This window comes from Anabrus simplex, chromosome 9 (genome assembly GCF_040414725.1).
Source record: "Anabrus simplex isolate iqAnaSimp1 chromosome 9, ASM4041472v1, whole genome shotgun sequence".
NCBI classification, from domain to species: domain Eukaryota; kingdom Metazoa; phylum Arthropoda; class Insecta; order Orthoptera; family Tettigoniidae; genus Anabrus; species Anabrus simplex.
This window is the reverse complement of record NC_090273.1, coordinates 15,093,472-15,337,264: the sequence shown is the minus strand read 5'-3', so window position 1 is coordinate 15,337,264 and position 243,793 is coordinate 15,093,472. Positions and strand designations below refer to the sequence as shown.

The 243,793-nt window shown below is 40.2% G+C and overlaps 2 protein-coding genes across 2 annotated transcripts; one reads left to right on the top strand and one right to left on the bottom strand.

Moving 5' to 3' along the window:
- Positions 1–1,100: 1,100 nt before the first annotated feature.
- Cda4 (chitin deacetylase Cda4) lies at positions 1,101–130,419 on the bottom strand. Its single transcript, XM_067154075.2, has 10 exons — positions 130,295–130,419; positions 37,788–37,909; positions 27,014–27,125; positions 22,211–22,338; positions 20,142–20,347; positions 19,587–19,743; positions 12,693–12,831; positions 12,208–12,454; positions 11,129–11,320; positions 1,101–6,117 (listed from the first exon to the last, which is right to left on the bottom strand). Exons 1-10 carry the CDS (start codon positions 130,347–130,349, stop codon positions 6,015–6,017), a joined length of 1,461 nt encoding a protein of 486 aa, XP_067010176.1. The 5' UTR covers positions 130,350–130,419; the 3' UTR covers positions 1,101–6,014.
- A 22,269-nt stretch (positions 130,420–152,688) lies between these two features.
- LOC136881162 (DNA-dependent metalloprotease dvc-1) lies at positions 152,689–205,679 on the top strand. Its single transcript, XM_067153825.2, has 7 exons — positions 152,689–152,838; positions 156,863–156,940; positions 160,586–160,809; positions 172,819–172,927; positions 174,277–174,396; positions 179,778–180,015; positions 202,845–205,679. Exons 2-7 carry the CDS (start codon positions 156,866–156,868, stop codon positions 203,933–203,935), a joined length of 1,857 nt encoding a protein of 618 aa, XP_067009926.2. The 5' UTR covers positions 152,689–152,838; positions 156,863–156,865; the 3' UTR covers positions 203,936–205,679.
- The last annotated feature ends 38,114 nt before the right edge of the window (positions 205,680–243,793 follow it).

Here is a 243,793-nt window from a genome sequence, read left to right as displayed (position 1 = left end):
TAAATGAACGCTCTAGTCAATTGTTGACACGTATTTACGAAAATGAGAAGGCCCGTGGTTGGCTATTTGCATATTTGGAACAAACAACATTCAGCTCCGACTACCTGCAGGCCTACGACATGCTGCTCGCCGCACATTGTGGGGACAATGCTCTCGAGATTTCTCGAAATTTCTCGCGAGAAATAATGCCTGCGCTAGTCTCGAGAAATCTCGAGACCTCGTCTCAGACTGCCCATCACTAACTTAGGGAGCCATATTTAGGCACGGGCCTAATGGGCAGCAAAAGTGAAAAGCTCTTAACAGTTTGAAAACTAGTTTTTAGAATGTGTGCACTTTCGTAATATTCTAAATGAAACCTACCACCATAAATAACGGAATTACCATTCCGCTTGTGCGAAAGCTGTCTCTTTATTATTATGAATACCACCACAATGTTGGAACACAGCCCCCTTGGTTCTGCGTACAGGTATCAAGATGACTTGCGGCTGCAACTTATTCAAACCGGCAGGGAATCAACACCACCTGGAGACAACCACCTGCTCCTTGTAAACTTTTTGGAGGGCATCCCAATTTGCAACAACCGACTTCAATGACCGGAAGCATGGAAATCAGTAAACGGAACATGAGAATTTCCACTCCCATTGTGATTCCGTGTTAATGTGAATTGTGCAGATGGGCGTCTGCTCTCTCAGTTGAATTATTATTAGTAGTAGTAGTATTTTTATTATTATTTAATGGTTTTAATGTTTGATATTTTACCTTGAAGGCATTCTACTGTATTACTTTATTCATTATATAAAAATAATATTAATTGCAATTTTGTCTTATCAAGTTTAAGGCAGGGGGCACAGAGGCGATGCAGGAGTTAAATTCAGCCCTGCTTATATGCCCTCTCCTGTACATCCTTACTACAACCCCTAAATACCCTCATATCACTAGTTGCAGCGATGATATCAATACTGGTTTTGAGCTCATTCCACTCACTGCTATTATCCATTACTCCATTATACTGTGACCTGCTTCTTGCTGTAATGTCACACTAGTTCCAGTAGATATTTATTGAAATACAGATGGTCATTAGGAAGGAAAAAATTACAAAATAAACTTAAATGTCCTTTATTTTACAACGTATCTCATTGTTTGAGCACTTCCAATTTATCTTAACACACAGGCACTTTCAACACTTCAACACTCACAAAAATACATTCATACCTTACTTATAAAAATAAACCTGGTACCTACAAATATCAAGAAAGGATTTACAAGAGTTCAGAATAAAAGCGCATAGACATTCTCATTCACAAGTACATTTGCAATGAAATATGTGAAAATACATGTACTGTATGGGTTACTAGTAACTTCATTTTTCATGTATTTACTGTTGTGAGTACACTAGGTCTTTTCATATGGTCAGATAAGAAGTTTGTTGGAGGTAAAACAAATCACATTATTAATAAACTTCTGTTGTAGTAAAAAACCTGCTAGACGTTTGGTGTGTTATCGTCTTTCAGTGCTGATGTAATGCAGCAATATAATAATAATAATAATAATAATAGCGTGTGATCTCTGAAGAGGTCTGGTGCAAGCTTTTTGAGTAATGTAGTGATGATAAGAATTGGTAATGAATTAAATGCCTTTTACTACGGTGTGAGGAACTTGATCTGTAAGAAAGAATTGTAAAGAGACGATTGTCCCATACTGACACATATAGCAGACGCCCGGATACTAACAGAAAGACAGGAGTGTAAAATCCAGGCCAGTGAGATGACATTTTTAAGAAGTGTGATAGGAAAGATAAGAAAGGACAGTACAAAATGAGGATTTCAGAAAGGAAATTGGGGCAGAGAAGCTTTCAGACTGAATGGAAAGAAATAGTTTGGACATGTTAAGAAGGTTGAAGAGATGATACCAAACAGGATCATGGAGGCTAAGACTGAAGGAAGGAGAACAAGATGAAGACCGACGCTAAGATGGTTGGACTCTATCAAGAATGGCACAATAAGAAGGAACTGGGTTCGGAACACAGTCGAGGAGCAGGAATGATGGTTGGGTAGAAGATGATGCAAAGGTGTCATTAACATCCCAACCCTGCTGGAGCTGGAAAAGGGAAGATGAAGAAGAAGAACTTTCACTACAGAAGACATTTTGCAATTGATTTGGACATTATTACATTTATGATAAATTTTCTTTAAGAAGATATTTAAGTTTTATATAATGACCTACCTCTCCTCCCTTTAGCTTAAAAAAAATCCTTAGAGTTTTGTGAAGGTTCAGGGATTCTTTAAGAAATTAATTTAATTAATTGTATTGAGTTATCAACAGGAATAGGATGAGACCGGGATGTTCTTGAAATAACTTGTTTCTTTCAATGCCATTTGAGAACAGATTATCTATTACCAGATGCTTGGGACTAATAGTATTGAATAGGCTAATTTAGTCTGTGATTCTTTAGTTTGCACTGAAAGTGACATTCTTCTAGATGCCCATGCTGGAGTTCATGTTGTCTGGATGAAGTGGCGGCAAACTACTGAAATTCTCAGTGATCGATGATTCACCTTAAGTCCAAAGACATCAAGATTGAACCTTTGAACAATGAATTTACAGTGAGTTTACAATTGCTCTTTATTTCCTTGAACGCTGGTCTGTGCAAGCACTATGTGCCGTAGAGATGTGTGTGCTTTGCTGGCCCTTTCACATGACCTGACTGGACCATGTCGTGAACACGACTCTCCGTGGGTGTTGTTCCAATAGTGGACAAAATGCTGCGTGAAGTCTGCCTCAGATGGTACGGCCACATCTTACATTGCAAAGAAAGAGCTGAAATTGGCCTTGCAGTCGACCCACAAAACGCTAGCTCGATCGCATACAGGAAGACATTTTGTACGCTCATCTAGATCGTGACGATCCACTGGACAGAACTAAATGGAGATCAGCGTGTTGAATAGTAGACTCTACACCAATGCAGGATAAATGCTAGGAAGAAGACAATGATCATTTTGAATCAGGATAATTTTCATTTGTTTTACAGTTGACAACAGCAAAAGTCGAGAAGTTTCTTTGATCTTAACATTAGATTCACAAGACACAAAATTAAGTTTCAGTGGATTATACAGAAGTGAAGGAGGTCATAAACCCATGATTTAAGAATTGAGAATTTATATACATGTATCAGTGGTTAGAACTAGATACAATTAAAGGAAAATATTCTGTTCACTACCAGTTCTGAAGCTAATATTACGTAGTATCCAATTTTTAATACTGTTACTTATTTTCAAAATCTTGCTTCATCTGGCTCGTGATGGTGCATCTTAATGGTTCTTTTGACATGATAAATCTTTAAATAAATGAAATAAAAAAATCAATCAAGAAATTCACATGAAGACAGAGTACAAAGAGAATGGCTTGAGAAAGATCTGGAAGGCCTAGAGACCGACCAAGAAAAAGATGGATCATCACTCAAATAAAACAAGACTTGGAAGGAAGGGGAGTGGAATGGAACAAACTCCACTGTGAACGAGTGTACCTAGATAGAAAGACGTGGAAAGTGCTCTTACACTCCAACTAGATGTGATTAAAGATCTTCTCACAAACATCATTTAAAAAATGTGTCTTGTGGAAAGTGAAGCTTGAATCTTGTTTGATTTTACACTGTCCATCTATTTAATAACATTTTAAAAATTATTTTACGCCCACATTGGAGCACTTTAATCAATCCATACACATTTGAGTCTTAGGAGGCGTATGTCTGTTTCTCAGGATCCTCTTCTCTTCTTGGTCTTCAGTTTGCTGCATGGTCAAGCCTACCTCATCGAAATCATCTTGGACTTCTTTGAACGAATTATTCTTGGTTTTACTTCTCCAAAAGTAGTTGAAAAGATGTTTCAGTACCCTGGTTTCTGGTAGTCTTGATATGTGGCAGAAAAATGCAACCCTCCTTTTCTACATTGTGTCTATTATTGACTCAGTTTCCTGGTATATAACTTCAGTAGGTAATAATCGCCATTGTCCATCTATTTGGTGTTTTTTGTTTATGATTGTTCTAAGTATTCTTCTTTCTGTCTTCTGTAATTTATCTGTTGTTGATTTGGTGTTCAAATTGAATACTGTTTCACTAGCATAGGTTGCTTCAGGTTTGATAATGGAGTTGTAGTGTTTGAATTTAGCATTTATCGAGAGATTTCTTCCTGTAGGTTGGCCAAGTGATATGTTGTGCTTGTTTCAATTTATTTTCTACTGATACTTTCTCGTTTAAGTTCCAAGTAATAATCTTCCTAAGATATTTGAATTTATTTACAATCTTAATTTGTTTGTTATTATTCAGTGTGATAGTTGGTGTTTCAACCTTGAAGGATGGCATAATTTCTGTCTTTTCAAAATGAGATTTGTAATCCGACTTTTGCTGCTATTTTTTCGAGTTCTTCAATTTGGTGTTTAGCCTCTTTCACACTATTTGCGAGCAGCGCAAGGTCATCTGCAAATGGCAGGCAATTGAGTTTGATATTTTTGCCAATCTTGATGTTTGGTTGGCAATTCTTAGTCCACTCTTGCATGATTTTCTCCAGTGTGTAGTTAAATAGTAATGGTGAGAGACCATCACCCTGTCAAAATCCAGTCCGGATTTCAAATGATTCAGACAACTCCGCTCTGAATTTAATTTTTGATTTAGTGTTCTTAATGGTAATTCCAATAAGGTTGATAAGTTTCTGGTGTAATCCAAATTTCTTGAGGCTTTTAAGTAATGACTCACAATGGATACTGTCATACGCTTTCTTGAAGTCAACAAAAGTGATGACTAAACTTCTTGTTTCTCACTCTTTGATGTTTCATGATCCACTTAAGACTGATGGTTTGATCTGGACAACTTCTTCCAGGTCGAAATCCTCTCTGATATAAAAATTATCTTTGAAACGAGCCATCTTTTTAAACAGAAATCTATTAAACTTGTCATTTAGAGCTTTTAAAGTTTGCAATAATTCTATTTTTCCAAGCAGTTTGTTTGATTCTTTTTTTGTTTTTTTTCAAGGTAAAAAATCGTTTGGCCTCAGCTACTGCGCTGACACCATCTAGTCTACGTTCCATTTCACTCTGCCAGATGCGGAGTAGCGGATCTCTATCAGTAAAATTTATGTCTGAGTTTTTATTAAATTTGTCTGGTAAATACCATACATGTCACCAGAGATCTTTTACAAGCCAACATAGAGTAACAAATGGACTTTTTCCAGCCTTTCAAAAATCCCCACTACTTCTTTTGCCTCTTACTTAGATTTTATTTTATTATCTCTTTTTACTTTAGGGGATTATTTTTATCAGGGTGTGTGTAAAGATAACTATAGGCAGAGTCTATCTTAGAACATAATGAGACTTCATAATTCTGTTTAGTTTCTGGAATGCAGAAGGTGGTGGTATTCATAGACAGGTTTAATAGAAGGGTTTAGGGTTATCGTCATCTTGGTAATTATGTTAGTTTTCTTTCAAAGGTATTGTCTTTCAACTAACCAAATACAGGATTTACTGTACAGTATTTCTGTGGACCTTTTGTTTTTTGGGAAGGTGAGATGTGCTTCTTGAAGTTCTTAATTTCCTTTGTGTTTGTATACATTAATTTCCCACACTTGACTAACCCCCCTAGGAATATTTTGGTCAGTTTCTCACCATATGCAAACAAAGTATTAACACTACTTCTGTTTTTGAATGATGAAGAATGTAACTTGATTTCTTTACGATCCGTTGTGTAGTTTGCCTTACACTTTTTCTTAGCCCTCTGTCAGTCGGTATTAAAAGGGTACAATCTGTGGATACTGAGTATATTCAATTAGTAATAAAGCTAATAATAAGCCTCTCCTTTTTTTCTTATGTCTACAGACATACAAATATAACGATTGGCTGAAACATTTTGTTGTTTCGCGGATACCTGCAAATGAAAGTGCATGGAATGTTCTTTTTTTTTTTAATGCAATACATCACTAACAATATCCTTTCTTTATAACTTATAGGTTTATTAAATTACTAAAGTTTCAGTTCTCTGGATTGTAGACATCAGAGCCATCTATACCAGTTCCATGCGCATCTCCCAACCAGGGATATCGCTGTGGGCACTCTTTACATGTCACCAGGTATCTGAAATGAACATACAGTATTCAGTAAAGCATTAGATATCGATGAAAATGTTTTACATACAATAAAATATCCCTCAATTAATTGTTCTGTGGATTAAACTAGAGCACAACTTTCAAATGACTTGCACTACTCTTTTCTACCTTTTATCTCAATATTTTCACCCTGCTTCACTTCACAGTCTCTCTGGCAAATCAAGACAGAGAAGTTCTAATGGGTAACAAAATATACCAATTGCAGCTGTAAACTACTATGGAGAGCAGCTTTGAAAAGAGAAATAGAGTTTTTAGGCAGGAAAGAACATGTACTTATACTGTATATTGCAGAACAAACAACACAGAAGTATTATTTAATTGTGTTGGTGAAGCATGTGTTCAAAATGTGTACCACCGTGTCTCACACATTGTTCATAATGTTTAGCAAACATATTGATGAGCAAAATTTGCTTAAGGACACAAAAAAATGATGTTATCTTCTTGTGTAATTCAGGAATGTTTATTGGTGAGTCATCTACCGTGAAAACGGGTTCTTTCAACATGCCCCATACGTAGGCACCTGGAGTTCATCAATAAAAATTAGGTGGTCTCCAAAATGCTGCAGAAGGGTAAGTGACTCCTCCCAGGGTGTGGACTGTAGCACCATCTTGCTGTACCCAATGTTGTTCGAGGTGGTAAGTTTCTGGCACGACAAGAACGGCACAAATTCCATATAGATGGGGTAATAATGAGATTATTGTAGATTTGTTTCTTTTTTTGGAATTTGCCTTACATCGCACCGACACAGATAGGTCTTGTGTTGATGATAGGATAGGAAAGAGCTAGGAGTGGGAAGGAAGCAGCCGTGGCCTTAATTAAGGTACAGCTCCAGCATTTGCCTGGTGTGAAAATGGGAAACTGCAAAAAACCATCTTCAGGGCTGCTGACAGTGAGATTTGAACCCGTCTCCCAGACAAAAGCTCTCTGTAGACTACCTTGTCCACTGTTTTTGGATTCTGTCCAGCATCCTCAACAATATAAAGGCCCATTATTCCTAGATCGAACACAGTGTACTAAATCATAACCTGCACACTGTGTAGTGGTTTCTGTATAACAACATCAGGCTGTTCAAACTCTAAGAAACGAGTTGTTTGTTGATTGATGTATTCATAAAGGTGAATATGGCTTTCATATGAAAATCCGTATATTGCAGGAAAAAAAACCTGCATGCTCATACATCATCGACAGCATTCGGCTGCAATAGTGCAATCAAGCTCCCTCATAGCATTAAACATCCACTGAACAGCCCCATTGGTTAAACTGAGTTTCAGCAATGTTCGTGTCATACGTAGATTATACTCTGGGGACTGCAACACTTGTTGGAGAAGTCTCTTTGATTTTCGTTTGTGGTGATGGTTCTTGGACATCCTCTTGCCCACTTTTGTTGACATAAGACTGATCCCATATGATTCGTCCAGTTGCAAAACCTGTTATCTGCAGACAAACATTTGTTATGCAACAAAGATAGGAGGTTGAAATTTTGTAATTAAACAGTAAGCATTAATCTTCGTCATACCACAAAATCTCCACAAAATATAATTGATAGAACCCATGTTTTTTGCAAAAAACATTTGGACATAATGAGTTTTGCAGCAATTTTGTGGAGATAAGATATATGCAGCAGTATATTGAATAGTGTGTGCAGATTTGTGGTGAACATGTTTTATTAGCTACGTTTGAAAGTATTACACTAAGAAAATAGCATGAATGGAAATAATTTTAAGGTTAGGATATAATGTTTTGATATCTAATGCCCGCTCTTTGATTTTATGATTACATCAGAAATCATTATTCATTCAAAACGTTTTGTAAGTTCTTTAACATTTTGTACAGTTATATTAACAATCTGTTATTGTCCTCAACAAGCAACACAGTTATGCTATCTATTGTTAAAAAAATTTCGTCATACGGGTAGTATTGTGTCAACGCAAGGGAAGGTCTGGTAGTCCAGTAACTGTGTCCACAAATGAAAATCATGGACGTGTCCTCAATCAGGTGTTGCAGTCTCCAGAGCGAAGTCTTCGGCGAACAGCCCTGAAATTAAACATCAGCCCTACGTCACTTTGACGATTGTTTAAAGACACAGGTGGATTTCCGTACCGAATACAGGTTGGGCAACGATTGACGGAGCACGATAGGCATGTTAGGGTGTACGAGGATCCAGATGTCTTGTTCAACGTGTGGTTCTCCGACAAAAGTCACATTCACTTGGACGGTTTTATCAATCGCCAAACAACTCGCTTTCTTGGTTTTGAGAGGCCAGACACTATAGTCCAGAAACCAGAAACCATGTACAGTGTCGGGAAACGGTGCACTAAGTCCGTATTTCATAGAGAATGATGATGATGATGATGATGCACCTCTTACTGTTAACCAGGAACGCTATAGGAACATGGTGATCAGGCCATTTATTCAGGATCTAAGGTTTTGTCGTGCCAGGAACATGCAGATGAATAGAAAGTGCTTCCAACAAGACGGGGTGAGCTGCCACACCGCTTGACAGATTATGGCTATGCTGCAAGAAACCTTTCCAGGATGAGTAATTTCACGCAAGGCTGAGTTCCCCTACCCATCACATTCCCCCGATCTCACACCACCTGATGCTTATGTGTGGGGAATGTTAAAGGAGAAAATTTTCAATTGTCCAGATCCACCCAAAACTGTGCCTGCATTACGTCAGAATATCGTCTCGTTCTTCGGGACTCTGCAGCAACCTATGTTCCAGAATATGTTGGAAATTCTGCGTGATCATTATGAACACTGCCTACAGCGCAATGGAGCACACTTTGAACATTTACACTATCATCTCAATAAGTAAGGTAACGACAATGACTAACATAATTTCCAGTACTGTATATTTTGGCGCATTCTGTATGATGATGATGATGAACAAGAACCAAGTAACAGGAATGATGGAGTTGTTGCATGGAGTTGCCCTTGTGACTCCTTATGTAAGTATTCGAGCTGTTTTGACACTCATTCAATCAATTAATTAATTAATCAGTTATCAGTGATCTACATTTAGGGCTGTCGCCCAGCTGGAAGATTCCCTATCAGTTGTTCACCTAACTTTTTCTTAAAAGTTTTCAAAAAAAAAAAAAACTTGAAAATTTATTGAATATTTCCCTTGATAATTTATTCCAATCCTTACTCCTCGTCCTACAAATCAATATTTTCCCTCATTTGTCCTCTTGAATTACACCATCTCTCCACTGACAGCTCGAAACATACCACTTACACCTTATAATTCTCATGTTAGGTCCATATTGAAATGTACGTAAATACAAAGGATGTTATAAGTTTTTTTTTTTTTTTTTTTGGCACATTGACTCAACGCTCCGGAAAGTATAACCGTGTGAACTTATGACATGCAGCTTGATACTATGATTTTAACCAAGGACATTCTAATGATTTTTATGTTTAGACAAACACCTACATTGATATACTCTTTTTATGACTTGTAAGAACAATCAGGATCCTGATTTTTCACCATACAGGTTTGAGTTTGAGGCTGATGATACCCTTAATATGGGCAAAACATGTACCTTAACATTTTATAATAATATTTAATTTCTAAAAAAAGATCTCTTTGTATTGAATAGGTGGATATTTAAAAAAAACACTTGTAACATACTTTGTATTTACATACCACTTAGTCGAGTATCTCATCTCCTTACTCCCAGGTCTTCCCAGCTCAAAGTTTGCAACATTTTCGTAACACTACGCCTTTAGGCATACACTACGCCTTTGTCGGAAATCGCCCAGAACAAATAGTGTTATTTTCCTTTAGATACTTTCCAGTTCTCATATCAAGAAGTCCTGGTGTGGGTCCCATAAACTGGAACTGTATTCTAATTGGGGTCCTCTCTTTCCTAGAAGAGTTGTGCTGGGGATTATTGACTTTAGGATACAACATTTTTAGAGTATGCACAGACCTATATTTAGGTATTTTTCAACCCTGGCTGGAGAAAATTTTGTGCAGCAATGTATTCAGCAAATACAAATAAAAAGCTAATGTGCAGCTAAATATTATAAGGTTTTTGGAAATGTAATAAAGGTATAAATCATTAAAACTAATAAATACTTGAAGGAAATACACCACAATATTGGTATCAAACTTCCAAGTCCAATATAACGGTGTTTCTTCAAAAGATAACTGTCTGAAAAATGGTTTTTGAGATATTTAAGATTTATTTGTCTACACCAGGAGGGTATGAGAACATTTGAAATGCAGAAACATATTGAAAAAACTGTCCGGCTCCGTGGCTAAATGGTTAGCATGCTGGCCTTTGGTCCAAAGGGCCCCAGTATGATTCCTGGTTGGGTCGGAGATTTTAACTCTCATTGGTTAATTCCTCTAGCTCGGGGGGCTGGGTGTTTGTGTCGTCTTCAGCACTGCAATTCATCTTACTTAGGGCATCAACTCAAAAGGCCTGCACCAGGCCTCTCCAAAGGCTTACATGCTGTTCTTGTTGTTGTTGTTATTATTATTATTATTATTATTATTATTATTATTATTATTATTATTATTATTATTATTATTATTGGAAGGAACTTACAGATTTTTGGTGTAGATATTAAACCCTCAATATTTTGAAACCACATTTCGTGCATTTACTGGCTTTTGAAAAACGCTCCTCAACTGATGATTTTCTTCTTGCTTTGGTACTAGCAAACACACTAATCATATTTTCAAAATCCAGGTTCTCAGTAAGGGAATTTTTCTATTGATAGTATAGCCAGATGATTTAAGTGCTCTTGTGATTGAAATGTACTTCAGTCATTCTTGATTCTTCCCAGAACAGAAAATGGTAATTTTGTATAACGTGCATCACTTAAATGTTTTCTGCTGACTATGTTGATATTTACTTCACACTAGCTTGGTTTATAAAAACAAATTTTTACACATATTAAATAAAGCAATGAAATCAATGGTTACACATCTTCATTTGGTGTGGTTGTATGTTTTCAAAGCTTACCTTGTTGTTGAGACGTTTGCTTCTGGAGGTCTGAAGGAAAGAGCACACGAGTTTGGTAGATTGCATGGTTCAGAAGGTATGTTTTCTCTCTTGTTGCAGTTCCATGCATCAAAAGTGTTGAGTACCTTAGTTGGTCGTGGGTCAGTCATCCACACCAATGCTTGTGTGACAGTCACAAACCAAACATCAGGGCTGGAACAATATTAAAAATTAAAGATATATCTGTTATAAGATCCATACTGTTTGTTTGGAAGTCAAAACTTTCAGTGCTGCTTAGTTTGAGTTAATTATGTTTTACAGTTTGGTTAATACTTTTTATACATTTTTAAATTATGTTATATACATTGAGTCACCAAGCTGAGGAATTAATCAGATGTGGCTAAAATCCAAAGTCTGATAGGGAGTTGAACCTGGAATCCTCTGAATCAGACTTCTGCCTAATATGTGCTTTTACATTTTTAAAATTATTTCTCAGCCATTTACTTTGAAAATATCACTAAGATTTGCTAGTAAATTGACATATAATTTCATGGAGGATTTGAAGTTGCTTAATGGCAAGGAGTTGGTCTTGAAAAGGGAAAAATGTTAGCGTAGAACAAATACCAAATCAAGGTGATGGACTGTAGTCAAATGGAAAATGGCAAGGCACAGTTTATTAGATCAGAAAATAAAATCTGAAAAGAAGTGTTCATTTTTTTATACTTTGGTAATAAAATAATTGCAGAAATAGAGAGAATATACTATAAAAGACAGATCCCATAGAAGGAAACTTTTCCAAAAAGATAATTTGCTCCCTTCAGTCATTGATCTACAAGAAAATTACATCCCAAGGTGTTTGGGCAGAGAGTTCCTTTGTACAAAAGTGAAACACAGTATATTCATTCATAATGTAATGAAGAGATACTCAATCTAATTGGTGAATATAGGGGTGGAGTCTGACCTGAAGAGAAGATAGATTGAATAAGTCATCTTGAGAAATCCAAGACTTATCATCCTCTATTTAAGTGTGAAAAGGTAATTTTGTAAATTAGTTGATAATTATTTTTTTTTCTTTTTGGATATCATTAACATCTACTCACAGCGTTTGAATGTGATCCAGGAATTTGTGAAGTCCTCTCTCTAATTCTTTGATCTGGAACCAGTTGGTATGGAATGGCATCATGTATGGTGCACGGTTCTGTTTGTAGTAGCGTTCAAAGTCCTCCAGGAGCCAGTCGAAGACCTCATCAGGGTCGTGGTTGTGGAGTACGCATTGATCGAGGTAAGGGCAGTGACCTCCTTCGTAGGTCTCAACGTAGTGGGCATTGAGGGGAACTTCCCACACTCCTGAAAATAAAGCATAACATCATATTAATATTAAAGCACAAATATTGAAGCTTTCGTTTTGATTGGCAATGTTGGTGCAAGCAAAAACCAATTGGCATTGAGAGTTACCAAGCTCCCTTACTCCACCCATTGAGCTGGTGTTGTAGAACTGAACTGACCGGCATTGGAGTCATAGTGGCTCTACTTTATACGTGCAGATACCTGGATACCTTTTATCAGAGAGATCCATTTTCCTTACCTTCAAATGATCTGGTTGGGCAGGTTCCAGATCGGCACTCGTGAGGGATCTTGTAGTCAAGGGTATACGGCCAGATGGGAATTTTGAGAGGTGGGATGCCGACAGAACTATCGTATATGTAGCCAAAGTCTTCCAACACCTGTGAATAAGGAGAAAGAAATATTCTTTTATTGGAATAACAAAATATGACAAAAATAATTTTGGTTTCTGAAAGCTAACTGCCCTGATCTTTTAAAGTTAAAAGTCAAACATCTAATGGATCTTGAAAGCTCAGGTAAACTAAAACCTGCTTTGCTCTGTGTTATTTTGGCACGAACAAACATAAATATTTGAGTGAGCAATGTTCTTTGTATATGTTAAGGTAGCTCATATGGTATCAGTCAAAATCCGCTCTGATGGGTGAATCGTAGTGGAAACGTGCTGTGTTGGTGTCTATGGAGTACCATAGAAATAATATACTTTCTGTGATGTAACAAAGTGTTTACTTTGCACTTGCAGTAGATATCAAACTGCACAACTGTGTGTTTATACAGCTAACCATAATAATAATAATAATAATAATAATAAATACCCGTTCTTCATATGGATTATCAGAAACTGGCTTTAGTTACTCATACTGTCAGTGTGACTGATTTATATCACTGGTGTACTTACTGAAGTACGTAGAAATTATTTGTCTTTGAAATTATAGTGTAAGTATACTGCCACTAGATAGTACCACAAATATAAATATTATTGAATGTACTTGTTTGATTTGACATTTTGTAACTATTACAAATGTGTAGGAATTTTGGGTGGCAAATCTTGCTGCTGTAGAATCCTTGAGGTGGCATTGCCATGGTTACGTCTGGTTGTTTCTTTATCAGATTCCTAGAGCAAGGGTAGTGTGGTGCCAATATTACCATAGTGGTTGGTTTTAGGGACTTAAAACATGGTTTTCAGGCCTGTAGGGCCTACCGAGTTTTATTCTTTGCATAAAGGGGCTTAAAATGAGGTTTGTCTCGTCCCTGTACGAAAAATTTGATATTTCACCTATTATTTTGATATCTCACACCCCTCTAATTGGTTTGAAAACTTAAAAGTAGCCTAAGTTACTCCTTATACCATCAGCTGTCTGCCAGTGAAAGTCCTATCAAAATCGGTCCAACCATTTTGGAGATTAGCCGGAACAGACAGACAAAATGGTAAAAATTGGTTTATAGTTTTATGTACTGTATATACTTTAATATAAACTTAGTAAAATGCTGTTATTTTGACATTACAAACACTTCAATTTTATTTATTTGTTTAGATTATTATATATATTGCAATATAATATATATATATATTACATAGTTTAATCAGTTTAATAGTATTAAATAGAGTCAGCTTTTCAGCTTCTTCTTCCGCTCCCACAACTTCTTCCTGTCAGAACTGGCTGCCCTTTGGTAGTCAGTAATGGTGTACGTCATTCTTTCAAATGTTATATTACAGTATTATTATTATTATTATTATTATTATTATTATTATTATTATTATTATTATTATATTTAATAACCAAGATCAACAGACAAACCACGGGAAGAGTGGTTTCAGACGAGGAGAGAAAATCAAGATCCGAGAGAATAAAGAAGTACTGGGCTGAGAGAAAATCGAAAAATCCATTGTATAATTGACTAAAGTGGTCCAATGAAGGCCTTAAAATGTTAAATAAATAAAAATAAAAATTTAATAATATATTATTATTATTATTATTATTATTATCCTCCCCTGCGAACCATGTGACCTTGCTGTGGTGGGGAGGCTTGCGTGTCCCAATGATGCAGATAGCCGAGCCGCAGGTGCAACCATATCGGATGGGTATCTGTTGAGAGACCAGACTAAGGAATGGTTCATCGAAAAGGGGGGTAGCAGCCTTTCGGAAGTTGCAAGGGTGGCAAGGGTGACTGATATGGCCTTGTAATAATACTCAACATGGCTTAGCTGTGTTGATACTGTTACACGGCTGAAAGCAACGGGAAACTACAGCTGTAACTAACTCCCGAGGACATGCAGCTCTCTCTATATGAATGATGTACTGATGATGGCTTCCTCCTGGGTAAAATATTCCGGAGGTAAACTAGTCCCCCATTCGGATCTCCGGGTGGGGACTACGCAAGAGGGTCTGATCATCAGGAAGATGGATACTGCATTCTGCGAGTCAGAGCATGGAATGTTAGAAGTTTGAATCGTTATGGTAGGTTAGAGAATCTGAAAAGCCAGGATGGATAGGCTAAAGTTAGAGGTAGTTGCTATAAGTGAAGTACGTTGGCAGGAAGAACAGAATTTTTGGTCAGGCGACTACCGAATTATCAACACAAAATCAAACAGAGGAAGTGCAGGAGTTGGTTTCATACTGAAAAAGAAAATAGGGCAGCAGGTAAGCTACTACGACCAGCATAGTGAAAGAATGATTGTTATCAAGATAGACATGAAACCAATGCCCACCTCAATAGTGCAGGTCTATATGCCTACTAGTTCAGCAGATGATGAGGAAATCGAAAGAATATATGAAGAGATGGAAGATTTAATACAGTATGTAAAAGGTGATGAGAATCTAATTGTGGTGGGAGACTGGAATGCAGTGGTAGGCCAAGGAAGAGAAGGTAATACAGTAGGAGAATTCGGATTGGGTCAAAGGAACGTAAGAGGAAGTCGGCTGGTTGAATTGTGCACTGATCATAATTTAGTCCTTGCCAATACTTGGTTCACACACCACAAACGACGGCTGTATATGTGAACGAGACCTGGAGACGCTGGAAGGTATCAAATAGACTTCATTATGATTAGGCAGAGATTCAGAAACCGGGTGCTGGATTGCAAAAGTTTCCCAGGAGCAGACGTGGACTCTGACCACAACTTGTTGGTCATGAAATGCCAACTGAAGTTGAAGAAATTGAAGAAAGGAAAGAATGCAAAAAGATGGGATCTAGACAAGTTGAAAGAAAGGAGTGTGAGGGATTGTTTCAAGGAACATGTTGCATAAGGACTAAATGAAAAGGCTGAAGGAAACACAATAGAGGAAGAGTGGATAGTCATGAAAAATGAAGCCAATAGGGCTGCTGAAGAAATGTTAGGAAGGAAGAAAAGATCAACTAAGAATAAGTGGATAACTCAGGAGATACTAGACCTGATTGATGAACGACAAAAATACAAGAATGCTAGGAATGAAGTGGATAGAAAGTGCAAGGTAGCTAAGGAAGAATGGCTGAAGGAGAAGTGCCAGGATGTCAAAGGTTGTATGGTCCTAGGAAAGGTGGATGCTGCATATAGGAAAATCAAGGAATCCTTTGGAAAAAGGAAATCTAAGTGTATGAATATTAAGTGCTCAAATGGGATAAGCCACTTCTAGGGAAAGAAAGATGGCAGGAACATATCCAACAGTTGTATCAAGGTAAAGATGTAGGTTATTTGGTTCTGGAACAAGAAGAGGCTGTTGATGCTTATGAAATGGGAGACCCAATTTTGAGGTCAGAGTTTGTCAGAGCTGTGAGCGACCTAAATAGGAACAAGGCACCTGGAACTGATGACATTCCCACTGAATTACTGACTGCTTTAGGAGAAACAGCATGGCAAGGTTATTCCATTTAGTGTGTAAGATGTATGAGACAGGAGAAGTTCCATCCGATTTTCGACAGAATGTTGTTATACCTATTCCCAAGAAAGCTGGTGCTGACAGGTGTGAAAACTATTGCACCATTAGTTTAATATCTCATTCCTGCAAAATTTTAATACGTATTATTTACAGAAGAATGGAAAGACAAGTTGAAGCTGAGTTGGGAGAAGATCAATTTGGCTTCAGAAGAAATGTAGGAACACATGGAGGAATACTGACTTTATGTTTGATCTTAGAGGATCTAATTAAGAAGGTCAAGCCCACACACGTGGCGTTCGTAGATCTACAAAAGGCATTTGATACTGTTGATTGGACCAAGCTATTTAAGATTCTGAAGGTGGTTGGGATCAGATACCGAGAACGAAGAATTATCTACAATCTGTATAAAAATCAGTCTGCAGTGATAAGAATTGAGGACTTTGAAAAAAGAAGCATCAATCCAGAAAGGAGTGAGGCAAGGCTGCAGTTTGCGCCCCCCCCCCCCCCCTTTCAATATTTACAGAGAACAGGCAGTAAAGGAAATCAAAGAGAAATTTGGAAAGGGAATCACAATCCAAGTAGAGGAAATCAAAACATTGAAATTTGCCGATGATATTGTTATTTTATCTGTGACTGCAGAAGATCTCACGAAGCTACCGAATGGTATGGACGGAGTCTTAGGTAAGGAATAAAAGATGAAAATAAATAAGTCCAAAACAAAAGTAATGGAGTGCAGTCGAACGAAGGCAGGTGATGCAGGAAATATTAGATTAGGAAATGAAGTCTTAAAGGAAGTAGATGAATATTGTTACTTGGGTAGTAAAATAACTAACGATGGCAGAAGTAAGGAGGACATAAAATGCAGACTAGCACAAGCAAAAAAGAGCTTTCTTAAGAAAATAATTTTGCTCACTTCAAAGATTGATATAGGAATTGGAAAGATGTTTTTGAAGACTTTCGTGTGGAGCGTGGCATTGTATGGAAGTGAAACATGGATGATAACTAGCTCAGAAAGAAAGAGAATAGAAGCTTTTGAAATGTGGTGTTCCAGAAGAATGCTGAAGGTGAGATGGATAGATCGAATCACGAATGAAGAGATACTGAATCTGAATACTGATACTGAGAGGAGATCGATTTGGCTAAATTTGACAAGAAGAAGAAAATGATGAATTCTAATGTTCACATTTTTTTCCTTTTTATTGGAAAATGGCTTTTTTTCCCCACCTATTTATTACATTACAATTTAAACTCTAATTAAAATACTACATGTTTCAGTATAATATAGACCTTCCTCAGCTACAAATCATTGTACGCATATGTACGTCATTGTGCATCAACAATCTTGGAAAGCCTCACAAAAAGAAGAAAATATCCTGAGTAGTCTTATAAAACACATTTATAATTCTACTGAATTACTTGAATGTCATTTTGCTGTAATTTAAGTGGACTTAACTTTGATATATTCTATGTACTTCATCAAGAATATCATAAACAGACAATCAACTACAGTGATACATCATTTACCAAGGGAGTTAGCCGTGTGGTTAAGGGTGCATAGCTGTGAGCTTGTATTCAAGAGAGAGTAGGTTTGAACCCCACTGTTGTCAGCCTTGAAGACTACGGCTGCTTCCTTCCCACTCCCAACTCTTTCCTATCCCATCTCATTGCCATAAGACCTGTCCTGTATCCCCCAGTGCTTCTTTTACCTTCCACAATACCAGTCTGCATTTCTGACATGGGAAGCTCCAATTTTCACACATGACAGCTGTTCAACTGTATTTACATCCCTCTTGGAACACAGACAGTAGCACACTAACTTTTTCATGTATTGTTAAGTTCACTATCACCATCCATTGATGACATTCATCACAGAGTGACACAGGTTTTCATTTTTACATACTAGTCTTACTGAGTTCTCACATGTTAAAACAAAAAACCAAGCCCTATTGCAGCGACTGCTGCTCAGCCCAAAAGACCTGCACATTATGAGGTGTTGTGTGGTTGGCAAGACAGATCCTCTCGGCCATTATTCTTGGTTTTCTAGATCGGGGTCACTAACTTACCTCAATTTTAAACAAGGAGGCTGAGTGGACCAGCTCTGAGATCCAGGTAAAAAATCCATGGCCTGGCCAGAGGGGCCTTTGGGTAAGAGGCACTGACGGTACTGACGTTCCCGCATATTAGAAAGATATGACTTGTGTAACGATCTTTGTATATTTATATTTTACCTTATAAAACAACCAATAGACTTGGGTTACCCCTTTTCGATGGTTGGTTTGGTGAACGTCAAGCCTTATAAGTATTTTGAGCCAACGGAGAAACCTGCTGTGTTGTCAGGGCTGCTTCACAAGCTACTGCCCTGGTCTCTGTTACTGTCAATTCTCAACCGCTGATCAGTGGAGATGGTACCCTAAGGTTTAGCAAATTAAAGTCCAACTTTGTGGCTGAATGGATAGAATGCTTTCCTTTGGTCTGATGGTCCTGGTTCAATTCTCAGAATCAACCCCTTTGTACTCTTAATTCCCCTGGCTTGGGGACTGGGTATTTATGATGTCTTCGCCATTCATTTCATCCTCATTAGGTCACCACCAAACCTATACAGATGCCATGCATCATTATTATTATTAAATACAAATTTTGAATTTTACAGCATTACCAGCGGTCGTTCCCATCGTTAACTGGTTTATTAGCTTCCTCAGGAGATCAGTGGTGGTGTCCAACCTATGATCATGGGTTTGATTCCAACCAACAAAAGAGAACACTAAACCTGAAAGTTGCATTTCATTTTAGCAGATCTACCTATAAAAATAAAACTACATTACTCCTGTAACTGCAGCCCTGCAGTGTCTTCCTACAAGGATGTAGAAGTAAACGGGAATGAAATATCAGCACTCTGTTATCTCTGAGTACGAGGTGATGAGGAACGCATGTCTGTTAGTCAGCAGTGGCGATCTGACGGAACGAAGCTTAGCCCACTTATCCCCCCCCCAGTGCCCACACCTATCAGAGATACAGCAGCAAGTCGCACGAGGTGGGTCAAGGGGAGAGGGAGGCAGAGCCTGGGCTGCAAGATCTTTTGCTGATGCCTTGTTCTCAGAAATACGTGCAACATTTTTTCTCATTGCTTTGAAGTTTCTTAAATGAAATAATGTGTCAGATGCTTACATTATAATGTGCTTTAGATTTCCATCATTCTCATATGAGGTTTGGGCTTCACCGATAGCCTTGGTAGCCCTCAGTATAGGTCACTGTTATAAAAGTAGGCTACCTACTGCTCTTACCTCATATTGTGTATTCCTTCCTGGCTTGAGGTAGGGAGCTCTCATACCCACAATGTCGGTCTTGGAGATGTTGGCAAAGTGTGTGAGGATCTTCCTCATACCAATCATTTCACCAACCCATTCTTCGTAGCCTTTGTCCTGAAGACCTTGTTGAAGTCTGTAACAATTCACATGCAATTAGTATGATTTCTCTGATGTACAGTTCCAAAACATTGTGATGATGATGATCCTTCGTCTTTAGGTGGTTTTTGTCAGGAGTAGCCTTAAGCCTTACTTGAAGAAATTATGATTATGTCTGTAAAACAAAGAAACTTTCCAAAATTCAAAGAGATTAGCGCAGAATCAAAAGATCAGTACTCGACTGGGAGCCACAGGGTGCTTGAAGGTCGGAGGAAGACCTGGAAGAGGATGGTGGAGGAATGTGGCAAAGACCTGGAGTGAGGTAAATAACAATAGGAGTCAGGTCTATGGAGTTGTTTCACAGATGCCTTGTGTCCAGTAGGAGTAACAGGAAATGAGTCAATTAGTAGCTAGGCAAACTATAGCAGTACGTACGATATTGTTTCAGTAGCAATTTCATGGCCTTCGTGCGCTAGCTGCTGGATCATATTGTAATTGCTGTATTCGTGCGAGATAAAGAACGTTCCTCGGGCTGGGCAGCCGTTGGGGTTCTTCCGCTCCTCTTTGAACACTCCCTGATAATGCTCGTAGTTGTTGTGGTTGATTGCACCATCGAAGGTTATTAATACTATCTGTGGTGTCTGAAACAAAGAAAAGGAAGAGCGATCATAATATTTTTCCACTCTTTTATAATCAATTCAGTCAGATAATTATTGATTTTAAAAAAATAATTGAAAAGTAATAATTTCCAGGCTGGATAATTATTCTGGTATGTTTTTGATTTAGAAGGGTTCTATTAAAACACAGAGCGAGTTTATATGCAATAATACATTTTACTGTTGGATTGCCAATATGTTTATTTTACTATCATAGTTAAAAATCTGAAACTAGTTGGTTGGGACGATTAGCACACTTTCCTGTACTCAATGTGTCAAATATTCACCATGGCATAAGCATGGTTATGTTTCACTTGAGTCATCCTTATAATGTGTGGAAGTGCCTTGGAGATACCCCCCCCCCCCACACACACACACACACACAGAGAGAATGCAGCACAAGTCAATTAATGGAAAAAATGCATAGTGTAGTGTAGCATTAATGGTTTACACAAAGACAGTTGCCATACAGAAATTGTTTTGTAGGACTGGCTTCCATTAAAATACAGTAGAGACAATACGCGACACTTCCGGATTTAGCCTTGTTAAAATGGGAGACAAGTCGCAAGTGGCGCTCCTAGTGGCTTGACCTGAAAATTCGCACTAAATTCAAATATCAAGGGAAATGTATATACGGAAATGGATAAATAAATTACATCTAGAAAGAAAGTGTTACTAAGATATTAACTTCAAAGTTGCTAAAGCAATTCTGGATAAATGAATTAAGAAATATTTAACAGGTTATTAGACTGAAATTAGACATACAATCAAGATATGGAATGGACTGCTGTGAAAGGGCTTGATCTTTCATTTATGCATTACTTTTTTAGCTTTAGAATTCCTGCCTGAACGTTCACGGATAGATTTTTCTTTTTTCTCATTTAAAAGCATTGTATCATCATATTAAAACACTTGTCAACAAAAATATCGGCACATTCCTTACACACATGATCCAATGAATTTACATTTAAGAGCTGGACAATTTTCCTTTTAACTTGAAGCCTACTAACAGAAAGAATATCTATAAATTTAGCCTCAAAAGCATTCAAACTTTCCCTATAAGCAATACTTGCCATAATGCCATTACATTAGGTTAAAGCAAATTTGCATCATCAAAATGTTTCAACAAAATATGTACATTTCTTAAATCACCCATATTTTCTTCAGTGCTTGACAAAGCATTACGGCATTCCAAATGAGGTAACTTGGAACACAACCAGCCACACTCATATGCATATGTATTTTCCTGAATTAAATCAAACCCACAGATCACACCTACAACAACACATTGGTATTGAAGGTTAACTGTTGCACTATATAATAAAATATGCATATTATATTTTAATCCATTTAAAATATGGGTCGAGCAGGTCAGACGATTATGAAGTACTATAACAATCTCTTTTTCACTGGAAAAATATATATGCAAACACAATATTACTTACATTTTCTTGTCACGAGGGAAACGGAAGAAAGACCGCGCATTTTTTTCTACTTCATAGTTACTGCAGCCAAACACAGCACATACCCCTCATGTTGAGAGGAGATATCAAGGAATGACACACGCTACTATTTAATTATGTCAACTCACTGAAAATGCATAAATAACACCAAAAACTTCGCACACAAATACACGTGCTCTTATGACAGAATCAGTAGTTCTCAGGTCTACTTGTAATCTCGCTGAGTGTCGCGTATTGTCTCTACTGTATTTGCTTCCAATGTTATCTAAACATTGAAGACATTGTTCAAACACTGATTTACATATCATATCACAAAAGTCCACATTATTACCAAAAACATACATTAATTAAGATGACTTTTTTCTGTGTCAAGGAGTTAACATACCTCCTCAGGGTCCAGTCCTCCTGGTATTATTGTTCCATCCTTTGAACAGAAGCAGTAGGGTAGTTGGCAGGCTCCTGTATCACACCTCTTGGCCAGATCTATAGGAGGCTCTGTGATTGGTGCTGGTGCTAAGGAGAACGAGAAAGAAATTAACGTTGCTCTAATGGCTCACTTCAGTTAGGGCTGCTGGGAACACCTGGCCTAGTTGTGAGTTGAAGGCTAAATGCCTCACAATAGATAGAAAATCCCTCTCTAACTTGCTATAATTTTGAGCCCTCATCACTAAGAATTTCTGTGTGCTAGGAATAAGCATTAACAAGAGTCTATGTATGTTTTTCTTCTTTACATCAAGATATAGTCATACATAAGGTGCACCTGTAAAGTGGACCAAAGTAGAAGAGACAGAAGAATTTGAAGTTAGATTGGGACTAAGACATAAGGGAGTGTGCTACCACCTCTCCTATTCATCATCCTATTGGATGCAATACTGAAGAAAATAATAAAAATGTGGGTCAAGGTAGGAATATTAAAAGCATGGTTATTTGCTGGTGACATTGTGCTGTTAGGTGAAGAGGAAGCTCAAGAACAGGCAAACATATAGAATGAAGTGATTGAAGAATGGGGAATGAGAATTAACACAGAAAAGAGCACAAGGATCAAGGAATGGAAGAGAAGGTGTAACAGTTCAGGGGAATCACTAGAGATAGGAACATTTCTGTACCTTGTGAGTGTGATAAGCAGAAGAGTGCAGTTACCTGGGGTGTGAGTACAGGAGTACCAACACGATGCAGGGAAATCATGTACAAGAACTGCTTTCTACCAATCTTGACATATAGAGCTGAAGCCTGGGTAATGACCAAAGCAGAGGAAAGTAAAACCCAGGCAAGTGAGATAAAATTAGTGTTGGGCAATGCTCACTCTCAAGACTGATTCTTCTGTGTTGCGATCTGTGCGACTTCGCAGTAACTACGAGCGTAATCAGTTATTGCGTGAAATAATGCTCTCATTTGGAAACGTGTGTGCCAATAAATTTTGTCAAAGGCCTGGAAAAGCCCCTTAATACTATTAACGAAAGTGAAAACAGAAAGTGAGTATCTTAAGCGGTTCATGACTTATTTGAAATGGACATCTTTGCTGAATAACCCTGTATAATTTGTTTATAACTAAATAGGATGTCCACCTACATGGATACCTCGCAATTGCCGGGAGGGTAGTTTTTTGTGTTGCATGCCTGGTTGGGGGATGTTCTCAGTGACGATTCCCCTTCAGTGATATTTTGTGTTTTTAAGTGCCGGATCATCCCACAAGTATTTCTGCTGACGTATTTTACTTCTTTAGAACAAACAACACAGTGGTGTGTGCTATGTGGCATCTCTTCAAAATAATCCCATGTCCACAATTTACGTTGCATTTCGGTCATCGTCTTAAGGTTGTCGCGTACAATTGGATGGAATTACACATTGCACTGTCATATACTGAAGTACCTAATTATGAATGAATACTCTGTAACATTGTAAGAAAATATTTCCTTCATCAACATAATGTCAGTAAACACGAAGGTGGTTTGAAAAGTCCGTGCAAAGTCCGAGAGATGGCACTACCGGCAAGTATCGAGGTCATGTTTAGTTAGTAGCATCTCTTGAATGAACACACACCAAGTTTCAGCCATATTGGTCTATTTCTTTGTGTTTGGCATTTGTGTGAATCAAGGAAGTCAAATGATTTTCAAGAAATGGACGAAAAAGAATTTCGTGTGGTGATTAAACATTACTTTGTAAAAGGCAAAACGCCTCAGGAGACTAAAGAGAAGCTTGATAAACATTATGGTGACTCTGCAGCTTCGATTAGAACAGTTTATAAGTGGTTTCAAAATTTTCGGACTGGCCATATGGGCACAAGTGACGCTGAACGTTCTGGATGGCCTGTGGAGGTTACGAATCCAGAAATCATTGATCAAATCCATGATATGGTGATGAATGACAGAAGAATTAAGTGCGTGAGATTGCTAGTGCTGTGGGCATCTTGACTGAATGGGTACATAATATTTTGCATAATTATTTGGAGATGAGAAAGCTATCCGCAAGATGGGTGCCGCAATTGCTCACGCTTCAGCAAAAACGGAATCGTGTGAAGTGTTGCAAGGATGGTTTGCAGCTGTTCCAGAAGAATCCAGAGGACTTTAAGCGTTGTTTCATCACTGTGGATGAAACATGGATACATTACTATACTCCTGAGACCAAACAACAATCTAAACAATGGGTTACCAAGGAGGAATATGCACCAAAAATGGCGAAGACCGTTCCTTCGGCCAGAAAGGTTATGGTGACTGTCTTTTGGGATTCGCAAGGGATAATCCTCATCGACTATCTGGAAAAGGGTAAAACTATTACAGGTGCATATTATTCATCGTTATTGGACCATTTGAAAACCGAGCTGCAAGAAAAACGCCTGCAATTGGCCCACAAGAAAATCCTTTTACATCAAGACAACGCACCAGCACACACCTCAGCATTTGTGGTCGCAAAATTAATGGAAATAGGATTCCAACTCGTTTCACATCCCCCCTATTCTCCAGACTTAGCTCCCTCGGACTACTATTTGTTCCCCAATTTGAAGAAAAGATTTTATTCAAACGAGGAGGTGATTGCAAACACTAATGGATATTTTGCAGACTTGGACAAATCTTATTATTCGGAAGGGATTAGCAAACTAGAAAATTGTTGGACGAAGTGTATAAGCCTAAAAGGAGACTATGTCAAAAAATAAAAAAGGTTTACCACAAACACGTAAGTAGTTTTTATTTTTGCACGGACTTTTCAAACGCCCCCGTACAAGCACAGGTCATATAGATATTGAATGTGGGATCTGATAACGATGTACACGTACATTAGCCATCAGTTTCTGTACTGGAAAATTTATAATGTCCAATAACGGACCATTTATATTGGTATTACACCAGTTTTTCATGTCAACTTTCATTCCAGCAACTCTCTCCAGTATCATTTCATTAATCATTGCTCCAGAGGAGTGCAACAGACTTTGGCAGCTGGCACAATTCCTATCCTCGCCCCTAAAATTGGGGCTTCATTCATTCCATTCCTGACTTGGTCAAATGACTGGAAACAGGCTGTGGATTTATAACATAATTACAAAGAATACGCATTGGCATTGTATGTAGCGGTAAATACATGAACAAGCAGGCTAAGTACAGATATATATGATTAAATATTTCAGGTTCCCTATGGGAATCAACATCTATATCATCTGATGGCCAAGCAGGCATCAATTTTTGGTAGTGAGACAAAGTTCTCATAGTGCATTGGCACTGCCGGTGGCTTCAAGTAGCCTACGCAGTGGCCTCCACGGTATGCACTAGCCATGCGTCTTGGTAGGTGTGCTAGGTACCAACTGACGAGCCCAACCTAGCACACGGGGGCGAAACGCTGGCAACCAGGAATGAGTTAGCTGTAAAATTTATAATGTCCAATAACGGACCATTTATATTGGTATTATAAATTTACTCATTCGGGACAAATATTTCAGGTTCCCTATGGGAATCAACATCTATATCAAAAACTGGTGTACCCGGAGAAAAACCTGCCCCAACTCCGCTTTGTTCAACACAAATCTCACATGGAGTTGTAATTATGTTATACTACATCAAAATAAACCTTGATTGTACAATTGAGGACCAAAGATGGAAAAGGGTGAAAGTGCCAAAATATGAAAAATGTGTTTTTTTGTAATAAGGGGATGTATAAGCCATGCCGCATATGGCGATTACTTGTGCATGTGTCTGAGGCTATTAGTTGGTAGGACGTTCAACATGTAGAGCCACAGTCCAATATGCCCAGCTGAGTTTGGTGGGGAAGGGTGAATGTGCCAGCATCTCACGCTACAATTATTCTGTGTTCTCCAGTGTGCTATGACTCATGCAGTTTCTGATTTCTGAGCCACTTAATTAAAGAAATTAAATTAATAGGTGCTAAATATTGTTATGTAATTGTATAAATGTATTGGATGTAGAATACTTGCACTTCAAAGGCCGTAGGTAATCATTAATTCCTGGTCTCCTTTGGTAGAGAACGGAGAAAGTGCCATTGTGCTCGGGAACTCTGTTATTGGCATTTACTCAAAAACATGTTTCTGGCACTTTTACCCTTTTCCATCTTTGGTCCTCGATTGATACTGTCAGTGCGGGTAGGAAGTTGATATCATGCAATAAAATAGACGTAGGTAGGCCAGACAATGCGAGGACAACGCTCTTGAGATCTCTATAAATTTCTCGCAAGAAACAAATGCTTACACTAGTCTCGAGAAATATCGAGACTCCATCTCAAGATTAAATTCCTAAGAAGTATGCTGGCCAAGACAAGACAATAACACAAGGAATAGTAGGTGTACACGGACTGGGGAAGAGAGAGCAGATCGATCTGGACTGAGGTGGTACGGGCACATGAAAAGAACGAGGATCCTCAAGTCAATGCTTGGAGGTTGGAGGTAAAAGACCTGGAGTTAGACCCAGGAAACAGTGGAGAGAACAAATTGAACAAGACGTAAGGAAGAAAGTGGCAGACTTTCAAGATGTCTTTGATGAAGTGTGGTGGAAAGACAGGTGGAGATGGAGATCAATGATCCACTACCCAACCCAAGATGTAATTGGACAAGGGGAATGATGACAGTCACATCAAGATGCACACTCTGTGGGTAAGGATACATAAGACAAGCACAGTATCCCCTGCCTATGATAAGGACATGCATTGCTCATCTTTCAGACTACAGGTTGTTGTAGGACTATCTTACTTGTTACAAGTGGTCCACATCTTGCTTCGTTCTTGAATGTACACAGTTTGTTGATGTCATCAAAGTACAAGCCTGATGGACATCTGTTGAGGTACGGAAATGAATCCACACACTGGAAAAAAAGAAAGAGCACATTTAATACTTTAATATTCACCATCAGTGAAATTAAATTATGATTTCCTACTGGAAATTTTATTTTCTATATAAAAGCCACACATAGGCAGGTACATATACCCCATAGTGCAATTCAACTGACGAACCTGCTGCCACACCGCTAATATTGTTGTATTGTTTTGATTTCTAGAAAAATATTTCTTTATTCACAGGTTGTATATGAGATACCATTTCAAAAATAAATGCAAGCTGAAAAACCATTGTTGTTATTAGGTTGATGTATAAATTTGTAGTATTGTTTTTATTTGCTGTGTGACAAAAGTACTTATTTTTACAAGTTTGAGGTACAAGCGGGATACAGAGGATACAAATTATTCGGCATTATCAATTACTTTCTGCCAATGCTCGGGCAATGTTTCAATTCCACAACTAAAAAAATCAGCTGGTTTGAAGTTAGATAAGTTGTCAAACAAGTTCAAAGGGCAGTTTCCTCGGATACTTTGGATAGAGAATATAGAGAATGGAAAAAGATGGTAAACCATGGGGACAAGATTGGAGGAATATGGTGAATGGGGGAGAACCTCCAAGCTAGGTTCCTGGGTAACTGTTTTTTCCAAATAAGTGGAGCATGATTGTGCATTGTCATGTTACAGCAACACAGACACTGGTTGGTTTTCTTGCATTTGGTGGTCATTAGTTGTCTGAGCTGTTAGCAATAAACATTATAAGTGGGAAGCAGTTCCTAGAGAAAGATGCCATCTTTGTCCCACCAAACGCTTAACATTATCTTCTGAGGATGGACACTAGCTTTTGGACAGTGAATTGCTGTTTTGCTAGGGCTCTACTATTCCTTTCTTTTTTGGATGATCACATACAGGCACCATTTTTCATCACCATCATCTATGAAGGTATGATTGATACTGTTCATAAACCAACCGATAATGAGCAAGCAAAGAAGTGCAATTCACCACCAGCTTATATTTATATTTTTTTCTTACAGCATGTAGTACCCACACACTACATCTTCTAATTCTCAGATTAACTGATGTCAGTCATTGTGAGTCAGAGTGTTGATGTGGTCTTCATCAAAGTCTGGAGGCCTTCCTGAACATGGACAATCATTCAGGTCAAAGTGACCCTGTTTAACACTATGCCCATACGTGATACGGGCACGCTGCTCTCCTGGTTGTGGATGGTGCCGTATACCATACGGGCGTGATTTTCATGCGTGTTTATAGACAGATGCACGTATTCGATATGGTTTCAAGTTGTGAATCTTATTGTAGAGCCGTATAGATGGAAAACATGATACAGGTGAGCCCCTTGTGCTGGTTGAGGAATAAACGGTCCCTTAGTTGTTTACAGAGGTCTGATGGTCACTAACTTGTTGCTCCAATTGTCTATGAGATCTTTTAGTACCCTGTTCGAAGATTAATGACAGTATATATTGAATAACACTGCGATGAAATATAACACGAGGGAGTCTCTTAAAGCCGTATTACGCTAACCAGGCGATGTTTTATCCATCCATACAATTCGTTTTTCAACCAACACATGTGATTTTAAGTCATCTGTAACAAGATAGCAGTCCACAATAGTTCACTCTTATGGCGTAAAAGTGTACACAAATACAAACAGTTTAATGCCATCGTGTGAGGATTACGTTCATTGTTCCGTAAGAATAATCATTCACAGCCACGCACCAATAACATTTCTTACCATTCACCTACACTTCAGGCTATTTTAATGGTCACTAAATGTTTTAATATACATATTATATTTTTACTGATCGTTTTTAAATTGTTGTAGTTAGTTATATCATTGTATTATTAGACATTTTTACGTTATATGTACTGGGATCAGGGCCCTGGCCTACCTTGAATTAGGTTATTCTGGCTGATGATGCTCACAAAGTATGAGCGAAACATGTCCTAATTTTAATATCTGTTAATGGTTTTATCCTAAATATAAAAGATTACTATGTATTGTAGAGGTGGTTTTTATTAATGTATCAACTTCTTATTCTGATATGGTTCCCGTCCCTTGCTTGGAGGTAGTAGTTTATCCAGTGTCCATTCAAATGCAGCAGTTATCAGGAAGTTCAAACCTAAATGATAAAAAAGGATAGTTTCTCCTTGTCATTACTTGTACCGAAGCACTCGATGTGCCGAGTGCTGAGTTGCCAAATATGTCGCCCTTTCAGCTGTATTACTTTACAAACATGTCCTCACACCAGCTTGATGGTAGTGATATCTTGGATATTTCATCGGAAGAAGCAGGTTCAGAAATAGATGACAGTGATGAAGACTCTGCTTACGAACCAGATGATGTATCAAGTGATAGTTTGGGCAGGATTTTTCTTTGTTACGTCACTTTCGAGTGCAAGTTCTTTTAGCTGCATTATTTTACTCCGATTACAAGTGATAGAAAGACCACCTCTCCCGAAATTTGGGCTTATTTTTTCATTTAGAAAAAGAGACGTAGGCTGACAATTCACCTGTACCACGAAAAGAAAGTACAGTGGTGCAAGGAGTGTAAGGTTCAACTGTGCATAGCCCAATATTTTCAGAGCTACTATATCAAAACAAACTATTCCTAAATAGGTAAATTGTGTATTTCAGATGTACTTGTGTTTATTTGTGGCTTTAAGTAGGCACATTAAATGATTCATTTTTATTGTTTGTTGGTAAAACTTGAATGTAAAAGGGTTTTTTCTTATACATTTTTTTGTTTTCATAAGACTAGTATAATTAAACTACAGTACTTTAGATATGTACTTCCTGATTAACATCTTCGTTTTGGATGGCTGGCATAAAAATCAGGTATGTACTTTGTTCTGCTGTTATGTAATAATGTATTAAAATTCAGGAAAAAGACCCGGTTCACTGCCAGGGTCCATGTTAAAATATGGCAGTGTTGAAAGTATGAAAACAAATCATTTTCTTGCCGTACTTTATCCCTGATAACATTCTCCCAGAACATGGACAGATGTTTTAGCTGCCTCTGCTGCTTTTGCTCCTGTGTTAAACTCAAATAAAAGAATGTGTTGGAAGTGTTAGTTTTTCCTTTTTGACACTCTGCTTTGTATAGTTCCCAAATTACACTGACTTTCTTCAAATCTGCAAATTCAAAATGTATGACAAGCATGACATTATCACTCCAAAAGACAAATAATAAACAAATTCCTTGCACCTAGAGTGCTATCAGGCAACAAACAAATGCTAGTAGCTTTTGTATCAATCCAGTATCATAATTATCCTTTTGTCCTTCAAATCCCTCAGAGTGAAGTGATGTTGATTTGGTCATCAGTTCATAGACTTGTTCTATGCTGTGCTCCTCTTCATATCTACGTAATTGTTGCATCCTGCATACGTTCTAATCTATTTGTCATCATCACGAATTTCTTCCAGAGAGCCGCAAGCCCTCCTAAACTTCCCTCAAAAGCCAATTGAACAAGTTATACATATTTTAAGATGTGTTCTATCAGTTTGTCTCTACCTTTAGCCTGTCTAGTGACCATAGTCATTAAGGCATTGAAGTCTACGGTCTGATACCATGGTTAGCCGGTTCAAGTCCTGTTGGTCGAAAAAGTTTTTTCCATCAGAATGTTGGCCAGCAGGGTAGCAAAGGTGGTGGTATACAATTTATAATCACTAAATTGCGTGCCATAAGCGTGGATTAAATTCCAAACCTCTCCGCAGTGCTCGTATAGAGTGAGGGTATATGATGCTGTTGATGGTGATTTGTCTGTCGGATGGGGTCATAAAGCTTTGAGCAGACCCCTTGGCCTTATTTGACAGGAGTAGGCTATGTACCAGCACTGGGTTTCACCTTCTCCCTACATCATCATCATCCCACATCCAGACGCGCAGGTCACCTATGGGAGTCAAATAGAAAGACCTGCATCAGGCGAGCCAAATATGTCCTCGGACACTCCCAGCACTAAAAGCCATACGATAGATAGATAATAAATCTCTGCCTCTGGTAAAATTTAACTTCTCACCATTTTGATTCAGTACCTCTCCACTTGTTATCTGACCTACCCATCTCATCCAAACATTAGGCAGTACCACATTTCAAAAGCTTCTATTCTCCTTTCTGTACTAGTTATTGTTCATGTTCACGTGTCATTTCCTTACAATGCCACGCTCCCCACAAATGTCTCCTTTTTAATACATGTATCTCTTTCTGAGGGAGCAAATCTATTTAATTAACCAAAGCCTTCCTTGCTTTGTCTCGTCTACATCTGAGGTCTTCTTTACTTCTATCATAATCCTTGATATGGCTCTTTCTCATGTTCACTGATATTCCTTAAAATTTTTGTAGATTTCCTTGATTGAAGACCATGAAAATCTCTCCAGGGACTGTCCTAGGCCCTAGAATTAATTCTCCTTAAGAACTTCCTTCCTTCCTTTATTTATTTATTTATTTATTTATTTATTTATTTATTTATTTATTTATTTCTCTCTGAAATTCTGCTGCTCTGGTTTGACTACTATGTGACAGTGTCTTTACTTGACCTGACAGGAGTGGGATCTCTGTTTGTATGTCTTGAGTCAGAATGTTATCTCCATATTTCTTGCCCTCTTCTCAATGTTATCACGATTAATGCTGTCTTGGTTAGTAAATGTGAGGCATACCATTTGAGTTCTTTTAAACTGTAAATGTTGAATTTTGTAATCTTGTACTGAAGGGAGAATCTAATGGCCCTAATCTTGGAGACAAGATTAATTTAATCTAATTTATTCATCATTCTTTATTCCATTTCAATCAGAGGGAGGCTCTGAAAGGAGCACAGAGTTCACTGCTGTGTGTACTCATCCTCCTTTCATGAAATATGGGCATGATGGTGTTTGAATGAGCTGAAATATTTCCCATAATTCAGTGTTTCCCGTGTGTGGACCTTATGTCAAGGACTCTAGGTGCAACGTCACTTTCACTTGTTCTGCTTGGCTGGATTCTTACTCACTTCCTCACAGAACAACACTCTCCCGCTGCTAACAAGAACGAGAAACAACAACTTTGGGGTAGAAGAGGAAGTTTGTCGTCCCTTGTCGTGGATGAGAATTTAAATCCTGATTTGAGGATAATTAAGAAACTCTTCAAACACTTCTAAATAATATTGAGTTGAGAAGATTAATGGCTTTAAGCATGTCTGGACATTTAATCGTTCACACCACAAGCGGATCTTGTCCTTCACGCAACTGCAGCAAGTCAAGTGTTCATTTGTCCATCACTCTTTCATATCATAAACCAGAATAACAGTCAGTAGCAGGCAGCGGTGCAATTCCAGTTAAAATGTCATCATGGCACATTCAAAGCCAACGAAATCAACACCTAAACACAAATTTTGCGATGAATGGAAAGAACAATTTTTCTCTGCTCTCAAAGGACACAGTGTCCTTTGCTTTTATGTTCAGAAGTGGTGATAGGTTCTATTTACATGTGCTTCTACACTATTTGTGTGAGCAGCTGTTTTCACAATTGAACTATGCCAAGTCAAAACAGATCTTGTTTGATCAAAGAACATCTATTGGTGCGTATCAAAGTCCACTTTTTTTATGTGTATTGAATAGGTGGACCTTTCTTAGTTTTGATTATGATCAATTGTCAATACGAATCCAGAATGAAATTTATTACTTATGGTGAAAGTATCTTTCACTGAAATAAACACAGATTTTAATGAATTCCAAATATAAAAGTAAAATCTTGTAATTTTTTATTACCGTATTTGTTTACTGTAATAACTCAACTGGTGTATGCTTCAGGGGTCCGGGATCCATATCAACATTACCTGGTTAAGGAACTGGAACGAGGTTGAGAGGAAAGTTCCTGGATATGCGATGAGGGGCATGTACCTGGTATATGCTGCGAAACGTGCTTAGGAGGATATTGCAAAGACATTAATAACTGAAGGGGTTTATAGAGGTAGGATCTTTTTGCAACTATTTTTTTTCTCTTCAGCACAGAGGAGTCTTATATCAATGATGGGATAGGTGTGGGAAGGAAGCGACCATGGCCTTAATTAAGGTATAGGGAGACACGTTTAGGGAAACGATCTGCACTAGGAAGTGGTGATGAGAATATAAGGAGATGGAAGTGCAGTAAGGATGACATAAAGTTGTTAGTGTTAAATTGTAGAGGCATTGTAAAGAAAGGAATAGAATTAAATAATTTAATATATAGATTTACCAGATATTGTAACAGAAGTTGAATCATGGCTTAAGAAGTGATATTATGGATGCGGGAATTTTTTCACGGAGTGTTTAACGTAGAGACAGGATGGATTCAATAGGAGGGAGAGTATTCATACTGGTGAAAGAGGAATTCGTTATCTAAGAAAAACTTAAGGATAAAAAACATGAAATTCTAGGAGTAAGGCAAGAAAAACTTAAGGATAAAAAACATGAAATTCTAGGAGTAAGGCTCATCTTTAAAGATAATAGGCAACTTGATGTTTTTGGGGTGTACAGTCCAGGAAAGGGTCATATTGATGCACCAATGGGAAATGACAATGAAAATAACATCACTATTACAGTTATAACACTTCACCATATGTTAACTGGGCTGATAATGTGAATGAAGGAAGGCATCACCAACAAATGGTAGAATCAGAAAGTGACAGAATCAACTACAGGGGAAAATATTCTACATTTCGTACTGTAAAAACAGATGAGCTCTGTAGAGAAATTGAAGTGATAGATGGTATAAGTGATCATGAAACTGTTTTTTATCATAGTTAAAAATAAATCTGATAGAAAGCCAGGTTGTAAAACTAGGACTATTAGACAATTTTATATGGTTGATAAGAGAGGCATGGGGGAGTTTCTAAAACAAAATTTTGATCAGTGGAAAAAGGTACAAAAAATTTCAAATATCCTATGGGATGGGTATAAAGCAATTGTTGAGGAATGTGAGAACAGTAAGGAAATAAGGAGAGATTGAACAAACTTGATAGGAAATTGACCTTAGCAAAAAAAGTCAGCTAAGTATGAATGTATAGGGTATGTGTAGATACTTTAAGGCAGGAGTAGGGAAGGGACTGAAGAAAATGAATAATGACTATGTAAAGTGGTTCAGCAAGCTATTAGGAGGAAGGGACGATTGGGAGTATAAGGAAAGAAAGCAAGCCTTGTGGTCTAACGTGGAAGTAAGTATCCACGAACTAGATAGGGATCTCATGATAGAAGAAGTACAGGGGGTGATTAGGAAACTGAAGACGAAATTAGCAGGGGGAGGAATGGTATTAATAATGTATGCTGGAAACAAATAAGTAAATACGGCCAGATGGTAGAATAAATTGTAAAGCTATACAACAGGATTTTCAACGGGGCGAAGGTACCGAAGGAATGGGAATATGGGATAATATACCCAATATATAAAAAGAAAGGGAATAGAAATTTACCTAATAACTACCGAGGTATAACTCTCTTAGTTTCATTGAGCAAAATTTACACAGGAGTTTTAGCTAATAGACTAAGGAACTGGGCTGAAAATAATGGTATAATCTCTAAATACCAGGAAGGATTCAGGAGGCGGAGGCAAACAATAGATAATATCATGATTGTGAAAATGCTAGCGGAGAAATACACTGTGCGGGAAAGAGGCAGCATATTTTTGGCAGCGGTCGATTTTGAGAAAGCGTTCGACACGGTGATTAGAAGGGCGTTAATAGAAAAATTAGGGAGGCTGGGAGTCTCTAGGAAAATGATACATGCGGTAGTGGTGCTGTATCAGAGAGTATATAGTAGCATCAAACCAGAGGACAGTGTAATAAGCAAACCGATAGAATGTAAGATGGGTCTCAAACAAGGATGCAAATTATCGCTCATATTATTTATACTATTTATCAATGATATACTGGATGAGCACGGAGGGGCTAGGTGGGCTGTACCGGTGGTGGGTAATATGGAGATCCCAGGCCTGATTTTCGCTGATGATATTCTGTTAATGACGCTGACTAGGGGTGGTTTGAAGAAAAGTTAGGGGGAAATTGGTAGATTGCGCAAATAAGTGGTCGCTGAAAATTGAATTAATAAATTGAAGGTGATGATTGTAAGTACGAGAAGGAGGGTAAAAAAAATAAGGGAATGGTGGGTACAGGGGGCAAGAATAGAGGAAGTAGATAGATTAGAATATCTAGGAATGATACTGAATAGAAAAGGAGGATGGGATGACCACATCAAGAGATACAAATTGAGAGGGTTTGCAGCCCTTGCAGCAATAAAAATTCTAGTCGCCAAGTACCAGGAGTAAGCTATAAAATACTGAGGCTATTACTAAAATCTCTGGTCCTAAGCAGAGCTTTATATGGGGTTGAATTGTGGGGATTAGAAAAGAAAAGGGTCAGCCTGAATCAATTAATATATAAATTCAGTAAGGCTGTTATGAGACTACCGCAATGTACAGCCGATGTGGGGGCATTAATCTCATGCAGAGAGTTTATCGAGTTAGACTGTGTTAAAAGGGTATTAAATTATTGCTCTAGACTAAGACGGGGTAGCGGCGGTATTCTGCTGCAGGAAGTATATAGATATGAACTGGAAGGAATGCATGAAGAGTGTTGGCTAGGAAAAATCAAAAGTTATGTTGAGGAATTGGGTATGGGATATATTTGACGAGAGGGATGGAAGGGGAATAATAGCAGAATGCAGGGGGCCCTGACAATGAGAATTAAGGACATCCAGATGCAGAATTTTTTTGAAGAATGTAGAGAAAGGCCTTCGCTCAGCCTACTCTATAAGGTCTACCAGATCTCCAATTTAAGTATAAGATTTGGGGATGGAAGATTAAAGGGTGGGTTACCATGGTGGTTGATGGGGATGCATAGAAATAAAGGATGGATCAGGAGCAAAGAGAGTTCTCAGTGCATACTATGTGAGGCTAAGTATGATGATTTACATTTACTTTGTGATTGTATAGGAACAGAGAAACTAAGGGCAAAATTCCTAAATGTTAAGCAACAAAAAATGTGTAGACAAAAAGATGAGCAAAAAATTATTGTATGGGTAGCGAAATACTGGAGAAACGACAGCAGACTGAATTTCTTATACCCAGTGAAAAATCAATGCCTGAGAGAAATGCGAGGTAGTATATGATGTAATGTAAATAGTGGAGTAGCATAAATAGGTCAGTAGGAGATTGGCACTCAGCACTTTAATTGTTAGGATAACGTCAGCGTGTAGTAATAATTCCATTAGACATGCTGACAGGGTAGGATGCAGAAGTAGGTTTTACATGGTTGCGCCATCTTGCTCTTATTATCTTTTGTCCTAACTTTACGCTAACACTTATACTGATTTTTACGTAGCCTCAGAAGATTACGAGCATTATAACTTTATTATTATTTGTAGTAAGCTAGCAGCATGGTACTTGGTTGTATACATTTGGGCATGTGCTGTTTTCTCACTATTATACGCATAGTAGGAGATAGTAAGGAGCGATGGGCAAGGGAGAGCAGGCCGTACCCATAAGAGGATGGGATAGGATGGGCCTACCCCAAATGTGTAAAAGAAGGGAGACATGTGAGAGGCGGGATATTGGAGGAGAGCGGCTCCAGCTTCACGTGGCCGGCCGCAATGGAATGGTGAGAGAACCGCACTGACATCTGGTAAGGTTGTTGGGGTCTTCTTTAGGGCCCCAAGGATAGGGCCGGTCGTGTCATCATCGGGAGGGTGGCTTTATTCTCACCTGGGGTGATGACACGGCCGGACAGTAGCAGAAGATTGTCATTAATATTATTTCTTGCTTTTATTTTATTATCTTTTATTTTTCATTTTATTTTGCTTCTCAATATTAAGTGGAGATCATGGACGTGGCATGTAGGGACTGAGTATGACTGCTACGGTGGCCCTCCCTTGGGAGTGTCACGTTTCCGGGGTATCCATTGGACCTTATGGCATGCCCAAGGAATCTTGCCTTTCTCTTCTTTTCTTTTGTTGTTAGTTGTCATGCATGGAAAGGGGCCTTGTGAACATGTATCGTGGCTAATTCGCCTGTTATGTTCAATAAATACAAATACAAATACTTTAAGGCAAAAGCAGGTACCGGGAAGGACTTTCCACAGATCATTAATGAACAAGAGGAGCATGTATGTGAGGAGTTACAGAAGGCAGAAGTATATAGTCAGCAGTATGTAAAGATAGTTGGATATAAGGAAAATATCCAGGTTGAGGAGTAACAAATACTGGTGAAGTACTGACATTTACCTATGATAATAAAGTTTTTTTTTTTAAACTGCTTTAAGGATAGGTTGGAGGATATACTAAAAGTTTGAAAGATTCTACATAATAACATCTTCATGGTGATTACTAGCAATCTTACTTTTAATCTTTTAATTGAAGGACTGCTAAAAGAAGATGCATTACATTGCTCATTAGAACAAGAGGGAGGTTTGAAAGTGGGGAGTATGACAAAGAATAGAGTTCTGGCATAGGTTTCTCTTTTTAACAATTTGCTTTCTGCCACACCGACACAGGCGACAGAGGTGCAGGAAAGAGCTAGGAGTGGGAAGGAAGCAACCGTGGCCTTAATTAAGGCACAGCCCCACCATTTACCTGGTGTGAAAATGGAAAATCACAGCAAACCATCTCCAGGGCTGCTGACAGTGGGGCTCGAACCCATATAGCTGATATCTCTGCTGTTCTATATTTAATCTCACCTGATAAAATCTCCGACATGTTTGTGGATCTGCGAAGTTCCCATTGCCTGCACCTTCTGGGCAGATGAATTCTTTGTCTTTGTCTTCTTGTTTCTTTTGTTGTTGTTGTGCTTGGATTCCAACTGTAACAAACAAGTAAACAAAATAATGAATACCAGAATTAGGTCTGCAGGAGGGGGGTCCATAGAAAACAAATTCTGATTTGAAACTCATTAGTTTGAACAATAAGTTAAAACATTTTAATAATTTTACATAATAAATGTTGTAATTCTGTTAGAAAGCAGCAAATTCTGAGGTGAAGTTAGCTTTACATTGGTCTACTTTTATACCAGCTCTGGTGTACGAGAGTGAATGCATGGTTGCTAGTATAAATAGTTGGGGACAATAGCAGGAGGATAATTGGAATGAGGAGAAAAAGGATGAAGTTGTGTTTATAAACTGGCTTTGGTGGTGGGGTCACGCAAGGTGAATGGAGAACAATAGACTTCGGCATGGAGGGTAAGAGAATTAGAGGGAGACCAAGGAAATGATAGTTAAACTCAGTTCATAAAGATTTGAAGATAAGAGGGTGGAACTAAACGAAACTACCTGGAACTACCTGGAAATAAAGGATTGTGAAGGCAAATAGTTTATTCACAGAGGCATAATAATAATAATAATAATAATAATAATAATAATGTCAATAATTGTACCGGGGTTACACTTCTCCGTTCCATTGAACTGCGTGCCTTCTAGAAGGCCATCTGTGCTACGAATATTGAACTAATGTATCACAAGATACTTGGACCTTTAACCATTAGATGTCTCTACCATTGGCCTATGTGCCCCCTCTGATGGGATTAAGAACAACTAAATCTGAAGGGACTTTCAATTTTTTGAAGGTAGCAAACCTTAAATGTTTGTAGATTTTCTTTTAATGTATCAATGTTGTCAACACTCCTACAGCTTCCTTCTTCCTTAAGTATTAACCAATCAGAAATTTTGTGTATATTTCTCTGGCCAATTGAAATTGGGGGTACAGGCATTCATCCTATCTCTGGAATCTTCCCCTCGGAGATGCTATAAAAGCTGGGCGCTTTAGGGTCGTATTGTCATCTTCATCACTCTGGTCTAGTGTGTGTGCGGCGTAATAAGGAGGCAGGGGCTGCCTGCCGTCGTTCAGAAGGCTCAACTACTCAAGGTAATGGCAGAAATTTCTTAACATATGATAGCTCCAGGCAGATAACTTGAGAAGGTTTCAAACTTCTTTGATTAATCTCTGTTTAAATGTAAATTTTTTGGCAAGTTTGAGGACTTTGTTCAAATCTCTGCTGGGAAACAAGTACTTTAGGGAATAAAGAGTGTTTACCCTCTGTTGATTCCCCTTCAACTTTTTATGGGGTGATTAACATTTTCTAAACCTCTAAATTCTTCACTTGCCTTCGGCATTTAATATTTTTCATTTAGTCACCCCTCTGTAGGATAGGTTTAGCCTCTGTAACTTCGGGCCTTAAGCCCATTTAAGATTTTAAGTGTTTCTGTAAAAGGAGTGCAAGTACTTTGCCTCCTAGGCTTTTGTTCATGGCCGATCGTCTGAAACCTTTTATTTTTGCATTAAGGCCATTTAGTATGGGCACCCATTGCCCCCGTTTAAAGTGTAAATACTGACAGACAACTGTGTAAATGACTGTTGAGCCGAAGTGACTGTAAACACAGTGTTTGAAGTTTATCTGGCAGAATGTTGTAAATGTAAGTGACATTGCTTTGCATGTTCCTACACTTCTTCTGAGCCAAACTGGACTTCTCTTAACTAGGCTTCAACTTGTTACTTCATTCTTCTGCAAATATACATTAAAATTTTTCATGTAAGAGATATTAAACTAATGGTGAAGTTACAGATAGTGAAAGCCTTTACCTTCAGCCCCTCCAAGGGCCTTCATGGCCTGTACAGAGATTACTTTGCTTTGCTTGATGATAAACCAATAGTGCGGTAGTTTTCACACTCGTCAGCGCCGGCTTTCTTAGGACTAGGTTAACAACATTCTTTTTAAAATCAGATGGCATTTCTCCTGTATCATAAATCTTACACCTAAAAGGGGATAACCCTGCCTTGCTGGTTTCTCCCAAGGCAGTAATTAGGAGGGTATATTGTCAATTCTAGTTACCTTGATCCTATTTAGGTTTTCCAATGCTTTGTTGAATTCTGACCTCAAAATTGGGAGTCCACTTCATGAGCATCAACAGCCCTTTCTTTCTCCAGAAACTTTTCTACTTTATTCCCTTCATACAATTGTTGAATGCACCTAGTTTTCCTTTCTCCAAAAGTTTCCAGGATTTCCCTATATTCCTACAAAAATACAATTTTATCCTTGCACGCTTCTTTTTCAGCCATTCTTCCTCAGATGTCTTGTACTTTCTATTTCATTCTTTTCTGCCCCACACCCATTACAGTACTTTTATTCATGTTTGTGCTGTTCATCAATCAGGTCTAGTATCTCCCTGAGTTATCCACTGCGTTCCACGAAATTCCCAGAACAACAACAATAATAATAATAATAATAATAATAAGATCACTGTTACATTAAATGGTTTGGAATCAATTAATATTTGGAATCATTTATAATTAGTACCATTGTCCATGTACTTACCAATGTTTTAAAATGTCCTCTTTTTATCAACATTTTTTTACAGTTATTTTGGAAATGTTTGTTTTCAACAGCTTTCTAATGTAAATTGGAATCTTTTGAACATGACTGGAAGAGATCAAGAACTTGTATCATGATGGTGGCTATTCAGTAGCACCCAAGGTTGTCTGCGCTGCACCGGACAGTTATTCAGTTTAACCTTTTTCAAAGCCATTGACATCAATACCACAGAACCTTGAGAAGCAAGTTCTGTATGTCAAGGGTAGGATTAATATTGAGTACCGAGAAACTAGATCATATTCCTCTTCTGATGGCTGTGAGCCATTTGATAATGCATATTGTACAACAATATAACATACAAAAACAAAATTGTTTTATTCAGACTAGCACTACTGATCGAGACCGAGACCAATGTTGCCAGATGGTAATAGCCCTTCCTCCCCACTAAAGCGAGAGAATTTTCCGCTTTTCTTAGAAAATTCTCTATCTAGAATTCACTACGGTTAGTATCATAACTAGGCCAGTGGTGTAGCCATGTTGAAACGCTGGGTCCCGTAAGTTCTCCAAAGTTAAGCAAAATTGGGTGTGGTCACTACTTGATTGGATAGCTCACGTTCTGTTGGTTGAAGTAGGTGGTGGTTATTGTTTTAAGAGGAAGTACAACTTGGCAACCATCCTTCATAAAACACTAATCAGAGAGGTAAAAAATTGAAGAGATCCGACACTGCAAAAAATGAAGATATCAGTCAAGGAAAGACAAGGGCCATACAGGGCATGAAAATGAAAGACACCCTTGGAACCTAATAGCGTTGGGGTCGAAAAAGAACTAGTGTTAACCAAGGGAGGTCGAACAGGATAGATGACCGTGAGGAGCCTGACACGAGTAAGTGGAAGCAATGCCAGGACTTAGCTAAGGGCCCTGTGGTTACCAACCCATGCTCTCAATTTAAGAGCCTCTGGGGCCGGTTAAAGGAGGAGCAGAAAGGAACTGACCATCCTACCACAAGTAAACACCACTGAGTGGTCCGTGGCTAAGATGGGGATAATAACTGGGTCACCACATCAAGTTTTGGATAAGACAGATTGTTGTTATTAGTATTTTGAATACTTTTGCTGCAAGCATAAAAATATTATATAATGGTCTAATGTAAAATAACCATACATCAAGAATAATTAGGTTCTTGCAAAATTTACAGCAAAAACTTAATCTAATGGTTGAAAATGTGTTCTGTTCTTATCATCAGTCTTGAAATCATAAATTTATTGCAATGTTTGTTCATTACAATTAAACACTGAATGAAGATATGTTACAGTCTTGTCTCTTTAGGCTTAAGTGTCGTGAAATACCATCACTTGTCTTTTTATAACCAAATATTATGGAATATTGTCAGTTCTAGTTATACTTCATCATTGTTAGCTGCTGCAGGAAATATTCTGCTAAATTTTTTTTTTTTTTTTCTAGTTGTTTTACGTCGCACCGACACAGATAGGTCTTACGGCGACGATGGGACAGGAAAGGGCTAGGAGTGGGAAGGAAGTGGCCGTGGCCTTAATTAAGGTACAGCCCCAGCATTTGCCTGGTGTGAAAATGGGAAACCACGGAAAACCATTTTCAGGGCTGCCGACAGTGGGGTTCGAACCTACTATCTCCCGAATACTGGATGCTGGCCGCGCTTAAGCGACTGCAGCTATCGAGCTCGGTATTCTGCTAATTAGAAATTAAAATAAGTCACTTGAAATTTCCCTATATTTAAAGAGGATTTTTAGAAAATTTCTCTCTTTTGTCCTCTCAGTGCAATTTGTCTGTAGTTCTTACCTATGCCGAGGGAAATATCTCTCCATCTGGCAACACTAACTGAGTTGCACTTGAACAATGTTTTGAAAGCAGTTTAAAGTACCGAGTTGGTCGTGCGCGTTGCTGTGAGCTTGTATTTGGGAGATTGTGAGTTTGAATCCAACCGTTGGCTGTCCTGAAGATGGTTTTCCATTTTCATACCAAACAAATGCTGGGGATGTACCTTAACTAAGGCCATGGCCGCTACCTTCCCACTCTCAGCTCTCTCCCATCCTTGTGTTGCCGAAAACGTTTGGTGAGTTACTGCGATGTTTAACCACTAGGAAAGTAAAAGATCATATATAAAGGTTACAGATTTCTTCGTAAATTTATGAGGGTATTTACGGGTTCCGGTAGGCCTAAGATGTAAAGGAGAGAGCGTATAGGTCTCTGGTAAGACCACAATCAGAATATGGGACTCGCACCAGGATTACTTTATACATGAACTGGAAAAGATCCAAAGGAAAGCAGCACGCTAATTTCCGACAAAAGAGTAGTGTTACGAAAATGTTGCAAACTTCGGGCTGGGAAGACTTGGGAGTAAGGAGACGAGCTGCTCTGCTAAGTGGTATGCTCTGAGCTGTCAGTGGAGAGATGGCGTGGAATGACATTAATGGACGAATAAGCTTGAGTTGAGCTGTTAAAGGTAGAGAAGAGTTTATGAAAACATGAGACAAAAGTTTAACTCTTCTATTATCTTTACTAAATTAAATAAGTAGGGAAAACATAAAAACCCTAAGCCTAGGAAAAACAACAAAAAGTTTAACGACAAATAAGCCCTTCACGTCAAATACATCAACTTATCATATCGAAACCGCGAAAGTGTCCCCCGAACTCAAATATAAATAATATAATCTGTTGCAAACATCGTCCCGTAAAATAAATCATGCAAAATAACATTCTTATAAATAATTCTAGCATGAAGATAAAATTGGAATTGAAGAGCACAAATTGGGGTAAATATTCATTTATAGGGAGAGGAATTGGTGACTGGAATAATTTATCAAGGGAAATGTTTGATACATTTCGAAGTTCTTTGAAATAATCTGAAAAAAGATTAACAAATGATAGGGACAGTCCTAAATGCACATCAATGATGACTTGACTCATTGGATATAAATTCACTGCTGAACAGGTTTTCTTCGCACTTTCTGCTGGCCAAGGCATCGATCACATCATCATAGTCTATGAATTTTAAGAAATAATAATGCTATTAGGTTTACGTACCACTAACTACATTTTTTTTACGGTCTTCGGAGACGTCGAGGTGCCGGAATTTTGTTGCGCGGGAGTTATTTTACGTGCGCATTTTCTGAGCCCCTTCAAATACCAGTGGACAGAACTGGGAATGAACCCGCCAAGTTGGACTCGGAGGGCCAGCGCTCTAATAAGTCACTCAGCCTGACCTATTGATTCTGAAGAATCCCCTCTCAATGCACACGAAAGAAAAGTACTACATTCGCATTTAAAGATAAAACGCTGTTTGCCGCAGTTAATTGATGATTCTTTAAAAATAACTAATAAAACCTTGCGTCCGAATACTAAATGTATCAGTATAAATTTGCCGGCCCGGGCCATAGCCTAAATTCGCCCGCGTGTAAATACAGCCTTGCGTTTCTATGCAGAAAATGGGGTATGTACATAAAGTACGGTAATGCCCTCACGAGCATTAGCACAATCGACAAGACTTTCTGTGGACTAAATTTCGGTTAAGGATTTCATCTTCACTGTAGTTCAAATCATTCTCAGTTATCGCACAACACTCACTTTTCATCACTCTTTAAAATGTGATCAAATAAAGATAACAATTATTACGAGTACCTACGAATATCAGATTGGTGTCGTTTCTGGGGACTGTTTCTTGTGTGACTAATCTTGACCAATTTATGAAAATAGTCGTTAATAGTTGATAGGGTACTAATATGGGGCCGCCTTGGAAACCTCTCATGAAGCTTTGTTTGCACAGCTGTATTCAGAGGGCAGATGGACGTCTTTGGTATTCCTCATCACGTAGGGTTGTGTCTCTGCATGTAGAAGAATGCTTACGAATGCGACCAATTTTCAGTAAGTTTGTGCCGAATTACGGAAACGCTCCAACGACTATGACATGTAACGCCACGACTTCTCTCCGTCCCTCAATAATCGGATACCCCGGCAGAGAGCATATTTGAGAAAGCAGCTGACAAGGCTCACGTGAAACGAGCCTTCGTAAAAGCAGGTCACTTCTGTCTTCTTTAGCAGGTCTGTTGTCTGTTACTATATTCTCCACGTGTTGTCGTGCCACATCCGTGGTGCTTACTTGGCATACAGGGAAGTGCTCCTGGCTTGTGAAAGAATTTCATCGTCTTTTCTTCTCCCTTAAACTAAACATTTTAATTTAGGCAGACATGACCTCGTTCTTAACGACATAACTTAACTACAATACAGAAACATTTTCACTTTCAATTATCCATATATTCATGAAGCAAGGTAGGTACAGTTCTTCACGAATTATGGCTTTAAAGGCCTCATCATACCTTTCACCATACATAAACAAGAGATAACAACTTCCTCCATTGTAGCATAACAGCTGGGCTGTTAAACGTTAGTATTTGGAAGAACAGTAAGATTCTCTGTGCCTTGTCTTCATTCTCTGTTTTATCTACAGTTCTACACTTTGGTTGAAGCCTCCGTGGCTCAGGCGGCAGCGCGCCGGCCTCTCACCGCTGGTACCGTGGTTCTAATCCCGGTCACTACATGTGAGATTTGTCCTGTACAAAGCGGAGTCGGGTACTCCGGTTTTCCCTGTCATCTTTCATTCCAGCAACACTCTCCACCACCATTTCATTTCATTTTGTCAGTCATTAATCATTGCCCCAGAGGAGTGTGACAGGCCTCGGCAGCCGACACAATTCCTATCCTCGCTCATCCCATCCCAGACCCGGTCTTGACTGGAAAATAGGTTGTAGGTTTTCATTCATTCATTCTACTCTTTGGTTAACGGTTTGAGTACTGTTCCAGGTTCTATTTCCAGCTTCACAAAAGAAACTCTTTTTCTTCTCGGAGGGGCTAGAATGAGATTGAGTCGCTTACTGTGGAGCTATTTAGTCGAAAAATGAGTTGCTCAATGCGAAATTAAAGATTATTCCTGAAAATTGCCCATTATGGAACATCTACCAATAACAGTTACTGTATAGTTAACCGCACTTCTAGTTCATTCTTATTTACAACCGCCCGAGGAATACCAAAAGTAATCACGAACTGTTGCGTCATAGTTATAATATTAAATTCTTCATATGAAGTGGACTTACAATCACCGGACTGGTTCAGAATTTGTAAATTCATTTTACAAAAATTGAACTGTTGTATACATTTTGATGGAAAATTCTATCATTTGAGAGATCTAAAACCACTAGGCGAGTTGGCCGTGCGGTTAGGAGCGCGCGGCTGTGAGCTTGCATACGGGAGATAGTGGGTTCGAATCCCACTGTCGGCAGCCCTGAAGATGGTTTTCCGTGGTTTCCCTTTTTCAGACAAGGCAAATGCTGGGGTGTACCTTAATTAAGGCCACGACCGCTCCCTTCCAGCTCCTAGGCCTTTCCTATCCCATCGTCGCCATAAGACCTATCTGTGTCGTTGCGACCTAAAGCCACTAGCGAAAAAAAAAAGAAGAAATCTAAAACCAGAATAGAACATATAAAAATTAATATCCTGCCGATCGTGTTTGGAAATATTCAGTCAATGTAGGAAATTAAGTTTCATTGTTTGTAAATTTTGTTTACAGAATTATCAAGAAAGTCAAGAAATTCTTGCATTTTTAAAGGCTAGAACAGGGGTACGCGAACCAGTAGGGATACTGTTTTCGGTGAAGAGTTCAGAAAAGAGTTGTGCTTTTGTCTATCACTACACGGAGTCCCCTCCCCGAACTATTCGTTTAAAATATGTGTAATTTTGTACCTCCCATTGACTAAGTATGTAAAAATGCTTATTTATGCTGCACTGCTCTTTTTTAAAAATTTTCATTTCGAAATTCACTCATTCACTTCAATGTTTTTAGTAGCAGTAATTGTAATTGTAATATTGTAATAGTTGCATTAATAATTATACAGATGAAGGGTTTTCTCCCGAGTGAAATATAAGCTTTTCATTGTCTTATTTGGTGTAATCTCAATATATTCGTACTTCAGGGGTACGAAGGTAAAACAATTGGATTTTAGGGATACGCCAACCGAAAACTCTGAATATCACTGGGCTAGAACATAGAAATCTTCAAATTTAACTCTGAAATCCAAATTATTTTAACTTCAGGTGAGATAACAATGGATAAAAAAAATCATTAATAATATCTGACGTATTTCACAGGAACAGCAATTGATAAAGCTCCTGGCATTTTCCTTGACCCGAAGAATCAACCAGGTTTTTTTTTTTTTTTTTTTTTTTTTTTTTTTTACCTGGACAGTGCCATGCTCTGGAATGCCGTACTGATGTTCGTTGACCGGTTTCCCTGGCTTGTGTTACCATGGCAGCAGGGGCGGCCGTACCTTAAATGCTGAAGTGCTGCAGCACATTGTCTATTTGAAAAATAAATTACTTTAATAATATTATCTACAATCAAATACAGTGCAATGAAAAAGACGCCAGCCAAAGAATAGCAAATCATTCAACTCCCCTCACAACCTTGTTAGTCGTGCGCTCCACGCCGGGTGCTGGCTGTGCAGATCACAGCTCAGCGTGGCTCAGCGAGAATCTCCAAGCCTTTGGAACTTCTCAAGGCGGCAGCAAAAACCACACAGCATACAACATGAAATGTTCAAAATGTCCTCCGTTAGCATTTATACAAGCGTGCGCAGTACTCCAGGGATACATGGGCACATCCGGGATTCAGTGCGACTTACACTATAACGGTTGCACCAGACAATGATAACCACACAGAATTATTATTATTATTATTATTATTGTTATTATTATTATTATGATTATTATTATTATTTTGCCCTCCGTTAGCATTTATACAAGCGTGCGCAGTACTCCAGGGATACATGGGCACATCCGGGATTCAGTGCGACTTACACTATAACGGTTGCACCAGACAATGATAACCACACGGAATTATTATTCTTATTCTTATTCTTATTCTTATTCTTATTCTTATTATTATTATTATTATTATTATTATTATTATTATGTGCGTATGGATCTAATGGATCACGCAAAGCTCTAACGATTCTGTTTCCAGAGTTGCCAAATAGCTCTCATCCTTTCTCCGTGGATCCTTTTTCGTTCTTCTGTCCACTTTGCTCCAGTCTTCTTTTTCACTTCGTTCTCTGGTTGCACTTTCCATCCATTTTTTTTTTTTTTTTTTTTTTTTTTGTTCCTATAGAGGTTTCTGTCCGCGGTGTCAGTTGAGTTCATCTGGGCTTTTTCCAGATCTTTCTTCACTTCCAGTACCTATGCCATATTTTTTAGATGTTCTATGTAGGTGAGAATCTTGTGTGTCAGTCTACTTGCCGGCAGTCTGTGAACGTGCCCATAAAATTTCAGACGTCTTTTGCGGATGTCTGCTGCAATGTTGGAAAGCTCTTTTGTCACTTTGCGTGACCTCAGTCTATAACCATCTTCTGTGTTAGGGGGGCCGATAATTTTCCTCAGGATTCTTCTTTCTTCTTTTAAAATATTTTCTTGGTCACCTTTCCCGTTTAGTGTAAGGGTCTCGCTGGCATATAGGACTTCGGGCTTGATTACTGTATTATAGTGTCTGATCTTTGCATGGCGAGACAAGCACTTTTTATTGTATATGTTGTGAACCCTACCGTAGGCTTTCCGAAATTTTTGTTGGCGAATTTTCTGGGCAGTCTTCTCGCCTCCCATTGCTTCAAGTATTTCTCCCAAGTACTTGAAGTGTGGTACTTGGCTGATTTGCCCATATGTCGTGTTCAAATTTTGGATGTCGATTTTTGAGCAGAAGAACTTGGTCTTTTCAAAGGAAATTTGTAGGCCAACCTTTCCAGCACATTCGCTAAGGGTTTCAATTTGTTTAACGTCTGTGACTACATCATCTGTCAGTATGGCCAGGTCATCTGCAAAAGCGAGACAGGATATCTCAGTAGCGTCTTTGGGTCGTCCTAGTCGTAAGGGGCGCCAGTATCCCATATCTTTATTATTATTATTATTATTATTATTCTCGTTTTTCTTCCCACCGGCGGGCAATAAGGAGTTGATTTGGTCCTGCACTCATGTGCAAGAAACGCTGCCGACCGCGGTTTGGACGGACGTGGATGTTCACTCCTTCCTGTTTCATCCTCCCGCAGCGTCAAGCAGTACCTACAGTAGGTGATGAGAGAACCAGACTGACATTGTCTGTACAACCAGGGATGGCGTCTCCTTTATCTGTGTTGCTGCAGCGTCGTCACACCTTCCTCCTCTCAATGAAGTCATCTAACGGGATATCTGCACCTGTCTTTGCCATGAGCAACGGCAAACTCAAGGTGAAGCTTACACTTCTTCCTCATCAGAAGCAAGTGACAAAAAATATACAGGTTGATATTTGCTGGACAGAAAGAATCAAGTTACAGCCTAGGAAAGAAAATCACCGAGTGAGTTGGCCGTGCGGTTAGGGGCGCGCAGCTGTGAGCATGCATTCGGGAGATAGTCGGGTCGAATCCCACCGTCGACAGTCCTGAAGATGGTTTTCCGTGGTTTTCCATTTTCACACCAGGCAAATGCTGGGGCTGTACCTTAATTCAGTACACGGCTGCATCCTTCCCATTGCTATACTGAAATTCAAGTTAAGAGCTTAGGAAAAGTATCCTTCCGCATGTGAGCACGTCCCCTGTTCCCCCTTCCCGTCTCGTCTACGTTCTCCATCTCCGCCACAACCAGCTTATCATTAACGCCGTGCGTCCATCTGACAAGTACAGTACTTCATTCTGAAATAGTGAAGCATCAAACGAAATCACTGCCTTTCACATAGCTGAACTTTGATTACGTACCATACCTATTTATTCCTTCATTGACCATATAAAACCTACAGATTACTGACGAATTCCGAGGCAAGAGAAGCAAGAATTATTTTTGTTTCATAATGCGATTTGTGTGAGGCACATGGAGACTTACAACATACGTATACGATTCCGCTCTCTTGCAACGACTGTCAGTGGCAGTTTCTCATAGTTAAAAAAGCTGAAAAACCCACCGGTGAGTGGGATTGCAAAATACAATGCTTCCAGGAATGTTGTAAATATTGTAGTCTCGTCATTCGGAAGGTAAAAACGAACTCATGATCCTCTCATGACAACATTTCTGTAGGTAGAGTGCGGTTGAGAATATAAAGTAAAGTACACATTATTATTATTATTATTATTATTATTATTATTATTATTATTATCCACTACGCCAAAGATCCTATTCCCATACCGTGTTAAGGCCCTTCCTGTTTTATTTATGGCGAGTGCTGAGCTGACACATCGTTCTTTCCCTGGAGACTTGGATTTTCCATTCCAAGCGAGCGGCGTAAACACTGTACACAGAAACGCCGATCAGCTGCGCGGACTTTTTCACGTCTTCCACAGTCCACAGTGGATTCTAATCTCGTAGGCTACTGTAAACGTTTAAAACAATTTGGTTTAGATTTTCTACTTTATTTTCCTCTACTTTTGTTAGCTTTAAAGTATTTCACAGGGAACTCAAGCGTCACAGCATCACACACGTCTTGCTCACAGCTGGCAGCCATTATGAATACTGAACAGTGAACACGCTGTTGCAGCCAGTATTGCCAACAGTTTTCTTGGATCCATCTTCAACGTCCCACCTATTATGCGAACTTATCAACAGTGGAATGAACTCGGACAAACTTACTAAGTACACAGTGCAATAAGATATCAATATCATATTAAATTATTATTATTTTGCTACATACACCACTGAGAACAATAACTATTCACAGCCATCTACGTATGAAATATAAGAGTTGGTAACGAACCCGAATAACATACAACCTGTGACATATTTTCCATATTTATACAGGGCAAAAATTTTAATTCATCAAGTCAGTTCACCAGAATATCTAACCAAACTGAAGGAAGCTCCTGACTTCAGGAACAAGTAACAAACCTAGGGAACTATTTGGCGCTGCGGAAGCCTTTTCACCGACCAGAAGTCTAACATCAAAGGGACCGCTAAGGTCTTAAGTTGACTCTCAGTATAGCTCTTTCCTGTCCCTTCGTCGCCGTAAGACCTACATTATCTGTGTCGGTGCAGGATGTTTGGAAGATAAGTAGAAATATTGTTTTCTGCTGGCTTTTGGTAGGTTCCTGAATACATATGATGTCAACATAGTTTCCTATTTCAAAAATATTTTAAAAAGTTAAAAATGTGATGTTTGTAGCTCAGGTAGTATTTAAAGATGGTCGACTTAGGGCTTGCTGACCTACATTACAATATATTTCCAGTGTGCATACGTTCGTCTCCTGTACGAAGAACGTTTTCATACAACTTACGCATGCACAGTACCTGAAGCTGCAGTGCAGTGTTGTACGTAGAATAACACTTCCTTATAAATTACGCATGGGATAGAGACTATCTGCATCTGACGAGAAGCCGCGGCACGACACGAGTAACAGATACTACACTCTAAGCTAGAAACATTAATGCTCTCTGAAACAGATGCATGTGCATAATAAAACTGTTCATTATGCAGTCTTTCTTCATTTCCTACCGCTTTTTCCCACACCTGGGTCGCGGATGTGAACTGCCTCGCACACGTGGATTTGGCCCTGTTCTACGGCCGGATGCCCCTCCTGACGCCAACCTACATGGAGAGATGTAATCACTATTGCGTGTTTCTGTGGCGGTTGGCAGTGTGGTGTTGTCTGAATATGAAGAGGAGAGTGTTTAGACGGACACAAACACCCAGTCCCTGAGCAAGAAGAATTAATCAGACGGGATTAAAATCCCCGACCCGGCCGTGAATCGAACCCGGGACCCTTTGAACCGAAGGTCCGTACGCTAACCATTCAGCCAACGAGTCCAACAATATCCTTCATTATGCAGTGTTTATATTAAATGTGTAAATAAAGCACAATTGCAGTACCACTTTAAAACTTCACAACAGCAACAGTATTCGCCGACAAACGGGTGTTTATTGTCAGGCCTTGAGGAATGAGATAGGTACACGAGCAGCAGCCACAGTTCTAGTGATGTGCGCGAGTGATGCCTGGAATCGCGGTACTCGATTCTTTCGAGTCCAGGCTCGGACTCGCTTCGCTTGCGAAGGCTCGATGATAGCATGACGTCACACGTTCGCTCACTCGCCGGCTCGTAGACGGATGAAGCATGCGTACAAGCGGTCGCTGAGGGTTTATGGGATTGCGACAGCGCGGTACGATATGAAAAAACTGAATGAATGCGCAAAAGGAATAACCTAAATTTGATAATTACTTGAGAACGATAATAATGCCACTTAATACGCATAATAAGATATGAAAATATCCGTTTGCGGCGTCTCGCACACACTTCACTGAATATGCCATCTATTCTAATATTGATAATATAGCTTATCTGGCCTTCATAGCCCAACTTGGCCGGTTCGATACTGATTTATTCCGGTAGTATTTGAAGGTGCTCAAATACCTCAACCTAGTGTCGGTAGAATTATTGGGACGTAAAAAATCTCCCGGGGGACTAAATGCGGTACCTCGGCATCCCCGAAAACCATACAAATGTACGTACTTCGACGTAAAAGTTATATTATTATTATTATTATTATTATTATTATTATTATTATTATTATTATTATTATTTCAAATCCCTGTCACGGTATGTATGTTGTAATTAGTGTATTTTAAACATGTGCTATTTATAGACTACAGACGGTATTTCTGCACACATTGTATTGCTTCGCTACTGGTAAATTATATCTCATGTAGCCATTATGCATATACACGGGCGTAGATGTGCTAATATGATCGGTAGTATGACAGATTTATTGTAACCATAGCCTATTGCTAACCGCGCCAAAGCTTACAATCGTCCGGGGGAACAGGTGAATTACAGCAGTTTATATGTACATCATACGTTCGGCAAATATAATGTCGGGTATTAAGATGAGGCGTCCAGAATGTGACGTACGTTCACGCAGCAAATCAGCGGACAGAACGTCATTCTGTTCTAGCTAAACAGCTGACAGTTTGTTAGTAAGTCACAACCTTTAGTGCCTATGATGATGATAATAATCATAACAATCGAATTATTGACGACCGATGACTGAACAACATCAATCATCAGCAGCAAACATATTGCACTCCACACCACAAAAATATTCTGTGGGTGACCCTGAATGCCGTGCACTCCAGTACAGTAGATTTTAGTTCTAAGGCATGTCCACAGATAGCGACACCAGTATGCTTGGACTCGAGTCTGGAGTCGAGTAATACCGATTCTAAGAGCACATTACTCGATTCTACTCGATTCCGTCGCTAGCCCATCACTACACAGTTCTCTTTCGCATCCACGCGACTTCTCGTCAGACCGCCTTCGTGATGTAGGCCGTACTGCAGGAAGCGCTCCAAGCGCGTCAGCTGATCGATTGGGCGGTCTAAATGAATGTTATTAGTTGTACTTGTGAATGTAATACATAGTAATTGAGAGCGTTCTTCGGGTAATTGTGACTGTTAGAAGACAGACCTTTATTGTTAAGTATATTGCATCATTTTTCTCTAAATTGATCACATCAGAATTTACATGAACAGCTCTTACTGAGATAATGAGACCTCATAGTTTAGGTTAGGTATGTTATTTTCATGTAGTGAGATTCAAGGAACGCAATGTTTCTTCTCTAATTTATTCATTGAATCGTTACCGTATAGCATATTTTTGTTGAAATATAATATTAATAATTTAAATACATTGCCACAATGCCAAAAAGTTGTGAGCATTACGACGAATATTATTAGGCTATATACAAGTGAATATACACACTACACACCAGTATTTTCACTTCTTACGAATGAGGGCAGGAGAAACTTACGGAAGACGAAAAGCCTAACGGAAAATGTAACTATTACGAAGCACAGATGTGTAAATTTCACTCATTTTCCCGAGCTGTGGGTGAGTTCTGCTTTTGACTTTCTTCTTGTTATGTAGATAGATAGCAGTGCGTTATATTGTTGATTAAGTACAATCCTAAAAGTAACATAGATGATCAGTAACCAAGTTAGCCTACATTTGTGTTGTTTCTTGGGTTAGATAACATTGAGAGTGTGTAATAAAAGCGGAATCCAGTCTAAAATGTAGGACGAAATGCAGTTTATAAAATCCAACCTTCTGTCAAATGATTTTGGCGTTGTTATACATAGTCTTCGAACAATTGATATTAAGCTATTGATAGTAGAAAATATTTAGATATTACAAGTAATGCAACTTGAAGTATAGTGCCAGAACTTCCAAGAAAGAAACCATGAAGCTGCACTGCATTTATTAGGCCTATCACTTGGTGGCAAAGCCTTAGGCCTATTTGTTTTTATTTATGTATGTTCGTTTTCTTCATATTTTTATTAATGGACGATAATTATGCTTTGTTGGCTACATTGACGAATAATACAATCATTACGGTTTGACCACTTTGATCTCATTTTAAGTCTACTTCTCCTAAAATTGCATAGACCTAACTTACAAGATATCAAATGATTACAGGTGTTAATGATCTCACCTCTTCTATAAATATAAAATTTGACAATATTTCTTAACTACAAAGCACAGACGTATCATGTGCTTGGATTGCGCGGGTCGGACGGAGGAAACAGTTCGCCTCTTTGCGTGACGTCATCCGAGCTACAGTACGGCGTGTACATCACGAAGGCAGTGATTGTACTGCGAGCGGCATAAGCCGAGGGGCATACGAAGCTACTACCTACCTCACGAACATCACACTCTCATATCAAACTCCTCCGGACAAACCATTCGCTAAATATATATTAGGAACTGCGGACATTCACCCCTACCTTCTATAAGGTTATTGTACTTGTCTTCCACACTCCCTACACATCAACTCCGGCTGTTGTCATTCCTTGATGGGTGCAGTGTTTGTTCATCCACTTCTTGTCTCAGACCAGAGTAAAATGTAGTTTCAACTGAAGTCTTACATTAGTCCAATTTATGGCTGTAATAATAATAATAATAATAATAATAATAATAATAATAATAATAATAATAATAATAATAATAATAATATTTTTGTATGGGAAGGAAGCGACCGTGGTCTTAATTACGGTACAGCCCCAGCATTTGTAAGGTGTGAAAATGGGAAACAACGGAAAAACATTTTCAGGGCTGCCGACAGTGGGGTCCGAACCCACTATCTCCCGGATGCAAGCTCACAGCTGCGCGGCCAACTCGCCTACATTTTGATTTGACGCCCTTTAGGCTACCTCGACGTCAGTTCCACAACACTGTACTGCTGAAATACAGAAGAATCAGTATAGAAGGTGCTGAGCTATGACATCCGGAGCACAGCTATACATCTGGACGTTATGAAACGTGTTACTCGTAAGGTCATATGTACTACCGTAGCAGTGAGGAAAGCAATGACAAACCAGCTCACTGCTCACCTTGCATAGAACATCTCATTTTGGCGCCGATCTAGGCTAGGGAAATAAATAAGCGTCACTTTTCTCAGGTGGTTAGTAAGGACAAGCACTCAGAACATTTTCTTCATTGGTGTTCTGGAGCTAACTTATCATCTACCACAAGACTGACCCGGACTTCTAACACGTTATAATTTAAGATTAATAAATTGAATAATTGAATAGAAATTGATATTATTATTATTATTATTATTATTATTATTATTATTATTATTACTATTATTATTATTATTATTATTATTATTATTATTATTATTATTATTATTATTATTAAAAATATAAAATATCCAGAGCCTGTTTCCAGTCATATCACCGGTTCAGGAATGGAATGAATGAAGCCCTCATCTACCGGCGAGGTTAGGAACTGTGCCGGCCGCCGAAGTCTGTCGCATTCCTCTGGGGCAATGATTATTGACTAACAGATGAAATTAAATTATATTGGAGAGTGTTGTTAGAACGAAAGATGTCAGGGAAAACCGGAGTACCCGGAGAAAAATCTGTCCCGCTTCCGCTTTGCCCAGCACAAATCTTTACGTGGAGTGACCGGGATTTGAACCACAGAACCCAGCGGTGAGAGGCCGGCGCGCTGCCGCCTGAGCCACGGAGGCTTCTATTATTATTATTATTATTATTATTATTATTATTATTATTATTATTATTAAAAATTCGATGATAGGATACAGTGTTCGGTCTGGTATTCCATTTACTTGTTTTAAAATGAACGTAAGGATGAGAGTGCTCCTGTATATTTCTGATGTACTCCTATTGCATTAAGGTATTGTACAACTCTCTCCCTACCTACACGCCCCTGTACTCAGCTTCGGTAGCGAGCTCAAATTCCTCGTGTGAGCTCGGGTTTATTGTTCTTCAGTTAATGTATAGCGGTCAAGGTAGCTTATGTTGAAAGTAGCTGATCTCAACCGCAGATTGTCTGAAACTTCTCAGTATTTTATTGGCAGAGCTTGTGAGTCAATCGCCGAGACCAGGAACCGATTGGGCGTTGGCCGGGCTGTCAGACGAGGTCAATGAAACCCCCAGTGGGTCCATTAAATAATATACACTTTACGAAACAGAATTATTGTCGCCTAATTATCGTAAATTAAGATATTGACACATTGTGAACCGGTTAAGTTTTACAAACGTGTAAGTTGAAGTAAGATAGAAGAGTTGAGGAACAAGAATATCGAGCATCGAGAATGAGTTCATAATGTACGAATTGCCGGTTATAATGGATGAATGAGAACGTCTCACATTTCGTAACGACGTATTGTGAATACCACTCGCTCGACTGAGAGTGACGCTCGCTTAACAATGGAAAACGCAGAGGTGGACTGTCAATACTGCCTCCACCATCAGTGTTCACAGCGAAGACATAAAAGATGGAATGCAAATCTGTTTACCGAAAGAGTTGGCCGCATGGTTAGAGTCGCGTAGTTGTGAGCTTGCATTCGGGAGAGGGTGGGTTCGAATCCCATCGTCGGCAGCCCTGAAGATGGTCTTCAGTGGTTTTCCATTTTCATACCAGGCAAATGCTAGGGGGCTGTACCTTAATTAAAGCGACGGCCACTACCTTTCCAATGCTAGCCGTTTCCCATCCTTGCGTGACCGAAAACGATCTATGTGTTAATGGGACGTTAGTGGTGGTGGTAATTATTGTCTTTTTTTTACGGAGCTCGATAGCTGAAGTCGCTTAAGTGCAGCCAGTATCCAGTATTCGAGAGACAGTGGGTTCGAACCCCATTGTCGGCAGCCCTGAAGATGGTTTTCCGCGGTTTCCCACTATCACACGAGGCTGTATCTTAATTAAGATCACGGCTGCTTCCTTCCCACTCCTAGTCCTTTCCTATCCCATCGTCGCCGCAAGACGTAACTGTGTCGGTGCGACGTAAAACAACTTGAAAAAAATTATTGTTTTAAGAGGAAGTACAATTGGGCAACCATCCTCTTTAAGTGCGACGTTACACCACTAGAAAAAACTGAAAATCGGTATCATATTAGCCCGGTATTCGCTTAATCTATATTCGCTTATTGTGTTGTATCTACATTTAATTGCCTCTTTTATTAATTGTCACGCTGAAAAATGCACCCTAACTCACACAAACAGCACAACTAGTCACTGTGAATTGTTCGTGATATCTGTTCAACAGGTGATTTTAGTATGTTCATTTTTGAAAGCAAAAAAACTGCTGACAATTGTAGGTAGACCCGAACACAGCTGCGAGTATGGCAGGAAATGCCGTGGGAAACAGGTATTGAGGGGGCCCAATATTTGTTCTTTAAATATCTAAACCAATACAATATTTATAATTGCTTTTTACAAAGGTATCTTTTTTTTGTGGTGAGCAACTTCCAATTTTAAATGTAGTCTTAACTTCACGCTGTGTATAGTAAAAAGATTTGCGAAGTGCATGCAATTTGCAAACATATTATTTATCCTCGCATTTTGTCCTGAATACACGTTTCCGTCGACGTTATTGTGATTTTGAAAGGGACGTTGTAGAAGATAGTATTATCTCTACACAGCACACACAGTACTGAATAACATAAGTCCACTGTTAATACTTCATATAAGCTAAGCAAAAAGGGCAAAGGCGGGCACAATTCGGATCGATGAGCAGCCCTCCAGTTCAGAAAGGTAGAGGAACGGAGTAGCCTAGCACCTGTTTGCACGGCTCTCAGCTGCAACTAGTGAAGAGGCGTGTATATAAACAGTTTTATTGTGGTTAATGTCTCGTTCTATAACAAAATAAGTTATTGTCTATATAAACGCCTTGTTAAATTATATTAATTTCATTAGGATAGGAAACAAAATTAATTATTTTAGTCATGTGATAAGTAAATACTCCTTCCACTACTACCTCTACTCATAGAAATACTGTAGACCAACACAAACGCTTGTTTAGGAATACAGTACAGGACAGCATAAGCAATGTGTACAATTGTATTGTGACTCAGCCAGGTATATTACAGTGGCTTTTCTTGCGCATGACTCCGCATATTGCCATCTAGTCTTTACAGGATGAACTATTAGAAGTGAGCTGCTCTGCCCGCGCTCACGCCATTAGCTCAAGGAGCGGGGCTCGCTCATTGCCCACCTATAATTAAGGAGATGTCTCCAAGACCACATTTACTGTAATCGTTACTAATACATGTAGTTAGCTTTTATAATAGGCCTAAACAATATTAAGATTTGTAATTAACAAAATGTTACAATAACGAAAAACATAATTTACTCATGTACAGTATATCCCATACATCCTCCTTGGACGTATGTTTAATCACTAGACATAGATTGTTGAGGTATTTCCTAGACTTAAACTAACAACGGGAGGCCATGCCTATCTAGAACAAGAACAAGAAAACAAGTGTAATAGTTTTTCACGGCTCAGTCAGTGGTGGTTCGTGCATGAAGGGCTTTTGGGCGCCGCCCCGCCGCCCTTCCAAAAACACTTAACATAATTTAACTGTGTAACTAATTGCGTAAAGAGATGTACAAATGAAGCGAAGTCGAACTTATGGTGGTGTGTGTTATTCAGTTATACCATGTTATTTTTATTATTTTGCCTGCAATCATTTCACTTTATTATTTTCAAAGATATGGCACAGGCTGTCAGATCGTGGCAGCCCTTCAGCAAGCACGATGTTTTCTCTTTAGTCTTGAGGCGGTCGGGCCAGTACATACTAATACTAGTATTAGTAGGTACTGGTCGGGCTGTGACAGGAGAGCCCTCAATAGGTTTCTGGAGTTTAGCAACTGTGAGGGGTACGGGAGGAGCCTGGAAAGACGACATGGGCTTGTCAGGGGAAGGAATAGTGCAGGCAGGTGTAGGGTGTGTCCGGCGGAGCCCTCAGTAGGTCCCAAGAGTTAACAAGTGTGCGGGGTGTATCTTACATTAACTGTTGTTAGAGATTAATTCCAAAACAGTTTACAAAACAATGAATTCCATTATACTGACTATTTAAACAATTCATTTCTATAAAGAAGCTAAAAGATTCAAAATGTAACCATAAGGTTACGGCACTATTTATAGGTTGGTCAAATTGTTATATATGTCTTTATGCTTTGAGATTTAGGCAAGACGAGAGAATTTCTGGCGTACACTGTTTATTTGTTTTCGTGAATGTCGTTATCGTCGCTTGTGATTGTGATCAGTGAAATAGTTTTTTTTTTTTTTTTTTTTTTTTTTGCTAGGGGCTTTACGTCGCACCGACACAGATAGGTCTTATGGCGACGATGGGATGGGAAAGGCCTAGGAGTTGGAAGGAAGCGGCCGTGGCCTTAATTAAGGTACAGCCCCAGCATTTGCCTGGTGTGAAAAGGGAAACCACGGAAAACCATTTTTAGGGCTGCCGATAGTGGGATTCGAACCTACTATCTCCCGGATGCAAGCTCACAGCCGCGCGCCTCTACGCGCACGGCTAACTCGCCCGGTATCCGTGAAATAGTGCAGTGCCATAGTAGCCGGCATTGCATTAGTTGTTAGCTTGTTAATGTGTATGTATAAAGTATTGTAGTGCGTGCAGTTAATTAATTAGTGTTGTAGTGCAACAAGCAGATTTCTATTCAGCCAGTGTCATCGGGTTATTATTATTATTATTATTATTATTATTATTATTATTATTATTATTATTAATCTAAAAATATCGTGATGCTGGCCATTGAAAAGTGGACCGATTGGGAGGGAGAAGAGATGGCAGCACAATCTTCCCAGAGTAAAATGTCACGAACCGCCACTGGGCTCAGTATACTAATCTCACTATAATGCCTCGTTTGTAACAGTGACTACTTTTGGAAGAATGACGCAGAGTCATTATCCTGAAGATGCAAACCTAACTCGTTTCCTCATTTACTTAGGGACCCCAGTTAACTAAAGGCTCGAGTAAGAGGTGTCGTTGCATACATGTTCATAAGATATTTAAAGAATAATAACTTGGTGTGGCTATTGCTAGCGAGGTGCAACCCTTGTACAAACACGTACCGCGTGATGGGTATTGGAGTTAGAATGGGTTTGAAATGCTATTGTTGAAATTGTACTTTTTTTACATTCCTAACACATTTAAACATCTTCAAGACTATGCGTTCCAAATCACCCCCCCACCCATCTACAATGAAATATTGAACACTGTCGTTTTACGTGTTCTCTGGAGATTATTTAGAATTTAAGACTGCCAACACTCAATTACCGTTCTGAAAGTACAGAGATATTCTGTGTCAAAACAAAGCAGGCGTAATGAGTGAATGTTTAGTCCTATCATAAAACGATGCCCACGGCGTGTATTTATAATTGAGTTTTATACAAAAAGTCATATGAATTTTCTACGTAACTCTTATGGGTTTTCTACAAAATTGTGCCCGTCAATGCTACAAATTTCAATAAAGTTGATCTAGGACAGGAAATCAAACATGCTCGATACCAGATATGACCCTGCTTGTTAGAAAAAATAGTAGCAATAAAACATAAGTTCATTGTCATATTATGGTTCTGTGTGAACTGATTACGAGGCCGACCCGTTCGATCCCCTAATAGGGTTGGCTGTCTGTTGGATATTCTCTCTCTCTCTACTGGCAAATACATAAAATAAAATACCCATAAATATACAGTCGAACCCTCTGTAATCTCTTCGTAAGTTAAGCTTTGCCCCGATAACTCAGATGACAAGGGTGCATGGGCTGGGCGGACGTCGAGGAAGTGCGTCTCGAGAATACACATGGGCTTCTTGCCCCACATTTGGAGACCTCACTGGATGGCCTTGATTTCCAATTTAGGGAACGTTCAATGACACATGTCGAGGAAAGCGAGCACCGCCGGCGAAAGTTGAGGGCCTTCGTGTTGTCAGCGGAGGGCAGTGTTACCTTACTGGACCATTCACATGCTACCAACGCTGGATTTCCATTAAAGCATGCCTGTTACTCTGGGATGCCGTATCGTCTTCGTGTGTTATTGACCAGCCCCGTGGTGTAGGGGTAACTTGAGGCCGCGGGTTCGATTCCCGGCCAGGTCGGGGATTTTCACCCTACCTGAGGGCTGGCTCGAGGGCCACTTATCCTGAGTATTACAACTGAGGACCTATCTGACGGTGAGATGGTGGCGCCGGCCTAGAAACCGAAAATAACGGCCAAGATTCGTCGCGCTGACCACGCGTCACCCCAGGCCTTCGGGCTGAGCAGCGGTCGCTTGATAGGCTAAGGCGCAAAGGAAAAATTATTATTATTATTATTATTATTATTATTATCATTATTATTATTATTATTATTATTATTATTATTATTATTATTATTACTCTGTACCTGACTGTACAACTAATACTGTCTCGTCATATAGCCTGAAGATGAACGCAGACAAGACCGAAACCCTAACAATGGATGAGACGCGGGCTCAAGTTCACCAAATGAACAAGTGCAGTAGTACAAATATCTGGGGTCACTGATCGGAGAGAAGGAAGTAGTATCGAGTGCGGAAATACATAACAAGATTGGACAGGCATCGGCAGCATTCCCATCCCTTGGGTGGTGCTTGTGTAAGAACTGCATCAGGCTTAGGACCAAGATCCGCTTCTTCCGTTCGCCGATTCTATCACTCCTACTGTATGATCCCGAGACATGGACCCTCCTGAAGCTGGAAGATTTCCAGATGAAATGCCTCCACGAAATTCTCGGCGTTGCCACGTTCAAAACGAAATCATCCGGAAACAATCTGATGATCAGCCAATTATCAAAGAAGCGATCTACATGGAGAGACTTGCGTGATTTGGCCATGTCTGTCGTGTGAATGAGAACAGGATACCATACAGAATGCTTTGTAGGCAGCGCGATCAGCATAGCGGAACGTTTAAAGGACACCGCCCAAGAAGACCTGGGCTAAATGGATTGAGCGTGATCTGGGAAACCTTCCCAGGCTTATTCTAACTCAAGCCCATGTTACAGCTACAAGCAGAAAAATCTGGAGAAAGACCATTTATGAAGTTCGTAAACCAGCGCAACCCACAGCAACATACCGGCTTCGGAACAGACAAGATTACTATGTACTCCATCTCGCGAGAACAGAATTACTTCAGTAATTTATTGGGAATTCCTGTTATTTGTTTCCTCTTTCGTGTTCTATTTATTTATTTATTTGCCTTCTTTTACTTCGTAGGCTATGTGCCGGCACCAGGTTTTTCGCCATCTCCCTTCTATCATATATCACGTCATTCATTTAATCTCATTAACTCCTGTGACAAGAGTGACGGCAGGAAGGGCATTCGGTCGCTACGAAGATTCATCTCACTTTATACCCGACCCCGTAGAGAAAATGGATAAGGGCTGGACATACATTTGTCTTCCTTCACTTGGCGTAGTTAATGCTATGAAGCCTTCTCTTAGACTTTTTTTTTTTTTTTTTTTTTTTGCTACTTGTTTAACATCGTACTAACACAGCGAAGGTTTTGGGTGACGGAAGTATGGGAATGGGCTAGGCAGCATTTGCCTGGTATGAAAACGGGAAACCACGGAAAGCCATCTTCAGGGCTGGCGACGGTGGTCTCTTAAATTAAACCAAGGTTAATACAATTACATGGAACTAATACAACTTACTGTTACTGCGAAAGATTTTAAAGAATAAGCAATAAAATACTGATAACTGTATTGGAACTTTCGATAATAATAATAATAATAATAATAATAATAATAATAATAATAATAATAGTCATAATTCTCATGGACTGTAGTCCTCAATTCGAAGAAAGCCTTGAGCCAAACCTTGACCTCCACTGGAGCAAGCACCCTTCATAGCCTGGAGCACGACACGTAATGTGTATCCGGTAACCAGTACGGAGCTAAAGTTAATCGAATCGCTTTGGTAAACGAATCGAACGAATTGCCTTAAATGAAAGTAACTAAACTTCGGTGTTTACAATAATAAAAATATCCTAATATCAATATATTAGGATATCAGCAGCCAATTGCAAGTATCCTTATTTGCCTAACATTTTGAAGATCAGTCAAGTTCTATAAAGGCTACAGCCAGAGATTGTCCCCTTCAGTTCCATGTAACTTCCAAAATCCATCCGACTCTTAATATCTTCCAAAGGAGACATTTCTTCCCACGGTCATTTCTTTCCCGATTCTCTTCAGAACAGAAATGATATAGATTGCAATTCCCTCTCCATCAGAAATGATCAACAAGATGGCTACCGTAAAACGTATTATTTTTAAAATGTGAATGCTACAATATATTATCAACTGTACATCAAACTCGATGACACAAATCGATTTGGTCGCATAGTATTTAGTCTTGGTTTTGTATTGGTTGTGAATTAAATTGGGTATGGTATGTCCACTTGTCATAGCACAGCGCAGTGTAAATACCATGGAGTGTGAGATGGTAAGGAATTGATTGTGAGAGGTAAGTATATATTTTGCTTCCAGAAAACATTAAGGATGGTGTTAGGAGGTGGACATGTGTATTAAAAACCTGTAGTCCTTAGGTGCTTTCTAAAAACTATTCAAACGATTAAGTGACCATAGAACAAAACATCCAACACAGTCAGAGTGATGGAAAATTAAACACAAATTATCAGGAACGTATTTCACACTATTTCACAGTTTGCAATGCCATGTCTTACAAGGCCTTTCCCAATATTTTATGTTGAAGGGAAAAAAAAAAAAAAAAAAAAAAGCTTTCAAGAACATTTATACAAACTTTAAATATGTTAATTATATTGTTGGAAGACTGTGTGACGTGTGAAGGAAAATTGTGAACATGGTTAAGGAATATTTGCTACGGATGGAAGCAGACTACATTAAAAGATAAGTAAGGTCAAACTGGGAGGGAAAAAACTGTATTCCTCAGGCTTCCTCTCCTCTTAACAATTTGTCTCATAATAGATGACCAACAAATTAATTTTCCTCATTTCCATTACACCCGGTAATTGTCTCTATTCATTAAGCTCCTTCAATGCTTTAATGTTTATTTCATTTTCTGTCCAAATTCTTTTTTGCTAGTTGCTTTACGTCGCACCGACATAGATAGGTCTTATGGCGACGATGGGACAAGAAAGGCCTAGGAGTTGGAAGGAGGCGGCCGTGGCCTTAATTGAGGTACAGCCCCAGCATTTGCCTGGTGTGAAAATGGGAAACCACGGAAAACCATGTTCAGGGCTGCCGACAGGGGGATTCGAACCCAGTATCTCCCGAATGCAAGCTCACAGCCGCGCGCTTCTAACCGCACGGCCAACTCGCCCGCTATCCAACTTCTTCGCGTCATCGTCCGTCGTAACCACATCGCTACAGGTCCTAGTCGTTTTCTTTTATCAGTTGTGAAGAGTGTATATAGCAGACGTTCGTACCCATTGTCTGGCACACGAAAAGCAAAAGGTATCAGCAGCTATTCAGCCATCAGTGCGTGGACCAGTAGCGCTCTAACTACCGAGCGGACGATTGGGTTCGAACCCCATCGTCACCTGTCTTAAGAATGGTTTTCTGAGCTTTCCAGTTAGATGCAGTTTCTGTCCATAGGTCACATCCAATTCCTACGACCTTATTACGCAGTTTCATTACCTTCATTCATCTCATCTTCATCAGCATCTGAACTGAGATTGGCGTCAGGAAGTGCATCCAGCCGTAAAAATACCATATATCATTTTATCTCACCTTATCCCCGACCTCGTTTCGGGAAACGGGATTAAGTATCGCTCTAACTCGTACAACGAAGTAAGTGTTACCGTAATTTCCATCTTGGAAAGTAGAGTAGTGGCAAATATTCGTCCTTGCTCCAAGAATTTTCAAGGAGATCTAAGCTTTAATCTGTCCGTCTCCTTGGTTGAATGGTCGAGCCGTGATTTTAGCCGCGTATAGTTCATTCCTCTAGTTCGTGGACACTGTCTTTACTTGCATACAGCACATCACATTACTAGCCACGACACAAACACACAATAGGGAAGAGCATTGGACCGCAAAACTGGAGTTAATCGACATTAGTGCCGACCATAAATAGAAGAAATGGCCAGGAAAGAAGAAAACGAAGAAGAATCTAAGCTATAATATCTTAACTCCTCATAGGGGATCTAGACAGTGTTGTGAGATGAACAGCGGATAAATGATGGTAAATGGGATGAAGAATCAAGTTGTAAGTTTCAGCAAGAGAAAAAGCCCTCTCAGGCTTAATTACTGTGTTGATGGGGTGAAAGTTCTTAATGGCGATCACTGTAAATATTTAGGTGTTAATATAAAGAATGGTCTTCATTGGAGTAATCATATTAACGAGGTTATTAAGAAAGGTTACAGATCTCTTCATACGGTTATGATAGTATTTAGGGGTTGTAGGAAGAATGTAAAGGAGAGGGCGCATAAGTCTTTGGTAAGACCCCACTTGGAGTATGGTTCCAGTGTATAGGACTTACACCAGGACTACTAGAGCCGGGCTGAGTGTATCAGGCGTTTGAGGCGCTTGCCTTTTGACTCCAGCTTAGCAGGTACGATCCTGGCTCACTCCAGTGGTATTTGAAGGTGGTCAAATACGTCAGTCTCGTGTCGGTAGATTTATCGACACGCAAAAGAACCCCTGCGGGACTAAATTATGGCACCTCGGCGTCTGCGAAAACCGTAAAAGTAGTTACTGGGACGTAAAGTCAATAGCATTATTATTAGGACTACTTGATGTGCGAACTGGAAAAGATCCAAAGAAAAGCAACACGACTTGTTCTCAATGATTTCGTCAAAGGATTAGTGTTACGAAAATGTTGCAAACTTTGCGTTGGGAAGACTTGGGAGTAAGGAGACGAGCTTCTCGGCTATACGGTATGTTTCGAGCTGTCAATGGAGAGATGGCGTGCAATGACATTAGTAGAAGAATAAGCTTGAGCGGAGCTTTTAAAAGTAGAAAAGATCACAACATGAAGATAAAGTTGGAATTCAGGAGGACGAATTGGGGCAAATGCTCGTTTATAGGACGAGGAGTGAGGGATTGGAATACATTATCATGTTCTTTGAAAACGTTTAAGGAAAAGCGAGGTAAACAATTGATAGGAAATCTGGCACCTGGGCGACAGTCCTAAATGCAGATCATTGAAGAGTGATTGATTGATCTTGAGGGGTAAACAATCATCCCCATCGATACATCAGAGCTTCCATCAACCACCAGTCAAATTTGTCTAAATAATCACGTGTTAATGTCCTCCTGTTCTCTTCAGTCAGTGAGTGAGCATTCCGTGAAGATACCTCAAGCAGTGAACTGTTACCGGCTACTTGGCTCCGGTTCACTGAGTTCCGGGTTTGATTACCGGCCGGCTCGGCATTTCGACTGCGCCTAGTTAATTGCTCTGACACGCGGACTGGATATTTGTGTTTTTCTCAATACCTAACTCTTCACTTTCGTAAAACACACCGCACTTGACAAGTTTATTTACGACACACCGACACAGATAGGTCCTACGGCGACGATGCGATAGGAAAGGACTATGAGTGGGAAGGAAGCGGTCGTGGCCTTAATTAATGTGCCTGGTGTGAAAATGGGAAACCACGGAAATCTCTTTCTAGGGCAACCGACAGTGGTGTTCGAACCCACTATCACCCGAATGCAAGCTCACAGCTGCGCGCCCTTAATCGCACGGCCAACTCGCCCGGTTGTCGGGAAATTGATGACATCCAACCCAAAAATAATATGTACTAAGTGTATCGAGTATCGATAATTTGAAATCTTACTCTGATATTGAAGTGAAATGAAACTGAGGTGTTACGTTTCTAAGATTCAGTGTAAAAGTACAGCCCTTGGAAAAATTATCAAAATGCTTTCTAGTGGGGTAAGTTATTTCTTTTTCAGTATAGCTCTCCAACTTTCAGTACAATTTACAACTGTCCAGAAGAAATGTTGTTAAGTACGAGATTTAGATCGTCGTTGATAGCAGGATTGTAGGCTACATCTGTCGCTAGAGTACATTCAGTGACCAGCAGGGATATTCCATGGCCAACTGCAATGAGCAACAAAACACGAGAAGGCCGGAGAATTAGGAAACAGACTGAATCACGGAAGGTCAGAAGATGCAGAAAGAGACCGCTAACAGCCATTGAGGCCAAACTTCACGATGTGACATGGAAAATCACAAATGATAGACGAAACTGAAAGTCAAGGATACTGAAACGTGATAGGTACAATCTGTTACATTAAATGTGAGCAACAGCCGTGAAAGGTTCAACAGTTCTTTCTGTTGAAACCAGTGAAAGTCGTATGCGACACAAAAGTACTATGGCTTACTGAAGCGAAGGGAATGGTGCTCTGAGACTTTGACAGCGGACTGTCTTCTCAGATCCTAAAGGGCTAAACATAGCACTGCATTCTCCCTGCAAATAATTTAATGCAGAGACTACTTGACAGTAAAATACCCTCATAAATAAAATAGTTTAGTTGCTTGAAGAAAAGACTTGAATATGCTGGTTATTGTATATACAGTTAGTTCTTTGTGATGGTGGAGTATTATTTAATAAGTTAAGCTCAGTCTACAGTATATCGTAGTATCAAAGTATTGTCATCTGTGATTTTGTATGCGATTGCTGAGCGGTTAGAGTCACTTAGCTGTCAGCTTGCATTAGGGAGATAAGTGGGTTCGAACACCACTGCCAGCAGCCATGAACATGGTTTTCCATGCTTTCCCATTTTCACACCAGGCAAATGCAGGAGCTGTACCTTAATTAAGGCCACAGTCTTTTCCTATCCCATCGTTACAATGAGACCTATCTGTGCCGGCACGACGTAAAGCAAATTGAGAAAAACCCACATATATTTATGTTTTCCCTTGTTTTCAAGTAATTCTTCTGTCTTTTTTTTTTTTTTTTTTTTTTTTTTTACTCGTCATGTATTTAGTGTTGTTGTGTGACATACACCTTGAGAAAACTGAAAAATGATAAAACTAACATTATAGTCAATACATTGAACGGTCATAATGCAGAATCATTCTCCAGTTAGTAAGAAAAGCATGAATTTATTAAAAATCATTCATATAACACAAAAAAGGTTTTTCCATAACTATCAGCACGCTCTCTGGGTTGATAGCTGACAGAGGAGCCAAACCACTTCACCAACCATTTGATTGTGCTCCTAAATAGGTTTTTAATCTGCAAGAAGCTGTCTAGCACAAATTAACTTCCAAAACTCCACTCGTACAGTCTTTCCGCTAAACGAAAAATCATAGAAACATGGTACATTTGTGGGCTTAGACGACGAGAGAGCGAGTGCTCCCCTCTTAGTAGCCTCTTACAACATGCAAGACTCCACCCACAGGAAAGACGAAGAGTTCCGATACATCGAAAGAAAAATTAATGTATCCACGAAAGAATCGTAAGACTCGTGAACTGTGAGAACTCGTAAATATATTATTATTATTATTATTATTATTATTATTATTATTATTATACCGCGCTCTGGTGTAGAGGTAGCGTGCTTGTATCTTATTCCAAGGCCCTGGGTTCGTTTTCCGGCCAGTTCAAGGTTTTAATTCTGGACTAACGAGTAGAACATTTTCGCAAGCTCCTAGTTACATAAAGACAGCGCACATCGAGATGACGTTACTGACCCAGTATACAGAGACGAACACTGGTTACTAATACTAACGTCGAGGAGGTTTTCCGCCTGTAGTCATTACTTACTTGTTTAATTCCCTTCTTTAAAATTCTTTTAGTTTTGGAGATTTTTCGGGGGAGGGGGAATATATCCACCAAATCATCCCCCCCCCCTGGGTACGACCCTGGTTCAATTGACCGAACGCTACGATGAGGTATACACTGTTGCGGAAAAAAAATACAGCCTTGAATACTAATCTGTTCGTCTGAAAATACTCAAAAGGTAAAATGGCGTTGCAGATAGAAGTCTAGAAGCCAATTTCAGTTTTAACTCATCAAACGTTCGGTGTTGTGACTGGATTCTCAGCTCTTTCTCAATGGCAAAACATGACCTGCTCTTTCCCCATCTCCGGTATCACAATAGTGAACCGTTATGTTCAAATCCAGTATTCAAAAGAGGAGAGAGAATACCTTGCAGCTGCTATTCCCATCAAGAAATTCATGCAGTTTAGCAGGTACAGTCACTGACAGGTAGCAAGTGTCACACTTCTGTTTATTTATTTTGAATAATTACCCATACATCGATTTTATGTAATTTATAACATCAAATAGAATCTAGACCGAACACTGTCGTTGTGTGTATATCCTATGCATGTGCACTGGCCCTGTTTAGAAATTTACACTCACTTCAGAAACATGCCGGGATAATATCTTATTTCAAGTCTTGCGGTACATGCCCTATCCACATTAAATCGTTCAAAAACTGTGATGTTCAGTTTTTCTTGGAATTTGTCCGGCTTTTGACAGCGTAGAGACGTTCGGTACTTACGGCTCCGGGTTCGGGTAAATCCTCCAACTCAGGAGCTCAGTGTTCGTGATCGTCTTGCTGGTGGTGGAAGTAGGCAGCCATCCTCTATGAACATTAATGACAAGGGAAAAAGGAAGAAGACCGATCCTTCGAACAATGACGGTATCAGCAAAAGAAACGGCCTCGAAGGTGGGGGGGGGGGGAGGAATACCACTGAGCGAGTTGCTTCGTGGTTCGTTCCATGCAGCATTTGGGAGAAGATGGATTCGAACCCTATTGTCGACAATCCTGAAGATAGTTTCCCGTTGTTTTACATCTTCACATCAGGAAAATGCTGAGGGATGTATCTTAAATTAAGGCCACGGTCGCTTTCCCTTATCCTCCCCATAAGACATGTCTGAGTCTGCGTGACGTAAAGCAAATAGTATTTGTTAACTATTACACTGTACAGTCTCAGCTGTCGTGTTCAGACTTGTTGATTTGACGTCACCTAGGTTGCCTGCATGGCAATTTGACGTTCCAGTTTACTCTATCTTATGACAGAGAAAGGATCACTGCTGGGCGATCTATATCTCAGTTTTAATTATTTTTCTCGGCTGAATACCAAATGCGTGTTTTGTATGGAATGTCGAATAGACTTTTTCTTGCACCCTGGAAAAATCCAACTACATTAGCCGGTTTTGAACGTGCGATCGTGGGACCCGGAGATCAACACTCTACCACTGATCCACAGAGCCACCTGCTGAAATTAAAGTGTCGGAAATTTGTCTTTAAAAGGTGCTAATACTTTTACTGTCACGGCTCTCTCATATTTTGAACAATGCGATGATTTTCGATGCTGGTACCTTAAGCTTAGAGTGTCACAACTACTACTCTAAGCAACAGACTATTGAGAGTAGTCTGGTGAAACTGTCTTAATATCGAAAATATAAAATAACCATCCTCTTTCCTGTTAACGTACAGTAATTCAATTTGTACTATACTATACGTATCGATGTCGCCACTGACCTGGTATGCAGGTTGCCATAGTCACAATGGTGTCGGGGAAACATGACCCTAATATTCCAGCCCCAAAACATATTCATTCAAGTGATAACCGCACGTGCTATAGACATGATGAACACGATTCCAACTGTCACTAATCAGCCTAGCGACCCCGTAAACGGTGGTCATTTTGGACATTTTATGCCAATGGGGACTAACTTGGACTTAAACGGCTTCCGGAGTGTCACTATTCATCTGAGCGACCTCTCGAAAACTATAGATTCGATACTAATATTGATTATTTTTACATGTCACCCCGTCCCTTAAGTCTTACCCCCACACATTTTTTTTTTCCACATAGTAAGCCTTATGTATTCCAGGTTTGGTTCCAATTGCTCCATATCTTCCCGAGCTACTGTATGTCGGAAACACACACACGTTCATATAATAGAGATTGATAGATATTGTTTGCAGTTTATCGTTACAATGACACAGCTTAGCTTTTGCCGACTATTAGACACTCTCTTAATTGAAGCTCAGCTAGTTCGAATCATGGATCTTGCACTAAGCATGGGTTACGTGGAGGGATAAGCTCGGCTTCTGGGGAGATGAAAGAAGGAAGCTTGTTATGTGACAATCGAGCGATTGAGTCGAAGGTTGTCGAGGAGAGGCACTGTTCAGCTTTCTATTCCAACCTCGTTCCTGTGCCAGAGGAGCCTCTCAGTGCATTCAGTGTCCGCTTTATTTATATCTTAACGTACGGACATGTAAAGAACACGTTCAGCGTCTTCTTATGGCGTAGAGAATACGCCATATACTGATTAAGGTCAGCAAGTAGAGACTGTCGTGAGAAAGTGAAAGATGGAACTTCCAATAGACTATATAACCATTGTTATAGGTATATTGCAGCAGCAACTATAACGTATTCTGACGTGTAATGGCTTCACAGAAGAAGCTATTAATAATAATCTTATTATTCTCCTCAATCCTAACATGCATGACTTCCAAGCGTTTCCGTTCTTTGGCCAACAGCTTCAAGTGGCAATAGGTGTGTCTGCCTTTAATGTTGTCTATAAATTGCACTCTAGGTCTTTCCCTTCAAATAGGGCGGCGCACCAGTCAGAATGACGGAAAACGAAACGATTCCTTCGTTTGTTACATTCAAGGTGTGTGTCTCATTTGAGAACGTTTTCGTTTGGGACTCTTACTCCCAGCACCACATCTCAAAGGCCATGAATTTCATAACTTCCGCTTTTCACAGGATTCATTTTTTCTGACCTAAAGTTTACAACACTCCATGAAAAAGTTTTTACGAAGTATTTTTTCAGCTCCATGCGGATGGTTTTAGGTGTTAGTACAGAGTTCTTTTTTGTGAAAGCTCCTTTCGCGTGTGCAATTCGAGCATTTACTTCTCTCATACGTGATCAGACTCAGACTTCCTAGATATTTGAATTCATTTACTTGATCTAGTTTTTCTCCGTCCATCTGCACATTGGTAATTTGGTAATTATCCCTTGTACAGATCATTATCTTCTTTTTTTATTATTCGCATGCCTCACATCTCTTTTAGCATTTCTTTCATGTGATTCAGTGCCTCTTCCGTATCGTTCACATTTTCAGTTAACAGTGCATCATCTGCAAATCGCATGGAACTGTACAGTTTGCTATTAATATGACGTATGGCATGATTGTTGGTAGCTAAACATTCCTTTATGGTTTCTTCTATATACTATAGATGGTAAGTAATAATGGTGATAGTCCACATCATTGTTTTACTACTACTGCTACTACTACTAAACCATCGTATGGCCTAAGGTGAAGAGGGGCCATCTACCAGTTTAGACGTAAGGTTTGTGCTGCTGTCGAGCAACAAAAGCAGAATTCTGCTGGAACGTGTACTGTGGCTGAGTTAAATACTGATGGGTAACACTAGGTGCGCCATCAGAGATCTGCAACTTGTCAACAGCAATGAGATGGAGTGCCAAGATCTTTGACCGTCCTTTCCAGTATTCTGCTGCTTCGAGTGCAGAGGTAAATTTAGGTCTTCCTGAATGTACGTGAAACACATCATACGGCACTTAAGCAAATGTTGTGGAGGCTGGATTTCCCAACAGTCACATTTTGCATCAGAAGCATCACCTCTCCTAACCATATTGCTTCTGTAGGCTACTTTGAAACTTTAGTTGTTAGGCACTTAGAGTTATACAGTGGATTTAACTGGGGTACCGCTGCGGGTGGGTCATAGAACAAGTTATATCAACGGTGCCGAGCAGGTTGACTGCGCGGTAGGAGCCGTGAGCCTGCAGACTTGCATTCGGAAGGTAGTAGGATCAGTCAATCAATCAATCAATAAATTAATCATCATTGATGTGCATTTAGCACTGTCGCCCATGTGACAGATTCCCTATCAATTATTTTAAATGATTTCACAGAACTTAGCAATTTATGGAACATGCCCATTCCTCTTCGTACAAACGAATAGTTGCCCCAGTTTGTCCTCTTGAATTCCAATATTATGGTGTTTCCTACTTTAGAAGCCCCACTCTAGTTTATTCGTCTCCACTGAGAGCTCGGAACATACCGCTTAGTCGAACAGCTCGTGTCCTTACCCCCCAAGTTTTGAAGTTTGCAGCACTTTCGTTTTAAGGGAATTGCGTTTCAAGCCAACAGCTCAGTTATTTGAAGCAAGTGCTCAGATGGAAGAACGCTGGCCTTCTGAATCCAAAATGGTGGGCTCAGTCCGTTGGGTTTTAATGATGATGTTCAGATACGCCAACCCCATATCAGTAGATTTACTGGTAAGCAGAATAACTCCCGCGGGGCGAAATTCTGGCACCTTGACCCGTCTAAAGCTGTCGTATCCACGATGAAGGAAGTGCTACTTGAAATATCTGTATCGCTTTGCTGTTCCATCAGTAAAAGTTATCTCAATGTTTCGAAACCTAAGACGCACGCGCCACTCCCCTAGCAATCCATGATTTTCTGTGGTTCAGCGGTTAGTGCGTGGACAATTCAACCATAAGACTGATACGCAGTATTAATAGTATGTGCCTGGGAGCTGTAGAATACATCCACGGTATCCCCTACGTGTTGCAAAAGGCGACTAAAGGGGGACAAGGGGCTCTGAACTTGGGGAGCCTGGCATTACTTCGACTTTTGCCAGGCTCCTCACCTATATGACCTCCCTTGGCCAACTCTTGTTCTCTTCCCACTTCGCCGGTATCAAGCTTACGAGGCTTAGGGGGTCTTTCGATTCACGTCCTTCCCTTTTCTTGTACTGGACCACTTACACTTTCCTTGCGATTAGTATTAATAGAGAATGGTTGCCCAGGTGTATTTCCTATTAAAACAATAATCACCACCACCAGCAACTCAGTAGTTTGTAATACAGTTTATTTAACTGTTTCTTATGTAAATATACAATAACTAACATGGATGCACCCCATTCTTCTTCTCATTAGAAGTGGTGACTTTCTATTCTAATGCATTCTGTAAGGAATATGTCACACAAGATATCGAAGGGTTTTCTACTCGAGAGAAGTGTTACAGGCCCAAGAACTTTCATCCTGAGCACGACCTCGACCTCTTCTTCACTTCCGCTCCTTAGTTTGTGCAGGTTTCCTGGATCCATATCGTACTGCTGATCTATAAGTAGAAAGCTCTTGACGGGAAAGTAAATCATAGTCCTGCCAATCACAAAGTACTCGTTTTATTTAAACCTTGGGGAATATTCTCTCTCGGTTAATCTCGTTACTTTCCTCAAATCACATACATTACTGTGTCCCTTCTTGTATCATGAGTTCCCGACTCAAGCTTAAGATACTTGCGAAGACATCTACTGAGTTAACTGGAGCGTGCTGATCAGTTTACCAGTGAGATAAGACTCAAAACTATCATCGTCCATCATCGAAAGCACCATATGCTGGACGCTCTACTGGCGTTAAGAGAACACGATTATTTCAGTCTGTGCATGGAACATATGCTAAATATCTCATGTGATTTTACAGGAGAAATGTACAATCTGTAACCAAATTCCCCCTTCACTTTCTTTGTATTGGTAAGTTCTTTTACTGTGTTCCTAATATAAAGGAGTCGTAATCTCAAGTCAGGAGTCTACCAGGATGGTCAAACGAAATATACATCAATCCCCAAAGGTATCAACAGGCATGAGCTTTGTTAGGAAGAACAAGAAAAACAAAGCAGAAACTAACGAGAGAAAGATAAAGGAGACGAACAAGGAGGTGAAGAAAGAGTTAAAAATGGAAAATAATGAACAAGGGGGTAATAAAGAATAAACTGTAAGTGTGGCTCCTTTATGAACGGACAGTGGCCTCAGTGATTCAGGAGGCATTTTGGACAGTCACTGTTAATTCCTTCGGCTCGGGGACTGGGTGTTTGTCATCGTCTTAATACGCATCTTCATTTAAATACAGTTTATCACACTACTAACCACCACAGAAACCCGCGATAGTGAATACATTCCTCGGTTGGCCGTACACTAGGCATAATACACATTAGCGCTGACCCCCGATAAGTCCAGGAAAGAAAACTTTGTTGTATATTCACAAAGGAAATATTTCTGCCGAATAAACAGGAGGCACGCAACCGTATCGTATTCATATTTGTTGTAATTTCCTAATTTATTATGCTAGTACCTTTTTTGTCCACCTCTTAATCCTGTTTCTTGATAGGGGGTCGAGGATGAGGTGAGATGAATTTATATGACATCTTTTACGAAAGGATACCCTTCCTGACGTCAGCCTCAGTTAAGGAGCTAATGACATGAATGAAACCGGATAAGAGGTGGAAGGAATCCGCTGTGGCCTATAAATAGACATTTGCCTGGAAGTAAAACTAGTAAACCACAGAAAACAATTTTCAGGGCAGCCGATGGTGGGGTTCGAACCACGCGTACCCAAATGCAGAGCTTGGCTCCATATCTCGTAGTTCATGGTAGCTAGTTCCTTAGATAATAATGCAAGAGAAGATGATAACAGTAATTGCTTTCTGGGAATAAAATTATATTTTCTTGAAACGAGAGCGACTTGCTGGTTATATGGCATTAACACTAGTATTACAGAAATAGTGTTGTTTTCACATATCTCTCTTGATAAATAAGAAAAAGACGCAAAGATTCGATCTTGAGAAGAACGAAGAAACGAGAAAAAGCGAAAAAATTAAGAACTCGCCAGGTTTTGGAAAAATCTAATCAAATTGTTTTCAAAATCAGTTTATTTTATTGAGCGAACTGGTAAGTTTTTCTGTCTAGTCTCGTTTACGTTCAATGTAAATCCTCCAGCGCTTATAACGTACATGATTTTTTCTAGAAAAAACAATTCCTTGCCTGTTTGCGTAGCCACAAGTACACGGCCTTCATCCTTCATTTTCATCCGAACGGAACGTCATTCCTCCTAGTGGCTCCTACAGTGACCGAAACATGAGATGATCATTAGGGGGCGGGGTCTGGTGAATACTGTGGGTGTTTCACAGCTAGTGTTATGTTGCTGCTGAGACAAATAGACACCACCATAGTGAATCGTCATTCGTCGATGAATTTCAATAGGTTTCACACCTTCACTACTCAACAACCGACTGTTCTTTCGTGCATTTCTGAGGTGGGGCGGCCATGGCTACACTTGTACTTCGTCTGCACTGCTGCCGCCTGTAGGGTAACAGTAGCCTACTGCCAACAGACACAAAAGTTTGGAATTCGTTTACACTTTTAAAATGTTCGTTTGACTCGCGTGTCTGGGAGTTGCCCAAATGATAGCAGATGAGGGAGAAAACAGTACAGGTCTCAGCTGGGTCCCGTGATCGGCATTCTAAGATCTCAAGATGTACAGCAAGAGCGAATTATCATAGACATTGTCGTAACTCAATAACACATCAACAGCTGAGTGAGGCCTGCAATTGAATGACAATATTGCAGACATACTCCATCGAAATATAAACTCTTTCCTTGAGGACGGAGTCTGCCTGAAGAGAAAATAAACATAATCCAAGTAACAAATTTTGGAGGGTAGAATGAAACTGCCTGGGACTGTAGCACGCATAGTAAGCTGAAGAAGAAGAAGAGGAGAAACGATGGAGCAGTTGCTCGTGTGGCCCATTTTCACACCAGGAAAATGCTGGGGCTGTACCTTATTTAAGGCCATGGCCGCTTTCTTCCTACTCCTAGCCCTTTCCTATTGCATCGTCGCCATAAGACCTGTGTGTGTTGGTGCGCGTAAAGAAAAACTGTTCTAAACAATTGTAGGCAGAATAGCACGTTGCTCCTAGTTACAGCTGGCCAGATGTAATGGATGTATCATCAGGCTATTTTAGTGAGTTTTATATCCGGCTTTTTGGCTGAAAGGTGAGTGCAGTGACCTTCGGTTCAGACAGTTCCGGGTTCGAATCCCGACAGTATAGAAGATTTTAATCTTAAATGGTTTATTCCCTTGGCGCGAGGACTAGATCCCTAACAACCTTGCAACTCAGCACTAACCTCCACCTCTATAACACTCAGTTTCCTACACTCGGGAGGTGCAGTTGATCTTCATCGGAGCACCTGCCTTATAAGGGCTGCACCTGTTAGCAATAACCACATGAAGTTCTTATTGTTATTCCCCACTGTTACCAACAGTAAAGGTTTGTAGCAGTAAGAACAAGGATTTGACTTCGCTGCAGCCACTTGGTTTATCACCACTTGGTTGCGTTACGTTGAAGGATGCATTGAAAGTGTGGTGACTGCCGAGAGCAACGACCTGGCTGGTGAAGGAGAGAGTCACTCTTACTGACAGGAGATGTACATACTGTATAAGAAATGTTATACAGTAGAGTCTCGCTCATCCGAACTTCGCTTGTCCGACTTTCCGTGTTATCCGACACTGGAAGACTTAATTTGAACTTTTGGTGGAGACTAAATTCAGGCACACCCGGTGTAGAGGGTGCGTCCATGGGACAAGCACTGGCCTGACTGCTGGTGGTAGGACAATTTTTTTCTCAAGGACAGGTGCAGTGAGTCTTCAGTCATTGTTCATTGTAGTATTGGTTGGGTGCGAATGTTATAATTTTCATATCCTCTGTGAGTATAGCGAGTACATGGAAGAAAGTGATTGCTTCTATGGAAGACACGTTGAGTGCATTAAAGACACTGGACAGAGGGGAAATTCTTCAAAATGTGGCTTCAGATTATGGTGTTGGATGTGTTACGGTGGAAGACTGGAAAAAATAGAGGGAAGAAATTGAAAAGTGGTGCTCTACCAGAGCAGAGAAAAGCATTTAAAAAATGTGAGCACGAAAAAGTAAGTGAAGCACTATGTCTTTGGTTATCTCAACACCGGGAAAAGGGCCTGCTAATATCTGGCCCCATTCTGCAGGAAAAGGCTGTGTGTTTCCGGAAGGAGTTTAATTAAGGGGACCCTAATTTTCCTGCCAGTGCTGGGTGGCTTGATCGGTGGAAAAAACTGTACGGCATTAGGCAGCTTAATATCTGTGGAGAAGAGTTTCTTTTCGTAAGAGATCTGGAATGTTTTCGTTCAATACTGCATGTACTGTAGAATTGAATTGATAATTTAATAAATAGAGTACCGTAAAACATGTCAGTTCATTTTCAAAGTTATTCTGTATTATCCGACATTTTCGGTGATCCGACGTACTCCAGGTCCCGTTTAGGTCGGATAATCGAGACTCTACTGTACCTGTCTCGGAAGCGAAACTAACGTTCGTAACTATCGCCATCTTAGTTCTTCACTTGCGCAACATGATCGTAGTTTTATTACACATTGGTACACGTTTGTTTCGATGTTTTAATTACGAACTATTAGAAAAACACGAAAGCTTGTACTTTTGCATGACTGTTGATAACATGATGATAGCCACGGAACCTTTCAAAAAACCCAGGTGCATTTGCCAGGAATCGAACAACGAGAAGTCAGGTACTCGGCTGTTGCGCTCCACGAACCAGTTCCAAGCTATAACCGCTTCACTCAGAAGAAACAAAGAGCGTTGTATTAACGTGAATTGCAGACAACAACTACAACTACTTTCAGTGTTCAGTCTTAAAGTCTCTGTGACTTAAATAAACGCCTCCACGATTCTCTATTTAACTCTTTAGCCTTGTTTAACTCCACACCTATACTGAGTCACCTTCGTCTCTCTCTATTTCTCTTACCCTCCATAACCGAGTCTATTATTTTCCTAGGTAACCGATCCTCATCCATTCGCCTTACATGACCCCATCACCGAAACTGGTTTATAAATCGACATAAATAGTCAGTAAAATGTTGGAGGATTTCGAAAACTGGCTCTGTCCAAGAATGTCGAGGCTTGGATGAGAATGAGAAATGATTCCGGAACATTGACCACAATAAAAACAAGGAAGGTGCGGCGCGTTGTTTACAGGATGAGGAGTAAGAACAGGTATCAGCCACTGCAGTCTCTTCCACAGTACAGGAAAAATACTCGGAAAGAGAAGCGTTAGCAGGAGAGGAATCTTTTGGTTATGTAATCTCAGAACGCAGATAATAACAAAACTATTCCAAGCTGCAACCAACGCAATTAACACCAGTCAATATGGTTGCTGACACCCGAAAGAGTAGGGAGGAGGAGGAGGAGGAGAAGAAGAAGAAGAATAAGAAGAATCATACACTGTTACGCAATTTTAATTAGAATTAGTAGGTAGCGAAAAGTAACGTTTATTGAGTATTTTCTCAGAGTCGTCTTAAATTGTCCCAAGAAGTTACAGTACTGACACACCACCTCAGTTGAATAAAGCTGCCTAACGCCAATCCTGCGAAAATAAGAGCGCCTTTCATAGGCTAGCATTGCAAGACGGGTACCGAAGGCCGTGTCGAACAGAAAGGGAAGGTGACGCGCCCTAGGTGCCAAGGTTGTGTGATAGAGCCTTGGCTTGTTTAACTGGTTATTTGTTGTTCCAGGAACTGGGATGAGATCGCAGGCGGCAGCCAGCGTCGACGTGTAGTGGAGAATATTCAATGTTGGCACATTTGTTCACTTGTAACTAGTGGCAACTCGTCAAGTACAAAATTAGGTGTTCACAAAATTTAACCTTAATAATTAAAAAAAAAAAAAAAAAAAAAAAAAAAAAAACAAGTATAACGTTTTAATGCAGAATCTACCGAGCTCATGATTGCCATGCTTGACTAAAATAAATACATAAATCTGTATGGAACCTCAATTGACAGACACGATTATTCTGTAGTTTTCAAAGACAGTACATACACAATGGCACACTACACAGTAGCAGAAACTCAAAACTAGTTTTCACTAGCTTAAAGGCTATTGCTTATCAAAGAAGTATGAGTTGGCACAAAATCCGTAGAGATGGCAGCACCATCCAGTAGGGTTTGGTTACAGGAGCACATTGGATGCGTGCACTTCCCATACAGTAACAGCTCCGTAACGTATGATGTCACCACCACTCGCGCATGCGCAAAACCTGCTACAGCGAGACCACGAGACCGATGTGCACATGCATGCTATGCTGGAAGTTTGAAGCGACCGATCACAATTCTAGTGAATAAGTTACATGTCGAGTGGGTCCCAGTTCTAAATTCTGGGCGTTCAGGTGCACTTGTGCTCGGTACACGCACCGCCGCTGCTTGTAACACAACCCTTCTCTTATCAGGAAGAGTGAATATACGTTTGTGCTAAAAGTACTTGGCTTAGATCCTTCTCTTGTGAGGCTGTATATTCACGGTAACCCTTACTGAAGAAGCTATCTATTTTGGATGTTCTCTCTCTCAATGGCTATAGTTCACTCCTTTAATTAGAATAAAACAAGTTGGAAGTACAGGATCTTCCATACATCCTCGTAGCTCTCTACTTTACATTTCTTCATTTGCCGATCTCCTTCCCATATACGATCATAAGGAGCTGGATCAAAACTAATCAAAGGTGGTCTAACACAGGAAATAAACACTAGATTGCTGGCTCTTTCAAGCTGAGGACAATATTCCTCTTCTTCGTCATTACTTCATTCATTGTACTGAACAACCTTTTGCATTCTAATGTACAACATATATTGTTTGTCTCCAGGTCTTCGCTGTTGTTGTTGTTGTTGTTGTTGGCGGTGGTGGTGGTGGTAGTGGTTGTGGTGTCAATGAATGTCCTAAAAGTGTTAATGCAAGTGTTCTGCAATGTGATCGTCCGATGATATTTGCACAACTTAAGTCGCAATGTAAGAGTCTGTGCATATTCAGACCATTCAGTTCTTGCTATTCAGTATTATCTGTCAAGTCTATGAAAGAGTCCGTGAGTCATCAACATTTCGTCGTTGCGCCTGCGAAAACCGCTATGTGATAATATTTTTAGAGAAATACTGACCCGCAACACAAGTATTATGAAGAGCGACAATATTCGCACAATACTGAACCTTAGAAGACTGACTTTACCGGCCAAATTTCTAAGCTAAAATATTTCATATAGTGGGTTTTTCAGGCGCAGCGACGATCTATAAATGTGAAAATATTGTGGCAGAGAGAAATAGAATGATCTTGAACGAGTATTTTGAGTATCTTTAAAAATATGTTATCGTTTGTGAACCTAATCTCTCAGGATATTCTGGGAGACGGTATGGCGTACCGATGTGTATTTTATCCCCATACGCTAAAGTATAAATGATGTTTTCCAGATATAGCGAACCATTCCGTGCCGACTCAACTAAAACCTTCCTATAGGGTAGGAAATTGGTTATTTTCATCAGTTTATCTCAGCCTGATGCTTGACCTTGACAGTGTAAAAGTGACTGAGGAATGAGGGAACCCAGTGACACAGTGTGATGTATAGTAGAAAGCTGGCACTCAAGAGTAATTTGGTAAATACATGGACGCAGCATAGATGTGGATAGACCAGGTTCCCGAGCAAGCTGGTGAAAAAGAAAACTGATCCATGAGATCGAAACATGGAGGGAAAAAATTGTAGGGCACATCTTCAGACACAGTGACTTCTTTGGCGGAAATAGGGGAGGGGTACGACCAAAGGAATCATATTTTTAAAACTTGGCTACCAGTATGAGGTCCAGTTTCTAAAAAGAACTGCTCAAGACAGAACTCTGGCTGCAGAGACAAGGCTTATCCTTTAAAACATGACCGAATGAATAGCAGACTGATATGTAATAGCACGTTCCTATCTCACTCCTCATTTCCCTAATGCACTCCTTCTTGGGAGACTGGACTTTCTATGACTGCTAATGGATACTAGTTCTAGCTGGGAATCCGACGAGCCTTCGGATTAAGACCCAATGAACATGTGCATGCATATGTACATATATTTCACTTTATGGATGTGCCTCGTAAGTGTGTGAAAGAATAGTGCAGTAGTTCTCAACCTTTGTGCGCCTGCGCCCCCTTTGCATCCGAAAATTATTTTACGCCCCACGAATGAATTACTGTATTATAAATGTTCTATTTTTCTCTTAGCGTTAATATTTCAAAAATGTTTTTATATTTATTATTATTATTATTATTATTATTATTATTATTATTATTATTATTATTATTATTATTATTATTATTATTATTATTATTATTATTATTATTTATGAGTGCATAAAACATAATATTACATATTTTAAGTACTAATTATAATGCAATCACATTACAAAATGTCATGAATAACACAACTAATACAAGAGAATAAAACTAAATGTTCTGCGGAGGGTTGTACACTCACTGCAATTAACATTTCAAACTACACCATTTGATTTGATTTTGTAAGAACAGAATTCATGATGTTCTTTCACAAGTTTTTTGATGTTTGGTTCTAACATCTATCCGTGCTGGGTATTTTGATTTGATGTAAGCCAGCGTAGAAAAGTCAGATACACATAGATATGTTGATGGAAACCGCACAACACAATTTGAAAATTAAATTTAAACGTTAAAACTATTTCCTGCAAATTTGTCATACATTCATACTTATAACTTGATTTATTACTTTATTTTCATTTTTTGTCATTCTGTTACATTTCTTATACACATAGAAAGAAGTTTGTGTGAAAATTATAAAAAAATGCAATATATTTACTGTACATCATAATAAAAATTCTTGTATTTTTATAATGTTTTACACATTTCATTACACAATTAAAAAACTAATTTCTTGCCCCAACGTTACTATGAAGAATAACTGAAGGAAATTATTTTTTCTACGTGTACGATTTAGCGGTGACGAATATAATTTTTTGTAGTAATCCCTTTCTTTGTCGAACTTTTTACTGCTTACCAAATTCGTGTGTGTTTTGCATTACTCAACACGGCTCCCTTGAAATTCTCCAATGCATCCCAAAGGGGGTGGCCCCCCCCCCAGGTTGAGAATAATTGGAATAATGTCAATAGCAACTACTTTAGATAATTGTAAGGTAATCCGCGGATCATGTAATGAGTCCTTCTGTCGCCACGCTAGTGCAGCTGAATCAGCCCGTAACTCACGAGTCTAAGGCAATAATGGGAGTGTTTTCTTAAAAACACATTAAATTAGTCTTGGATTTCGTAGCCTTATTATGAAATCCTAAACATTCGTCTAATAAGATTCTGCAGCGTACGGCGAGTTAGTTCTAGGCAATATTCTAGAAATTGCAGATCCATGACGGCTTCGCTATTTTGCCGTAGCGTACATTTAAAAAGTAATCGACATCCATCTTCCAAGTAAAATCTATAGCCTTTTTATAATCTACCTGATGAATCTAGATCAAATTGGCTATAACAATCGAATAGGCCTATATAACGTGAAATCCGTTTAATGAGTAAAAATTAGTTTCATATTATTAAAACATCTTGTGTTTAATCGTGACCTCCGACTCCAACTAGTTGGTGTGTCCTGAAGAGTTATGTGCTTCAAGTGTCGAAGATGGACAGTGAACCTTCCAAATGTGGATGTGTCCCAGAATGTCACCGCCGTGCTGGGAAATCATGTGAAGTGTTAAGCGTCGCAAAAAGCAGGAAAGCATCCTATTTCAGTTACGTTTTCCTAAATAACATATGCAATCTGATACAACTGATCAAAGAAGGGAAATGCGCACGTGGGTGGAGAAGATTATCCTGGACACGGAACATTCGACATCCAGGAGACGGGAACTTACTCCACGATGATCGCCAACTTCTGTGGGGAGACGTCTCTAGCAGCAGCAGCAGCAGCAGCAGCAGCAGCAGCAGCAGCAGAAGAAGAAGAAGAAACCGGCCGAGTTGGCCATGCGGTTAGGGGCACGTAGCTGTAAGCTTGCATCCGGGAGATACTGGGTTCGAACCAACTGTCGGCAGCCCTGAAGATGGCTTTCCGTGGTTCCCCATTTTCACACCAGGCAAATGCTGGGCCTGTACTTTAATTAAGGCCACGGCCGATTCTTTTCCATTCCTAGGCCTTCCCTCTCCCTTCGTCGCCATAAGACCTATCTGTGTCTGTGCGACGCAAAGCAAATTGTAAATAATAATAATAATAATAATAATAATAATAATAATAATAATAATAATAATAATAATACCACCTAATGGTACTAACAGACTGAGTTAATTTTTTCCTACAGGAGTACTTTAACGTTCCAGGACTGTCGTTCAGGGTCTGCCTGGCCGAGGGGGTAAAGGCGTGCTCGGTTCACCGGAACGACGTGAGTTCGATTACCCGTCAGGAAGGTGAAACATTTAAACAATGAGCTTTCCACTTCCGAAGGTACACATGACCTTACACCAAAAACGAGAGCTAGGTTGATTCCTAGGATCAAAGGCGGCCGGGAGTAGAGCTAACCACTCTACTCCACCAAGCGCCCAGGTTACGGGTAGTGGTAGCTTTTATCTACCACCCCACCGAGGACCTTCATGGCCTGTACGCAGATGACTTGGCTTTGCTTTACTGTTATTCACAACAGAGACGTGACCTGTTTGCAATAATATGGCAAAATTGACACACAAGTCGTCCATGTTCTTTCCTCTCAAAATTATTATTTTACATTCTGACATCATCATTATCGTACATTTTTTTCGAATTACCGCTCATTCACTGAATACTACCCACCTCTCTGTATGTCGAGTCTTAAGGGAATATGAAGAACATTCATGTCATGTATAAAAAGGTGAAAATTAATCCCAGCCGATTATCTAAGAGACAACAATCTTACGAAAGGTATTTACGTAGAAATAACGATGAGCCTGGTTTTGTCAGGCTATCCCTAGATCAAGTAATTTTTTGCAAGAGATACCTTTTCACTCCAAACAACAGCCACATTTAGAGTGACACGAATCCCAAGACTTTTAGAATGCCCGCAATCAAAGCAAGTTTTCTGTAAATATAGAACTGGAATATATGACAGCAGTGGCGTCATATTTGCTGCCTGCACGGTTACATGAACGTATTTATAGTATTTCATTTTTTGGAGAATATGTTGTTTGAATTGCCTGAAGATGTTCCAGTTAATATTCTGAGAAATACGGTCTTTCGACAAGATGGCGCAACAGCACATTTCGGAATAAATTCTCGAAATGATTTGTATCAACATTTTCCAAATCATGGGATTTGAAATGCAGGTCCTACTGCTTGGCCTGCACATTCTCCAGATGTATCAGGGGTCATAATGAATAAATCGTTTATGAGTCACTTATCAACATGGAAGAAAAGTTAGAGAGGAGAATTTTTTTTCCCGTCTGATGATCTTTGTAACTATCGAAGAATTTGTCATACAATCGTACGACGCACAACTTTGTGTGTCGAAAGTGGCGGTCGTAATTTTGGGCAGTTTTTTCCCAATGTAATTTTCTGAAAATTTGAACAATTTACTTTATAATCTTTGAATTATATAAAAACATCATACTGAAATTCTTTCAAACTTCATTTCTGTCATATCGCCATACCTCGAAACAGAAGAATTTCTGAACACAAGTTCATTACGAAAAAAATGTCAAATTTCATGCCTTCAATCACATCAGAAACACACTATATAAGGAATCGTTCATTACATTTTTCATGTTATATAGGCTCCTTCTTTGTAATCTGTGTTATAAGTGGGGAATTTACGTGACAGTTCGATGGAATATTTTTGGACTGTTCATTAATGGATGTTTACCGTGGAGAAACCTTGTATGGGAGAATATACTTATGTGATATTACTGTGGAATGTTTGGTTTCAGAAAACATATTCTGTGTGAAATGTGAGGAGCTGTGGGTCAGGACGAAGAAGCTGTTTCATTGACAGCTTTTTAAATGGTGATCAACATGAGTTGAGTTGCTTTCTTTGATAGGTAGTTCGACACGAACAAGCGGTAAACATCGCTTTCTCTAGTTCCTCAGCTGGTACCGGTATTCTGTGAGAGGTCATTCTTGTTTTCATATGACTTGAGAATGTATTTATAGCTAGCGATGACGTATAGAAACATCCTGGCAGGCAAAGCCCGTCGTAATACACATGGAACCTTACTAAACTGAATTTGTCATGTTATCAAAGTCAGAGATCAGTTTGAAACAGGTAGATGGAATAATAAACTTGTTCTGGGAGACATGCGTTAGTTTACTGTGAACACTATAGCTCACCAGATATGAATTTCGACCAAATAAGAGTGATGGTGATGAAATAATAATAATAATAATAATAATAATAATAATAATAATAATAATAATAATAATAATAATAATAATAATAATAATACTGTAATAGATTGGTGGTATGTGGTCCGACTCGTTGGCTGAATGGTCAGCGCACTGGCCTTCGGTTCAAAGGGTCCCGGCTTCGAATCCCGGCCGGCTCGGAGATTTTAATCGCTTCTGATTAATTCTTCTGGCTCGGGGACTGGGTGTTTGTATCCGTCCCAACACTCTCCTCTTCATATTCAGACAACATACCACACTACCAACCACCACAGAAACACGCAATAGTGATTACATCCCTCCATATAGGGTTGTTGTCAGGAAGGGCATCAGCCGTAAAACAAGGCCAAATCCACATGTACGACGCAGTTCGCACCCGCGACCCCACAGGGTGGGAAAAGCGGTAGTAAAAGAAGAAGAAGAAAAGATTGATGGTATGTGGTCTGCGGAGAGGCCTGGTGCGGGTCTCTCTATTTGACTCCCATTGGGCGACCTGCGCGTCTGTATGTGAGGTAGTGAGAGGGTAAATGCTAGTGACGGCACATAGCCATATCACCAATTGGTCTGCTCCATCAACAGCGTCATATGTCCTCACTGCGGATAAGTTTGGAATTGAACCCAGGCTTTTGACAAACAACTTGGTGTTTAGAAATTGAATACCACATCTATCCTTCCGTTTTTTCCACTGACGGGACTTGAACCAGGGCGGAGATGAGGACTGTTGTGAGTTTGAAATGAAAGTGTGAAGACGACCCGCGAGCTAATTCTTTAGCAGCAGAGCTAATTGTAAATTAGAGAACAACTTTCAAAAGCCTGGCTCCATTCTCATAACCTTTTCATCTGTCACAAATCCTCGGAAACTACTGCCGTGCTTTCACAGAGCTTATACTAGAACACTTCAGTATATGACCTGGTTGGGATAAGGGATATTCTCTCTACTTGAAACAGCTTTCATAGTGTAGTCATCTAGCATATGCAGTCCTGAACACAAATAATGTAAAGGAAGACATTTTTTTTCTCATTATAGTCGAACCTAGGTGGAGCCAATATAATTCATCTTCTTCTTAATTCTCAGTCTGAAGTTTGGTTGGCAGCAATTCTTGAATGGCCAAATAATAGGTATCTCCTTTTCCTTATTGTCGGTAATGGAGATTTTGTTTCACTTGTTCTTCTAAGAATGTCTTCATTTGTCAGCCTTGCTGTCCAAGAGATCTTTTCCATCTTCCTCCAACATCGCACCTCAAATACCTCCAACCGGGCGAGTTGGCCGTGCGGTTAGGAACGCGCGGCTGTGAGCTTGCATACGGGAGATAGTGGGTTCGAAACCCAATGTCGGCAGCCTGGAAGATGGTTTTCCGTGGTTTCCTATTTTCACTCCAGGCTGTACCTAATTAAGGCTACGACCGCTTCCTTCCCACTCCTAGCCCTTTCCTATCCCATTGTCGCCATAAGACCTGTCTGTGTCGGTGCGACGTAAAGCAGATTATAAAAAAAAACCTCCAGTCACCTCCCTATCACATGCATCAATAGTATACGTTTACGAACTATACTAAGCAACACTCCACACATAGATAAATCTTTTCTTGTAAAATACTAGTTTTGCCTTTGCAGCAGTAGCGTAGCTAGGATCGGCCGATAATTGGGGGGGGGGGGGTATAGTTATACAATGAAGGTGTTTGTACGTGAGTGGTGCGCACATGCAAGACTTGACATTATAATATCACTGATACAAGTGAATTATGTTGATATTCAGATTACAGTACACTACAAAATCTTACATTGAAATACAGAACAAGAACAATAGATCGAGGTCAACAGTTTACAACGAATGGTATGTTCAGTTTACAATCTAAAATCCGACTTTCGAGGCTTCTCAGAAAAATAGATTCAGCAGATCTGTTGGTTCTACAATTATATAACCCGGTAACCCCTCTTGGCTACGACCCTGCTTTGCAATTGGGCTCTTCATGTCGGCTGAACTTTTCCCATCACAAGTAATTTTGCTTCCTAAATAGGGAAACGTATTTACCCGTTTCAGAAGTATATGCTTAATTCTAATGACGACTGCAGTATGTTGGCAGATGCACATCATAATATTTGGTCTTCGTTGTATTTTCATGTCGCAGTATTCTCTTAAGATCGTGTTAAAGCCTGCAGTTGTTCAGTTTTTTTTTTTTTTTTTTAATTTTGCTCGGTGATGTTATTCGTATAGAATTTAAATAAACCTACGAGCTGACGCGGTATAGTTATACTAAATCTAACTGTCCCGGTTTCGAATCCCGGCGATACAACGTAGGATTTTCAACAGAACGCGGCTACATGAAGGGCATTCGACGTTAAACTTCCGGTCAAGCCTTAAGCTGAGACCGAGTGTCTACCGATCACACACAGAATGTGGGAAGATTGTACTGGAAAAGCTAGCCCTCTAATGAACCTGTCTCTCACCCGATGGCCTTGGGTTCGATTCCGCGGACTGGGGGCTGAAACGGGGTTCACTCAGCCTTGTTAGAATGAGGAGTTGTCTTATATGAGAGACAGTGGTCCGGTCAAGAAAGCCAAAGATGCTTAAATGAGATGTTTAAATGGCTTCCAACACGTCAAATAACTCTTTCTGGACGAAATGCGGACACCCTGGTGTCTGTTAAGATCTATAACAAGTGAAGCGATCTTAAATAAACAGCCGGGCTGAGTGGCTCAGACGGTTGAGGCGCTGGCCTTCTGTTCTGACCCCAACTTGGCAGGTTCGATCCTGGCTCAGTCCGGTGGTATTTGAAGGTGCTCAAATACGTCAGCCTCATGTCGGTAGATTTACTGGCACTTAAAAGAACTCCTGCGGGACTAAATTCCGGCACTTCGGCGTCTCCGAAAACCGTAAAAGTAGTTAGTGAGACGTAAAGCAAATAGCATTATTATTATTATTATTATTATTATTATTATTATTATTATTATTATTATTATTAAATAAACAGCACTCTTATCAATATTGCCTATCCCTATCTTCCGAATGTAAAGAACGACGGGATTTAAAGTTTCGTAAAGAATGTAACTTGCCGGCCCCATGGTGTAGGGCTAGCACGCCTGCCTTTTACACGGAGACCTCGGGCTCGATTCCCGGCCAGGTCATGAATTTTACCCGGATCTGAGGGCTGGTTCGAGGTTCACTCAGCCTACTTGATTACAGTTGAGGATCTATCTGCCGGTGAGATACCGGCCCCGGTCTAGGAAGCGTGCTGACCACACGACACCTCGTAATCTACAGGCCTTCGGACTCAGCAGCAGTCGTTTGGTAGGCCAACGCCCTTCAAGGCTGTAGTGACATGGGGTTAGGTTAGTTAGTTAAAGAATATAACTTTCACGTTTCATTCTGTGCTTTGAAAACTCATATTAAAATCACTAGGCTCCATCGGTAAGTGGTTAGCATGCTGCCACGGGGTCGCTTGCTCGGGGATTTTAACCTTCATTAGTTGTTTCTTCTGGCTCGGGGGTTGGGTATTTGTGCCGTCTTCATCTTCACGGATACACAGGTCGACGATGAGACTCGCACGGAGGTCACTCCGCATTGCATACCGAAGACTCTAAAGTTCTGAAAAGAGCATTGAGAGATTTTGACGAGTATCAGACAGTGACAGTATTATCCCTCAAGTTCTGCCCATCACTGGTTCTGAATGCTTGAATAAATAAATAAATAAATAAATAAATAAATAAATAAATAAATAAATAAATAAATAAATAAATAAATAAATAAATAAATAAATAAATAGTTATCGATATTTTGGTTAATAATAATCTGACGGGAAAACGAGGCACAGTATTTACGAAAGGCTTACTATCATTTAAGAAAATGAAAATATCATATGGATACCTTAAGCGAATTAGAAGTTATTTGGCTCTAACTACCTTGATGGCTAACCCAGTATAGGCTTTTTAAATTGAACCAGAAGTTCTCATGTTTTGAAACTCGCATAACGTAGACATATTGGACCAGCCCTCATTTTATGTTCCAAGACCAGAATATGAAAGCGGAGGGTATTGATAGTCCATTAGTAGGCAGCGCTGGTGTCTGCTGGAATGTGAAGTGGTACTCGGAGAAAAGTGTTACAACAAGAGTGGGAACGGAATTCATAACAAGTCAGTATTTCACCACGAGATGATGTGATGAGCTGTGTACTTTCATCTACGGTCTAATGTTATTAGATATATTGCTCTCCCCGAGTACCAGAGAAACTGGATACTCTGAGACAAGTTCAGCAACTTAGACAATTTACTAGAAATGCCTAGGTGACAGAGAAACAGATCTGTGCTGGGCGATTTTTGTCTGAGTTTTAATTAAACACCAAATGTGTCGCTAGAGATATTTTACATGCCAGGTCGGATGGACTTCTATGCACCTTTCTTCTCCCGGGTGTGAACCCAGGAGACCAACCAACAACCTACCTCTGATCTACACACGGAGCTCAACGGCCAAATGCTCATAGTACCACTGCGTCATTCTCATCAGACTGTCAACTTGCATTCGGGAGATAGAAAGCTCGAACCATACCATCGGCATTTCTGAAGATGGTCTTCCATGGTTTCCCATTTGACACTGGGTTGTACGGTCACGACTGCTCTACCCCAGTCCTAGCTCATTTCAATTGCAGTGCAACAGAACATATTGTATGTATTAGTGCGATGTTTTGATTTGAGTGTGAAATTATGCTCGCGTATGATCCAGGGAACAAAATGATAATACAGTTTCAGCATTCTGTTCATTTTTTATTAAAGAATGCATTAAAGTCATCCATATAAATATCTTCTAAATGGTAACTTAGCATTTCTCAACACCATTCTTCAATATGGACTTCTACTCTGGGGAAACTGAAGCGGGATTTATAAAATGTTGTTTAAACAGGAAAAGGCATTACACAGTTTTACAAGTAGCTGTACGTCATACCGACATATATAGGTCTAATGGCGATGATGGGTGTAAGGTAAATTAAGAAACCGGTCAAATCAAACTCAGAAGTAGCCTACTTACTGCTACTGTTCGTATCAGGATTACACGACGTCCATCCAGAACGTAGCTAAGTCGAGTGAGTTTTCATTTGCAAGAATAAGATCTTCGTTTGTGCAAGGTTGACCTACGTTTATACAAGTCAGCGAATGTTGGGGGTCCTGCATTATCCCACAGAAACACAGACTGTTATCACCCTTTGCTCTTAATTGGTTTTGTATCTTGAAATCCCTGTGCGGAGTCAGTTCGAAGTCTTCTACACAGGGAAAGACAAATTTTGTCCCAGTGGTAGCTCTTCCTTTAGTGGAACGATGGGAAACTGGTTCTCAGCTCTCTGTTTCTCAAACCTAGTAGCTTCCCTGCTTCCTTTTAAAGGCGTTGTTCTATAAAGAAAGCTATGCCGCGATCGAATTCTAGGATTGGCCGGTTGATGACCATACAGAGGGTGCTCTTCTTTGTTATCTTGGGTGGTGCAATGCCGCATGGTGGACCGAAACGAGCCGTTTGCTAAGGCTTTGCACGAGCTGATACAGCACATGCAGTAGTGAACGACTGCCAAGTCTGATGTTCGGAGTTCTACAGATGGTGCTTTCCATGTTTTCACAGTGAGCTTTTGTACAAGGTTGTTTCTGGTATTAACCTTAGTTCTCGTCGTGAGAAACTGGGAAGTGGCGTTCACAAAATGTAATACCAGGCGAGTTAACTGAGCCTATCGACCTAGTTATAGGGTGCAGAAGACAGTCAAGCCATTTCATTGTTCGGTCGAAAACACCAATCATGCAGACATAAGTTTAAAAGGTCGCTGATCATGCATATATATATATATATATATATTTACAAAGTTCGGGAATACTTTGAGATGGATGAGTTTGTAATATATTGAATTACGTCTTATTCCGTGTGTGTGGACGTATATTTATGGTTTCCTTTTCTTTGACATTATATATTGCATGTAACACATATTCTGTCCTTATATACAGTATATATCCATTTATTAAGGAACCAACCTCCTGTATTTACAGGCTGCCATTGGAATACACATATCAAACTGTATTATAATGTTCTTTTAATGAAGGAAATCTCTAAAATGTAATGAAGATACGGTATTACAGTATAACTAGTCCGGTATTTCCATGCTGTAGAAGTGATGTCTCAGGATCTTGATGGAGCCTCGCAGGACTATTTTTCAGAACTCCTGTCATTTACCGATATACGCTTTCTGTCTCATTCTTACTAATAATTATCAGAATCAGTATAAAGTCTGATAGACTGCGTGTGGAAAAATGTTGCTTTACACACAACTAGATGCACTGGCGTAGATGTCTAGTGGACAAATGTGACGATGAAAATGTTGTGAAGGTGGTATTTTCGATAAATGGGATAGAACTGGCACCTCGGGCGAAAGAAAACATCTGAATAGTACCCGTGTAGAGAGCGTGTTGGTACTGTCACATCGACCACGTTTTTAATATTTATAAGGCTGGACAAGCTCGCAAGGTGAATATGCCCAGCCACTTGCATGGAGATGTTTTGAGAAGTGGCTGTGTGTGACTGGTGATGTTTCAAGAGGAAGGACAAAGAGCAGCCATCCTCTTTTAACACTAATCGGAGGGAAAATGGAGATCTGAAGCTTCGAGCTATGGCAAAAGGACAGGAGGGGTCACGAAACACTGCATGCGCCTTGCAAACCCAAGAACATTGGGATCGGAAAAGAGCAAGAGCTGACCAATAGGGGTTGCATAGGAGAGCCTGCCATAAGTACAGTAGAACCCCGCTTAACCGAACTTCGCTTAACCGAAATGCTCTGGCAAAATTGTATTTTAATATTTTGTTTTACCCCCTTTTTTAGCCGTCGTTATTAGTAACTCTCCTGCTATATGTGCTGAGAGCTACTAGGCAAACCCTATTTTGACAATAGCAGTTCTGAGAATCGAGTTACAGCAGATGATGGATTTAATGCATTGGAGGTATGATTGTTTTCGAATTTTTATTAAAATACAGTACCACACGCTTTAATTACAGTACTGTAATAAAATTACTGTATACGGTATTGTTTTATTATTTCAGATTGCTTTGCGCTTTGTTGAACAAAACAATGAATCTACACCAGCTGATGTAGGGTTGATTAAACGGTGGCGTGACATAGCTGCACCAAGAAAATTCAGAAGAAAATCACTGATTTTATACAATGAGTGACATTATGTAAACATTTTAATGTTACTTAACATTGTATACAGTATACACCTTTGCTTAACAGAATTTATGCAATTGTATTTCGACATTTAACTTCCGAAAATATTTACCATGTATCATCCGAAAAAATGCGTCAACCGAAATGGTTCCGCCCCCTTTATTTCGGATAAACGGGGTTCTACTGTAAGTCGAAGCAAAGCCTGATTCAGCTAGTGGTCCCGTGATCGCTAACTACGATACTAAGTTGAGAGTTCCTGGGGAGTCGCGCATTTTAACTACAGGTATCGAAAGGAATTGGACCCCAGCAACTGCACTTCAGTTTCCGATCAGTTCAGAGCCTTAGCTCAATAGGGTTAATTCCTATTTTTTACTGATTAAAATGGTAGCGATTTTTCTTCTCTTCCCCGGTAATTTTCAGGCTATTAGACTTCGTACTACTTTGAAGAGTGTCAATGTTTTACATCCAAGAAAATCTGAAAGCGAGGTTTTCCTCTTTTTATTCATGTACCAAGAAAGTTGCTGCGCGGTTTGAGTCCCGTAGCTATCAGCTTGCAATCGGAAGATAGTGCGTTCGAGCCCCACTGTCGGCAACCTTGAAGATGGTTTTCCATGGTTTCCCCACTTTCACATCAGGCAAATGCTGAGGAAGTACCTTAATGAAGGCCACGGTCGCCTTCTTTCCACTCGTAGCTCTTTCCTAACCTGTCGTAGCCGAAAGATCTATCTGTGTCGGTGCGACGTGAAGCAAATTGTGATTATTTTCTTCATGTGTCTGAGGTACCGCGTTGTAGTCCACCGTCCCCGACACAAAGGAGAGCCGAGGATATGGGAACAACGAGCTGCTTGCATGCTTGCTGGGGATGCTGCCAGTTAACTTCAAAACTGCTTAAAGATATGCGGGTAAAACGTAGTTCGCACCGAGCAAAGACAGCCTCTGTGGATGGAACTGACCTCTCCTTATAGGTGGAGACAGTCTTTTGTTCTCTACATAGTCCGCCTTTGTGGAGAATTTACATCACGGAAGGGTGCAAGCCGGCTTTATCCCTTGTGAATGAAGTTGTAGGAATGCATTTTTCTATTTAAATAGCATCGCGATGTAAGCGAGCATGAAAATGGCCGGTAATAGCTCAGTTTCCTGAATTTCAAGTCGAGATCGTTAACCCATTCAACTGCGCTACATTTCTCAGGTACTTCAGACGGCAGTGAGGCTTCTGTTTCAATAATAATTATATTACTAGTTTTATGTCCCACTAACTACTTTTACGGTTTTCGGAGACACCGAGGTGCCGGAATTTTGCCCCACACGAGTTACTTTACGTGCTGGTAAAGCTGCTGGCATGAAGCAGGTGAGCTCCCTCAGATACCGCCAGACTGAGACAACTTGTAATCAGAAGGACAGCGCTCTGCTGCCTGAGCTACTGCTTGTGTATAGGTATATTATCTATTCAACGACCCGACTGCAACCTTATAAGTTAGTACGAAAGAAATAAACTTTAAAATTAAATGTCTACTGTGAAAACACGATCGTCTGTCTGTCTGTCTGTTAGGTCATCAGCTCAGGGGCTGGTTGGGTCCTCAAATAGCACCACCAAAGGTTATGCGGTTATAAGGAAACCCCAAAAACCAATGGCAGCACCAAAATGAGGCGTACTAGGCAAGATGAGGAGTGAGGTAGTTTGCCATTGCTTTCCTCACTGGGTCAGAAAGTACTATTGCAGCACGACTGACCCTATGAGCAGCACCTTTCATAACACTCAGATGCAATAGTCATGCTCTGAATGTCATTACTCAACACTACCCATACCCCAGCAACTTCCATATTGTCACAGCCATGGATGTTGACTGGGACTTCGGTGGAAGCTACACTTTACTCTGGCCTGTGCCAAGAGATGGATGCAAAAGTACTGTATCCATCAAGAAATGACAGCAGGCAGAACACGATCATACCATACCATATAGTTTTCCTAGTTCATTTCTACGAATATGGTGATCTCGGGTTCACAATACACAACTTTATGTCGTATTCATCACAATGCTACCATACCGTGCTAAAAGGAATTCTTGACAACATTTTGTTCTTGAGATTTTAGACCCCATTTTTGTCAGGATTCGCATGTAATTGTCCATAAAGGTAAATATTAGGGCACACTGTATTTTCATTTAAAATGGTGCAAATATTATACTGACTAACCGAGCGAGTTGGTCGTGCGCTCAAGGACGCGCAGCTAGTTGTTTCTGTTTTTGAAAGGTACCAGCATGCCTTTGCTGGCGAGACCTAGTGTTCACAGTGCACTATGTTTTTTGGAGTGGGCTAGAGCAATTTTGTTACTTTCATTGTACATCTCAGTCTCATCCTTGGCTTTGACAGCATGAAAGTGATTGAGGTATGAGCGATGCTAGTAATGCCATGCCTTATGCAGCCAGTCCCTGCTATGCATTGTGTGAAAATATCGCTCATAGGGTCGGTTGGTGCACGCATTTCAGTCGGCTTGGCAGACTGATGTGTAATAGTACTCGTCTTCAGAGGTGCCTAGTCTATCTATGACCGCTAATGGTGGAGCTATTGAACATCCAACCAGCCTTCTGACTGAGGACTGTGCATACATACATACATACATACATGCATACATGCATACATACATACATACATACATACATACATACATACATACACACACATTTTCATCATGCTTCCTTAGGATCTCTAATTTATCCGACAAAGAATTATTTTAATCACACAGACATTTCAGTACACCAAGGGTAAGAGTAAACTGACTCCAGAACTAAAGAATGTGTGTGTCAGATGGGAGGAGGTAACATCCGGATATTATTTTGTTCAAGGGAATAGGCTTGAAGAGCGCAAGTAACTGGACCAATACATGCAAATGCATGTAAAGGGTGGCAATACTCTGACTCTTGTGAGAGCAGATACCGCAAACGAAAATGTAACTTTTCTTTTAAGCATCGCTGAAAATAAATGGAAAGAGCGTAATAGACAAGATTCGAGCGCAATATGCGAGGTAAATGTACATGCTTTAGAAATTAGCTCTGTAGTAACCTAACAAAACCCACATAATGTAGAATAATGTGTTAAGTGGGCGCTTATTATCGGAGTTTCACTGTAGTGGGTAATCAGATTCCAGCAAAATGTGGTTATTTTAAAACAGGAAAATGTAGTTTCTGGCCATCCTACGCGTGAAGAAACCGCAAGCCCGTGTAGGTTCACTTTCCCTCTCGGCGGACGATGCAATTATGATTTCGCCAGTAGGGAGCACTGACTTCTAACATTGACAGTAAAAGCGGTACCCAGAGAAGGGAAAGCCAAGCCAGTGGAGGTTCTTGTGACCTTGGCCTTAAACGAGAAGAACTTCTTTACTCGTGCCATGAAAACTTGTGCCTTCCATTCCAAGCTGACCCAGACAGGATCAGAGGTCAGCCCCTACAACGTGCTGCGGAGCGCGTAGCCTCCTACATTCCTCGGGGCTGTACAGAGTGGTGAAATATCTTCTACTTCTTCTTTTGCCGCATCCGCACCCTGGTGTCGCACATGTGAACTGCCGGATGCTCTTCCTGTCTTGTATGTGGAGACTCGCCTAGTGGAGATGATCGGTAAATCAAGTCCCTGACACCGTGGTTAGCAGGTTCGAGCCCCATTGGTGGAAAAAATCCCCTTCTGAATGTTGGGCGACAGGGTACGAGAGGTGGTGCTATAAACTCGCCCTACTGTTCCTGTGACCGCCAAGCAATCGCTGACCTCAAGCACATCTTCTTCTTGTGCCCTCTTTATAATGTGAAGCGGAAAACATGAATAGCAACTTTACTTTCAATCAACTTCCACTTAACATACTATCATCCCAGCAACCACAGGTGTATAATGCAATCACCATATTCTTAAAAGACACCGATTTAAGACTATAAAGTTTGGCGTGCTACAACATCGGAAAAAATAACTTAACATTCTACAGTTGCAGTGTTTAAATTTCTTCTTTTCTCTCCCTATCTCTCTCTCTGCGAGTGAGTATTCTCTAAGGAGTATCATCATCTCATATCCAGACACTCAGATCGCCCATGGACGTCAAATAGAAAGACCTGCACCAGGCGAGCCGAACATATCCTCGGACACTCCCGGCACTAAAATCCATACGATAAATACAAAAATAAATACAAGAGGAATTAACCAGACAGGGTTACAATCCTTGACCCGGCCGGTAATGGAACCCCTGGCCCTTTGAACCGAAGGCAGCAACGCTGATCATTTGAAGTATGATTCTCATTAAACCTATCTGTGAAGGTTACATACAGTAACTGGGATATTAATTTCGTGTATTTATCGCGAAATAATAATAATAATAATAATAATAATAATAATAATAATAATAATAATAATAATAATAATAATAATAATAATAATATTTTTTTTACAAGTTGCTTTACGTCGCACCGACACAGATAGGTCTTATAGCAACGATAGGTTAGGAAAGTGCTAGGACTGGGAAGAAAGTGGCCGTGGCCTTAATTAAGGTACAGTCCCACATTAGCCTGGTGTGGAAATAGAAAACCACGGAAAATCATCTTCCGGGCTGCCGACAGTGAGGTTCGAATCTACTATCTCCCGAATGCAGCTCACAGCTGCGCGCCCCAAACCACAAGGCCAACTCGCTCGGTAATAATAATAATAATAATAATAATAATAATAATAATAATAATAATAATAATGGTTTTATGTCTGTTAACGCTGAGGTGCTGGAATTTTGTCCTGTATAAGTTCATTTACGTACCAGTGGTCCGGCTCCATGGCTAAATGGTTAGCGTGCTGGCCTTTGGTCGGAGGGGTCCCGGGTTCGGGAATTTTAACCATCATTGGTTAATTTCGCTGGCACGGGGGCTGGATGTATGTGTCGTCTTCATCAACATTTCATCCTCATCACGACGCGCAGATCGCCTACGGGCGTCAAATCAAAAGACCTGCACATGGCGAGCCGAAGATGTCCTCGGACACTCCTGGCACTAAAAGCCATACGCCATTTCATTTACGTACCAGTGAATCTATAGACATGAGGCTGCTGTATCTGAATGCCTTCTAGCACCAGAGTTAATTTCTGTCACTCGGTGTATCTTAGAACTGATAGCATTACTGATATTTATCCGCTGATATGCGCTGAATGGTCGGCGTAGTGGCTTCAGGTTCGATTCTCTTCCGGGGCAGGAATTTTAGCGACGTGTGGTTAATTCTTCAAGCTCGGGGACTGGGCGTTGGTGTTCGTTTTAATACAATACACACATCTTCATTTACATACAACACACAGCCAGGAACGTGCAGTAGTGAATCCATCCCTCTACATAGGGCTGGGGTCAGGAAGGGCATCCGGCCGTAAAACAGGATCATATCTACACCAAGGCCAGGAATAAGAATAATATGAAGAAGAATAAGAAGGACGTATGTACTGTAAAATAGTATAGAAGATCTTGATATGAGTTCTTTGGGCGGCGAATTTCTTTCAGTTTGTTCTACTTTGTTAAATGGCAAACAATAACCAAACCCCCGGCACATAAATAAACCGTGAACTAAATAATATCGAACTCTGCCCTATGTTCAGTACTGGAAAGTTTTGTCACAAAATTTCTTACACAGTTGTTGAATTACGAATCTTGGCGGCTAGTTCTTTAGCTACAGAACTTGTGTTGACCATATTTTGTGGCTTGCCATTGTGGTGACGAACAAGTGATAATTAAAGCCCGGATTTTATGCAGTAACAGGTTAGATTGCAAACTAATTTGGTAAGTAGGAAGTGTCGGCCACCCGCTCCTCCATAATGTAGCAAGAGTAACAAATTATAGGGGTTCGGATGGGCCGTACCCTAATGTGTATGCACACCCCATAGCATAATCGTTGTGAAGGTAGACTATACTTGCTACTCGCTTCAGTAAGTTTGCATTCTAACCTATCAATGCATAAAAATCCGGGCTCTAGTGATAATACACCGAGGATACAGTAGTTCTAACACGTCTTTTTTACTACCTGTACCTAGTGTCTGTTAATCCTCCCTTGGCTTATAACAACTTAGGGTACTCATTGCTCTGGCTTGTTATAATTACTGGAGTGTTTAGTTGACCTTCTACCATTTTCCTTCTTCGTATTTTGTAAATGCTGTATTATAAGATGAACAATCAGCAGAGGTATGAATAATTATTCCTCTGTTGATTTCGTAAGTGATTCCATGGAAAGAAAAAAGCTTGAACTTCTCTTAGGTCCTTCACAGAACTTGACGTTGTGAGCCTACATCTAGCACCGGTAGAACTTCTTGGAACTGGAACCTTTTCAAGACTGCTCAAGGTGTGTCACTTTGAAATTCTGCACAGCAACTGCTTGAAGGATGGTGATTCTCGTGTACGAATGTGATGGCGCATAACATAACATACCCAAGGACAGACCGCGAATGCTCAGTATTTGTTCATTTTTAGAACATCGCTTGCGTCCAGCGTTGCGCAAGAAGCGACGAAGTACTTATTTGATTATTGTTTGCATGAAGGACCTATACCGAATGAATGGAGAGTTGCTATACTAGCCCCTGTGTATAAAAGAAAGGGTGATAGACATGCAGCTGAAAATTACAGGCCAGCAAGCTCGATATGCATTGCATGTAAGCTTTGGGAAGGCATTCTTTCTGATTATATTAGATATGTTTGCGAAATCAATAACTCGTTCGATAGAAGGCAGTTCGGGTTTAGGAAAGGTTATTCCACTGAAGCTCAACTTGTAGGATTCCAGCAAGATACAGCAGCAGATATCTTGGATTCAGGAGGTGAAATGGACTGTATCGCGATTGACCTGTCCAAAGCACTTGATAGGGTGGATAATGGGAGACTATTGGCAAAAATGAGTGAAATTGGATTAGACAAAAGAGTAACTGAATGGGCTGCTATATTTCTAGAAAATAGATCTCAGAGAATTAGAGCAGGCGAAGCTTTATCTGACCCTATAATAATTAAGAGGGGAATTCCGCAAGGCAGTATTCTTGGACCTTTATGTTTTTTTTTATCTAAATGATATGAGTAAAGAAGTGGAATCAGAGGCAAGGCTTTTTGTGGATGATGTTATTCTGTATAGAGTAATAAATAAGTTACAAATTGTGAGCAACTGCAAAATGGCCTCGATAATGTTGTGAGATGGACAGCAGGCAATGGTACGTTGATAAAGGGGGTTAAAAGTCAGATTGTGAGTTTCACAAATAGGAAACGTCCTCTCCGTTTTAATTACTGCGTTGATGGGATGAAAGTTCCTTATGGGAATCACTGTAAATAAAGGGTACAGATCTCTGCACATGGTTATGAGGGTGTTTAGGGGTTGTAGTCAAGATGTAAAGGAGAGCGCATATACGTGTCTGGTAAGACCCCATTTAGAGTATGGTTCCAGTGTATGGGGCCCTGGAAAAATCCAAAGAAAAGCAACTTGATTTGTTCTGGGTGATTTCCGACAACAAAAGAGCAGCGTTACAAAAATGTTGCAAAGTTTGGGTTGGGAAGACTTGGGAGAAAGAAGACGAGCTGCTCGACTAAGTGGTATGTTCCGAGCTGTCAGCGGAGAGATGGTGTAGAATGAAATTAGTTGACGAATAAGTTTGAGTGGTGTCTTTAAAAGTAGGAAAGATCACATTATTAAGATAAAGTTGGAATTCAAGAGGACAAATTGGAGCAAATACTTGTTTATATATAGGAAGGGGAGTTAGGGATTGGAACAACTTACCAAGGGAGATGTTCAATAAATATCCATTTTCGTTGAAATCATTTAAGAAAAGGCTAGGTAAACAACAAATAGGGAATCTGACACCTAGGCGACTGTCCTAAATGAAGATCAGGATTGATTGATTGATTGATTGATATCTGAAGACTCCTCCACTGTCTGCCATCTTTACGTAATTTCTGACCATAACTCCAAAGAAGGTAGACGGAAAAGAGGGAATGGCCTACCGTTATAATTCAGTTATCAGTATACCACTTCGAAGTTTTAGTTACAGTAGCTTGGACGAGAATGGGGCAAGTGAGTCCGTTTTAACATTCCTCCGAAGTCCCTTGTCCCACACTACACTTAGCAACTGACACGTCTTAAAGGCTAGTCCGTGAACGCTGCTACCAAGTCACCGTAAGAGACCTAATAACATGTATTTACAAAATACCAACTTAAAGTTAGCTTAACACTTCCCTGAACTTTCCTGCCAATGAAAATAATTATTATTTATTTTAGAGAAAAAGCGACGAAAATAAAGAAATATCAATAACTTCGAAGAATCCTGACGAAGCGTCTCGTAACACAGCCTGTAAATATCACCAGCCTACCTCATATTATAGCCTTGCATAGGCTCCTCATTTCTAGTATTCTGAAGAATTAGATGGGGTGCACTTACATGCCCCGTATGAATCACTTTCCCCTCCCCCACCCTCAAGGATACGTGACAGATTAATATCATGAATTCCGTATTTTTGAAGAAATCTGCTTTAATAATAACCAAGTACTGTAATTCCTCTGAAAGATTAGCGTCAACCAATTAGATAAGATGCTTTCTTTATCCAGGCAAAGTTAGTGATTTAACCGTTCTTAACATAATACACACCTTACTTAAGAAGTAGGCAAATAATGAAAAGTAGCAATATTAAGGTGGGGATGGGGAGTGTAACCGATTAGGGGCCAAAAATTTGAAATTTTGAAAATAATGTTTTCTGAAATAGTGATGTTTCCTTTACTTTGTGGGTGTGAGACAATTTTAGTATTGTAGCTGAACGATACGTATTTTTAAAAATTACCTTTACTGTTGCGGCATTAATAGGACCACTCCATTAGGAAATCTAAGTGGTGTTTTTCTAACCTCTCAGTGTTTCACCACACAGGTGTCCGACTCGTTGGCTGAACGGTCAGCGTTCTGGCCTTCAGTTCAGAGGGTCCCGGGTTCGATTCCCGGCCGGGTCGGGGATTTTAACCTTAATTGGTTAATTCCAATGGCACGGGGGCTGGTTGTATGTGTTGTCTTCGTCATCATTTCATCCTCATCACGACGCGCAGGTCACCTACGGGTGTCAAATAGAAAGACCTGCACTTGGCGAGCCGAACCCATCCTGGGATATCCCGGCACTAAAAGCCATACGACATTTCATTTACCACACAGGTACAGGGATAACGAGTGCTAATGCTCTGAAAAGATTGTAATTAGTGAGTTGTTAGATTTGTTTGTGAAGATTTACTGTGTGCATTTATACAGATGTTCATAGAATTTAGAGGACATTTATTTTGATATTTTACTACGTTTTCATGTTTCCAAAATTTAAATCACCATAGAAATTTAATTTTTATATGTATTTTCATCATTATTCGCAAAGTTTAACATAAACTTACATACATACATACATACATACATACATACATACATTATCGTTATAGACTGTTATGCCTTTCAGTGTTCAGTCTGCAAGCCTCTGAGAATTTACTAAACGTCGCCACAATCCTCGATTTGCAACTAGTGTTGTGGCCTCATTTAGTTCTATACCTCTTATCTTTAAATCGTTAGAAACAGAGTCTAACCATCGCCGTCTTGGTCTCCCTCTACTTCTCTTACCCTCCATAACAGAGTCCATTATTCTCCTAGGTAACCTATCCTCCTCCATTCGCCTCACATGACCCCACCACCGAAGCCGGTTTATTAACATAAACTTGTATAATTTAAATTTGAAAAATATGAGTCTGATGCCGTCAGTACTTGCGCAATAATATGTACGTATTTCAGGTGATGCAATGAACTGCCACAATTTTCTCAACTGAGCCGACTGTACTCCAGTATAGAACATGTAAGGCAAAGTTTCAGTTCTCCATCTCTCAAATTGTGGGTTCTGTGCATTTTAAAATCTAGTGATATATTCTCGATTTCATTCTCCCTTAATAAAATAATCTTATCTATTGATATTAAAAATGGAATGGTATCATACACAAATACGGTATATAAAATTAGAGCCGCTGTATAAATGGCAGTAAGAGTACAATAACCTAATGGGATATAGGACTACAGTAAACAAATTTGGAGTTACAAATTTCAAGAAGATAAGGTACTACCACCTTCAGTTTAGAGGCGAAGAAAATAAAATGTAAGAAGAGAGAAAGAGGAGATAAAGGAAAGGCATGCCTCAATATGTGAACTCTGCCACAGAACGGGACAAGACCGATGACGATAGTTCAGCACGTTGCCTGTAGTCTGGTTTGAATCCCAGCGTGCTGGTTACAGTTTCCTATCGTTAATCAGTTAGGTATGCAAGCGAACCTTCAGTACTCGAACTTTCAGTATCTCGAGGTAACTTAAATTTCCCGGCCGTTTTTCCTATTCTTAACGTGTATTTATTTCTCTATTCTCGAAATTCGGTTATACGAATTTCTCGATTTCTCGAAGCATATATTTCCTCCCTTGAAGGAAAAAAAAAAATACTCTGTAAGTCGAATTTTGTGCAGCATTAACTGTGCAATACGGTATTTGTGGTTTGTGAGGAACAGTTAACAAGTAAAGAAGGGGTTGCAGTGATGCTGGGAGCTAATGTGACGGGAACTTCTAGTGATCGGAAAATGGGCAAAACCTCGCTGTTTCTCGGGTGTGATTTAATTACTGGTAACGTACGAAAGCAACCGCCGAAGTCGCCGATGACAAGCTCCATTTACAAATCTCGGTTGAGTGGTTTTGATGAGAAGTTTCAACGTGAAGGGAGGAAAGTTTAACAGTAACAAACAGAAGAGACTAACGGATGTTTTCCAAAGGTGTTAACGGAGGTATGTTTCTTGTTTTACTACTGTATCCTGTCTTCTAAAAAGTTACTATAATAATAAGGGTTATAATTAAAGTGATGCCGTAAAATAGAGTTTGTTTGTGTACGAGTATTTTTAATATGAATGAAAATCCACAGCCTGTTTCCAGTCATTCGACCGGGTCAGGAATGGAATGAATGAAGCCCCCATCTAGCGGCGAGGATAGGAACTGTGCCGGCTGCCGAGGCCTGTCGCACTCCCGCACTTCTCTGGGGCAATGATTACTATACGCGCACTTTTTCTTGAGCCCGGAGCTCTCTAGTGCTGAATCGGTAGACCTCGGTTATCTTCGACACAGGGAGAAAAGATTCTTCGACATCCATATCGGCAACCTTTGAAACACAAACTATGAATCGCTTATTCGTCGTTGTGCGACATCTGGCGTACACTTTACAAACTAGTACTGTTGTTCTTTACACAGCAAAGCCAAACTATATCATTCATGCTAGTAACAAGATTCGCATTGAGAAATGTTATATAATGTTAAATAATGTATGTGTGGCACAATTGTTGACGTAAGATAATAAATGTTTAGAAAATTCATATCGATCGATCATATTATCGATTCAATTCAGATTTCATTTCCATCCAGTTGGCAATATAACCGGAACTGGCAGCACTCCCTCCTTGCTCCCCACCCCGTAAAAATCGGGCTCAAGAAAAAGTACGCGTATAGTAATGAATGACAGATGAAAAGAAATGAAATTGGAGAGTGTTGCTGGAATGAAATATGACAGGGAAAACCGGAGTACTCGGAGAAAAACATGTCTCCCCTCCGCTTTGTCCAGTACAAATCTCACGTGGAGTGACCGGGATTTGAACCACGGTATCCAGCGGTGAGAGGCCGGCGCGCTGCCGCCTGAGCCACGGAGGCTCGTGTGTTTTTTTTAAATACTGTTAAAATAATGTATTCAGTATAAGCCCGTCGATATATACGCTATACATGCTCAAAAGCGGTTTTCTCTATATCTCGAAACTTCGATATCTCGAAATAAAACTTAGCTCCCGAGGTGATTCGAGATATCGAAGTTGCACTGTACTGTACATTGGATGATGGAGGGAAGGAGGGAGGGTGGAGAACCTGTACTTGTGTGCCTCAATAACTCTGCTTCAGGGCTTGGGGAGGTTCCAACACCCTGTTCTCCATTTATCAGAAGTTCTGACTACCTGTGTTGTGTACTGTAGTAATAAGAGGTCGCCAGTGAGTCAGGACAGATTTATTTATCACGCCGCTAGGAGCTGCAGTGTTTTAGAGAGAAAAGACTACGTAACCAGCCCGTTAGCCTTCGCCGTGTGTCGGGCCGTGCCAGGTTCTTGGAGGTAAAACCCACGATCGTGTATTGAGAAAGATGAAAGAGATTCCTATCTGCGATACTGACAGACAAGCGTCGATTGCGGTGTTGTCACATCCAAAAATAATATTTCGGAAAATGTCTATAATTTTGATGATGTTACTGAAAATTAAATAACAATGTTAACACAGAGAGATAGAAGAATGACATAATTCCTAATCATCAATCTAGGCTTCCTCCTCTTCCTTCGGCCCTTGTTACAGATGCCGTTCTTCGTCAGACTTAGAAAATACGCACCTAATTTTTCTCACGTTGTTAGGAACACAATTTTCGAATTACCGATACCGTTAAAAAGCAGCGAAGTACGGAGTGAATCTTTCTTCTTTGCACGTGCAGGCATCGGTTTAGTGTAAATATCTGGGCTGGCATTGTTGGCGACTATTTACTTTGGCTGTACGTCTTTCCTCCTAACCTGAACGATGAGGAATGCTATCATTTCTCGGTAGAACCGCTGCTTGGATTTTTTGGAAGATGTCCCTCTGGATAGTCTAATAAAATCAACATTATTAACATGATATTTTGGCAAAAATATGTTCTGTGGAAATGTTTCTCCCCTAAAGATAGCTAATAATATATTTCCTGCTTTTTTTTTTTTTTTTTTTGACCATCTGCTTTACGTCGCACCGACATAGGTTTTATGGTGACGGTGGAACAGGAAAGGGCTAGGAGTGGGAAGGAAGCGACCGTGGCCTCAATTACGGTACAGCCCCAGCATTTGTCGGCTGTGATAACAACATATCTAAATTATTTTTCATTTATTAGCCGGTGAAAAACAGATACAACATTTTGAGCCACTTTTTAATGGTCTTTATTAAATAATTAAAAAAACAGCCATTGATTTCTGGCACGTAGCATTTCTCTCAGTTTATATGTCGAAACACATTCCGGGTCCTTATGCATCTTTTGGTGTGGAAATACTGCTTTCCATTGAATGAAAAAAAAATACTATAATGACTTGTCAATTACTTTATAAGTATTAAGAGCTACGAATGTAGACACACACATAGTAATATTGCATTTGATTTGTTGTTCGACTCATTGGCTGAATGGTCAGACTTCAGATGGGCCTGGGTTCGATTCCCGGTCGGGTTGGGGATTTTAATCCCGTCTGATTAATTCCTCCGACCCGGGGATTGGGTGTTTCTGTTTATTCCAACACTCTTCTCTCCATATTCAAACAACACACCACACTACCAACCACCGCAGAAACACGCAATAGAGATTACATCCCTCCATAAGGTTGGCATCAGGAAGGGCTTCCGGCCGTAAAACAGGGCAAAATCCACATTTGCGACACAGTTCGCACCCGCGACCCCGCAGGTGTGGGAAAAGCGGTAGAAAACGATTGTATTTGATTTGTACAGTAAATTAAACTTAGAATTCTGTTAAGTCGAGTGTCCCTCGATATAAATGCAAATTTCTGTTCCCGAAAGTACATGGAGACGAAATGTTCAGAACACTTTCTTCTCTTTGTGTCATACGTTACCACACAATCAGACAGATAGGTGATGGAAACACTTTCCATACTGAACAGGTGCCCTTTAGAAACACACTGTGGTATTTGCTTACTCTCGATATATTATCTGGTAGTTGTCACGCGAGCGCCAACATTGGCGAAAGTGGAGGTTCTCCTCCTTTCTTTTATTTTAGCAGCAGACACGTTACGGTTCTTGACAGCCCACCTGTGGCCTGAAGACCCACTAACCATTAGCTATTCACGGGCCTCCCGCACAACACATTTTTCACCGTAAGTAAAACACACATGCCATTCTCAAGAAAATCATGAGGTTGACTACACAGCCAACGCCGTCACCTCATACATTCTACGAATAATTAATCCCTTTAGTAACCAGGTCCGTTGAGTCACTAGGTACGAGGTATACCAGGTACTAGTAGCTATAGTGAAGTCAGTTAGAAAGTACCTGTCCGCAAGGAAACAAAAGTTACTTTTAAAATCTCTTCACCCTAAAGGCCCCGAGAATTAACCTGGTACTGTAGGCTGAGTGTCTTCCCTGTAGTGGAAGTCTTCTTTCTAAATGTTTTGACTTACCGACAGGGCATCGAACTCGCTTCCTTCTGAGTGAACCGAGAATGCCTTTACCTCCTCGGCAGTTTTTTTTTGTTAAAATGCTTTACAGATCAGTGTATCGTTTTAAAAAGGAAAGGTAACAGTGGAAGGAATGAGTAGGAAAACTTAGCGACTCACTCACTTGCTGGAGAACGACACACATGCGCCGTAAAAATCACTGGAGATTCATTCAACTGTCTCAACAACAGACCCTTTCTTTTATCTCTGCCTACTTTCCATTCAATATCCTAACAGGTATGCTTTCACAGTAATTTTGTCTGTGACGAAGCTTTGAGACCGTTCACTAGGAAGTTAGCTCATTGAGATACGTTCACATAAATAATAAACAAAGTAAAATATACAAGCCAAGATAAGGTGCACAGGTGGTAAATTTACAGAGATAATTTACTTATCGTATACATAGATAATGTGTACAAATATTTACCAACATTTACTTTGTCCCATGACACGGAGGGCTGATGTACTGATCCACTTTAAGGCTGCAGATGTGTGAATAGAAAATCGGTGAACTCCCTTTGATTCCTTACATTCGGACACAATGTGCAGAACAGTCTGTATGAGAGCACCACAGTCGTACTGAAGGAATAGAATTTTGCCTCACTTGCCAAGGGATTCGGCTCCAATTCTATGGTCCGAATCCTGTTATGAGAAGTCCAGGTTTTCCTGAGTGGTTCAAGACGAGGTGTAGGATCCAAGTTGAGGGCTGGTGTTCAAGCTCCATTCTTCCCTCAACACTTTGCTTTACGTCGCACCGATACACATAGGTCTTATGGCGACGATAGGAGAGTAAAGGCCTAGGATTGGGAAGGAAGCGGCCGTGGCCTTAATTAAGGTACAGCCCCAGCATTTGCCTGTTGTTAAAATGGGAAACCACGGAAAACCATCTTCAGGGCTACCGACAGCGGGGTTCGAATCCACTATCTCCCGGACGCAAGCTCACAACTGCGCGCCCCTAACCGCACGGCCAACTCGCCCGGTCATTCTTTCCTCCATTGGACAATTGCGTCAAAATGGTTCTCTATACAACTGTAAGCATAGCGGATTGACTTTAGCCAGTTCCTATTTAGATCAGGGATGTCGTCATGAATCGGCAGGTCCAGGCTTCCTTGGATCTTCTTGTATTCGCGAATCAGAGCAACTCTTCGCGGTTAGGGTCGCGTAGCTCTGAGCTTGCATTCGGGAGATAGTGGATTCGAATTCCACCCGCAGCAGACATGAAGATGGTTTTCCGTGCTTTCCCATTTTCCCACCGGGAAAATACTGGGGCTGTACCTTCCCAATCTTAGCCCTTTCCCATTCTTGCGTCACCAAATACCTTTGATGTGTTGGTGCGACGTTAAACCACTAGAGAGAGAGAGAGAGAGAGAGAGAAAGAAAGAAAAATAAGTTTTTCCGCTCACATGAGGCGGAATTATGTCGCTTAGAACTGGAAGACAATCGGTGGAAGTCGAGCTGTTAGCCGACTAACTTAATTTAGGCGTTATTCAACTAAAGTGGGCCACAATAATTCTGTGGCTTGGTTCTAAAAGGTCCAATGTCATTTTTGATCGAAATTGAGATATTAACTGATACAAACTCGTTTTATCCTGGCTTGCAACATGTTGAAAGGGCCAATGTCTTAGTTAAATACTAAACGAACAGTTAACGTTTAATTAAATAAGCCTTTGCCAAAAATGTTAGATTACCAATAACTATTAGAGACCTGGCAATTTTTAAAGAATACGATAGAAAAGATTAGCGTTTAATAAGGCGACTTCCACAAAGAAAGTATAACGTTATTTAAAGTTGTTGAAAAAAGTAATTGGAAAACTATAAGCAAAACTTCAAATACTCATAGCTCAAAAACAGGTTTTTGACATTGACCCTTTTAGAACCAAGCCACAGAATTAGCCGTAGAGAAGACCAGATCTAAAACAGAAGGAACCCAAGTTGCACCACAAATCACCTGTAATATGTTACTGCGGATTCTAATTTGGCAGCTGTGTTTTCAAGATGTTTTTGAAAGCGTTCGGTTTAGGGTTACTGCTGAACATTTTGAAAATTCCTTGTAACTAAGAACCGAACCTTCAAACGGTATTACATTGTCAGCCATTCTATTGTTCAGTTGGAAACAGGGTACGACGGCTTTTATTGTCTTCGTTAGAGCTTCCATTTATGGAAATAAGCAATATCGAGTTGGATGGATGAATGCAAGTCCCAAAAAGAGGTGGCTGCTATATCACGACGTCATATTGTCTTCGCAGAATTGAATGTGGCAATGCCGCACTGAGCTCTTTCAGGGGACCTGCTGTATGTGTTCGTTCAGAGCAGCTCTTTTATTAAAGTAGGTTCTTTTCTGTTAGAAGGAGAGAGTACTTTCACAGCAAATATCTGGTCTGCGTTTCTCTGGCTTGCGGGGGTCAGCGGAGAAAGTGCTGCTTATCGTCAACGCAGCTTCATCTTCTTCGTCTATCAACAGCATCCTCTTTTTACTGTATATGTTGTGTACGTGACATATGGTAAAGTGCTACATGTTTCTAACACAGAACATCTAGAAACACTTTCCTCAGGGGAAAATAAAATACAAGATGTTTAAAGAAACCGAGTGTACAAGTACTGTATCCACTTACTGTGTCTTATCGTATCTTGTTCGATCTTTCTCCACTTAGTAGTTTCCTCCTCCCTTGGCCGGGACCAGTGCACAATATGCTCCCCTTCCGGTCATAATGTACGTCTGTCTTGTTTAGGCTTGAGGTTTTCGGTGAAGCAGCTGATGACCGCTATTTCCTCATGAGCAAGAGCATATTTTATGGTGACCACTACCTGATCTGGATAGTGCTGTTGTTATTATTATTATTATTATTATTATTATGGAAAAAAATGAAATGGCGTATGGCTTTTAGTGGCGGGAGTGTCCGAGGACATGTTCAGCTGGCCAGGTGCAGGTCTTTTTTTATTTGACACCCGTAGGCGACCTGTGCGCGTCGTGATGAGGATGAAATGATGATGAAGACGACACATACACCCAGCCCTCGTGCCAGAGAAATTAACCAATGATGGTTAAAATTCCCGAGCCGGGACCCCTTTGACCAAAGGCCAGCACGGTAACCATTTAGCCATTGAGCCGGACATTATTATTATTATTATTATTATTATTATTATTATTATTATTATTATTATCATTATTATTATTATTATTAATTTAGCAATAATTTTTTTGCTAGTTGCTTTACGTCGCACCGGCACAGATAGGTCTTATGGCGACGATGGGACAGGAAAGGTCTAGGAATGGGAAGGAAGCGGCCGTGGCCGTAATTAAGGTACAGCCCCAGCATTTGCCTGGTGTGAAACTGGGAAACCACGGAAAACCATCTTCAGGGCTGCCGACAGTGGGGTTCGAACCCACTATCTCCCGGATGCGAGCTCATAGCTGCGTGCTCCTAACCGCACGGCCAACTCGCCCGGTGTTTAGCAATCAAAGGACTGCCTAACGTCAGACAGATTATTGAAATTTATTTTGTTACTCGAACTAATTCGTGCAAAGCGGGAATTAAATAATGCAAATAAGTGCCAAGCTGTCAACCGATTTGACGCGCTATCCACTGGCGGGAAATGAAATCGCAACATCAAGAAAGAGTTGTGCTATATAAGTGAAATTATGTAGGCTCGTTTGCACATCTGAAAGAGGACGCCTATTCAAATTTGCGCGCTAGTCGTCAAAGAGTGGCGCTAGTAGCGTCATTATGACTTTTCAAAGTAAGTTTGCTTTAAATACGCGCCGTACACTTCGTGAGCGTTAGTCATCGTCCAGTGTTGGTGTTGAGAGGTAGGTGTGAGTCAAATATGCTTTAAAGGAGGGTAAGAAGGCAGCATTAGCAGCCTACTGAGTTTGAACGAGGCCATGGATGTTCTTTTCACGATATTGCAGAAAAACTTGGCGGGGATGTATCCACATTGCATCGGTATTGGCAGCAATGGTCACGGGATAGCACTACCTCAAGAAGTTCGGGGTCCGGCCGCACACGGGCCACTACGGAGAGGGAAGACCACCGTATTCGCCGATCGTACTGCATCTACAGCAGCCATTAGAGCACCAGAGTGACACAGCGAACTCTAACAAATCGATTAGAGCTCTCTGACCCAGACGCCCTGTAGCGTTCATGCCACTACCTCCGAATCACTGCCATCTGCGACTTCAGTGGTGTCAAGCTAGAGCTGATTGGTCGGCGCAGTAGAGATCTGTTACGTTCTCAGATGAGAGCCCTTTCTGTCTTGGTACCAGTGATGAGCGTAGGTTGGTAAGCAGGAGGCCAGGTGATCGCTTGGATCCAAGCTGTCTGCGGCGTCGACACACTGAACCTACACCATGAGTTATGGTCTGGGAGCGATTACTTTTGACAGCAGGAGCACTCTCGTTGTTATCCGAACAACGGTCAGACTGGTTATTGAGCCGGTTGTGCTGCCATTCATTCGCAGTATACAAGGGCGTGTTTTCTAACAGGATAAAGCTTGTCCTCTCACCCAACGTGCTGTACAGAGTGTCAACCAGTTATCTTGACTTGCGAGAACCAGACATTCCACCCATTGAGCACGTATGGGACATTATGGTTCGTCAAATCCAGCGTCATTCTATACCAGCGTTAACTGTTGGTGACTTGCACATTTGCATGTTTGCATTCAAAATCGTGGCGACTATAGCAGTTATTAATATACCACTATATCACATGTCTTCTCACGTATACTTGAACCTGTGACCTGAAAACTTTAATCAAATGTTACCTATAGTTCATTCCATGTTAAGAAAACAGTATTACTCTTATGACTTGACTGTACCTTCAACACTTTGAGTGTAATTACGACGTATTCCTTTGAATCAGTGTTCGCTGTAGATGTATCAAGCCTAATTTGATGATGTATCCTTTTTGTTTCACTGACAACTAAGTGTCCATGTGATTGCTTCTTCTCCATCCAGATGACTGACTACTATCATCTCAGTACTTCTTGGCAAGTGTCTCCATCGATATGACTTCTTGGCAAGTCTCTCCGTCCATATGACTTCTTGGCAAGTCTCTCCGTCCATACGACATCATGGCAAGCCTTTTCGTCCGTATCTTCAACTAACTGACCGACTGAGGTCTCTCCTTCCAATTGACTCATTCACTGTTCACCATCCATTTGACTGACCGACCAACTGTGGCCTCACTCTCCCGATGACTAATGACTAATGACTGACACTACAATATACAGCCAGCTTATATAGACATTTGGTTGACACACCTACGCAATCTCCAGAAATAACTATGATATACTCCCGCCCGGCTTCAAATGTTACATACAATGGTGAAATTGTCTGGAGCACCCTAGGTTTCAACACGGCTACGGCTGTTGGCTTAAAAAAAAAATGAGCTCATCGCTAAATGCACGCAATGACGGAGCGATGACTCGGTAGTTACGCTAGCAGTATTGCCACATAAACGCTGCAGTGTCAAAACTTATTACAAAGCATATCCATATCTGATATACAGCAACTTTTACTGTACATGCTTTTAGTGTTAAACTACACACACAAGGTACGTAACAATTTGACTACAATCACGCAAGCGACAATCATTGCAGAATTGAACTGAACAATAATAACAATAATACAATAATAGTAATCTTACAGATAAAATAATAATAATAATAATAAGGACATAATAGTAATAATAATAATAATAATAATAATAATAATAATAATAATAATAATAATAATAATAATATCACAGATGAAATAATAATAATAATACAGATATCATCTTGTAACGAGATTTGAACCGTTACAGAAGTACAGTATAATATCCCTTAATCGCGGGGAATTATGAGTGTCTCAGATGGGGGGGGGGGGTGTTCACTCCTTGTAGGTCCATAAGAGCAATACTGGTTTCTTAACGTAGAACGAGCTGTAGATAATTGCTTAGCCTAAATTACATTCCTCTAAAGTAATGTCTTCTTGGTGTTGCGATTTCATTTACCACCAGCGTAGTTCAAGACCATCACGAGACGCTAGGTTAACAATATGTAAACAACAAACAATAGCTGAACAATTACGTTGGTAGTGAGGAATAATTTCGTCAACAGCATTCTAAAGGTTAAAATATTTTACATCTTAAGGCAGTGTTGGTTGTTGTCAAGAAATGTGTTGAACTACATTATCGGAAATATCTCAGAAAAATACAAGACAAATATTTTCTCAGTTTAAATTCTGTTAAGGACTTTCGAGCTGTAATTAGGGACAGATATGTGGATGATAACACTGACATATCTTACTGCTCTCATTCTCAGTATCGTCTCCTAATGAATGGTTTCTTGAGTGAAGATTTAATATTGTGAAAGCTGCAGGTGCGTGAAAGATTCACTTTCATTAGAACAGAACACGGAAGAGACGAGAATAGAAAGGATGAAAAATAATCTCATTAACCGGCTGAAGATGCTCTTTCTTTCTCGAAATGAAGTCATGCATAACAGAACAGGGATCCCATAACAGGTACCAAATGTGACGGTGAAATAATGGTTACATTATGGAGATCTTCCTGGAGCGAAGCTGAAGAAAAGGATGTGAATTTTAGCCTTTTTTTAATGAAGATAAAAGATGTATCGACCACATTATTGATCGGCTCATAAATAGATGTGGATGGCTTCTACGGGCCGCTTGCTTATGTTTTAGCATGTATTTATTTATTTTATTTCAAAATCTTCTCTCAACATATGCACGTTGCCACGATACAGAGAGTACATACAGTTAATTACTATATAAATGACATAATCTTACTTTAAAATGCTGTCAAATTTCCCTTCACGAAAATTAAAATATGTCTTTATGTCTCTCGGTCCTTCGTGGCTCAGGCGGCAGCGCGCCGGTCTCTCACCGCTGGGTTCCGTTGTTCAAATCCCAGTTACTCCATGTGAGATTTTTGCTGGACAAAGCAGAGGCGGGACAGGTTTTTCTCTCAGTACTCCGGTTTTCCCTGTCATCTTTCATTCCAGCAACACTCTCCAATTTCATTTCATTTCACCTGTCAGTCATTAATCATTGCCTCAGAAGAGTGCAACAGGCTTCGGCAGACGCCACAGTACCTATCCTCACCGCTAGATGGGGCTTCATTCATTCCATTCCTGCCCCGGTCGAACGACTGGAAACAGGCTGAGGATTTTCATTTTTTCATGTCTGTCGCTCATGGTCATCCATCAGCGGTTGCTAATTTCAGATGACATTAGCCTTAAGACAGGCTGCACGGTTGCTAGTTAACATTGTCTGACCATCCATATCTTACATCACAGCCTGCACGGTTGCTAGTTAACACTGTCTGACCATCTGACCATCCCTTACATCACAGCCTGCACGGTTGCTAGTTAACACTGTGTGACCATCCATCCATACCTTACATCACAGCCTGCACGGTTGCTAGTTAACACTGTCTGACCATCTGACCATCCCTTACATCACAGCCTGCACGGTTGCTAGTTAACACTGTCTGACCGTCTGACCATCCCTTACATCACAGCCTGCACGGTTGCTAGTTAACACTGTCTGACCGTCTGACCATCCCTTACATCACAGCCTGCACGGTTGCTAGTTAACACTGTGTGACCATCCATCCATACCTTACATCACAGCCTGAACGGATGCTAGGTTACATTTCCGTCACACATTTTGTTACATGACACTATTTTCGGCAGACCCACAGCTCTAAGATATATTTATGTCAAAATCTTAGTAAAAAATCAATCTACCTGTTAAGGCCCATAAGCATGATTCCTGAATGTACAAATGGAACCTTGGAGCATTGTTAGGGCAAGTGTATGTTTATAAAGGCGCAGTGAGGCTAACGTCGATAAAGCTTCTTACAGAAAGTTTCACGTACAGAGTGGACAGCGTCTGCTGTGTGAGGCTCTGCATACACATGCTGTGAAAGATCGTATTATATGTAAGCTGCAAAGAAGTGGAGAGGCAGTAAAAACAAATAACCTTCCAAGCCTAGTAATCAACCGTCCGCGATTGATATTCTACACCCCGATCGGGAATCGAAACTTGAACCCCTCGGACGAAAGGCCACCAGGTCTTTCTTCTGGCGAGATTCATAGCTATCTCTGTCCTAGAACTCTCGGATATGTACTGTAAGCTGAAAATAATTAGTATGTTTAATGCAATGTGCTGGTGTATAGATTGCACTTATCCTCCTGTATTAATTTACAGTTTCATCGTGAAAGACTCCAGCATGTCCTTTTTTGGATATTAAGTAGTTCATCAATAAACTGGTGTAAGCATGTATTGAGCGTTTTTTTGGTCATTTAAAATAAGTGAATTGAATGTTAGGTTGAGAATACAAAGCTGTAACAGGTAGATCATTTCGAATATTGAGGGTGTGTGTTCTTCCAAGACGGTAGTATGATAAATAATAAGCGATGTGCCAATACAGTGAGCTTGCAATTGCGATGAACTGTATTCTGTCAGCTCCCGGACGAAAATGTCGATACATAGGTCTCTTTTCATACCGACTTCGGTGCACGGGAGTGAAAGCTGGGTTTACTCAGGATAACATGAAAGTAGAGAAAATGATCGCTGGCATAAACAGGTGGGAGCAATGGCAGGAGGGTATTCAGTATGAGGAGATAAATGCTAAGTTAGGAATGAACTTCATGGATGAAGCCGTACGTTGCAGAGATGTTGCGGTCAATCCTAGCTTCAAGTACTGTACATAAAATATAGCAGCACGTCACTGTAATGAGCTCACGGGCTGATATCCCTAAACTGATTACTCTCACTCTTCTCTGAGAAGAACATATGGTGAAAAAACGTGGACAGTCAACTAAATTCCTTTGGTCAGATCAAGGCCACGCTTTAGAAAGTTGATCTCATGTGTATGAGTGTGGTTAGAGAAGATCCACCGTGCTTGGACCAGCTCATCTCAGACTCCCACAGAAAAAAGACGTGGACGTGAAGCACAAACCTGAACTGAAACTCAGAATTAGACAGGCTAAAAAGTATTCTAAATATTCATAGGCAAGAAAGAATTTCAACAAGCATTGGCAGCAGGCCCGTCAGTACACTGGTGAAAAACTACATTTGAAGCACATGCCTTGCGAGCTTCTTGGAAAGTTCTGACAAGGAGAAATGTTTTGAGTGCGAATTCACTAGTCAAAGAAACGTATGAGGTAGAAGATGAAGGAATAGTTAAACAGCACCAAACTGATAGAGAAGACAAACGTCACTCAGGACAATTGGTACTTTTTTACAAAATGTGGTTCTGCGCACCGTGGCCAAAGAACAGCACTTGCTTTAGATCATTCCATGTTCAGAAAACGGTATTGCTCTTATGACAACAAGGTTTCTTCACTTGGACAAAATGGCGTATCTCGTCGTCTCTTACTTTGTTCCTCCTTGTTTTCTAAATCATAATTCTTAAGAACATTTCCACTGCTGATATTTCTGTTGGTTTGCATGCAGGTTTCTAGACTCTATGTGGTAACTGGTACAAAGAAGCCTCTGTAAAATATTTATTTTGATCTTAATGGAACTTGCTTTTCCCAAAGAAATTTTCTTACAAGATGATAAAAGAAGGTTCCATTCTGTATTATACTGTACTAGTGATTTTTTCAGGTATTCGGTTATCTGTTATTATGTACTGCCAAGGCAAGGAAATAATGTACTTGTTCTAACTTTGATCCATGCCAATGTTACTACGGATGTTCTGTCAACTAACAGGCACCACTGCTGTTTTGGACTTGCTTATCTTGACACCAACTTGTTTGAATATAGCATTGGAGTCATTTAGCTTCTGTTGTACTTCAGTCTCACTATCGCCCCATATTACCACATCATGTGCAAACACAAGAGCTTTAAATTCAGAGTTGTAGTTGAGTCTTAGCTTTTTACATTATTTCATCCATTTCAGTGATGAATAAAAGTGGCAATACTGCGGTGCCTTGTTGTAGCCTACTCCCTGCCTAGACTCAAACAACTCCGAATATCCATCCCCTATTTGGGCACAACTCTGGCAGTGTTCATACAACATTTTGACTTAATTTATTCATTAAGTTAAAGCATATGGTATAGATCTATTCTCCAGGCATTGCCAGATTTTTTTGTCTCTGTACACTGTCGTAAGCCTCGTCATGTTCTCAATATCTAGGAAAATGAAGATGATATCTTATCCTTTCTCCCAGTGCTTCTCCATGATCACCCTTACAGAAAATATCATATCTGTTGTTGCCCCATTCCTTCTACAACCATACTGCTCCTCTTCAAGTGTGGCTCAATGATGGTTCTTAATCTCTGTTTTGTGAGTCTTTATGGAATCTTGAAGGGACGTTAAACCTTTATTACACGCTATGAGCACCCCAGTCTCTCTGGTACAGCAATATCGAACTGCACAAAGCTTCTTATGCTGTACTCGGTCGTCAGAGGCAGAGCAATGGCTTATTGGCTGCACTGTGGACATTCCTTGGCGCTCGTTCACGGTCGAGGTACCACGGTCCTAGCATTCTGAGTTCAAGCTGGTGAGAAAGTCTTCAGTGTGTTTTGATTTTGGGAAGAACCTGTTCTCGACCGGCCAGATCCCAGGATATAACTGTCTCTTCTAGTAATTGGCCTACATTACCAGTTCTGGGTAACAGCGACATCATCAGCTGCTTTTCTCTTTCTTCCAACCTCTTAATTGGAAAACGTAGTTAGGCTACACAGATTGCATCAGGACCATCGAAAGTGTTCTTGTACACACAGCTCAGAAACTTTAAATAGGAACCTGTAACGATTAAGAGGGGGTTCCCAGGACTGGAGCCGGGCTGAGCAGCTCGGGCCTTCTCAGCTCAAGTTGGCGGTTCGATTCTGGCTCAGTCCGGTGCTATTTGAAGGTGCCCAAATACGGCAGCCTTGTGCCGGTAGATTTACTGGCACGTGAAAGAACTTCTGTGGGGAAACATTCCGGCGCCTCTAACTCTCCGTAAGCCGTAAAAGTAGTTAATGGGACGTGAAACAAATAACATATTTTTTACAAGTGGCTTTACGTCTCACCGACACAGACAGGTCTTATGACGATGATGGAATTGGAAAGGGCTAGGAGTGGGAAGGAAGCGGTCGTGGCCTTAATTAAGTATAGCCCCAGCATTTGTCTGGTGTGAAAATGGGAAACCGCAGGTAACCATCTTCAGGGCTGCCGACATTTTTATTATTATTATTATTATTATTATTATTATTATTATTATTAAAAAGAACTGGACCACAGAGAAGGCATTTTGTAGATGATGTTATACTTTATACAGTAGTGAATAAGTTTGAGGATTGTCACGAAAATGTTACAGACTTTGCGCTGGGAAGACTTGAGAGTAAGGAGAAGAGCTGCTCGACTAAGTGGTATGTTCCTAGATGTCAGTGGAGAGATGGCGTGGAATGACATCAGTAGAAGAATAAGAGTGAGTGGAGGTTTTAAAGGTACGAAAGATCACAATATGAAGATAAAGTTAGAATTCAAGGGGAAAAATTGGAGCAAATATTCTTTTATAGGAAAAGGAATTAGGAATGGAATCGTTTGTCAAGGGAAATAAGATAAATTTCCAACTTATTTGAAATCGTTTAAGGAAAGATTAGGTAAAGGGCTCATAGGGAATCTGCCACCTCAGCGACAGCCCTAAATGCAGATCAGTAGTGACTGACTGTCAATGCGTCTCTTTATGAAATAGCATAGTATTTCTGTCCCATACAGTAAAATAATGCAGAGAGTGCATTTTAGTCCTCTGGACAAGAAAGTACAATTTGGAATACTGTGAAAAAAGAAAACATTAAAAAAAAAGCAAAGTCATGTCCGCAGAGATCAGGAACCCTCTTGGAGGAGTGGAATATAAAGGCTTACACAATCCGTAAACTCGTGAGATAGTGTAGTTTAGCACTTCTCGCGGCCATCTTTGTCCCCTCACGCCACTTCACCTATCAGATACTAATTTTTGTTCAACATAATTGTATTTAAGTACAGTATGTTCCGATTTAGCATTCTTCTTTCTGCAGTTGGAGCCACTAGAAGCAGGCTAAAGCACCCTCCAGAGCCGCGATGGACAAGTGCATGTTTACGGTTCGTTGCCATGGCAATCAAGTAGAGTCTGTGCTTGGCTAAACAGAGTGGAAGTGCTTCTCTATATCGAAATCCTTCTGGGAGATTCGGAAGCACATTGCAGCGTCTTTTGGCAGTCTAGTTCTTTTACATGGCCTAGAGGGAACATTTTAATCAATCCTTTGCCGCCTTGAGCATTGTAAATATCTCGTTCAACCTTAGTACTGTACTTTCAGTCTGCGACTGCCTTTCGATCACAGCGGGTAGTTTTGTATTTACGGGTACAGTATATTTTAAAATTACCTGTTGAACAGTGAACTCCGAAAGAAGAGCAGTTTTAATTTTATGTATTACTAATGCTGATATGATATCGTGGACATGGAATGAATCCACAAAATGATAGTTTTGAGACTAGGTGTTCGATCAAAGGTAACAAAATCTGCTATTCCGGGTTTTGTCCAACTACTATCTTTACCCTTAGCGTAAATCAAATACGGAATGCAGTACAGTCTGTTCCTTATGCTAAAACCCGCAAACCATTCTTGTCTCTCGTTTTGAATGCACGCCTGAATTGGGGACTGTGGGCAGTGGGGTTTTCGGCTGGCCTAACTGCTTCATTTTGCAGTGAAAGTTTAGTTAAGTCAGTGTCTACAAGAAAGTTCACGCTGTTCATTTTGTTTTATAAAGGCGAGTTACTTACGAGAAACACAACACGCACAATTACACGATACAATGTGTAAATACAATTATATTCAGTCAACAAATAAAACTAACACGACGCCGTTGGATGCACTCGCGTACGTAACTGTGAATCTTCCCTTAAGTTTCAGCCGCTTTGCTGACTGGCCGGGTCTAGGTGTGAGACAGACACAGCTGACCAGCATCGTGGATGATCTTCGCTAATTTCAATTTTAGCGGAAAAATCGGCTTCGGTCGCTTCCTTTCCCCTTGCTTCCCTACGTCGTGTTCAGAGAAAAGCCAAAACCCACCAAAGAGATGAGTAGGTCCACAGTTAGTTTTCCATCTGAAATATTTAAAGATGGAGGGGGAGGGGAGGGGGTTTAAATTTTACTCAATCTTGGACCGTCATAATGGCCTTAAAAATAAAATTCCAATGTTAAATTTATAAGGGTTTCTATTTCTAGTTGCTTTATGTCGCACCGACAGGTCTTATGGCGACGATGGGACAGGAAAGGTCTAGGAGTGGGAAGGAAGCGGCCGTGGCCTTAAGTAAGGTACAGCCCAAGCATTTGCCTGGTGTGAAAATGGGAACCACGGAAAACCATTTTCAGGGCTGCCGACAGTGGGGTTCGAACCTGCTATCTCCCGAATACTGGATACTGGCCGCACTTAAGCGACTGCAGCTATCGAGCTCGGTGTTTATAAGGGTTTCAGTGAACCCATGAACAAATAGGACGAACCGCGTCTGGCATGTAGTGTATTACAGATACCATTGAAACGTTGCATTTGGGTTTCAAATTGTATTAAGAGACCATCGCAATGTCTCGTGAGAGAGGCGAGTGAGGGAAATGGAATTCTTTTTGTATTCGCACAGTTTACTTAAAATCCCTGTTATGACTAAATATGCAGGTTACTCATTCGAGATATGAAAATAATAGCTATCGTATTCGCAGTATTCAAGTAGTAATTATTTATTCTTTACCGGAAATCAGATGCATATTAGATTAACACTGGCTGGTAGTTAAACAAAAAAAGTTTAATAAATGCGGTATTCTTCTCAAACGTAAACCAAATAATAGTCTCAACCCTTTGAAAAGAAAATTAATTCTGTAACATATATGCTAAATCTAAAGAAAAAGACTCAATGATTTATAAAAAAGTAACGTTAATAACTCGTTTCTTGTTTATGTTGGGAATAAATAAATAAAGCAACACAAAGCACCAGTTCGTACTCGGAGATACTCGTACCACTTGTATGTCTGACCTCATGCTCGAGCGAGCAAGCAATTTGTCTGCTCGAGTTTCAACCATGACTCACTCGAATACATGTCTGACTCGAGTCAGTCCCAGGACCATGTGTCCCTCTAGAAGTGGTCTTGTTTCTCATTGACTCATTTGTTTCAGAAACAACACTTCTCCATTCAATGACATTTTTGTAGAAAAGACTAAGGGTTCAATGAGTAATTTACAACGGAAGAATCAACATCAAACTTTGTACACTCATTCCGTGTTATGCGCTTTGGTAATACAATATTTAATATACATTTCTTCAGTCACACACTGTGCTTTTAGGAGAGTGACAATTTGTTATTTCGGACAATTTGTAGCGAATGTTATCATTTAAGCTCGTGAGTGTCGGTCTCCGGGTGTCAAGACCGCGGGTTCAAACCCGGGAGATGTCGACTTAACACTTATATCTTACGATCTCGTCATGTAAAAGATCTCTGGTGACACATTTGATGTTTACCCAACATAATTAATGATCAAACTCAGCCACAAGTCACTTAACAGTGATCAGTTTCTCTGGCTTCTAGTAGAGAAAAACAGGGAACGCCTTTACCTACACACTGTAATACGATTATTATTACAGAATTATCTTTCTGCTGGAAGCAAAGGTACACTTAAAGCGACGCACACATTTGAGCACACAGTCTCAAGATCTTCATTGCTTATCATCTTGCACAACTGTAGCAGGAAATGTGATCGACTTTTAGTTTTTGGATCTGAAAAAAGATTTTGAAATGTCACCACCTGAACCAATTCGAACTATCTACAAATACACAAAACCAAACAAAAAACTGAACAGAATATATTAGTCAGTGTCACCACCTAATATGCATATTAGCGGTACAGGACATTTAAAATTTACGAAACCACCACTGCTGTCACTTGGCTTGTGTTTGCTTCATTTCACTCAACTTTTAGTACGAGATTGAAGAAGTGTTTCACCCTCTGAATGCCACCCAGGCCGCTGTAGGACAGTGTAACGTTGTTTCAACAAAAAGCCCGCCTGGTGGCCGTGATCGTTAAGGCGTTGAAGTCTGACACCGAGGTTAGCCGGTTCGAGTCACGTTGGTCGAAAAAAATTCACCATCAGAATGTTGGCCGGCAGGATAGGGGGTGTGGGGGTGGTATACAATTTCTAATCACTAGATTGCGTGCCGAAAGCCTGGATTAAATTGCAAACCTCTCCGCAGTGCTCATATAGAGTGAGGGCATATGATGCTGTTGATGGTGATTCGTCCGTCGGATGGGGACGTTAAGCCTTGAGCAGACCCCTTGGTGCTATTCGACAGGAGTAGGCTATGTGCCGGCACCGGGTTTCACCCTCTCCCTTCCTACTATCATATATCACGCCATTCATTTTATCTCATTAACTCATTAAGGGCATCCGGTCATACAAATTCGCCACGACAGATTCATCTCATCTCACCTCATACCGGACCCCGTAGAGAAACGGGGCAGGGGTTGGACAAACAAACAAACAAATAAACAAACAAACAAACGTTGTTTGCCACTACGTTCCGCAGGTTGTTATTCGTTTCCACTTCTCCAGCACTCCGAAACAGGACAAAGTCCCGCACTAACAATCAATAGAAAGGACTTCTCTCTCCATGATGTCCTGTGATGAACTCCACTGAAAGATCGCACGTTCCACTTTATTGGTTGTTGGTTCAAACCTGTAAAGACATAGTCTTACCTGCTATGTAGCGGTAGAAAGAAAGGTGGTGGTATAATCAAAAGACGAGACAAAATGTTTACCCACATTCATATTATCAACGTACAAAGTATAAGAGTACGAACAAGATGGAGAAATATACAAGACAATCTCCTCAATACTGTCGAAATTATTAGAGAGAGATTATGGAGAACGTGTGAGTAAAAGTATTTAATGAGTTAATGGGAACACATTTCACCGGAATTGGAGATGACCGTTCAATAATAATAATAATAATAATAATAATAATAATAATAATAATAATAATAATAATAATAATAATAATAATAATAATAATAATAATAATAATTGTTGTCTAATATTTACTTTCAACTGCTTTAGGACTTTTAGAGACACTAAAGAGCGAGGATGTACTGTAGTTCTGAAAAAGAACTTCTCTAACTCGCCTATAAAGATCCTGACTCAAATCAGTTCGTATTGAAGCACTTATATTCACCAAGTCCGGCTCCATGGCTAAATGGTTAGCATGCTGGCCTTTGGTCACAGGGGTCCCGGGTTAGATTATCGGCATCGGGAATTTTAACCATCATTGGTTAATTCCGCTAGCACGGGGGCTGGGTCTATGTGTTGTCTTCATCATTATTTCATCCTCATCACGACGCGCAGGTCGTCTATGGGAGTCAAATCAGAAGACCTGCACCTGGCGAGCCGAACATGTTTTTGGACACTAAAATCCATACGCCATTTCATTTTGTATTCGCCGACTGGATGTACTGGAGTTCAAACCTGGATCGTGAGGACGGAAGATAAAGCATCCAACCAGTGGCACTCACTACTCAATAGGCTCGACGAATTCATTCTCACACTAGAAATAGGATAAACGAAAAAAAAAAAAAAGTGAAGTTAATACACTGCTGGAGGTTAAGTTAAAAACCACATGCTAGAAAAAAATTAAAAAAGAGTCAGCAGTTTCAAGAAGGTTAGTAGTTCCCCGGAACAGAAATATAAATAACTCGTCTGGACTCAATTAACGAGTACGCTAGCGCTGGAACAGTTAGTCCCTAATGGACAACTTGCTGACCTTCTGGTGGGTTACGTAGTCAAATAACTACTTGTAACACATAACACGTTCAACAGAAGACCTGTTACTACCTCACATATAATATTGACCGAGCGGTACTACCAAGTTAGCATTCGAACCGATGTACTAGGCGGTACACTATCGAAAATCCAACCAGTCAACCAGTGCAGTCGTCCAGGTGACAGATTCCGTAGCATTTGTTTACCCAGTCTTAAGTGATCTCAAAGAAGTTAACATCTGCGCTCTCTCATCACTCGGTCAAGAATACTCTCCTCGTAGATAGCACCATACATTATACACTACACTAAATAACATGCATTTGCAACAAAACATGCAAGTGCAATGTACCGTACAAATTGCACCTCTGCGTACATAAATGTGCATACCATGTATTGAATATAGTATCGAGGAAATTTAAATTACAAAGTGTGTAATAAGTGCTGAAATAAGAAACATATTAAAAGCAGTCTGCATATTCGACGACCTCGTGAATAACAACACACACATTAACAATTATACTTTCTGTGATGCAAACAAATATAGTACATGTTAAAACGGTAGGTCTGGAGTCCCAAAAGAGCAACTGTGGGCAAAATGATCTTGTGTTTGTCACTACTCTTCTGTTCCCAAGATAGCAGGTTTGACCCCAGCTGAGTTCCCACGAATTACGGTTTTCGGAGAAGCCGAGGTAGTGGAATATGAACATTTCAAATACCAAATGAACGGCTTCAGATAACAAGTCTTGTACTGTCTGAACTACTCAGCCCGCATTTTCTTCCTATAACGGTCACGAATTGCAAGACAGCTTTGGATCTCACGTTTTCCGCAATTAAACTCGTTTGCTATATCACAGTGAGATCTTCCTCTATCACTCTCTTTGATTACAGAAAAATTCGTTCTTCCAGAGAAAGGATGCCTTACTGTACTCAAGTAATACTGAGAATCAGCCGTTCCGACAATAGTATTTTGCCTATGGCTTTTAGTGCCGGGAATGTCCGAGGACATGCTCGGCTCGCGACGCCTGCTGCAGGTCTTTATTGTTGACGCCCATGGGTAGCCTGCGCGACTAGTTGTGACATGATTACAATGAGGGAGGGAAAGGGTGATACAGGAAATCGGTACATTACCTTCTCCTGTTGAATAACACCAAACAGCCTGATCCTATCCGAACGACGAATCACGATCAGCAGTGTCATATGCCCTCACGCCATATGAAGTGGAGATTTTAAAAGCAAGAAAGATCGTAATGTGAAGATAAAATTGGAATTCAAGAGAAAAAATTGGGGCAGATATTCGTTTATAGGAAGAGGAATTAGAGATTGGAGTAATTTAACGACGGAGATGTTAAAAAAAATTGCTACTTACATAAAATAATTTAAGAAATTACCAGGTAAATAACTGATAGGGATTTTTGTTTGTTTACAATTTTGCTATGCGTCGCACCGACGCAAACAGGTCTTATGGCGACGATGCAATAGGAAAGAGCTAGGAGTGGGAAGGAAGTGACCATGGTCTTAATTAGGGTACAGCCCCATAATTTGCCTGGTGTGAAAATGGGAAACCACGGAAAACCATATTCAGGGCTGCCGACAATGAGGTTCGAACCCACTATCTCCCGAATTCAAACTGATAGCTACGTGACCCTAACCGCCCGGCCATGTGCACTGTGATGGGAAATCTGCCATTGTATACTGCAGAAAAGTTTGGAATGGAAGCCAGGCTTTTGGCACTCTACCAAGTGATTGAAAATTGTATACCAACACCTCTCCTATCCTACATTCTGCTGGTGAGTTTGTTTTCCACAAATGGAGTACGAACCGGTTAACCCCGGCTACCAGGCGGGCTCGGAGAATGGTCTATGTAGGGGTGTAAAGGGATATACAACACCTCACTGTAAATATTTTTAATCGTTTTCTCATATTCTGAAAGGAGGTATAGTATTAATTTATGACCAAAAAACATAGTCGTGGATCGGGAAAAGGAGTGGTCATCTTAAAGAGGATGAAAATAAACTGAGTGGCCAAATTACTACGATGAACCGTATTTAAGTGAAATATAATTTTTCGAAGTATTTTCAAAATACCAATATTTTTGAAAAAAATGTTTGTGCAAATTTATTGTAATGGAATGTGGATTTTAAGCAGCAGGTAGAATTATTTACCATGAGCTCTTGTGCGGAACATGTTTATAACACAAAAGCAGATCAGGTAAGGTGGAGGTTCTTGTTCTTACTCTCTGCAACAGTGCGTGTAAGGTATAAATATTTGCTTTGGCACGAAACGTCACAAGTCTCTGGAGAAAACTTGATATGACGCTTTTCATATACTGCAAACATTGATTATTGCTAAAAGAAAAAGTATTACATATCGATGGTTACTTCTAAAATCTGGTTATGTCCCAATATATTCCTTAAGACCGGTCACGCCTGTCAGCCACATATTTATATGCAGTCCATCAGAATAATTTTCGTTGTGTTCTTTTTCCTATGCCAATCTGTAAAGGAAAATGGTCCTTACTGTGCGATATTATAGGGATGTTGTTTGCATGGTGAATTTACTCACTCCTACAGTATTATACATTCATTTTCCTTTACACTTTAGTGTAGGAACGAACGTTGTTCTGATGGAGGCGTGACCAGTCTTAAAGAAAATAATGGATATGAAGAGCGTTGTGAGATACGAGGTTTTAGAAGTAAGCTATCGATACACGGGAATGGTTTCTATAAGTAGAATGATGAATACGCAAGACGTGACTTCAGTAGGTAACGTAATGCGCAAGACCGCATCACAAGATGGCCGCCCGGTTAAAGTTATGTCTTTGGCGGTCGAAAGTCAGTTACCGCGGGTGAAGTGTTGCACAGAGACAGTAAGGCGACTCGTATTGGCGAGGTCTACCACAAAACATCAGAAACATTATGATCGTAAATGTTTAAAATATTGAAGGTTTTATAATAGAAAATTGAGGAAATTTGGCATCCGTAACAAAATTGTCCAAATATATGACTAATACGCAGGTAAAAACCTTTAGGAAAGGCATGCAGGAGGACAACAGACTCGATAAGAAATCAATTGTGACCAAAAGTCGAGAGCGTCCCAAACGTCAGCCTCTTTTAATAAAAAGATATGTAAGGTCTCCAGATTTAATGCCTGTAAGAAACATGGATGGAGAATGTAAGTCATACATCTTTTACTTCTCACAGCATTCACCCTTGTATAATAAAATGTTGACAATCACCAAAAATTATGCAAATGAAAATTTAAGTGAGTAAATAAAACGGTTTCTTATTTGTAATTGGTTGTTTGTCTTTGGAGAATTGAACAGTTAAGTTGAACTGTCTTATTGGATCTCAGTTTGTAAGATTGGCACACAAAGTTCAGAGAATACTGTAACTTAAATCATAAAAGTGTTGTTATATGTGATACTGATGCCTAGCAAGAAAACAATGAGATGTCTTGTATGTCGCATATCTACTTTTATGATAAAGTCATATTTTGTGTTTTATAGGTTATATTCCTGTGATTTTCGGCCAAAAATGCATTAATATTTCCAATTTTTGGTTTTTAGAAATCCGCCTCAGTTTTACGGCTGGAACGAGATAATGGCGATAACTACCAGACAAGAGTCTAATCCGCTGCGTGCTGTCATCAAGTTTAAGGCGATGACGTTCTTTATGAAGATATACAAGCACACTTTATGAAATGCAAAGGACTTAAACCGAGCCAGTTGGCTACAGGGTTTGGGACACGTAACTGTGAGCTTGCGATCGGGTGATAATGAGTTCGAACCCCGCTGTAGGCAGACCAGATAAATGCGGGAGTTCATTAAGGCCGCTGTTGCTTTCTTCCCATTCCTATCCCACCTGTCTGTGCCGGTGCGACGTAAAACAAACAGAAAAATCCTGAACTTGTTTCCGTTTCTCCGTTCTAATGTGGATTGCGAGATTACATTTCCTAATCCACGCTGTGTGTTGGAATGAAGTCACGATCTCTCACATCGAAGACATTTAACACAGTTCCTTTCTTTTGATTTACGGTTACGATAGGATGAACAAGAATATCCGCCTAATCAATACACACATTATTGATGGGACTATACAAATATCTCACTTCGTGGGTCTAGTTTCGACCTTAAACGTAGGTCATCTTCAGCCGAGAAGTTGACAAATACATTCACATATTGTGTCCTTAAATAATTATTAAACAATTAAAACAATTTAATACGAAAGAATTTAATTTTGACTCATGTTCCTTATGGAATAACCATAATGTTTTAATAAAACATGAACCATTGGATTTTAAGACTACTTGGAGTAAGGAGACGAACTGGTCAACTAAGCAGTATGTTCCAAGCAGTCAGTGGAGAGCTGCCGTGGAATGATAGTGGAGGGATAAGCTTGAATGGCGCTTTTAAAGGCAGGAAATATCACAATATGTAGGCGAAGCAGGAATTCAAGAGGACAAATTGTGGCAAATATTCATGTTTAGGAAAATGAATTAGGGATCGGAATAATTTATCAACGGAAATGTTTAATAAATTTCCAAGATCTTTGAAATTATTTAAGAAACGACTAGGCATGTAACTGATAGGGAATCTTCCATCTGGGCAACAGCCTTAAACGCAGATGAATGATGAATACAGGGTGTACAGAAATTTTCGTCCCATAATTACGGGCCACTATAAAGATCATCAGGTCAATTGACATGAGGATGGGAAGCAACCTGCTGGGGATAACAAGGTGGAAGTCTCCGCGGTCCTTCTGCCTGGTCTCAGTTCGAGTCTCTCTTTTGAAAGAAGTATTGTGTTCCAACAAGAAATTCGATCTCTAATTTTTGACGCATCTTGACGTTTCATGATCAGTGGACGGCAAAAAGAATGCGATTCTCATAATGATTGTGATTTAAAATATTGAGGAGGCTTCTTCTGAGACATTTCAAATGATATTTCAGTGGCAGTCGTCGTCTAAAACTACATTACGTTACCTGCACCAGGTGAACCTGAATTAAAATTGCGTGATAGAGGTTAATTCCATCCTCACTTCAAATGTCACAGCTTGCGATTAATAGAAGGCATTTTTCGTACACACTGTAGGTGGAGCATGCGCGGAAAAAGTCACTAAATTACTCTTCGTCATGCTATAAACGAAGATGGGCACATAAACAATTTGTAAAGTAGGTTAACAGCTATCACATAACACAAACTTGTATCGTTGTGAAATAAATAATTTGTTTTCAATTCAGTACGCTGGAAAATAGGAACTTAGAAACACCTTCTTTCTCTAGAACATCGAGGTCAGGAATATGAAGCAACCATATTTCACGTAACAGTAAAAAAGAAATCGGAAACTATTTTTTCCTTGAAGTCGATTATCATTTTATTCCGAGAAATCAGTTGATCAACAGAATAGCGATCCCGTTTTTCTGACAGTTTGCCGTCTCACTGTGAGAATACTGAAGCGATAACGTTTCATTAAACGATATCCCCCAGTCACTATCTACGAGTACGATTTTATCACCAGATAATTTCCCTTTATTTCTATTAATAATAGACCTTTATAGGATGATGCCTTCCCTGTCATTGCGAGAAAGCATCGTAGTAATGATAGGTACTAGAATTACACTTCACCACTGTACGAGGTTGTAATAAAATTGCGTAATTTGATCGTTTTCCCACCATATGCAACAATATTTAGAACTATTCAATATCCTCATTTTATTGCATTTAATGCGGAAATTTTGATCTTATCGTAAGTGATCTATGTCGTGAGATAGCGAACTATTAAATGCAATGTTATTTATTGGCTTGCTCAAGAATAGCTTGAAGGTCTCCGCGATTCAGAAATAACGGTGCTTCTATCTCCAAGGTGCGACGGTATAGTGCAGCAGCTAATGCGCCTTATCCTTTCACCTTGGTGACAAACTTTAACTAACTTTTTCGTTCAACAATAATTCCTTCGACATAAATGAAACAGTTGGCACTTGGCGATGCTGTGTGAAGATCGCTGAGGTGACACCGAAAATGTAGATATTTCTTAGGTACACTTTTACCACTGTATCAACTCAATGAACGAATGATATCCTTTAAATGATGTGTTTTTCACTTTTTCACTCATGAAGATATATTAATCCAACACATTCTTCGAGAAAACACATGAGGAAAAGCAGTTTAACCATTCAGACAGTAACACGTAAAGGAGAAAAGCTGAAATTCAGAACTGTAATAAAATATGCGATAACTCCCCAGTGCTGAGGTAAAAGTGAGAATGAATCCAGTGGAGATATGAATGCTCGTCACTCACCGGAAGCGAGGAACGCGGCCAGGGCTAACACGAGAGCAGTCCACGGGTGAGCCATGACGTCTTGTCTTGGAGAAGGCTCGGCGGGAACTGGCCGACCGAGGACCGCGCTCTCTCGGGCTGGGTAGCCTTCGCGAGTAGGTCACCACAGGCGCCATCCATCCATCCATCCATCCATCCATCCATCCATCCATCCATCCATCCATCCATCCATCCATCCATCCATCCATCCATCCATCCACTTCAAGTTTGGTTGGATCCTCCCCGAGATGATTTTCTGATATAATGGCTAAGGTTACATATTGGTTATACACTGTTGAAACTCGCGTCCTCATCCCGAGGTCTGCGGCACCCCCAATGGAGCTGAGTTGCATGTACCATTTCAACCACATACCAGCCCGCCTGCCATTCTTAAATTTCTGGCCGTACCGGGAATTGAACCCGGGCCCCCAAGGACGGCAGCTAATAACACTAACCGTTACGCTACGAAGGCGGACATACACTGCGGTCGGTCTGCAAGCCTCTGTGGATGAACGATCCACCTCCATAGCTTTTTAATTCTAACTAGCGCTATTGCATCTCCTGTGCTTATAATCTCTTACCTCGAAAGCCTTAAACCAAGCACGCTGGTTGTTAAGGTGTTGAAGTCTACATGTTCTGACACCGTGGTAAGCCGGTTAGAGTCCCGTTGGTCAAAAGAATTCTCACCATCAGAATGTTGGCCGGCAGGGTAGACGAGGTTGTGATATGCAATTTCTAAAGACTAGATTGTGTGCCAAAAGCCTCGATTAAATTCCAAACCTCTCCGCAGTGCTCATATGAAGTGAGGGCATATGACGCTGTTGATGGTGATTCGTCCGTCGGATGGAGATGTAAACGTTTGAGCAGATGTGTTGCTGGTGGTGATTATTGTTTTTAGAGGAACTACATCTAGGCAACCATCCTCTATGTAACACTAATCAGAGAGAGAGAAATGGAAGGGATCAGAAACTTCGAAGAATGAATGTGTTGGCTGAAGAAAGACAAGGGCCACGAAGGGCGTGAGTGCTCTAATAGCGTCGGGGTCGGAAAAGAACAAAAGTTGACCAAGGGAGGTCGGATAGGATAGATGAAAGTGAGGAGCCTGGTACAAGTAAGTGGAAGCAATGCCAGACCTCAGCTGAGGGCCCCGAGGTCGCCAACACACGGTCCCAAGTTCAGAGCTACTGCGGCCCTTTTTAGTCGCCTCTTACGACAGGCAGGGGATACCGTGGGTATTATTCTACCACCCCCACCCATAAGGGTGATATCTGACAGAAGTACGGTATGTACCGGCACCGGGTTTCACCCTCTCCCGACCTCATCATGATCATCTTACCACATGCAGACGCGCAGTTCTCCTATGGGCGTCAAATAGAAAGACCTGCACCAGGCGAGCCGAACATGTCCTTGGGCACTCCCGGCATCAACAGCCATACGATAACAACAAGTCTAACAATGGTCACTTAGATCTCCTTTTATTATCATTCCATCTGTTGTTGACTCCATAATTCCCATTAAAAATCATTTAACTCGAATTCTAACGATCGTATCTTAGGTCTCCCTCTGCTTCTCTTACCATCCAACTGAGTCAATTAGTCCCCCCGGTAACAACTAAGCTTCCTTCATTCATCACACGAGAGGTGGTGGTAGTGATTATTGTTTTAAGAGGAAGTACAACTAGGGAACCATTCTCTATATAACACCAATGAGAGAGAAAAAATGGAAGGGATCCGACACTTCAAAAAATGAAGGTATCGGCCAAAGAAAGAAAGAAAGAAAGAAAGAAAGAAAGACAAGGGCCGCAAACCTAATACCGTCCGGGTCGGAAAAGAACAAAACTTGACCAAGGAAGGTCGGATAGGATAGATAAAAGTGAAGAGCCTGGCACAAGTAAATGGAATCATTCTAATTATCTGGTCATTACATTCTGAGATTCAAGAAGTTACAAGAAAGTTTTAGCGGTAGAATACACCCTTAGTATTCTTACCTGCCGTACTTGGGAGCGTGGGTTGGCGACCACAGTTCCCCTAGCTGGGTCTGGCATAGTTTCAACTTACTGTAATTGTGCAAGGCTCCTCATTTTCTCTTCTGATCCAACGGTATTACAATTGCGAGACCTAGGAAGTCTTTCTTTGTCACTCCCTTTCTTTAACCGATACCTTCATCCTTCGAAGTGCAGGACCCCTTCCTTTTCCCTTCTCATGAGCGGGTGTTCACTTGTACTACCACCACGTTCCTTTTAATGAAATATTGAACGTAAGTTATATCAAACTGTCCAACGCTTCCTTCTTATCCGAAACAAGGTTATGTGACACATCCAAAGAGCAGATCACTACTCTTTTTTAATTCTATTTCGAAGATTTCATTTTCCCACGAGTCTTGGCTCGCATTTCTCAATTATTTCCGAAGTTCCCGCCATGATATTGCCACACTCCATCCATTCCACATCATTGTTTTATACTTCTTTGCATTTATTTTTGGAAACTTTTCACTTTTCATTTATCATGCCCATACATCTTTTCTTCATTTCTTTATTTGCTGTCCTTCAGCGGCATACACACAACTCTCTGCTTCTGCATTTTGAGACTACCAGAACTCAGTTCGCCTTAAGTATCCAGTATTCGGGAGATAGTGGGTTCGAACTTCACTGTTGGCAGCCCTGAAGATGGTTTTCCGTGGTTTCCCATTTTCACACCAGGCACAAATGAAGACCAGTGCGACTTAAGGCAACTTGTAAAAAAATGTTTGCCATAGAACAGTTACCGTGGTTGTCGGTCTAATCGAATGATCTCCTGAATACTTGCCCTTTTCTCATAAATTTCCTGAAGTCAAATTCAGCTGTGATATATAATTACTAAAGCTATCAATCACAATATTATCATAAAATTTTGTCGCCAGAAAAACAATCTTAAAGCCTTTTTGATTTATATTTGCAAAACATGAAACAGGCTACTGGGCACGATAATCATTCATGAAGAGGAGCTCCCAGACATCACTATACACCACTAGCTGTTACAGTAGTATACCCTTACGGCCTATTGCCATTACTTCACGTTGCTGTTTTGTTTTTAGAGCAATTTACTCTACGTCACACCGACACAGACAGGTCTTATTGCGACGATGGGATAGGAAAGGGCTAGGAGTGGGAAGGAAGCAACCGTGGCCTTGATTAAGGCACAGAGAAAATGCGAAACCATGGAAAACCATCTTCAGGCAGTGGGGTTGGAACCCACTATCTCCCGAATGCAAGGTACGTGACTCAAACCACATAGCCACTGGCTCGGTTTTCTTTCTTAGTAAGATAGAAAAAGTGAAATTTCAAGAGAAAAAAGGACATCGAACTACTAAGAGAACGATGATAATATTCATTTTGGTGATATTAGAACAGGCATCGTTTCTTCTGGGCAGTCGAAACGGTTTACATTTTCAGGTAGTTTCTTTTCTTTCATTCGGCATAAGCGTTATTTTATAACTTTTTATGATGACAAAGAATAATTCAAAGCAGAATAAAATCTACGGACGCATAAAAGGACGCAAGATTCTTTTTTCATACGAACATCTAGAAAATCGTAACTTTCACCATCTCCAAGACAGCTAGATGGCGGTCGGTGGTTAATAAAATGGTTTGTCTTATTTATTCATTCTCAGTAATTAGATGCCTGTAGGGGAATGGTGGAATGGTCTAGCCATTTTCCTTCCGGAATCGGAAAAGAACAAGAGTTGGTCAAGGAAAGTCGGATAAGAAAGGAAACTCATCGAATATCCATTTTGCCTTTACCTGTTATCTACGACGATATTGAAGAAGTGAAACCGTACAACAGACTGTTGAGGCGCTAGTTTTATGACCCCAACTTGGCAGGTTCGATCCTGGCTCAGTCCGGTGGTATTTGAAGGTGCTCAAATACGTCAGCCTCGTCTTTGTAGATTTATTGGCACGTAAAAGAGCTCATGCAGGATTAAATTCCGGTACCTCGGCGTCTCCGAAAACCTTCAAAGTAGTTAGTGGGACGTAAAGCAACCGTAACTTTGAAACCGTACAATAAATCTCGTATTTATGGCCCAGTGTAGCGAATACCTAGCTGTCCGTAAGACGGTGAAGGAGCTCTGTATGTCAACTCATGTTTCATACGTTTGTGATTTAATTGAACAGAGCGGTCCACGGTTATTAATATCACCTCACGCCAAGCGAACAAGTGGCTCTGTGGTTTGGGTAATGGGAAATAGGGGGTTCCAACCCCACTGTCGGCAGCCCTGAAGATGGTTTTTCTTGGTTTCCCAGTTTTATAACAGACAAATGCTGGGGCTGTACCTTAATTTAGGTTTCCTTCCGCCTCCTAGCCCTTTCCCATCCCATCGTCGCCATTAAAACCTATATGTGTCGGTGCGACGTAAGGCAAATTGTAAATAAAAAAATTTAAAAAATCAAGGAAAAATATCCACGCCATCTTTCTGCTGACAACTCGGAACATACCGCTTAGTTGAGCAGCTCGTCTCATTACTCCCAAGTCTTCCCAGCCCAAAGTTTTGCAACGTTTCCGTAACACAACTCTTGTCGGAAATCACTCAAATTCTGCGTTGGAAACAAAGTAGCTCCATTTAAAATGAAATGAAAAGAAAAATTACTACCGCTATCTCACGTTGGGAAAGTACTGCAAGTTCCATTATGAAGCCCTGGTTACATTCCTGAAAGTGAAAATAGAATGTCGCTATCTTCAACTACTCACGAGTTATCTGAGTGCACATTTTAGCTGAATAGCCCTATATAGAATGTACCGCCTTTTGTAATTGGGGTTAGCCTAAAATAAATAAATAAATAAATAAATAAATAAATAAATAAATAAATAAATAAATAAATAAATAAATAAATAAATAAATGGTTTATTTATTTTCCAAAAATCCCGTCATACTTTTAATATTTCAATTATCTGTTTCCTAAATGAGTGCGAAGGTCATCCAAAGGGATGATAGTGCATCCATAAACAACTTCCCCTTCTTCTGGCGAAGTCTCTGTTCAGATACCTGGTATGCAAAACTCTTGCCATGTAGTCAATGAGAAGCTACCTTATACAGCACCTACATGGAGATACCACTCTCCGAGGCATTCTGAAGAAAAGTAGCGAGTGCAGGCAGCATCCTGGTGAAAGTGTGAATGCGACAAGTCTGCAGATCAGAACACAACCATTTCTCGGGAGCAGCTCTGTGGTTGGTCCAACCAGACTGCAGCGGGTCAAGGAGAAACCTGGATGAAGTAGCGTACAGCGAAAGTTGGGTTCGGAACCCCCTTGCGTCACGTCACAGTACTGTTGCAGTTTCTTTGTCACCAGGGTTGCGTCAAAACACTGGCTCAGCAAGTGTTTCCCAAAACAGCGAGACGATCTGCACGATGGCACAGCGAGCTTCGAGACAAACATGTCTTTAAGTTTCGCGTTCTTATGAAACTCAGGAGATCTATCAATAGAAATAAAATATTGTGTCTGCACACACTTCACGTTTTTGTCTCATACTTAGGCAAGTACCGGTAGAGCCTCCGTGGCTCAGGCAGCAGCGTGCCGGCCTCTGACCGCTGGATACCGTGGTTCAAATCCCAGTCACTCTAAGTGAGATTTGTGCTGGACAAAGCGTAGGCGAGACAGGTTTTTCTGCTGGTACTGCGGTTTTCCCTGTGATATTTCATTCCAGCAATACTCTCCATTAGCATTTCATTTAATCTGTCAATCATTTATCATTGCCCAGAGGAGTGCGACAGGCTTCGGCAGCCGGCACAATTCTATCCTCGACGCTAGATGGGGGCTTCATTCATTCCATTCTTGACCCGGTCAAATGACTGGAAACAGGCTGTTCGTTACTTAGGCTAGTCTTTGTCTGGGATTAGATGTACAATGGTCTCTTTCTAGAAACTCGGTACCTATGTACACTCAATCGCACAAAAACTGGCCGTCGCAGAAGCTAGCAAACATTCATTTATAGGAAGGGGAGTTAGGGATTGGAACAACTTACCAAGGGAGATGTTCAATAAATGTCCAATTTCTTTGAATTTATTTAAGAAAAGGCTAGGAAAACAACAGATAGGGAATCTGCCACCTGGCGACTGCCCTAAATGCAGATCAGTATTGATTGATTGATTGATTGATTGATTGATTGATTGATTGACTGACTCTTTCTTTCTTTCTTTCTTTCTTTCAAAATCCTCTTGTATGAAATAGATAAACATATTGTGCAGATGGTAGGATTCAAAGTATGATTTTTTCGGCCACCGCGTAGCCAGAGTTTATTAATATTCTCGCGTTTTGAGAATGTAAAAAATATTTATTTGTATTTTTATGCGTAGCAATATTAAGGGAACCAAAATCAAAACACGAAATGTCCAATTTCGCCTTTAATATTAGCTGAAACGGAAAATTGTACACAATAAAAAGTTGCGCAAACTATGATTTAAGATCTTTTATGTTTCATGCCCTTTACCCGCATAGCGGGATATTAGCGATTAGGCCTATCTCCGGAAATATTCTATCTTAAACGTGTAAATAACAACAATATAGAAAATTTACTTTGGAATATTTTATGTCCGAGACCGCCTGGTGACTGGTGGCCATGGTCTGACACCGTGGTTAGTATTAGCTTTATTTATTTACCACAATATCTGTACAGACATATGGAAGCTATAGAGAAAAAAAAGGTGAGCCCCCGTGTGTTGCCTGTGGTTAGCCGCTTCGAGTCCCGTAGGTCGAAATTTTCGCCATATCAGAATATTGTCCTGCAGGGTAGGAGAGGCGGTGGTATACAATAGAGCTCTAAAAACCAGTGGCGTGCGGTAAACACGTTCATTACCCCAGCTGCAAAAAAAAAAAAAAATCCAAGCCCCACCAATTACCATTTCCCAATTGCTATTCACGGCAGCATGGCAGCATTATACCGAAAGCTACATGATATTTTCAATAATGTACGTACATACAGTTTCACCCGGTGACGCGTCGTTATCATACAGTTATGCCTATAGTTTTCACAGAAATGTATTGGGATTTTTTTAAAAAAAACTTAAAATCCTAATCTAAACTGAGTGAGCGACGACAGACGTGGGAAAGTACCGTATTCCTTACGACGAATAACATTGTTATCTTTACGAAGAATGTCACACAGTTCGAGAAAACTTCACATATAATACAAGAACAACATCACAGTCCCTACCACCATTGCAGGTAAACCCACGAGTGCACAGCAACACAGTATAAAATTCTTGTATTTCGTGCTTGGCTATGTGTTCATACTGGGCAACCTAAATATTTTCCCGAGTATATTAACAAAATTCCTCTACACGTGCCATCAATGAATAGTCCCAAAACTTTATACATGCCAAAATCCAAAAATAAATACTTTTATTACAATCTGTTCCATAAAATAGCTCTATTTGTATTAGCAAGTGACTCTGTTGTTAAAATATTGATGTTTTTCTTGCTGTTAAAATATTGATGTTTTTCTTGTAGCGTCTGACGCGTGGCGCTGAAACACTTCGAGTGTTAACTATTACAACTAACATACCTCTCCCAAGCTAGCTGGCCTGTCGCCGTAAGACGCTGGGTGAGCCACAGCCCACACCCTGCCTCCCCAGGACAAAGAGGTTTCAAGGACATGCGCCAACACAGCCACTTGAATTTCGCTGGGGTAACTCTCTTTCGGGGGCTGCCTGGCCGAGGCGGTAAACGCGTGCTCGGCTCGCCCGAGTTCGAATCCCCGTCAGGAAGTCGTAAAATTTAAGAAACGAGATTTACACTCCCGGAGGTGCATATGGCCCTGAGGTTCACTCAGCTTACACGAAACATGAGTATCAGGTTAATTCCTGGGGGCAAAGGCGGCTGGCGTAGAGCTAACCATTCTATCCCATCATGTCCCGAGGTTACGGATAGTGGACGCCTTTACCTTCCACCCCTCCAAGGGCTTTCGTGGCCTGTACGGAGATGGCTTTGCCTTTTACTTTTAACTCTCGCGCCGGCAAATCAATCCAGTTCGCTGGAAAGTGCTGAACTGTGAGCGCGACTGTCGAGACAGCTGTACTTGGCTTGACTTTGCTGCCTGGAGTTTTTTAAAGTTGATAAAAAGTGTTATAAGGTATAATAAGAAAATGTTTTGGGGTTCAGAGCACGCCACTGTTAAAAACGATCTGATATAGTCAGGCAGTCAGGTAGATTTGGTCAGATCAGGCTCTAAATCAGGGTGTGTGGTAGTTGTGTTAGTTACCTGACTGCCTGACCAAATCAGATCGTCTGTAGGGCTCTTTAGACTGCGTGTACGCCCACCTGAACGACCAAAATAGCACTGGCTAGATGCTGTACAAGAGGATATGAGAGACGCTGCCTTGAAGCCGAACGAACATCCACAAGCGTGCAAAATGCCGTTTAAGAACTCGAAGAGTGGACCCTGCACTTGCGGAACAACGCTAGGTAGTAGTAGTAGTAGTAGAAGAAGAAGAAGACCGCGTGCCAAAAGCCTGGATTAAATTCCACACCTCTCCGCAATGTTCATATGGAGTGAAGGCATATGACGTTTTTGATGTTGATTCGTCCATTGGATGGAGACGTCAAGCCTTGAGAAAACCCCTTGGTGTTATTCGGCACCAATAAGCTACAGTATATACCGACACCGGGTTTGCTAATCAAGTCATTCATTTCATCTCATTAACTCCTCTGATGAGGATGATGTCAGGATGGGCATGCAGTGGTAAAATCATCGCACTTCATACCTGACCCCATAGAGAAACGGGACACATACAATATTTTATGTCTGATACATTGTTCCCGTACGAACTACAACAATGGAGATATTCATACGAAAGCTCATCAGATCGTCATCATAAGGAAATCGCAGACAGCGGCGTTTGGTTAGGAGTGAGATGCTTCTATATATACGTAGATTTATCATAACGAATTACTTTGGTCATAGCTTTCTTGCGTTCTACATTTTGTGTATGATATACACATCTTCCTCAGAAACTACTGAACGGATAATATTCTAAATTTTCATCAACTTCTTAAAACAATTACCGTGGCCCACTGAATCAGAATAGCAGTAAAATATTTTTCATTGCCTGAATTAGAGAGACGATCAGTAGACCTATAGCATATTTATTGCCTTCAAAAATGGATTTAAGTAAAAGGAAATCATGCATTTTGTTCAAATCAAAGAGATGCCGGAAACTCCAATTATTTAAAAGCTCTAGGTGCAGAAGTTTGAGAGATAATTACAAATTAGCACAACGGCCTGCAAAATTTAATTAAAGACAAATAATGCACAATATATTAGCAAATATAAAAGGAATCAAATTCAACTAAATGAATTAACTTAAGGAGAAAGCAGATCTGTACTTTGCTGACCTGAGGATTTCATAAACGTGGCGTATATGCTGTGGAAAATAGCCTGCATTGGTATAATGTTGAGTTGATTACTTGACGCAGCTCTCTTACAATGCTGACAAGATAGACTTGTTCCATTTCTAAAAGTTGTCCAGTGATCTTGTAACTCTCACTCAAAATAAAATTAGTACTTTCTACACGGAAAATTTCTTCCTGTGTCTAGCAGCAAATCCCACTGTGAGAGGGGGCGGTAGAATTCATTCACGGTGTCCTCTGCCTGGCATAAAAGGCGACTAAAAGGAGACCCTGAGGCGAATGGGTTGGCGACCACAGGCAACTGGATCTGGCATTGCTTCCACTTATTTGTGTCAGGCTCCTCGCTTTCCTACCTCCCTTGATCTATTCGTGTTGTTTTGTGAAGTCTTTCATTGTCACGCCCTTTGTTTTCCCGAAACTTTTATTCTTCGAAGTGTCGGACCTCTCCCTTTTTTTCCTTCTGATTAAATTTTAGAGAGAATAATTGCCCAGTTCTACTTCCTGTTAAAAGAATAATTACCGCCACCATCACCGCCACTCTAACAGCATGTCATGATACTCAGCTTACAATAACCAGCCGAGAATTCATGTACTAATTGGTGGCATCTGGTGCTATTAAGCAATTTAAAATCCGAAACGCGTTGCAGTTTTAAATGACTCGTAATAGGCCTGTCGTGACCATGGCCACGGGATCTCCATTTTCCACAGATTTCAAAACACTGCGGCGTGACTTTTCATTTCAAAAATTCTTTGATGAAAAACCAGTAACACCACCACTCGGCTATCATGATTGTTTATAAATGACTAATTGTATAGATACGGTACATTTTGTACTTAAATAATTAAATGAAGCATTTCCAACAGCAATGCCGAAATAGTTAACTTAATTTGAAGTACAGTAGAAAACTACGACGTAAATTTATATTACTTCTCTTCCGTGGCTTCCCGTTTTCACACCAGGCAAATGATGGGGCTCTACCCTAATTAATGCCAAGGTCGTTTCCTTCCCGCTCCTTGCCCTTTCATTTCCCATCGTCGTCATAAGACCTGTCTGTGTCGGTTCGACGTAAAACAAGTTGTTAAAGAAAAGTTCCTACAAAGTATTCGAGAAATTTACGAACATAAAGAGCAGTAAATAAACAGTCTATACTTTTCAGTTTACGTTCTATGTCTGTTCTCAAAGCTTCACGTTCTGTTACTACGCATTGAATTCCCTGGATTTAAGACTCCCACAACTACTTCTGCCGGTTTTCACATATTTTCCACGCACCATGGTGGGGTTGCAGGTGCGAACAGTAACACACATGTGGACTTCGCCCTGTTTTCTGGCCTCGACTGCCCTTCCTGACACCAACAGTATGAGGACGTGTTGGAATGGATTCACTGTTGTGTGTTTCTATGATGGTTGGTAGTGTGGCATGATGCGTGCATGAGCAAAGGAGAAGACGCGGCTAGAATCCCTGACGAGGTCGGGACAATCTGAAGCGACGCGTATCCCGCGACGACATGGAATATTCTATATTGCCTCCCCAACATTCTACATGACTGAAATTTTGAACTTCTACAATTTACCACTTATAAAAAACCAACTTAAACACAAGCACATATTAATAATAAGATAGAGCTGCACGCAAAACTTGGAGTGGATTAGTTAATTGGTTGAACATTTATTGACAAATAATGTTAATTTTTATATATTGCATGGAAAATGCTGCTTGAGGCAAAGTTTTCATTGTTTGGGCTATAATTTGGCAGACTTGTCAAAAATTCTCATATATTTAAGAACAACTCCGGATTTTGCAGGCGGGTGTAAACTATTAAAGATATAGGTAATTGTTTCAATCTTTCAATATTCATTCAACAGGAAAAAATCTAGTTTCGCGCTATTTCAGAAGGAAAAAATATGAAGGTAATATTAAACTGATAAGAAAATGCAGAGCTACTTTTAATTCCTGCACATATTCAAACATTCTCTGAAAATTTCAGCTGAATCCGATAAGAACTCTGTCGCAAGGAGCATTTTATGCATGGCAAAGAGCTGAAAAATGTTAAGGTACATAAAGGCAATTCAAAGGTTTAAGAAACATGCTTGCTTTGAAACTGCCCTGGACTGTAAATTACTCCTTGAGGTCTTTCTCTTCGTAGTTTCAGGCGTTTTTAAAAAATAACTGTTAGGTTATTCAGTCTGCCCAAACTTTAAAAACAATTAAGGTGGCTAAAATGGAATATTTTTTCTTCCACGAAGTGGGGGGAGGGCGACTGCCCCCCCTCCCGTCGCCCCCCCCCCAATCGCCGCTACTCTCCTTTTAGAGTTTTCCAATTCACTCAAGATTTATTGTTGAGACAGTACAGTAGTACATGAAATAATTACATTTACACCATCATAGGCATGTATTCGTCAGCGAATATATAGTAAATACATACAATGTTATTTGGAAGTATTAATTGTGTCGTCTCAGATGGATGAACAGTCCGATTCTAGATGCACAGATTTTATTGCAGTGATGACACACGCTAGTTGTTGCAGCAGATGGTTGCGCAAGAACACCGTCCCTCGCATTCGCTCGTTCCTTCCTGCGGCTCCTCCTCTCACCTTCTAATCTCCTCCTGTCTTGTTCTAGATGTTCAATTCCTTTCTCCGTTGTATACAATGCTACGCCATTTGGGCCTATCCTCGGCTGTGGTTTCCCAGTTGAGCGTATCAATATGACACCTTTTGATATTACACTTTAGAACATCTTTATATCGTTTAAGCTCCCCTCCATAGTTACGCTGGCCATTCTTTACTTGGGAGTACAGGATTTTCTTTGGCAGGCGTGTATCTGGCATGCGGACGATATGGCCAGCCCAACGTAGCTGACGCCTGACTATCTATGCCTCCATGCTTGTAGTGTTGGCCTGCTCGAAGATACTAATGTTCGTTCGACGATCTTGCCTTTTAACTTTCTTTTTTTCTTTCTTTTGCTATTGGCTTTACGTCGCACCGACACAGATATTCTTATGGCGACGATGGGACAGGAAAGGGCTGGGAGTGCGAAGGAAGCGGCCGTGGCCGTAATTAAGGTACAGCCCCAGCATTTGCCTGGTGTGAAAATGGGAAACCACGGAAAACCATCTTCAGGGCTGCCTACAGTGGGGTTCGAACCCACTATCTCCCATTTAACTTTCAGTATTCCCACGCAAGCATCGTTGATGGTATATTTCCAGGCATTTATATTTCTCCTGTAAGTTGTCCAGGCCTTGCAACCATAGATAAAAGTAAGGATTACAACAGCATTATAAACGTAGAGTTTGGTTCTCACACTGATACCATGATTGCCAAACACTCTTCTTAGTCGCACTAGCATATCTTAAACGATATTGGATTTCTGCATCAATGTTTACACCTGTTCAGAGGTGGCTTCCAAGGTAAGGACAATGATTTATGTTCTGCAGAGATTGGCCATTGACTGTAATGGCCGGAGTTCTCTTCTTGGAATTTGGTGCCGGTAAATGATCTTAGTCTTATTAATATTAATTTCCAGTCCGATACTATCATATGCTTGATTAAAAGCATTTTAGGATTGCAGATCTTCCTCTGTGTTGGCTAAAATAACATTGTCATCTGCGTACTGATGTTCTATAACTGACATTGAGGACACCTTGGTCTTACCTCGCAGTCTGTTAATATTAAACAGATTTCCGTTAGTTCTGTACACAAGTTCTACACCTGATGGCAGTCTATCATCCACAAGATGGAGTATAATTCCAACAAATACTGAGAACAATGTTGGAGCAATTACACAACCTTGCTTGACTCCAGTAGAAATACGGAAAGGGTCTCCTGGTCTTGTATTGGAATTAACAGTAGCAAATATGCCGTCATGCAGTAGTCTAAGTATCTGTTTGCATTTGTTTGGACATCCAATCAGAGCCAGAATTCTCCACAGAGCTTCTCGATTAACAGAAACAAACGCCTTGACAAGATACACAAAAGCCATGTACAAGGGTTGGTTTTGCTCTCTAGACTTTTCCTGCATTTGTCTTGCACTGAAAATCATATCAATTGTACTTCTGTTTGGTCTGAAACCACAGCGTGTTTCTGGTAGACATATTTCACTCAATGGCAGTAGATGTTTGGACAATGCTCTAGCAAGAATATTTCCCGCACATGAGTGAAATGATATTCCTCGAAAATTATTACACAGAGTCTTTCTTAAAGATAGCGATGATGAAAGCATCTAGTAAATTAGCAGGGATTGTTCCAGTGTTCCATATTTTCACAATCACAATGCTGAATTAGCAAAGGACCACCCTCCTTGAAGAGATCGGCCGGAGTGCCATTTTGTCCGGGTGTCTTTTTATTCTTCAGCTGTTGAATGACTTCGGTTTCTTGAATAGAAGGGATTTCACCTAAGTGATCTTGAATTGGCTGTTGTGGAATATCAGCAAACACATCTTCTTCCACAAGCGAGTTTCTGTTCAGAAGGTCTTGAAAATGTTATTTCTGACGGGAAGCTGTCGAGTCAGGGTCTTTAAGAACTTCAGTACCGTCTTGGGATTTTAGACAATTAAGACCTTTGGTGGAGGGATCATAAATAGCTTTGGTAGCACTGAAGAAGGCACTAGTGTTGTTGGAGGTGATTAAATTCTTCATGACCATTGATTTGTCTATCCACAATTTATTCTTGATCATCCTGCATCTTTTCTGGACATCCGTTTTGATTTGTTGATATCTCTGTTTCTTGGGAAATGAATTTGGATCATTTTGCCAAGCGTTGTAGGCTTTCCGCTTTTCATCATTTAGGTCACATATTTCTTTGTCGTTCTCGTCAAACCAATCCTGATGTTTCCTCTTCTTAAAACCAACTGTTTCTTTGCCAGCTTCTATAATAGCTGATTTTAATAACGATCAGTGCTGCTCGATATATTCTGAGTATTCATTTGGAAGTTTATCAGCCAATAGTACCTGATAGGCATATTTGGTACTGTTGTTTCTAAGTTGTTCAGTATTTAGTTTGTGTTTTATCACCTTCCCCTGAATCCGTCATTTTGGAGGAACCTGTATAGCCATCACAGATCGAACTAAGTGGTGGTCAGTCCAGCAGTCATCAGCACCGGTCATAACTTTGGTCATATGAACATCGCGCTGATCTCTGGCGCGGAAAATAATGTAGTCGATTACGTGCCAGTGCTTTGATCTGAGACGTCGCCATGTTGTTTTAAATCTATCCCTCTGGTGGAAGAGTGTATTTGTAATGACAAGATCATATTAAGAAACACTTCGTGAGTAGGAGGGTTCCATTGGCGTTGACTATACCTACACCCTCTTTACCAATAGTTCCAGGCTACAGTGACGATTCTCTGCCAATCCGAGCATTAAAGTCTCCTAGCAGAATAAGCTTATCCGATTTGGGTACGTTCGACAGGAGTTCATCAAGTTGGTTATATACCGCTTCCTTTTGATCATCTTCTGATTTCAACGTTAGGGAATATGCACTGATTACCGTAGCTCTTTGGTTGTTCTTGAGTTTCAGATGGAGTTTCATGAGTCTTTCATGAATTCCAAATGAGAACTCATAAAGATTGTGAATAAGCGCATTATTTATTGCAAAACCTACTCCATAAATTCTTAGTTCGCTTTCATCTTTTCCTTTCCAGAAAAATGTATAGCCACCGCCTTGCTCCTTGAGTTGTCCTTCTCCAGCACGCCTAGTTACACTAAGAGCAAAGATATCTACGTTATATTTTTCCAACTCACGACTTATTATTGCTGTACATCGCTCTGGTCGGTTATCTACATCTGTGTCCATCAGAGTACGAATACTCCAAGTAGCTATATTCATGTTGCAAATCTTTGTTTTGTTTCTACCGCAAATTGATATACCCACTGAACGCGGTAATCCAGTCAAGTGAGAAGTTAGGCTGCCTATGTTTAGGGTGAGCAGAGGGGATCCTAAATAGGACTGCTCAGTCACGGGCGTAGAACACGAGTTGCTCTACAGTCTGTCCTCGAGCAAAACGGCGATCACACACTCGCCGCCTGCGTGCCGACTCATCACTAGGAGCTCCTAGATTACACTTTCCTGCCCCCGTCGCAACTTACCGATCACCGCAGGACTTTGATATTGAGCAGATGATGTTGCTTTCCAAACGACGCCTGTGCGTGAAATCTTTTTACGTGGGAATGCTGGTGCACATCGACAGTCACACGGCCCTTGACAGTTTCAGGACGCTGGCCCAGTGGCATAGAGTCTACGACGACTGAAGATCTAAAAACTGCTTAGGTTGTTAGACCTCATGGACATAATCTGGTGTAGTTGGAGTTGTACCTTATCCGACATTTGGAGATTAAAATGGTATCCTCCACGAGCGTCTTTCTAGTTGTCGACTATCTCTGTTTGCGCTCCTATGGCTACAAGCAGTACAGCCTGCCATATATGCCATAGTAATCAACACACCTTAATGAATGATAGAGTAGTGATCCTCTCGCACTGATCTGCTCACTGACACAGTTTCCCGCTGGGGTTGTATATCCAACCTTCCACTGGGTTGCTCAGTTTAACAAGGGCGTCTCTTATAGGTTACGTGCTTGGAGTTGGAGTGAGAGAGACTAGAGAATTCAAACTTACCGAGTTCTTATATTATTGTTGTTAGATGGACTGCAACAACGGATCTCATTCCCATTACGCCTCATTACATTTATAATTCAATAGTTCAAGCGGTAGTGAGGTACCAGGTGTCGATCCATGCTGAATCATCCATATTAGTACGTGGTATATCCTCCACGGGCGGCAATGCCGGCGCTGATTCTGGCATCCCTTCAATCATACAGATGGGGAATACTGTCTTAGGATACAGTGTTCCACGCCTGTTCGACCTGTTCACGTAGTTCTGCAAGAGTTGTGGGATGAGGAGTCGCACGTGTCAATTGTCGTCCCATCATATCCCACATGTGCTCGACGGGAGACACGTCCGAAGACCGTGCTGTACGTTTTGCAGAGCACGTTGAGTTTCACACGCAGTTTGTGGGCGAGCATTATCCTGTTGGAAGAACACATCACCTTCCTGTTGCAAAAATGGCAAAAGAACGGATCTTACAACATTCTGCACGTACCGAACGCTGGTCAGCGTTCTCTCCACAAACACCAAATGTGAATGAGAGTTGTAGCTTATCGCACCCCAAGACCATACGGTCTGGGGTGGGGCCAGTGTGTCTTGGACGAATTCACTCTACGAGACAGCGCTCACCAGGTCTATGTCGTACGCGCAAACGACTATCACTTGCGTGCAGGTGGAATCTGCTTTCATCGCTCGCTGAAGACCACGGCTCGCCATTCCATCTTCCAAGTGATCCTCTGACGGCACCAGTCGAGCCATGGACGTCGATGCTGTGGCGTGAATGGAAGACGGGCTAGAGGTGTGCGTGCCCGTAGTCCCACTACTAATAACCGGTTGGCAACAATTCGTGTTGACACTTCTGGGCTCACAAACCCTCTTATCTGTGCTGTGGTAGCTGTACGATTTGCCACTGCTGCCCTTACAATATGACGATCTAGGCGGACGTCTATGCTGCGTGGACGTCCAGAACCTCGTCTACGGGTGTGAAATTGTTCACGTGACAATTGCAACCAGCATCGTTGCACAACTGAATCAGCATGTCCAACTTGTGTAGCAATTCTCCGAAAGGACCATTCCGCCACTCGGAAGGCCACAATTTGACCCGTCAAATTCGCTCAGTTGGCTGTACGAAGCACGACTGCGTCTCCGTGGCATAGAGCCTGTTTGCTTCACACTGAACCTTATGGCTGTAAACATTCCCCATTAAAGGGTACTCACAAATGGCGCTCTGGCAGCTATGTCACTACGCTATCTGTTGGCGGACGACGTTGAAACCATTATAAGTACATCTACTACCCCAGGTGGCATCTGGCATCATCGGATCAAAATCGATGTCGTCTTTCCAGGTGTACTATTTTTTTCCGGCAGTGTATTTGTGTATTATATTTGCAAGGAACTAAGAATTGTGCAAGTTGTTATATGTTGGAGTTAGGGGTTGGGTTATTCTATGACTCAGATGGATAATTTGTTGTCTGCAAGGAGAGATGCAATGGACGCTTGGATTGCACTAGCTAGCTCTGCAAACCTAGGGTGTGTCAGAACCTACAGGGATAAAAGGAGGAAGATGTAATCAGGAAAATATCAAGTTTTTAAAGCATATTTATTTATACTGTAATCTAATTCCAGAGTGCGGATATTAATTTATTGCTAATAGTTCTAATTTTGTGAAATGTAGCCTATTATGAAACTGCCTTCATTCGGTCCGAGAAGACGAAGGAAGCTGTTCAAAAAATGTGGGCCTGTTAAAATGTCGAATTGGGCTACAAGGCATCAATGTGTTTACGACGGTATTAAAAGGAATAAAATTTATAAATTGATAGAAACGTCGTTCTGATCAGATTCTGTTGATTATTCTTTATAATATGTTGTTTTGAAATGCTTGTGAATTTATTAATTTTTCTAAGTTTGTCTATTCTTGATGGAAAAATCCTTGTGGCATGTTATTCCTCAATTTTGTCATTTTCAAAGGTATTAGGTAAGGCCCAATAATATACCAGATTTGCAGTTCATGAATGCGACATGGGATTTTCGTTTGTTCGACCACTGGGATCCTCTGGTGAACTCTGGCACCCATTTACCCGGATTTTGGGTAATAATAATAATAATAATAATAATAATAATAATAATAATAATAATAATAATAATAATAATAATAATAATAATAATAATAATAATAATATCAGTAAGTAATAGTTTACAATTGACGCCCAACTGGGAGATGAGTATTGCAGTTATACTGAAATTAACGCCCAAGTGTTGGGCTAATAAAGTAATAGCAGAATCGAGATATTTTACAAGTCCAAGGACGCTATTTTTCAAAATCCATTCTCATATCCCTCATGAACTTAAATGGTGTCTTATGCCTGCCGGTCTAATAGTTAAAAAAAGAAAAACTCAAGACTCATGATTATGTACTAAAAAAAAAAAAAAAAAAAAAAAAAAAAAAAAAAAAAAAAAAACACTCACGTAAAATGACCAGAGAAGTGAATCTTGCGCTCTTCATACCGGCCTTAATAATAGCTTATAAAGCCTAGCATAAAGCTTAAACTGAAAGTTTCTTTGTAATGCTGCAGGGACCCTGTCACCAATGATACTGACAGGAAGCTGTGTTCCGTATTTATTATATTTACAGTTTCGTATATATTGTCTTTCTTTTTGTTACTAGTGATTCATTGCGTAAAATGTTGTTTATTGGTTTTCTTGAAAAAGAGCTAAGGGACATTATCATTTCACGAATTTCCTGCAGACCAGGATAAATCTAAAGAGTGGTTCAAAGCGATTTCTCGCGATAATTTTGTCCTAGACCTAAATAGTAATACTTCTTTTTCTGTTGTCTGTGGCCTTCATTTCAAAGAAAATTATTATTTGCTTGTAGGCAAATGTAGGAGACTAGAAAACAGGTTCTGAACCATCCGGCTGTTCTGCATCCAATAATGAAGGTACAGTTTTGATTCTAACCTTGTGGATGGAGTGGTGCACTTCAGGTTGAGGATGTTATTGAAATGGTTTTCCCACACGTCCGTTTGTACTGTCGTGGTTTGCTGGACATTGTTCCGTTTTAAGACGACGAACGGGTCTCTGTTCGCCTCTTCGACTAATTTTTCTGCTTCTTGTTCCCGATGATACCGTTTTTTATCTTTTAGAATGAGTTTGTACTTTTTTCGTTTGATTGAGTACCGTATTCTTTAATGTCCTCTGTTTCTCCACTATGTCTCGCTTTATGGAGGGCTTGCAGTGTTATACGTCTTAGTTCATAGCATTCCTTGTCAAACCATGGCTTCGCGTTTCTTTTCTTATAGGGGATGGTGACTGACCTAATGCTGTCTTCTATGGTTTTCACAGCCATATCGAGGTTGTTGGTTTTCAGGTGGTGCATCGCCTCCCCCGCACCCTTACGTAAGCTCTCCGTCCTGTTTTCAGTGATTTTTCTCGCCAGTTTGGGTGCCGTGTTGGTATTTTGTGTTTCCTTTACTGTTGATTTGATTTCGATGCACGTCTTAATGGGAATGTGCTTCCTGAGCAGAGTGTTGGCCGACGACCAGAGTCCACCTTGTGATATGGAGCTTAGTGATCTTCCCTTGATAAATACTAGATCTATGGCAATTGCACCATTATGCGCAAAGTACGTTAGGAGCTCTTTGCTGTTTACCAGTTTGAAATTATCTTCTGTCATTAGATTAAAGATTAACTCGCTTTTATGGTCTGGCTTGTCTAGTCTGCAGTTTAGATCCCAGCAATTATACCATTTTCTTCAGATTCGATTAGAGAGATTGCTCGGGCAACTGACTCAAGCGCATCTTCCGTTGATGATTGTGGCTGTATGTAAAGTCCTACGATTGTGATATTTGCTGTGAAGACAATAACCATGTTGTCCTCCGTGTGTGTTTTCGTTACTTTGCCCATTTTGTTGTTATAAAGACCCCCTGAGGGTCGACCTTCCTGCTTTTGGGTTGCCAGAGCGTGTACTCCATAGTAGCCCGGAACGTCCTATCACTTGTGAAAAGTACTTGACTAGTAGAGATCTTTACTATGCTTCTCAATCCTTCGATGTTCCATAGTAGGACGGTCATAAGCTTTATCCTTTTCCTGAAAGTCTATTCCAATCAGAAAAGCTTTATTGCGACCCATAGTGGAGAGTCCCAGGGCAAAAACTATGACCTTTTACTAATCTGTTTCCTAGGAGTAGGTACCCGATGAGTCGGAAACCTTCAATTCACTACACTGGCGGCGGAAAAATCTGACTTGGAGGCACATGTTTCCTCCAAGCCAGAGGAGAAACCCCCTCATCACTGCTAATTTGGAATAACATGAATGTAGAATTTAACAAAAGTGAAGAGAAAGAAACTTTTCTTAAGAAACGGCTCTTTTCAGGGTTGAATTTTGAGTTATTTAGTGAATTGTGGTGCTATAATACGTAGTAGGGAGACTCATTTGTCAAGAGAACTGGAGGCAGATGACGTTGATTATGTGGAAGAATTATTGTTTTAAACAACTTTATAGGTATGAATGGATATTCTTTTTTAACTTGTTGAATCAAAATTGTTTTTAATTTTTGACGGGTTTTTAGTGGAAGAAAATTTCAGGCATTGGCATGGGCTCCCATATGACAGTTTGTAGGGGGGGCCTAGACCTGGGGTATATTTTGGAAGATGAATGGCGATTTGTATTCCGCGATAGAATGACACCCACGGTATCCGCTGCCTGTTGGTGTGGGCGGTATTACCATTTCTACGTAATACCGACTTTTAAATCATTTTCTCGAAAGAAAAACACCTGACTACATTTAGATTTTTTCCTTTCCCTGCGACCTAGGGAGGGGTCGTAGCCCCCCCTTGCCCCGGGTATGGGCACCCTTGGGCATTGGTGACATTTGTTTGCAGCCAGAGCGACGAATCACGTCGGCCGTGCCGGGGCGTGTTTCTTTCTCACATAAGATATTATCTTTTATTCTCTTTGCTATGGAAAGGAAACAAAATAGCAGCCACAGGCTACATCGAGAGTACTGTCTGCAGGGTTGCCAACGTTAGTATTTTAGTACTAGATCTAGTACTTCGTGGACATTTTTAGTACATTAGATATTTTTATGGAAATCTAGTACTTTTACGGAGGTAGAGTACACGTTCTTCCACTGCAGCAGAAGAACAAGAAAGAAATTGATAAGAAATTTCAAAGCCAAATGTCTATCATGTTGAATTCTGCGTACAAGTTTTTTTTTAGAGGGTAGTTTTTAGTGATCCTATTTTAAGAAATCTCTACATGTCGAACTAGAAAACTGCAAAAGAGATGGCAGTTTCATCAGTATAATCCCATTAGCTATATATTTATCTAATGTAATTAGAGAAAGTACTTATGAAGTTAGATAGGAAATGGTGGGTAGCAAAGTCCACAAAAACTTAAAAAGCTTTTCAGTCTCTTGAACATACAGGCTCAATATAAATATTACACTATAACATACCTGCAAAAAACACACTATTAAATAATAGGCCCTATTTATATTGAACTTGTGTGTTCGACCGACTGAACGGCTTTTAAGTTACATTTAACCGAGTCGACACTGGAAAGTGTGGTTTCCTTCCTAACAAACAAGTCCACAGAATCGCTGAAAGAGTAGGGCCTACTAAGAATTTATGGAATTTCGGAACTCTTTAATCGAACTGAAAAATCCTGTAGGCGACTACATCTTTTCAAATTTGAAAAGTTTTTGAAGGCATTGCTCTGTTTACCACATTCTCCTGCTGAAACAGAACAGTTTATTTTCTTTCTTTTTCTGTTAATAAGACCAGATTGAGAAACAAACTACTATTCCGTAGTGTATGTGAATGAGCTCCTACTAAAGCACTCGTTTGCCCAAAATGTTCACATTTCAAAACAGTTTATTGCTTTGGCAATATTTTCCAAGGATTAAGAGAAGAGTAAAATGTGAAATGCATGTTAATATACTCTAAAAGACAGCCAACTTGTGGGTATGTATGAAGACAAAATAAATGTGTGTGTGTGTGTGTGTGCGTGTGTGTGTGCACACGCGCGCGCGCTATTCATAGTGTTCATATTCTAAAACATAAATAAATGACTCATCTGGTAGTCAGCTTGGAACTGGAAGTGTTAGGATAGTGGGTATTGAAACTGCAACATTCCTGCTTCCCGTCATAGATATCAAAACCGATAACTTCTGATAATTACAATTTTCTCATTTAATAAAGGTGTATTTTTGATAAGTACATTTTTTGCCATACTACCTTTATGAATAACCCTATACACTCCATTGTAAAAAAAGAATAATTATTTAGTACTTTTTCCCATAATCTAGTACCGTTTTACGGGAAAATTTACTGCGAACATTTTTTGTTCGGTGGCAACCCTGACTGTCTGCGAGACTGGGAACCATAACCTCTAATTTTTCCTCATCTTTAAATTAAAATATTTATATTGTAATGATGTGCTTAACTGTACCTATTGCAGTTACATACTGACGTTGAACATTCTCACATTCTGTAGTTGCGCTTAACAAGTATTGGATTTGTCGCATTTGATGTTTCAACAACAACCGTGAGTTAGTGAGCATATATGTGATTTGTTGTATGTTTAGGTCCGATTTCGGTTGATGAAATGTTTTAGTGAGTAAACGAAGCCAAGCATGATTTTTAATAAGTATTTTTTGCAGCCAAACGGCCATAAGAGTAATACACACAGATGCATAGGTAGAAAATTTTTGGGGTAGGTCATTCTTTTCTGTAGTCCATTAGAGGTCTTGTTCTTTTTTGAGCAAACGGAGAAGTGATAACTTAAAACAAAAGGAAGTTAAGGAAGGTAAGCACTAAGCAGATCTACAAAGTGAATGAAGATAAGAACAGAGAAGAGACAGGGACACAACATTTTCTGCAATCACCTGTTTCTTCAGGTTTTCCAGAGAAGGAGGTGGATGGTACTCCTATCACTCTCCCATCAAAAACTGATTAATCCAAACAAAGATGAAGGAAACCAGAACCTCAACAGGTGAATCAGAAAAGACAGGGTGCCCTATTGCTAAATCTCTTTTTATCCACATATATTAATTTAAAGATCACTTTCTTCATGAGTGTATCTTTCTTTGAATAGCATCACTAGTGTATCTTTCCTATTGTAATAGCTTTCTTGGTTAAACCATGCTTTGGATTTCCTGTGATTTTCCTGAATCTTCATCATACCTCCTCCTCCTCCTCCTCCTCCTCCTCCTCCTCATTATCATCAATGTCCCACTCCAGTTGCCTGGGTATGGTTAACAAGCCTCCTCCACTACTTTCTGTCCTTCCACTTTTCCTGCTCCATTACTTCCACCACATCCAATCCAGCTTCTCTAATGTCCTTCCAAATCTGATCCATCTACCTTCTTCTCGATCTTCCAACTGGTCTCTTTCGCTTAACTTCTCTTTCCAATTTCTCTTTTGCCACCCATTCCTTTCCCATTCTTTTTACAGGTCCGAACCATCTCAGTCTTGCTTTCTGTATCTTTTGTACTAACGGTTCCATATTTAGCTCTTCTCTGATTTTAATATATTGAATTCTATCTCTTCTCTGTTTCTTTTTAACCAATGTTCTTAAAAATTTCATTTCTACTGCTTGGATCTTACTATCTTGTCTCTTATTAGTTACCAGCGTTTCTAGTCCGTATGTTACGATGGGTATGAAATACTGTTTATATAATGTTAATTTCGTTCTCTTGGGTACATTGTTATCCCATAAAAGCTCTCTGACTTGATGATAAAATGTTGTACCTTTACTTAGTCTGTTATTAATTTCCGGGTTGATTTCATTACTTCCATTAATAATACTACCCAGAAATGTAAACTGTTCTGCATTCTTTAACTGTTCTCCGTCTATGTTCACTTGGCTTCTCTTTTTCTCTTTTCCATAGTGCATGACTACAGTTTTCTTTTTACTAATTACCACTCCAAACTCCAGATTTTCATTCCAAATTCTCCAGTCTCCTGTGTATATCCTTTTCTCCCTTTCTCCAAATCACCACATCATCTCCAAAAACCAAAGCATTCACTTAATCACTACAGATACTCTGTTTTACACGTTTTATGATTTCATCCATCAATATAATAAACAATAATGGTACAATGGACTTCCTTGCTTGATACCTTTCTTTTGTATAAAATGTTTAGTCACCACTCCCCACTTGTACACTGCTTTTACTCTCATGATACAACATTTTTATCTTGTTAATGATTTTGGTACATTCCTTTTCAGTAGGCATTCCTATACATGTTTTCTCTTAACTATATCATAAGCTTTTTCCAAATCCAAAAATACGAAGATAATTTCCTTGTTCCTTTTCAGATGTTTTTCCATTATCGTTCACACTGTAAATATCAAGTCTATTGTTGATCTATTCGGTCTAAAGCCATAATGTTCTTCCTCTAACTGTGTTTCTATTATATCCCTTAGTCTTTTTTCTATGACTTTCTCCATTATTTTTAGCCCATGTGATAATAGGGTTATACCTCTATAATATTCACATTTCTTCCTATTTCCTTTTTTGAAGAGTGGTACAATGCTTCCTTGTTGCCAGTTTTATTAATTGTTCAATTCCTTGTGCTACTTCATTTACATTGCCTTGTTTATTTCATTGTGCATGTTTTCTACAGCAAGAGTAGCCTCTTACTCAATATAATATTTAAGTTGATAGTTCTCCTTATAATATCAGGATTGGCATCTTTTTTGACTCAAAACTCTTCAGTCAGTTGTTTTAATAGGTATATGATTCCTTAAGGGTGGGGAAGTTGTGTTTACCATTACTTCGGTAGTGGTTGCTCTGATTGTATGGTTTATTAAAATGAGATTATTGTGCCGTGACCATTATGACCTATGTACGTTGATTCTGTTGGATCATTTATCAGTAATAGGCCTTCGACTCTAGGTTTTCTGTCACTATTTGCGTTTTCATGCTTGGCACATCTATGCAGTAATTTAAATCCCCTGCTGTGATGAGTGGTTCATTTTTATCTATCACTTCTGCAAGTGAGTCTATTATAGCCTCTGCGGGAATATTGAACGAATCAACGACTTCCTGCAATAATTACGGGTTGCGACAATGGACAAAGTAAAGCATATCAAGTAGAGAATGTTTTATCATATAGAAATATAGCGGTGATACGGATTTTTTAAATTATGGAGGTCCGAACAGGTGAAATTTCAGGATGTGTACAGATCCACGTATGGTGGTGGTAACTATTCTTTCAATGCTGTTCATAGGCAAGTTGAACTTCTTCCAGAATTCTATGAACAACGCAGGTATTGTGCCACGAGCGCCAACCATTAGGTCGATAATCTCTACTTTATTCTACTTCATCAGTGTCACTATTGTGGTTTTCACTTTTAGTATTTAGGTCGTTTTTGATATGATTTTTATGGGAGCGATGTTAGATTTTATGAAACATGATATTCCTCCACTTGGTCTACCTAAAACCCCCTGTTCCGCTAGACTATGTGCTGCATAGAATCCTTGTATTGCTATCGATTCTGATAGAAAAGTCTCTACTAATATTTTGACACCTGTATCTAATTATAAGTTAAGAACTTCATTTTCCCCGTATTGAACTGAGATTCACAATTAGAATTAAAGAAGGTTCAACCTATTCAATACAAAGTGTGTTGTACAAATTGTTCACAACATGTTATTTATTATTACTAGTACCGGTTTCGACGCTTAATGGCATGATTTCTAGCTGATGATGATGCCATTAAGCGTTGAAACCGGTACTAGTAATAATAAATAACATGTTGTGAACAATTTGTACAACACACTTTGTATTGAATAGGTTGAACCTTCTTTAATTCTAATTGTGAACCTGTATCTAAAATAAGCCGGCCCCGTGGTATAGGGGTAGCGTGCCTGCCTCTCACCCGGAGGCCCCGGGTTCGATTCCCGGCCAGGTCAGGGATTTTTACCTGGACCTGAAGGCTGGTTCGAGGTCCACTCAGCCTGTGTGATTAAAATTGAGGAGCTATCTGATGGTGAGGTAGCGGCCCCGGTTCAGAAAGCCAAGAATAACGGCCGAGAGGATTCGTCGTGCTGACCACACGACACGTCATAATCTGCAGGCCTTCAGGCTGAGCAGCGGTCATTTGGTAGGCCAAGGCCCTTCAAGAGCTGTAGTGCCATGGGGTTTGGTTTGGTTTGGTATCTAAAATATCCGTAGGTACTTTCCATACAATTAGGCTTACTGTAGGATAATGCATCTTCTTCCTGTTATTGGTTCAAAAAGAGCCAAATATGGGAGGATTTCTACACCACTGAGGTCATGACATTTTCAGTATGGATGAACACCAGTCATGAACTCAGGCACTTAGTGACTAGAATTACAACACATGACTTTCATCACCAAGTGTGTTCCAGTAGAATATTTCGCATACCAATGGCGGAATGTGTCTGTGAATTGTATAGTAGAAAGTGTGATAGATATCAGGTCCTATCCTGTGCTGAGAGAACTGAGTCATTAACAAAATTCTGCACATCTTTGTAATTGTATGCACGATGTGCAGATTTTTCATTAATAATTATAATTATTGTTGATTTTGTTCTCAGGAAATGCATTTCGATGAAGACTATGCTGTGGCATTGCGATTGCAGGAGCAGTTTGACAGAGAGAATCATCTTGCTAAGGTAATATCTATCACAGCCACATTGATTTGCAGTTATTTAGTCAAGCATTTGCCGTTTAACTGCTTCATTTGAACATGACATAATCTACAACTTTTTGGATTTAGGCCTATCCTATGTGAAGATTTTAACTAAAGAAATCTCAAATCTTTTTTGTAAATAGTACTCTACCTCCTCAAACATGCTTACAAAACACCTACTGTTCACTGGACTTCCAGGTCAAGAACGTGTCTATCATAGTATAAGTTAATAGGTAATCTTTTTTAGACAAGATTTTGGTGCTGGTAGAGTGCTGCTGGTGAAGTTAATCTTTAAGTTATTGTATTCTTGTTGTTTAAAGGGGCCTAACATCTAGGTCATCATCCCTTAAGGTATTGCAATCCACCCTATGTCCTTGTCAGTTTTTCTTAGGATTATAACTTAACCTATCTGTTTGCCGTAACTTTATATAGACTACATAGAATGTGCTTTGATCAGTAGGATCAGTATGAAAATGATATCATTATATGTCTACGCAGATGTGGTGTTAGAAAATGGGTGAGAATGGTTCTTACGTCTGTATGTTGAGAATAGTTCTTACGTCTGTATGTTACCTTTGGGTATAGATCATTTTGTTACCATAGTCCACTTAAAGACTAGGACAAAGCAGGTAGCAGACATCTGACCAGTTCAGAAGATGGATAATGATCCTTTTACATCACCACATGCAATAAAGCAGGCTGCTGCAGCGATCCATGTGTCATCATTGTCTGTTTGGTCCAAGATCAATCCCCATCCACGTCAGTATTCAAGACTGATTTGAGGTTCTGAAAGAGAGTACGCCAAAATACCATTCTTCCCATCATAGAAATAATTTTCTGTTGTTTCCTTTTTCAGTTAGTAGTGAAAGCTGGATTACGGCTACTTTCTTTCCAACCTTTGTCATAATTAATTACTAATACACACACCGGTATGGTTAACAATACATACCATCTCTTTATCAGATGGTAGCTTTGGCCATTTGATTATCATTACTACTATTTATTTAGATCGTTTCATCCTCCTATGGGTTACAATTACACAATTTCCTTGACTGTTGATGTTCTTTCTTTTTACGCCAATACTACTTCATTTTCTAGCTCGCTTTTGCTCGTTCCTCATCCAAGAACACCCTTCTTGTTCTCTTGGGTTTCTCTACAAACAAATCTGTCACCTCCGCAATTTTCCTTCTAAACACCGTTCTGTTTGTAATATCTCCCTCCTTAATGCCACATTTTTTAAGATCCTGATGAACTTCTTTCAGCCATGGTACTTGGGTCTTTTTTCTTTCCTGGAAGATGAGGATCTTATTTGCTAGGCATTCTGGTCCCATTCTTCTCAAGTGTCCATAGAAAATTATTATTATTATTATTATTATTATTATTATTATTATTATTATTATTATTATTATTATTATTATTATTATTATTATTATTAGACATTGTGTAGGCTACACTTAGGACTTAAGGTTCTAGACTGCATTGTTTTATGAAGCAAAAACCAACAACAGTAATAAAATTGTTCGTAAGTTAGCCAGTTCCCATAAACTAGATCTACTAGGGAAACCCTCAATGTGTCTGACATCAGTTTTCCTCTTTGTGTAAATTCTGATCACAAATTCCTGCATATCTTTTATGATTATCTATCTGTTGTTATTTGTAGATTGATGCAGTATCTTTGCATGTGTCTCTTGGCAGAGGCCAGTGTTGTTCATGACTGTGGCAGTGTGCAAGCTACTGAGGTATGGGTGGTGCAGAGAACAGCTAATGCAACTAGATGTTATGAAAAGTGCTGAAGCAGTGTTTTTTGAGATCCATCCTTAGCACAGTTCGTAACTGTCATCTCACATGGTGGGGTCACACAGTGTGCCACTCCAATTTAATGAGAACTGTGGCAGCGGACTTCTTTGAAGGAAAACATCCATGAGAAAGACCTAGAAATAACTTCCTTAAACAAATTATAATAGACACCCAAGCACAGAATTATTTTTCGTAGACACCCAAACACAGAGTTATTTTTCGAAGAAGGAAGCTGCAAATAACAGGATGATCTGGACATTTTTTATAGCAACTGATCAGTCTGATCACCTCTCCAGCCCTGCTGGCCAACATTCTGACGGTGAACATTTTTTCTTCCAGTGGGTCTCGCACCATGTAACTACAGTGTTGGACCTTATAGATTTGACACAGTCATGGGCAGCAAGCTGGCATTACAAAATGAGCATATAAATTACATCTTTAGACTAATTAATGTGAGGAATGGCACTTTTTGTCTCTAACTTGGTAAACTGATGTTCATATGATGTCAGAACAATTCTGAGACAATCCTTATAATTATCTCAAAAAAAAAAAAAAAAAGAAAAGATACACAACACAAAATATCAGTGGAATAGTAGTGTACAACACAAATAATAAATATACATTATGATCAGTCTCAAACCAATGATGAAGATGATACCACCACCTCTCCTGCCCTGCTGACCAACATTCTGACAGTGAGTATTTTTTTCACCAATGGGTCTCAGATTTGACACCTTAATGTTCATGGCCAGCAGGCAGGCATAACAAAATAAGCATGAATGCCCTGACCTGGCAGGAGCTGGATACAAGGATGATGATGATGATGATGATGATTTACCTTATGAAGTATTTTGTATATGGGCCTGTCTGAGGGGTGTCGTGGGCTGATATTTGCACATTGTGTGTGTGTAGGTTATAACCAGCAGCAGGTTCCTCTTGGACATTCCTTCTGGGACACTAATGTACAAAACTGCACCACAGGTCTACTCGACAAGTTCCAAGGACAACAAAATTGGTTGTATGATTTGCAAAAAGCAGAAAACCCTGTTACTAGTAATAACAATTTGCAATTTGCTTTTACATCGCACTGACAAGGATAGGTCTTATGGCGACGATGGGATAGAAAAGGTCTAGGAGTAGGAAGGAAGCAGCCATGGCCTTAATTAAGGTACAGCCCCAGCATTTGCCTGGTGTGAAAATGGGAATCCACGGAAAACCATTTTCAGGGCTGCGGACAGTGGGGTTTGAACCCACTATCTCCTTGATGCAAGCTCACAGCCACGTGCCTCTCACCGCATGGCCAACTCGCCCAGTACTAACAGAAACCATTGGGGGTCATTTCTCCTAGAGGTATTATGACTAACAGTAATGTTTGTCCATTTGATGGGTACTGCTCTGTTCATTAGTTATATTGGCAGTGGCAGCCATGAAAAACTGTTGTTAATCAGCGCTCCGGACGAAGAACAGCGGAGTGAAGAGAGAGTGAGAGGGAAGATAATGCAACGTCAGTAATGTTACAACCCTCTCTCTCTCCCATCACACAGCAGTGACATTCACTAATTCATAATTAAGCATATAATAGCTCCATCTCAATGATCGTGGAGGAGAGTATATGAAGGTGCAAAGATTGTCCTCTGATCTTCTCTTTCCATTGCTCTATTCTCACACTGACCTGTCAGTGTATTTATCTGATGGTCTTATCTTTCAGTTGATTTATTAACACACGGGCTGATGAAATAAATGTAAGGCTCTTTTAAACAACAATCATCATCATCATCATCATAATCCTTTTTTAAATGGACTAAGTATGTTTGTTGTTTTTTTCTTCCAGCCATCATTTTTAGATATCCCTGGGAAGACTCCTGTGAAGGACAAGAAATGGACAGTTGGCAACAAGGAAAACGTTGTTAAGAAGGCGTCGTCTTTAGTGGACCCATCATGGGAATACATTGATCCTACTCCAGACATTCATGCTATGTTCATTCAGTTCAATAAGCGTTTCTTCTGGCAACAATTGGATGCTGTAGAGGTGCGATGGAGTCCCAGGATGACAAAGTAAGCAGTGATTAATATGACAAATATAGTAACTTAGATTTATTTACAAAGACAACCAGTCAACAGCCACAATATTTCTGGAAAACAAAAAGTACAAACTACTACCTCATATTAATTCAGTTCAAGACCTTGTTTAATCTTTATGTTCTGTATACAACATGGAGGGCTCAGATGGTTTAAGCTAGTTGTTAGTGATGTTGAAATATAAATATATACTGGGTTAGGGTCGGTTTACTACGTGTGGGTAAAGTAACAGGTAACTTGCCCTCCGTGTAAATGGATATTTTCTGTTCAACCACTCCCACCCAAGTGCTGCTATCGGCAGCATAAATCATAGTTACCTGTTATTATTGGCCACTTTGAAGATCAGATTATTAGCTGTCCTTTTTGTGACATTCAACAGTTATCTTATGAAGTTGATAAAAACATGATACCATAACATTGATCGGTATTGTATTGCAGGTTTTTAATCATGAATACCTCTCTGAATTGCTACATTCACATCACTCTTGTGTCCACAGTGTTGGGGCACACACAATGTATGTCAAGCTATTGCAAAGAAAATCTACATTGGATACAAACTCAAAATCTGTTTGGAAATCTTGAATGAGCGTTAATTTTCAAATGTTAGTTTTTCAGTTTTCAAACATCAGTTATGTCATTATATATGGCATAGTTTAGCGTTCTCGTATTATATCTGTAAGGAAAATGTTTTACAGTATATATGTGCTACTTAAGTAAATCCTCTGGCTCTATGATTAAATATTAAAATGAAAGAAATGATCAATTTTCAAAAGCATGAAGAACTTAGCAAGGCCACAGAGATAGCTGCAATTATGTATTTAATTTACAGAAGCCTGCAGACAGAATACTTTTAAGGAAATAAGTCCATGAAGAAGATGGAGGTATGTATGCATGATATATATGTATAGTAGCACGTAGAAAACAAAGTTAAAATGACAGCAGAGAGAAAAAAAAAAAAAAGCCCTTCTAATTTAATTTAAATATCATAAATCGGTGTCCATAACACTACAGACTCCACTTGTTTGGCTTGTTGGTGATAATCAGCTGATGGAAGTACAGGAAAATGAGTTTCAAACATCTGACGAGAGGGAGCACCTCAGTCAAAAATTAGAAACTGCTGAAAATCAGTGTAGCTAATCCTGTGTATCGGTGTATCTGCTGAGAGAAAGATAGTGTGTACAACTACCTAACAACTACAACCCCTCCTCTCTTATCACATAGCAATCATCATCATCACCACCACCATTGTCCAGTTCCCTCCTCTTGCCACAATGCTCTTCTTTACACCTTTCAGCCTTCTGTCCTTCCTCTAGGTCTCCTTCCCTTCAACTCCATTTCTAACATCTTTCTTGGTATCCTTCCTTCTTCTATTCTCTTAACTTGTCCATACCACTGCAGCCTTGTTTCTTCTGTCGTTTCTTGTAGGGGTACCTCATTCACCATTTCCTGAACTCTCTCATTTCTTACTCTGTCCATTCTTGTTAAAACTACTAGACACCTTTGAAACTTCATTTCCACTGCTTGTATTCTACTTCTATCCCTCTCCTTCACTACCCACGTTTCTGATTCGTATGTCAAAATCGGCACAAAATAAGTCTTGTAGATAATTCCTTTACATCCCTGTTCCATATCAGTCCTCCCACACTCTTAAAGAATCCATTTGCACACCTTCCTCTTTCATATTTTCCATTGTGTTTCCTCCATTTTCTTCAATTATACTTCCCAGGTATTTAAAGCTTTCAGTTCTTTTGAACTGCTCCTCTCTTGATTTCATGCCATTATACGTTTGGTTCTTGTGTCGTGTTGTTGCCAGCACTTCAGTCTTTCAGGCTGAGAACTTCACTCCATAAGGTGACACAACTTCCTCCCATATATTTAGCTATTCCTGCACTTCGCTCTCATGGTTTCCCCACATTAGTAGATCATCTGCAAACAACACTGAGGCCAATAGTTGACCTTCCTTGTCTAAAGCCATACTGTTCTTCTACCTTCTGTATTACCGTATATCATCCGTCACTACTATAAATAGTAGAGGTGAGGGGGTTCTTCCTCGCTTTACACCATTTGTTAACTTAAACCATCCAGTTCTTTTTTCAGTTCCGACTTTAACGCAGCTTTCACTTCCATTATACATATTTTTTACCCTTGTCACTATCTGCTCATTTAATGCTTTTACTATTGTAGCTTTCCAGATCTTGTTTCTATGGACACTGTCATATCTCTATGTCCATGAAGGCCATCACCAAATCTTCCCCAAGTGATACTCTTGTAGCTGCCCCACTGTGAAAATGAGGTCAATACTTGACCTTCCTTGTCTTATGGCATACTGTTCTCTGAATTCTTCTTCCACTGACTTTCTTATTCGCTTTTCCAGTACTTTTTCTTATATCTTGGCACAGTGACACATCAGAGTTATACCATGGTAGTTTGGACATTTTCTTCTGTCTCCTTTCTTAAAGATGGGTACTGTTACACCCTTCTTCCAATCTTCTGGTACTTTTTTCTCATTCCATATTACCCACATCATCATGTATAGCCATTGTGTACCGGCTTCCCCTGCAGCTCTTATCATCTCCACACTTAAGTCATCCACTCCTGGTGCTTTTCCCAGTTTCATCCTCTTCACAACTTCCTCCACTTCTGCCCAGGTTAAATCCTCCATTTTCCCCTCACACTTGGCATCAATTTCCTCAGTATAATCTTCTTCACTTAATCCAACCACATTTAGGAGTTGCTTTTAAGAAAAGGAACATTAAGCCGGATGGATATTTCAGAAGACTACCTTGGTGAGACAACGGGCTATGATTTGGAACACACAGCAATGATCTTCACCAACTAAATTTTATAAATAGACTTATAATAGCTATAATTGATATATTATCTTTCAACAATAACAAGGAAAGCTACATAATTGACCCGACCATCTGATTCGAAAACCATAGAGGCTAGCCTGAAGAAGTGAATGCTAAGAATGGAAATGCTTGTATTCCTACAGTGCCTTTCTGCAAGGATAAGTACCGTATCAAAAGTATCTATATATATATCCACCTATTCATTATTTATATCATTTAATAATCTCTTTAGATTATTTTACATAATTGTTCGTACATGTTTTAGCTCCTGGAGCCTTCATCAACCATTAAAATTTCATAATTGAATAAGATATAATATGGAATTCATACATCACCTATGTTGTACATGTTAAAACTGTTTTGTTCTACTTAAAATGAAATAAAATACATGAATGAGTGGAGACTGAATACCATACAGTTAAAATGATGTACAAACTGGTGTTGTCAAATAAATTACTATTAAAATTCTTGTTAAAATCCTTTGACTTCACAAACATTCATGGAGAAGTTAAAATATATTATGAATTTACAGCGCTGTGCTATATATATATATATAAACTTGCGTGCGCTTTTGCGGTGGGCGACGTGCCGTCAGATACTGAACTTGAATGTTGGAAGTTAGTGCAGAGGTTGTAGTTTGATGTGTAAGAGGTCTCATGGACCAGTGAAGTGGGACTTGTTATAAATGTTGTTATGTGTTTAGCACAGCACTTGAGTAGCTATTCTAAACTTCCTTGATTACTTGTAAGGATAAGTACCTTCTGGAGGAGATGGAGGCAAATACACTATAGACAGTAGTGGACACTTCGGCATTCTCCTGTACTAAACTGAGAGACATGTTGACAGTGGCGCATCTGGCAGCCTGACCTTAAACGTCAGATGGCAAGATTGAAGCTACAAAAGTTGCATGTTAAATTTGTTTGAAATAATGAAAGTAAATAATGATTTTTGCTTTGTTCTACTACAAAAGTTGAATGTTAATACTGATAGAAATAATGAAACTCGTTAATGATTTTGTTTTGTTCAAATCCTTGGCTGAATGGTCAGCATTGAGGCCTTCAGTTCAGAAGGTCCTGGATTCGTTTCCTGGCCGGATCAGGGATTTTAATTGCGTCTAATTTTTCTGACTTGTGAACTGGGTGTTTGTGTTTGTTCCAATATGTTTCTCTTCATACACAAACACTACGCTACAAAAACATGCATTAGTGATTACTAGACCTTGGATTTTTAGATGCTTAAATGTTATTTTAGCTGCCTAAAATAGACTCTGCCGGCCCCGTGGTGTAGGGGTATCGTGCCTGCCTCTTACCCGGAGGCTCCAGGTTCGATTCCCGGCCAGGTCAGGGATTTTTACCTGGACCTGATGGCTAGTTCGAGGTCCACTCAGCCTACGTGATTGGAATTGAGGAACTATCTGACGGTGAGATAGCGGCCCCGGTCTAGAAAGTCAAGAATAACAGGCGAGAGGATTCGTCGTGCTGACCACATGACACCTCGTAATCTGCAGGCCTTCGGGCTGAGCAGCGGTCGCTTGGTAGACCAAGGCCTTTCAAGGGCTGTAGTGCCATGGGGTAAAAAAGACTCTCAAATAGGTTCAAAAATATTTTCAGGCAGCTTCAATTTGATGTATTTCAATAGGCATCAATTAAAATACCCTGTTTATTTTGCTAATTGATAATAATTCCTTAGGGCAAAATATAAAAGAAGTTTCACTCACCTCTTTACTGTAAACGTCACAGAGTATAATTTTACCATCCGATATGAAAGGGGAAACTTCTGAAACCACTTTTTAATTAAAGATAAATTGGAACCTGACATTTTCGGCATAATTCATAGTGTATATTGCACTACTACACTCAGTTTCAAGGCTGTCCCGCTAGGTGGGCTGGTAGTCAATGTCTTCCGATATCTCGCAAAGTGGAACATATTCTCTATAGTGTATTTCATCGAGGTTATTGTGCTAAGCATGCGGTATAGTACCATACTTCTTCGTGCAGTTCTAGAAACTGTTCTGCTTACCATAGAAGAGCATCTTTGACATTGAAATAGTGTCATTTGTGGATCAGTGGGAATAGTATGGGCCCACGTGTACTCCTAATGAACCCTGCCTAGAACAGAATCTGATAACAGACCCTGATGTAAGTGGTAGACTTTGATTTTTCATCCTTGCTCTTATTCTCCTGATCACGGAGACTAATCTGAATTTTAGAGAAGTTAAAACCATGATTTTGCTCAGTTCCATCAGTAGCCAGAGAAACTAAAACGACTCTCTAAGGCTATGCTTGCCATTTTATCAATTCTACATAGCACTGGAAAGTGTAAGGTGATTTTTAGCACATTTACAAAGATAAAAACTTGGTTCAGATTAGTGCTCTCTCTAAAAACGGGAAAAACTTCAGATAAATCTTTCACCTTAAAATGTGTTCTTCAAGTCGGTGCTTTTTTGAGCAAAAATTTTGTTTAGTGTTTTTGAAAATGGCTAAGTCAGCGACAACGTGGGATAACGATCAGCACCAGTCACATAGTATTTAGCAAATTAAAAGATGAGGAATCATATGATGTAAAGCTTACATAAGTACAATATTTTTAAATATACTAGAGGACCCGTGCTGCTCCGCAGAATTAGTTATATATAGGTCAGAAAACTCTTCTTGATAGCGGGCGAGTTGGCCATGCGGTTAGGGGTGCGCAGCTGTGAGCTTGCTTTCAGGAAATAGTGGGTTTGAATCCCACTGTCAGCAGCGCTGAAGATGGTTTTCCGTGTTTTCCCATTTTCACACCAGGCAAATGCTTGGGCTGTACCTTAATTAAGGCCATGGCCGCTTCTTTCCAACTCCTAGCCCTTTCCTGTCCCATCGTCGCCATAAGACCTATCTGTGTCGGTGCAACGTAAAGTCATTAGCAAAAAAAATATTCACTCTTCTTGATATGTCTGTCATAGTCATATTGTTTTGCCTACCCTTTTCAGTGGTTTTAAGAACATTAAATAAGAAGCGCTTTATGGTATGCCACAGTTCTTAGTCAGAATTCATCCATTCTGTCGCCATCATGCCATCTGTTTGATAAAAATCTGTCCATTTATATTAACTTTTTTATCTTGCAGTTCTTGATCTAAAGCTTGGTATTGTCGTAGAAGGCAATGGTATTTTAAGTCGCAGTTCTATATAGAACGGTTGTCTTGTGAGCTCATAGAATAGTCTTGAAGGAGTGTTTTTTGCTAAGCAGAGATACATGGGCTTCACTCTTTCGAGTGTAGCTAGGTTATCCTTCTATAGGTGTTCCCAGTTAATGTCTAAGGCGTATGTCATGATAGGATCTGTTTGTACATACACTATTTTCTCTTAGGAGCATGTAAGTTATTAGGAATGCTCTTCCAAGGGATAGTATTCTTCCGTGTTCAGAGGAAGTGTATACTCACTGGCTTGACTTGATAGGTAGTAATCAAACATGCCTGCATGCAGTTGCATTACTAAGGCTGAATATCATATATCAGAATATTAATGAAAGTGTTAGTCACTTAGAAACCTGATAAGTACAGAATGTATTGCAGGTTAGGTTAAGTCTTCACCTGGAATTATTGAAGCGATCATTGGCCGTGCGGTTAGGGGCGCGCGGCTGTGAGCTTGCGCTCAGGAGATAGTGGGTTTGAATCCCACTGTCGGCAGGCACGAAGATGGTTTTCCGTGGTTTCCTATTTTCATACCAGGCAAATGTTGGAGCTGTACCTTATTTAATGCCACGGCCGCTTCCTTCCAACTTCTAGCCACTAGCAAAAAAAAAAAAAAAAAAAAGATTTGCTTTTATGATTATTCAAAGTCGGCTGAAGTTAGATACCTATCAATGTCTCATGATTCACCGGCAGTTAATTCCAAAGAAAATAAAACAAAGATGAAATAAATCGGCCTAGTAGAATAGATGCCAAATCTGTTTTTAATAAATTCGGAAGAACTAATTAATGCCAGAAGACAAACAGCTAAAGAAATTAGGACAATTAAAAGAAATTATCAAAAGGAAATGCCTAACACTATAGAGGAAACATTCAATCAGCATAAAACAAGAGGCTATTACAAAACATTCAAGCAATATCAATCTAAGTTTACCCCTCCCACACTTATGTTAAGAAATAAAAAATGGCACACAATAATCAGGATAATGCTAACATCCTTGCAGAATACTTTAAAGAGTTACTTAATTGTGAGGATCCTGTGGAACATTTAGAATTTGACCCTAACCCCAAAAAATAAAACTCCATTACAAAAGATTATACCACCAGTTTACAATGAAGTGAAAACAGCAATTAATGCACTTAAAAAGTACAAAGCAGCAGGAGAGAATCAAATAGTAGCAGAAATATGGAAGAATGCTAATGATCAGACTATTCAAAACGTACATAAATACATCATTGATATTTGGAACACAGAGAAGCTTCCCGAGGAATGGAATACAGCGATAATCCACCCACTGCATAAGAAAGGTGATCGCTCCGATCCAAATAATTATCGGGGGATATCCTTGCTTGATATTACATACAAGATTTTATCCAAGATTATATACACAAGAATCCAAGAACAACTTGACCAAGAACTTGGAGAATATCAGGGAGGATTTCGACCAGGTAGAAGCTGTCCAGATTAAATCATTAGTTTAAAATGGATATTGAAGCACCAAAGAGTTCGAAGTAAGGGTCTAGTCATCACGTTTGTAGATTTAAAAAAAGCATACGACAGTATTCATTGTGAATTATTATTAAAAAGCCTGAAAGAATTTGGCTTACACCAAAAACTTGTTAACCTCATTGGTATGACTTTTAAAAATACGAAGGCAAAAGTTAAATTTAGAGGTGAATTATCAGAATCATTCACTATAAGAACTGGACTTCGACAAGGAGATGGACTTTCACCATTGTTATGTAATTGTGCATTGGAGAAGGTTATGCGTGAATGGAACAAGAAATGCCAACCAACTATCAAGATCGGTAGAAATATTAAACTCAACTGCCTTGCTTTTGCGGACGATTTAGCATTACTTGCAAATACAATAGAAGAGGCTAAATTTCAAATTGAACAACTAGAAATTATAGCTAAAAAAAATGGGATTACAAATTTCACTTGAAAAAACAGAAATGATGCCAACTTTTAAAGTTGATTTACCAGTTATTTAACTGAACAGTAATAAAGAGATTAAAATTGTTCAGAAATTCAAATATCTTGGGGAAATAATAACATGGAACACAAATGAAAAAGAAGCAATAGAACACAGAACAACTAAATTTAAACAGGCACAAAGACTTACCTGGCCAACCTATAAAAAAAATCTCTTTCGATAAACGCTAAGCTGAAACACTATAATTCCATAGTTAAACCAGAGGCAACATATGCTAGTGAAACTTTATTCAAATTAAATGTAAAATCTGCAACAGACAAATTACAGAAAACTGAGAGAAGAATTCTTAGAACAATTATGAATAAAAAACACCAAGTTGATGGACAGTGGAGATTGTTGCCTAACAACGTTGTCTATCGTGAATGTGAATCATTAATATCTACAATGCGTAAAAGAAGTATTTCCTTTTTCTGTCACATATCAAGATTACCAGACACCAGGATATTGAAACAACTATTCGATTACTTTTTGAAGAATAAAATCAATAATAATTGGTTCAAAGAAGTTCATGATGATTTGGAAGAATTGGGTATAACTTGGCAACAAATCAAAGACAGAAAAGAGAAGAGGATTTTGAAGAACAAAAGCATAAGTCTCAAACTAAAAACAGTTGAACGGAAACAATATACTGTATCGGACACACAAAGGGCTTTCAGGTCGGAGAGGATGAGAAAGTTCTGGGAGAAGAAAAAGAAGAAATTAACTCAAATGTATTGATTTCAGTGCTCCAATGTGGGTGTAAAATATGTAAATAAATAATATAGATAGAGTAGTGTAATGTGTTATGTCATTAGTGGTGCATAGCATTACACTACTGTATGTCCTAAAAATTCTCTTGATTGTTGATTTTTGCTCCGATTTGGCCTCTTGAATTCTATCTTTATGTTTTTATTATTATGTAAAGAAGTATTGTATAAGATGTACTACTGCCCAATGCTGACATATGCAGTGGAGACCTGGGCACCAAAAAAAAGATTAAAGAATAAAGTCCAGGCCAGTGAAACGAAATTATTAAGAACTGTAATAGGAAAGACAAGAAAGTACAGAATAAGAAATGAGGATGTCAGAAAGGAAATCCGAGTGGAGAAGGCTTTCGACAGAATGGCGAGGGATAAATTAGATGGTTTGGACATGTTAAGAGAATGGAAGGGGAAAGAGTCCCGAATCAGACGATGGAGACCCAGATAAGAGGGAGAGGCAGACTAAGGTGGTTGAAAACGAACAAGAATAGTATTATTATGAGAAGCCTGAATTGGAACACAGTTATGGAAGAACAATGGTGGTCGGATAGAGGAAGATGGAAACGTGACATTAACTTCCCACCCCAACAGAGCTTGATAAGGGAAATGGGTAATGATATTATTATGATCGTTCCTAGTTCTAAAAACACCATTCAAGATAAGAAAATGGAAATAGTAGATGGAGAAAAAGAAGAAAACCCGATAACAGGGTTGGAACTTGAAAGGGCAGTGAAAGCAATGACCAAAGGTAAAGCAAGTGGAAAAGACGAATTCAATGCTGATATGATTAAGGCAGCAGGATGCATTAGACTACAGTGGCTATACCGAGACCTCAATGCTGTGTGGAAGGATGAAAAGATACCTGAAGATTGGCAACAAGGGAGCATTGTACCACTGTTCAAAAAAGGAAATACGAAGAAATGTGAAAATTATAGAGGTATAACCGTATTATCACGTGGGTTAAAAATAATGGAGAAAGTCGTAGACAAAAGACTGAGGGACTGACAGTTAGAGGAAGAACAATATGGCTTTAGACCGAATATATCAACAATAGACTTGATATTTACAGTACCGGGCGAGTTGGCCGTGCGGTTAGGAGTATGCAGCTGTGAGCTCGCATCCAGGAGATAGTGGGTTCGAATCCCACTGTCGGCAGCCCTGAAGATGGTTTTCCGTGGTTTCCCATTTTCACACCAGGCAAATGCTGGGGCTGTACCTTAATTAAGGCCACGGCTGCTTCCTTCCCATTCCTAGGCCTTTCCTGTCCCATTGTCGCCACAAGACCTATCCGTGTCGGTATGATGTAAAGCAACTAGCCTGATATTTACAGTGCGAACAATAATGGAAAAACATCTGGAAAGGAACAAGAAAATCATCTTTGTATTTTTGGATTTGGAAAAAGCTTATGATACAGTTAAGAGAAAACATGTATGGGAATGCCTACTGAAAAGGAATGTACCAAAATCATCAATTAACAAGATAAAAACGTTGTTTCATGAGAGTAAAAGCAGTGTACAAGTGGGGAGTGGTGACTCCGAAACATTTTATACAAAAAAAGGTGTCAAGCAAGGGAGTGCACTGTCGCCATTATTGTTTATTATATTGATGGATGAAATCATAAAATGTGTAAAACAGAATATCAGTAGTGATGAAGTGAATGCGTTGGTTTTTGGAGATGATGTGGTGATTTGGAGAAAGGGAGTGTTCCGGCCTAGCTATGGCTAGACCACCTAGTTGCTCGCTACCACTTCCTAGGACAGATAGCAGCACCCTTCAGCACCCAGCTGGAAGTGGTGTGGATGGAAGGGGATGAGAGACTGTTAAGCTTGGGTACCTCGAGCGAGAGGACACGAGAACATGTGACTGACTATTACCGAGGGCATCAGCCCATCAGTATTCAGTGTTATGTATTATAATGTGTTATATAAGTGTCGTAAATGTAATAAATATTGTTATTTAAGCAAGTGAGTGAATTACGTTCAAAACAGGGAGAAAAGGATATACAAAGGAGACTGGACATTTGGAATGAAAATCTGGAGTTGGGAGTGGTAATTAGTAAAAAGAAAACTGTAGTCATGCACTGTCGAAAAGAGAAAGAGAGAAGCCACGTGAACATAGACGGAGAACGGTTAGAGAATGTAGAACAGTTTACATATCTAGGTAGCGTATTAATGGAAGTAATGAAATCAACCCTGAAGTTAATAACAGACTAAGTAAAGGTACAACATTTTATCATCAAGTCAGAGAGGTTATATGGGATGACAAAGTACCCAAGAGAACAAAATTAACATTATATAAACAGTATTTCATACTAATTGTAACATACGGACTAGAAACGCTGGTAACTAATAAGAGACAAGATTGTAAGATCCAAGCAGTAGAAATGAAATTTTTAAGAACATTGGTTAAAAAGACAAGAGGAGAGAGAATTCAAAATATTAAAATCAGAGAAGAGCTAAATATGGAACCGTTAGTACAGAAGATACAGAAAGCAAGACTGAGATGGTTCGGACCTGTAAAATGAATGGGAAAGGAACGGGTAGCAAGAAGAGAATTGGAAAGAGAAGTTAAGGGAAAGAGATTAGTTGGAAGACGAGAAGAAGGTAGATGGATCAGATTTGGAAGGACATTAGAGAAGCTGGATTGGATGGGGTGGAAGTAATGGAGCAGGAAAAGTGGAAGGACAGAAAGTAGTGGAGGAGGCTTGTTAACCACACCCGGGTGATTGGAGTGGGACATTGATGATGATGATGATGATGATGATGATGATGATCACTTAAAACATCAAAACATAGCAGTGTGTAATATCAGCAGAACGGGCTGCAAGATCGTCTAGAATGAAGAAGTTTGGGAAAAGACCCAAGTTTTGATGTACTTATTTTTTGAAGATTTTATTGTATAAGGTTGATTTTGGTGCTCCAGTGTGGGTTGAAACAGTGTACATAAATAAATAAATGATATATTTCTATCCATCAGTTTCTATTTGATCTATGATATATATATGCTATATGCTTAGTAAAAAGTAACTGATATTTGATACTGTGTGTTCAAAGACTATTTCAGCATTGTTTTATTGCCCTAAATTTTCTCATTTTGTAGATTGTTTTGTTGTTGGGCTCTTGCTATCTGTGAATTATGGACTTTGAAATGTTGATTATTTTTATTGGAGATTCTGGATACTGGGGAGGATTTTTTTCTCTAATACTATCATGTCTGCTCTTTGTCGATAGATGTGCTGGCATTTGCTGTTATCAAGGAAGAAGGGGCCTCTGTTCCATTCGATTAAGTCTTCCTCTCCTCAAGCTACGACCGAGAAAGGATTTAGTGGAGACCTTGTTGGTAAGGCTTGTTTTGGTCTTGCAAAGTGGATTAACTGAAAGCTCAGCTATATCAGTTGACAAGAAGGTTCATTTATTTTATTACTTTCCTACTCCTCTAGCTCATAACAGTAATATCCTGCTTTTTACCCCCAAAAGATTTTCAGTTGTTAGTATTGTTGTTTTCCGTGTATGGATAACCTTTCTTTGATGAATGAATATTTGTAGTTTATTGGTGCTAAAAATGGGAGGAGCCCTTAGAATAATATTGTCCAAACTTTTCGTGGGGGTCAGTTGAGGAAATCGTTTCTAGGAAGGCCTGTTGTGAGAGAAAAATTCCCATCCACCTGTCTAATTCCTGCCTTGCTAGCGCACAGTTTTAACACACTTTGCTTCACTACTCAGGTCAGGGTGAATAGCCTAATAATGTATCTAACAAAGAGACTATTTTAAATTTTAATTGTGAATTTGAACTCTCATAATTTTAGTTTTGGTAAATAAAAGGTTAAGTTTCAATGTGGAATGATGCGCTCAGACAACATGACAGTGTGATTTGGACACTGAGACTATCATTTGTTGCTTTTCTCCTGCTGTCGCATAATAGAAGTGAATCATCAATGCAAAATCTTTGGAAAAGTAAACTTTATGCGAGAAACCATGTCATTTTCTTCTCATTCACCTCACATATTCACCACCATGGTTTTAATAAGATATACTGCTAAGCATCATCATCATCATCATCATCATCATTTCCCAACTCCAGGTTCCTGGGTGTGGTGTACAAGTGCTCGCCATCTCCTTCTGTCTTCAGACATCTTCTGATCCAGTACATCCTCCCATTTTTATCCTCTCTCCTCCACATCTGATCTTACAGTCTCTATCCAACGTTTTCTTGGTCTTCCCTGTGGTCTTCTTCCTATGAGATTAAGGTCGAAATATTTTCTGGCAGATCTTTCCCTGTTCATTCTCATTACATGCCCATACCACTGAAGTCTGCGTTTCTTTATGACACTGATAATAGGAACCTCAGTACCAGCTACTTTCCTATTCACTTCATTTCTGATCTTGTCCTTTCTGCATTATAATATATCACCAAGTAAGCTTACACTGTATCTGAAAAATATCCTATATCCCACTAGTACTGCGGGAATGCACGAAGATTATTTGTAGATATAAGATACTTAAGAGATCATTATTTATATTTGTAAAATTTCTGTAGATTCTTTATGGGATTTGAAATTTGCTTATTATGAAAGTTAAAGATACTAATGATGAGAGAGCCCATGTATGAAAGGTATGTTATAATATTTGTCCTTGTCTCTTCTGCCTTCAATCAGTCTATGTGGTTATGTCCTATGTCCTTCTTTACAGCACGAGATGATCCATGCGTATTTGTTTGTGACCTGTAACAATAGAGATAGAGATGGCCATGGTCCTGAGTTCCACAAGCACATGCACAGGATAAATAAGGAGGCTGGAACAAATATCACAGTAAGTAATGCTGTTTGTTTTCTTGTGAATCATTGTAAATACTGTAAAATGCTAATGTGGTTCCTGGTATTTCATTTAAATTAATTTAATAATTCTTCTTGGTTTGAGATTCCAAATAAGAGGTAACGATTCTGGAGGACCCAACATATATTTAAAAACAAATAGAAAACTTTAATAAGCTATTATATTTTAAGAAGCCAAAATGAAAGAAATATGACGGTAAAAATCCATTACATCTACACTGCCTAACAAAGAAATTGAAGCACCCAGAAGGGGAGGTGGAAACTAAATGAAACTTTGTGTGTTGAGAGAGTATGTGATGTTATCTCAGTGATCACAAAATCGAGTCAAATTTACAAAGAAGTTGGCAGTACGACCCCACTTATCAGTATGAGGTTGCAGCCCCTCTGGTCTGGATGCATGCACTGATTCGGTTGTATCCTGGTATCCTCTGCTGAGGCAATTTGGTCCACAACTGTTGTAAGCCATAAGATCTATCTGTGTCGGTGCAACGTAAAGCAAAATAGCAACTGTTGTAACTGATCCTTGATATCTTGGAAACTGGCAGCAGAACGGAGTTGACATCTGAGTTGTCTCATGTTCTATAGGGGACAGATCTGGGGATCTTGCTGGCCACGGGAGTACCTCAACGTACTGCAGACAGTTCATAGAGATATATGCTGTATTTGGATGAAGATTTTCCTGTTGAAAAATGGCACCACGATACTTTCGCATGAGAGGTAACATTCAGGTCATAACACCTCCACTAACTAATCGCATGAAAACTATGAAACTTGTGTAATTTCTCGACGTAATCTTCCTGCAGCCATACACATTTTTCACAACGTCAATGCTTTGATTCCATGACCTCTGTGAATGCTTCTTTAGGGGTCTGCTTTGACTACTGGAAAATTGCTGCTGCAGTAGCGCACGGCTAGTGAATTTACGGCCACGGAGAGTGTCTTTCATCATTGGAAATAGCCAAAAGTCGCTAGGAGCCAGGTCAGGAGAGTGGGGAGCATGAGAAATCGCTTCGAAGTTGTTTTCACGCAGAAACTGCTGCGTCTTGTTTGCCCGATGCACTGATGTGTTGTGTTCGTGAAGGAGCACACTTTTCGCATTGTCAGGTCGTCATGCAGGATTGTGTGCTCAGATCCCACAGAAATGCTAACACGCACTTGCCAATCATCAAAAACAACTTTTTCCACTCGCTCGATCATGTCATCAGACCAGCTTGTGCGAGGCCGAGATTGTATTGGTTTCTTGTCACACGACGTTCTGCCTTCTTTGAACTGTCGCACCCATGAACGCACGTTAGACATGTCCATAACTCGATCACCCTGTCTCACTCAACTGACGATGAAGTTCAGTCGGTGTCACACCACGTAATTGGAGAAAACGAATTATTACACGCTGACCTTGTAATGAAAACGTTGTCATTTTAAGTGTCCAAAACAGTCATTACTCTGGCCGCTGCCGCTAGGGATCTTTGTGCTGTACAGTGCTGCCATCTCTGTCATGCATTGTCAAAGAGTACCTGCTTATTATAAAATAAACTGCATGTTTCTATCTCTTTCCAGTTCTGAGAAAAAAATCGGAGGTGTTAAAACTTGAATGCACCTCATATGAGGATGCAGGATGTCTGTAACGTACCGCTGTGACGCCAGAATTCCCTCAGTCACTACCAGCCGTGACCTGAAGTCATATGTGATGGCTCCCCACACCATTACACCAGGAGTAACACCGCTGTGCCTCTCCAAAACAATGGAAGAATGGGACCTCTTCCTAGACTGCCCCCATTCTCGCTGACAACGATCATCTGGGTCAGTACAGAACCGCGATTCATCGCTGAACACAATGCGATGCCATTTATCAGCTGTCCATGCTTCCCGGTCATGGCACCACTCCAAGTGCAACTGTTTGTGTTGTGGAGTTAACGGCAACCTATGCATGGGACGGTAATTCCCTAATCTGGCTGATTTGTTCTCGATTGTCAGGCGTAGGTGTGAATGGGTTACGATATATACGTGATCCTCCCATGTGGTGGCCAGACATGGTTGACCAGAACCGTGACGACGAGAATGCCTGCCCCTCACATTCCCATCCAGTCCAACATCGGGTCACAGTCACATCCAAATGCCCCACAGATCTGGATATTGCACGATTCGACCAGCCGGCCAAATAGAGGCCCCTTTCAAACTCTGTCAGGTGCTGATAACGCTGTCTCACATGAAAACATGTCATCTTCACAGTGATCACTCAACAGCTGATCACGTCCCTTATATACTCGACCAGACCTGGTAACAACACTAATGCACTCTGGGGACCGTTTACCTGTTGAAGAGAACTTCAACTCGAATCATTTACACACCCGCCAATGTTGTGTACGTGTACAAAGTTACATTGACGTCCAGCCATTTCTTCCGGGTGCTTCAACTTTTTGTCAGGCAGTGTAAAATGCAAAAACACAAATAAAACAAAAAAATACACATTTACACTATTGCTTCATAACCTAAAAACATGAAGATTTTGGAAAAGTAGAATAGCCTAAAAGGTAGAAAATAAAACATTTAACTGATCCACTAAACAGAGTGAATTACATAACATTTTGTACTGGATGCACTTAAAATTTCAGGTCAACACCAAAATATAAAATAAAAAAGCAACCTTGGTGAAAATTCCTCTTTGACTTAATTTTCGGGTTAATCCCACATGAGTGCAAACTACAAAGTGCACAAATTTAAAATTATAGGTAGAGTAGCTTGAACTACGGCAAAGTTGAAAGGTGAAGAGTATCAGATTCTTCCTTATTTGAAGCAGACAATTACTGAGATCAAACCAAATGAAAACATTATTTTTATACTGTATTACAAAAGATGAGTCATGATGTCCTGTGTCATATGAAGTAAAGTTGTATGGCATTAAACCGGAGTGGTGGCTCCTTACGTTTTTTGTAGTTGTGTGAGAGTATAATGATTATCTGTGAAAGATAAGAATAAGATGTGAGTGATACTAATGTATTGAAGGAATGTCTTTGAGTCATGTGAGAGAATCTGTATGTGTACTTACTGCTAGTGTAGTCCTGAGGCTCCCAAACCATATACAACCTGACTCATCTTGACTCGTCTTTTAATGTAAATGACAGGATTTTATATGTGGCAAGCTGTAGTCTCTACTCTTCCGTCCAAGCCTCAACTAAATCCACACTACTTCAATGTTTTGTCTTTTAGAGATGTAAAGTGTTCCTTATCCTTCGTGTACACATGGTGACGAAAGTCTTTTAAGCGAGAAATTGGTATTTTAAAGTGTAACTCATATCACAATTCAGGCCAATGATTTTTTAATATAATGTACAGTTATGGACAATGAGACTTAATTATAGTAGTCAAACTGAAAAATCAAGAAACAGTGCAAGCCATAAACTCAAACATTCACAAGCATGAAAGTGTTTTATTTATATGTTGTTTTTATTTTATGCATACTTATAAGTTAGTTTTAAGTTCGGGAATATTCACTTCTCATAGATGTGCATTCATGGACGTCACATAGATAAATCTCCAATTTGATGAATGCCCTACACATGAGTACAACCTGACATGTTATCGTCACATGATATTCCTTTTTAGATATGGTAATGTTTGCAATTGCATGATGCATTATATGTATATGTGTGTTCAGCTAAGGATGACCCGCTAAGGTTGAAACCGGGCCTGTAGTTTTAACAATAACAATAAACAAGTATTGATTAGGTGGAATTCTTCTCCTCTTTGCATTTGTGTTATATGCAAACAATCATGGAAAATAGGCCACGAAATTTCTCATTTTTATGAATGTCTCAATTCCTTGACGTTTTACGCTTTGTGTGTTTGTTTCATGGAGCTATTTCATGCTCAAGTTGAGCATCAGAACATAGGCAGATGTGAACGATGTATTTTTAATGGGACTCTTATTTATTTTTGCCGCTGTTACAATTATAACATTGAAGTTCCTTCATTTTAATATATCATTGCAAATGTGACAAGACATACTAGCAGTTGTTTTAAATGATAAGATATTTGACGAATTGTACTGTGGTAGCTTATCAGACGTCCCTAATAGTGATGAAAAATTGAATACACATATTTCGAGAAGAGGAAAGTGATTTGCTATTTCCAGTGTCAATGAGTGTGAGGAAGATTAATTCTCACAATTATTGTCGTGTTGTGAGTAAGAGTTGTAGTGATTCAGAAAGGGTCGATGCAAATAAGTATATTCCTCGCATGGTAAAAAAGCATGAAACATAAAAGATTGAAAATTGTATTTTACCCAACTTTTATCATGAACAGGTTTTTGATTCAGCTAATGTTAATGGAAAAAAAAATTGATATTTTACTTACGCATTTACTGTATGTCTACCCCTTAGTCCTGTTTTCTGATAAAGGGTCAGGGATTAGGTAAGATGAAATTATATGGCATGTTTAGATGATTTTCCTTACCCCAGCCTCACTTTAGGGGCTAATGATCGTGAAAGAAATTGGGCAAGGAGGTGGAAGGAATCAGCTGTGGCTTATAAATAGGAACTGTCCTGGCATTTACTTGCAAGTGAAAATGGGAAAGCACAGAATTCTATTCTCTGGACAGCCGACGCCGGGGTTCGAATCCAGTCGTCTCCCAAATGCAGAGTTTGGCTCCATAGACATAGCACATTAACGTGTGTGGCCACTCCGTTTGGTATTGGCATTATTATTCTTTTGCTTTGCCCTCTTTGGGGTATGTTGAATCAATCATTTCTCTGTGTGTTGTTCTTTTCCTAGTGCCCAGAATTTCTTCATTCTTTCTGATCTTTGTTTCCTCTCGTCTTCCGAGACAATAGGTTTGGTTTTTAATGTAGATTTGTCTAGGAACCTTACATTTTCGTCTTTAGTTATTACTTTAGCTGTTCAATCGAGTAGTGAATTTCTGTAATTTTTAATTCTACTAGGTCTTTTTCAATTTCTGTAAACTAGTTGGGTTTTGTTTTGGTTACGGAAGAAGTCAAGGATTTGTTTGCTTAATCTACTAGAATTCATTCTGAGAAGATGACTAAAAATTTATCCTTCTTTTTCACATTGTACCTGGGAGTTTTTCAATTTTCTTGTAGAGTGTTTCATTCTTGATGTGTATTAGCTTATTATCCTGAAATTTTGGTCCCATGATTTTAAAATTTTCCTTTCTTTCAGTTTGAGTTTCTCCATCTGGCCTTTGAAATTCATGTTTAGTGTTTCTGCTGCGTGTAGTGCCTCTGGTTTAATCACTGTTTTATAATGTTTAATTTTGGACCCCCATGAAAGGGATTTCTTGTTGTATGTATTTTTTGTTTGTTGGAAGGCCAGTTCTCGTTTATTCTTTGTCTCTCCTTTCAGGTGTACCACAGTTTTCATGCAGAGGTCAAACTGTATCAGCAGCACTGGTGGCGATGTGACGGTCCCTGTCATAAGCGGCCCCCTTTCTTTGGCATGGTTAAACGGGCTATGAATCGTGCTCCTGGTCCAGCTGACTTCTGGTGGGCTCAACATCAAGCCACTTGTGGGGGAAAGTTCGTCAAAGTTCGCGAACCAGAAGGGTACAGTAAGAAGCAGTCAGCATCTAAAAGTGTGAAGAGTAAGTTTCTTTTCATCTCATTTCTGATGTTTTTAATTCGCTTCTAATTTTCAGTCCTTTATTTGAGTCCTTCACACTCAAAATACTGTTACTGTTGTGTTGTATACAAGGCACAACATAAAAGTTTATTGCTTCAACACATTTATACAATATGTACATGAAATAGAACGAAACTTTTCTTGAAGCTTGTTGGGTTGCACACGTTTAATGTTAATATAAGGTAGTAGGCTGAGGGCCTGAATAATATTTACATACGTAAGAATTGAGATTCCTATATACATTCAATCTTGTCTTGATGAGACAGTCTGTTCAAATGAGAGAATGTTCTTGATAGTCGAAAACTATTGGTCATGTATAATAACAAGTGTAACTTGTAGAGAGAGTTCGTATTAGCAGAATGCTAACATGAGGCGTATAACTTGCAAGGAACTTGCGTCTAGTGTTCATATATAGCAGAATGCTATTATTGGAGTCGGAGCACTGTAGGGACTTGTATAAGTAGCAGAATGTTTGGATGGGTGCTCGATGTGGGTACGGGATGCAGGATGAATGAGGCAGTGCCGACATCGTACGACATGGAGTGTCGAATGGACTTTTTTCCGCCCTTCAAAAATCCGACTACCTCTGCCGGGTTTGAACCCGCTATCTTGGGATTCAGAAGCAGACACTCTAACACGGATCCACAGAGTCAGCTAATAGGGATATGGAAACACTAGATAAGATTTTTTCCGACATGACGCCGTTTTCGTCTTGTATCTGCGGGTACAATGAAAACTAACCATTTTTAAAGATGAGAGGAGAATATTAAAATGTGTGAAGAACACCAAACAAAATATGAAAACATTTGCATGGGGGGGGCAATAAAAATATAAAAGTATTATTGCAGATCACAGTCTTTCTAAAAACAAATGTTAGTAGAAGCCTTTTATTTTGGAGCATTGGGATATTAAACATTATTTTCTGGTCACACTCTTAGACAATGAATTGGAGGTTACACTTGACCATCTGCAACTGCGACTTTGGCCGCCATTTTAAAAATGACAAACTTCAATTCGACCAACTTGAATGATCGAGTCAAAACTTGAAGGTGCGAGTTTCAACATTCGTGCTACCTCTGCATGCTTAAAGATGCAGGTGCCAGCCCACTTTCTGATAGATTTTAATTTTGTTCTCATTAGTAACGAATTTCACGACTTTTTTAGAATCCACAAATAGGCTGTCACAAGACAAATATGCACCACGCTAGTCAACTTCACGCAATTATGTTCCTAATCCAGATAGAAAATTTATAATGTCCAATAACGGACCAGCTATATTGGTATAACATATACCGGTGACCAAATTACAAGGAAAGGAAAAAAAGAAGGAATTTGATATTGTGTTAGGTGCTTTTTTCAGATGTGGTTTATTTTATTAGATTAGAGAATTAAACAACTACTTGTGACCAATTGTTGCTTGGCTTGGTGTTATTTAGTAGCATATTTTTCGATGATTTTGGCTGATCAATGTTGCTGACCTGAAAGAAGTTTTCACAGGAAAGTGACAAAATTTCCCTGATAAAACTGAATTTGAAGTACAGTGAAACCTCGATTCTCAGTTTTTCGAGGGATCATGAAAATAAATCGTACAACACAGGAAACGGAAAATCCGGGAATGAATGAAAATCATCAACAATTTGGCTAAACATTACCAAAATGAAATATGTATAATTATAATCTTACAAAAACTTCTAAACCAAACCAAACTACAGCCCCAATGGGCCTTTATCTGCTAAACGACAGTTGCTCAGCCTGAAGGCCTGCAGATTAAGAGGTGACGCATGGTCAGTGCGACGAATCCTCTCGGCCGATATTCCTGGCTCTTTAGATCGGGGTCGCCATCTCACCATTAGATAGCTCCACAATTAAAGGTAATCACGTAGGCTGAGTGGACATGGAACCAGACTTATATCCATGTAAAATTGCCTGACCTGGTCGCAATCGAACCCGGGCCCTCTGGATGAGAGGCAGGCATGTTAGACTGCGAAACCGCATTAATTACCGGTACGCGAGTTCAAAATCTCGATACCTTATATTCAATTTTACAGGGGAATCTTCGTCAGTTTCCCGTGAAAACTTATTTCAGTTCAGCAACTTTGATTATGCTAGCCAAACTCTTCGAAAAATCTAATAACGCCAAGCCAAACGACAATCGATCACAAGTAGTTTTTAATTCTCTCCTCTAATAAAATAAACCACATTAGGTATAAAAGCACCCAACATGATGGCAAAATCCCTTCATTTCTTAATCTTTAATTTGGTTTCCGGTATACTGTTCGTAGTCAGTTTCTGGAAATCTCGTACCGTGTAAATTAGGCTTACATCGACTTTTAAAGGTTATGTTGAACTCGAAAACATGATTTTGAATGTAAGTATCGATTCTTAAAAGTTCTTGAATGCATTATATTCAATTCTGCCCGTCACAAATCCAATCAAATTGGAAAGATAAAAGAAATATCAAAACTTCAGAAATTACGTAGTCGGTTTCTGGAAATTGTGTATCGCGTAAATTAGGCCTACATCAACTTTTAAAGCTTATGTTGAACTCCAGAACGGTTTCGAAGGTAAGTATCGATTCTCAGAGGTTCTCGAATGCATTAAATTCAATTCTGCCCGTCACTAATCCAATCAAATTGAAAAGAGAAAAAAATATCAAAACCTCGGAAATTTTGTTTATTCGTGACCTTGGGCTCAGCATGTCGGTACGAGTTGGAAATGATACAAACCATTTATTTTGTACATGTAACGTGTGCAAATAAAACGACTGCATTTTTTTACTTCTAACACGAAAATGTAAAATTTCCAGTCTTACATTAGGACCTAAACAGTAATAGGCAATCCCAAGACTTCCCATGGCTTTTTGTATGTAAGGTGCAACATCTGTTCTGGTCTCGATAACATAATCGTGTACGATAATATTAAAATACTAGGTTTGTGCGAGATTTGTGTTATGAAGGAGCAGTTTCGAGTTCTGCCTGAAAGTCCAGTTACTATACAGTGCCCTGAGGAAAGTGCCGAAAACCTGTTCGGCAATACGCTAGAAACATATTAAAAATATAAACATCTAACCCTGGACATAATGTGGACATTTTATAAGTGCGAACATTTGATGAAACTCGTTCCATCTTCATGTAGAGCTGTCAGAATGCTCTGTATCTCCTTACTATTATTGTGGCCACTCTCCGCTTTATAATTTCCAAGATTCTCTAAACAATACCACCCGAATTCGATGCTAAGATGGTCCTTTATGCAAGTTCACTGCTGATCGCTTTTCCAGTACAGTACTTGCTCTAATTATCGCAATGACAGGGTGTTAATGCCAAGATCCATAAATATGCCATAGTTGTCCTTTCGTGAGATACAGTTTATTGTAAAATGCTTGATCGAAGATTTAGAGTTGATGGGACTGAAATTTCTGAGCGGTTGATACAGGAAATAGTTTCTTCGAGGAACGGATAATGTGGAATTTTTACAATGTGATTTCATTACGATGCTCACGGGATCATGTAATTTGAACGCATGATCTGGGAAAATGCAGGTTCCGGGAATGGGTAATCGAGGTTTTACTGTATACAGTATATGTATTTGTGAATGCTAGTTCGGCTCCATGGCTAAATGGTTAGCGTGCTGGCCTTTGGTCATAGGGGTCCCGGGTTCGATTCCCGGCAGGGTCGGGAATTTTAACCATCATTGGTTAATTTCGCTGGCACAGGGGCTGGGTGTATGTGTTGTCTTCATCATCATTTCATCCTCCCTATGGGCATTAAATATTTTTAAAAAAATGACCCGCACCTGGTGAGCCAAACTTGTCCTTGGACACTCCCAGCACTAAAAGCCATACACAATTTCATTTGTATATGCTATATAGCTAACAACACTATTCCTCATTGATAATTATTAGATGAAAGTGATTGGTCAAACATTCTATTTGGCATATTTTGTGTTTTATAGGAATACAACCTTTACTGACTCAAAATTAATAATGAGATTAACCTTTTTGGTGCATTTTGGTGCCAGATCAACTTGAGAAAATAGAAATGATGAAGCTGAGGACAGGTGATAAGAGAATATCTGGATCTCTTCTTATCCTACACTTCCTGCTTCAGGATTGAAGATCTGTCAAGATGGCCCTTCAATGACTGTTTAAGCCTGCACTCCTGTTGTAGTTGAGAAGCAGAAATGAGCTTGCTGGGGGCTGAGGAGAGATGCCCAGATTGTGCTTGTCCTTCAGTAATCACCATTACCATCCCCCTCCCTGGACTGATCAGTCTTGTGTTGTTCCTTTTCATGTTTCTGTTTTTTCTATACCATATAAAACTTGACTGTCATTTATTTGTTCCTTTTCATTACTTATATTTAGGCTATGGATAGAGATGTGATATACCATTAACTTTTTCTATTTATAGCAAAAATATTTGAAAATATAATTTTATGGCATTAATTATGTGAAGAAATAGCATTAATAGCTATAACCTGTTTTATTGTTTTATTAGACCTCTTTGAGAAAGGTAAAAATACTTATATAAATGGACATTCATAACCTAACCAGTATTACAGTGTTCACCTAACCCATTGAGGCAGACATTGTTGGCACAATGAATATGCCGTGGAGCAGGAATAATTTTAAAGGAAATTTCTGTTTACAACTTTCTGTGAAAAAAATTATAATTAGGGAAGAATATGATAAAATGCAGAACATTGCATGTTAAAAACATATTTTCCAGGCTTTTTAGTAGTTCAGGTGTGTGTGGTATGCTTCAAAACAGTTTTCCAAATGCAGTGAAACTGTACACGTTTTGCTCAGCCATCTCACTTCTGCCCTCTTCTTGTGCTTTGAACACACTTTGCAGGCTCTTGAGGGGAACTGTTTAGTTGTAGTGGATGGAATGGGCAATGGGAAATGAGCCCAGTAACTGGACTGGAGCCTAATGGGATTGTTAGCAAGGGACGGACAGTCTTCCCGAAATTATGCAAACCGGAAGTGTGATGTTGTTGAGCACGCTCTCGGCAGTACCAATCCTGAAGTCAGTGAAGTGGAGCTTCTTACCACTAACATACTGGTAAACTACATAGGAATTGAACAGGGCCATGTCTAACAGATAAAAGAATATCTTGCAGTAAACGTTTACTGTCCGATGCATCACAGGGTAGCTAGTGAGGACCTGAGCTTTGCCTATCAACTCCCAACATTCTACCATTGTAGCCTATGGTAGGAAGTGGTTTCTCAACGATCTCCTCAACACCACCATTTTTCAGTTTTTTTCTGCTTTCTTTTTTGTAAGCTGCATAGATACGTCAGTATTGAAACGGTAACACCCTACGAGCATTCACGTTTCATTCTTTTATTAAGAGAAGCTCGCTAACACCCGGCCGTAAGCATTTAAAACTTGCGCCGAGCGCACAGGCATAATGGGAACTGCGAGCAAGTTCGCGACGTTCCAGAACACCGGCCAAGGACAAGCGACGTCACGCAGAAGGTTCCTTCGTGTTCCATTGCTGCATGAACGAAATATAAGCGAGTCGCCAGCCTGGGGTAAGGCAGAATGTAAGCAGAGAGCCTGCAGTAAAGCAGAAAGAGAGTGTGCGGTATGCGACGGCAGTGTGCTGAAGGCAGAGAGTGGAGTGAGTCGGCAGTAAGCCGTGAGTCAGCGAGTGTGTGCAAGTAAGCACGTCACAACATAATTCGTCTCTCGGTCCGGCTGTATATTTGAATTCATTTAAAGACTGTGTTCTCACATAAACTGTGCCAGCTTTGAATTCGTTTAAAACTGTGTTCTTGCATTAATTGTGTCAGCCTTGAATTCGTTTAAAGACTGTGTTCTCGCCAGCTTGAATTCATTTAAAGACTGTGTTCTCACATAAACTGTGCCAGCTTTGAATTCGTTTAAAACTGTGTTCTTGCATTAATTGTGTCAGCCTTGAATTCGTTTAAAGACTGTGTTCTCGCCAGCTTGAATTCATTTAAAGACTGTGTTCTCACATAAACTGTGCCAGCTTTGAATTCGTTTAAAACTGTGTTCTTGCATTAATTGTGTCTATCCGTTGAACTGTGTTGCATTATGATCTTAAGTGCCAGTGATAATCTGAAAATCACGACGTACTGGAACTTGGACTGTCATTTATTTCAACAAATGTATTATGCTGGTGGAGTACAGTGCAGAGACTGTACTCGATTTTCTTTATGAAGTGCTTGATCACCGCACCTCGGAAGGTCCTAGATTGTTTCAAATACGAACTGTGACTCTAACTTTATCCTTGCTGCTGTGGGAACTATTTCGGCGTGCTTCGCCATAGGGAAGTGTCACACCAGTACCCCATGACGTCAAATGTGGAAGCTCCACATTTCCCCGTTCCTGCCTCTGGTTCAAGTCATCAACACTAATACAAACACCAACGACGGAAGACAACGCCGACGCCGACCGCAAGACGACGCAGCCGCCGCGGGACAACGTCCTCTTCACGCCCTCAGGGACAAATCTACAATTCAGCTATAAAAGGTGACATAATTATTTGCCTATTTTATTGAATAAACTGAAGGATCCACTTAATCATGAATTTTTCTTTCACTACCCTTCTCTCTTACTCTCTTAGCATGGGCCGTACACGCCTTGTCGTTCCTCATGCTCTCCGATATACTGAAGTACGGGCGTTCCTGTTACAGAGAGAAGGTAGTGAATAGTGGCACCCGTGACGTTGGGGCCAGATTAAAGAGAGTAAAGTGATAAAAATTAACTTTGAAATCAGTGATATCTTAACTTACCAATTCAAATAAAAGTGCATAGTACGTACGTTAATTCCAGTTCAGTGAATATGTTAAAATTTTACGAAGTTCAATTCAATGACTTTGACGAAATTTTAAACTTTTGGCACAGAACTCTGATCAAGTTTATGGCACAAGTGATTATTTTTCTCTTTCTCTTGCTATGTAAAACATTTCAGGCATAATATTTGTTACCGTGTTTTAGCGGTAGGTAGAGGCGTAAGAAGGTGCGGGCGTGAATGGGTTTCAAACTACGGAATCAAAGTTAATGTAAAATTAATTTAAAATTTAACTAGGTTATATTTTCTTTTCAAAAAACAAAGCAATAACAGACATGGCAGGTACAATGTAGCAAAACAAGGGGAGATACAATATTTACAGGTTTTGGGCTTCACGCCCTGACTTCTGCGATCAGCTCAGTTTTACCACAAACACAAGTTTTAACAGAGGGGCAGAAAACCCCATTCATCCCTAGGAGCCCCTGGCTCCGACTTACACAGAAAAGCCTCCACGAGGCATATGACACTCCATTTTCAAAAGAGCGATCCGCTCTTAAAATTTAAGCCTCTCAAAGGCCACACCAAACTCTACCTTCAAGCTGTCCTCTAAGGACGTATTCACAGGGGTAAAATACCCAACCTACAGAGGTCTATTACATGAAAAGAAGGTTGATTACATGACCTCTAAACTAACAATTTGAGAGGAGGCGATCTTGCACTCCTAATACACTTTGTTTTTTAAAACCTAATCTGGCTCTGGGCCGCTAACGCAAGGGCTAATCCCATACTACAGAGGTGACTTAGAGAAGAACACTTTACATTACATAAACGAAGAATAGTTTGAGAAAATAAGTTCACCTCAAAACAAATGTGAGTGGGAGCTCGAGAGGGTTAGCACTCTCTATCCCAATATGTAGCTTTACAAGAAAAAGATGAAAAGAGTAATTACATTTTAGGAAAAGGTTACATGATGGAAATGCTTCGAACCCGCCGCGAGTGTTAAACTGCCGACCTAGCAAGAAAAGAAGTTATTAATAGGCCATTACCTGGTAGTAGATCGCTGCCGAGGAAAGAGGCGCTTCCCGCCTCCTGCTATGTACTTAATACACTGAAAGATGGAACAGAAGTGGCCCGGAGACCCCAAAATCAGCAGTTTATATCCTCTCGCGGAAGATTCTAGGCGTTAGGGGAAATAAAACACCCTCCCACAAAATCTTTATTGGTTCGGGAAAAGAAACCCCTACATAGAGGAAAAAGAAACACATTATTGGTGGAAAATTAATTAAAGAAATTCGGGATTGGCTAGATCCAAACTAAGGGGAAAAAGAGGGGTATACAGCCAACTTAAACAATAACAGAAAGAAATTTAACAAGAAACAAACTTTTGAAATAAAAATTTCTCCAACAAAATAGTTCTTTGATTTCGCACTAGGTTGCACTATTGTAATTCTTCAGTAGTGTCCTCTAGAAGAGAAAGTTCCCACTTCTTACTTCAAGCGAAACAAAAACACATCAAAAGTGACACAGTTCAAAAACTCAAAATTTTCCACGTGGTGACATCTTCTGAGAAAGTAGAGAATTAATAGAATAGATAAAGTTCAACCTTCCTCCAGAAGAGGAGTTTCAACTGGCGCAACTTTTAAATAAACAGAGTAGAGGTGTACCGCCCGGTACAGACCTCCCCCCCCAAAAGTTCCTCCAAGGGGTAACACAGAAGAACATAAGCTTTGTTTCCAAAATAAGGTCCAAGTTTTGATGTTGATATTAAGATTAATTGCGGAAGCATTTATAAGATTTTAGTAATTTGGTTGGTTGCAATTTCAAAATTTTGTTGTTGCCGGTGCAGTAAAGTTTTTATGTTTGTAGAATTTGTATTTCTGAAGATAAACTTTTAATACTTAAAGGTGAAGAAAAATTTTGCAATGTCCACCAAATATTGTTGTTAAATTCCCAAATGTAATTATTGCTTATGGTGACTGTCCATGTAGTTGATGTAGATTGAGTCGGATGGCCAGACCGGCCGTTGCAGCTTGCGTCCAACGGAGGTCGCTCGGACCCCTCAAGTACCCTGAGATACCGCTCGCCCGCACTATGAGGGGAGCAGAGGTGTTGAAGTACGCCGCGCCCGCGGTGAACAGATACAGGCTGCGGGCATGTAGCAGGTCGTGCGCCGCACATCAGCCTTGGCCGGGAGGTGAGCTCCGGCTCGCCGTGCACATGTCGTCCTCGCTGGAGAGGAGGGGGCCCATCCCCCTCCCCAGTCGCTGCACGGCGCTGCGCGGCTGCGGGGGCGCTGAAACATTAAAGCTAGGCGGCAGAATTGTGTTGGACAATTATTTTCTTTGAGGGTACAGGCTTGTAGAGAGAGTGAGGGGCCAGCGGCGTGCAGATATTCATGGTATTCATTAAGCCACTGTGTAGAGTGGAGCAGGAGACGGGAGTGTGGTAATGGCCGTGGCAAGAACAGGATGGCAGTTTAACGGGTCGGGGCAGGTTTTACATAAGGCTTACATCTAAAACCAAAATATTACAGAAGGGGCAGAATGCCTTAAAAGTGAAACTCAAAAAAAATATAACCTTCATATCCTTTCAAAATAATATGGAGCAAGTTAACACAGAAATTACACCGGTTTCACCTTGGACAGGTGAACTCTAAATATCCTCTCGGTGGCTGGATTACTTAGCAGTAAGGTAACCGGCGTAAGAAAATCGAGAATGATACAAGGCCCATGAAATCTGGGGGCAAGCTTGCCCGCGGGAACAAAATTTTTGACCATAACCTGGTCACCTACCTTCAAAGTGGTGGGTCTCCGTCCACGATCATACCTTTCCCTAACCTTTTCATGAGACACTTTAAGATTAGCTTTAGCCTTCTTCCAAAGATCTTTAATGTTGTCCGGATCTATTGTCTCGGGCAGAATGTCATTCAGAGACCAGAGGTTAGAGAGCGGCGTGTTGGGAACGAACTTAAACATCAAAGAAGCTGGAGTAAATTTGTGAGATTCATGAACCGCCGAATTCAAGGCAAAAGCTAACCAATGCAGGGACGTGTCCCACCTAGAATGATCTTCATGATGATAGGCAATAAGTGCGGACCTGAGATTGCGGTTAACCCGTTCAGCCAGAGATGGTTGAGGGTAATAAGCAGATGTAGTTACATGAGAGATGGACAAGTCAAAACAGAATTTACGAAACAGATTTGATGTAAAAGCTTTAGCATTATCAGATACAATGTATTGGCACGGACCAAAAGAAGCAAAAATAGAATTTAGGCAAGTAATGGTGGACTGAGCGGTAGCCAGCTTAGTCGGAAATAACCAGGAAAATCTTGTAAAACCATCTACACACACAAAGATGAACTTGTTGGCATTACCCTTTGACTGGGGGAAGGGTCCCACATAATCGATATACAGGCGTTCCATGGGGCGCGACGCTTGATGAGAAGACAAAAGGCCTACTTTAGTGGACATGGTGGGTTTACTGATCAAACAAGATTTACAAGCTTTTACAAGTTCTCGAATTTCACCGTCCATACCTTTCCATATGAACATTTCACGAATCTTTTCACGAGTTTTAAAGATTCCAAGATGCCCCCCCAATGGGGTCTCATGATAGTATTTAAAGATCATAGGTACAAGAACCGCTGGAACAACAACTTTCATCAACTTATCATGCCTCGAAGGGCAACATAGAACACCATTCCTCAGAACATAAGGGACAACATGTTCCCCAGAAGAAAGGGTTTCCATTATAGGAGCCAGCGTCGGATCTTCACGTTGGTATTTCTCAATATCCCTAAAAAGCATGGGAGCACCTGTTAAGATGGCATTAACACCAGATAGTATGGACTCGGAAGGTGATGAACTATCGACCGGTTCGTGGGTCTCGACGTCGTTATGAAACATACGGCTGAGTCCATCAGCAACAACATTTTCGGTACCTCTGATATGTCGTACATCAAATTGGAAGGCAGAAATACGGATGGCCCAACGGGCTATACGACCAGTACGACGCGGCCTACCTAAGACCCAGCTTAAGGCTTGATTATCTGTCTCCAGGTCGAATTTGACATGTTCCAGATAGAGACGGAACTTTTCTAAGGCGAATAAGACTGCCAACCCTTCGAGCTCATAGATGGAATACTTGGCTTCTTGAACCGATAGAGTCCTAGATGCATAGGCGATGGGACGCCTCCCTAGTTCAGTCTCTTGAAGAAGGACTGCAGCTACAGCTGACGACGACGCGTCCGTTTGGACGATGAATTTCTTCGAGAAATCAGGCATAGCAAGTACAGGGGCATTACAGAGAGCTAATTTAAGATCTTCGAAAGCGGCTTGTTGAGAAGGTCCCCACTCGAATTTGATGCCTTTCCTACGAAGAAGGTTTAAGGGCGCCGCTCTATTAGCGAAGTTAGGAATAAACTTCCTGAAGAAATTCACCATACCAATGAATCTAGCGATACCTTTGATGTCCTTGGGAGGTTTAAAATCACGGATGGCCTGTGTTCTAGAATGATCGACTGCTATACCATCAGGTGACACAATATGCCCTAGGAATGACATAGAGGGCTTAGCAAAGGCAACCTTGGACAACTTAACAATTAACCCAGCCTTACGAAGGCGATTGAGAACTTCTCGCAAATGATCTAGATGTTCTTCAAAGGTTTCGGAAAATACGACGACATCATCCAAGTAGTGATATAAGTACTCAAATTTGATGTCGGAAAAGACCCTATCTAGTAGCCTAGTGAGCACAGCTGCCCCCGTGGGGAGCCCGAAAGGCACGCGGTTGTATTCATATAAATTCCAGTCCGTGGCAAACGCTGTAAGATGTTTAGACTCTTCGGCAAGGGGAATTTGATTATAGGCCTGATTCAAGTCCAAGATGGTGAAGAACTTGGCCTTACGAAACCATGAAAAGCAAGAATGAAGGTCGGGAAGGGGCACAGATTGCAACACCACCTTCCGATTGAGAGCCCTGTAATCAATGACAGGCCTGAAGCCTCCTTGGGGTTTCGGGACTAGAAAAATAGGCGAAGAATACGCTGACTTAGAGGGCCTAATAATACCATCTTTCAACATCTGATCGATGATTTCTTTCAGAGCCTTCATTTTAGGTGGAGATAGCCTATACGGTGGAAAACGGACAGGAATTGAATCCGTGACCTCAATTTTGTATTCAATAAGGTCAGTAACACCAAGAGTATCAGAGAACACCTCGGGAAACGACTGACACAGTTTCCGAATACTATCAGCCTGCTCCTCAGGTAGATGTCTAAGGTCTAACAACATCTCATCCTGGGTAGGCGAAATAGATGAACATGACACAGAATTACACTTTAATAGTGGTATTTTACAACTAGAAGCAAATTTGAATGTGCACGACCTAGACTGGAGATCGAGCACAAGACCAGTGTGAGAAATAAAGTCAGCTCCCAAGATAATGGGGCAAGACAATTGCTTGGCCACAAACAATTTAATTTTCCATGTAAACTTAAAAATACGAATCTTGACCAGTAAGGAACCTAGAATTTCTAATGGAGATGAATTAGCCGAAACGTATTGAACAGGAGAAGAGACATAGTCAGGAAGTTTACAAACCGATTTCAATTTAGAATACCATTCAGCCGAAATAATCGAACAAACACTGCCTGAATCTAAGAGAGCTGTTATAGGCTCGTTATTTAACTCAATCTTAAGAAAAGGAACAGGTGCGGGGGTATCCGCCGCAATCCTAAGACACTCTTTAGGGCATTCAAAAGATGAATTTGAAGGCTGGTCGTTCTCTGCATTTACAACCTGTTTACTAGGGGCTAAGTCTCGGGAAGATGGATTAGTCGGCTCAGCCGACGCCACTAGTCACTTTTTATTATTGGAATAGCTGGAATTTGCACCAGAAGTTGAGCAGGAGGGGGTGCTATTTGAGTTTGGGCAATTCTTGGCGATATGTGAGAAGGCCCCACACTTAAAACAGCCTTGTGATGACCCTACTCCATTCCTTGTCCCACTTGACTTGATCAGAGGACACTTATTCCGCAGATGGTCAGGCGACCCACAAGCATAACATTTACGGGGATTGACTGGTCGGCGAGGTGGAGGCCGAGTGTTACTAAAGGAAGGCGGGGGTTCTTTCGCCACACGCAAGGAATCGGCATACCTAACTCCTTCCGCAGAGACGGCTAATGCTTCCAGTTCAGAGAAGGTTTGCGGGCACGCCGCGAAACACAAATATGACCTGTAGGGTGGTGAAATCCCTTCAACAATAGCTTGCACGATCTGATCCTCAGGGAAGTGGAGAGCAAACACCCTAGTATAAAACTTAATATCTTGGATGAAGTCTGCCAGGTTTTCATCCAAGCGCTGTACCCGATAATAGTATTTCTGAATAAGGGAGGACCTGGCCCTAGCCGGGATGAAGTTAGCTAGCAAATGGGCGTGGAAATCCTCAATAGAAGATTGCTCGGCAATGGCTCTAACTATTTTGTCAGATAGAACACCAATAGCATAAGGATAGATAATTTGCAAAATTTGACATGGGGAAAGAGAAAACACAAGGGCATGATCCTGAAATTCCACTAGAAATCTTAAAAATGAAATTACGTCACTGGTGGTGTTGACGGAAAACTTAGAGATACCTCTAAGCAACATTGCCAATGGATGAGGCAAGCTGCTGAACCCAGGTGTCATAGTCGTTAAAGGTTTCAAGGGCAAGGAAGTTAATTCAGAGCGGATGTTACTCAATGACGCACGGCGTTCAGATTCGTTGTTCGATGGGGCAGAGATAGTTTGAGCAGCAACGGTTATCCTATTGACTTCTCCCTGAGGAGGCTCTTCCTCGTTACCTACATTCACCGTGGCGGGTTGATCAGTTTTGGGAGGAGCTTCGCCGGTTAGCAATTGAGTGACCTTATTAGACAATTCAGAAATAGTTTCAAGGAGCGTATTAGCTTGCTTCCTCTGAACGTCATTCACCTTTAGAGACAATAGATCATTAACTCTATTTGCAAAGTGATACAGCCTGCCTTGCACACGCTTAATTTGATTAGGAGATGGATCGTTTTCATCAAAAAAGCTGACTACCGATGCTAGCCCAGTAATATTCTCGACAATCGTGGAAAGAGAGTCGTCAATTTCTTTCTCTCCCAAATTGGGGATGGAAATGGGCAAATCAAGGGACTCTCTAAGCTTGTTAGTGTCTATTGCAACCGTGCCTCCAGATTGAACGTTTCTGATAGTTAACTCATATATCAACTCCTCTTTGCGCAAGTAGTTAAGGAGGAGAACATCGCGAGGGCCGGGCATGATGACAGAACAATTTTGAAAAACTCAAAAAATTCCAGCAACTGAGAAAATTGTTAGAGTTCGAATCAAAGCAATGTTTAGCCGTCAAAAGGGGCTAAATTGAGACCCATTCAACCACGCTCTGCTACCACTTGTTACCGTGTTTTAGCGGTAGGTAGAGGCGTAAGAAGGTGCGGGCGTGAATGGGTTTCAAACTACGGAATCAAAGTTAATGTAAAATTAATTTAAAATTTAACTAGGTTATATTTTCTTTTCAAAAAACAAAGCAATAACAGACATGGCAGGTACAATGTAGCAAAACAAGGGGAGATACAATATTTACAGGTTTTGGGCTTCACGCCCTGACTTCTGCGATCAGCTCAGTTTTACCACAAACACAAGTTTTAACAGAGGGGCAGAAAACCCCATTCATCCCTAGGAGCCCCTGGCTCCGACTTACACAGAAAAGCCTCCACGAGGCATATGACACTCCATTTTCAAAAGAGCGATCCGCTCTTAAAATTTAAGCCTCTCAAAGGCCACACCAAACTCTACCTTCAAGCTGTCCTCTAAGGACGTATTCACAGGGGTAAAATACCCAACCTACAGAGGTCTATTACATGAAAAGAAGGTTGATTACATGACCTCTAAACTAACAATTTGAGAGGAGGCGATCTTGCACTCCTAATACACTTTGTTTTTTAAAACCTAATCTGGCTCTGGGCCGCTAACACAAGGGCTAATCCCATACTACAGAGGTGACTTAGAGAAGAACACTTTACATTACATAAATGAAGAATAGTTTGAGAAAATAAGTTCACCTCAAAACAAATGTGAGTGGGAGCTCGAGAGGGTTAGCACTCTCTATCCCAATATGTAGCTTTACAAGAAAAAGATGAAAAGAGTAATTACATTTTAGGAAAAGGTTACATGATGGAAATGCTTCGAACCCGCCGCGAGTGTTAAACTGCCGACCTAGCAAGAAAAGAAGTTATTAATAGGCCATTACCTGGTAGTAGATCGCTGCCGAGGAAAGAGGCGCTTCCCGCCTCCTGCTATGTACTTAATACACTGAAAGATGGAACAGAAGTGGCCCGGAGACCCCAAAATCAGCAGTTTATATCCTCTCGCGGAAGATTCTAGGCGTTAGGGGAAAGAAAACACCCTCCCACAAAATCTTTATTGGTTCGGGAAAAGAAACCCCTACATAGAGGAAAAAGAAACACATTATTGGTGGAAAATTAATTAAAGAAATTCGGGATTGGCTAGATCCAAACTAAGGGGAAAAAGAGGGGTATACAGCCAACTTAAACAATAACAGAAAGAAATTTAACAAGAAACAAACTTTTGAAATAAAAATTTCTCCAACAAAATAGTTCTTTGATTTCGCACTAGGTTGCACTATTGTAATTCTTCAGTAGTGTCCTCTAGAAGAGAAAGTTCCCACTTCTTACTTCAAGCGAAACAAAAACACATCAAAAGTGACACAGTTCAAAAACTCAAAATTTTCCACGTGGTGACATCTTCTGAGAAAGTAGAGAATTAATAGAATAGATAAAGTTCAACCTTCCTCCAGAAGAGGAGTTTCAACTGGCGCAACTTTTAAATAAACAGAGTAGAGGTGTACCGCCCGGTACAATATTCATGCACAGGCTTATATAAATTTTGATATTTATGTTGGTGAAATTTTGAACTTTACCATTGGACAATAATGGTGATATTTAATTTTATGCACAAGTGTTTGATATTTTGTGTTGGTGAAATTTTGAACTTTACCATTGGACAATAATGGTGACATTTAATTTTATGCACAAGTGTTTGATATTTTGTGTTGGTGAAATTTTGAACTTTACCATTGGACAATAATGGTGATTTTACGTATGAGGTGAATGATTGTATTTTCTGCATTTTGTGAAAATAACGACATTAATATGGAAAATATACTAGCTGCCATTGAGGCTTTAAAAATCAGTCTAAATGACAGGATTACGGAAAGTAACACTAATCTCGGGCGTAGGATTGCAGAATCTAACAATACTTTAGGAGCTCAACTTAAAGAATCTAACGCGACCCTGGAAGCCACTAAGGCTAGTATAGGTCAACTTAGGGAGGCTAATGAAGCAACTAATCGTAGTATCACTCAACTAAGGGAAGCTAATGATGCCAACATTGTAAAATTGACAGAATCTGTTGATCAAAAATTTGCAGAAGTTAATAATAATTTGGAACGTAGGCTCAATAGTGCAGGTGCCGAAATTGAAAAAAGATTTAAAGAATCTAACAAAAGAATGGATTCTAAGTTTACGGAAATAAATGAAAGATTAACACGTGACTTAGAAACCATTAAGCAAGACATAAAATCACAAGTGGCGGAGGACTTAAAACTTGCTTTCCCGTCTTCTTCTCAGGAAGTCCTTAAAGAAGTAGAAAGCTTAAAGGAAGAATTTCAAGAGTCCCATGCTCAATTATCTCTTGCGCAAACTAAAATCGCGTCTATTCAAGACAAACTTCATGAATCTGTTAAAAATAATTTCATGAAGTTGGGAAACGAAATTACTCTTCTGAAAAGTCAGCAAGAGGAGGCCGATAAACGTGTCAAGACTCAGTTAGATAATGCTCACACGCAGATTACTCGTATCTGTCGCGATGTAGCAGAAGTCAAGACCGACATAGAGAAGGAGGTCAAGGAAATTGAGAATTCCGTACAGGGGAAAATTAAAACCCTAAAACTTGAACTCCAAGGAGATATAGAAGCTCTCAACAGCAAAGTATCGCAAATCGAACAGGATGTTTCATCATCTAGCCTTCACAACACTAGTGGAGAATCCATAAATGTTTCCACAGTTTTTAAAATAACTGAGGAAAAACCAGCCAAATTTTCGGGGAAGGAGGAGTATACTGCTAAGGAGTTTCTCCTCAACCTCGAAGAATTCTTTCAAGAAAATCACGTTAAGACCGACCGTCGTTTACGAATAGCATCTCGATTGTTAGAAGGCAAGGCGTTAATGTGGTTTACCGCTTTTAAATTCAGCATTAACACTTACGAAGAATTTAAGGAAGCCTTACTTAGACGATTTTGGAGTGCTGAGGCTCAGCACCTGATAAAACTTCAATTATACTCTAGAAAGTATAACACGTCCGTCAATTCCTCGCGATATTCAGATTATCTCATATCTCAGCTTAAAAAAATGCAGTTTTTCGACCCTCCTTTACCGGAGCAAGAACTTATTCAGGTCATAACGCTGCAATTTCCACCAAATGTTCAGGAAATATTGGTGGCAGCAAACGTCCAGGACTTGGAGCAGCTCGATGATGTCCTGAGGAAACTCGATACTGCGCACACTCAGAGCGCAGCAAAAGCAGGTCGAACCAAAGAAACTACAACCAACTTTACGGAAATGAAAACTCCAGTTCAAGTAAATCCAGAACCGCGAGAAGAAAGAGAAACTCGCCGAGATATTCCGTTTCGGTATAGAAGATCTAGGAATCGCCCCTACGAAGGGAGGGCTAAGTTTCAACCTGGACCTTCATGGAGGCAGGCAGCTAATCAACCCAATGATAATAGGAACTCCCAGCGGGAAGAATTAGAGAAACGTTGGAGAGAGACTACGGAATATGTAAGGAATAAGAACAGGGAAGAGGGTTTACCTGGAGCAGCTTCTTTGGAATACCAGGCAGAGATACAGAGAAGAAATGAGAGAACGGAAATGGATCCAAGAGCTACGGGTACAAAAAAAAAAACTTTGTCGAAGCAATAAAGAGACTGCCTGAAAACCCGGAGGGAGGAGAAGTAGTATGTAGCGCACTCATTAACCATTGGTATTTAGAGGATGCAGATTTACTATATGAGGATTCAACACCACGACAGCCTCAGATACAACGCGGCTTACCGATCATTATCATTAAGTTAGGCAATATGATTGTCCACTCTCTAGTAGACTCGGGATCGCAAGCCTCATTAATTTCGCAGAAATTAATAGATGTGGCGCAGGAGACGACCTACATCTCCATCTTGCCGGTTGCTCAAGTTAAGGTTAAAGGCATAGTTCCTGACAAAGCTATTAAATGCAAATTCCAAGCGTTTCTTGAGTTAGAAATTGGTGGTGTTAAGTTCCAACATCTATTTTTGATCTTGACGCAAATGAAATTTGACTTAATTCTTGGATCAGACTTTCTCATTCAACATGGGGGAATCATTGATTATCCCGCTAATGTGATTAAATTTTTCCACGTCGAATCTGTAGGGCTACAGTTGGTTACTTATAATGACGTGAAGAATCCGGAATGTGAGACCCCGGTGGGCATAGTAGAAGGCAAGATGAGCGAGGCTCCGCCTGTCGAAGAAAGCGTCCACGAAGAGGGGCGACCCGAGGAAGTGGGACCCGTAGAGGACCAGATGGCGTCCATTATCGATGATGAGTTTAACGAGGACCACTACAACTTCACGCTTTACGCCAATGTAGCTGAAAGCCCAGATTACGATGATGATAAAGTAATAAAGGCAATCCAAGAGCTTTTTAAGAAGTTTCCAGATGTATTTTCTGAGAAACCTGGAGTCATTAAGGGTTTCAAGCACCACTTAGATGTTACTGACACATCACCTTATAAGAAACGGCCTTATCCGATACCCATGAAGTACTTGGAAGAAGCACGGGTCATCATTAAACAGATGGAGAATGATGGAATCATATCAAAATGCGTCACACCTTACATTAATCCTCTGGCTATAGTGAGAAGACTGTTCAAGTTTTAGAAATACTTTACTAGGAGATGAGCGAAAAGAAAATCGCCCAGCAATTTTCTTTTTCCCGAGCAGGGGGGGAGATGAAACGGTAACACCCTACGAGCATTCACGTTTCATTCTTTTATTAAGAGAAGCTCGCTAACACCCGGCCGTAAGCATTTAAAACTTGCGCCGAGCGCACAGGCATAATGGGAACTGCGAGCAAGTTCGCGACGTTCCAGAACACCGGCCAAGGACAAGCGACGTCACGCAGAAGGTTCCTTCGTGTTCCATTGCTGCATGAACGAAATATAAGCGAGTCGCCAGCCTGGGGTAAGGCAGAATGTAAGCAGAGAGCCTGCAGTAAAGCAGAAAGAGAGTGTGCGGTATGCGACGGCAGTGTGCTGAAGGCAGAGAGTGGAGTGAGTCGGCAGTAAGCCGTGAGTCAGCGAGTGTGTGCAAGTAAGCACGTCGCAACATAATTCGTCTCTCGGTCCGGCTGTATATTTGAATTCATTTAAAGACTGTGTTCTCACATAAACTGTGCCAGCTTTGAATTTGTTTAAAACTGTGTTCTTGCATTAATTGTGTCAGCCTTGAATTCGTTTAAAGACTGTGTTCTCGCCAGCTTGAATTCATTTAAAGACTGTGTTCTCACATAAACTGTGCCAGCTTTGAATTCGTTTAAAACTGTGTTCTTGCATTAATTGTGTCAGCCTTGAATTCGTTTTAAGACTGTGTTCTCGCCAGCTTGAATTCATTTAAAGACTGTGTTCTCACATAAACTGTGCCAGCTTTGAATTCGTTTAAAACTGTGTTCTTGCATTAATTGTGTCAGCCTTGAATTCGTTTAAAGACTGTGTTCTCGCCAGCTTGAATTCATTTAAAGACTGTGTTCTCACATAAACTGTGCCAGCTTTGAATTCGTTTAAAACTGTGTTCTTGCATTAATTGTGTCAGCCTTGAATTCGTTTAAAGACTGTGTTCTCGCCAGCTTGAATTCATTTAAAGACTGTGTTCTCACATAAACTGTGCCAGCTTTGAATTCGTTTAAAACTGTGTTCTTGCATTAATTGTGTCAGCCTTGAATTCGTTTAAAGACTGTGTTCTCGCCAGCTTGAATTCATTTAAAGACTGTGTTCTCACATAAACTGTGCCAGCTTTGAATTCGTTTAAAACTGTGTTCTTGCATTAATTGTGTCTATCCGTTGAACTGTGTTGCATTATGATCTTAAGTGCCAGTGATAATCTGAAAATCACGACGTACTGGAACTTGGACTGTCATTTATTTCAACAAATGTATTATGCTGGTGGAGTACAGTGCAGAGACTGTACTCGATTTTCTTTATGAAGTGCTTGATCACCGCACCTCGGAAGGTCCTAGATTGTTTCAAATACGAACTGTGACTCTAACTTTATCCTTGCTGCTGTGGGAACTATTTCGGCGTGCTTCGCCATAGGGAAGTGTCACACCAGTACCCCATGACGTCAAATGTGGAAGCTCCACATTTCCCCGTTCCTGCCTCTGGTTCGAGTCATCAACACTAATACAAACACCAACGACGGAAGACAACGCCGACGCCGACCGCAAGACGACGCAGCCGCCGCGGGACAACGTCCTCTTCACGCCCTCAGGGACAAATCTACAATTCAGCTATAAAAGGTGACATAATTATTTGCCTATTTTATTGAATAAACTGAAGGATCCACTTAATCATGAATTTTTCTTTCACTACCCTTCTCTCTTACTCTCTTAGCATGGGCCGTACATGCCTTGTCGTTCCTCATGCTCTCCGATATACTGAAGTACGGGCGTTCCTGTTACAGTATGTATAGTGGAAAGAACACAGGCATCCCTATGATCTCTCCACTAATATTCTTGTAACTTCGAGCTACTGTTTCCCCTTTCTGAAGTCGCAGTGATTTGATATCTACTGGCACATTCTTCCTATTGACTCTGACAGTGCCCACTGCATGTAAACCTACTTCCAACAGTTTATGGTACAGTTGTGGGGATGAATCCCAATTATCCATATATACTACATGACCTGCGGTGCATTATAGGCTGTACTAAATCTAAGACTACTGATTCACTGATAGGGAGATAAGGATTGATGACCTTGTCATTTCCTGTGTATATTCTCATTGATGATGATGATGATGATGATTCTCAGTAGCTAGTCTCACTCTCACAAAGCTTGTACATTTTGATTCCAAACATGGCACGTTTAGAGGGGCTTGAACTGGACATAACTAAGGCGACCACGGAACTTGATTAGGCCACATCACATCCCATATTATAAATTCTCAGGAACTTTTGTTTCCAAATAGTTAACCACTGGTCGTATTTTACGGAGTTTATCAGTCTGCTCAGTGAAATTGTCATCAGAGAATTGAAGAGCCTGCTATTATCAAAAATCTTTTATAACTCATTGTTGCACTAAAAATTGCAGTTTCAATAACTTTAACTGTACTCCAGTATGACCTGACATTCAGTTTCTTGTCCCATAAGGATATACAACATAATATAGGCTTTCATTTCATCAACAGTGCATCACGCCATAATGTGTCTGATTTCGGTCTACTTCTGTTATGACACCCAATAAACACTTCGGGATTGTCGTTAGTTTCTATGGTGATCATGTAAAAACACTTATCACCTAGAAATTCTGATATGTCAATAACGGTAGGATTATTTCGTAGCTTCCGTAACACACTAGCATTCACTCCACGAACATGGAATATGTTTTACTTTTGTTATCATTCTGCACTCACATCCAGTCCATTGGCACATGTACATCACATTTATCTTCTCTTTGCTCCTCCTCCTCTTCATTTACGGCACTATTCAATTTGTCATCAGAACTAGAACTGATCCTACTCACTTCACTGTTTCTTTCATCGAAAGAATTATAATTATAATCACTTTCAAGCAAGGATTCAATTTCTTTTTCTTTCAGCCGCCGACAACCTGCCACATTCGTTTACTTGTGTCAAAATCGAAGACTAACCACTTGAAAATATCAGATGATACTAAAATGTTGTCGATTATCGATTTATATGTATCCAAAGAATATGAAAAGAGGTGTCACTCACACATATACGGAGTCACAACTATCTCCTTCTATTGTGTGATCTGTTAAATTGCATCGTAATGCATGAAGACGGAACAGTTCTGTGGTTCTGCCTCACGACCATAGTAGCACAGGACGGAACGGTTCCGTGACTCTGCGTCAAAGGGTTAAGTAACTAGACCTGTAATTATTCCAATAATGTTGTCAAAGGAAAGAGAGGGAAACAAACCAAAATCAAAACAATATAGCCACAAATGCTTGTAGCTTTTTGTTCAAAGATTTGATTTAAAGGATATCATTGCACAAGTTTTAACAGTTTCTTCCTGCTTTCCATTAGAACATCAAATGAACATTTATTGTTAACTGTAATGACTCACAAATTTCTAACTTAAAAATCAACAATGATAATATTGCAAATATTGCAAATTACAAACAGCACGTACCTTTGTATTGGCGCATCCGTTCATCCCTCGCAAGGAATGATTACCAAGTGTTCTCAGGCAGACAAAAGCAAAGATCAATGGTTTACATTATACCTGCTGACTTCATGATAAAGTTTCCAGCCTGTCATATGTAAAGAATGAAACGAAGTCTGAAAACTTATTTATAAAATTTAACAAAGTGATTACGCATGCTTCTAAATTGCTTGCATTTTGCTGAAAATGCAGTTTATCATTGCAGTATCAATTTGTAGCATTAATTCATGATAATGGAACTGGGTTGCATATGATAAGAGGGAAAGAAAAGTAAAAATATGTGCAAAAATCATGTTTTTTAAAATTTTTATTGTGGTTGCGATATTTTCATGCCTCTCTATTTTATGAACTATTATTGACAAAGCACTACTACTACTGAACTTCGTACAGAAATGTAAAAAAAGAAAAAAGACCTTTTGTGTGTGTTCTAATACAGTATTAGACAAAATTTCTCATTTTGTTTTCTCCTTTTTTTTCAGGTACTAAGGTTGGTAGTCCTTCGAAGGACATTCGTTCTTACTTTGGTGGAAGGGGCAGTTCATTGAAACCACCTACTGGCAATATAGCTAGCTCAGGGAAATTTGGGAAGAAATCTGTTCCAAAACCGGTTGTTCCTTTTCCAAATGATTTTGGCCGTACAAGTAGTGCTTCTGGGAGAGGTAAGGGTGGGTTCAGGGGAGGCATGCTGGCAAACAAGGGAGGTGGAACTGTAGTCATTACACCCAAAGGAAAGGTGAAGAATAGTGATAAAACAGAAACTGAGACAAAAGGAAGCTCGTCGTCGTCAGCATCCGACTCCGTTCCCAGCAGTTTTGTTCCTTTCAGTGGTAAGGGATATACTCTTGGCGCTCCAGTAAGCACAGGAGATAAGCCTTGGCTTTCTTGGCTGGATAAATTGGAGTCATCTGCTCCTAAACAAAATAAACCTGAGTCTTTTCAAAAGAGAACACCCCCACTTCTCAGTAAAAGAAAAGGTATACATGATAAAACCGAGGATGATGGTAAGAGGAGTAAGTCTGGAAAGGATCCTGATTCAGATAGACAGACTCCCTCCTGCAGTCAGCCTGTGGAAAGTAGAGTGTCTTGTCCCTCGTGCAATGCTCGGGTTATGGAGGAACTTCTCAATGACCATTTGGACTTGTGTTTACAGGGAGTGTTCAGCAGTGATTACACAGTGGAGGACAACAAAAAGAATGTAAAATGTGTTGTGTGTGATGGAAATATAGATGAAGATAATGCGAATTCGAGACTTTGTAATGATTGTGTGCGAGCTGCTGAGAACGCTGGTGCTGGAACGAACTGTGATAATGCTGTAAGTTGTCCCATGTGCGATAAGCAAGTTGCTGGTGATGATCTCGACAGACATCTTGAAACGTGTGTAGCTTCCGCCTTGAATGACGGTGTTGTGGTTATTAGTGATGATGACAGTGATGAAGAACCTGCTGAAAATGGAGAGCTGGGCTTTCCGTGCCCTTGCTGTGGAAGTATGGTGCAACAGACTTCCATGAACAGCCACCTGGATGAGTGTTTGTCCACAGTCTTCCTGGAAGATGAATCATCTCCATTTTAAATGTCAATTATTGTTAGTTTTTTCATTGTTTGTTAACCTGTGCATTTTAACACTAGATTACGTACTCAAATTTCTAGGGATGATAGCAGAGACAAAAGCAAATACATTTCCTTCTCTTTCTTTCAAATGCCCCTGCTTGGGACTATGCTTGTTCATCTGTTGTGTTTTAATCCTGGCCCAGTGTTGTCACATCTTCTCTTAGTGTAGCTTCTTTGTTCCCTCTGATCAGGGGTGCCTTTCTTCAGAGGTTTTTTTTGTTGTTGTCTGAAAAAGATAGACTTAGGATCTGTCTTACAGCCTGTCTTGTTTTGTAAGTCTGTTCACCCCTCCTCAGTCTCCGTCAACCAGGTGATGTGTATTTTCTTGTTTCACCGGAAGGTGAACAGGCGGTTGGTCAGTCTATTGCGAGGCTGTCTTACCACATGACCATAGAAAACTACCCTCCTTTTCCTGGCATAGAGAGACAGCCTCTCTATCTCTGAATTGTGTCATCTCCGGTATTCCCCACCTTCTGGTACCGGACCTTTCTGAGAATTCTCCTCTCTCTGACTTTCAATTTTTCAATCAAGCCTTTTCTGCTTAGTGATGGATGCTCCTTGACATTCAAGGCTTCCAGAAGGATGACTTTTACATAGTGTTTCATCCTCGGATTGCATGAAAGGCATTGCTTGTTGTAGGGATTTTGAGGCTGTTGATAGACCAGTTATAGCTTGTTAACTCTGCCGAGAGGGGTGTTTTCTCTGACAAGTTGGGTTCAGTCCCGTAACAAATATGTTTTGTTAAGTAACTGTATATTGGGATTGATAATTGAGGTACTTTTTGATGTACAACTGTTCAAATAGGTGGCATCTTGCTGTTATGCAAGCTCTGTAATGACATGCCATTGCATGTTGTTCATGTTGAAGGACTCCAGGCTTGTGTTTTAGAGAGTACTGTAAGCAGTGGGAGCATCCAAGTGGCAAGGTCTTTTCCAATCCATTTAAAGTCTCTTACACAAAACACATCAAATACCTGCTCCGAGAAAGTCAAGAGGGGCGAGGTCAGGAGAATAAGCTTGTATTGCAGCAGAAGGCTACACTTTTGAACAGTTTTTTTAAAGGATTACAATTAAATTGTAATGTATTATCTTCGTTCTCAATCATTTCTGAAAGTACTTCGGTTATCATTTTCTGACCTATGATTATTTAATAAAACATATTTGGTTTGGTCTCTTCTATTTTCCCTCGAAGTTTGGGTATTGAATTTATTTTATGTCTGGTAAATAGATCTTTCTTGTTGCCTAAATATAGGGCACATCTTAATGTTGATCATTAGGATAGATGATTTTAAAGAAAAAAATATCATGTATGACGCAGGATAAAAATTCATATTTCATAGTTTTTACTGAAGTCACCTCATACTCTGTACCTGGCGAGCCGAACATTCCTCGGACACTCCCGCACTAAAAGCCATACGCCATTTCATTCACCGTCTCAGTACAGAGGGAATTGATAGCCAAAATTGGAGGTAGAAATAGCAAATGGTAGGTGCACTTTTATTTAACTACTTCTAGTTTTCCTTAATTGTGTGTTATTTTGCAACAAGAATGAAAGATTTTTGTAAGAACTTCCCTAATGAAATTCTGTTGTTGCTATTTGCTTTACGTCGCACCGACACAAGTAGGTCTTATGGCGACGAGGGGATAGGAAAGGTCTAGGAATGGAGAGGAAGCGGCTGTGACCTTAATTAAGGTACAGCCCCAGCATTTGCCTGGTGTGAAAATGGGAAACCACGGAAAACAGTCTTCAGGGCTGCCGACAGTGGGGTTCAAACCCATTATCTCCTGGATGCAAGCTCACAGCTGTGCGCCCCTAACTGCATGGCCAACTCGCCCGGTTAATGAAATTCTGTGCTGCTGTATATTTATACAGTGATGCCTTGGATTTGTTCTGTAAACGTGCTTGCAATCCAAAGCACTCATGTATCAAAGTGAATTTTCCCATAAGAAAGAATTGAAATGCAGATGTTACATTCTACAGCTGCAAGAAAATTTATGGGTGTAAAATGGTTAATACAAAATATGAAGTAAAGAGGTGCACAGTAAAACAAATTATCCTGCACTTTACCTAATAGCAGAATTATGACTGCTGTGAGGGAAATAAGAGATATCAGACGGAGAGAAGGATTGCTGTGTAGCACGACTTTCACTGTAACTAATGGAATCACTGTTAAGTTATCTGTTGACTCACTGGAATCTTTTTCTTTTTTGTACAAATTTAACGACTGTTACTCTTGAAGATTCTTCTGAAATGCGACGTTGCTTTGTCAGCCTGCTACAGTCTTATTCAGGTGGTGTTTTTCTACAAAAGTTTGCACTTTTCCCCACATTTTACAAATCTTACTAATATCATTTGAAAGTGAGAGATTGCTCTGTCTTTTTCATCTCCTCAGATGAGATTTCCTCCAGAAACTGCTGGTGCTCCTCACGATGTAGATCCATCAGTTTGTTGGTGGTCAGCATCTGGCCATGTTCTTGGACCTGCTCTTGAATGTCAGCCTCACTCACCTCTACAATTTTATTGACAGACGACGGTTCCTGTTCATCAGCAAATCCATCAAACTCCTTGGTGTCACCATCTGAGGCTTCGTCGATGATCTTGAGGCAGTTCACTGTGTGGAAATGATATTTCCATAACTCTCAGGGAGTAAGGTTTGTTCGTTTGCCAAAAGCATTGCTGTAAGAGTTCCTTTTTGAAGTTCAAAATGACCTGCTGGTTCATAGGCTGGAGTAATGGAGAGGTGTTGGGAGGAAGGAACTTCACCTTAATGAACCTGAATTCTTTTAGTAAGTAGTCCTCAAGGCCTGGAGGATGAGCAGGACCATTATCCATAACCATAACCAAATCCTTCTTGAAGGATGAAAGACATCATTGATCCACTCAATATGAAGTAAATACGAGTAACCGAAGCCTTGCCATTGGACCTCCACATAACGTTTAACTGGCTCTTCTGTACCTTGCATTTCTTAAAGGCTCGTGGATTCTCGGAATTATGTGTGAGCGAAGGCTTGACTTTTAAATCCCCTCTTGCATTATTGCGCAACAAGAGGGTGAGAAGGTGTTCAGGGGCTTGTGACTGGGTGTTGCATTCTCTTGTGTTCCAATGTAAATCCTCTTTGGCATTGCTTTGATACTTTCGTAACTCATGAAGCCCATTGCTGTAGTTAAGTTACTAAAGTCACAGACACAAAATAACAAGTACTTTATGCACACACGTGATTGCAATGCTATAGTATATGGTACAGTACAGAGATGCTTGTATGGATGTTGGCTGTACGAATGAGACAGGCACGCTGGCTGAACTTCAGCATCAGAGAAGATTACCCACAATACTACAGGGAGATGGGAGGAGGAAATGATTGACTCCGTTGTTCTTTCGTGATGTTCAGCAGATCATTACTACTTGTAGTGCAAAATCTTGCTCGTTTATCAAGTTAGAATTCGTTTAAAATTCTTTCTTGTTTCAAAACATCGCAGTCCAAGTTGCTTGCAATCCAAGGTTTTACTGTATAAATAAAATTGTGAAGGCTGTTGATAAGTTTGTTGGGTGTTGTTATATTAATTATTTATGTATTAATTGGGGTGGCGTTCCTTGCTAAACTCTCTGTCGGTAATCTATGAATTCAGGAAAATGTCTTAGGGTACATATGATTTCAAAATCACAAAATTAATTGGAGAATTTAAACGTAAACATCAATTATAACTGTTAGGTTCTTCAAAATGCCAAAACTAATTTTCAATAAATACATTTATAAACTACCTGAAAAAGAAAGAAGTGAATACAAATAAAATGACATGCTTCATTCTTGAAAGAACATCATCAGACTCATGAGTGGAGAGAAGTGATTAAGATAAGTTCCAAATTTCAAGTTTTTAAGGAATTCAACAAAATCTGAAAATAAATGTTTGTACATTTGTAAATATTTTTGAGTGTGATTTGGTAGAATCTGATGATGTTTCAAGAACGAAACAGGTCATTCTATTTTAATTAAGTTGTTTATTTTTTTCAGATATACTGTAATTCTGTTACCAGATGTTTTCTTTTTCATGTAGTTTATAAATTTATATTCAAAATTAGTTTCAGCAGACTGAAGAACCTAACAGTTATAATTAATTCAGTCAAAACTGAAGAGAGATGGCTTCAGGTCTCACAAAAATATAAATGGTTAATTTACTTTTCTTTATGAGTATCAGGGAGATGACGATGATGATGATGATGATGATAATAATAACAACAACAACAACAACAACAACAACAATAATAATAATAATAATAACAACAACAACAACAACAACAACAGAGTGGTTGGGAGGTTGGTAACAATAATTCTTATGCAGGAAACAAGACCACAAAAGAAGAGTACCAGGGCTAACAAGTAAATAAATATTCATTCTGAATTAAAGATATTGAGGACCAATATTTACATCAGAAAAAAACTAGAAGTTAATGTAAATGGCAGTACATATACTTAAATGGAGAAGACAGCAACTAATTAATCAGGGGTTAGTCCCATGCTTTTACCATATTTCTCCAAATCCAAGACGGCCCTGAATGCAAAACGATGCCAACTTTTTCCGTCAAAAAAATTAAATCGGGCTTAAAAGGTGTTTTGTGGAATCATAATTTTATTTATAACAATTTTCAAATTTAATTTGAGAAATAAAATAAGCACACACGAGTATCCTGTAAATTCTACTCACTTCCCTATTCATTTTCATTAGTGGTATCTGATTCTGCCTTTGAAAGTTCAGGGAATTCCTCTTTGCGAGCCCGGATTTGTATCGCTTCTTGTGCTATGGCCATTCTGACCTTCCATTTTTTGTGCATGTACCTCACAATTTCATGTCGACTTATTTAAAGTGTCATTGTTGCGGGCCATATACCTTTCTTGTGCAGTACAAATTTTTAGACTAACATCTTTCTTCATGCCAGTTCCGAAAGTTGGCTTTAGTTATGCCATGTTTCCTTGCGTCTGCACAATTATTCTTTATTTCCGCATGTTTAATAACCATGAATATAAAATTGACATCATAATATCAAAGACAACCCATGGAAAATTTGCCAGCAATACTTGTTCTGCGTGTCTCTACAATATCACGGTCCATCATGAAAGTATTCCTGTAGTCTATCTTACTTTTTACGAAGTGTCAGGTACAACCGGCTACCACCAGACGCACGTCTCGCTTGCTGGCTTCGGCCAGCTTCAGGGGCTAGCGATGTACAGTATAAAAAAGACATGGACATTGAGGGTTGGTGAGTTTTGTGCGCTGTGGTATGAACATTCTACCCTTGCGTTTTTCGTGTACATACCTCACAATTTTATCTTCGACTTCTGTAAAGCATCCTTGTTGCAGGCCACTGGATGCATTTTTTTTGTTTTTGTAGAGAACGTATTTTTTAAGCTATCTTTGTCTTCACGCTAACGCTGAACGTTGGCTTCAGTTATGCCGTATTTTCTTGCGGCTGTAAAATTACTCTTCATTTCAGGGTGTTTAATAACCATTAACTTAAAATTGGCATCATAATATCAATGAGAATCCGTTGAAAATTTGCCGGCATGTCGTATTTTAAGGATAGTTCAGTCTGGGGACTGGAACGGGTTTTAATGCACAACTACCTACTACAATAGTACCACCTGTTTCAATGGCCCTTGTGCCGAGCTGAATATATATTAAGGAATTACCGAACAAGTTACACAAGCATATTTACAAAATTTACACAGTTATGAATGATTGAGCTTCTTTTCTGTTTGAGGGAACTTTCTAGCCTAAACACACGATTCTAGCTGCTAAAAGGATCTTGGTTCCCTTTTCTTTCAGAAAGTCTATTTTAGTTAATACTTATCTTCCAAAAAGGACGAGCAATTTTGAGGCATCATCTTTCTTCTTCCTCCGGTATTCACTCGTGCTCACTGACACTTGATAGGTTTTGATCCTTCTCACCTTGTTAACCATCAAGAGAATGCAGTTCTGATGGCTCTAAGTCTCTATGCCTGGGAATATTCCTCCACTGCATAACCGGGTACTACAACTGTCTTACTTCTTCCATTGTTTCCTGTAACCAACTGTCCTCTCTGCAGTCGGCGAGTTCCTTCTCCCGTGCTTAAGTCTGTGCCTGTATAGTTTGGAGTATACCACTCTTGGTTCTCCCTTGAACTGGTTCTCGTAAAGTCTTTTAGGCTAACCTATGGCCTCCTCCACGGACTGTCATCTGATTAACTTCTGAGAATGACCGAATTTCTTGTACAGTCTGCTATCTCACTACTCCGAGATTGTCTGTACAGTGTGGCTGTGTGACTACATGGTCAACTCTCTGATTGATTACTGAACAACTGTCTGATCCACTACTATTGTCTGCGGGGCTCTCTTTCTCGACTTCTCAGACTTTACTTGACTCGACTGAGTGCCGCCTGACTCTCTTGACTTCCCGGCCTGACTTTACTTGATTTCCCGGCTGACTGCCTTACCCGACTTGACTGCCGACTCCTGACTTGAGTTCTTACCGACTGCCCCCCTTTTCTTCTTTACACCTCCTTAAGTCACCTCTTGTTTTCTTGAACCTACTGTTCGACGTTCGACTTGTGCCCTACTCGTGATTCTGCATTGGCCCTTTCCTATTGGCTGGCGTCTCCCCTTACCCAGGAAGATTGTTGTCATCTTGTTCTTTCTAGAAACATAGGGGACATGTAAATTTCCATGGCCTGTGTGCGTCCCTGAGGTTCTCATCTACTGCTCTTAGAATATTTATATACCATGATAAGACTGGTATAAACTTCCTGTGATATGTCCTAAATTTCACCATGGCCTGGCTTGTTTCAAGCTCTCAAGAACTGTATTGTCTTTATGGTTTCTCATATACGTATTGAATTATTCTTACATACTTTTCATCACATGGAACACTGACCACTTTCACTCCTTTGATTAAGTATTCCTCTAGGACACTGTTGTGGGTTTTGGAATTAAGTTTCCTTTCTCCTAAGTCTATGACTCCTTTTTTACATCGCTTGTCGTACTGAGGGTTCGCGGTTCAACTTTCGTTCTTACTAAGCGTCAAGTACAGTAGGTGCGTTATAACTCTGTCACTGAGTAACTGTGGCCTTTCGAAGGGTTGTATCCTTGCTGTTCCGATTCGAATGACGTTTCCTACTCAGCTGGTCTCAGAAGTACATTATGGTCGACCTTGCTATTAGGTCAAGATTTGATGTCATTCTGCAGATTTGAGAAATGTTTTTGTAGAGGCTAGTAGAATGTCATTCTGTCTTCACTATTTGCTGAGAACCAGTGAGGTTACACAGAGGCACTGTACAGTCGGCTGCTGGGGCTAGCGATGTATACAAAGACAGATGTTGAAGGTCGAGTTTTGTGCACGCATGTGAGGGGTGAAGGAAAGCAGGGTGGTTACCATGTTTGCTGCCTGTTGTGTTCATTACCGTTACATCACGAATGCAAGATGACCCTTGTTTTGTCACATGAAGTTCTGAGGAAAAAACATTGTCTTGGATTCAGAGAAATATGGTAATAACTTTTAAAAGTCAATTTTTAAAAAGGTCAAAATGAAATATGACCATATTACGCGATATCCAGCTGTAGATATAACAAAGTGTATTGAATTTATTTGTCCAACATTCTGCACAGTTCACAAAGTTTTTATGCACATGGCCACCATTTTCAGCTTTACAGATATCTAAACGATAAACAAGCTCTTGCTGTGTTATAAGCTCAACTGCTTTAGTGCTACATTGTCTTAATTCGGCCATATCTGAAACTTTTCTCCTGAACATGACATCCTTAATAAACCCCCATAAAAGATATACGAAGGGGCCAAATCCTGAGATTGAGAGAGTCAGGCAGTAGGACCCAGGTGTGGCGGGTCTATGTTTGCTATGTTAGCCGGGCTAATGCATCTAAAATGAAAGATTAAAGACTATGACTCATAATATTATGGCATCTAAATTGCTTATTTAATATCACATACTGTATCATAACAACCATAAAGCCTAATTCTTTTACATATGAATAAAACATTAAATAACATTAAATAACATGAATAAAACATTAATTGACGAAAGTCTACTGCACGCACTGTTTGCCGTTTCTCCAAGGCAAGTATGAAGAACTTTAATTCAGTCGTGGCACGGTTGTGCATTCGATGTTTTTGGAAACATGACACAGTGCTGACCATACTGGCTATTTGACTTGCATGTTTGCCCCAGTCGAGAGGTTATCTTAACAGTAATCGCTTGCAGTGTTCAGTGGTGATTATGAGCGTGTCTTGTGCCTACAATGGCTTTGTTGTTAAAGGAAGATTAAATACGGCACTACGTGAAGTAACCAAACTCTGTTCTTTAATTTTGACTATTCCTGCTACCTTTGAAGTCGAACAATCTTTCTCGGCTATGAAGTGGATAAAAACTTATTTGAGAAATATGCAAACACAAGAAAGATTATTAAAACTGTCATTAATTTCAGTTGAGAAGAAACTCACTCCTGAAAAGCTGTAAGAAGAATCCAGGGTTCCGCGATTATGTTATAGATATTTTTGCTGCCAGAAATAGCCAGATAGAGCTGTGTTACAAGATGTAATATCTGCAGATGTATGGGAAGGATTGATTTGTGTAAGTTTAAAACTGCATACGTCTGTTTAAGCTTTAATACCTATAAAGAGTTTTTATCCATGTTTCTACAAACTAGTTTGCTAACACTTTGATAAGGGTCACGTGCTGCCACCGGTAGGACCCCTTCTTTCTAGCCAGTGTCCGTAATAATAAGCTTTTGAGCTTTTGCCGTGTCAAGAAAGCAACGTGAAATACCTTCCGTTTCGGTGAGAACTTTGCTCCGCGTCTTCAGAAGAAAATCTCGACTTCTCCAATAATAAAGGTTTGAATTTAACAAAGCTTTTCCATTGGTCTGTAGTCAGTGGTACTATAATTCGTCACCAGATGGCTCACTATAAGTTTCACCCTCTCCCTATCTCATCATCATCATCCCATATCCTATGGGCGTCAAGTAGAAATGGCTGCCCCAGGCAAATCCAAATCCAACTGCTTTCTTCTGTTGGATTACAATTCTTTGTATTACATCTTGATTTATTTCATTTTAGTTGATGATAATTTATAAACACAGTGAGAGTTTTGATGGCCTATTTTGTCCTCCTTAGAACCTATTGAAAAAGAGCCTGCTTAAGAAACCTAAAATAAGGCTCTAAAACCCTAAAAATCTCAAGTCTGCCAATGACAATCAAGAAGCAAGCTGGTACATTATATGAAAAGAAACATGGAAAGATTGTCAGGTTTTCAAGTGTAGGTGGGCTCTGGACTTAAGCAATGAATTGATCTTTACTCTTGGAGTCTCCAGGGTGCAGAAAAGAAAGCAGAGGCAGTACTCAGTTGCAGCTCAATATCTTTAATTATGCTGCATGTTACCTGATTTTTGTAGAACTAACACTTCCAAACCAAAATGTAACTTGAATGCTATGGTCAGGTTATAGCTTTTGATTTAAAAGTTTGTGATGGTTGTTAAAATGCCTTTTTTTGTTTTGTTTTTAACTGTGATATTTTATTTTTGTGAAGTTCTACGTGTGTGGTTAAAACATTCCTATATTTTTACATCTGTTTTTTAAATGTCCAATTACTATATGATGATGTTAAGCATCATGGCCTGTTAAAGGACGGTTTGCAAGTTAAAACTGTCTAGTAAACATTGTCTCTTGTAAAATAAGCATTAAAAATTGGAAATGTTTATGTTGTTTATTATATTTCTTGAAGTTGTCAGATTCCTTGGCTGAATGGTCAGCGTTGAGGCCTTCTCTTCAGAGGGTTCTGGGTTTGATTCCCGGCCAGGTTGGGGATTTTATTCGCGTCTGATTAATTCTTCTGGTTTGGGGACTGGCTTTTTGCATTTGTTCCAACACTTTCCTGTTCATATTCAGACACGCTACACTACCAACCAGTACAGAAACACACAATAGTGATTGCATCCTTTCATATAGGGTTGTGTCAGGAAGGGCATCCATCTGTAAAACAGGGCCATATCCACATGTGCGACACAATTCGGACCCGCGACCCTAAGGTGTGGGAAAAGCAGTAGAAGAAGAATAAAAAGACTATATTTCTTTAAGTAATAAATAATACTTTTTATAGAAATGAGGAATTATGGGTTCCCACCAAGGTTGATGCTGAATGTAGCTAACTAGGAAACAATTTACATGAGAGTTTGTGTTTATTATTACTTCCATTAAAATACAACAGTTTGCAGGAACCTGAATCATCTCCAGCTCTGTTGTCTAGGCAACAAATCCTAAGATAGGGATAATAACCAACAAACATTTAATCTTTGTATCAAAGAGGATATATTTGTGCTTCATCAGTCCTTATCAAATGTTTCTTGGCGAGGGGGTATTTGTTGTGTTCCATACCCTAATTTCCAATGTTTTTTTAAACTCCATTCCTGTTCATTGAATTTCATGAGAATTTGCCAGCTTGGTTCAACTATTATTAATATCTAGTTTTGTATAAAACAATTGAAATTTTAGTTTGTTATCTCTTGCCTTAAAATGCTGGACAGACAGACATCCTGACCAAATCCTGACTGAGTAATTTCTTTGTATTCTCTTTTCCTCTGTGATGTTCCATTTTTGATGTAACACATCAATGTTTGTTACAACTAGTCATCCTCCAGTGGCACAATTGAGAAGATACGTGATTTTAGAATCCCATGCTCTGTCTTAAAATGAATGGGTCCGTTATGATGTTGCCTTGCAAATTGGATTAAAATATTATGCATTCAGTAAAGGGAAACAAAATATACATTTCACGATTGTTTTTAATTATTAAGGTCCTTAATGGCAGAAGATAAAGGTTTTTTGTTTTGCTATTTTGCTTTACGTCATACAGACACAGATAGGTATTATGGCGATGATGGGATAGGAAAGGCCTAGGAATGGGAAGGAAGCGGCCGTGGCCTTAATTAAGGTACAGGCTCAAAATTTGCCTGGTGTGAAAATGTGAAACCACGGAAAACCATCTTCAGGGCTGCTGGCAGTGGGATTCGAACCCACTGTCTCCCAGATGCAAGCTCAAAGCTGCGTGCTCCTAACCGCACGGCCAACTCGCCCGGTGATACAAAGTTAGAGTGGGGATAGAATGAGCATTAAGTGAGCACATGATATTGACAGTAGATCTTTCGGGAAGGATCCATAGCCTGATGTAGGGTAGTAAAGTCTAGAATCAGTGAACTGATATGACCATAATTTGAACTAGGATATTTTGCAAATTTCAGCAAAGAAACTTTCAAATAACTATATTATAAATGGGGAGTAACTATTAATCACAACTGAAACTTGTCAGCGATTCTTTTGTCTGAGGGACAGATAAGGGTGTGACACCTTTCACAAGCCTTACTGCATGGAGCACAGATACTCTGGGGATTTGGCTGTTGGTAACCTTTCCCTAGGCAGATCTTGTGATGAATCCCGTGTACTGTGTAATGAGTGACTGTGTGTTGTACCTCGTAGGTGGAGTTCATCTAGTTTGATGACATCACTTCCATCGAATAAAAGTCGGACCAGGTATCGCATCGCTTGGAGTGCAGCCTCTGGATCATTCTCTCGTAGTTAACTGTTGAAGGTAGCGACATCAGGAAGCGCAGGTCTTTGACAAAGAATGACGAGTTGGTGTGTATTTTGACCTGCAGGACTTTTTTAGAAAGTTCACATAACTTTTTCATTTTCTCTACGGTTGCTTTGAGTAAGATGCTCCCAGGCTAATTGGAAGCCATATGTCACCACTGGGGTAATCTTTAATTTAAAAAGCCACATTACCACTGTTACAGATATATTTCCCAGCTGTTGTATGTTCTGCATCGCTTTTAAAGCACATGTGTGAAAATATTCCCTTGAGTCTGTAGTACAACCCCTAGGTAACTAAAATAACTTATATTTGTAAGTGGTTCATCTTTGTGAAAGGTTATCTACAGTCTTATTGTTATTAATTATCATCTCATTTTCACGGGCCCACGTGACAAGTTTTTTAATTGATATTTAGAGTGTCTCTTTCAATGATGATGATGCTACGACCAGATAGATATATATCTTCAAATTTTCTTGGTGAATGACTTTATCATATCAACTGTAATAATATTAAATATATGTGAACTCAAAGGGTCACCTTGTAGTAAAACAGTTGTTTGTTCGATTGGATCTGCAAGGTCTATGTTGTCACCAGTCTGAATACTATTGCTATATAGAATGCACTTTATTATTGAAGATAGGTAGTACTCTCTTTCGATCACTCTCCCTAGTTTTTCTATAAGGATCTTTCTGCTAACTAAATGAAATGCTTTGGTGAAATCTACAAATACTAACTTCCCCTTGTCGTGTCTCAATGCTTTCTCAATATCATCCATTAAGCAGCGAAAGTATGGTACTTCTACGTTTCCCAAAACCTAACTGTTCCTCTGGTATCATGCTGTAAAACCAATAACATTATTATTTATTACTATCCTCTGAGTCAGATATGACCAGGTTGGATCCACGACCTTGAAATTTTTACATGAAGTGAGCCTCACATAGCTCATGGAGTATCTGTCTGTATTTTGCTGTGTGTTCTAATTTCAGCAAGGCACACACGCTTGTTAAATATCACCTGGATCCTTTTCATGCCTATTATGAAACAACAGTAACAGAACTTCGCTGTGCACCGAGCAAGTAACCGTGCGGTTAGGGTCGCACAGCTGTGAGCTTGCATTCGGGAGATAGTGGATTCGAACCCCACTGTCGGCAGCCTGAAGATGGTTTTCCATGGTTTCCCATTTTCAAACCAGGCTGTGTTGTAAGGCCACGGCCACATCCTACAGACCTATCTATGTCGGTGTGATGTAAAGCGAATTCTTAGGGGAAAAAAAAAAAAAAAAAAAAACTTTGCAAGTTGACTAGTATGTTCCGACGCAGAATGTGTTGTTAACATTAAAATGAAATACAGACGGATACTCCGTGTGCTACGTGCCAGTCGCTTCATGTCATAGTTTCAAGGTTTTGAATCCAACCTGGTCGTCAATATTCTAGGCTCACTCTGAGAAAATGTTTTATGCAGGGTGAATCTAAATTCCTAAGTGCTTGTGGGGGGGCAGGGGGCAAGTAGATAACATTTTGAATAAAATGTTTCCACTCTAGATGGCTCTGAAAAGCGATATCAGTCATCGAATGAGATGCACGAACGATCGACTATTATTGCAAAAAAAATAAGCAGTATAAAATCCAAGACTGAAATTTAGCCTACATTTTGTTCCTACTCACTGGGCAGAATGGCAAGTAATTTTGATAAGAATAAAATATTAAACAAGCAATACAGTGCACACAAATTTAATCTTGAGGTATGTGTGAATAATTTCTTCGTGTTTGTGAGTGTATTTATAATGTATTCAGCTGATGTCTTGCTAATACGAACTTTCTCTTTGAATACAAGTCACTGAAATTTGAGGGTTAGGTTAATCCAATACCTAAAAACCCAGTGTGGTCTCATTGCAGTTTCTTCATTACTCTCACTACTGCTCCCTACTTCAGTTACTAGAGTTCATTATCTGAAAAATAAAATATATATATATTACAAAATATTCTGAAACTAAACTCCCATGTTACATACACATTACTACCTGATTATGAAGGATTGATTACCTGTCACCTCTGCAATGACAATTCTACAAATTTGTAAATATGTTAATATAGGACTTATCAGTTTCATAACACAATATGCAACATATACATACAGTACAATTGACAAATTTGTCAGCTTTTTACCTGTCGGTTCAAACGTTTTATTAAAATGACATTTGTAAAATTACATCGTAAAATCATGTAAAGTTTGTAAACTTGTAACCTTTTAAGAAGCACAATTTTGTCAATGTAAACCTGTCTGACATTTCCTGTCACATGTAAAATTGTAACTTATGAAATAGGACCCAGGTGTTTGTGTACGAGTGTACAGTAACACGATACGCAGATGTTTGTGTGTGTACGAGTGTGCGGAATACGATACGCAGATTCAAATGTACGGTATGTATTGAAGTGGGTGGCCGGCTCGCTGAGCCGTTCTTGTAAAGTGGACGCAGAAGCACTGCAATAACAACGTACATATTCCGCTCCACTCATTGACACAGCAGACGCGGGGCATTTAAACGCGTTGGTGTTTTGCTTGAGGAGTGAAAACTACGTTCCGAACATGGCTTTCCATACAAAATGTTATCTACTCTCTCCCCCTGTAAGCCTTCGAAGTGTGTAATAGGAATTCAGATACACTCTGTATTAACAATTTCTGTTTCTCTATTTCAGTTAATTGATTTTTTCTACATATCCCGAAAAATATTGATAATCATATCCATATGTGGGCTAACAATATATCAATTCAAATATCATTTCATAGCGTTACACACGCTTATGTATTCCGTATGAACACATATCACAATCAGATTATCTTGTCTCTGAATTAATACCTAAATCTCACCTTGAAATTGTGCCTGCCTTTCAGTTAAGTGCGAATCAAATTGCTTAAAATCAGTCACTGGCGGAGAAAGGGAATATTCCGCCTAATTACCTTTTAACTTTCGCAGTGATGGATTAGTGTTGACCAAGAGGGACTGACTAGAGAGAATCATAGTATAGTAAAGTAAATTAGTCTGACTTCTATTAGGGTTGGAGTGTGAGAGGAAACCATATTTGAGTAAGTCCAACTCGTCTTTAAATTAAACTCGCACTACTTTTGCTAATGAAGTGCAAGATTCGTACGTGAAAGTGAGGAAACTACTTTTTGGATGTAAAAACATTCAAAAGTGAATGTAAATGGTCACAAAATTATACATATTATAGAAATTTATTCATAGAGACTGCTGGCTGTATGCAGTAAGATCACTTCACATATCGATTTTAATTCCACACGAGTTTCAATTGTATTTATGAAAGTTACGTGATCGCCACATGCATAAAAAGTTTTGGAAAAGAGGTAGGCCCAGTCGGTGTGTGTGTGTGTGTGTGTGTGTGTGTGTGTGTGTGTGTGTGTGTAGCACCTTACGTCCTGTCCTTGTATCAGTCGAAATGCTTTCATAAACAGAATGACAGAAATAAATAGACGAGATGTTTCTGCAAGTACTGAAATTTTTAATTTTAAGAAAAACGAGAAAGTTTAAAAATACAAAAAAGTTTTACAAGATTTCTGCGATGTTGAATGAAATGATGAGAAAAGTGATACGAAAATGTTCTCTACAGCACTTTTTTTTTCTGTGAGGACAGGATCTCTTTGGAGGCTGTTAGGAATAAGGAAAGGAAGAGGTTGACGTTGACCAACGGGCTAGACGTAACAAAGTGGTACGTGTACAAGGTAAAATAGTAGATATTAAACATCCAGACCTCAGGTTTCTAAGGGAATCAGTACGGTATGTGAAGTTCGGAGGAACAAATTTTCAACTCTGTCGGAGAAATTACTGTGGAAAGAAGAGGCATGAAATCAACTGTCGAGTTGACAAATTGGGATCACTTTTCGAGGTTAGTAGTTTTGTTGTGCCAGTCCAGAACTGTGTGTTGTGCTATATTAATTTAAGGATAAAGTGAATAGTTGGTGTAATCAGTGACCTGCTTTACCATGTTTCCTTGCCCAGTTGTTCACAGTTCATATTCATGTCAACAATTTCTGTATACATCAGTCGCGTACTGCATTGCACTGTCTGTTTCTTCGACATTGTAGATGGATCTGGTAGTGGAATTACCAGACGAATTGGCCGTGCGGTTAGTAGCGTGCAGCTGCGAGCTCGAGTCCGGGAGATAGTGGGTTCGAACCCCACTGTCGGCAGACCTGAAGATGGTTTTCCATTTTCCCACCAGGCAAATGCTGGGACTGTACCTTAATTAAGTCCACGTCCATTTCTTTCCCACTCCTAGTCCTTTCCTATCGCATCGTAGCTATAAGACCTGTCTGTGTCGGTGTGACGTAAAGCAAATTGTAATAAAAATAAAATACACTGACTGACAGAGCAAATGCAACACCAAGAAGGAGTGGTCAGAACTTTATGCCAATTGCAGGGTAGACTGACGTCACTGAGGTATGCTCATGATGTGAAATGCGCCGCTGTGCTGCGCACGTAGCGAACGATAAATGGAACACGGCGTTGGCGAATGGCCCACTTCGTACCGTGATTTCTCAGCCGACAGTCATTGTAGAACGTGTTGTCGTGTGCCACAGGACACGTGTATAGCTAAGAATGCCAGGCCGCCGTCAACGGAGGCATTTCCAGCAGACAGACGACTTTACGAGGGGTATGGTGATCGGGCTGAGAAGGGCAGGTTGGTCGCTTCGTCAAATCGCAGCCGGTACCCATAGGGATGTGTCCACGGTGCAGCGCCTGTGGCGAAGATGGTTGGCGCAGGGACATGTGGCACGTGCGAGGGGTCCAGGCGCAGCCCGAGTGACGTCAACACGCGAGGATCGGCGCATCCGCCGCCAAGCGGTGGCACCCACGCACGCCACGTCAACCGCCATTCTTCAGCATGTGCAAGACACCCTGGCTGTTCCAATATCGACCAGAACAATTTCCCGTCGATTGGTTGTAGGAGGCCTGCACTCCCGGCGTCCGCTCAGAAGACTACCATTGACTCCACAGCATAGACGTGCACGCCTGGCATGGTGCCGGGCTAGAGCGACTTGGATGAGGGAATGGCGGAACGTCGTGTTCTCCGATGAGTCACGCTTCTGTTCTGTCAGTGATAGTCACCGCAGACGAGTGTGGCGTCGGCGTGGAGAAAGGTCCAATCCGGCAGTAACTGTGGAGCGCCCTACCGCTAGACAACGCGGCATCATGGTTTGGGGCGCTATTGCGTATGATTCCACGTCACCTCTAGTGCGTATTCAAGGCACGTTAAATGCCCACCGCTACGTGCAGCATGTGCTGCGGCCGGTGGCACTCCCGTACCTTCAGGGGCTGCCCAATGCTCTGTTTCAGCAGGATAATGCCCGCCCACACACTGCTCGCATCTCCCAACAGGCTCTACGAGGTGTACAGATGCTCCGGATCTCTCACCAATCGAACACGTGTGGGATCTCATTGGACGCCGTTTGCAAACTCTGCCCCAGCCTCGTACGGACGACCAACTGTGGCAAATGGTTGACAGAGAATGGAGAACCATCCCTCAGGACACCATCCGCACTCTTATTGACTCTGTACCTCGAAGTGTTTCTGCGTGCATCGCCGCTCGCGGTGGTCCTACATCCTACTGAGTCGATGCCGTGCGCATTGTGTAACCTGCATATCGGTTTGAAATAAACATCAATTATTCGTCCGTGCCGTCTCTGTTTTTTCCCCAACTTTCATCCCTTTCGAACCACTCCTTCTTGGTGTTGCATTTGCTCTGTCAGTCAGTGTAAAAAATGTAGTGGTATTTGATGCTTTAAAGGGGATTGTACCCGGATAACCGTCCCTTCTTCACTTTAATTCCCTCTTCTGAATGATGGTGGTGGAATACATCCACGGAATTCAAGAGGACAAGTTGGGGCAAATATTCGTTTATAGGAAGGAGTTATGGATTGCAGTAACTTACTAAAGGAGATGTTCAATAAATTTCCAATTTCTTTGCAATAATTTAAGAAAAGGCTAGGAAAACAACAGATAGGGAATCTGTCACCTGGGCGACTGCCCTAAATGCAGATCAGTAGTGGATTGATTGATTGATGACTTGTAATGGGGGTGACTAAAATTAGTAACCCGGAGGCTTTTAGGTTGAACATGTGGGTTGGTGATCATCAGGACCCTAGCCTGTCTGACATCCCTTGGTCAACTCGTGTACTATTCCAACTTCGAAGAAAGCAGGTTTGTGAGGCCTAGGGTATCTTTCATCTTCATGCCCTTCGTGCCTTTCTGTTTCTTTTACCGATACCCTCATTCTTCGAAGGGCCGGGACACTTCCGTTTTCCTTTCTATTCAGTTATATGAGTGGATGTTTGGTTAAGCGCACGGACCAGCACCACCTTCACTCCAGTCAGTGAAAAGAGAATTAGTCCGATCCTTCGAAGAATAAAGCAGCAAGATTTGTTCTGAATGATTTCCGACAAAGGAGTAGTGTTAGGAATATGTTGCTAAGTTTGGGCTCGGAAGACTTGGGAGTGAGGATGAGGACATGAGATGCTCGACTATGCGGTATGTTTCCAGCTGATAGTGGGGAGTTGGCGTGGAATGACGTACCGGTAAGTAGAAGAAAAAGCTTAAGTTGAGCTTTAGAAAGTTGGAAAGATCATAATATGAAGATAAAGCTGGACTGACTGGGGCAAATATCCATTTTTTAGGACGAGGAGTTTGATAGTACATATATCACACCCTCGCATTATATGTAGAAGTGTGAGATATTGTCAGTATTCGATTTTTATTATTATTATTATTCGTATATTTTGTCATTTATATTTGTAAGCTGGGAGATCTCCATATTATGTAGTATGACTAACTTGTTTTGACAAATGTTTCATTGTTGTTGTAAATATGGAGTCTTCCAACAAACTTTTGTTTGTGTATTTTTTTTTTGCTAGGGGCTTTACGTCGCTCCGACTCAGATAGGTCTTATGGCGACGATGGGATAGGAAAGGCCTAGGAGTTGGAAGGAAGCGGCCGTGGCCTTAATTAAGGTACAGCCCGAGCATTTGCCTGGTGTGAAAATGGGAAACCACGGAAAACCATCTTCAGGGCTGCCGATAGTGGAATTCGAACCTACTATCTCCCGGATGCAAGCTCACAGCCGCGCGCCTCAACGCGCACGGCCAACTCGCCCGGTGTGTTTGTGTATTATAAGTGTATTTTGGTGTCTTGATGAGATGCTCATGCACGGATTTTATTGAGAATATAGTTAGATATTTTAGAATCAGTGGAGTTATTGATGAACCTAGGTGCAGTTCCTACCTATTTAGTCGTTTTCAGAAGGTTAGGTAAGGTCTGAAACAGATGTACCAGTACGCAGCATTATGTACACGCCCTGGGATATAAAGAATTATCATGCTCTATCTAAATTCGAAAGATCCATTCTGGTGAACTCTGGTGCCTATACTACGGACATTTCGGTTAATTATGTTTATTAATTTTATTACGTTTTTGAGCAATTTTATTTATTCAGTTATTTTATTATTATTGTTACGGAGTTTTCCGTGGTAGTTAGAGGTGAAAGAAGGTGCTGGGGTGAACAGGGCTCAACTTACGAAATTAAAGTTAAGATAAAATTTAACAAGGTTATATTTTCTTTGCAAAATCAAGAAATAACAAGAATGACAGGTACATAGTAGCATAGCAACCAATGAAAAAATGTACAATTACCGAGGTTACAGGATTTGGGCTTCGAGACCCAGACTTACAATCCTTGAGCAATAAGCCCAACTTTACTCGAATATACAAGATTCAACAAAAGGGGGAGAAAACCCCTATCATGCCCGGGAGCACTTACTCCCAATTACACAGTAAAGCCTCATCGAGGCACACAGAAACAATTTTTGTTTTGGAAGAGCAACCCGCTCTCAAAGTTCCAGCCTATCAAAGGCCACACCAAACTCCACATTCAAGCTGTCCTCCAAGGACATACACACAGAGGTAAAAAATACCCAACCTACTGAGGCCTATTAAGTGAAGAAACAGGTCAATTACATGGCCTCCAAAATACCAACTTGAGAGGAGGCGAAACTGCACTCCAAATACGCCTTATTGAAACCTACTTGGCACTAGGCCGCTAATGCAAGGGCTAATCCCATACTAAAGAGGTGACTTATGTAAGGAAACGATTTACATTACATTAGAAGGGAAGAAACGGTTGTGAAAATAAGTTCACCTCAAAGCAATATGAGTGGGAGCTCGAGAGGGTTAAGCACTCTCTATCCCCATATGTAGTTACAGAGGCAGAATTTAAATCAAAAGTCTTTTACATTTTAGAGGAAAGTTACATGGTAAAAGGTTTCGAACCTGCCCCGAGGGTTAAATTGCTGAGCTGGCAAGAAAATAAGTTATAAAACGGCCATTACCTGGTGGTTGAACTGCTGCCCGAAGAAGGAGGCGCTTCCCGCCCCCTGCTACATAATTTACACAATGATAGGTGTTACTGAAGTGGCGTGGAGACCCGAAAATCAGCAGTTTATATACCCTCGCGGAACATTCGAGACCTCTCATAAATGAGAACACCCGCCCACAAGCCTTTTATTGGACGACCAAAGGATTACATGTCAAGACTGAAGAAGAAAACCAGGATTGGTGGAAAATTAATTACAAAAATTACTCATTGGTCGAATTCAAAACTGGCGGAAAGAGAAGGGTTATACAGTCAACCTAAACAATGACTGAAAGAAATTTAACAAAGAACAAACTTTGAACACCAAATTTCTCCCAAAAAAAAAAAAAAAAAAAAAAAAAAAACAGTTCTTTCACTTCGCACTAGGGTGCACAATTGTAGTCCTTCAGTAGTGCCATCTAGAAGAGAATGTTCACACTTCTTACTACAGGTAAAACAAAAATACATCGAAAACGACCCAGTTCAGAACACTTCAAAATTTACAAGTAGGGACATCTTCTGAGAAACTTGAGAATTAACACGGTAGTTAAAGTTCAGGCTTCCTCCAGTAGAGGAGTTTCAACTGGCGCAATGTTTGAATTAGCGGAGCGGAGGTGTACCGCCCGGTACAATTATTATTAACAGTAATGAAATGTTGAAATGTCGTATGGCTTTTAGTGCCGGGATATCCCAGAACGGGTTCGGCTCGCCAGCTGCAGGTCTTTCTATTTGACTCCCGTGGGCGACCTGCGCGCCGTGATGAGGATGAAATGATGATATGATGATGAAGCCAACACATACACCCAGCCCCCGTGCCATTGGAATTAACCAATTAAGGTTAAAATCCCGACCCGGCCGGGAATCGAACCCGGTACACTCTGAACCGAACGCCAGTACGCTGACCGTTCGGGCAACGAGTCGAACATTATTAACAGTAAGAGTTACAGAGTAAGGGATTGGAATACATTATAAAGGCAAATGTTCGGTTCATTTCCAAGTTCTTTGAAAATATTTAAGAAAAGGCCAGATAAACAATTGATAGGGAATCTGCCACCTGGGCGATAGCCCAAAGTGCAGATCTTTGATTGATTGATTGATTGATTGATTGATAAATAAATGTATCGGCAAAGAAAAGGATCACGAGGAGCATGCAGTTGAAAGACTCCTTACAGGTAAGGGGCCCGTGGCCTCACGATAGGTTAGGGGATACCGTGATGTATTCTACCGTCCCCATCCACAGGGGGATAATTCAATTGTAAACAATGGAAAACCATTTGAGAATGACCGACAGAGGGATTCGAACCCATTTGCCTCTTACCATGGCACTTTTAATAACGCAAAAACTTACAGCAGGTTTTCCTAGTTTTTATGGCAGAGTGGTGTGCTAAACAAAACCTTCTGACTAATTAACTGTGACAGATCTTGACAGTGATGAAAGTTTAAAATTGGAAATCGTGAACCTAGGCAGTTATAATTAGTTGTAATATGTTATTCGAGAAAAAGGAAGGAATCGGCCAAAGAAATACAAGGGCCACGAAGGGCGTGAAAAAAAGAGACACCGTAGGATTCGCAAACCTAATACCGTAGGGGAATTAACCGAGGAAGGTCGGATAGAACAGATGAAAGTGAAGAGCCTGGCACAAGTAAGTGGAGGCAATGCAGGACTCAGCTGAGGGCCCCGTAGTTACCAGACCACGCTTCCAAGTTGAGAGCCCCTGGGGCCCCTTTTAGTCACCTTGTAAGACAGGCAGGAGATACCGTGGGTGTTATTCTACCTCCCCCACAGGGTTTTTTGTTAATTTATCCAGTTAATTTCTTGCGAGTTATCTTCTTAATGAAATGTTATTTTACAGACCTTAATTTAACAGAAGAAACTAATTTGTTATACCTTTCGTCCCATTAAATGTTTTAAGAGACTCGCTGAATACAAACAAACGGATATGATGCAGCTCGCATTGTTCGCTAAACAGATTAATTTCTCAAGCTATCTTACCTTCACCATGAAAGGGATCCAATTAGAGAGTCGTCGCGACGGTATCTTCATTAAATTAAATTTCCTTTGAATTAGTCCAGTGAAGTGAAACGGGAATGAAGGTAACCATACGCGGCTAAGTTGTGATATAAAAAGACTTCATTTATCCCTGCCGGCCCCGTGGTGTAGGGGTAGCGTGCCTGCCTCTTACCCGGAGGCGCCGGGTTCGATTTTCGGCCAGGTCAGGGATTTTTACCTGGACCTGAGGGCTGGTTCGAGGTCCACTCAGCCTACGTGTTTAGAATTGAGGAGCTATCTGACGGTGAGATAGCGGCCCCGGTCTAGAAAGCCAAGAATAACGGCCGAGAGGATTCTTCGTGCTGACCACACGACACCTCGTAATCTGCAGGCCTTCAGGGTGAGCAGCGGTCGCTTCCTTCAAGGGCTGTAGTGCCATGGGGTTTGGTTTGGTTTTTTATCCCTACTGTTCTTCTTGAGATAGGAGCTAGATCTTTAGTCCTTGCCATAGGTGATGATGTACGCTGTCTCTGCTAAACCATTGCATGTCGTGTCCCACATATGCCAAAACTACGAATGTCGCAAATTGAAATTTTGAGTTTAAAACCAGCAACGTGGCACAAATCCTCTAGTGCTTGTGCTCGAGAGGGTTACTGGAACCGAGGTGTAGTTCTTAGGTTGAATGCATGAATGATGAATGGATGAATTATTAATAACAATATTAATTAGCTCGTCAGCTCTAGAAATCACAAGGACTTAAAGTCCGAAAATTAGGTGCAAAAATTACAATAGTTAACGGTTTGGTTGATTTACGTAAGTATAAAAGAGCGTTATTGCTCTTGACAGGTATAGTACGCGAACCTTTTCTTGAGCCCTAGTTCCCATTCAGCACTATGGAAAAGGTTCGCATACTATACAATATATTACAAAGAGCATGTTTTGCTCTTGGAAGGTACACTAACTTGTAGGAGTCTGCGCTCCAAGTAAATTATAGTCCAGCCTCGCAGAGGCATGAATTTCTAATTGTGCACCTATACTCGATCCGTTGTCCTTAATTAAAGTATTTACACAAAGTAACCCCAAGATGGGCTTATCTATCGCTCAACAGTTCATAACTTTCCATTCCTAAAGGAAACTTCACACCAGAACCAATTCTACACGCCACAATAAATTTACAGGGACATAATTGCTCATACTACTGTAAATGGCGTTAATGACAAAAAGAAAAGGTTGGTTGTCACCGATCATAAACAAAATGCAAGAAGGCGAAACACCTGCACTCCTTAAGAAATACGTAAAACTCTAAGTGGGCATATAGCCCAACGATGCAGAGGCTGTGCCTATTCTATAGCGGGGAGACTAAAAAATATTAAATAACAAATACATGTTAACATTTTTAGAAGTTTTGAAAACTTTAGTCACCCCATGCCAAGCTGAATGGGAATCAACCGAAGGGGAATCCCTCTTTGTTCCCTGACACTGCAGATTTACCAGTAGGAATAAAATAGAGTCCACAGACTTTCCGAAAATTCTACATTTAAAGCACCAAATTCAGAACTTTACATAAACAAAAGATGTTGAAACCTTCCCCTCAAGCTATCCTCAGGAGCTATCATATGTTTATGAAAATCTGCCATTCCTTGCGTTGCTGGGTCTTCCGAACGCCGCCCGCGGCCTCTGCCTCCCTTAGGACACGCGGCACTCAAATAACTGAAGCAAAGAAGACAATTCGGCCCTAAAGCGTCTAGCTTTTGTAGTATTTTTGACGGGAAGTTTCCAGAACTCTTTACTGACAGGCTGTATTGCTCTACACAACCCCAAATTTAATTGGCTAGAGAAAATAATTACAAAATTCTGATAGATATGATTGCTATTGAAGAAGGAACCAGCAGAAGCGGTGACAACTTTGATACAAGAACAGAACAATCTTGAAAACCTAATGTTTGCCAACTGTAGTAATACACTTTCCTTTAAGAATTAATTATAGTTGATCCCGCTAGAGGGAGCACTTAGACCGATGATAGAGACACCTAACAAATGAAAACTAAAGTATATAATAATACATCAGTTCAAGTTAGATTACATAGATGGCCTTATAGAAGGCGCGCAGTTTAAGTGGCCGGAGAAGGTGTACCCCGGTACAACAACAACAATAATAATAATAATAATAATAATAATAATAATATGGTTCATGTTTGTGGGTTACTGTAGTCACGTCCTAGTTCGTGAACCATGGGCAACGGCTGAGTGGCCTAGTAAGTGGTCCTGAGAGTCGGGATACCAGTTGCTATGGAATGGGAGTGGGCATCTCGGACATATTCTGAGTCGTGGTCCTCCTTGTGCTCAGGCGGCTAGGACTATACAATCCACCGGTGGTCCATAACCCGTTAGAGGAGAGATCCTCACTTGGACTATGTGCAAGTAGGGCAGCATCCTGCTTCATGAATCGACCGAGCTCAGAACATTTTAAGCAAGCCTCGGACCTATGGGAGTAACGGAGTCCCACTCCCATTTGACAGGCGAGGGACTCCTTGGAAACAACTTGGCGAACGAAATGGAATTCGATGGGGAGCTATCAATATTAATGGGGCTTATGGAAGAAAGAAAGTAGAACTGGCTGAGTCAGCAAATAGGATGCATCTGGATGTGCTAGGAGTAAGTGATATTCGGGTAAGGGGAGATAACGAGGAAGAGATAGGAGATTATAAAGTGTACTTGACGGGTGTTAGAAAGGGAAGGGCAGAGTCTGGGGTAGGGCTCTTTATCAGGAATACCATTTCACGGAACATAGTTTCTGTTAGGCACGTAAGTGAGCGAATGATGTGGGTAGATTTGTCTGTTGGAGGAATTAGGACTAGAATTGTGTCCGTGTATTCACCATGTGAGGGTGCAGATGAGGATGAAGTTGACAAGTTTTATGAAGCATTGAGTGACATCGTGGTCAGGAACAGCAGCAAGGATAGAATAGTGCTAATGGGCGATTTCAATGCGAGAGTTGGGAATAGAACTGAAGGATACGAAAGGGTGATTGGTAAATGTGGGGAAGATATGGAAGCTAATGGGAATGGGAAGCGTTTGCTGGACTTCTGTGCTAGTATGGGTTTAGCTGTTACAAATACATTCTTCAAGCATAAGGCTATTCACCGCTACACGTGGGAGGCTAGGGGTACCAGATCCATAATAGACTATATCTTAACAGACTTCGAATTCAGGAAATCTGTTAGGAATGTACGAGTTTTCCGGGGATTTTTCGATGATACAGACCATTATCTGATCTGTAGTGAACTAAGTATCTCTAGGCCTAAGGTAGAGAAAGTGAAATCTGTCTGCAAACGAATAAGGGTAGAAAATCTCCAGGACGAGGAAATTAGACGGAAGTACATGGATATGATTAGTGAGAAGTTTCGAACAGTAGACATTAAGCAGGTTCAGGATATAGAAAGTGAATGGGTGGCATATAGGGATGCTGTAGTAGAAACAGCCAGGGAATGCCTTGGAACAACTGTGTGTAAAGACGGGAAAAGGCGAACATCTTGGTGGAATGATGAAGTGAGAGCAGCTTGTAAACGTAAAAAGAAGGCTTATAAGAAATGGCTCCAAACAAGGGCCGAGGCAGATAGGGAGTTGTATGTAGATGAAAGAAACAGAGCGAAACAAATAATTGTTGAATCCAAAAAGAAGTCATGGGAAGATTTTGGTAACAACCTGGAAAGGCTAGGTCAAGCAGCAGGGAAACCTTTCTGGACAGTAATAAAGAATCTTAGGAAGGGAGGGAAAAAGGAAATGAACAGTGTTTTCAGTAATTCAGGTGAACTCATAATAGATCCCAGGGAATCACTGGAGAGGTGGAGGGAATATTTTGAACATCTTCTCAATGTAAAAGGAAATCATCCTGGTGGTGTTGTGAACAGCGAAGCTCAAGGGGAGGAGGAAAATGATGTTGGTGAAATTATGCTTGAGGAAGTGGAAAGGATGGTAAATAAACTCCATTGTCATAAAGCAGCAGGAATAGATGAAATTAGACCTGAAATGGTGAAGTATAGTGGGAAGGCAGGGATGAAATGGCTTCATAGAGTAGTAAAATTAGCGTGGAGTGTTGGTAAGGTACCTTCAGATTGGGCAAAAGCAGTAATTGCACCTATTTATAAGCAAGGGAACAGGAAGGATTGCAACAACTATCGAGGTATCTCACTGATTACTCACTATACCAGGCAAAGTATTCACTGGCATCTTGGAAGGGAGGGTGCGATCAGTCGTTGAAAGGAAGTTGGATGAAAACCAGTGTGGTTTCAGACCACAGAGAGGCTGTCAGGATCAGATTTTCAGTATGCGCCAGGTAATTGAAAAATGCTACGAGAGGAATAGGCAGTTGTGTTTATGTTTCGTAGATCTAGAGAAAGCATATGACAGGGTACCGAGGGAAAAGATGTTCGCCATACTGGGGGACTATGGAATTAAAGGCAGATTATTAAAAGCAATCAAAGGCATTTATGTTGACAATTGGGCTTCAGTGAGAATTGATGGTAGAATGAGTTCTTGGTTCAGGGTACTTACAGGGGTTAGACAAGGCTGTAATCTTTCACCTTTGCTGTTTGTAGTTTACATGGATCATCTGCTGAAAGGTATAAAATGGCAGGGAGGGATTCAATTAGGTGGAAATGTAGTAAGCAGTCTGGCCTATGCTGACGACTTGGTCTTAATGGCAGATTGTGCCGAAAGCCTACAGTCTAATATCGTGGAACTTGAAAATAGGTGCAATGAGTATGGTATGAAAATTAGCCTCTCGAAGACTAAATTGATGTCAGTAGGTAAGAAATTCAACAGAATTGAATGTCAGATTGGTGATACAAAGCTAGAACAGGTCGATAATTTCAAGTATTTAGGTTGTGTGTTCTCCCAGGATGGTAATATAGTAAGTGAGATTGAATGAAGGTGCCGTAAAGCTAATGCAGTGAGCTCGCAGCTGCGATCGACTGTATTCTGTAAGAAGGAAGTCAGCTCCCAGACGAAATTATCTTTACATCGGTCTGTTTTCAGACCAACTTTGCTTTACGGGAGCGAAAGCTGGGTGGACTCAGGATATCTTATTCATAAGTTAGAAGTAACAGACATGAAAGTAGCAAGAATGATTGCTGGTACAAACAGGTGGGAACAATGGCAGGAGGGCACTCGGAATGAAGAAATAAAGGCTAATTTAGGAATGAACTCGATGGATGAAGCTGTACGCATAAACCGGCTTCGGTGGTGGGGTCATGTGAGGCGAATGGAGGAGGATAGGTTACCTAGGAGAATAATGGACTCTGCTATGGAGGGTAAGAGAAGTAGAGGTAGACCAAGACGACGATGGTTAGACTCGGTTTCTAACGATTTAAAGATAAGAGGTATAGAACTAAATGAGGCCACAACACTAGTTGCAAATCGAGGATTGTGGCGACGTTTAGTAAATTCACAGAGGCTTGCAGACTGAACGCTGAAAGGCATAACAGTCTATAATGATAATGTATGTATGTATGTATGTAATAATAATACATAGTTAAACAAAAATTAGGGGAACAGGTTTCGTAACGTCTGGTATGCATCGCGCAGCTCGCCTTCTGTTTGCCCGTACCCACGTCAAGTGGCAACTTCGTCAATGGAGACCTGTGTTATTTACAGACGAGTCCAGATTTCCCCTGACACAGCGTGATGGACGTCAACGTGTATGGAGACGCCGTGGTAAGCAGTACATGCCAAATGTTGTCCAGGAAGGCGACGGATTCGGACAAAGTTCTGTGATTGTGTGGAGCGGCATCAGCATTGATGGCCGTACGGACCATGATGTCGTGTGTGGTAATCTTACCGCTGCGGTGTAGATAGAGCAGATACTGCTACAGCATGTGTTGGTTGCTGCATACAGTGTTGGCCCTGAATTCGTACTCATGCACGACAATGCCAGGGCTGATGTAGCGCGTATCACCAGGGCTGTCTAGCGAGAAATGGACAGTCAAGAGATGGAATGGCCAGCAGTGAGTTCCGAACTTAATCCCATCGAGCATGTGTGGGATAGGCTTGATAGAAGTGTTCGTGGACGCCCTGTTCCACCACAGACTCTCCAAGACCTCGAACAGGCTCTCATTGAAGAATGGGACCTGATACCGCAACGTGACCTCCGTCGACTTATACGGAGCATGCCACGTAGATGCCAAGCTGTGATAAATTCTCGTGAAGGACATACACCATACTGAAGCTCTCCAACTGTAATAAAAATCCACCCTGGTGGATTGTTATCACTTTGTTTTCGCCCCTATTTGGACATATCCGTTTGTGTTCTGAAAATGAACGCGAATCCATAGATGTTCTTTTGTATACTTCAACGGCAAAGAATAAATTTTTTGTTGGTAATGTACCTGGGTGTGAGGTATTGTTTCGTGGAGCATGGCATGCGTTCAAGAACTTGTTCCCCTATTTTTTGAACTGTGTAATAATAATAATAATAATAATAATAATAATAATAATAATAATAATAATAATAATAATAATAATAATAATAATAATAATAATAATAATAGGAAATGTGTTGTTGTTGTTGTTGTCATATTCCTTGCCTGAACGGTCAGTGACTGGTCTTCGGTTCAAAGGGTCCCGTTTTCGATTCTTGTCCTATCGGAAATTTTAACTGCATATGGTTAATTCCTCTGGTTCGGGTACTGGGTGTTTTTGTTCGTCTTAATACTATTCTCTTCATATATACATAACACATTGCTCTAATAACCACCACAGAAACACGCGGTAGTGAACACCCTAAATCCCTCCAGATAGCGTTCGCGCCAGCTAAACTGCCAGAACCACTTCACGTGGTGACTCCAATAAATTGGTAAAACTCAAGAAAGATTCTTCTTCTTTCTTTCTTTCTTTCTTTCTTTCTTTATCCGATTACCAGATAAATGCTGGCCACGGCCGCTTCCTTCCCACTCCTAGTCTTTTACTATCTCATCGTCGCCATAAGACCTACTGTACCTATATCGGTGCGAAGTAAAACAAATTAAAAAACCGTTTATCCTCCAGGGTTGGTTCTTCCATCGGACTCAGCGAAGGATCCCACCTCTTAAGGGCAGTGTCCTGGAGCGTGAGACTTTGGGTCGGGGATACAACTTTGATGGAGGACCAGTACCTTGCCCAGGTGGCCTCACCTGCTATGCTGAACAGGAGCCTTGAGCCTTGTGTGCAGGGAGTGGGGGAGGGGAAGATTGGAAGTGTTAGACAAGGAAGAGGGAAGGAAGCGGCCGTAGCCTTAAGTTAGATACCATCCCGGCATTTTCCTGGAGGAGAAATGGAAAGCCATGGAAAACCACTTCGAGGATGGTTGAGGTGGGAATCGAACCTGGGCCTCCGGGGGTGGCAGCTAATCACACTAACCAATGCATCAGACAGGTGGATTATTATTATACAGGTTGCGGAAATGAAAATTTACCTTTTGCGACAGTGTATTTTTTTTTTTGGTGGCAATGTAAATTAGTTTTTATTCATACTCAATGGCGTTTTTGCACATTCGCCATTTACCCGCTGCTGGTGCTTTCTATTTCAAAACCTGGAATTTATTTTCTAATTACCTCACTTGATGGTCCAACCATGCGTTGCGCAAGGTGATGGGGAAATCATACGTGTACCTTGCAAACATTTCAGAATTATTTTCAAGTTCTTTACTTTTTTAATGGAGAATTTAAATTGAAAGGAAGCACAAAAGCCCTCCTCTACAAAACAGCCTTGGGTGTATTATACAGGTCGCATGTAACGAGACTCCTGTTCTTTGAGACAGTGTCCTTTTCTTCGTGAAATATGGTGTTTTCTCTTCACCAGTAATACACATCACGGAGGCCATGCTCATATGAGTTCCTCCCACCCTCTCCTTTTTGTTAGCGACGGGAAGAATACGGCCAGGTTGTACGCTACACATTCACAAGCCCCGACTCACGCTTCGTTTTAATCTCTGTAATATTCTGTTCTTTTCGCTCCAGTTCCAGAAAGATTTTGTTTTTTCCTCGAGAAAGAGGTGAAAACTGTAACAAGTAATGTGCATCAGTGATGCAGAAGATTCAGTCCTCTGGATACTATACGAGGAGAAACTCGCACGGCTTAAAGCAGGTTGTAAGTCTTATTTTCATCATGGTGAAAAATTAATGTATACAAAAAGAATGGAATTAGATGCCAAAACTACTCACTCAAATACTATATCTAACAGAAAATATATTTACAAACACGCACGACTAAAAAACATTGGACCGGGCGAGTTGGTCGCGCGGTTAGGGGCGCGCAAGTGTGAGCTTGCATCCGGGAGATAGTGGGTTCGAACCCCATTGTCGGTAACCCTGAATATGGTTTTCCGTGGTTTTCCATTTTCATACCAGGCACATGCTGGGGCTGTAAGTTAATTAAGGCCATCGCCGCTTCCTTCCCACTCCTAGGCATTTCCCATCCCATCGTCGCCATAAGATCTATCTGTGTCGGTGCGACGGAAAGCAAAATTGTAAAAAATAATTGTAAAAAACAATGGAATACGGTCATTTAACTAGAATATCTCTATGAATAGGAAGAACTAAAGGCTAATTTACATTGGGCTAGTATCTGAGGTAGTCAGTAGATCTACAAGCTAGCCTGTTAGCTGTATAGTACTATCCCACAAGAAGGATAACAGCTGTTTACACACAAAGGGCATAGAATCAAGAGAAGCGGCTGGTCTAGCGACGAATATGAAGCCATTTGACTGTAGCGCTCGGAATCTCTCGCAAAAACTGCTTAACATTTTGAATAAAGGAAGAAAAGAAGTGTTCCGTGGACAGAAACGAACGCTATGATTGGGGACGAAATCTGTTTACCAAAAAGGGAGTTAGTAATAATCACGGTTTGATGGAGAGGAAAGTTAGGAGCTTTCTCTAGCCTGACCCAACTGAATGCAGCTTACTTCTTGAGACTGTACCTGTGAATTTTGGAAATTTACTCCAGCTGGTTTCTCCTGCTACACAGCGCCAGGACATAGTCGATAATCCGTAATGCTCTCCACCTTAAGTTTACATTGCGATGATGCGCAATAGGGTGTACAGCACATCGAAAATACAGTGATGGAGGTAGTGGAGTGGGGTAGTGAATAGTCCGCCTTCAAATCCGCTAAACACTAGGGCTACAACTGACCTAGGAGTTTACATTGGATAGTCTACCACAGATACTAGCGTAATGTAAAAAAAAGAAAGAAAAAAGAAATGGTGTCAGATTTCCCCTTTGGAAAAATCAAGTAATCATAAATATGTCTTTCAGCAAATGAAACTCAAATTGATAACGTTCAATTTATGTGCATCTAACGAATCGTTCCCGATAGATATCTGTATGGAATTTGGAGTCGAAAAGTGTAGTATTCAGTGCATCGAAAGAGGGAAACTGACTTAGAGCCTATGAAATTACAACGAATGAAATAATCAGTTTTCTAGAGTATGAGTACAATTACAATAATTACAATTACTTCACAGAACGTCAACCTTCAGGAAATCATTGATTTTTTCGCGCGGTGCTGGAACGATGCCTAAGTTTATTGCTTCATTTTCTGTTTTCCTTTTTATCATACAGACATAAGTTACAGTGGTCATCGTAACTAAGTGAGACTAAACGTGATATCAACCTTAGAAATTTCAAGATGTTTTGACATAAATATGCCTTATGGCTGGGGGTTATCCGAAAGTTTGTGTAACGTAACGCGACAAAATGAGTGACGGAAGTGACATCACATTAGTCGTTATCGTAGGCCTTGGTCGCCAAAGATACTGCGGCTGTGGATTTGTATCAACAGAGTGTGTTGAAATAGAAAGTGTGCCGTCAGTGACGTCACATTAGTCGTTCCTGTAAGCCTTGGTCGCCAAAGATGCTGCGGCTGTGGATTTGTATAAATCGTGTGTGTTGAAATAGAAAGTACCGGGCGAGTTGGCCGTGCGCGTAGAGGTGCGCGGCTGTGAGCTTGCATCCGGGAGATAGTGGGTTCGAATTCCATTGTCGGCAGCGCTGAAGATGGTTTTCCGTGGTTTCCCATTTTCACACCAGGCAAATGCTGGGGCTGTACCTAAAGCCCCTAGCAAAAAAAAAAAAAATAGAAAGTGTGCCGTCAGTGACGTTACACTAGTCGTTACCATAGGCCTTGGTTGCCAAAGATGCTGCGGCTGTGGATTTGTATAAATAGAGTGTGTTGAAATTGAAAGTGTACCGTCACTGACGTCACATTAGTCGTTACCGTAGGCCTTGGTCGCCAAAGATGCTGCGGCTGTGGATTTGTATAAATAGGGTGTGTTGAAATTGAAAGTGTACCGTCAGTGTCATCACATTAGTCGTTACCGTAGGTCTTGGTCACCCAAGATGCCTTGTAAAATGATGCAAATAAATCGTTCGTTATCAGTATTTGAGTTTCATTTATTGAAAGACATATTCATGATCGTTAGCTTTTCGCAAAGGGAAACGTTTCTTCTTCATAATTTTAAAAAACAGTTCTTATCGCTAAGCCTGGACCTCTTAGGAAAAGTACATATTTGCATTTACTGGATAGACGCTCTACAGGAGCATTTGAAGGAATACCTGCGTTTAATTTTACGAAAATATCCAGCAATGATGGATTTTGTAGGATACTAAGTACTGGATAGATACGAAAGTATCCCATCCAGCACTAGTGAAGCTTTCTACTGTAACAGAACCTCAAAATTAAATCAACTTTACGTTTCTGCTTCTATCTGATCAAGACCGACTCCCATACTCAGACCGTAATACAGAAAAAAACATGGATATGATGTAATCTGCTTGATAACTGTTCACATCATGAAACAGAAGAACAAAATTATGTATGCACACTACTCCTTTGTCATAGACTTCAAAATAGTCACGAGTATATTCTTAATCCACTTCTCTCTTAATGTTTTATTCCTTAGAAAGCTTAAAAATAGTTATATGAGAGGCATTGCCGTAGTTCGACTTAAACCGGGTTCACAACACGATCAAGACAAACACATTCTCATATTACTGCGTATAGTTAAATATCCTAAATGTCCACCGATTCATATAAATACACTCGCACAAGTATGTACTACAAATAAACTAATATTTATCGTCCACTTTCATGAAATGATACCGACTGCATACGTAAATAACGAACCCACATTTCCAACATATCCGTCTACTCGATTCGCCATCTTGGAACGATCGAGAGTAGCATTAAGGTCTGAGGATTGGAGTTAGTCTTGATCTGATGTATAGTGATTACCAGCACTACCACTTACTGGAATGTAACGATTAGGCTACAGTGTTATTTCAAGAAGTATCTTAAATTATGAGTAAAAGTTACGATTTTTAAACTGTAACTCTTGCAAGTAAAAGTACCCAAAAGAGTATTCGTTACAAGCAATTCGATTACTTCCCAATTCTGACGAAACCTTTTCGGGCCTACGGTGGGTATGTGCTAGGACTTACCGCACGCTCATTTTTCCTACAGTTAGTGCGGAAATCTTTCCGGGGAAATGTCACTCAAAATGGCTGGTGTCAACCTCGGAATTCGAACTTCCCATCACCAAACGATGAAGCTTCCCTGTTTTATCGCGGGACGTTCTTGTAGGGAGTACATCTTGAACACCGCGGGAGCTATATATTCATCCACCTCCTCTTGAAACGGGATCTTATTCATTAAGCATGAGAGGCAGACACATGACTCAACAACAGAGGAGGAAGGACAATAAAAAGTTTTGGAATGAAGAAGTTTTCCTTTTGTAAATTTGCTCAGCCAGGCGTTCCATTAACTTTAGAAAGGGTTAAAAGGGGTTGAATGTACGGTGGGATTCACTGGTATTTGTTCTTTTCCTCCCTAATTGGGGGAATGAAGTGCGCAAGAAGAGGAGGCGTGGAGACATTAGGCAGGTCAATAATGAATTGTGCGTACAAATTCGTATATTCAATAAGTTTGCAGTCTTGTAAGGGTCACTCTGCAACTATTTTGTTTACACTCTCCGGTATAGGAATGGTCATGTTGAGCGAACGTTGAAGTTAAAAAATGCAGAGATTGTGTCATTATGACGAGATAGTGAATCAAGTGAGAAAGCCTCGTTGTATAGGAGTAGCATGCCTGTCACTTACCCGGAGGCCCCGGATTGGATTCCCGGCCGGGTCAGGAATATTTACCTGGATCTGCAGGCTGGTTCGAGATCCAATCAACCTACGCGATTTCAGTTAAGCTATCTCACGGTGGTATCGCGGCCCAGTCTAGAAAGCCAAGAATAACGGCCGAGAGGATTCGTAGTTCCGACCACACGATAGCTCGTAATCTGTATTCCTTCCGGCTAAGCAGTGGTCTCTTGGTAGGCCATGGCCCTTTGGGGCTGTTGCGCCATGCGGTGTGATGTGGTTCAGTGAATTAAGTATGTATTTGGCTATTTGGCTGTCTGGCCATCATCGAAATAAATAAATAAATACATAAATAAATAAATAAATAAATAAATAAATAAATAAATAAATAAATAAATAAATAAATAAATAAATAAATAAATAAATAAATAAATAAATAAATAAATAAATAAATGTATGCTCGTTGATCTTGGATGGGAGTCAGGAGATTGCACTCTGTAGACTGGGTATCGCAAAACGACTGGACAAGAAGAAAGTAGGCTAGGCCAGTACAAGTGGTCTCCCGTATGGCAACAGGTACGGGTAGTAGAGGGCCACACCAAGTCAGCGTATGCTGAGTTATGTTTGTAAAATTAGAATACTGCATAGTAAGGCCAATAAATAATTTGTTCGGGTCAAACACAATGAAAAACTCATGTGAATATCAAACGTAATGAACATTTCAACACCGAGCGGTTAGAGGCGCGCAGCTGTGAGTTTTCATTCGGGAGATAGTGGGTTCGAGCCCCACTGTCTGCAGTCCTGAAGATGGTTTCCGTGGTCTCCCATTTTCGTCCCATCGTCGCCATTAGATGTATTTGTGTCGGTGTGACGGAAAGCAAATTGACCATTACAACGATACATTGAACATTATGAAAAACGAAGAACATATATTTTTAAAAAGTTTGATGTATTTGTTACAACCTTAAAGAATACATAAAACGCAAAACGAGACTCAATTTAAATACTGACATGGTTTTCATTTCTATTGGGGCCGGCTTCGAGACGTCTGACATGACATCTTTCGTGTTGGACGAGTGAGTCTGGAGTGAGGTTCTGCGTACCGGTGAGTCTCAGGCAGTTTTGAGGTGAACGTCTGACATGGCTTTGATATAATTTAATTCTATAAAACAACTATACACCTATGTACATAGAATCGAACGTGATTAAGATTTTGGCAGCCAGTCGTGTAAGCATCGAAACGTTTCTCTAAAAGTTTTAGTAGAAATTGTAAACATTTTACATTGAGTAGGATTTTACATCAAGTGTTTATTTACGATGCGTTTGTTCGTATAGAATCCGCTCGTGCTGTTAGGAGATTATTTCAAGATAAATTGCCAGGTGTTCGAGTTCCAACTCCCGCGACGGTTCATAGATTAGTTAACAAATTTTGAAGCGAAGAAGGCGACGTACAGAAGAATATCTTGAAGACACTGGCCAACGCCCGAAAATTTCCCCTAATACATCTATTAGCCATCTTTCTCAGCAAACGGGAATTTCTTACGGTTCCCTGCAAAGGGCTAAAAAGTTATATAAGTTAAAACCCATAGGTGAGTACTTTTAAAGTGCATTAGAGAGTTTATCAGGCAGTATCTCTAGCTTGCTCTCGTATTGCTTGTCCGGCGGGAAGCGATACTTACCGGTCTCAGCTGCGGTTCTGTGTTAGTTGGATGACCCTGTAGACTCAACTGAAGAAACCCGCCAAATCCCTCTTCCCGTATTTACCAGCCGCGAGCACAGCGCAGGCGTAGTTCAAAGGGATCACAGGCTGTCTTTAATGACACCCAAGTTGGAAATGTGCAGTCGTTCCGTGGTGGGTGCTCTGACGGGAGAAGGCTACCGTATAAGTTAGCAGTATTCTGGTTCGAGTCCCAAGAGTGACCGGCTGTTTTGAGCTGACTTCAATTTAGTAACGCCCTATTAATTTTAACAATATCTTCTCTCCCCCAAATTAGATCTTCTGAACTAACATTCCATTAGCATCCCCTACTAGTATTTACTCATTTCTGCCAACAGAAGGGGAAGGGTTAGAACTGTTCTCGTCTCCCCACTCCAATACGGTAGTGATTACGCTGAGATAGAGAGGAAGACTTGAAATGAAAATCCTGGCACTGTACATCGAGCAGAGTTTCTTTATGCTTGATCCGCGGTCGTCACTCAGAGTTTAGTTAGACGTCCGCCTCTGTGGTGTAGTGGTTAGTGCGATTAGCTGCCACCTCCGGAGGACTGGATTCCATTCACGGATCTGCCACGAAATTTCAAAAGTGGTATGAAAACTGGAACGGGGTCCACTCAGCCTCGGAAGGTCAAATGAGTAGAGGGGGTTCGATTCCCACCTCAGCCATGCTCGAAGTGGTTTTCCGTGGTTTCCTACTTTCCCTACAAGTAAATACCGGGGTGGTACCTAACTTAAGACACGGCCGCTACCTTGCCTATCCTTTCTAATTTTCCAATCCTCTCACAAGACCCCTGCTCAGTATAGAAGGTGAGGCCGCCTAGGCGAGATACTGGCCCTTCTGCCCAGTTGTATCCCCGACCCAAAGTCTCATGCTGCAGGACACTGCCCTTGAGGTGGTAGAGGTAGGATCGCTCGCTGAATTAGAGGGACGGTAAACGGATTAAGAAAGAAAGAAAGAAAGAAAGAAAGAAAGAAAGAAGATATGACTGTAAACTTTCATCTTTTTCGTTCATAATTTACACGGACCTTTTACGGAAGAATATAGAATTGCAAAGAGGGATTCAGTTGGGTGAAAATGTAGTAAGCAGTTTGGCCTATGCCGCCGACTAGGTCTTAACGGTAAATTGTACTGAAAGCCTGCAATCTAATTATCTTGGAGCTCGAAAAGGAGTGCAGTGAAGAAGAGGCCTGGTGCTGGCCTTTAGAGTTTCCGCAACGATCTGCGCGTTTGTCAAGTTGGGACCCTACCTATGATTAATTTCATTGCTGTAGACGGCACAAATACCGAGCCGAACAAATTAACCAATGAAGGTTAAAGTTCGTGAGCCGGCCGGGAATCAAATTCAGGACTCTTTTGACCACAGTCAGCTCGCTAATCATTTTGTCATAGAGGCGGACGTTTCCAAGAATGACGTGATGTCAGTAAGGAAGAAACCTGAGGTAAGGAGTAGTATCTACTAAACTGGAACAGTAGGCTACTTAGGATGTGTATTCTCCTATGGGAGTATTGTAAGTTGAGTCGGTAAGAAAGAAGTGAGCTCTCAAACGAAATTACTCGTATCACTGTATTTTCAGATTGGCATTGCTGTACAGGTGTGAAATTGGATGAAGTCAGGATATCTTATCCCGAAGTTAGAAATAACAGATGTGGAAATAGCGAGGATGATTGTTAGTACAAAGATATGGGAACGATGAAATGAAATGGCGTATGGCTTTTAGTGTCGGGGAGTGTCCGAGGATATGTTCGGCTCTCCAGGTGCAGGTCTTTTGATTTGATACCCGTAGGGGACCTGCGCGTCGTGATGAGGATGAAATGATGATGAAGACGACACGCACACCCAGTCCCCGTGCCAGCGAAATTAACCGATGATGGTTAAAATTCCCGACCCTGCCGGGAATCGAACCCGGGACCCCTGTGACCAAAGGCCAGCACGCTAACCATTTAGCCATGGAGCCGGCATGGGAGCGATGGTAGGAGGGTACTCGGAATGAGGAGATACAAGCTAAATTAGGAATGAACCCGATGGATGAAGCTGTACGCAAAAATCGGTGGTGGGGTTAATGTGAGGCGTGCAGAGGAGGATAGCTTATCTAGGAGAATAATGGACTCGACGATGGAGGGTAAGAGAAGTATAGGGAGAGCAAGGCGATGATGGTTGCTCGGTTTTTTACCATTTAAGGATAAGAGGTGTCGAACAAAACGAGGCCACGCAGCTAGTTACAGATAGAGGATTGTGGAGGTACTTAGTTAATTCATAAGAGTCTTGAAGACTAACGCTGAAAGGCATAACTTATTTACTTACTTAATCCGGTCCTCTTGTACCATGAGGTGTCGAGGACTGAAAGGAATAACTGTCTATAATGAAGATATCTGATGTAGAGTGTTAAAGCAATGACGACAAAACGATAGGACGAGCATCTGGGTTCATTTTATTTCATATAGCCTATTATTGTTATATATCCCCCCGTCGCCCCCTCCCTAGATTTATTTTAAATATTAAATATAGCCAATGTCCCTCAGGGGTAATGCATATTTACATTAGTAAAAAGAAAAGTAGAATCGGTCCAGTAGCTCCTGATATTAGCCATTACATACAAACAAAGTTTATCTCTTTATGACGTAATTGCCTTCTTCCCGCACTCCAAAGAGAACACTGTAATTACTTTTTGTACTGTTTATTACAAGTAGTCTCTGATTGGTTGAGCCACGCTCTAGTAACCCAGTCGCAAAGCTCTGATGATATTTTTCATACGAGGCAACTACAGCGCTCCAAGCGGCGAGGTAGAGGAAACGCTGTACGTTCACTATAGCTGTACTGATTAAGATGCAGTTAACATATTACGGAAACGCGTGTGGTGCTATAAATTGCTCCAGTAATCGGAAGAAATGCCTTTGCTGACTGGACCTAGTGTTTACAGTGCACTGTGTCTTCTGGTGTAGGCTAGAACAATTGTGTTACTTTCATTGATCTGTCTCTGTCTTATCCTTGGCTTTGACAATATGAAAGTGAATGAGGTATGAGCGATGCTAGTAATGCCATTCCTTATGCAGCCAGTCCCTGTTATAAATGATGTGAAAATGTTCCTCATACGGTCGGTTGGTGTATGCATTTCAGTGGGCTTGGCAGACTGATATGTAATAGCAACTCTAGCTCAGTGAGGAAAGCAACGGGAAACTACTTCTCTCCTCATTTCCCTAGTACGCCTCTTCAGTGATGCCTAGGCCATCTATGACAGCTGATGGCGGAGCTGTTGAGGATCCAACCAGCCTTAGGGCTGAGGACTCAACATACATACACAACCGGAAGAATTAATCGGATTGTTTTCTTTAGAGGTTTTGCATATTACAAAGATAATCACGACAACAGTCACATTTTAAAATTAAAAAAGGAAAGAAATAAAATTTCAAAATTTAGTGCTTTAACTTATGCTCTGGTCATTTCCTTGTCCGCCCATTCACCCCGGTACCTTCTTAATCCTCTCTGTTGCACGACGATATTTCCGTAACAATTACACCAGTCTTTTTCGGAGGTCTACGTGATAGACTTCTCAACGGGAAGTGGAGAGTGAGTGCGGTTCGTTACATGCCATGGATCAAAAGTGTGTAAATGAATCTCATTGTCACGATTGAATAATAATCGTTCATTAACTGGATTATGCCATCATGAACCAGTGATCTGCACATTCACCAGAAACTAACCGTCAAACATCAATGATGGTGAATTATGTAAAGCTCGTATGCCTAAGTACACTTAAATGAAACCTAACCTTACACGCTTCGCTTAGCTCTGTACGGATGTTAACAACAGACCGTTATTATCTGACACACCATACAAATTCACCGCCATTCCTTTTTAATGAAACGGATCATCCACCAAACAGTATGGCATACTACAACTAAAGACAACAGCATAGCTGAAAAGTATATCTGCAACATTGCACAAAATAT

What these genes read in the sequence shown, in the direction of transcription:
- Cda4 (XM_067154075.2), bottom strand. Translation starts at nt 130,349, where the DNA reads ATGGCTCACCCGTGGACTGCTCTCGTGTTAGCCCTGGCCGCGTTCCTC. An exon ending in GGCCGCGTTCCTCGCTTCCG is followed by an intron (nt 37,910 to 130,294) that starts GTGAGTGACGAG and finishes TGTTTGTTACAG; the next exon opens with TTGGAATCCAAGCACAACAA. An exon ending in GCAAACGTCTCAACAACAAG is followed by an intron (nt 6,118 to 11,128) that starts GTAAGCTTTGAA and finishes TGTTCATTTCAG; the next exon opens with ATACCTGGTGACATGTAAAG.
- LOC136881162 (XM_067153825.2), top strand. Translation starts at nt 156,866, where the DNA reads ATGCATTTCGATGAAGACTATGCTGTGGCATTGCGATTGCAGGAGCAG. An exon ending in GAGAGAATCATCTTGCTAAG is followed by an intron (nt 156,941 to 160,585) that starts GTAATATCTATC and finishes TTTTTCTTCCAG; the next exon opens with CCATCATTTTTAGATATCCC. An exon ending in AGGCTGGAACAAATATCACA is followed by an intron (nt 174,397 to 179,777) that starts GTAAGTAATGCT and finishes CTCTCCTTTCAG; the next exon opens with GTGTACCACAGTTTTCATGC.